The following is a 288,358-nucleotide window of genomic DNA, read 5'->3' as shown; positions in this document are numbered from 1 at the left end:
AGTCCCATTAGTTTATTTCTGCTGAATCAACCTGTTTGTCGAATCTGACAACAGCTGCTATAAACAGATGCAATAGTGAACGAAGAGAAGGTATGTGGTGAAAAAAGTTCCCACAGTGTAAAAGGCAACTGCCATTTCTATCTGGTGAAAGAAACAGTGGGTTACAAGATTACGACAGGAAGGAAATAGTCTCCAACTGGAGAAAGGTTCATATTTCTAATAGCTGAAAATGAGATTTTGTTTTCAATTGAAGTGAATGAGCTGATAAATTAGTGTTAGAGTTTCTGAGTGGTATTTCGCTGCTGTTTGAATTCAGATTCCATTGCTTTTGGCTCACTTTTAAGATGAAATGGACTTTATACCTAAAATGTTAAGCAGCTCAGCGAGATCCGAAATCTTAGGTTCTCTCTGCTCAGTGCAAGTTTGATATTACCATCAAAGGACTTGACACAAAATGTTAGTCCAGATTTTACACGGAAGGGTGGGGGCATTTTATAGCATTGGTCTTTTCCTCAGCCCTGATAATGAGAAGAAACTACCTCATAAAAGCTACCTGCAGGGCCACAGGGAGCTGTCAAAGCCTCTCTCTCTCTCTCTCTCTCTCTCTCTCATCCCAACTCTTCTGTTTCTGTGTGTATATAGGAGTATATGTCTATGTGCACTTTATGGTTATATATGTGTACATGTTGTTTTATCTATGCTTAGTTTGTAAAGGTGTATTGTGTTCAGAGCTCTCCTTTTCCCTTTGCTTCTCCTTTAGTGTACTCAGGTTTTGTTTTTCAGCTGCAAAAAGTGAATCCAATGACTATCAGCAACCCAACTCTTACTATTTGTTTTGTTTAAATGAAATGAGACACAATTAACCAGCAACTTTATATCTTATATAAATGCATATACCCACAATCCCTCACAAGCGCCTTTTAACTCTTTGAGTTGAAAGGGTTAAAGAGATCATTAGAATGTTTTAGAATATACAGTACATTGCTTAGAGTGTATAAGCATCTTAAAATGTTATCTATGACTCATCCACAACTATCAAGGTAAAAAATTGTAATAATATAACAGGAATAAAATCTCAATAGTGTAGAGAAAGATAGTCATCTTTAATCATCCTCAAACTGTTACATAAACACATCACCATTAAACATACTTTTTAGAAACACTTATTAATATTGCTCATTAGTATCCAAGTAACTGCACAAAGACAGTTAATCAACACCTAGTAATCATGGAAAAAATACATATAATTATCCAATAATATTAATAGATAAACATTAATTATCCACTCAATTCCGGTACATCAGCTCACAGATGCCTTGTGCTGTGGTAATCACCCTGGGATTGATGTGGGGAGACAACACTATCTACCCACCCGGAGGGAGCAGGGCCAATTGTGCTCCCTCTGAGTGCTGGAAGCTTGATGGCAAAGCTGCATGAGTGGGGGTTCGAACCTGCAACCTCCTGTTAATAGTGGCAGCGCTTCAGACCGCTGGACCACTTGGCGCCCCAAAAATCATTTCAAACTGGGCGGGTGTGATGCGGTCTCCTTTCATAGTGGATGAATCTGATTCCAGGTTATGTTAAGTTAGAGAGAGAGAGAGAGTGAGAGAGAGAGAGAGAGAGAGAGAGAGAGAGATCAGTCAGAAACTTCATTCCTTTGTGTCTTTGTTTTTACTATGGGTGAATGAGCTACTGAAGTCTGAGTTTCCTCTTCTGAAGTCTCCACTGCTCCACCAGCTGCTTGTGTTCAGTAAAACTGAGCCAGATCCTCTTTTGGAGGCTGCACATGTGACGTAAGCACGTAAAGATGACGTGGCCAGAAGAACTCCCGCAAAAAGTGACTTGACACCCAAGTTTTTAGAAAGAATATAGTAGGCTTAACAGGGATGGTCGTTCCAGCACACTGATACCATTAAACACAATATTTTGTCCCTTCTCCACTCAGAAATGCCTTTGATTTCAGATTAGAAACAAAATAATACACACTGCCACTTTAAGAAGGAAGTCATCCAAACTATGAAGAAAATCCTGGAATTATTTAGTAAACCAAAAAAACGTGTTAAACAAACCAGAATATGTTTAATATTTTCGAAAGATCACATCTTGGCTGGATTTTTTTCCTGGAATGGCTTTCAACTGTGCTAAACTTGTCAAGAGTTAAGACTTGAATTTCTTGCCTCTTAATTTGCTTGAGAGCATCAGTTGTAAAGTTGTGAAGAGGTAGAGCTGGTGGTATACAGTGAATAGCTCTATTTAAATAATGTTCTAATCCATATTATGACAAGAACTACTCAACTAAGTAATGAAAAAAGGAATGAAGGTCAGACAATCCGAATACTTTCAAAAACTGAAAATATCTTGATGGGCAGTCACAAAGATTATCAAAAATGTTATCATAAAACTGGCTCTCATCAGGAGTGCCCCAGGAAAGAAAGATCAAGAGGTACCTCTGTTGCACATTTGAATGTTACTGCACATGTGTGTGTTGAAACAGCAGGCAAATCAGAATCAGATTTCTTAAATCCGATCTGCTGAGATGGTTGCTGTGGTGTGGCCTTCATATGCAGAAGCAGGAGAGATGGAGGAGCTACATCTCGCCCTCTAAATAGTCGCCCTGTCAAGTCACGGGTTTAGAACTTCTAGTAAGAAGAAAACAAATTCAGCGCTGGAGGAGGCTGATAATACTGCAGTGTTCTGTGCTGTAGTCATGGCCAACAGCACAGTGCAGCGAGAGGTGCGGTGTCATCTGCAAAGTAGTGACTTAGTGGGAACATGTAGTCCTCCAGGCTTTTGACGATGATAGTTGACCTGCCAGTTTTAAAATACAGTGGGGAATGTTTGACAGACTCTGTCTAGGACCAAATCTGGCCTGTCAAGACACTCACTTAAGTAACAATATCTGTGCAAAAACAGGTTGCAGTTGCTCTCTGGTGGCTCGCCACTGGATCACGAGATCCAACGTTTTTGTGCGTCAGTTTGTAAAAGAGGAGAATATAAAATAACCTATGCTGTTTAGGAACTAGTTAAAGAACTAGCCAGCGAGCATAAGGTATGTTTTTCTGGATGAACTGCTTGTGTTTAGCTAGATTTCTTAGCAGGGACATTTGTACAAATCCAACTGTAATCGCATTTTAAACCACCTACAAATGTGCTTTGCATCCGATTAGCAGAAATTCAGCTCATGATTTCATGTGGATTCTGGCTATCCAGACTTTCCAAAATCAAACTCTGGATACAACCAAGATATTCATATTTGACCAAAAATCATATTTGGTTGGCAGTCTAAACATATTAAGATATATTAAGTTCAGTATATGTACTGTATACAGTTCTTTAAGGAAGAACCACACTGAAAAAAATGATTGCTTGAAAAAAGTTTCGCAACTTTCTGCATTTGCTTTTTTTAAGTAAATTTAATTTCAGATAAATTTAAGTAACTTCAACTCGGTTTCAAGACTTAAATGTTACATAGAGTAAATAAGTGAACTGAACTTCAGTCAGTCCTTTCTTTTAGTAACCTTTACTTAATTTCAGCATTAAATATTACCTTATTACAATGACCTAATTTATACAATATAACTCAAATAATTTATGATGCATAATATATTTCAATTCCTGAAATGTTTATATTTTTAGTTAAAACACACACATTACACTGTCTTAACACATGGATGGCATGTAACACATTCTTTTTAGCGAGTCTGTTTACAAAATAAATCTTTGAGATTATGTAAATATTTTAATGGGTGTTTTAACTAAAAATATTTAAATTTCAGGAATAATTATATATGATGCATCATAAATGATTTGAGTAATATAAATTGTGTAATTGTAATTAGGTAATATTGTATGCAGAAATTAAGTAAAGTTTACTAAAAGAAAGGATTGATTCAGCAAAAGTAAATTAAGTAAAGTTTACAAAAAAAGGATTGACTGAAGTTCAGTTCACTTATTTACTCTATGTAAAATTTAAGTCTTAATACCGAGTTGAAGTTACTTAAATATATCTGAAATTAAATTTACTTAAAAAATAGCAAATGCAGAAAGTTGCGAAACTTTTTTTAAGGAAATTTTACTCATCATTTTTTAGTGCATATTCAGCAGATTGTTCTTCTTGGAGAAGAACCCTGTAACTATACAAATTAGATTCAAATTCAAATTCAAATTTCTGTTGTCTTTACTAAAGAACCTTAAAGAACCCTCAGAGTTCAGTAGTTTAGTTAATATCATCCATCCATCCATCCATCCATTTTCTTATCTGCTTCACCCTGGTCTCCGGGGTCACAGTCGGTCCGGAACCTACCCAGAATTATTGAGCGCAGGGCAGAAATGCCCCCTGGACAGGGCGGCAGTCCATCACAGTTTTAGTCAATATAAGCTTGCTAGTGCAGAACACGTTCTGAGATGTAACAGGACTGTGGACTTAGAAAATATTTTGCTGTAGACTGTGGGTCGGCTTTCCTGTGGTCAGCATGTGAAGCCGAGCCCCCCGCTGGTGCTGTGAGTGATGGAAGTAAGAGAGAGGCTGGGGTGGAGGTGAGTGCAAAGGTTGTTCTTTACAGAGTTAAACTGAAAAATAAGGGAATAATATAATAATAATAATAATAATAATAGATGATTTTTGGCATATTTGGATTGAGTGGAGATTGATTATTGATAGTCTGGACAGCCAGAAACCACATGAAACCTATCTGACATGCAATTACGACCAGATATGTTCAGATACGTCTCTGTCTGGCAATTTAAACCAAAAAAGAGCACTAAAAGTTACTTACTGAGGTCGACCTCATTACCACAGCAAGCCATGTAGATACATTTGTGATATACAGACACATATATCCGATCTAAAAAGCTACACACAATGGACAGTGTGGACAGTCATTTGATTTGATTTCATTTGAGAAACAAATCCAATTTGCCTGAAGTCTAAACACAGCCAAAGGGGCTTCAATGACTTTGGAATCTGAAATTTGATTCTTCTCCTAACATGTACTTATGGTAAAGCTTCACAAAAAAAAAATGTACAAAATGAACAGATTGGTTAACTAAGGAACTGAACTGAACTGTGTATTATTTTAAGGGTAGAAATGTAACCATTTATTCAGTGGTCAGTGTGGACAGTCATTTCATTTGATCTGAATTGAGATACAAATCTAATTTGCCTGCAGTCTAAACACAGCCAAATGGGCTTCAATGACTTTGGAATTTGAAATTTGATGCTTCTCCCAAAATATACGTTGGTAAATGGTACAGCTCCACATAAATTACATGTATGAAATGAACCGATAGATTACTTAGGGAAGTGGACTGTGCATTATTTTTAAGGGTTGAAATTTAACTTAACCTATTTCTGTAACAATGTCAAAAACAATGTAAAAAATCAAAGATAGAAAATACTCAACTCATGCCATACAGTACAATCCAGTAAAGGCTTAATATATGTGTTTATAGTTACATAATTAAGGCTAAACATATATATATGACTTCTCTTAGTCTTATTAGCCTTATTATTAGCCTTGTTTTATTCTTTACAAGCTCGGTATGTTACACCTGCAGCTATTCATTGCAAAATTTGAAGATTTATGTGTCCCAAAATCTGTTTTTGAATAAACAGAGTGGAAAGCAGCCCTGGTTTCTGACTGGTTCAATGGCCAAACAGTGATCGCTACACCAATTCGAATGGAATTATGCATTTTTGCTGAAAAAATCTGCCCAATTTGCATTGGATAAGAAATTTTGGCCTTAATGAGTGAGATGGCAGTGGTTCATTGATTTAGGCATTGCCAGCACCCTCAAAAAATGACTTGCTATACTAAAGTATTGTGCCTCTAAAAAGTCCTTTGGCATGACCTCCGGATTTGAGGGCTGTACATTATTTAACACCTGAAGTTTGAGACAGACTTAAACAACCCAGGGTTTGCCAAAGACTTGAACAATCTGTGCCATGTATCAGGAAACTAAGCACCCCTTCAAGAATCAACTTAACTTAAATATGTACTCGACAGATAGATAGATTTATTTAATCACGTGTGATTAATATACCCTGAGGGTATTTTATGGCTTTTTTACAGAAGGTAACTGGCCATCTTTGGGACACAAATCACACCATTTATGAAAATGATGGACTTGTTGTAATCAGAAGAGACTAAAATCACTGAACAAATGTTAATAATACTTCTACTTCCAGGTAAAACTAATCATGCCCAATTAAGACTTTAGCCTTTCTCTCTCTAAGGAGCCAATTGGGTTCTCCCCATTTAGTCCCTCTTCCTCTCAAAGCTTGACCACTCCAATGTTCTCCTGGCCTATCTTCCTCTCTAATGCCATCAGGCCCTCGCTGCTAATGAACCAGCCTCTCTTTAGCTGATGGCAGTGGCCAAAAATAATCCACACCAAGAGCCTTTGACGCTTTGAGTATGGCTCCACATGACTCGCTATCCTTCAAGACTTATGAAATACTAACATCTAGGCTTTTCCCTGTCTTGGCACCCAGCTACTAAAATCAACTTCCCCTGGGTCTCCAAACAGCCGAGTTGCTCGCTGTCTTTAAACATTGAATGAAGGCCCATCTGTTTCAAGGACACTTGAATTGTGCACTTATTGAAGGCCTATGATCGCACAAAATGTTACTTACTTTGGTTTCTTTGACATTGAGACAGAGTTTAGTTTTTTTATGCATCTTCTGTATCCATGGTATCCATACTGACTTTTCAAAATGTTCGAAAGTGTGTGAGTTTGGAAGTATTTTTGGACTCAGGCACACTGGCTATGGCTATTTTCAGAGTGTACCAAGCACATTTGTATAAATGCCAAATGTCTCGTAACTGCCACACAAAACTTTAAATCTCTATTTTTGCCAAGTTAACAAAGTATGAATCAGGCAGTTAAACAGAGCATTGTGCTAAAATGTCATGATAAAAAAGAGTACAAGAAATATTTTTTAGGGATTTTGGAGGTTTTGAAGACAGGTAGGTACCAAAGTACCAACTGCATAACAAGGACTATGCATTATGCCTCTTATACTAGACTGCACTGACTATGATGGAACACCATTGAAAATCCTTTAATCCTATAATATTCTACTGTAAAGTACACCGTAAACCCATACGTTGTTTAACTCAAATGATTTAAGTCGGTTTTCGTAAATTTGGATATTTCTAAACAATACTCGACTATTTTAAGTTAGTCGAAAATTTGTGGGAACATACACATTTAAACAGAGATGTTTGAGTTGAACCAACTGAGTTTAGTCTGTTGCCATTAACAGCTTATTTTTCATTGGTTTCTGTCACAATCTATTCGCATACTGGGTGTGTCCAACACTCACCATCAGTGTGTAGTGATTCCTCCTGGGCTACTTTAGATGTAGGCTCCCCTTTAGTTGTAATAACTTGATGTTTTAATTTATGCTAACTTAATTCATTCGGTATTACTTAAAAATTTGAGCAAACTAGCTGCCTTAAAAAAGTTAGGTAAACTCAACTTATCCAGCCTTACATTATAACAAAAATAAAAAAGTTAAATCAACTTTCCCTTTAGTTGTAATAACTTGATGTTTTAATTTATGCTAACTCAAGTTTTCATTCCCCATTACTTAAAAAAATGTGAGCAAACCAGCTGCCTTAAAAAAGTTAGGTAAACTCAACTTATCCGGTCTTACAGTATAACATAAATAAAAAAAAGTTAAATCAACTTTCCCCTTAGTTGTAATAACTTGATGTTTTAAGTTATGCTAACTTAAGTTTTCATTACCCATTAATTAACTTTTTTAAGGCAACCGGTTTCCTCAAATGTTTTAAGTAAATTCAACTTATCCGGGCTTACAGTGTATATGCCTATTCTAGGTCTAGTAAATTGGTGAACATTGTTAGAATAGAATCTCCTAATTTATAAAAATATCATGTTGCTCATCATATTTGTGCATTTCCTCATTTTACGTGACAGAATTTGCCACTATAATAAAACTGAATGAGCTTGCAATACCACACATGCAGTCTGATTTGACCTGAGACTGTGTGAATGTTAGCGGTACCATTTTAAAATAAGACTACCTTTATAAAGGGTTTATAAATGGTTTACAATTAGTTTATTAATGGTTACTAATTAGGTTGTAAATGCCTTAAAATCATTAATAATCAGTTATAACACATACATAGAAAGGGCAACAATCACCTGTTGTTTGTCAAATAGTGAACCCACAGCCATCTATACTGTTGCCCTTTGTATGTGTTATAACTGATTATTAATAATTTTAAGGCATTTACAACCTAATTAGTAACCATTAATAAACTAATTGTAAACCATTTCTAAACTCCGTATAAAGGTAGTCTTATTTTAAACTGGTACCATGTTAGCTTGAGGCCATCATTTTGACACCAGGTTTATTTTTTCCCACTTTTCCATAAAAAGCCACACCAGGAACTGGTGGTATATTTACAACAGGCACTGTATTCATATTTTAGTCTCATTAATGGCTACATGCAGTTTTAAGCTGGGGAGGTTTTTTTTAGCGTTGGAGAATGGATGAGCAGATCAGGAGAGTTATCCTTTTGTCAGAGATGAATTCGGCTCCTGCCCCAGTTTCTTTCCACGGGCCCTGAATTGCCTGCAATTCCCTCAGCAGTAGCACATCCAGACTGGCCTCAGCTCCTCTGAAATGGGCCAAGCCAGGGAAAGAGCACATGAGAGACATGAGACGTGTAGCTACCAGTACCAATGGGCTTAGAAAGAGAGAGAGGGAGGGAAAAAACAGAGAGAGAGTGAGAGAAACCCATAGAGCGAGAGAGTCAGGGGGAAAGAGAGAGAACATGGAAAGAATGGTATAGAGAAACAGAGAAAGGATGAGGAAAAAAGAGAGAGCGAACATAAGCTTGCCAGAGGTTTTACACTCTTTTTAAAATTCATAGTCTAGGAATATAGAGATATAGAGAGACATATAGAGAGATATAGAGCTGACCAAGGCATTCTCCTTGTGTCTTCAAGGCAAGCTCCTGAAATTGTGGCAGTATGTGGATGAGCAATGTCCTGTTGAACTGTCCTGTTGCACCGGGTGTTCATTCAGAAAAGGTAGGGTCACTAGTTTCAGGATCTCATTAACGGTTAATGCTGGGTTGTCAGAATCCCTGTAATGAGGAACAACATGTAATCTGGAATTTTAAAAGTTGAACCCTAGGAACTCTAGGCATGTGATGCGTCACAACAAAACATTCATCTTGTGATCTCAGTTATTCTTTCCATTGTTCCAATAATTCACAATAAGTTGATGAATAGAAATTCTTCCAAATGACTTGGAATTACATACAGTCACATGCAAGAAAAAGTATGTGAACCCTTTGAGATTACTTGGATTTCTGCATAAAAATAGTCATTAAATGTGTTCTGATCTTCATCTAAGTCACAACCAGAGACTGTAAAAAAAGATGGACGCTGTGTCGCCGTTCCCATTCATTCAATGAAAATGAAGCCAAAATCTTCCGCCATGTTGGCGATCCTGAAACCCAAGTCTGCGCAGTAGAGACCAGAGGAGGGAGAAAGACTGTGGAGAGCAGCCTACTCATTTAAATAACCCCGCCCCTGAGGGCTGCCTCGCGGTCACAGGCTGCAGAGCGGGGCAGGATACCTCAACCAAACGTATCCTGTAGTTGCAGTTGAGACCTAAACAACAGTCGGGAGGATTTTTGGATCATTCCTCTTCACAAAACTGCTTCAGTTCTGCAATATTCTTGGGATATCTGGTGTGCATCGCTCTCTTGAGGTAATGATGCCACAGCATCTCAATTGGGTTGAGGTCAGGACTCTCCAGAAGGTGTATTTTCTTCTGTTGAAGCCATTCTGTTGTTGATTTACTTCTATGTTTTTGTTCGCTGTCCTGTTGCATCATCCATCCTCTGTTGAGCTTCAGTTGGCAGATAGATGGTCTTATGTTTTCCTGCAAACTTGGGAACATATATTTCCCTTGATGACAGCTATCCTTCCAGGCTCTGTGGCAGCAAAGCAGCCCCAAACCATGATGCCCCCTCCACCATGTTTCACAGTTGGGATGCGCTTTTGATACCTTTTTTCTCCTCACATAGCGTTGTGTGTTCCTTCCAAACAACTCATTTTTGGTTTCGTCTGTCCACAGTATATTTAGCCAGTAGTGCTGTGGAACATCCATGTGCTCTTTTGCAAACTTCGAACGTGCAGCAATTATTATTTTTTTGGATCACAGTGGCTTCCTCCATGGTGTCCTCCTATGAACTACATCCTTGTTTACTGTTTTCCTTATTGTGGATTTGTCACCAAAAAATTTAGTTTTCTGTAAGTCTTTAGCTGACAATCTAGGATTCATGTTATTTTTCTTTTTCTGCAAAGTTTCTTCATATAATGTGAAAAGAGAAATAGAGAAAGAATAAGAAAAAAAGGGGAAACTGAAGCTTGCCAGAGGTTTTCACTCTTTTAATTTCTCACACGTCTGAGTCTATTAAAGCGAGAGGAATATATATGGAGAAAGAGAGGGAGAGAGAAAAAGAAAGACAGAGAGAGAGCAAGAGAGAGAGAGAGAATATAGTTACCCATAAAAAAAGCAATGGAATGTGGAGCGTGACAGAGAGATGAAGCAATGGCGGTGGACGTTGTGGTTTTGGAAGGGCAGGAAGTGGGGAAAGGTTAGTGAAAACAAGGTAAGGGGAGGAAATACGCACACACACATACACACACACACTCTGACACACAGAGAAAAGTGCTGATCCACACTGGGAAGGAACAGAGGGCACATCGATTGGGCACAGTGAGCCACAAATGAGAAGTCCATGGGGGCGAGTTCTTCCTGAGCTCTGAGAAGAGCCGGGGAAAGAAGCAGCACTGGAGGTCACTGAAGGTTCAGAGTCAGCGAGGCACAGCACGACTGCCACCATACAGCCTATCACGAACCAGCGGGCTTTACCGGCAGAGGTCAATAGAACAAGGGTCAGTTTGTACGAGGTTACTGGGTCACTCTGCGACTGGGAAGATGTTCCAAGTCCGAGTCCAGAGAACATCAGGTGATTAATATGAGGAGAAAATAACCTCACTTGTACAAGATTTAGTAGAAGTATCTTTATTCTAGCAGAATTGATCATCTTTTCTTGGGATGGGTAGATGGTGCTCTACTCTCTCATCAATCCCATTGTAAATTTGAGCAGCACAGGCCTCTTTTAGGTGATGTATTGAAGCTGGGAATCCGGTGCTTTCCTCCAATCTTGTTGGCTACCAAGGAATGCTTAATTAGTGGTAGTTTGAAAAGAGAAGGTTACTGACTTCACTGACGTCCTAATCGTCCTAGTGTCAGGAGCATTGTAAGTGATAGGGGTCAGTGGATGGGTTAATTGGTTTGGCAAAAAATTGAGGTAAAAAGGGAAGTTTTGCACTTTAAGGTGTAAGGTTACCAGGAGCAATAAATAATATGTATAAATAGAGATTCCTAATGGTGTCCTACGATAATCTGTCCCATGAAACTTGATTATTCTTGCCGTTCCTTTCAGATTTTGTGGTAGGGGTGGAGTGTTGACAGTGACGTATATTTTCAGCATATGTATTTTCTTTATATTCTCTTTTATTTCTCTTTATTCTCTTTCACTAATGCATGTACTGTAGACTCCGCCTATGACTGTCTATGGCTATGTATGGCTATGTAGGTTTAAGTGTTTCCAGATGTGTACCACAGACCTATAAAAGGGAGAGAGAAGAGGAACATCTGATCGGGCAACATCTCTCTCCAAGGCTGGCCTAGGAAGCCTTGTAGATGGTGTCTTAGTCTTTGTAATAAATAATTGTATTACACTTAAGGCAATGTCTGCGGTGTCTTCTTCCTCATCTTCAAGCATCTTCACAGCAAAGAGACAGCGGTAAACGACAATAGCTCGTCAAATAGCATCCCACATAATTTCAGTGATACAGTTCTGTGTGATCTGTGTCTTCAAGGCAAGCTCCTGAAATGACGGTAGTATGTGGATGAGCATTGTCCTGCGGTTGCAGGAAGTACGATGCATGAAAACAAATCGTTCATCTTGACAGTGACTACAGTGCGTGTATGGATGGATTTTCGCAGCACACCATCGTGTTGTGTTGCATATATATATATATATATATGTATTACACATGCATTACATACTACTCTCACTGCTCTCATGTGTAGCTCAATAAATATCCACCATATCGGCCTATTTTTTATTGTATTTTGTTTCAAGTAAACTTTATCTTTCCTATGAATAGCATCTTTTTGGGTGCAAATATTATTTTGATGATGAGTGTACTTAATATATATTGTGTCAAAATCTGACGAGTTTTTTTCCACAGTATCCAAACCAATTCCAAATTAGAATGTTTTGTCTACCTTTGGACTTTGTATTTTCCAGTTTTGTACACAGGGCCACTGCCATAATCAAAGGGAACCCTGACTGTTAAGACTTGAATGTCCAAGAATAGGAAAACATTCATCTTGTAGGCAGCAGTTGAGGTAGGCGAGTATATGAGGTACACCAGTATAAAGACTCCTCTTCAGTGCTCATTCATGCGCACTGACTGAACAGGCTGTACCTTTAAGTCACAGTTTACCAACCTTACCAACATCACACTTTAAAACCCTAAAATAAAATTTACACTTCATTACCAATTCTCATTACCGCCACAGTATCTTGTCACTCTCAGCTAGAGAATCCTATAAAATAGGACAGTCTTCAGTGACCTAACGGCTGAATCCTCTCTCCGCTGCATCATTGGCTTTAAGAGACACGACTGTGATGTAAAAACCACCTGGAAATGTTTTGTTTCATATAAAAATAGACAACATGACAAACTGGCAGAATCTCTTTACTAGGTCACCATTGTTGCATTGTGATGGCATATGGGTGCTCTGATTTTTTTTCTTGGTAATGTAACACTTTAGCTGAAGCTGGAAGGACTGATTGAATCAAACATTAAGTGAGGTGATATCTAAGTGAGCTCTTTTTTGCTCACTTAATGTGCTAGAAACTGTGTCCAATTCATACAGCATGGATGCCATAAGACCTCTGAATGTGTTTGGAGGTATCTGGCACTAATACCTTTGAGGCGGGGCCTCCATGACATTGCACCAATGATCCTTTGGTGTCCATGACCTTGGTCACAAACTGGTTCACCAATTGTCCTTCCTCTGACCACTTTTGTTAGAAACTCACCACTTCATACCATTAACACCCCAGAACATTGTCTTGGAGATGTTCTGACCTTGTCTTCTAGTCATAATAGTTTGGTTCTTGTCAGATTCACTCAGATCCCAATTGCCATACATATTTCCTGTTTAAACACATCTCACCTCCAATAGTTGATTGTTCACTTGCTGTCATATATATACACACATGTTAATCTGTTCCAGGCGCAGCCAATCAGCATGTGATGTGGTGGTTTTGCCACCTTCCTGTTTCTTTTGTTTTTGGCTTTAAAAAAAGTGTCAAGTTCACCATCTGGGATATTGCTGTAATCTTTTTGCTATCTGTAAATATACTGTTCACATATATTTGTATGCTGTGGCTAACACTTAGTAAGGGGTTTGACACCATTTGTGTTCAATCTCTTTTTCTCCTTGTTATCATTAATAAAGGACTCACACAACATTTACTCCTGTTTTTCACTTTGGTTTTCAGGAATGTAAGATAGACTAGATCTCTTGCTCTATCTAATCTGATGTGTTTGTTATGTTGGCCTTTGTGTTGGGCTCTTTTGTCTCTTTGTTACAGCTGGACTGTAGACCCAACAGTTGCCATTGTAGCAAGAAAAAATCAATGTTCTGTTTTTTAGGAAGAAACTTTTTTTTTTTAGTTTTCATGAAGATTGTTATATTCACCAGTATTTTATTATTTGGGATTTGTTCCATTGACTAGAATAATTGGATCCATCATCATAAGAGCGTAGCCATGAACAGTTCACTAGATCAATCACTTGCGCTTATGCCAAAACAATGGTGATTGGCTGAGTTAATAGCAGAGATAGAACAAACCAGGAACCACAATGACTCTTAGTCTGTCTATCTACAGTTTAGGCCCTTAAATATTTGGACAGTGACACAGTCTTTATGGTTTGAGCTCTTCGTGCAACCACATTGGATTTAAAATTAAACAAAAGAGATACAATTGAAGAAGTGTTTAGCAATTGCATTAATGAATGCATGAATATTCATGACACGCAAATGCACAAACCTTCCACAGCTCTGCATTGGGTGGTCGCTAGCCAAGGTGGGTGTGGGCATGAATCCTAATGTACGGATTGACATCAGTGCGGGGGCTTTTCCTGATTTACTTGTTTTTCTCTCTATTTTTAAGAACGGAGTCACCTATTGTATTGCAAAACCTTTAAAGATAAGCTTTTCTAAATGTTTTTTTAATGTTGGCTGTAGAGTTCTTGGGAGGAAAAATAGCACTTTCCTTAGAACTGTGTACATGTCTGAATTAAGAAAAATTGAGTTTTTTTTTTTTTTTGAGAAATCTCACCTGCCTTTTTGAGAAATCTTGTTTTCATCTTGCTCTTTCTCCATTATTTTCTAGCAGACTGATCTCATGCAGTTTATCTGAGTTATGTCCATTGAGGTGATCTCATTAATCCTTCTTTCTATATCTCTCTCTCTCCCCTGAGCCCTGAGCCCACCGTCATGTCCCTGATCTCACACCTCACCTGGCCACCCGCCCCCCCCACCAGTCTCTATTAGGATCCATTCAGCCTTCAGCTCCAACACTTGGCCCTACAGATAAAGAGCAGCGTCAGATTCCCACCCGCTTTTCATTACACCATTTACTGCCCGTGCCCCTGGAGAGCAGGGAGGGGTTTTTTTTCTCATTACCCCCCACCTCTGGTCCATTCCATACAAACACAGCAGCAGCAGCGGCGGCGGGCCTAATCTGGGCTCAGATATGTTAATCCACCGCCGCTCCTTCCGGATGGAAGCCCACCGAAATGCAGAGAAGGGAGAGAAGTCATTAACTGGGCCCTGAGGGGGTAGAGACAGGTGGGCTGGGGGGAGGCGGGAGGTTTTGGGGAGGCGACTGTGATATGTATGGGATGAAGCTTGGCTCTCCTGCCTTCATCTCCCTGCTTGCATTGTCTGCTCTTGTCTTCCATCTCCTTGGAGGCTGGTGGTCCCACAGCAGGACTGGAAGGAGAGCTGTCAGGAGACGGTGGATGGGTGTGTATGCATGTAGGTGGGAGGAAGACAGGGTAAGGTGGGGTGGGGTGGGCTGGGGTGCTTGAGCCGTGGATAGAGTAAGTTAGAATGGTCATGGTGCATGCTGATTGGATTTGATTGGATTCTGTTCACTTGTCACAATGTGTCAATCACCTAAAGAAGTCACTGAAGTGTGTGGCATCTGCACTTAGAATCTTATTAGTATCTTATTTTGATGTACAAGTGTAAGTTACAATGCTTACATGCTGCCCCCCCTGAAATCTAAGAATAGAATTTAACTGTCAGTACAGTAGTTTTTTTTTAACTGTGTGATTTTTTTTTTTTTTTTTTTGAGGTTTTATGTTGTTTTGTTGAAGGTGGATGAGAGTCACCCAAGTGACACTATACAGAACTGTCCTGAACACACATAGATACATGTGTTTGGTACATGAAACTGACCTACAGTACTATAAACCGTAAACTGTTGGGCTTCATTTCAAAAGATAAAACATATGTAGCAGTTTGAGCCTAAATGCTGTTTAAACAGTGACAGCATGGCCAGCTAAAGCTGTTCAAGCTAAACAAAGCAGGTTGACTAGCTTAGGGTATGTGTTTATTTGAGTTGTGACAAGTATCCCCAAATTTGTCAACCAACAGTATAGAGCATGGACAAAATCACATGCATCATATCCTATGATGTCAAGAGCTGGTTAAACTGCTGTAGTAGCTTACCAGTGTGGTGTTTCTTTGTTTTTTTTTTTTGTTTGTTTTTTTGCCTGAATGAGAAGCTTTTCAAACACCTTGACCATCAAAGACCAGTCAAGGCTGGCAAAAGCTGTTGTTCAGCTTGCTTTTTCAGCAGGAAGGTAAGCAAAGTATAGACAGATCCCAAAATCTGCATATAATACTCTATATAATAAATCTGGAGATGGAGATTAATGGAGATGGACAGCTTAGAACCTTTAGAAGAACAAGAACAGGACATGGTACCTGCAGTAAGTTTGCATTATTATAACAAAGTAAACTGTACTAAGAGCTTGAAAAGTTACAAAAGTTCCATCTTTTTGGAAATTACAATGGCAAACATGTCAGTGTGACATCAGATGAAGTAATGTCCTTAAATAAGTTTTAACTTTTTTGAAAATCCTGGAGTTGGGTTAGGCATGAGTGTATTTTTTGTGTTATGTGTAAAACAATTAGGAAAATACATTATATTTGTTTAAGTGTTGAAAATGCATTTATACTCTTCTTAATAAACAAATCAGTGCCTTAAGTGCTTGCAAAAGAGGTGAGTCTTCAGCATTCACAGTTTACACAATAATATTGGTAGGTAACTAAGGTGACTGTGAATGTTGAGGTTACAATTGATATGTAATTAAAGAGTAGTATGCTAGATAGTGTATAGCTCTGGAAAATAAATAAGAAACCACTTGAAAATGATCCACAAGCTATCCACAAGCAGTGTATAAGAGTGGTGGAGGAGAACATGCTAAAATGCATGAAAACTGTGATTAAAAAGCAGGGTAATATACAAAATATTGATTACTCTGAAAGCTTTATGAATATGAACTTGTTTTCTTTGCATTATTTAAGGTCTGAAAGCTCTCAGCTTTTTTGATGTTTTAGCCATTTCTCATGTTCTATATATATTACAATATTTTTATTTGAAATTTGGTAGAATGTTGTCCATTGTTTATAGAATAAAATAACAATGTTTATTTTACTCAATTATAACTGATTCAGAAACTGAAGTGGTCTCTTAATTTTTTTTCAGAGCTGTGTATTGTATTTCGAGGCATTTTACTAAATAAATTAATCAGACATGGTCCTCCTTATGCTTTTTGCTTTTTGCAATTAATGTGTGTGTATCTGTGTATCTGTGTGTGATTGTGTGTCGATGCTGAGATACGTATCATTTACTGTATTGGCAACTCAGACAGCGAGTAAAGAAGCTCTGTCGGAAGGCGCAGTGTGGGGACCGCACGTCTGCAGCAGCCATCAGGACGTTATTGAGCAGCCTTGTAGGAGGCTTGTTATTGTTCCATGTTAGCACAGTTTCCAAACACGTTCCGCCGGCACTGCGGTGTACTATAGATGAGGTGAATGTGTGAATGCTCACACCGCTGCTGGTTTTTGTTTATGAGATCACTTCCTCTCAACGTGTTTCTACAAGCAAACACCAAAGCTGGCAGCCGCGAGGATGGCACTTGTTGCGGAATATAGATTTACTGCACAACAGGAGTGCAAAAAACGAGGGGAAAAGCGTGAACGCAAGAGAGAGAAGAAAGAGAGGAGCAGGAGAAACTGAGGAGGATGGTGAGAAATACGGCAGCTGCCGAAGAGACTTTACAAATAAAAGCAACTCCCGAACTCATGTTACTCATTAAAAACCAATCCTCTGTTTTATTGCATCAATATAACCTACTCATTTGTCACAGGCCATAATCAGTGCGTTATACACAGCCTAATGGAGAGGCACTGTGCTCTTATGCCGTGAATTCATCTTTGTGTGTGTGTGAGTTTTGTGTGTGTGTGCGTGTGTCCAGGGTTGTTTCCAACCAGACATTTGGAGACATATGCAAGCCTGTGCTGTATGTTTGGTATGTGTAGGAGTGAAGATGGAGGGCGCATGTTTATGTGTGTGTATGAATTATAGATTTGCTTGTTTATGGCTGTTTCTTGACCTTGTTGAGGTTCAGGTGAGTGATTCTGCAAGTGCTGGATTCTGTTCCAGCCCACTAGACTGAACAGAAGAAACAGCACGTCTGTCTTTAATGATGCTTTAAAGTGACATACTGTGAGCTGCTGAAATCTACTAAAGCATGTCCAGAATTCAGGCTTCAGAGCTGCTGCTGCTGCTGCTACTGTTTTTATGTATCTATGCCACGTAATTTTGTCAGTTTTTTGTAGATAGATAGCTGCCAGAGTGGGGCATAATCTAAAACACTGTAAAATGTAACATGCATATTTTTAATGTAGGAAATCAGGTTTAGTTAGAATGAGCTTGTGAAGCTTACTTTACTTATTTACTGCAGTTTTTAACCTGAAGACCTTGTTTTTCTCTCCATTAAAAAGAATTAATGTCAGCCACAGAATTCACGCCTTCATTAGTTTAATCACCGTCTTGGTCAGTGTAATACTGTAACACCATTTTGAAGCATATACCCTATATAATAGTGACAGCTAGCAAGGCTAACCCACAGACTATCCACACAGGGGGCGTAGTTTTAACACAGTGCTACAACAAGTGCACCAGTACACCAGTGATGTTTTATAAACTAAGAGACAGAATCAGAACAATTCTAGGTGTCACCAGTCACAATGATTGCCACTGCGCTGTCCACTGTGGGTGGTAATACCTTTTTGGATGTATTTCTGGTACACATGGGACACTGTAAACAGAAAAAAGTTAATGGCTTGCACAACGTCAGAAATGAAATTTCGTTTACGTTATTAGTTAAACACTAATAATTCATGTGAGTTTGTCATGAGCATGCTGGCCAGTCTTTAGCCTCACTCACAAGATAACACCTCACAAGTACAAGAGTGTGTGTTCCCAAGCTAAATTTGGGAACCTTAAATTTAACCATAAATTTAGTGGGTTTTTTTTTTTCATTCAGTGTCATTTTCATTCATGTAGATTAATATTAATCATCCAAACTATGAAGATATATTTTTTTTAGATTTTTCATAGTAGCACCTCTTGCTTATAGATGGCAGCTTTACACATCTTGGCATTTTTCTTTCAGCTTTATGAGGTCACTTGAAATGGCTTTCAGTTAACAGCTGTGCTGAACTCGTCAAGAGTTCATTACTTCAACTTCTTGCCTCTTAATGTGTTTAAAAGCATCAGTTGAAAGGTGTGAAGAGGTAGAGTTGGTATACAGTGAATAGTCCTATTTGAGTAATATTCTAATTATCTAATTAATAATTGTGAAGAAATTGAGGTCAGTCAGCATGAAAACTTTTAAGATCTTTGAAAGGATCCTAAAATGCAGTGGCAAAGACTTGCTCTCATCAGGACCACCCCAGGAAAGGAAGACCAAGAGTTACCTCTGTTGCACAGGATAAGTTAATCAGAGTTATCAGCCTCAGAAATCCCAAGTTAACAGCACCCCAGATAAGAGCCACTTTAATGTTTCACTGAGTATTTTGGTTTGTTTAACACTTTTAAGTTAGTATATGATTCATTGTGTGTTCCTTAATAGTCTGGATGACTTCAGTATTCATTTACAATGTAGGAAAAACAACGTTAAATGAGAAGGTGTGTCCAAACTTTGCAGTTTTAATTGGGAAATTGTGCATCAATTTACTACAGTTTACTGATTGTTACAACAAGCCTTATACAGTACATCTTATGCAGTTAATCCCTATAAGGTGAGTTGCTTATAAGGTGTTTGTACTCATTTTACTATATTTTTTTAAAGCTGGGATCAGTAGTTTTTTTCTTCAAATAAGTACTTTTTTGAAATGGCTTATTATTATTTCTCAAATATTTGAATTGATTTGAAGTTATTTAACAAAAATGTAAATGTATTATCTCCATGCAGTGCCAGAAACTCTTTTTATTAGAAAGTCTTTTAATTGATTTCTTAACAGCTCTGCATGGTTCGAGTAAAGTGTGTGATGATCCAGTTTGCGTAATGCTAATGGGCTTTCGTTAGCTTTGAGCTTTCGTTACTTATTAGCTGCATTAGCCTCGTAGCCTCAGTGCAAAACTAGGGAAGCAAACTTTGGACACTTAATATGTGTGTTGGCTGATTGAGTAGAATTGGGGTGAGAGTTAAATGAGATTTCTTTGCTTATCGACTGCTTTGATAAATACATTGCGAGTGTTCAGAGCTGCCTTATCTACAGAGATTCTGATCTGTGTGTGTGTGTGTGTGTGTGTGTGTGTGTGTGTGAGAGCGAGCGATCAGGAAGGGCCGGAGGAAAGAAGCATACGGGCAGCGTGTGGAGGGAATAGATGAACTATCTCTCGGGGAAAGGCAGAGTGAAAAAGATGGAGGGAGGATGTGTTAAAACAGGGGCAGGGGACAGGAGTGACAGAGAAAGAGTGGGTTTTGCTGGGGAGGTCTAAAGGGGGAAAAATGAGGATGAAACTGTTGGATGTTAGCGTAGCTACAGAGCAGATGGATGGACTCTTTAGAAAGAGTGAGAAAGTGGGGAACAGAGAGAAAAAGAGAGAGAAAGAGAGAGAGAGGGAGCAGTGTGTCCTCTACTCATCCAGCCCTGCGGCACCCGGTCATCTCAGAGACAGCCCACTGAATTACCCACAACCCTCGCTTGCTCCTCTGAGTGCCTGGACAAGGGTAGGGAACAGGAGAAGTTAATGAGGGGAAGAGAGAGAGCAGGTCCTCAGGGGGCCCCTGAGGGGTCCGGCCTGCCAGACTCGGGGAGCTTGTCCGATCTGATTGGGTAATTAGTACCCTGGACTTGGCCTACAGCCTGTGAATTGATTGATTGCATGGTGGGTGAAATGTATCTTTGCCATCTCCCCGGGCACCTGCCTGGTCACCTGAGACCTCAAGGGAGCGAGCATACACACCCTTACACACACACACACACTCATACACATACACACACACACACCCTCACACGTACATACACTTACACTCAGTCCGCCTTTTAGTCCATCACAATAATGTTGCGACACCACTGAGCATATTTTTCTTTTTAGCATTTACATACTCAAAGGGCCCATAATTAATTCCTCCAGTACTGAAATGAAATAATTCTAATCCGTGGATAATTGTTAATTACATCCCAATAGCTGGTGGTACATTACTCACATCCAGCAGAGAGAGACCAGTGCGAGAGAAAGGTCACCACTTTGCTAAATTTAGGTCACCGTTTATTTCACAGATTAATGCTATTTGCTTTGGCCATAAGGGGGAAGCATTTAAGGTGTTTTCACTTATTTACTCATACATTTATCAGTGAGATTAACATGCTAAAGCACACAGCAGTGAAGGGAATATGTAGGAACTGCAGGTCAACGACTGCTTTATTTTTTTAATATATGCAACTCATTATACTGTAGTTATTAAACAGTTATGGCATGTTATACAGTTATTATACAGTAGGACTGTCACAATTTTTTGCAAACGACATGTTGTCCCAGAAATTATTGTGATAAACAATATTGTTGGCATTTTAAAACTATTAAATGGCACTAATATAATGATAACATAATATAATAATAAAGGAATTACACCCTTTTAAAGGCATGAAACATTTTACATTCCAGCACCGGTCTGTCCCAGCTGGCCCTCGTTGGACTGGAATAAAGAACCTTACTGAGGCAACACAAACCTAAGAGACACTAAAGTTAAGCGACTAGAGCCACACTGGGGCGTTACCATGTTTCTTTAAGTTTGTTTTGGGTGTTGATGGAGGGCATTTTACCTAATTAAGGTAGGTTTTGAGTTAAACACTCACTCACCCAGCACAGGAAGCTGCAGAGCATCAAGTGCAAACCACAACAAGGCTGAGAAACAGCTTCATTCCAGAAGCTGTAAGACTCTTAAACTTCACCTAGCCAATACACAATAAAAATTTACATAAAATTACACTTTAAGGACAATTACATATTTAAAACAACACTGTCACTTTACTCGCACTGAGACACTTTATTATGTTACTGCTCTTCATTCACACTTATCCATCTTGCTATAGCAAATTTGCACTCTGGACTTTCCTACTCCCCTTCATATTTTGTGTAGTTATCCTGATACATATTTTCTTCTATTTTATTTTATTCTTTTTTATCTTTATATTTATCTTATTTTAACAATTGCTCTTTTGGGTGTAACTGGACTGTCAGAATACAATTTCAATCAACCTCATGTACCACATGTGTCACGGTGGCCAAACACAAGACAGACAAGTGCCGATACCAAACACATACATGTATTCAATGGGGGATCAAGCAAAGTGGTAGTCAAAAGCTTACAAAATAACAAAGGGCTAGGCAAAAGAGTATTCAAGAAGCAAAAAGGGTTGGAAAAGAAACAGTCAAAACACTAAGGAAACGCGTGGTAGAAGAGCTACAAAAATAGATTCAATCCCGGGCAATGAGTGAGGGAACACAGGGGCTATGTATACTAATAAGTCCAGGTGAGAGCAATCTCAGAAGCACGGTGAGCCGGAACGCCAATGCGTCACGTGATCCATCATATCTTTCTTGGGAGAACTAGAGTCCGTGGCAAACAGTCAGAAAGACAGTGACAGTACTGATAAACATGTGATGCGAATGACAATTAAGTCTCCTTGAAACCATAAATTCAACATGTTTTTATTTTCTGACAAAGGTGATTACAATGTATAACATACTACAGCATTGCTATCGGGTGTAGTGCACATATAAAGCTTATACCTAACAACATACAGTATATCGTACAACATACAAAAAGGCATGTAAACAGCTCACTTGCTACATTTTTGTATATTTTAGTTACTACCTTAGGTTCACACTTAAGGTTAATTTTTGTTTTCTTTGAGATTTTTCTAATTTTCAAATAAAAAAACACCTTGTTGAAGAGAATGATCAGACTGGCTGGAGCTGACAGAAAGGCTACAGTAACAGAAAGGCTTCAGTATCTGAGCTGTATCTCAGAATCCACAACCTCCTACAACCTTGAGGCGAACGAGATCCATCTACAACAGACTAACAACAGAGCTCTGTGTTAGTAAAGGTATTTATGTCTGCAGTTTCCTGAAGTACTGATGTCACGTTGTCATTATGTGTTAAGTCAGGGAGCACCTTGGCGAAGGTGTGCGGTTCTGTGTGAAGAAAAAAAAAGGCCGCCTTGCACAGCTGGCGGGCTGTGTGGAACTGTGATCCTCTAACAACGTTATGCACATCAATTTACGTGATTGTTACGCTGTTCTTGTTATTATTATTCTCTAACTAAGCCAAAAAGCACACAAAAGTATTTTGTTCAGAATGACTGAGCTGTAAAAGAGCTGTTGGGGGTTTTCAGAGTTGTTTTTTTCTGTCTGATAATGCAGTGTGTTTTGTACATTTGGTAGCTGTGTTTTTATTGTATTGTTGACTAGCAGTGCAGGATGTGTTTTTTTTTCCCAGCAGTTTTTCCAATTGACTGCAGAGCCAGTGTTTACGGTTCACTTCTTTGGCTTGAGCAGAAGTATAAAGAAGGCTGCTTAGCAGGCTGTTCCCAACAGTTTAGCGCAGCGACATCAATAGACTAAACGTTTCAATTATCTGACAATAATCACCTTGTGTACATCTGCTGAACAAGAATGTTTTCATCAAATTCAGCTTAAGCTCCGGGTTTAGGATAAGCGCCGAATTTTGTGCGACAGAAAGCGATGTGTGCCACGAGAAAGCGGGATGCCTTACAAAAGGAAAATGCATTCCTGTGCGACTGAGACCTTTAAAGAAACCCAGCCGTCTGCTCATATCAATCAGGCCTAATCCATCTTCAGGGAAAACATTACAAACACACCGCCGCCCTGCTGCTCCTGGGAATGTGGCTGAAACAGCACAGAGGCGAAACGTCTCCCTGCCTGTGTCCTTCGGACAGCCCCAGCTGAGAACTTCATTGGATAGGCCAGATTATTATGGAGAAGAGAGGGAAGGGAAAACGCCGGCAGAAACGGGGAGGATTTAGTTCCATGGTAACTCTCGTCTTGGGTACAACAAGACCCGCCGCTCTGCCAAGTAAAAAAAAGCTCTTTTCATCAACGTGCCAGGGACCCCCACCACAGGACACACCCATCCTGCGGGTCCCACGCTGGGATGGCGGGGGGATTACAGGCCGTTCGCTCTCAGAGGAGCCGCAGGTTGGCAGGATATTAATTAAGTAATTATCACGCCGTGAGGCGAAGCTATGAAATATGTATGAGGCCTGATTGGGACGTTTGTGATTGTGTAATCTAATTTCAGCCATGCGCTCGCCTCCCCCAGAGCCAGGTGTCTAATGTCCAAAGACAGGACGCACACACGCATGCACACACACACACAATTCTGCATTGTAGTCGTGTGTTTCTCACTATCCCTCGCCAGATGCTAATTCACTTAAACACCCTAAACGTAATCAGGACCAAATAAATATCCATACTGACACACTCATTAATTTAAAGAGATCTCCCATGTAAATGACTGCTACTATTATTAAATAGGGGGAAACTTCACTTTACTATGAGTAGGCAGTGGTGGAGGGTAATTTATCATTAGGGTAATTAAAAGGAAAGAGGTTAATCAGTGTGGATTACTCTTCATGCAGAAAAAAAAGACCAAACTTTGGATTAGCACACCCCCCCCCCCCCCCCCCCTTTTAAACAATCCGCCAGATTACATCTTTTGTATGAGATTACAGTAATCCTGGAACCTGGAACAATTAGCACTATTGATCAGTTTACAACGTTTTCATTTAGTTTAACACAGTGTGACACTGAGCTGTTCTTGTTCTTTCCACGTCCTCATGAGCAGTCAGGAATGCTGAGATGTATTTTTCATTATCTGTGGTTAACATAGTATAAATAGATTATTGGACTATATTAATTTAGACTGTAATGAACCAATAGAAATGCTTCTAATGATTGAAGTAAAACCTAAAATGAATTTTACATAAGTACTGTCATATTAAAACATTCCAGATTTTACTCAAAGTCATTAGGAGCATTTCTATTGGTCTATTTATTGTCCAGTTTTTGACACATTGTAAAGAACTGCTAGATTTAAATTATGCCAAAAACTAAAAAGACTCAACAAAAAAAAAAAATCAATAATATTTTTGTCGACAAATAAAGTCAAAATCATTTTTTTTCACAATCATATCAAGGTCCTGACAGTCCTTACACTATAACAACCTGAGACACTTTATTGCTTGGCTCCATTTTATATCTTTGGTTGTGTTCACATTACCAGACTGAAGTGACTCAAATGCATTTTTTGCTGTAATGTGACACAGATCAGATTTTTCAGGGATAGAAAAGTCAAATTACTAATTTTTAGTTCTAAGTTCTTGATTTAGTATATACCCGATTTGTAGCATTTAAAATGAATGTGAACAGCCAGATAGGATTTCATACATATTTTTGCATTAATGAATGTGCTTAGGGATGGGGGTCATAAGCCACCACCAGTGCTGTGCCAAATTCTGACTCCCTGCCAGAATCCAGTGTCCTTTTTCATGCATGCCTGTCACGCATGTCATGCAGCAGTATGGGCCCAAGAGATTACGCTGCCACTTCCTTACGCTGCCACTTGTTTATGTTTATAAATAACTATCCATGCATTCATCCATCTGCCCACCAAAATACACTTGCTCCTTACACTTTTAAACGGGAAAATAAAGACATTTGTACACAAATGTATTTTGATTATTATGGTTTGCATGTGAACGCAGCCTTGGTGCCAGATACCATATGTAATCTTTAGAGCTCTTTTAGAGTCCACGGGCCCTATTTTAGCAATCTATAGGCGAGCCCTCAAACCGCACATCACGCAGCTTGATTTAGTGACTGACGTGTGAGTGAGTCTTTGGTTTCATGGTTTTTAAACTTCAACTTGGTTTTAAGACTTAAATTTTACATAGAGTAAATAAGTGAACTGAACTTCAGTCAATCCTTTCTTTTAGTAAACTTTACTTCATTTATTTTTGCTGAATCAATCCTTTCTTCTAGTAAACGTTACTTATTTTTTGCAGTATACTAGAAGTATACTAGAAGGGTGCTACAGGGAGAAGTTGTAACACTCATTAAAGCATTATAATTTTACTGTAAGCATATTTAAAAAATGGGTTACATACATGAAGTAGTATGTTTAAATGTAACTTTTGTACTATTTTAATGCAATTAAACTTTTGTACTATTTTTATACAATTAAAATACAATAAGTACAAAAAAAATGTTGTTCAAACGTAGCACTCTTTAAATATACTGATTAATAATGTGGCTACAAATACACCAGTGTTGTGCCAGTTCACAGCTTTTCTGAACTAGTTCAGGTTCAGTTCATACATGCTCAAAGTGAACAGTTCACGTCCAAAGTTCACAATTTTAATTCTGAACTAGTTCAAAGTTCAGTTCATTTTACTTTTTTCGTGAGATATTCAAATAAATACTTTTTTTCACACTACAAGCTAGAAATCACTATTCGTTCTTTCTACCTGCTCATTGTAGACATTTGCTCATGACTCTGCAATTGTGGGTTTCTTACCAGGTGATGGAAATGTTCATAAGGAGAATCTGTGTCTGTCTCCGTGCATCACTTCCACGTTTTTTTTTTTAATTGCAGTGCTTTCTCTCACTGCCGTCATTGGTCTCTTTCTCTCTCTCTGTATCTCTCTCTCTGTATCTCTCTCTGTATCTCTCTCTCTCTATATCTCTGTATCTCTCTCTCTGTATCTCTCTCTCTGTATCTCTCTCTCTCTGTATCTCTCTCTCTGTATCTCTCTCTCTCTATATCTCTGTATCTCTCTCTCTGTATCTCTCTCTCTGTATCTCTCTCTCTCTCTGTATCTCTCTCTCTCTCTGTATCTCTCTCTCTCTCTCTGTATCTCTCTCTGTGTATCTCTCTCTCTGTATCTCTCTCTCTCTATATCTCTAGGGGGCGCAGGTGCAAGGCATGAAAATATACTGTTCTCAGGTTGTAAGATAGCAATAAGCATCTCGACGCATCTTGCACAGGCTGTAAAATAGGGCCCCATGTCTTGGTGGGTCAGAACTGTACAACAGCATAATGTTTTGGCTCATTAGTTCAGACCTACATCTATTTAAAGGTTGAAGGTGTTAATTAGTATTTAAAGTAATTAACTAGTTTTAAAGGACTGTTGTCATTTAAGCTATTATTGAGTTTGCATTGCGCATTGCACGTTTTACTCTTTGCCCGGTTTCAGATTGCATTGATTGTACTGATTAACTAAACACGTCTTGACAGGAAAGGAAACAATTATCATTATCTCTACAGCTATTTGCCAGGGATTTTTGATTAACAGCCCTCTTCTGCCAAAGTGGTTACAGTAAAACTGCATATGTAACACTATACACAGTCATATCCCGAGTGGACCCGAGCACGGCAAGAAAACAAGCAAGCTAATCGAACGCATCTCTGTAAGGCATTACCCTGCAGATAAGAATAACTGGGTTGTTTAAGGTATTGTCTGCTGGCTGCAGGCTGTGTAGTCCCTGCCTCTTTTTCTTCTTGTCTCTTCTATTGTTTTGTTCTCAGACTTCACAGACATATTGATGAAGTGAGGCCTGTGCGGGGGAACGCTCTATTCAGACTCAGCTCCACATACAGTACTTCCAGCTGAATTCACAAACTCAGTACAGAACGAGAAGAAGCCGCTGTAAGAAAGACTGCAGGATATATGCACATCTACACATACACAACTCAAACTCCAAAAAAGTTGGGACTAGGCCTGTCACGATATGTTTTTTTTGTAGACGATATATTGTCCCATAAATTATTGCGATACACAATATTTTTGTAATTTTAAGACTATTAAATGCCACTGCAATAATGAAAAGAGAATAGCAATAAAAACAATTAGACCCTTTTTAAAGGCAACTAAATTTGGATTAATCATTTATTACATCAGTTACCCTCACTTTATGCATATCAATTGGTGTTCATTGTCTATTGTGTTCAATTGCACTACGTCCATTCTCCATTACATACACACTAAAGACTGTACTTTTATACTTTACATTTTATTTTATTGTATTTTTATATGTATTGTTATATTTTATCCTTTTGTAACTTTGTGTACTATACATACCTGCTGCTGGATGTCTATAAAGAATCTATCTATCTATCTATCTATCTATCTATCTATCTATCTATCTATCTATCTATCTATCTATCTATCTATCTATCTATCTATCTATCTATCTATCATTTAAATTAGTTTGAGAATTATATACTTATTTTTTCACTTTAATTTTACAGTTATTGAAGGATGACTGGATAAACTACTGTTCTCTGTTATACATGTGAACAAACATACAAATAAACACAATAGACGATATCACGACCATCAAAAATTATCATGGTCATGTTCAATTATTGCACGATAAATTAATATTGCAATTATCGTGACAGGTCTAGTTGGGACACTGTGTAAAAGAAAAGCACCACATATGATTTAAACAGGTGCAAATAAACATAAATACAGTAAAAAAGTAACAAGAATTTTTCATTTTTAGGTAAGCAGCTCCTATCCTGAGCCAAGCTGTAGAACAAACTTTAGTTCCACATTAATCCTGGATGCACTCAGCCAGCATGTGCATGTGATAACTGTACTTTTGGCGATATGATAAAAAAAATATTTCAATAATACACTATTGCAACAACAACAAAAAAAAAATACTATTGCAAAAAAGTAAATGATCCAGAATGTCATGATACTATAATAATGCACACAAAATATCTCCATATATCCAGGATTAAAGTTAAATGATATTGGACAGATATAATCTGTCTCTAGTAGATACAGTATGTAATGGGAAATGAGAACAATGTGTACCTGATGAGTACCCTGATGAGGTAATTAGGGGTGGGTGACATGGCACAATATTTCAGGGTATAATATCTTCAAAAATGTTGGCGATATTTTGCGTATGATGCGATTTGGCACACCCCTATTCACAGATAGTGATTTTTGGAAGTGTCCATGCAGAGTCCATAAAGTGATTTCCAGTACAGAGTCATGCATGTGTTTAATGCAGTACCACCTGAGGGTCTGAAGATCACCAGCATCCTTATGATTCATTGACTGTCGGTCTCATCTCCCATACACACAGGGATTTATCCAGGTTCTCTGAATCGTTTGATTGATGTTATTATGGACTGTAGATGGTGGGATGTCCACAAAGTCTTCACAATGTTTTGTTGAGGAAGATTTCTCTAAAACTGTTCTGTTTTGCTATATCACATGCTTTTGTTTTTGATGATGAGGATGTGTTTTTGAGATGAGATGAAGCTCTAAATGAGTTGAAATGAAAAAAATGTCTCGTTTTTAAGAACTGATGTGTGTTCTGTTCGTTTTGTTGTGATTTGCAAATCATTATATTATATTTTTTATTAACTTTTTTTTTTACACTTTACATTGCATCCTAATATTTTAAGATGGTGAAAAGGTAAGATTTCATGTAATTTTAGGACAAGTTCTTGTAATATGACTTATTACTCTGTTTTATAAGAAGTGTATGACACTTTAAGAATTAAAATATAAAAAAAAAAATAAAAGATTTTATATAATTATAGGACAAGTTCTTGTAAAATGACTAATTATTCCATTTTATAAGAAGTGTATGATACTTTTTAAGAATTAAAATATGTTAAAGAGGAAAGATTTCATATAATTATAGTACAAGTTCTTGTAAAATGACTAATTATTTTGTTTTATAAGAAGTGTATGATACTTTTTAAGAATTAAAATATGTTAAAAGGAAAAGAGTTCATGTAATTATAGGACACGTTCTTGTAAAATTACTAATTATTCAGTTTAATAAGAAGTGTATGACACTTTTCTAAGAATTAAAATATGTTAAAAAATAAAAGATTTTATATAATTATAGGACACGTTCTTGTAAAATGACTAATTATTCCATTTTATAAGAAGTGTATGATACTTTTTAAGAATTAAAATATGTTAAAGAGGAAAGATTTCATATAATTATAGTACAAGTTCTTGTAAAATGACTAATTATTTCGTTTTATAAGGAGTATATGATACATTTTAAGAATTAAAATCCATTAAAAGGGAAAGATTTCATGTAATTACAGGACAAGTTCTTGTAAAATGACAATAATAGTTGTTAATCATAGTAAATATAGTAAATATAGTTTTTGTTTTATGTCTGTTTAGTTTATATCTGTTTTAAATGTGACAGTATTTTTCTGTTTTTTTACATGCGCCCCCCTGCTTTTTTTTTACACTTTTTTTTTTAACAGTGCACACACACACAGACACACACACAAACAAACAATTACACCTACACATGGACATCCATCAACTGTAGACAAAACACACTGAGGAAGCTAGCTAGCCTCAGAATGCACACTGTGCCTTGATTCGCTGTTGATCACCTGGGGGCTCATTGATCCAGGTGTTCTTTCTTGCTTTCTTTCTTTCTTTAAATCCTTTCATTTTTCTTCCTTCACTCCTCACATATTGATTTGGAACATCTGTGGACTGGGCGTGCTGTATGATGCTGAATGGATTGCATGGCAGCGGAATGCTGAGCTCCGTGGCCGGTCATTTGTGTCCGAAACATTTGTCTTGTCTGGTTCTGTTCTTGCACAGCCGGCCTTACAATCTGATTCCGATGCTTCGCTTGGCTAGCAGTTTGTCTTTGTCTCTCTCTCTCTCTCTCTCTCTTCCCTCTTTCTCTCTCTCTCTCTCAGTATTTTCTCTCTTTCTCTATCCTCAGCTGTGTGTATGTATATGTGTGTGTTTGTTTGTATTTGTAAGACTTTCTGTCTTTCTGTTTATCTCTCTCTCCATCTGTCTCAGCAGTTGTTTTTTCTGTCTAGCCGCAGTAGACAGTCGCGTGAAGCAAAAAAAAGCTGTAAATTATATGGGACATAGGGTAATTCATTCTCAGCAGGAAAGTAAAACAAGCGTTCACTGTGCGTCGAGTGTTTTACAGTATTTAAGTGGCTGTGGCACACTTTGCTTTGTCTTTTTTTTTTGTATGTATTTATTTATATATATATATTTTTTTTTTGAGGAGGCAAAAAAAAGCTTATGCTGTGTGATGTCAGTGTTATGGAGCATATCCTCATCTTAAAGAGGTCCCCCGTGCACACACTCTGCCTGGAAGAGGGGAGTTGAAACAGAGACATGAGAGAGGGGGAGAGAATAAAGAGGCATGTTGCTCCTCTCCTGAGGGTGTGCAGGCAGCCCTCCTCTCCTGCAGTGTTGGGTTTGAAGGGAGCTCTTTGTCTTCCCGGCTCCCTGAGCTTAGGCTTCCTGTAAGGAGTGCGCTGGAGCTATCTGACGGATGTGCCGAGTTCGCTTGTTACATTACAGCAGGTTCTTTACAGCTGAGCACAGGCTTTCTAGGAATGTAGAAAAGAAAACATAGAAGTACAATTTCCAACAAATATTAACTGCTCTTAAAATAGTAGGACTAAAATTAAAATTAGTTATTTAAATTAATGCAGTAGAAGAATATTTAGTTTAGTGTATCATTTTTTTTAAATTACCTTTCTATAGAGTTAAAAGACACAGTGCTTTGAGTTTATAATAGCCATATGTCTATTAGGCCCCTTTTTCCTTTTTCTCAGAATTAAAAAAATATATATTATTTTCATTTTAAGACCATTGATCATTTTATGTCACTGATATAACGATAGCATGATAATGCAATTACACCACTGATCAACTTTTGATAACTACAAAAGTATTGGAACAGTTAAGCCAATGCCATTCTATCTGCTACAGACCGAAAACATTTGGGTTTGTCATTAAAAGTTAAATATATGACACAACGGATCAACAGTTCAACTTTTTTTTTCCAGGAATTTACATCTGGATCTGATACACAGTTTAGAAGATGGCAAAAGTACTGGAACACATGAATGTCAGATATATTTTGTTGCCAGGTTTGTCCCAAAAGACTGATAATTCAGGTTTTGTATGTGCAGACTGTGCATTTACAGTTGGAGGAGTAACCAGCTTTAAAACCAGAGTGCTGTCTATGGGTAAAAAACAAACAAGCAATTGTGAAGCTGAAAAAAGATGGAAGATCAATCAGAGCTATTGCACAAAGCCAGTAAAACCATTTGGAATGTCCCAAAGAAGAAAGTCATCACTGGTGTACTAAGTACCAGATGTTGAACAGGTAGACCTTGGAAAACCACAGCAGTTGATGACAGAAACTATATAAATGATGTGAAGAAAGACCCTATAACAACTTTTAGTGACATCAGGAACAACTTCTAGATGGCAGGAGTAAAGGTTTGACAACCTACTGTTCACAGAAGACTTTATACACAAAGTGCAGAGGCTTCACCAGAAGATGAAACCTATGGACTGATTATTGACTAATAAGACAAAAATTAACCTTCACTAATGTGACAGAAAGACTAAAGTTTGGAGGAAAGTATCTGCTTATGATCTCAAACATACCAGAGGTAACGTCATGGCTTAAACTTGTATGGTTTCCCCTGGGATGACAGGCTCATTAATCTTCATTGATGGAAAATAAACTCAGAAGTCTACAGAAACATTTTGTCTGTGAATTTAAAGAAATATCAAACAAAACTGATTGGGAGATCTTTCATCATGCAGCTAGATAAGGACCCTAACCCCACTGGCTGGAAAAGCATTACAGAAGAAGAATGCAGAAGTTTAGTCATATTCATGGGTTACAAACTTCATGCAGTTTTCAAAAGCCAAGGATTTGCAACTAAATATTAATTTAAAATGTATCTGTCGCAATACTTTTGTTCACAAGACAAATGGCTGGGTTCAGACAGAAGGTGATGCTTTCTGAACTGTGTATCAGATCCTGATGTAAATTCCTGGAAATAAAAGCTGAAATGTGGATCTTTTGTCTGATATTCCTATTTTATATGTCTAATTTAAATATTTTCAGACTACAGCAGAAATAAACAAATTAATTTCACTGTTCCAATACTTATGGAGGGGACTGTATATATATATATATTGTGTGGGAGGTTTCATGGCTAAATTGGATCAGCCTGGCGGCCAATCTTCATTAATTGCACATTTCACCAGTAAGAGCAGAGTGTGAAGGTTCAGTTAGCAGGGTAAGAGCACAGTTTTGTTCAAAATATTGCAATGAACACAACGTTATTGGTGACATATCAGTGTTCAAAAGAGGACAAATTGTTGGTGCACATCTTGCTGGTGCATCTGTGACCAAGACAGCAAGTCTTTGTGATGTATCAAGAGCCACGGTATCCAGGGTAATGTCAGCATACCACCAAGAAGGACAAACCACATCCAACAGGATTAACTGTGGATGCAAGAGGAAGCTGTCTGAAAGGGATGTTCGGGTGCTAACCCGCATTGTATCCAAAAAACATACAACCACGGCTGTCCAAATCACGACAGAATTCAATGTGCACCTCAACTCTCCTGTTTCCACCAGAACTGTCCGTTGCCACAATAAATTATTGTGGTCTAAAACCAGGTGTTTCAGTTTCATTGTCCAACCCCTGTATGTTCTACAGCTTAAGGTTTGAGCGTTTGAGTCATTTGCCAGGTAGGGTAACATAAAATGAAATGGTACATGAAAGATAGATAATAAACGTCATATTTTATGCCACAGCACCTTTTTCAAAATAAAGAGGATCCTAGCACACTGCCTGAACTGATGAACTCAGCTAAACTTCAACTGAATTTTAAATGCTGCTGGATCACAATGATGACAGTTTCACAGCCAGCGTTACAGTGAATGCCTGTGGATTATTCATTAGCCCTAATCTCCAGGCTAGGTTGTAGGATCTTATTCATAATAAACAGTTGCAGACAATTATTAAAGATCTCAGATCATAAATGCTAAGAACGTCAACATTTAGTAAGTTTCTGGAACTATCAGCAATCAAACTCGGTAGCAGCAGCCCTGAGCAGAGCTGAGCTCATGAAGATGAAATTGCTTTATATAACAAACTCTAATACCCAGTCAATTCAGAAAATTATGACCACATCCTTGTTTCTACTAGGGCTGCAACTAATGACTATTTTAGTAGTCAGCTAACCTGCCGATTATTTGTTCGATTAATCACGATTATTTTTTGTTATGCAGTGACAGTGTGTGTTGGGCTATGTTGTTTGAGTGGATCAGGCACAGTCGTGCTGCTGGAGCTTTTAAACACTGCTGAGAGTCTACATTCACTGTCCACTCTTTTAGACTCCTACATAGTTGGTCCCCCTTCTAGATGATAAATAGGGTGAGAGACAGAAGCTTAGACTGCAAAAAAATCCATTGGTGTAAACTAGACAAAATATATGTAAATTGAGACATATATGCTTATATACCTGACATGGGCTAGAGGTGTAAAAAGCCCTGCAGTACTGTGTTCTCTGGAATGATGGTGCTCCATCCCTACTTTGGGAAATAAGTTGGGGATGAGGTGTGGAATAAGGTGGGGGTGAGTTGGAAAATAAATTGGGGATGAGGTGGGGAATAAGGTGGGGGTGAGTTGGGGAATAAATTGGGGATGAGGTGGGGAATATGATGGGGGTGAGTTGGGAAATAAATTGGGGATGAGGTGGGGAATAAGGTGGGGGTGAGTTGGGGAATAAATTGGGGATAAGGTGGGTGAGTTGGGAAATAAATTGGGGACGAGGTGGGGAATAAGGTGGGGGTGAGTTGGGGAATAAATTGGGGATAAGGTGGGGAATAAGATGGGGGTGAGTTGGGGAATAAATTGGGGATAAGGTGTGGAATAAGGTGGGAGTGAGTTGGGAAATAAATTGGGGATGAGGTTTGGAATAAGGTGGGGGTGAGTTGGGGAATAAATTGGGGATGAGGTGGGGAATAAGGTGGGGGTGAGTTGGGAAATAAATTGGGGATGAGGTGGGGAATAAGGTGGGGGTGAGTTGGGGAATAAATTGGGGATGAGGTGGGGAATAAGGTGGAGGTGAGTTGGGGAATAAATTGGGGATGAGGTGGGGAATAAGGTGGGGGTGAGTTGGGGAATAAATTGGGGATGAGGTGGGGAATAAGGTGGGGTGAGTTGGGGAATAAATTGGTTATGAGGCGGGGAATAAGGTGGGGGTGAGTTGGGGAATAAATTGGGGATGAGGTGGGGAATAAGGTGGGGGTGAGTTGGGGAATAAATTGGGGATGAGGTGGGGAATAAGGTGGGGGTGAGTTGGGGAATAAATTGGGGATGAGGTGGGGAATAAGGTGGGGGTGAGGTGGGGAATAAGGTGGGGGTGAATTGGGGAATAAATTGGGGATGAGGTGGGGAATAAGGTGGAGGTGAGTTGGGGAATAAATTGGGGATGAGGTGGGGAATAAGGTGGGGGTGAGTTGGGGAATAAATTGGGGATGAGGTGGGGAATAAGGTGGGGTGAGTTGGGGAATAAATTGGTTATGAGGCGGGGAATAAGGTGGGGGTGAGTTGGGGAATAAATTGGGGATGAGGTGGGGAATAAGGTGGGGGTGAGTTGGGGAATAAATTGGGGATGAGGTGGGGAATAAGGTGGGGGTGAGTTGGGGAATAAATTGGGGATGAGGTGGGGAATAAGGTGGGGGTGAGGTGGGGAATAAGGTGGGGGTGAATTGGGGAATAAATTGGGGATAAGGTGGGGTGAGTTGGGGAATAAATTGGGGATAAGGTGGGGGTGAGTTGGGGAAAAAATTGGGGATGAGGTGGGGAATAAAGTGGGGTGGTGATCATCCATCATCCTGACCTTAGTGAGGTTCCTGTCACTGAATGCAATAAAATCCTTACAACAATATTCTAATATCTAGTAGAAAGCCTTCCATGGAGAGTAGAGACAGTCTAGAGTAGATATAGTATATGCTTACCATATTTTTCACACTATAATTATTAAATATAATTATAAGAAACTTCTGGCTTTACTGCTCCTTAAAACCTGACTGGTAAAATACATACAAAAGGAGCACCAGATGATAAGGTGCACGGACAAAAAAGAGTAAAAAAAAAAAAAACTCTTACACTTCCAATGCGTAGTAGCACTAAAATTCTTATCAGAAAAAAAGATTTATTGCCTTAAAATAAGTCATTTTACTTGCCATGATTGATGCTACACAGTTTGTGTTGGTCGTCCTATATTCCTTTATCAGTGGTCACAGAGCAGTGTTGGCTGGATATTTTTGATTGGTGGACTATTCTCAGACCATCAGTGACCCTAAGGTGTTTAAAAACTCCACCAGCACTGCTGTGTTTGATCCACTTAAAAATTGTTGAGAAAAACCCTCCATCCAAAAAATACCTTCTCTATAGTGGTCCTGTGAGGTCCTACCCATTGAAAAACTGAGTGAAAGGAGGATGATAAAAGTATGCAGAGAAGCAGAATGACTAAAGTCTGTAATTAAATAACTATAAAGTGCTCCTAAAAGGACAGTAGAGCTGAAAAAATGGATAGTAAGTGCAGAAACAAGGAGGTGATTATAATATAGTTACTTGAGTGTGTGTGTGTGAGTGTGTGTGTATATGGAACAGCAGCAAAACATGGCACATACCATCATCCATCTTTACAAAGCTCTCGGAATTGGTCCACTGGGTTACTGCAGGCTGATGTAGTAATCAGGGCACATTCAGCACCTATACTAGTCTAGGGAAACATTGTGCTGAAGCGCTTTTATATAAGCATGTGTTACATGCAGTGTAAGCAGTGGGCCAGTATTAGAGCTCCATGCGCTACGACACTACTGGGCATAAGCGTGGTTGTGTGTGTGTGTGTGTGTGTGTGTGTGAGAGTTATATATAGGTTAGCGTGTGTGTGCTCACACTGTGGAGTGAGGATGGCTGGAATCAGGTGTCTCTCTGGGTTTAAATTAGCATCTTTTCTGTGCTTGTGTCTTTAGGCTCCGAGATGTGTGTCCTTTCCTCTCTCCTCACCAAGAAAAGCCTCATCACCGCAGGCTAAGCTCACTCTATCACCCTATCTCTCTCTCTGTCTCTCTCTCTCTCTGTCTTACATCCTCTCTCACCCATTCCCTTACTCATTCGCTCACTCACTCATTCACTCTCACACACTCACTCACTCATTCCCTTACTCACTCACTCACTCACGCATTCCCTTACTCAATTATTCACTCTATCATTTACTTGTGTATTCTCTCACTCAGTCATTCTCTCACGCACTCAATTATTCACTGTCATTTACTTGCTCATTCCCACACTCACTCATTCCGCTACTCACTCACTGAAATACTCACTCCCTCACGAATCCCCTTACTCACTCACTTACTGAATCACTCATTCATTCACTCACTCTCTTACTCACTCCCTTTCTCACTTGTTCATATACTCACTCAGTCATTCACTCACTCATTCTCTTACTCCCTTACTTGTTCATATAATCAATCACTCATTCACTCACTCACTTACTCATTCACTCACTGCCTTACTCACTCACTCCCTTACTCAATCACTCATTCGTTCACTCACTCACTTATTCACTCACTCCCTTACTCACTAATCCACTTCCTCACACACTCCCTTAATCACTCACTTACTCAATCACTCATTCATTCACTCACTCTCTTACCAACCCATTCCCTTACTCACTCATTCACTCACTTATTCCCTTACTAACTCACTCATTCCCTTACTCACTCATTCATATACTCACTCACTCATTCCCTTACTCACTCATTCATATACTCACTCACTCCCTTACTCACTCATTCACTCCCTCACGCACTCCCTTAATTACTCACTCACTCACTCTCTCACACATTCCCTTACTTACTCACTAATTCTCTTACTCACTCATTCACTTACCAACTCACTCCCTTCTTCCCTCTCTCACTCCCTCACTCACACTCTCAGTCTCTTATGTTGATCATGTTCAGCATCATGTTCAGATCCTGTTTTATGGGACTAATGCCATTTCAAACACGCGTTGGAGTTGAGAAGTATATCTTCTTTGTCATCTCCTCCTGCATTACTAGAGGGAGGAAATGTCAGTGTAGATGTTGGGAAGAACTTGTGAAAGTGAAGAGATGCGGGAAAACACTGAACACACTATCTAAGGCTTTCTCGTCTGCGTGTCTCTTTTTTGGCTGTCATTGGTGGCACTTTTTCTAACTTTGTGTTCGTGGCTGAAGGTAGGAAGCTGCTGTTGTGTAGGAAATAAGAGCTTTATTGCCAAATCAAAATAAATCTGACATCCTATCATAACATTGAGATCCTATCATAACATTGAGTTTTCTTCTTTGGCTTGGACCACCAAAAGGAATTCAGAATTGGATGTTAGATGAATTGGCAGTGTTCCAGTTAAACATTCCATTATTTGTACACTATTTCCAAAAATTACTATAAAGCAGCTTTCACACCTGAGCTATATATATATAGCAGGATATACTTGTACTTTAATACGCTTGCTTTCAGAAGAAACAATGAAGAAGCAGGTGTGTAAATACTTTTGTCCATATGGTGTATAAAACAGTGATGCAGCTTGCATTTCCAGCTGCACGAATGGATGTAAATGTGTATGTGTGTGTGTGTGTGTGTGAACTGTGCCAATAAACACAGCTGTATTTCTTTGGTCTGTGATTTCTCTCTGGATCTCCTCCGTTCACTAGCAGACCACACAATTAAAACAAATGCAGCGAAAAACTGACATCATAAACGTGTGGAGCTCCTCCTCCAGTGGAAATCACAAGTGGTCAGTGGAGATGTGATCAGAATGTCAGGTGTAAACAGTTATGTGTCTTGGCCTTCCCTTGTTATTTAATCACCCAAGACACTTGTTAATACCACAGTGTGAACAGCTTCCTCCACCCTCTCCTCCTCAGTTTACAATAAATTCCCAGGCTGCTTTCTTGCTGCTAGTCCACCCCTGTGTACATTAGATGTGCAAACATTGTCAAGGCAACTAATCAATAACAAGATTTATTGCATTATCTAAAATGTTGACAAGATGCTGCAGCTCTAAATGCCACATATCACAAATATTACATTTTCTATTAATAAATGGTGTTGGAAGTTTATTAACATGAAGAAGGTGAGTGTAACAAGCCTAATAATTAATATTCACATATTTAAACAGTTTAAATCTGTTATTATTCCAATTAAAGAACATTACTCTGTCTGTGTGTTTGTTAAAAGCTCAGTTAGTCTGATATTAATATATGCATTAATATTAACTTGCATTCACACTTTACATTTCATTTTTAGGCCTGCTTTTTGAGTCGCAAACTGTTTTTGCTAATGAGCCAATGAGAGCACAAAGCATGGGTTAAGGAGAAAGCCAAGGGTTATAAATGACAGTCATTTTCTATTTTATCTGGTTAAACTGTAAATGGGAGATCTCATAATGCCTGTAAAGCAGGGTGTCTATTCACAGATAAGTCCCACCCTCCCACAAAAATAGCTTGCCGGTTATACATTGAGTGGAAAAGAGTCAATGATATTATGATGCTACTAGAAAAAGCTAAAGTTCTTATAGGTAAGTGTGGTAATTTGGCAGCCATCTTTGCAGTTATTTCCAGTAATACAAGAACAGGCTCTGATCTGTTGGGGAGGGACCAAAATACTTCAAATTAAAGGTCAAATAAATAACATTTTAAATTACTGACAAAATCTAACAAATACCTTATAAACACTCTGTATCTGTTGGAAAAAAATGTCATAAAAAATGTGCATTGTGAAAACTAGAAGCTGCAATCTCTGAGAATAGGGGAATATGGAGAGACCCAAATTCTCAAAATGTGATTTTTTAAAACTTGTTCTGGTTACTGCGATTGCACAGATCTCCACATTGGCACAGTGGGGGCAGTGGTGGGGGCACAGTTCCCTTCTAGTTCCATAATAATGTCAACCCTCCTCCACACATAGCATAACCTGCAAACTTTTGACTTGTTTTTTTTTTTCTTTTAAAGGTATGATTTTATCTGCAAAGAGATTTCAGACAGTCCACTCAGATTTCAAACAGTGACTGGGCTTCCTCAATAATTACTTTTCTGGTAAAAGTCCTCTCTATGTGGAGATCGGTGAAAACGCAGTAGTCAAAGCATAACATGTTTTTTTATTTTTTTATTTTATAAACAATTGTCTTGTGTGACTGCAAATGACTTTCCAATTACGCTTCAAACATGGCCAGGGAAGGAACAGTGACTTTCCTATAAGGAATTTGATACTGACCCAGTTTAAGCACTGATTACAACAAATTACAAACTATTCCAGTGAAGAACTCTGCTGTGTAATGATATGATTGTTGTTATATGCGCATGGTATGATCACATTATATTTAGCTCTGTGAAAGAGCTGCTTTCATTAATACAACTCTGGAAAAAATAAGACACCAATTAAGGATGATGTTCTTTCTTGTTTTTCCAAAATTGAAATCCTCTGGAATTTAATCAAGAAGTTATCCAAAAGCAGTGTGTTTGACTGGTGGAGGAGAACATGCCAAGATCTATGAAAACTGTGATTAAAAAACAGGGTTATTATTCCACCAAATATTGATTTCTGAACTCTATTTGGAATTTGGAAGAAATGTTGTTCGTAGTTTATAGAATAAATCAACAATGTTAATTTTACTCAAACATATACCTATAAATATAAAAATCAGAGAAACTGATTTGGAAATTAATGTGGACTCCTATTTTTTTCCAGCAATGTAATATTTCTACATTGTGAGGACAGAGCAATTTTATCTAGAAACAATTATTGAACATAAAATTAGCATAATAAATTTGGTTAAAACATTAAGTCATTCCTTTACTTTCAGGTGTGATCTAAAGTTACAAATTATGGAAGTTTTCCACATATCCAGCGAAGCAGGAGCAATTATCAATGTTAAATTAAGGTTGTGTGCCCGGTGGCAAGGCAGTGAAGAAATCCACCTCCCCACCCCTCCTACCCTCCCTCTCACTTTTCTCAGCCCAAGGCAGTCTCCCACTTCTAGTGATGAGGTGAGAGTGGTGTGATGTAGAAGCCTGTACAGGCAAACAGAGCACACCCACAGCCAGACCTTTATAAAGGCCTCTAATAAGATGACCAACACACCAGGCCACTTCATAGCAGCCTGGAGAACAGGTCTGATATTATCACAGAGGTCGTCAGACTCATTATAACAGCACTGCGCTCCCAATGAAAGTTGTAGAACGCTGATGTGTGATATCCCAACACATTTATCAGAAATAATTTTAACACCTTCAGATGAATATAAAAGTTTTATACCACCTTGAAGTGATGATTTATCAAAAAGAAATCTGATTTAGTCAGTTTTACAGTTGCCAAAGGCATTTTAGGGCATTTGGGGGACCCAAGCCAAATGGACACCCCTTTATTAATGGATAACTCTGCTTCATGTTCGCTGATGTTTCATATTTTGCTGACTGCAGGAATCACAAACCTGGCTGCCTGGCTACTGTCAGCAATCAACAAGTGGGGGGATTCAAATAACAGTTGCACTGCATCGACTATCACACAATTTAAGGCATATTAGAGGCTAAAATTTGTTAAGATACTTGGCTAAGCAAACCATTGAAGTGGTGTTATTCATGTGGTGTTATAAAAATAACATTTTGCAAAGAGGAACATGCCTGAATCTTCACTCTTAATCTAAAATACTATAAATACAATCCCTACCTTACCTCCATGTTCATGATGGGTCTCTGCAATTATCCACCACCCTGTTTTCTCCCTTAACTTTGTCATCTCTCCTTTTTTACTCCATTCATCAGAGAGGGGACATAGCATTCTCCAAGTTGCCTTCCCTCTCTTCTGTCACAACTAGCGTAGCAATAGCACAATCACACACAATGTTTGTTTACTTCCTGTTAATAGTATGGCATTACTACCAGCAGTACCAACGTCAAGTGCAGAACTTGAGTTCGAATTAGCCAAATGAACACGCTTGCAGTGCAGTAATTAGATAGAGAGCCAGACAGACCTAATAATCTCCATTTTCCACTTTTTTTTCTTCCACAACCTTCTCTAAATGTTTTTCGTACTGCAAACAAACTGAACAAATCCATTTGATTTGGACCAAGGCTACCTCTCTTTTGTTCAGACCAGATTTTGGTCCTCTCGCAAGGTTTTGAGGATCAGAAGCGTGGTTTGGGCAAATTGTGTACTGTTGGGGTGTTTGATGCCTCAGAATGATTAAAGAATAGTTAAAAATGTCAGGTTAAAAAATTATTTAACAGATCATCTAGTGTGAGACAAACATATTGCATACCTGTCAAGTCTCCCGTTTTGGCCGGGAAACTACCGTATTTTACTCCTCTTTCCCGCCGTCCTCCCGTATTAGTATTTTCCCGTAAATTTCCCGTATTATACTAAATGAAAAAAAATATAGGCCACAGGCGACAATGCACTGTGTGTCTCTTAACCAATCGTGTTGCCGGTTCAAGGAGAAAGTCCCGCCTTTCAGGAGAAACAGCCAATCAGCTTGCTGGTTTTGCGGAGCGCAGTTTAGTGTGGGGGAAGCCCCGCCCCTCCCCTCGCTGTGAGTTCAGGCAGCTAGTCGGAGCAGCTGTCGTTAAAACTAATCTGGATATACGGAGATTTTTCTAAAAGAAAGGTAAATAACCATGTAAACTGTGATGAGATTGTTTCTGATAGCTGGTTAAAAAGACTCTTCTCTGAATCAAAACATAAATTAAACCCACTGTGTGTTTAATAAAATCCAGCTTGTGACTCAGTTAGCTTAACTTTTGAATTAGCTAGATAGATATTCAGGGTTTGAGAAAAATCTACATACATATAATGCCCTGCCCTGATGTGCCTGATCAGCCAAAACCTATAATTTCCAAACTCTATTAGTTCAGGGCTAGTTTTAGGGTTTGTTAGAATTTGTTTAAATCTCAAGTATTGTGGTGTAATGTATTATTTAGAAGGGGTAGAAGAGATGGTTGAGCTGGAGAGAGAGAGAAAATGTGAAGAGGGCTGAATTTAACTGAACTGATCAGGAGTGGACTGAACGATAGAAAGAAGTATTAATGAAAGATTATTAATTGTGTAGGCCCCTTAGGACTATTATTTACTTATGGAATATATCTGATCCATGTCCTTTTTGTAAATTTGTGCACCCTTCAATTTCAATTTTAAATCTATTAAATAAATAAAAAATAATATATATATATATATATATATATATATATATATATATATATATATATATATATATATATACATACATATTAATTTTTAGCCCTCGGTTGGGCTGTTGGGGCGGCGGAAAAAATCCCTTATTTTTAAGTCCAAAACTTGACAGGTATGATATTGATGCTTTCACACGTACACGTTCAGATTTGGTAAATAGCTAGATGTTACAATCCCTTGTGTTCGCAACATTTGCATTATGGCTACTTGGATTTACATTATTAGTAATGTACCTCAACATCACATGGTGTTTCTGCCATTTATCATAAGACACCCTCCGCTGGGGCAGGCCCACCACAGGTTGATCAATTCTGGGTGTGACTCAGGGTTTATCTACTCACCTTTGCAGCCAATGACTGGTCCTTGTCATTCTACTTCACCCACAGCCAGTAACTTGTCCTCTCCGCTATGTTGAGAAGCTCTTTACTTGCCTGTCTATGAAATTGTCCTCTAATTCCAATCTCCCTGAAAAACTTTGCCATTGTTCTGGCTAAAAATCCCCTGCACCCACTGGGCGCACCTTTACCTTCCATCCTAGTCTTGGTCCAATTAGTCTTGGTCCAATTCAAATTAATTCAGCTCATGTTCAGTAAGTTTGCAGTACAAAAAACAATTAGAGAAGGTTGTGGCAAATAAAGATTTAGAATTTTTTTAACAATGAGTCACTGAAGCACATAGAGATTTTTATATCTGTTGGGGTCTCTATCTAATTATTGCACTGCAAGCGCGTTCATTTGGTTTATTCGAAAAGTTCTCAAGTTCTGCACTTGACATTGGCACTGCTGGTAGTAATGCCATTCTATTTGCTGTCTTGAAGCAACACAATGATTGAAACTGCTTGTGATCATCCACTCATGTTGAAAACATAATTTGCCTTTGTATATCATTTAAAGCAGGTAAGTACTTTGAAGATGCTGCTGCCAGGGCTTTTTTTCCAAGTAGAACCTCGAGAGAATAGTTTGTCATACAGTGTCAAAGCCAAAGACTAAATAAGCAATACGCATTGAGACTGTTTAACAACTTGAGGCAGTGTGATGTTAAGTGTGTGAATATTTAGGTAAGCAGTTTGCACAATGTTAAATTAGTGGCTGTGAGCTTTCATATTACTATTATATTTTGGGGAAAGGAAAAAACAGCACACAGCATTGCTTTAAGTTGTCAGAGGGGTTTAGTGGCTCTTTTTTTTACTGAAATCTACCTTTCAATAATTCTACTCTGTTCTATCCCTTGCTGTTTGGTAGTGGTCCCAGCTCATCTCATTGCGATCTTGATGTCGAGCTGTGAGTCTGCAGGGGGCTCCCTGTCCTGCTGCAGCAGAAGCATAACGGCAGCTGGGGCTCCGGGCTGGCAACTGGAGCTCATAGCTGGCTGCTGGTGCTGCAGAGCTCATTGTCACTCCGTGGCGCCCTCCATCAAAGCCATGATTAATAGAATGGGCCTTTTCCTCCTTCTTGCCTGCAGCACTTTCTCACCTTCTCCATTTACTGCTCTCCACACACCACTCACTTTCTCACTGGAGCACATGAACCAACTCAAGCGTGTGCCACTAGCAGGCCATTGAGACACTGCAGCGTAATGTCTGTGCTCGTTAGAGATGAATTCATTTGCACCGTGCTCTGTGATTGACTTTATGAAAGTAAACTGTAAAAATAAATCATGAGTCAAACATATTGATATAAATTTACTGTGATATAGGGTTCAGTGTTCAGTATCAGGTTTTATATATGATTTGATATCCATATCATCCCAGGAGGAGAAAGTGTGTCATATCAGAAAGAATAGAATAATTTACATTAAAATCAGACACAAAAATTATTATGTAAAGGTGACAGTTGTTTTCATTTCGTTTTACACACCTTTTCTGCAGATACGAAGATAAAACTGTTGGGTGTGCATATGTTGTAACCCTGTCTTGGTCCCTCAATAAAGAAACTGCACCTCAGGGTTGGTTCTGAGCTTTCATTGGAGTCACTGGTTGTCTAAAATTTAACAGAAAACAGCAGCTTATCAGTATGCTTCTCCACTCTTAACAGCACGCCCTTTCAGTGTTAAAACCAGACTGATTTTACAATATAATTACAACATAGTTCATTACATTATAGACTCTATATTATAGACTTATAGTCTTTTCAGTATAAGACAGCAACACAGTAAAACAGTAACCTAACAAAATAGAAACAAAACAGTAAACTAACAAATAGAAACATATAAACAAGGTTTACAATAATTTAAAACGATAAACTAAATCAAGGAAATAAAATATTTGTACCTGGTTGAATAAAATTGGACAAAAAAAGCCTCCCCACTCTTAACAGCTATAAAACCCAAATAAATAAAATTAGCTTCTTACTAAAATTAGCTTCAACATTGACCGTACATAAAGAGCAGTGCTAGTTTAGTTTACTGCACCTAACCCTTGCAAAAAGGAAGTATACATAAGAGCATTAAAAGTATGTTCAAATTAGGTAAAGAATACTAAAAGTACATTTTCAATTTAATAAACTTTATGAAAATATACATTAAATATACTTTCTCTGTATTTCCTCAAAATATATTTTTAAGGAATATGCTATAAATAATACGCTGTGTTAATAGGAAAAATATACAGTGGCATTAAATACTGCTTTAAGTGCACTGTATTTTTTGTTCCAGGAGCATTAAGATGCATCAATACGCAAAGTAGTACATATACAAAATTTCAAGTATATTAAAAATTATGTTTAAAAACAAATAAATCTACTTACGTTTCCAGAAGTTACACGATAAAAGCACCCAAAAGCACAACCTAATGTTTTTATGTTGTATTTAAATATAGCTTAATTATAATTAAAATATACTGCTATAAGTTGTCATAAGTTGTTTCAAAATGGTACATTTAGTATGTATTTAATGTATATTAATTTTAATGTTATAGTTTTAATTTACTTTTTCCATGTTAAGTAAGTTATACTTGCACTTTTCTTTTACAAGAGAAAAGTTAATGCATTCAACCCACGTAGTAAACAATGCTAAATTAGCTAGCTGTAGCTAGAAGGCTAATACATTACAACCACATGGTCAACAGTGCTAAGTTAGTTAGTGGAAGCTAGAAGCTAAATGAAAGATTATTACTTAAAACTCAAAACACTCAAACAAAATGAACATAAATACTGAACCTACCGCTCTTCTCTCACATCAGTTTAAACAAAGGACAGTGGCTGATTAGCAGGTTACAGCATTAGCTTAATAACACATAGCACAGAGGAGAGTGGAGAGAAAGTTGAACATGAAATGAACAGCAGTGCTATTTTTTGACAATTTTTTTGACACATTGATCTCACTAAGATGTTACATGTATGTCCTGCTGTTTGATATAATATTTATATTATATCAGTAAAATATTCAGGTGTTAAGTTCAGTTAAGATCAGAACACCAGCATGCAGTTACCAGCTTTATATGGTACTGGGGTGGGTTATGAATGATGTTGAAAAATTGAAATATTTTCTGTTGTGATAAATATTGATATCTAATTATTGTCCAGTCCTAAATAGTAGTAAATAAAGTAGATTTCAGCTTTTAACATCCCCACTGAAAAGGTTCTAATTAGTTTACTATGGAGTTTTATTAACTTTCCATTTTAGTATACATATTGCTGCTGTCCAATAAAATACATGCATCTCCATTTTTGTTGATTTTAACAAAATACTTTTTAATTAATATGTCAAACAATAGGTTCTACTATTCTGGAGATGTTCTTTTTTTTTGGACAGTGACAATTTGTTGTTTAGTGTACTGCATGAAAACATTTACTCACAGTGTCCTGCTTTTGTGATGCTATGAAAGCCATTACAATATTACTCCTTCTAAGCCCACAGTCATTTAAATCCATTTACACGTAAGGGATGTTTCAGCCTGCTTTCTAAATGAGGCATGATACAGGGCAGCCAGTTAGAACAGAGGTGATTTGCATACATCAGTCTTAGGCTAGGTTCACATTACAAACCTCATTAATCAATAGTGATTTTTTTGCTTAGATCACATTTGGTGGTTCACATTTATAAATGCAAGTGATCTGTATCTGTCTATAATGTGAACAAATCTGTCCCTGAAACGACACACAGTCACACATTAATATGTTTATGCATGTAGCCTCTACAGAGACGCTAGAAATGAGGAGGAGGATGACTGGTAGTATTTCTCTTCAACAAAAAGAGCAAATTAGCTTGTTTGATCCACTGCAACCAGAGTTGCAACCAGAGTTGCCAAACCATTTCATTAGATTTGATCAATTATTTAAAAAAGGACTTTAGAAATAGTATTTTGATCTCTTTCTATTCACAGAGATTGGACTGGTCTTGTGAGACTGCCTGTGCACTTTGTTGTAAAGATGGCCGCTGAGTAAACAGACTTTCCTGTAAGGACTTTGGGCTGCATCACCAACAGCATTAAGCAAATGCATACAGACAAAATGCACATATATCAAATACTGTATGTATACAGGTACATAAAAAAAATAGAATATCATTGAAAAGTTGAATATATTTGAATATATTGAATATATTTCTGTATTTCAGATCAAAGATGAATTATTTCTATTAACTATCTAGGTGTTTATTTCTATTATTATTGATGATGATGGCTTACAGCCAATAAAAAAACCCCCAAAAAGTCAGTATCTCAGAAAATTGGAAAATTATATAAGACCAATTGGCATTTTTTGCAGTGTGCCTAGTCCTGCTGGAAAATGAAATCTGCATCTCCATAAAAGTTGTCAGCAGAGGGAAGCATGAAGATGTAAGATTTTGTGGGAAAACACTGCACTGACTTTAGGCTCGATAAAACACAGTGGATCAACACCAGCAGATGACCTGTCTCCCCAAACCATCACTGACCATCAGTAAATTTTACATTTCATTTAGAAATCAAGGGACCAGAGTGAAGAGACACACCGTTCAAGCTGCTTGAGGTCTAGTGCGAAGTTTCGACTCACCATTGATGGTTTGGAGAAGCATGTCTGGTGGTGTTGATCCACTGTGTTAAATCAAGTCCAACGTCAGTGCAGTGTTTTCCCGGACAATCTTACAGCCCCTTATGCTATCCTCTACTGACAACCTTTTTGGAGATGTGGATTTCATTTTCCAGCAGAAAAGTACCAATTGGTCTTATATTATATTCTAATTTTCTGAGATTCTGACTCACTTAAATAGATCACTCTGTGAGTAATACATCTATATAATATATTAGTTTTACATTTCGAACTGAATTACTGAAACAAACTAACTATTCAAAGATATTCAATTTTGTTTGAGATGCACATGTATGATCTAGTGTTGGTGTGTGGTTAGCCATTGAGCATGTGTGTGGTAGTTGCTTTGATGTGACAGGAAAGGCTTCAGGTACATGGTTGAAAGAAATCCAAACAGAATAGTGTTTTAACAATACCCTCACTTAGAGAAAACACCTGACAAATCACTGGGACACAACTACAGCAACAATATACTCATTCCTGAGGCAGGATCTAGTCTCTCTCTCCCCTCAGACTATGTAGTGGATCAGCTACTGCCTGCAGTTTCCTTCTAAAATTATATTTAACAGTGCTGCATAGACACTAACTTACAGAGAGAAACCGGTAAAACTTCACAAATCATACATAATTGACAACTGCTAAGCTGGTGATCCAGGGTAACAAGAGTCATGAACCCAAATGTATTTGCTGAGTGAGAGCAGAATTAATTGATTCAAATTTTAATGAATAGTAATTGCGGGATTTAGGTCACATGGAATGACTGTTGTATAAATGGATAGAAATGTGTTGCATAGTTAAATACAAGTACAAGCCATGCCACATTTCATTTTTGTTCTATAAAAGCTGTGAGAGTTTGTGACAATGCTTCAAGGATTTTGATATGCTGTATAAAAGTACTGTCAAAGGCATCTTACCAGTGTGAGTTACTTTCCATTTTCCAGGATTTTTTGTCAGGGCTGCATAGGCAGTAATGTAGAGAGAAAACAACTATACCTGATGAAACTGTCAATAAACTTGTAAGGGATTTACTGTAAAAAAAAAAAAAAAAAACTTTAAATCGTTCTGTAAACTTTTTAAGTCAGTTGAGAAATACTGAATTGCACCATAAACTATGGCAAATTAATTTACTCAACTGACATTATTGCATTTAGACTATATGCTGGCTGGAGTAGATGGAGTCCAGCTGGTTATGTTTCCATTACTGCAAGCTTATATGGCAACAATACAACATATATGTAGTAGTTATACATTCTTAGTTGCTAACTTAAATTAACAAAAAATATAGTGTTGTGCTCATTATGTAAGTTTGATTTATGTAAAATGTGATTGACACAAAATTGTTTGAGCTGATCTTAAAGGGTAGTCAACATAACTTACAAAACACATTTCATAAAACCTAAATGAGGCTGTCTTACACCACAATGCGATTTTTTAAGATGGTGAGACTTAATTTTTAAGTATATAAAAGAAGACAAATTTGCTGAAGATTTCTAGTTTTTTCAAAACTCAAAAATCTATTGCAGTAAGTCGCCTTGAAATTTTGAGTTCTCAACAGCTAGTGGATAAACTCCATGGGCACACACACAAATGTTGATCAATTACTTGTGTACATAAACCATATTTTTCAATAGTAGGTAGAGTGGCCCACAACCAATTTTTACCCCAGATCTGAGGTTTTTACACACTGTTCCTTTTGTAGTGTGACCTTTAGCTGACATTCACCTGAGAAATTCATGCTCCTAAACTTATGCTCAAATTAGCACACTTTTCTAAGCCATTTATTTGTGGTTTGTGTTCTTTGAATTTAGTTTCTAACCCATTTTCTGTTCACACTTCAGCACCATCCTCCTCTGGCTGCATTCAGACTTTTCTTCAAACGGAGTAGTTGTGCTTTGTGCCTTTCTAATTTAGCTTAAACTGAGTATGCATGCAGTCTATTACCTCAACATCCAGTCAATGAAAAGCTTCCTCACTTTCACATGAACTCCAGTCTGGCTGTTCAGAGGTTGAATAGCCAAGAATCAGATTAAGACTCAAATTTGATAAATTAGTTTCATTTATGGTAAAAGGATGGATTCAGACCACTTTTACTTGTTGCGTAAACAGAGCAACTTCCCATGAGCTGCACAGAAGTTTAGGTTTTTGCTCATTTCCTGTAAATTAAGTCATGAAAAGAGGATAGTAAAAATGTACTTTTACAGTTTCTAATAAATCGTTCCTTTATATTATTTAGGAGACAGTACTTTGCACTTTTACTAAGTATGGAGCATGACTGTCATGCATTAGTGATTTTTTTGCATTTTGGTTAAATGGGTTTGAACACACAACTCACTCAATACTTTGACTTAAGTAATACATAAAAATGACCACTTTCATTTCTACTTCAGAATTATTTTGAAGCAACAGCACTTTTGAGTTCTGTTTTTGGCTACTCTACATACCCCTGGTCATGATTAACACCTTAAATGGACATTTGCTTTAGAGAAGCATCCCATTAAATGTTTTTTTGGATATATGCCTAATGATCCTGGGGGTTTTGTTTCATGCATCAGCAATAACCAACTATACCACCTGTTATGCATTAAGATGCTTGCAAGTTATTGCTAATGTAGAAGGCTGGAAGCAATCACTGCCTTTACCTTCAATTTCACACCAAACAAACCATTATTACAGGACAGACAGGAGCTTTCAAACATGTTTATTCAACAATCAGAAAAAAGAACAGAAGTGTCATGAACAGTTTTGTTTGTTAGGAAATATCTTAAGCATTAGTAGCAAATGTCCAATTTAAGATTCAAAACCAGAAAGTAAAGTAGGAAGACGATCCCTACACCATGGTCAACAGCGACTTCCAGGGAAGGGCATCTAGAGGAAAGAAAAGGAGAGGGGAGGTCATTGAGTACAGTCATTTGTACTCAAATAATTACATAATTAATCCATAAACCATAAATTAATTTTAAACTGACTAGAAGACTAGAACTGACTAGAACATTTCAGTATCACTCCAACAAAATTAAAACTACTTTACTTTAACACAAACCACATGGCTTAAAACAGTATTTTGTATAAAGCAGTATTTTGACTCATTTTAAACAATGGAAATATTTCTACACTGAAAAGTCACATACAAAAATAGTTATACAACAAAATGTAAACCTTCCCTTCAAACCAGTAAGCTAACCTTCATATTAAACACATGAAATTACTTTAACGCCTGACCTTTAAGGCCTCTTGGAAATTGATTGAGAAATGAACTGAAACTGAAAAATTAAGGCCTTAAACTTAAAGAACTTTTACTAAAATTAGCAACACAGTAAAGAAAGAGGCTAAATTAACCTAAAACTAAACCAAAAAAATAAGACAAAAACAGCAGTTAATAGTAGAGAACTATGTCCAGACAAACATTAAACAGAGTCCTACAGCTCAGAGCCAAAAAAACAAAAACACAAAATTCAGACAATTTAGGAGCTCAACTAGAAAAATGGAAGTTTAAACCAAAAAGCCAGTTACCTTCTGATATAACAGCTAAAAACATGAAGTAAAAACGATCCAGTTGATTAGCAGCTCTGCAAAACCATAAACTACAGAAGCAATTCCACCAGCATTAGCTTCAAACAAACCAACAGCAGCCATGCCTGTCCTGCCCTTTTAAAGACAATGTGAGAGTTGTTAGTAGGTCATGAGCCAATAGGAACATGGATGGAACCATTTCACTAATTGGCAGATGCAGAGGGGGAGAAAAACAGCTCAATACCGGACCAGACTAACCAGTAGGCAAAGAGGGGGCACAATAAAAGCCCTCTCCATCACACTAACAGGGTATATCATTTATAATATCTAATGTTAATTTAGATTTGATTTATGATATTATTGTTTTTCCTTAGAACACAAGGCCACGGTGTGCCATTTCCTCCTAATGTCTGTAATAATAGGGACTCTCATAACTACATTTGGTGAATGGAGCTGAGAGGCAGAGGAGAGGTGAGAGGAGTGTACAGGGAGAAGGTTTAAATGAAACAGTGAAACATGAGTTGTTGTTAGCAGTGTTCAGTGAAACAAGATATGCTACATCAACTTTGAATTGAAATGCCAGTAGGTAATGAAGTCAGCGTAAAATATTAAGCTAGAGAACCTCTAAGGTGAGTAAATGACATTTCAGATCTAAAAGGCATGTAAATGTTGTTTAAGTACATTTACCTTCTATTCCATCTCTAGCAGTGAAAGCGATGAGTCTGTGGGGCTCTCAGGTGGCACAACTGTCTAAGTGTTGCTGTTGTTGTGGGGAGATATCTATCTATCTATCTATCTATCTATCTATCTATCTATCTATCTATCTATCTATCTATCTATCTATATATCTATCTATCTATCTATCTATCTAAAAGGCATATAAATGTTGTTTAAGTGCATTTACCTTGTGGGGCTCTCAGGTGGCACAACTGTCTAAGCGTTGCTATTGTTGTCGGGAGATATTGCTTAAAGATCATGCCATTTTAAAACATGTGGGCAGTGGCAGTTACAGTGCTTTCAAGAAACATATTCATTTTTATACATAAGGGTAGTATAAATGAGCCTTTATCCAGAGTTGGACAATTAATAATGACCTAATTGGGCATAATACTGAAAAAAATGACAAAAAAAATCAATGTTTTGGGAGATAAAATTGAAAATATGTATCAGAATCAATCTAAATTAATCTAAATGCTTGTAAATATGGGGCATGAAGCAGTAACATCTAAATGGATCTGGATCTACAGGAAAAGGTATGTAAATGTTGTTTAAGTACATTTACCTTTTATCACATCTCTAGCAGTGAAAGCGGCGAATCCGTGGGGCTCCCAGGTGGCACAACTGTCTAAGTGTTGCCATTGTTGTCGGGAGATATTGCTTAAAGACCATGCCAATGTAAAACATGTCGGGAGTGACAGTTATAGTGCTGTAAAGGGAAATATTCATTAATATACATAAGGGGAGAACAAATGAGCCTTTAGCCAAAGTTGGACGATTAAAAATGGCCAAATTGGGAATAAAAATTGGGAAAAATAAAATAAAATAAAAAAAATCAATGTATTTGGAACTAAAATAAAAAATACACTGTATCAGTATTGTCCAAATGTCTTGTAAATATGGCTCTTGGAGCAGTAATATTGGAACAAAATATTAATATTCTATAATCATTGTTTCCCATAGATTATAGACTATCCTAAAGTCAGGAACACATTTGATTTTTTTATAATAATAATAATAATAATAATAATAATAATAATACCTGGTAAACCTTTCCTTCCAGTGCTTTTACTATAGAGAATTTATGCCGACGAAACACAAAATGCATCATGATTTCATCACCAGTTTTGGATCTCTCTGCCAATAAAATTAAACATACCATACAATCTTTTCTGCTCTCTCTCACTCACCCTCCATGCTCTTTTCTTCCTTCAATGAAATTAAAAGTACTACACCATATTCCCATCTCTTTCTCTCTCTCTCTCTCTCTCTCTCTCTCTCTCTCTTCCTTCCTCAATGAAATTAAGATTGCTACATGCTCTTTCCATTTGGCTTTCTCCTTCACCCTAGATTCCCCCCTCTCTTACCCCACTTCCTTTCTGCTGTTTTTGTTTCCTTCTCCCAGCGTGTCGTGCTCCCTTCCTCCAAATTGAATTACGTCCAATCCCTTTATCTCTCTTTCTCTTTCTCTTTCCTCCTCCCTCTCTTTCCCTCGCTCCTGTCTCAGGAGCTCCTGCTAAATGATGCATGGCCAAGGCTCGGACGCTGAGCGATCATTAGAGAGGTGGTCCAGGTGAGCCGGTGTGAGGGATGATGGAGAGAGGGAGGGATGGAGGGAATAAGGGAGAACGGTGAAAGGCACGTTTCTTCCCTGAGGCGTTTCCCTGCTTCGTCACCGAACGAGGGGTTGTTTGTGTAAAACGGTGGCTGGTGGCATTCTTTCAGTCCATGGTCATTAATTTCAAAACAAACACACACACAAAACTTGTATTCTCATATGGAAATGTTTTGTTATTCGGCGTTTAAAAAAAATCCTTTATGTGGTTAAAATGCAGTGAAAGAATGAAACAAAGCAGAGCTCCCAAGTGGCTCTACAGTCTAAGCGTTGGCTTTTATTGTGAATTTAACTCCCTGTGATAATTGTCTCATGCAAATGTTGACAAATCTGATCTTTGAGTGAGCTAACACATCTACCATTGTATCAAGCCCAGTTATGAAATGTCCCTGTGAGAATTGGTGTGGTGCAGTGGATAGCCCTACTTCATCCCAGTGAGTTACCTTATCATGCTGGAGACTGGGGTTTAATTCCTGGTCTGGAATTGGCAAACTAGCATCTCGCATCTCGCTACTATGCTGCACTACACCAATAAGAGTCCTTGGGCATGACTCTTAACACTACATTGGTCCACCTCTGCAATAGGAATATTGTTGTAAGCCACTTTAGATAAGAGCATCAGCTGAATGCTATAAATGTACATCTAACTAGCGAAGATAAGACACAGCATCATATTTCGACATTAAATTATATAGGAAGATGCTAAACTGCTAAAGGTTCTGTTTCTCAACCTTACTGGAGATAATTGTTAATGTGGTGCATATACCAAAGAATTTATGCTGACCATTTTTTTTAATCACCAGTTTTGAGTGCATACGTCCCACCATTCAACCCTGTGTTCACTCTGATTCAGTTTTTCTCTTATTTAATTGAATTTCAGCTGGAGATAAACATTTTAAACGTGATGACGTGAAACCTCTGTTAGTGAGTTTGGGTGAATAATTGGTGTACATTAAGGATTATATTTTCTGTAGGAACTCATGACAAGATCAGAATGTATCATCAGATATTAAGGAAACATGCTGAGATAAAGCACTTGCAGCTCTTGTCAGCGAAGCTTCAGTTAGCAATTTTTTATTTGTGCTGTGCAGTACGTTACGAAAATCTGTGTGAGGGTTGTGGCCTCCGAAACTTCCCATTGACGTCACGCCAGTCCCATTTCCACAATCAGGGTTGCCAGGTATAGACAACAATGCGCAAACAGTGTGTTGCAACCAAGGAAATGGGCGAGCTGGCTATTTTTTGCTGAACAGGTAATCACTGCGCTTCAGTAAGCTTGCCTAACCACAGCTAGAGAATTTACCACCACTAGAGAAGAGACGGGTGGTTACTAGAGACAGTGATAGTTGTCATAGATGGAAAGGATGCTGGAAATACAAGATCTAAGGCAAAGACGTAAAAATATAGCACATAGAACAACGGATACTTAGGGGAAACTAGGAACACCATGGATAACAAGAGTGCAGAACTACTAACACTGACACAGAGGTGAGAACACTGAATACTTAGGCGAGTCTAAGGTAAGACAAGGAAGAAGACCAGACTCAAACTAAACAGGGTCTTTTCATGGTGAGGAAAAGAAAAATAGACTAGAAAAAGCTAGAAAGAGCTAAACAAAGCACAGAAAGGACTAATACAGGAGGAAAACAAGAGCAAGAGACAGCTATAGTATGACAACTGTTACATCGTATGAAATGGGCATATTTATTTTTGTATGTAAAGGGAATATAAATGAGCCATTATCTCAACTAAGAGGACTATTCAGTACTATCTTTCTAAAAGCATCCTCCTCACTGACAGCATTTTGTGACAGTGAAGGACTGGCTGGTGAATTGGCATGCATAAAATCAATGCTCTTTATCAATCCAAATTTTGCAGAGACCTCAGAGAAATCAGCCTCTGACCTCTTCCAATTTTTTTTTGAAGTGTACCTTTCTATTGAAAGTTTTCTATTGAGGTCCGACCGAAATGACTGCAGCGAAATGCTGCTGCTGTGCTACATTGAACTCAGCCTTGACCAAAATTATTATGATTATTAGTATTTTTTTTCTCTTTTTTTGCTTTTATTCAAAAGTAAAAGCTGCAAGCTCTCTGACTCTCACATTCTTTCCTGTCCTTTCTTTTTCGGCCTCTCTCTCCCTCTCTCTCTCTTTTCCCCCTTATAGTCAACACCTGCTGGTTAGTGGATCTTTTTAGAATCGACCAGAAAAAAAGAAAGGAAGAAAAATAAAAGTGAGATTTGGTGCAGTTGCTATGGTTGCTTTTTTTTGCACCGTGGGCATCATGGCTGCTCCCGTCCAATTTAGCAGCAAGCTCTCGCCTGTTAGTTCGCCTGGCACAACTGCGTTATTGAATTTGTCGTCTGAGTGGAACTTCTGTGCTAAAACGCAGTGAAACACTCAGAAGTGCAGAAAACGAGGGCGTATCCGGCCAGCGTCTCTCTATCAATGACGTGAACATAATTTACTATAAGGCTGCACTAGATTGCTGATATCAGAGCGTTGTTGACATTTGAACTTTGAGTCTCCACAGTGAGCATTCCCAAAGGCCCTTGTGCAGGCAGATGCTGTGTTTAATTAGTGTTCTCACAGTTCTCATCACTGCGACACACCCACACACACATACACACACACACACACACACACACACACACACACACCGCTCAAATTTATTCTTAATTTGGAGAAATCAACTGACTTCTCCCTAGTGGGACTCGCTTACCCTGTTCATTCTCTGCGCATTATGCACAAGCCGAATCAATGAACACGGAGAAGGAGAGGAAAATAGAGGAGACACAGAGGCATTATGCAATAACGTTGGCTCAGCGGGTGGGGAAAGGAAGAAAAAAAAAACACACAGACACACACACCCACCCTTTCTCAGAGTGAAGTATAGGCCTCCACTAACCCTAAATCAGCATATGTCACATCCAGTGCTCATGCATTCTGCCAGCGACTGTACGAGGGGATCAATCTCATGCTATATTCTCACTTATCCGCGAGGCACGCCGAGACGTTTTCTTTCATGTTCCCGAAAATTAAATGCAATTTTATCAATTGCCGAGATCAGTCATCAAGGCACAGCCACGTTCCGCCATTCAGACGAGCAAAAAAAAAAATACTCTTTCCAAGAAACTATTCTGCTTACACACGCTTACACATCCCCGAGGTAATCGCTTATCTGCCCAAAAACCTTTTCTCAGGTTTTTAGCTCCACAGCAATATCTCCTTTTCTTAACAGCATTGCATACAAATGCAGTGGAGAGCCTTCATCTCCACAGGCTGTTGAATCTCCTCACATCTCTCTCTCTCTCTCTCTCTCACTGCTGAGGTATTTACCCAGGTGACTGTTAGATGGGAGGGCTGTAGTACACAGATCTGGGCTTGCTTTTATGTGCCCTAAATGCCAGCGTGCGTAAGCATCAATCAGAGTCCCGGCCATCGCAGCCTGCGCTGACTCACTGCTAAGCCATTGCAGCGAGACATTTACTTTAGAACTCTATTTAAGCTGCATCCTGCCCACACACACATACAAAAAAATTTATACTATAATTTGGGTAGTAAACCTGCAGTTTATGTGCAATATTGTAGGGTTGCGAAGCAGAGGGATACGCTTCAAGGGCACCGCTGTTCATTTCTGACATCATTGTATTGTAATAAATACATATTTACAGGATATTTACCATATGGATATATATTCTGCTACTATTGAGCTTTCCTAGACAGAGATTAAGCCCAGTCTAGGACGACACAGTCTACTGAATGGACGTTTCCAATTGAAAAGAAAATATATATTCTATGACTAGATGTCCCTATGTCTAAAGCTACTTTGACCTCCTTAGACCCAAACTCTTGCATTTGTGAAAGTGCTTCAAGGGCATTTTTTTCTCTTTCAACTTTTTACATGATGTAGTTTCTGAGAAAAATGATGTCCACATATGAGGACTGTAGTTTTATATTGCGATAGAACACAATGAAGTTGCAATCAAGTTAGTTATGATGTGCAAAACATTTATTTTGCCTGAAAGCAAAACAAAAGGAAACAACAATTGTGCCCCTTTGAGCAATACGGGTTCAACACGAAGGCATAACAAAATAAAAAAAAATAAACATACTATTTTTACTGTTTATTTAAATTTCTGAACAAAGTCGAATCCGAAACATGCAAAATTCTGCTGCTGCCACTAGGTGACATTATAATGGCCTCATATGAGGACACCAGGCCCTTGTAGAGCAACATTTTGGGTTGTGGTCTAGACAACCTAAAATGTGACGTCCATGCATGTGGACGCCAGGTCCTAGGAGGTTAAGCTGCTCCCATTGCTGCTGGCACAGATGTGCAAATTCTCTCTCTCTCACACACACACACACACACACACACACATACATACACACACAGCTTGTGTAGTCTCTGTAGAGATGTGTTCCCAATAGGATATGACATTCTGGGGCAGATAACCATGACCCTATTTGCACCTGAATCTGCCAAATGCATTACAGACATTAGAGACAGTTACTCCAACAAAAGCAAGATAAACTAAAGTATTTTTAGTACACTTTATAGATTATAGAGATTATAGAGCAAACAATGAATGAGAGCATGTGTCCCAATCCGTTTGTCCATATAGTATGTGTTGAATTATAGAATAATGTATTATGTATATACTCAAGTACTTTTTTTTAAAGGGTTTATTTAAATATGTTCATACATGGACATCAAAGTTATTACAAAATATTTCATTTCTGCATTGCCAATAAAACAAGTGTTGGAGTCAACAGGCCCCAATGCCTATGTCACTCCTTAACCCGTTTCTGTCTTGTGTGTTTTGCTCCCTTGTTTGTAACCCCGCCCCCTTGATTCCTTCCCCAGGTGTTCCTCACCCTTGTCGTGTATATACGCCCCTTTGTTTAAGTGTTCCTGGTTTAGTCTTTTGTGTGCAATGTTTGCTGTGTGTGTGTATGCCTCATATTTCTTGTCAGCTGCTTGTTTACATGTCATGTTCCTAGAATTAGATCCTAGAATTTATCTAGTTTTTCTGTTCCTTGTTTTCTTATTTTTTTTAAATCTTTTTTTAGTTCTGTTCTTTTAGTTATTGAGTTAATCCTAGTCTTGTTTATTTCTGTTTTGTGCTATCCCTACCTGTGTTTTCTTTCTGTTTTGCTTTTTTTTATCTAGTTTGTTTATTAAAGCTATATCTGCATTTATGTCCATCTGCCTCAGTCTGTGACAAACAGGAGCATTTGTGTTTGTGCACACAACAGGGGAAAGGGACGGCTACGTGTTGAAATACCTGTACTTCCAAGGAGAGATGGCTAAGATACAGCCAAAAAAAAGGGTGCACAGAAAGTTCTTAGATTAGATAAGGTTTAGGACCTGTCAGCACTGGTGAGGCTTTTGGGTAGTTGAGAGACATCTAAACATTGAAAGGGATGAGATTCAGTTGGTAACTGATTATTTTAGTTTTGCAATTGTTGACAATTGTCAATCACAAATAGTTGGCCATTGTAGGATAAGATTGTTGAGTCAACCTGTGGCCAGCAGATGCTTTGGAATCTGCCATACCTCTGGATAGCGTTGGAGGGAGTGTGTATTTAACCCTTGTGTGGTGTTCATATTTTTGTTACTCGTTTACTTTGTTACTTGTATTTAATTCAGCAAAATTAAGCAATTTTACATTAAAATGCTTTACACATGCTTGCTTCACCTAAATTGCAAGCAATATAAGCAGCTTTCATGGTTAATATTTGCCCTTTACCTTTCTTATGTTACATTTCTTTCAAAAAGTGCTACTCTTTTTTTATTAGTTTTTTTAATAAAAAGTAAAAGAAAATTAATTAAACTCAAGATATGAGTAGAAAATTTGTTTAGTTTCAAATTTACAAATGAAGCAATGTTTATTAGCCCTTGGCCAAACATACTGTATGTAATATAAATGTGTGTGTGTGTGTGGGGGGGGGTGTATACAGTGTATGTTTATCGAAAATGTGTTTTGATATATGTTTTTCACAAAAAATTAGCCAATGCCAATGAGTTTGAGTTAGAATTTTTTTTTTTTTTTGTATAATTGGTGAAAAATGAAAACGGGTCCCACAGACCCGAACACCACACAAGGGTTAATTTGCTGTAGAGTTTAATTATTAACATTTATTCTTTACAATCATATAGATCAACTTTAAAGGAGAACGCTGGTGTAAAATTGCCTTTTTTTACATTATAGGCATTAATAACTGCACAAGAAGCTTATTAAAACCCCCTTTTTACATCCCATAACACTAGCTTCAGCTCCATGCACCGCCATCTGATAATGACATATATACATAGACTCAGCACAGCGTAGCATCCGGCACCAGGAGGTAGGCTATGTGGAATCTATGTATGTCTATGTATGTTTATGTTTCATTTCAGTTATTAATGCCTTGTTTTAAGTGTCAGGGCTTTGAGCCTGGATAACGGTGGAAAAAGCGATGTATCTGGGCGAATTATTCCCCTCTGTCACCTAGTTTGAAGGGTGTTTGGACAAACTGTTGAAATTTCTTGATCTCGGAACGCTATCTGAAAAAGGAGGTGTGCTATTCTTCAAAGGTAAGTACTTTTTATCATGATTTACTACAGCAAAAGTCCATTTTACACTGGAGTTGTCCTTTAATACTCTTCATTTTAAGAACAATTTAAAAGGGGCCAATAATAGTCCAATGCTAACTTTGCCATACCAATTAGAATGCCATAATAACCTTTACATCATGAAAATTGGCTGTTTTGGGTGTGTTGAAGAAAACTTCTTAAATCACCCGTGCAAGACTTTAGAGCTGGTTGGAGATTTTTGGCAGTCCTCCACCGTCACTCAGTCAGCCTGCTAGCTTTAGGCTAGCTCTTACATTTCAGTGTGTGGATGATGGGCGAGTTCAAAAGAGCACGAGGACAGAAAATTCTCATTTTCTCCTATTGTTATGTCACCTTTAATTTCATTAGCTCTTCTCGTGCTCGCCCCGGGAGAGTTGAGTTTCTGGGGCAATAATCAGAGTAATAGTCCTGCCCGTGCAATCTGCTAAAAGCCCCACAGCCCACAAGCCCAGGTGTACCTGGGGATTAGAGCAAGGCAGGACAAGAGAACACAGCATGGAGGCTTACACAGCTTCACAAGCACATACATGTACAAACATACAGTATCACACACCTACATGCTGAGGTGGTAATTAGGAAGCACTTTCACAAAAAAAAAAATCATGCAATGTTTAATAATGGAAAAATTGTGTGAAACCAAAGCACATGTGCACTGGTGCAATATCAGCTGCCTGTCAGTTTCTTCTCTTCTTATCTGCTGGTTTATTTCAAGAACAATATAGCTTTTTGTTAACATAAAACAGCTTTTTTTGCTAATTATTAATTTATTATTATTTGCAAAGCTCCACATTATGTTCATAAAAACATTATGATCAACAAAGTGTTTCCATTGGTATAATTCCGGACTTACCATTATTTGTTTATTTATATTTTTACTTGGATGATGAGGATCGCTGATCTAGACTACCTATAGAGAGTCATGGATGGGAAATTCACCATTTTTAGAATAGGAGTTATCATAAAGTCTTTTAAAAGATTTATATAAGTTTCACACTATTTTAAGTAAACTATGGCTGTGACCAAAATGGCTCCCTTTTTACATTGTACAGCACTATTGACCACGTCAGTCATTTTCTGTCTGTTCTGTGTCTAAATCATAAAGTGGAATTGGAATGTGGTTTTGAGGGTACTATAAACTCCAACAATGCTTTGTGATTCATAGTACATTTTGTAGTATACCATATGAGCTGAATGTGGCCCAATATGCATTGCAAGTCTTGCTACTAAGGAACCGACAGCGAAACAAATAGAGCTGATGAGGAGCCACTAGATTTTTAATGCTATATATTAGGGCAGCACGATTTTGGAAAAAATTTACTTTGTTCTTTTTTTAACAATATATATTGCAATATTAAGCAATGCAGGGAAAAACTGCAAAACACAGTAATCAGCCCTTTAATCAGGCATTTAAATAGCATTTTAAAAGGTAAATAAAAGCATTTTTCTGGCATTAAAAGCGTGATTTCAGCTGTAACTGTAAATATATACCCCTCTCTTCGCGCTCCCCCACCCCCCTCATGCTTCTCAGGCAGCAGCAGCCTGTCATTTACACAGACACAGAGACGACACTGTGTACCTACTTCTTTTGTCAAGAATCAAAACACTGCAACATGACTTGTTTGATTTAATTGCCCTAAGTGACATTGCACGTCCTGTGGTGTGACTATTGGGCATGCGCACATCACGGTAGCGATGCTTAAATCATATATATCATGCAGACCTACTATATATCGACGTTCAGGTAAAACATGTTTCAAATGCACCAAAATGCAAATAAAACCACCAAAATAAAAACAGCCAATGTTCAGTCTATCAACAATAGATATACACAATTTATTCCAACATGACCTTAAAAAAAACTATTGATATCTTAATTATGTACAGATCAGTAGTTGCAACCAATTTAGTATATATCCTCCCGATCTGGCAACACTGCCAACCACTGGACAGGGTTAAATCTACATATATCCTCATGTAGTTCATTAATGTGAGGATTATGTCTAAACTATGTAGCGTAATGGTCAAAAATTACACCATGGACAGCTCTTTTACCACCACTTATTAAACTACATTGTCTCTCCCTGTATAGCACAATACTAATGAGAGAGTAGGAATCCATTTCAGTCACTGCAAGCAAACATTTGCTATATTACATTATTTCTAACTACCAAAGAAAACATGTTTATTTGTATTAAAATCTTTATATAACCAGCTGCCTAAAATTTAAATAGGTGGCAAATTTATTGTTGCAATCAAATTTATTAACCCCCTTATTGCAAATTAGGTTCATAATTAAAATTTACTGTTATAAAATTTGCTATAATCAAACTTCCTTCCATTTGCAATAAAACAATTAAACAAGAAAAAATAAAATATTAGTTCCTCTAAATTCAACACAAAATTCTACACTTAATTACTACTAAAGACTCAAAATGGTTCAACCCCTTCATGATAAGCATCTTTAGTATTTAATAGAGCGCCCTTTTGCTGTTATGACCTGCTGTCAGTGTGATGCATAGTCAGACACCAGCTTCTGGCAGCATTACTGAGGAATCAGCTCATTCCTTGTGAGCAATGGCCTCCAGTTCACTAATAGTGTTGGGTTTGTGTTCTGCAGCCACCTTCCTCAGATCCCACCAAAGAGTTTTTACAAGGTTGAAGTCAGATGACTGTGATGACTCCAGAATCTTCCAGGACTTCTTCTGAAGGAATTCTTTTATAAGTCTTAGTGGACTTTGAGGTTTGTTTGAAATCACTGTCCTGACTTCCAATGATCGTGTTTTATCTCAAGCTCACCTGATGCAACTGATGGCAGGTTCACACTACATGAACCCTTCACACTGCGTAACTTATTGTCTACTAATCGCAAGTCTTCTAATCATTGTGGTTTGTATACATTATGACTGATCCAAGACTCAGGGTTAAAAATAACTTTTTATAGGAGGAATCCGCAAAGAATGGTCTGTTGAATTTAAGATAGGTCTGTTGATGTCTTAAACCTACACCTTTGCCTTTTTCCTTACAGGTCCAGATATTAAACCTGCTAAATATTTTTGGGGGGCTTGAAAGGAATCAGGGATCACTTGGCGAGCTCTCTTATTCCATCTTCCAGCAGTTCAAACACAGAGACCGAGCCAGGACTGGGTGAACGCCTGAAGATTTGCCTCAGAACTGAAGCTTTTTATCAGCAATTTCCAAACACAGTCAGCAACTAGAAAATCGGGGCCAAAATGTTGTAGTGTGAACCTGGTATAATGAAGCCCTTGATGAGTTATATCTGGTATGCTTGAGAAAACACCTGATTTGAATATATGCATGCTCTTATGGTGCATAGTATTCAGGGGTTGCATTTTGTATTGAATGTGAAGGAATCACTTGTCATCCAATTTGGACGGCCAGTTACTCAATTCCCATTCTTATGATTTCCGGTATTACTAGCAATGCATAGCTCCAGTAGCTGATGGCAAGCTACATGAACAGGATTCAAACTGGCGATCATAGTGGCAGCATCTTAGCCTACTGGACCCCTCAGAGCCCATCAACCAGACACCCCTCAATTCCATCAACCCACCCCTCACAGAAATCTGGCCAATTGTGCTCTCTCAGACTCTGGCTGCTGATGGCAAGCAATGCATTGTTTTGTTTGATTGGTTTATTGCAAACAGCTGAAAGTTTTGCTAACAAACCTACTTTGCTAATAAACCATGGAGGTTGAATTATTTTGAATGGAGTAAATATAACCCCACATGACCCCATTTTTCCTTTTCTTATACTGCTATTGAAAATTTGATACTGATCCAAGATCTCACGCTCAAAGTACTCAAACACTCTACTACCACACAAGCTGGCGACAAAAATCAAAGTGTGACTGCAGTATATCTATCATGATTATATCAGTCATTCATTTTTTACTTCAATATCCTGTCTAGCCAATATCAGCCTGATATTGATCTCCATGAATACTGAGATAGCATCTCTAATAACCTTCCATTACACAAAGAGAATAGGTGGAAATAGGTGAGCAAATAAAAACGTGGCATAAAATCACAACAGCAGAACATAGTAGACGGACGTGTTTATGTACCTACTGAACACAGGATGTGCTTGGATTAGAGACGGTGCTTGTACTACTGTATGATCAGTTTAACAGTAACAAAACTCCTCCACCTTTTTATATGTCTCTGGGAGGTAGACTATAATCAGCTGAACTGCATGGGGTGATTAGAGATTGCACATATACTGTACTCACTTATTGAAATCTATTAAATTCCTTCCTCTCTGGCCCAGCAGCAGTAATTAGCGTGCGGTTTGGGTCAATTCAATAATTCCTGAAAATAATATTCAATTATAGTTTCCACTGCGTTCAGAGGACAGAGGCTATTTTTTAGAATGTACCGCCTCCATTTTACAGGAAGACTTAACTTTATCTGTTTCCAAACTTCGCCATCCAAAGCAAACTTAATTACATCACATTTAGCTTATTCTTATGGCAGGTATGTAATTATGTCTCTACAATTAGCTTTGTTTTGCCTTACAAAAACATATGAGTCTCTGCAGTTCTACTATTACGACTCCGGAAGCAAATTTAGTTAGTTGAATTATTTAATGTTTGAACAAAATATTTGTAGGCGAAACAAGTACACGTATATGTTCGTGAAAGTCGTATAGAAACAATTTCATGTATTAGAGTCTTTGGCGTAGGCCCGTCATCGGCCCAGGGCTTGATACATCTGGGCTCTGCAGATCCTGTCGTACACTGAAGACAGGGCGGAGCCAACCCCCGGGCAACCAAACGGGACCAACCTGGAGGCGGCGGGGAGGGAGGAGGGGAAGAGCGACCAACAGCGTCTGAAATGCAGCAAGGTACTGAATGAGTGATCGTTATTTAAAGCAGAAGAGAAAATCTGATTGGATAGGTAATTAGGTGACGTAGCATTGGAGTCTATAGTAGAACTTACGCTGCGCTTTCATTTCTACTATTACGACTCCGGAAGCAAATTTAGTTAGTTGAATTATTTAATGTTTGAACAAAATATTTGTAGGCGAAACAAGTACACGTATATGTTCGTGAAAGTCGTATAGAAACAATTTCATGTATTAGAGTCTTTGGCGTAGGCCCGTCATCGGCCCAGGGCTTGATACATCTGGGCTCTGCAGATCCTGTCGTACACTGAAGACAGGGCGGAGCCAACCCCAAAAGTATAAATTATAAATATACCCACCGCAGATCTTTACCTGGTTTCTACTTCCTGTAATAGAAAAAATGTTTAATTAATAATAGCATAATACAATGTTACGATTTTATGTTGCACCGAGATTGTGGACAGTGGTGTGTTTTATTTATACCATGAATATCCCCATGCATGAGTGAGTTTATTTATCATTTAACTTGTGAATTGCGTAATGTGAGCACATGCTGGATGCATCTAAATGTGGGTGTTCTGTGCAATAACAAGCAGAGTTAACGTGGGTGTTGTGCCCAGTGATGCGCTTGATCGCGCCAACTTTCCATGCTGTTAGTATGGGCCGATGCCCTCGTTCATACATGCGCTTGCTGCGAGCCTTGAGCGGGGAGCGCCCCCGAAGCGCAAGGGCGCGAGCCCTCTTCCATACTCTAGATACTAGCTCGAGCGGGGTGTTATAAGATAAATACAGAAATAGTAGAAGGAAAACATTATACAATAGGGCCTAAAGGAGGTCAGAGGGAAACAACGGGATAGAGGAGCGAAGGAGGAGAGAAGGAAAATGAGGTTAGAAAGAAAGAGAAGAGGTTATGCGAGGGGTGCGCCCTCGAGCAGTCGAGCCACGGGCTCTACATTCATACACTTGGGCGTCGAGCCCGAAAAGCATGCATTGCTGTTAGTGAGGGCCAAGGGCCAAAACATGCATCTAGGTTGGGCGTTGAGCCCTCATGCGCGGGGACCGCCCCCAAAGCATGCGTTGCTGTTAGTAACGGGCTGCGCGCCCTGTAAAACGCTGAGCGCGGGGTTCGACCCCTGAAAAAACATGCTGTTAGTAACATGCAATAATCCTCATGTCATGTCGTCTGGGCTGTGAGCCCAAGATAAAGAGGAGATTGTCTCCTGGCATGTGTTGATGTAAATGACCACGGGCCATAATGCATTAAGCTATAGGTATAGACATGTGATAATCAGCAGTGTTGGGAGAGCATCACAGATCGTTTTAATACTGGTTAATACTGTTAGTGAAGCTTTGAAACAAAAGCAAATGTTGATGTATAATAGATCATTTAAATCGCCGGATTGATGCACAAATTAACATACTCTAAAGTACGTAGTACTTCCACCGCCTCCAGTGTTTGCTTATAAATAATACTTACTTAGACAGTGTTGAATGAGCTTGCTGAGCGTTCAGCAGTAGGTCCAGTTCTGGTCTAAGTGTGTGACAGGTGTGCTGAAATTACCCGTCTTCTTCAAGTAGCAAATGGTGACGTCAGCTTCGCTGAGGATGTGGCTGCGTCGTTCCTAAAGAGAGCGACCAGCGTAGCAGGATGGAGATGGTCAGCGTTTCCTATAATTGACATTTGACAGGTGAAATCTGACCACTGTTTCGCCATAGGGTAGCTATTAGGTGAAACCAAACAGAGGCGCATAAAGTTTAGAAGAGCGTGAAAGCAGATAGCTGCCCCAGAAATGTAAAGACAGAAATCGGAGTGCACTTTTAGTATTTTAATTGTAAAACAGGGCCCTGTTATCTGCAACAGAATGTTTCGCGCAAACAGAAATGAAGGAAGGAGTAGAGCTTAAATCAGACAGCGTGAGGCATTGAACTGATCAAATAAATATTGTCGGCGCGCGCTCGTGAAATGCCTGTGCGCTTAAATCCATAAAAGCTGCCGTATGCAGTGGAAACATAGGGAGAATATATAAGACTTGTAAATTAGATTTATTTCTGTAAATGGCAAGCTATATTAAATTGAGGAAGAGGATTTTTGCAATGCCTTTGAGGAGTAAGCATATAGCTGGATTAGAAAACGAACTCGGATAATCTGACTATTACGACGTTCCTTATTAATTGGCATCAATAATTTTGTAGAGAGAAAGTTTGTTACCAATTATGAAATTAATTTATAATTACTGAGTCCCAGGTAATTAAATTGAGCAATGACATAATCGGAGTGCAGAAAGAACAACTTAAATGAGGATCGTGATCACAGCTTCGCGGTCACAACGTATTTTATTAATAATTTCAGAGAAAATAAAAAGTAATGAAACGCACGCGATCACCACCGATCATTTCGTACAGAACTGAGAGGCAGATCCAGGGGCGAGGGTCAAAATTAATAGCCAACAGTCGGCAAACTATCGCCCTTGGAAATAAATACCCAAAACCGACAAACAGAGCGGCGCTCGCACCGAGCGCAGCCGAAGAAACGGCGCCGAGGAGAACAATGAGAAATACCGGACCACAACCAAGAAAGCGAGACTAGAAAAGCCACGAACGACACAGCAAACAGAGAACACACGAAAAGCACCCAAGCGAAATCGCGAACCCAGAGACAGATAAAGATACAGATACATAGATATGAAATAGCCCTAAGGAAATGTAGACATCCAGCAGCAACAGCACGATTCATAAGAAATAAAGAACAGTAAGAATAAAGAAACACACTATATACGGATCAAAACACAGAAGAACAGAAAAGATAAGAAGATTAAATAGAAAAGAAAAGGTAAGAAGAAGATAAGCCGGGAAGCAGGTCAGCAGCAAACAGTTTTAAAACGCAGAGGAAGACATATTCCTTTAAACTAAGCTTTAACAACTAATCCATTTTACAGGTACAATAATTCGTAAGAGTATCAGCAGTACCATTATTATTATTATCATTATGTATGGTTTATATAAATAAATATACCAATAAATAATATACTACAGTTGGACAATTCATTGTACATCAGTTCGTATTCTAGCATTATGTCTAATTAGTACCAGCACCACTAGCATTATGAACCATTACATATTTATTTTTCGTGCTTATTCCATGTACAGCACACGATGAGCTGCATTGAAACGTATGAAGGTGCTACAAAATAAAGAGTAACATCGGCATCATTATTATCAATATCACTATTATTAGTACTAATATTACTACCAATACCACTATTAGTACTATCAATATTATTACCATTATGAATACCGTAAACTAGGCAGAGCAGTAGATGTTGCCAACTGCCATCAATAAGTTACGGAGCAAGTGCAAGGAGCAATGACATGGAACGCAAGAGACTGAAAGCACTGAGAAACACAAACATGCACATGATACAAAATATGACGAAGAAGCGAATACGTGAAAACCCAATCATGAGTAACTGCACGTGACAGTAAGGGAGGCGAGGTCGGGGAAGAGACGACGGAAGAAGGAAGCAGTGAGCGGTAGAATGTTAGAATGTAGTCAAAAGTCCGGAAAATCAACAGAACAGCGAACAGAAGACAGAACAGAAAAAAAGAAAAAGAAAAGAGGTAGAAGAGCGGCCAGCCATAAGGTCAAAAGGCCGCGAAGAGGACCATCCACGCGCCGGGGGCAAACGGGCTTCGGAAGGAAGGCAAAAGAAGAACCTTACCTTGTAGGATGACAGCACGCAAGCGCGGGGAAAACCATAGCAGCATCAGCAGAAACAAACGGCCTACCAAAAGCCGGGCCAGGCACGGCAGTAGCTAAACAGGAGGAGGAAGAGGCCAAGCAGCAGAGGACCCAGGCAGAAACACACGCGGCAGCGCAGCAGCAGATCCAGCAGAAGCGCCAGGTAGGGCAGCGCAGCAGCAGCAGCAGAGCTGGCAGAAGCGCCAGGTAGGGCAGTAGCAGCAGCAGCAGCAGATCCAGCAGAAGCGCCAGGTAGGGCAGTAGCAGCAGCAGCAGCAGCAGATCCGGCAGAAGCTCCAGGTAGGGCAGTAGCAGCAGCAGCAGCAGATCCAGCAGAAGCGCCAGGTAGGGCAGTAGCAGCAGCAGCAGCAGATCCAGCAGAAGCTCCAGGTAGGGCAGTAGCAGCAGCAGCAGCAGCAGATCCGATAGAAGCGCACCAGCAGCGCAGTAGCAGCAGCAGCAGATCCGACAGAAGCGCACCAGCAGCGCAGTAGCGGCGAACGAACCAGGAGCGCGCTAGGCAGCACAGCAACATTAGAAGATCCAGGCAGGAGCGCGCCAGTCAGCTCAGCAAAAGTCAAAGATCCAGGGAGAGCGCGCCAGAGGAGAAAGATACGGGCAGGTCCGCGCCAGCCGCAGCAGCAGCAGAGGCCAGGGGAGGCGGAGCGAAGGCAGAGGGGCCGGGTGAACCGGTGCTCAGTTACAACTTGCCACCCTATCGAACCGCGCTATTCTAGTACGCAAATAAAGTAAAAACGCTAGAAAAAGCCCCATATTCAAACATGCTTCAGCAGGAATACAAGAAAGCCGAAACAAAATATCGGAGGACAGTTAAGAGTAAGGAGGGGAGACCACAACTTAACAGAAAACCACGAAATAAGAAAACAAACAAAGGCCCCGCGCATGGGCACTGGCGTCGAGAAGCACATCACGACGGGTTGCACAATACGACAGAACACTGCGTTACAGGGAGAGGCAACCCGGAAGCAGATCCACAGCGCTCTTCGACAGCGACCAAACCAGAGTCCGAACTCCACGCCGAGACAGCGACCGCCTGAAGGACCGGGACAGCCGGGGCTTATCTCCGACAGTGGGCTGGGGCGGCGGCGGGACAGAGCAGGAGGGGGTAGAGTAGCGGGCCGCCAGCCAACGGCGCGGCGCGTGGCAAGCAGATTGCGTCTTCCGTGCACAGCCGACCGGACGTGGGGAGCAGCAGCCGTCAGTAGGAGCGGGAGGCGTCCGACGACAAAGCGGCCAGCAGTAGGAGGTTAGCAACAGGAGGCCAACACGAGCTCGTTGGAGTTTTATTTATTGAAATATCTTCTCAGGGCAGCATGTCATACGATTGGCTCTGGGAGACAGCCAATCGAAACACTGGGGGGCGTGGCTATCAGTAATTTGTAATTTGCGCCAAACGGCAATCCCTACGGAGCAACGAGGCGGAGAGGACCACGAGAGTTAAATAGAGTAAGGGAGAATCCTTGAAATAAAGAGGTAAGTGCAGGCGTAATAGCAATTTGACATGTTTTACTTTTGGGTATTTTAAACAAGAGAAAGCATAGCAGTTGAGAAGTTATTTCATTGAGCTAGCTAGCACGGTTGATAGCTGACTGTCTGCTTAACTTTACCTTGAAATTAACCACAACCTGCTAACATGCTAATCTAACTTGCCTTCTAATAGTAAGAGACTAGAAGCAAATGCCTGAAACGCTGGTTTCTGAGCCTCAGCTCTTAAAACACCTGCATTTTAACTACTGGGCTAGCTAGCTAGCGTTAGCTTGCACAATTTAATCCATATCCTTTTAACAGTTTGCCCTTTTCTGTAGCTTACAGCTCCTAAAGCAGCTTGTGGTGGTTTTGTTTATATTCTGTTCTTAGAGCAGCTTACAGCACAGCTCCTCTACATTCTGCTCCTAAAGCAGCTTGTGGTGGTTATATTTATATTCTGTTCTTAGAGCAGCTTACAGCACGGCTCCTCTACATTATGCTCCTAAAGCAGCTTGTGGTGGTTTTGTTTATATTCTGTTCTTAGAGCAGCTTACAGTACAGCTCCTCTACATTCTGCTCCTAAAGCAGCTTGTGGTGGTTTTGTTTATATTCTGTTCTTAGAGCAGCTTACAGTACAGCTCCTCTACATTCTGCTCCTAAAGCAGCTTGTGGTGGTTTTGTTTATATTCTTTTCTTAGAGCAGCTTACAGTACAGCTCCTCTATATTCTGCTTCTAAAGCAGCTTGTGGTGGTTATATTTATATTCTGTTCTTAGAGCAGCTTACAGTACAGCTCCTCTATATTCTGCTTCTAAAGCAGCTTGTGGTGGTTATATTTATATTCTGTTCTTAGAGCAGCTTACAGTACAGCTCCTCTACATTCTGCTCCTAAAGCAGCTTGTGGTGGTTATGTTTATATTCTGTTCTTAGAGCAGCTTACAGAACAGCTCCTCTACATTCTGCTCCTAAAGCACCTTGTGGTAGTTATATTTATATTCTGTTCTTAGAGCAGCTTACAGTACAGCTCCTCTACATTCTGCTCCTAAAGCAGCTTGTGGTGGTTATGTTTATATTCTGTTCTTAGAGCAGCTTACAGTACAGCTCCTCTATATTCTGCTCCTAAAGCAGCTTGTGGTGGTTTTGTTTATATTCTGTTCTTAGAGCAGCTTACAGCACAGCTCCTCTACATTCTGCTCCTAAAGCAGCTTGTGGTGGTTATATTTATATTCTGTTCTTAGAGCAGCTTACAGCACGGCTCCTCTACATTATGCTCCTAAAGCAGCTTGTGGTGGTTTTGTTTATATTCTGTTCTTAGAGCAGCTTACAGTACAGCTCCTCTATATTCTGCTCCTAAAGCAGCTTGTGGTGGTTTTGTTTATATTCTGTTCTTAGAGCAGCTTACAGCACAGCTCCTCTACATTCTGCTCCTAAAGCAGCTTGTGGTGGTTATGTTTATATTCTGTTCTTAGAGCAGCTTACAGAACAGCTCCTCTACATTCTGCTCCTAAAGCACCTTGTGGTAGTTATATTTATATTCTGTTCTTAGAGCAGCTTACAGTACAGCTCCTCTACATTATGCTCCTAAAGCAGCTTGTGGTGGTTTTGTTTATATTCTGTTCTTAGAGCAGCTTACAGTACAGCTCCTCTATATTCTGCTCCTAAAGCAGCTTGTGGTGGTTTTGTTTATATTCTGTTCTTAGAGCAGCTTACAGCACAGCTCCTCTACATTCTGCTCCTAAAGCAGCTTGTGGTGGTTATATTTATATTCTGTTCTTAGAGCAGCTTACAGCACGGCTCCTCTACATTATGCTCCTAAAGCAGCTTGTGGTGGTTTTGTTTATATTCTGTTCTTAGAGCAGCTTACAGTACAGCTCCTCTATATTCTGCTCCTAAAGCAGCTTGTGGTGGTTTTGTTTATATTCTGTTCTTAGAGCAGCTTACAGCACAGCTCCTCTACATTCTGCTCCTAAAGCAGCTTGTGGTGGTTTTGTTTATATTCTGTTCTTAGAGCAGCTTACAGTACAGCTCCTCTACATTCTGCTCCTAAAGCAGCTTGTGGTGGTTTTGTTTATATTCTTTTCTTAGAGCAGCTTACAGTACAGCTCCTCTATATTCTGCTTCTAAAGCAGCTTGTGGTGGTTATATTTATATTCTGTTCTTAGAGCAGCTTACAGTACAGCTCCTCTACATTCTGCTCCTAAAGCAGCTTGTGGTGGTTTTGTTTATATTCTGTTCTTAGAGCAGCTTACAGCACAGCTCCTCTACATTCTGCTCCTAAAGCAGCTTGTGGTGGTTTTGTTTATATTCTGTTCTTAGAGCAGCTTACAGTACAGCTCCTCTACATTCTGCTTCTAAAGCAGCTTGTGGTGGTTTTGTTTATATTCTGTTCTTAGAGCAGTTTACAGTGCAGCTCCTCTACATTCTGCTCCTAAAGCAGCTTGTGGTGGTTATGTTTATATTCTGTTCTTAGAGCAGCTTACAGAACAGCTCCTCTACATTATACTCCTAAATATTCTATAAGCAGTTTTTTATTAATTACATCCCTTTCCTATGTTTAGATTATTCTAATGTGTATGTAGTAGACATGACAAACGTTTGATTTTTCCTGCACAATCATAATATTCATTGTTTTGTATATCAGTTTCTTTACTCTACCGTTTTCTTTCATTCTGTATGTTTTATTATGTTTAAATACAATAAAATCTAAATTTAGTTCATTTAAAATGTTATTATGGCAAGTTATTAATATCTCTAATTGTGTTTCTTGTAGACAATGCAGAAGGTGTGGCTTGAAGGAATAGCAAAAAATCTGAGGAAACCCAAAGATTCTAAAGTAAATACAGAAGTCCAACTTATTAATGGAAATGAGAAGGAATTTATGGACTCCTACATCACCAAGATCCAAGAGGAAAGGAATTATTTTTTCCAAGCACCTAAGTCCACCAGCAAAGACTATTATTTTTATGCCTGTGAAAGATCAAATAAGGCAAAAGGACAAAGCAAAGGGGAGTCCAGTAAAACAAGAGCCAATTCCTGCCAGGCTTATGTTTCTTTTAAAATGGTCAGGGAGGCTGGATACAAAGCTGTAATAATTCGACACATGTTGGAACATACAGGACACAATGTATCCAATCCTGAAGAGCTAACGAAGAACCCAGTTGATCCTGAATTATTAGGATTTGTGGAGATGTGGCTTAACCAAGGACTGTCAGTATCCCAAGTTGTGTTAAAAAGTTGTAATTGGGCACAAAGTCATGGGCACACAGATAAGCACAACAGAAGATACTATCTCACCCCTAATGATGTTAGATTAGTAAAGCGAAGTTTGCAATCCATCATTTTACCTGATATTGATGATTCTGTGAGTGTTGACAAGTTGATCAGCACTGACCTGAAGGAAAACATTTGTTTTTATCAACCAATCACAAAAGATCAACCTTTGATCATAGTAGTTCAAACACCAGCACAGAAGGCTCTTTTGCAAGAAAATCCCAATCCCATGATTTTCATGGATGCGTCCTACAAAGGTTTAACCTCATATGGTTATGCCTTTTATGCCCTTTTATTAGTGAATCAAACAGGAAGAGGAGTTCCTTTTGCCTACTTTATTGTAAGCCATGAATCATCTGAAACACTGACTGTTTGCTTGAAGAGCCTATCCTCGTGCAATCCAGGCTTTTACCCAAGGTGAGTGCCTGCCCACCCACCTGTCTCCACCCACCCACCTGTCTCCACCCACCCACCCACCTGTCTCCACCCACCCACCCACCTGTCTCCACCCACCCACCCACCTGTCTCCACCCACCCACCTGTCTCCACCCACCCACCTGTCTCCACCCACCCACCTGTCTCCAGTCACCTGTCTCCAGTCACCTGTCTGTCCATTCACATGTATCCACTAGTCATGTTCTCTCAAAAAAAATCAAAATGTTCAATGTCCCCATAACCTGTCACCCAGCCACCTGACCTGACAATTATAATTGCACCCATAACACTGTACCCACATACATATTTCTATTTGCATATGTATGTTCTGTGTGTGTGTGTGTGTGTGTGTGTGTGTGTTCTGTAGGTCAGTAATGATAGATCGTGACTTAAAAGAACTTGGTGCCATACGACAGACCTTCCCAAAGACCAAAGTTCTCTTATGCTGGTTTCATGTTTTGCAGGTGTGTATTACACTTCCATAACACAGAATATTCAGTGTAATAATATAATATGTGAACATGTTATCTGAGAAAATAGGAATGAAAAAAATATTTATCTGAACAGTAATGGTTTATTTGCTCTGAAAAACTGTTAAACACTATTTTAACATTAAGTAGAAAAACACTACTTTATTTTTTAGTTTTTAACAATTTCGAAATATCTCCTGGAGGAATTGCATTATTTGTGTAGGTAGTATTCAGTTAGTTAGTTAGTATAAATACATTTTTATATATTTCCCTATATAAAATGTAATTATAGAACAAGCTGTATAATAATATCAATCAGCTTTGGAAATAATTTTGCCTGTTCTCAATTTTACCTGATGCACTACTTGCCTCCCTTAATTTTGTTCAGAATGGTTTACAGAAGGGGTGTCAAACTCAAATACACAGTGGGACAAAATTTAAAACTTGGACAAAGTTGCGGGCCGACATTGATAGTTATGATAAAAAATCTTCCACTAGATATAACAATTAACCTTTTTATATGGTCATGAACAATTTTTGCTCAAACATAAACGGAACAAGCAAAGCTTAATATTATATAATATATAACGTAACCCTTGTGTTGTTCCTATTTTTGTGTTCAGCCAGTGTTCAGGTTCTCAGGTTTTCAAATCAACACAATCAGTTATATGTTAAAATATTAAACAAATGTTTACTTCTTCCCAATTACAATAACTATCTTTTTTTTTCTTTTGATAAAAAAATTAAACGGGTCCCACAGACCCTAAAACAAGGGTTAATATTGAATACATGCAAAATTGAATTTTAAACGCCAAAAAAAACAGCAGAGCATTCTGGGATTTGTAGTTATCATACTGCACTCCGGTTGCAAGGTATCTGCCCCAGAGCATTGCAGTTATATTAGTGATACATGCGCTGTATAATACCAGTGGACCAGTTCTATGAGTCATGCGGTATTGTCTCACTGGCCAAATATGTTTACACTATGGGCCAAATTTGGTCCGCGGGCCAGAATTTGACACCTATGGTCTACAGAAATATAAAATGTACTTTTCAGCTGCATTTTCTTATATTTGTCCAACAATTTACCCTCTACATATAACAGTGTATTTAAGGCTTGGGAATATGGGAAAAAATCATATCACAATATTTTTTTTATATCAGTCAATATCAATATATATCACGATATAATCAAACCATTATTTCTGTTACATCTAAAGGTTACTTTGTACTACTCATTGATAAGTGAAGATATTGAGATGTGGGAGTTTGTTGCCTCACACAGGGTGCGCAATTATTCATGTCAAATGTCTGTGATTCATTCATCTGCAGTAACCAAAACATTAGCATGTGGATTAAACCACTGCTCCCTCTGCACTCTGTGCTGTGTGCTTGAAACAATATTTGATGAAACAATATTTGCATTTTATATCAGCATTATAATGACCAAAACTGTCACGCTTATCATATTATAGTGATATTGTTTAAATGTGTTGAAAAATAAAATGCATAAATAATAAATACTAATACACAAACCAAAACTTGTTTCACCAACTTTTACATTGACACAAATAGAATTGACTGACATAATAATAATAATAATGACTGTTGTTATTTATATTATCATTATTATTCATTTCAATATTTAGTGACTTTGACAGAAACACTCTCATAGTTTAATCACAAAAGCTGATTGCTAAAAGCTGCACTGCCTTTACTCGTGCAAGGACCCGTCCCAAATCACACAAGCTTCCCTCTATTATTTTGCAATAAATATTGTTATCTTTTTATCGCCCAGCACTAAGTGTATTTGTATTGTATGTTCAAGGCTGTACATCGCTGGCTGGTGAAAAAAGATGGAGGAAACCTATCACCTGCCCAAAGAAACACCGTTATACATGCCATGATGACAATGAAAGCCTGCATGACGGTACTAAAGGAGGGATTTCTGTGACATCTTGCAACTGAATGTTATTATTCTTGTTTCACTTTGTCAAAGGAAAAATATATATTTCTATATGTTACGTTGTTTGCAAGATAAATTGAAAAAGATAATCGTCTGCTTGTGACACATTTCAGGAAGAAGATTTTGAAAGTGTGTCTGCTTCAAAGTGTAGAGACCTTGAGGCCCAGTTTGGTAGCAGCCGGGTAACCCATTACCTCAGGGACCAATGGTTTCCTTTCGCCGCACTCTGGGCAAACTTTGGACGATTGTTTCAGCACAACAGCAGTGACACCAACAACAAAGCAGAGAGGTACTGGCATAGAGTAATCATACAGGTAGTTCCTGCAATCAGTTATTAAGGAATTATGTAAATAAAGCAAACTTGTATGTTTCCACAGATTAATCTTAGCAACTGTAAAATGGCATAATGTATTTCATTTAAAATTATGATGTTAAATGCAAAGAATTTTGCATCACTATTATTACTTAACAGCAACCTGCATTACTCTGTGCCTAATCCACAGCTATTCTGACATCACTCCTTTGTTTCTAAATCCACAGCTATAATGACCATCATTCTTGTTTCTAATCCACAGCTGTTCTGACCATCACCCCTGTTTCTAATCCACAGCTATTCTAAGAATCACTCCTGTTTCTAATCCACAGCTATACTGACCATTGCTCCATGTTTCTAATCCACATCTGTTCTGACCATTACTCCTGTTTCTAATCCACATCTGTACTGACCATCACTCCTGTTTTTAATCCACATCTGTACTGAACATCACTCCTCTGTTTTTAATCCACAGCTATTCTGACCACCACTCCTGTTTCTAATCCACATCTGTACTGAACATCACTCCTCTGTTTTTAATCCACAGCTATTCTGACCACCACTCCTGTTTCTAATCCACATCTGTACTGAACATCACTCCTCTGTTTTTAATCCACAGCTATTCTGACCACCACTCCTGTTTCTAATCCACATCTGTACTGACCATCACTCCTGTTTCTAATCCACATCTGTACTGACCATCACTCCTGTTTTTAATCCACATCTGTACTGACCATCACTCCTCTGTTTTTAATCCACAGTTGCAATCCTGTTCCTAATCCCAAAAACACTAATACCACAGTAACAGGAACAACCACCTTTGCAACCACCTAGCAAGAAGCTTCAGGTGTGAAATTATTCTGCTGTGTTATTCAGGATTTTACTACAGGTGCATGTATGTTTCTTCCCCTTTTCAGATTCTTCTTCACTATAAAATACCAGTTTTTGCGAGGTCAAGCAAACAAACGAGTTGACCAGCTTCTTCAATTGCTTTGTGGAGATGTCCAAAAATATTACAAGTAAGTTCATTAGGTCTTGGCTTTCATCAATTAGCTATTATGTTAGTTGCATGGGGAAACTTGAATAAATAAGACTGTTTCTCTATTGTTTAAAAAAATATATAAATAAATAGGAAAGTGGTCAGATTCAATTAGGGTTTTTGGTTTATTTGTTATTCATTGGTGGTTGTTATTATACAATGTATTGCTTTCTTCTAGTTATTTGGATGACCTCATACATGCTGGACGACTTAACACTTCTTCATCATCATCATCATCATCATCATCTACTTCTGTACCTACTACAAGTATGCTGGGGGATGGTCTGCATGAAAAAATTCACATAGGTGAAGATGGGAGATGTTCACTGCCAGAAGATTTCATGTCAACAGTGTCAGACCCTCGTATAATTACAGTTGATTTAGTCTGGATGCTCTGTGACTGCAAAACCTATGACAGAGGCAATCTGTGCAAGCACACCATGATGGCCAAAACTGAGGCACAAAGAAGAGGCATAAACATACAAGTTTTACGCAATAGAGTGGCAAAACAATATTTTGACAATGATCAGTTCTACATAGATGGAGACTGTCTTTCAGTATACCATCATGATGGCAATGCCACATTTGTCTTTAGAGGTGAATCTGCTTTTTGCACTTGTACTGCCAACAGTTACCAAGAAAAATGTGTGTGCCTACATCTTGCGGATATCCTTGAAATTAACATGACCTCTTCTTGCATGGCCATGACTGAAAGTGAGATTGCCCATCAGCTGTGTCCTAAACCAAAGCCTACAGTGCAGACCATGCTGTCAGACTTGCTTGAATGGAGTCACTCACCAAACTACAAGTACAGCAGAGAACTGCACAATACAATCCAGAAAGCACACAAAATGGCATTTGCAAACTTTGGAATAGTTTCTAAGAAACGCAAAATCTCTGCCCTGCATGCATATCGGCAACGTATTGAGAAGGCCAAACGTGAAGCTAGAGAGACTTTTAAACCTGTAAGGTCACACAGGTTACGTGTGCGGAACATAAAGAAGAAAAGTGTGTCAAGAGAGGGAATTGTGTAACTGTTGGTCACATTTCTTTTCTCCTTTTCTCAGTGAACACTTTAAAAATATGGTGGATATACCCTAATGGTAATTTATCAGCTCCAATGAACATGTAGGACCACTTTGTTACAGCAAATTACATTTGCTGTCATCCATCAGTCACAGCAGTTACCTAGTTCTTCAATACTAAGTATCCCCATGTAGCAGGTATTATTTGTGTTGTTTTTCATTCTCAGCATTGCAGTGACACTTATGTGTTGCTGGTGTGGGTAGATCAGACACAGCTGTGCTGTGCTTTTTTTTTTTTTTACCTCTTGTGACACTTTGGACTGGTCCACCAACCAAAACTTTTTAGCCAACTGGAAAGCACTGATGAAGGACTATAACAAAAATGGCAGCAATAATTGAGCCATCATCTCTGACTTTACAACTAGTTAGGTCAAGGTAACTCAACAGAATGGACAGTGTTTAAAAACTCCACCAAGTGTATATTTGGATGTTGATTCTTGATATGGATGTTATAAATGTAAATAAATTGTTGATTACTTTGTTTTTTAAGCTTTGTTTTAATTTGTTTAAAAAGTCCTAAAAGGAATGACAAACTTTATCTGCCTTAAATCACATCTAACTAATGAAGTATTCAATTAAATTCAACTTCATCATTATACCAATCAGGTTGTATGACGCCACAGTTGAAATATTTTCAAATGCAGTGATAGAAATATAAACAAACAACAAAGGAAAGAAACAAGATATTCAAGAGTATTTATAATTTTAAATTTTACAGCATTAAGCAGCTGTTCTTATTTAGAGCAACTTATACAAAAATGCTTAGTGTTCTGTCACTAGCACAAATGAATGTCAAGTACAAATAGGCCATAAACTCCAGTTGAGATACTGCCAGAGCAAATGATAAAAAAAATTATAAAAGAAAAACCTAGAAAGATAAAAACAGAATTACATGACAAGTGCAATGCCAATGAAAATCTAGCAAGTACTGAGACCTAGAAAGGAACTGGACAAAACCTGATTTGTGGTACTCCCCCTAGCTAATTAAAAGAAGTGAACTGAACAGAAACCAGCAGCTACACTGGCCTACTACAGATAAATTTGCATCCAGAACGTTTGTACTACAAACGTTTGTATTACAACCCACTGGGCATAAAAGCTATCCAATCACAGAATTGACTCTTCAGTTTGCTAAGCAAGAACTGCCAGATAACACAAACTTTTTTTTTTTTTTTTTTAAACAATGTGCAATTTGAACAATGTGCATATGTACAAAAAAAAACAACTAAGCTGATCAGCAGCTGTTCATCTCTTCTAGAGCAGTCATTTTTGCAGTTAGGCACTGTTTTATCAAACTGAACACCACATGGCTGACACTGGGCCCAAGCGTGTGTGTGACCTTGTTATAGGTCTCAAAGTGTTCATTAAGGACTTTCTCCACTTCCTGTAGTTCAGCACTGCAAACATACAAAAATAAGTCATCATTTGCATAGTGTGAAACATGTAATCAAAAGAAATTCAATTCACACTGTTTTCTGCCTGTATATATAAATGCAGTGGTACTTTTTGCCGCATGTGTGTGTAACGTAGGGAAGACAAAGGAAACTAGAAGTATAAGAAATTTACCTCAATTCTTCAACTTTTACAATAGCAGATGGTATGTTTTTGTTGCCCTCAGCCAGTCTTTTCCCAATGCTTTCAAAGGGGATGTGCTTTGTGAGCTGTCCAAGGTCCTCTGCCAGACTTTTGCACTCATCTGTGATGTACAAGAAAAAATACAAACTAACTGTCTATCCATTCACTGAAACACTAAATATATTACTTCAACCTTACGTGAAGAATGAACTATGTACTCAGAACAGAAACACGTTTTTTACAACCTCAGAAAGTACTGCCTAAGCCTAAATGTTACCTTCCACCAGCCGGGAGCACATAGTAGTGTTTGCTGCATATTTAGAAGGTTGCACTCCTGCCTGTCTCAACTGCCCTTCTAACTCCTTTTTCTTATGTTTTGCCTTCCTCAAGTATGTGACCATGAGGTTGGCAGAGTAGTTTTCTGGGGCTGAGCATCTCCTCTGTAGCTCTGCAACTGTTACAAAGTGCCTGTACAATAAAATCAGTACAATCATCCCAAAATTATCTGAGTTGCGGAATGTGGTACCAAGTTTTAAGACACTTTTTTTGTCTGCATTTCCTGTATGATGATTATCCGGAAAATGTATCTGTTCCATAAACAAATTTATCTTTATTACTCATGCAACAAGTTGATGAATAAGCACTCTGTATGTACCTTTTAACTTTCTTGGAGCTTGCAACTTTGAGAAGGCTCTCTACATAGAACCCATCTGCAATGTCAGTAAATGTACACATTCAAACAGAGTAGGATGGCAAAGTACAATGAGTTATTACAATTTAACCTGACCTGTGCAAATACCACAAAAACAACAGATGTAAAAAGTCATGTGTAAATGTATAATGTCCATGAATTATAAGCAGTTTACACAGACACTGCATCTTTATTTTGTATTATTACTTTTTATAAATACCTTTTCTCTCCTCCTCATGTGGCTCCTCCTCATGTGGCTCCTCCTCATGTGGCTCCTCCTCATGTGGCTCCTCCTCATGTGGCTCCTCCTCATGTGGCTCCTCCTCATGTGGCTCCTCCTCATGTGGCTCCTCCTCATGTGGCTCCTCAGTTTCACAGCTGACTGTATAGAACAAACAGACATGTAAAATGGTGAGATTGACAGTTGTTTTGGCAAACCTTCCAAAAATGCAAACCTATACAAACCAATAAAGACTGAAGTCCTAGGAAGTGTAGCACCACAGCCTGTGTAAAACAAAAGCTTGGTCATTAAATGGTGCATAATGTATGAGCTGATACTGACCCATGTCACAGACCCTGAGGGTGATCTGGTCTTCATCCACACCTTTTTGAAGACAGGGAAAAAAATAATTACAAACATTTAAGTTAATATTGTATAGTAAAGCATGCCTATAAATACTCATAGGCTCCTTAAAATGCATTGATTTGTCTCTCTTTTCCTAATTTAAACATCCAGTGAGCTTACACGAATACCCACTCTTCTGACTGGTCTCACAGACATCAGTGTTCACCTGCTCAGTGCTGCTACAGCCAGCTGAAAATATCCAAAGAATTTATCCTTTGAGAGAAGAAGCCACAACAAAGCAGGTAGAGGAGGGTACCAAATGAATAGGAACGCTTAAAAATCCCTAATTAAAAAAGCTGCACATACCTGCACAGATGACACACTGGCCTTTTGCTTTGAGGCACTTGCCATGAAAATACCCACTGCAGGCACTGCATTTAACCTTGTACATAAGAGAGAAGAGACATCAATGAAAATAAAAAAAATAAAATTAAATGAGTAATATTTATCTGACAAAAATTAAATATGGACATTAACAAATAATTAATAGATTCTAAAATGTTGTTGTACCCCATCTTTAGGCAGGAATCTTTCACCACAACTGCAATAATTTCTTTTGTGATCTAAGGAATGCATACAAACTGAGTAAATCAATTATCTTATTAGTCATGTGAAATTAGCTGAAATTATGAGTACAGATGTTAAATAAATGAAATCTCAAAAATTAGCCTTTACCTAGTCCTGCCCACAGCTCAGAAGCCAGGTCTTTACGTTTGTTTAGTATACAGATGTTGGGAAACTCCTTACCATCAAGAACACATTCTGCAAACTAAAACCCAAAAATATCATTGCTTTAAGTTCAAAGGTTCTCAAACTTAAAACACATAAGTGTGCCACATTAATTTACCATTATGGTGAAAACTCCACATGACACGGAATCCAGCTGTGTTGAATGTGGTAAGGTTTTGACTGTCCATGGACCAAGAATATCTCTCCTCTTTGCAAACAGTCTATTAAAAGACAAAAACAGAATATAAAATGTCACAGTGAAAGTGAAATCATATGCAATATGAAAGACAGGAAATATTAATGAAAGATTTTGCCTACTCCCAGGTGTCTCTGATGGTTTCACATTTCTCCTTTGACTCTCCAAAGGAATTACAATACACAATCTCTTTACTTTCCAAGTTGCAATGCTAAAACAAAGACAAATATAGAGCAAGTCACAATTCTAGAGATTTCAATTAGCATCAAATATTCAAAAGTTATATATAAAATATTATATAGATAATGAGTAAGAACTGAACCGATTAATAGGGTAATCTAAATTTAAAAAGATGTACTTAAACTGCTTGATCCATCTGTTCCTTGCTTCAAACCTTCACAATCATTGTGACACCACAATTACCTCAAATACTCAACCTAACTGCAAGCAAACACTTAAATAATGATTTGCAAAACCGATTTACTTACAACAAAGGTCCAGTGATCTCCCTCTAGGTAAGGACCCATAACTCTTTTGTAGTTTTGTAGTTTGTCAGTCTTGAAAGCAAAATAATATTGGAAAGGATTGTGTCTTAACACACACACGCACATATATATATATATATATAAAACGTCAGGTTTTAAGAATGTTAATTATACCTTCATGAAGTATGTACTCCTTGCCCTTTTGCACCCATCAAGGATCTTTGACATGCTATGGGTCGTTATGGCAAGAAGATCCAAATCACCCTATGAATGTTGCAGAGGCCATTTTTTCTTAATATTCAAGAATGTTAAGTAAAAAAATAACACTGCAAAATATGAAATAGCACATTACCTTGCTCTTAATGTGGAAAAGGGCATCCATGATCTAAAAGCAAATTGTTGTTTATTCAACAGTTTTGACAAATAAGACATCAGTGCACAGAAGTCAGTATACACAAATATCAGAGGAATTCACACATTGGAAACAAAGAAAGTAGGGGTAATAATAGTAATATGCAGTACAGGCCAAAAGTTTGGACACACCTTCTCATTCAATGCGTTCTTTATTTTTATGACTATTTACATTGTAGATTCTCACTGAAGGCATCAAAACTATGAATGAACACATGTGGAGTTTTATGTACTTAACAAAAAATTACTTGGCCTCCACAGTCACCGGACCTGAACCCAATCCAGATGGTTTGGGGTGAGCTGGAGCAAAGGGGCAAAAGGGGCAAAGGGGCAACAAAGGCAAAGGGGCAACAAGTGCTAAACACCTCTGGGAACTCCTTCCTTCAAGACTCTTGGAAAACCATTTCAGAATGCCAAGAGTGTACAAAGCAGTAATCAGAGCAAAGGGTGGCTATTTAGAAGAAATTAAAATATAAAACATGTTTTCAGTTATTTCACCTTTTTTGTGAAGTACAAAACTCCACGTTCATTCAATTCCATGTTCATTCACAGTTTTGATGCGTTCAGTAAGAATCTACAATGTAAATAGTCATGAAAATAAAGAAAACAGTGGTGCATTTGTGCTCCAACTTGTCCTGAAAGATGTTTTATTAAAGGGAATACGAAAGGTTGGTGATAGATGGACAGAGTGAAATGAAAAGTAGAAAATCATGTGGAGAATTTATCTATTTGTCTTTTACAATAAATTTTACAGCAAGATTGTGGATCATTTTTGCGTCACCAAGTAAAACCAATACACTTCAACTACATTAAAACATTTAACTCTAACAGCACTAAAATTAAGACGCAAATTTATTTTTGCATTACCAGATATGTGATGATGGCAGAAAAAAAATAGCACATTTTATTCAAACATGCTCTAAGAAATACATCATTAAAATTAAAAGCCAGACATTACATTGTGGTACAGAAAATAAAGAATAAAAATATTGCAATATACAAATGCAATTGTAATGGCAAAGAATTTATGAGTGGCTCCCTGTGCAAAGGTCCAATGTTGGTGTGTTTCAGGCTATACATACCTCATCTGAAATTCTGTTTGGGCCATACAATGACCGAAAGCTGTCTACAGTTAGTGGGAACAGCCCCACATGTCCCAAAAGAATATGGCCAGGGACGTCATCCTTCTTCATTAGTTTCTCAAGGTCTGTATAAATGAAAAAAACAAATTAATATATTATATAATTTTAAATTCTAAACAGAATTCAAATTGATACTCACAAATCATCAATGTGTATCCAGTATTAAGACATACCTACCGTACATTACAGGAAGTAGGACAATATTCCTGTGGGAATTTAAAACAGAACTCTTAGAGAGAATTCAATGAAAATTCAACATAAGTGTTGCAAACTGTAAAAAGGAGGCATAAAGTGAATGTTAAGCTAAATGTTTTAAAATTAGTTACAAAAAACTTGCAAACTGTAAGGTGCTCTAAGAACAGAATATAAACATAACCACCACAAGCTGCTTTAGGAGCAGAATGTAGAGGAGCTGTACTGTAAGTTGCACTAAGAAAAGAATATAAATATAACCACCACAAGCTGCTTTAGGAGCAGAATGTAGAGGAGCTGTACTGTAAGCTGCTCTAAGAAAAGAATATAAACATAACCACCACAAGCTGCTTTAGGAGCAGAATATAGAGGAGCTGTACTGTAAGTTGCACTAAGAAAAGAATATAAATATAACCACCACAAGCTGCTTTAGGAGCAGAATGTAGAGGAGCTGTACTGTAAGCTGCTCTAAGAAAAGAATATAAACATAACCACCACAAGCTGCTTTAGGAGCAGAATATAGAGGAGCTGTACTGTAAGCTGCTCTAAGAACAGAATATAAATATAACCACCACAAGCTGCTTTAGGAGCAGAATATAGAGGAGCTGTACTGTAAGCTGCTCTAAGAACAGAATATAAATATAACCACCACAAGCTGCTTTAGGAGCAGAATGTAGAGGAGCTGTACTGTAAGCTGCTCTAAGAACAGAATATAAACAAAACCACCACAAGCTGCTTTAGAAGCAGAATATAGAGGAGCTGTACTGTAAGTTGCACTAAGAAAAGAATATAAATATAACCACCACAAGCTGCTTTAGGAGCAGAATGTAGAGGAGCTGTACTGTAAGCTGCTCTAAGAAAAGAATATAAACATAACCACCACAAGCTGCTTTAGGAGCAGAATATAGAGGAGCTGTACTGTAAGCTGCTCTAAGAACAGAATATAAATATAACCACCACAAGCTGCTTTAGGAGCAGAATATAGAGGAGCTGTACTGTAAGCTGCTCTAAGAACAGAATATAAACAAAACCACCAAAAGCTGCTTTAGAAGCAGAATATAGAGGAGCTGTACTGTAAGCTGCTCTAAGAACAGAATATAAATATAACCACCACAAGCTGCTTTAGGAGCAGAATGTAGAGGAGCTGTGCTGTAAGCTGCTCTAAGAAAAGAATATAAACATAACCACCACAAGCTGCTTTAGGAGCAGAATATAGAGGAGCTGTACTGTAAGCTGCTCTAAGAACAGAATATAAATATAACCACCACAAGCTGCTTTAGGAGCAGAATATAGAGGAGCTGTACTGTAAGCTGCTCTAAGAACAGAATATAAATATAACCACCACAAGCTGCTTTAGGAGCAGAATGTAGAGGAGCTGTACTGTAAGCTGCTCTAAGAAAAGAATATAAACATAACCACCACAAGCTGCTTTAGGAGCAGAATATAGAGGAGCTGTACTGTAAGCTGCTCTAAGAACAGAATATAAATATAACCACCACAAGCTGCTTTAGGAGCAGAATATAGAGGAGCTGTACTGTAAGCTGCTCTAAGAACAGAATATAAATATAACCACCACAAGCTGCTTTAGGAGCAGAATATAGAGGAGCTGTACTGTAAGCTGCTCTAAGAACAGAATATAAATATAACCACCACAAGCTGCTTTAGGAGCAGAATGTAGAGGAGCTGTACTGTAAGCTGCTCTAAGAAAAGAATATAAACATAACCACCACAAGCTGCTTTAGGAGCAGAATATAGAGGAGCTGTACTGTAAGCTGCTCTAAGAACAGAATATAAATATAACCACCACAAGCTGCTTTAGGAGCAGAATGTAGAGGAGCTGTACTGTAAGCTGCTCTAAGAACAGAATATAAACAAAACCACCACAAGCTGCTTTAGAAGCAGAATATAGAGGAGCTGTACTGTAAGTTGCACTAAGAAAAGAATATAAATATAACCACCACAAGCTGCTTTAGGAGCAGAATGTAGAGGAGCTGTACTGTAAGCTGCTCTAAGAAAAGAATATAAACATAACCACCACAAGCTGCTTTAGGAGCAGAATATAGAGGAGCTGTACTGTAAGCTGCTCTAAGAACAGAATATAAATATAACCACCACAAGCTGCTTTAGGAGCAGAATATAGAGGAGCTGTACTGTAAGCTGCTCTAAGAACAGAATATAAACAAAACCACCAAAAGCTGCTTTAGAAGCAGAATATAGAGGAGCTGTACTGTAAGCTGCTCTAAGAACAGAATATAAATATAACCACCACAAGCTGCTTTAGGAGCAGAATATAGAGGAGCTGTACTGTAAGCTGCTCTAAGAACAGAATATAAACAAAACCACCAAAAGCTGCTTTAGAAGCAGAATATAGAGGAGCTGTACTGTAAGCTGCTCTAAGAACAGAATATAAATATAACCACCACAAGCTGCTTTAGGAGCAGAATGTAGAGGAGCTGTACTGTAAGCTGCTCTAAGAACAGAATATAAACAAAACCACCAAAAGCTGCTTTAGAAGCAGAATATAGAGGAGCTGTACTGTAAGCTGCTCTAAGAACAGAATATAAATATAACCACCACAAGCTGCTTTAGGAGCAGAATATAGAGGAGCTGTACTGTAAGCTGCTCTAAGAACAGAATATAAACAAAACCACCAAAAGCTGCTTTAGAAGCAGAATATAGAGGAGCTGTACTGTAAGCTGCTCTAAGAACAGAATATAAATATAACCACCACAAGCTGCTTTAGGAGCAGAATGTAGAGGAGCTGTACTGTAAGCTGCTCTAAGAACAGAATATAAACAAAACCACCAAAAGCTGCTTTAGAAGCAGAATATAGAGGAGCTGTACTGTAAGCTGCTCTAAGAACAGAATATAAATATAACCACCACAAGCTGCTTTAGGAGCAGAATGTAGAGGAGCTGTGCTGTAAGCTGCTCTAAGAAAAGAATATAAACATAACCACCACAAGCTGCTTTAGGAGCAGAATATAGAGGAGCTGTACTGTAAGATGCTCTAAGAACAGAATATAAACAAAACCACCAAAAGCTGCTTTAGAAGCAGAATATAGAGGAGCTGTACTGTAAGCTGCTCTAAGAACAGAATATAAATATAACCACCACAAGCTGCTTTAGGAGCAGAATGTAGAGGAGCTGTACTGTAAGCTGCTCTAAGAACAGAATATAAACAAAACCACCAAAAGCTGCTTTAGAAGCAGAATATAGAGGAGCTGTACTGTAAGCTGCTCTAAGAACAGAATATAAATATAACCACCACAAGCTGCTTTAGGAGCAGAATGTAGAGGAGCTGTGCTGTAAGCTGCTCTAAGAAAAGAATATAAACATAACCACCACAAGCTGCTTTAGGAGCAGAATATAGAGGAGCTGTACTGTAAGCTGCTCTAAGAACAGAATATAAATATAACCACCACAAGCTGCTTTAGGAGCAGAATATAGAGGAGCTGTACTGTAAGCTGCTCTAAGAACAGAATATAAATATAACCACCACAAGCTGCTTTAGGAGCAGAATGTAGAGGAGCTGTACTGTAAGCTGCTCTAAGAAAAGAATATAAACATAACCACCACAAGCTGCTTTAGGAGCTGTAAGCTACAGAAAAGGGCAAACTGTTAAAAGGATATGGATTAAATTGTGCAAGCTAACGCTAGCTAGCTAGCCCAGTAGTTAAAATGCAGGTGTTTTAAGAGCTGAGGCTCAGAAACCAGCGTTTCAGGCATTTGCTTCTAGTCTCTTACTATTAGAAGGCAAGTTAGATTAGCATGTTAGCAGGTTGTGGTTAATTTCAAGGTAAAGTTAAGCAGACAGTCAGCTATCAACCGTGCTAGCTAGCTCAATGAAATAACTTCTCAACTGCTATGCTTTCTCTTGTTTAAAATACCCAAAAGTAAAACATGTCAAATTGCTATTACGCCTGCACTTACCTCTTTATTTCAAGGATTCTCCCTTACTCTATTTAACTCTCGTGGTCCTCTCCGCCTCGTTGCTCCGTAGGGATTGCCGTTTGGCGCAAATTACAAATTACTGATAGCCACGCCCCCCAGTGTTCCGATTGGCTGTCTCCCAGAGCCAATCGTATGACATGCTGCCCTGAGAAGATATTTCAATAAATAAAACTCCAATGAGCCCAACACGAGACGCCGGTCGGACACACTAGAAGCGAGAACGGGACATAAGCGAGAGAACTGCGGACAACGTCAGGAAGAGCGACCAACAGCGTCTGAAATGCAGCAAGGTACTGAATGAGTGATCGTTATTTAAAGCAGAAGAGAAAATCTGATTGGATAGGTAATTAGGTGACGTAGCATTGGAGTCTATAGTAGAACTTACGCTGCGCTTTCATTTCTACTTGCCTCCTGTATGTTGTGTGTATTGATTGATGGCTGGTCGGGGGACCTTTGGCAAGTAATAATTCCACTGTTTCTATTCTTGCACTGGTTGCATATGGCAAATAAACCTTAAATCCTGAAGCCTGACATCTCGTTCTCATTATTTTCAAATATTAACCTACGTTACCATAGCGCACAATCTCTCTCTCACATGCCCCGACTCTGTCTTATGCTCTTGAGGTACATTTCCAATTATTCCCAACATGATTCAGTGTAACATTGCATTTGTCTTGTGCAAATGTTCGAAATTAGATTAAGCGCGCAATATGAGGGTGAAGTGTGACCACAAGTAATGTGTGTTATACTGTGAGCGTTATAAGCGGATGATGTAAGTTGCTGATAATGATAAGCCAGAGGCAGAAACAAGTAAGTGTGAAAAAAGGCATTTTCTGTAATTATATTCATAATTTAATTCATTATAAAAGGAGAAGGAGAAGAAAACTTCTTTTTGTGGTTTCAGTCAAAATCAATGTAAAAAAAAACATTATTGCAAGTTGTTTGGAAGCATTTATTTTGGTCCATATATTGGGTGTGTTAGAATTACAGTAATTTTATTTTAAATGATATATGATCATATCATATTCAAAGTGAAAGCAGTCTGAAATAGCTACACTGGGCTGCCTGTACAAACATACTGTTCCAACAGGCTATTTAACACTATTTAGAGCTAACTAGCTTTCAAACACATTAAAAAAAGATTAAAACAAAGCAAGAGTGTTGTGCTGCCTTCCAAAGACACGGACCTGCATCTGTGGTTCAAGACATTATATTTAAAACACTCACCCAAACATTCATATGTCTGCCCCCTTTTTGACCATTTTGTGGAGGGGGAACTCTGGTGAAGCAGACACATCAGGTGCTTTGTGATTCTGTCAAATAAGACATTAGCCTATACCTAACATAAGAGCCTCACATGCACCTAAAGCATTCGCTTCAAGAGAACTGATCCATTTAGTTGTGGTAGATGAAGTTAAATGGTTCCCCACAACATTCTTTTCACAACTTTTAAGTGCTGGCTACTTTCTTTAAAGTTCTCATTCCATCATTTTTTTCATTCATTTTAAAATGTCTAGTTGTGGACTCTAGTATCAATGAATGCCGTGTAAGCCGTTTTTTGTGAAAAAAAAAAGTGCTCCAGTGCTTCTGTATAATCCTGGTTTAGTTCACTGAATTAGCGCAAGATGAGCAGGCCCATGGCCGAAAGAAATGTTATCAATGCCGCAGGGAGTTTGGCGTAGCTTTCCCGTGGGGCACCGCTCTTCCCGTGGGCAAAATAAATTTTATCAATGCCATGAGGAGAGCAGCGTAGCTCGGCCGTGGCTGAGTGGCTAACCCAACCACCCCCTCCCCCCACATCACCCCCTTCACATTTATGAATAGAAATGCCACTCGATTTTGTTTATTTTATAAACAAAATAATCAGAACATGTACAAATAAGGCACATTTTTCACAAACTATAGTGTATTATTTATTTGAATTTTATTAGAAATGTAGCCTATTCAGGTCAGTTTACACATACAAAAAAAATGAGCCAAGGCTAATGAATCTTAGTTTAAAAAATAAATATTTGTATCATTTTTATTAAGATAAAAAGTTGTCCAGCATACCCGAAGAATTACTAGGATATTAATAATTAATAATTAAGGAATTTTAATCCTTGTAAGGATTAAAAGATCCCATAGTTTCTGTGTATTGTCACACGTTTACGAATTTCTAAAGCATGAAAAATGTATTCATCTGAAAATACCCAACTACTGTGAGTAACATGCCTCAGGCTTGATTAGGTAATGTGCAAAGCTTAGGTTGTCCAAACCACATTGATGATCCCTATTTTTGACAGAGTATTTAAATTTCATAATGTGTGTGTTTGTGTGTATGTGTGTCTGTGTCTTGTCAAAGTCATCTATATTTAGTAAGATAAACATATGGCGTTTTTTGCCGGATTTCTGAGTAGGCCAAAGGAATTGGACATATTGTACAATTCAGTATTAGATAAGTTGTTCTCTCTCCAACATCTTGAAAAGCTGCATAACTTGCATAACTGGCCTGGTGACTAACCAAATATACACATTCAGAAATCCACCCATGCTCTGAGAAAATGGGAGCTTGCACACTTGTCTGGTTGTTATACTGAAAAGGATGGTAGGAGGGGGAAGTCGTGACTGTTGCCTGGGGATTAGGCCTATGGGCTTTTGAAGTTGGCTTTGAGCTACTAAATGTTAAAGATTATGTTAGATACAGTAACATAAGCCTAGATGGTTGCTGCTGGTTCTCCGCCTTCCCTTTTTTTTCAGCTATTTCTTAAAGAGGAGGCTTTTGGAGGATGTTTGGGTGTAGCAGGTGCATGACGAAGAGAGTTACGGCATGTGTCCACAGCATGATAGAATTTGACCATGTCAAAGTCATTAGAGCTAAAGCACAGTCTGTTCAGTTTTCTGTGAAGAAACCCAGTTAAGCACTGCTGCTGTAGTGATAAACAGCAGGTTTTAATTAGAGAACATTTTGTTCAAATGAAATATTATATCTGGCTCAGCTGAACGTGCCTTTCAACCTCTGCAATATCTACAGATTACTAATGACCACCTACACTGGCCACCTGGCTGCCTGTGCTGCTCACATCACATATAGGAGTGTTTCTCACTGTGTGACAGCAGATGTCAGTAGCAGGAGGGGAAAAAACACGTTTTTAACTTCTCATGGGTTCACAGTATGGCTGAGTGTTGGGTTGTCTTGCAGGGTGTTCGGATGTCTTTAATGAAGTGGTTAAAAATAATCTCTAAAGTACATGCTTTTATTTACACACTACCCATCCTATGACAACAGCAGATATAGGAAAGGGCACCCTCAAGTGGTTGACTTTATAACCGTGCCATGGCATCCCACTACATCCTATTAAAACCTGAAAAAAAGAAATGGATTTTCATGGTTCATATAAAGTAATATAAAAAGTCTCAGAGTAAGAGGGCTGATATATGGTCAGTTAATGCCACATAGGCTAACACTCAGGGCCCATATAAAGATGTAAAGCTAATTATAAGACCAGGGGGCTGATCAGGATAGGAAGGTCACAGTACCAGTAAATAAATATCTAGGAGAATAATCTGACTCAGGATCAGAACTCCCACTCTCAGAAGCTGTACAAAGTGTTCAGACACTGGGAAAAAATGAGTCTCAGGCTGTGTGTAAAAAGCAGATATGCTGACTTGACGCCTTCCTTGCTGCCCACACTGTCTCACCTAGAAGGTAGTATTGTTATGAAGTTGCCAAGACATGGACAGCTCACTACTAGCTAGCAAAGTAAAAATGATTATATGTTTATCTGCTTATTTTATCGTTTTTTAGCAGTTTCACCATATAAAGTAGAATACTTGGTTGCTAAACTTTATTTTATCAGGATTAACTAGTATGTAGTACACCTACATATATGCAGAGGTGTATAAAAAGTACTAGAGAGCCAGATTTGAGTAAAAGAAAAAAGTAAAAGTGCTCTAGACTTTAGACGTTGACGCATTCTTTAAGCATCACACCTAAGTGGAGGTAATAAAGTTTTTGTATTTATTCTAAAATGTACTATTCAAGCACTGATAATAATAACACAGTAATAGCACAGTATTGTGTTATGTAGTTGTTACACAATAGCAGGACAGGAGCAGCAAGGAAAGTCACTTCTTATAAGTGAAGGAAAAAAATAGGAGAAAAAAAACACACACTCAAGTAGATACAGGTAGAGCATTGACTGATAGTCCACCTCTTTTCACCCCGCAATGGTAGCAAAAGGAGCACAGTGTTGCCCATGCAAACAAATCGCTTTTTTTTTACACCATTAACAAGCTCAAAGTAACTACATACTTCATTGGTAAAACTCAAAAAATGAGAACCTTGACATTTAAGATGAGGCACAAAGAGCATTGAAATTGCACAGGTAGTTTATTAAAAAAAAAAAGATTGTTTATACACACAATAACTTGAGGTAGTTGATCTTGCAATGAAGTAAGTTAATTGACAAGCACGAATGAATAGATAGGAGAGGGGAACATGCTGCAAAATTAGTGGAAATGCAAATTTTATGAACATTAAAAATGTATTTTCAGAAACAACTTAAATTCAAGCATTTCCACAGAATTTATCTTGCAATCAGTTCCCCTATCTGTCTTATTCGATCGTGCTTGTCAGACAACTTATCTCGATTTTATTTCAAGATGGTGGCGCCCGGAGAACTACCTCAAGGTCAATTATGTGTATAAACATTGTTTTTTTTATGAACTATCTGTGTACTTTCAAAGTTTTAGTGTCTTGTTTTAAGTGTTAAGGCACTCAGAATTCTACCAATGAAGTGTGAAGCTTCGTTGAGCTTGTTAATGGTGTAAAAATAGTGAATTCTTTGCATAAACAAAGAATGCTATGCTCCTATTACTAGCATTGTAAGCCTGTTGGGAGCATTGGCTAAAAGCAATGTATTTCAGAATGCTATGGACAAACGTAATGTTTCAGCACAGCCCAAATCCATTTTACACTGGATTTCCCCTTTTAACAGAACCTACTCTGTTTCCTAAATAACTAACCAAACACACCTCTAACCTGTTGTTCGATTAAATTATTGATTGAGTAATTCCTGTAGCTATTTTCAGTCATACAGTTAAAACACTCCATTCCGTGAATCCACTGAATCCACATCCGGGCTTTGGGTGGAGCCTCCGCATCCCTATCTCTCCCCCTTTGCTAGACTTCTGGCGCTCACTTCTCCAGCCTTCTCGCGGAGGGAGGTGCTCTGTGATTGGCTGAGCGGGCAATGGGAGTCCAGAAGCTGGCATTTCAACTGTGTGTTCAAAGCCGCCGTGGTGCTGCTGTTTACAGCCTGACTTTCCGCGGTCCGCAGAAGACAGGACGCGCTCAGAGGAGGATGGCGAGGCGCAGATAACAGACAGACAGAGACTGACACAGCTGAGGAGGCTTATATACTGCTGCGAGCGCGAGTTTTTAGTTTTCTTGTTTCTTCTGCTGCGGACTCTGCTTGGATACCGTAACTAGGTTAACTAACTAGCTGAATATGTTTAACCTGAGCTACGCTTTGTGTTTGTGTTTATTAAGACTGTGAAGAAGTTTTGAAGGTGTTGAACTTCTTGTTCTCCTGTGTGTATGAGCGTGTGTGTGTGTATTTTATATGTGAGGAGCTGTCAAGTTCCTACTACAACCTTCTCACTGACTGATCTCTGATAGACAGACAGATAGATTAGCTGACTGGCACAGTTTCTCTCCGCGGGACTTCTGCTCGCTAACTCGGGTGTTTCTGCTGGCTCTGCTCGCTGGTGAAAAGTTGGATGAGACTGGCTGGGTTCAGAGCGGCAGAACTCTGCTCTGTTTGCCCGTTTTCTGAGGAGAATATCACGGCTTCAGCAGCAAAGGGTCTGGAAGGGCGATTTCTGACTTCAGCGGCGACTTCGTCGGTCGAGAGCTCCAGGGGCGTTTTGGCAGCAGCGTGACCGAGAAAGATGCTCTCTGTGCGGATACGCCGCGAACAGCCTCCCGCTCCTCTGCTCGCTCTGGTGCTCGTGTGTGGGAGCTTCGTGTACGGCGCAGGTAGGCTTGCGAGTTTACTCTGGATGTACTCTACATACAGTCACACTCACTTCATTACAAGAATTGAAGTCTATTGAAGTCTGTTTTCTAACATTTGATTTATTTACTCCACGAGTAATAATGTGAGTTAAAGGGAAAGCGATGCACCCTCACTTCATCTACATGCTAATTTACCATGTAACTTAATGTTACCTTCACACTAAAAATTAACAGATGTACGATAGAAGTACTTTCTTGTACTCAAAGTTACATTTTTCATAATTGTGCCATTAAAGGTATAATATTACCCTCTGAAGTACAAAGTCTTTCCCAAGAACAGAAAGTACATATTTGTACAATGTAAGCATCCAAAAAAACATTCAGTGTTACATTCTATAACACTGTGCCAATAAACAATAACTATATATTTTAATTATACATTTTTCATTTGTAAGCCAGACAATTTTTTATCAGTTCTTGATGATAATGATTATAATCTATTTATAATCTTTATATTCTTTACTGGTACAAAAAAACATGGTACTGCAACAACTTTCACTGAAAGGTACTCTACAGCCCCAGGTGACAATCTAATTATTTAATCCACAAGTAAAGAAGTGATTTAAATGGAAAGTGATACACCCTCACTTTACTCAAACGTTACCATGTAACATAATGTTACTTAGGGTTAAATAATTTACACACCCAGACAACAACACATTATAGCTAGTTAACTAACTAGTTAACGTTAAGTGATAAGGGACTGCTAAGGCAAGATTTATGCCCGATGCAACGTGTAGATTAGATGAGGATGGCCTGCTTGCTGTCTTCTTGGCCGTGGACCGATCTTGATAGTGAGGCGCAGCTATGCAGTGGATGATAAGTCACTGATAAGAGTTTGAATGGGCTCCTTATAGATGTTTTATTATGCTGGTTGGACATCCTGATCATCATCATCACATAGGCCCATTTGTTCTGTGTTCTGTAGCATTTTCCGTTCTGTCTGAAGATGCTGCTCTTCTTTCAGAGGGAAGATTTAAGTGCAGATTAGTCTGGATTCTTTGGTGAGATTCATGTGGTGACTTTGGCTTTGGGCTTTTGTTTGTCAAACCTTATTACAGTAGTGCAGCATGCAGTAGGTTATAGTAAGTTCAGAGTGTTTGACTTTCCTGCACATTAGTACTGCTACCAACTACCCACTAGCTCCAGCTAATCGGTTGAGCTGAAGGAGACTTTAACTTTTTAACTGTGTTAAAAAATACTATACTATAAAAATACTATTCAAGTATGCAGGACAGGGAGGGTCATCCAGGACCTGGGTTGGGAAGCATTGCCATAAACCAGGACTGGTGAAGTGAGGGCTCAAAACAGTCTAGAATATGGCTGAGCGACATGGATAAAAAAAAAACATCTAATATTTTTTGCTGAATTGCAGTATAAAAAATATATATTCATATTTTTTAGCTGGTCTTGAGCTGGATTGTTGGATTTTATGTGTTTTTCTCCTCCTAAGGTAATCTAAAAACAAGAGGCACAAAGTTTGTTGACAGGCAGATGTTAGTACCTGCAAAGGCATTTCTGATTGAGCACCTCATATTCTGCACAGATCTAATTGGAAATTAGCATATTCTATATAGATATAAACGATATTGTCTCGTCTCTTTGCGTCATATATTTTATTAAATATATCGATAATTCTTTAAAACTCGATATATATCGGCTAGCCCTAGTTTAGAGCATTGTTTTACTATTTTACCAGCGCACGAGATGTTTGTGATTAAACATGTGTTTTCAGTTGAACTCCTGTTGTAGCTTGTTTGGGATGAAACCCTGAAGTCACCTTTCTGCTGATAAGATTGGATTCTCTTCCCACGCACACTTTAAGCCAAAAAAACATGATTTGGGGGATTTCAATTCATGGTATTGTGCTTGCGTGCGTGCGCGTGTCTCTGGCCGGTGCGCGCTACTGTGTGAAAGTCCGCGTGTCCTGTGCTTGTGCGCGCTTTTACGCAGCGCTGCTCGCTCGGGGCAGTGAAGCTCGCTGCCTCAGTGCAGCCAGACGAGCAGGAAAGTCATGCATTATGAAAAAGAAACACACCGAGAAGCTCTCCCGTGACAGAGCAGAGGGCTGCTTTGCGATTGAGTCTATATATATATATATATATATATATATATATATATATATATATATATATATATATATATATATATATTTCTGTATTGAGCTCTGTGGGGATATTCAGTCAGTTATTTACCTGCTCTGTTCAGATATGAGTGATTGACAGATATAAAAACATTCTCCTTAAGTTGCCTGAAGTTTGCAACACTTTATACCAGTGGTTCTGAAACCTTCTACAGCATGTACCACCCATAATGCACAAAAAAAACTCAAGAATCACCTACAGTTCATTTCACAGGAAGAGTTATACTTTAGCGCATTTATACAAAGTAAGCTATGTATAGCTTCCACACATCATGCATGACTCTTTACATCTCTACAGCCTGTGGTTCTTCACCTCATCTGTGGAGCTTTTTTAAAGTAGAATAGCAAGATGTTTGATTATTGTTTTTGGTAAATGCAGTACACCAGGAATGCAGTGTTGTGAACTACAGTGTCTTCTACATGGCATCTCCTTAAACCTCAGGTTAATAAATTACCTGTTAATATTATTAACCATTTAGTTAAGCATATCTTGTGAAGGGCCTTTGAAACTGAGACTGTTAGTAATGATAGTACAGTAGGTATGAGAGTGAACTGAAGTGTGGGCGCACACACAGACTACAATGTTAGGCAGTAAACACAAATCAATTAAATCTTAATAGATTTTAGTCTTCAATATTTTAATACATTCAGCTATTTTTATGAAGTTATCTGCCTCAAATCACCTTGGGATGCTTTTCATCCAGTCTGTGACATGAATGCGACAAGCATCCGTTTTCCTTCGTTTGTTAAAAAAAACAAAAAACATTAAGTGTATTTCATGGAACAATGTTTAGTCATTGAGGATATTTTAGGTTGAATCACCCAGCACTAATTATAAGGAGTAAAATGAAAAATGTCAGTGATTATTTTTTGAACTGAGGTGTACTAAATCCAGTCAACCAGAATTAATTATGCTCTCTTTGTCTTAAAACTTCTAGTCTATTGCAGAAATACTGAGCACCATACTCTTAAAAAATGCTAAATATCACATTGCCCTTGCCTGATACACACTAATTCTACCTGGATGTTTTAACACGGTCTAACAGGAAAGTATAGATTTTTCCAGCCTGATCTTTTTTTTCTCTCTAAAACTTTCTTACTTTCTGCCTAACCTTAAAAGTACGAAAAATCAATGAAGCAGCAAAGAGAGCTCCATCACTTCTCATAATCAGATTGGAACAGAACAGAGCATTCCAGGGGTTTAGTGGATTGTTTTTTTTTCTCTGAAAGGAAAGAAATTAAAAAGGGGACAAAGACAAAACAGAACATCTGGGATGAGCAGAGTCATGCATCTATAATTGGTGTCCTAAGACCTCCTTTGACCACACTGAACTTGCTTTTAGTTGTTATAGGCCTATGTCATCTTTTTTTTTACCGTGTCCTTTCTTGTCTCATTTACTCATGACATGATGTTTAACTGGAGCAATCTTGCACCTCCCTGTCCCTGTCTGTTGTCCCAGGACAGGCAACCCAGAAAAGCTGCTTATGTTTAATAAAAGAAGCACCGTATTGAATTGAAATTCTCTGAACTGCAGTGTATGAACGTTAATGGTTGGTGATGGGTTGTCGGGGCGAGGCTGGGTCAGGGCCCTGCTGATAGCTCCTCAGACACGAGACAGAGAGTTTTTTTAACGAGACAGAGACGGCGACACATACTTCAGCCAGTCTATAAAACATGGTAGTCCAGACAAATAACATTCATCTTCTCCTGTCCATTCCTTTCTTCTTCTTCTTCTCTGTTCTCGTGTGTGTGTGTTTGTGTGTGTGTGTGTGTGTGTGTGTGTGTGTGTGTGTGTGTGTGTGTGTGTGTGTGTGTGTGTGTGTGTGTTTGTTTGTCTGTGGATGTGCTGAGCTCAGATTTCCTCTATGAGGCTACTCTCTCTGTGTTGACATACACATTAATTACCCAGACTGCCAGGAACCCACGTCTGGCTCCTGTGCCCCATCAGCTTCCTCACTCATAGATCTTCGCGAATGTGTGTGTGTGTGTGTGTGTGTATGTCTATGATAGTTTTTGTACATTATCCTGATAGGCATGTCTTCACTTATTTAATAATAAAGAAAGAGAAAATATTGCTGTCAGTGATTTCCAGGGTCCAAGCACATATTTGCCCAATGTGGGCCCATTTTTGTGAATGCTTTAAAACTTACTGGTCCTGGTATTCTTAATCAGTTATTGTGGTGATAGAGGGAGTGGCTGATTTTTAAGGGGCAGTCTGTTCAAACATGACTAAACTACTAAAGTCAATTTCAACAAAATGAACCTTAATTTTGTGTGGGGGGGGGGGGGGGGGTTGCAAAAGCTAGTCCTTAATAGGTTAAATAAGGCTACAAACTTGAAAATGAGGCTAGAAAAATGAGAATCTACTCACATCTCGGACAATATTAGAAACAAATAGCAGGTAGCGATGCAAGTGCAGTGGCGAGGGCATCAGAAGAACTTGAGCTCATTGGTTAAAACCAGCCCACTGTGGATACTTTCACACAGTGCAGATCGGACAAGAATAAACATTGATTTACACATTCCCTGTGATGATCAGTTCAGACAATTCTACACTCTAAATTCAAGCTATTGGAAGGTGTAGCCACTTCCAGAGTCTGCAAAGGTTCACAATCTCACACTCTGCAGAGAAGAAGTTGGTTTGGTTGATCAGAAACAGCTCAGGAACCAGCAAGACACAAGTCTGCCATAACCTAGAAGCTGTTGTAACACTGGTTAGTGTCAATCCAGTTTTACATACAGTAGCTACAAGGATTTTAAAACATTATTTATCCTGCTTTTGTTTGAATAAATGTGTCTACTGTCCAGGGAAGGCATTCTTCTTTAGATATCCGATTGCTGTTGCTGTGATCGTTGTATTTTATTACATTCAGTGACATTCATTGGATGGAGCACCATCATTCCAAAGAACACAGATTCACTGCTCTACAGCTGATACCTGTGCTAATATATTGACAATACTTTTCTGCAGGAACTAAACAAGGTGTGTGTGTGTGTGTGTGCATTTGCACATTTGCATCAGCAATAGATGCTTCATAAAGTGTTAATTAAGATCCTGTATGTATAGTTTTGACCTTGATATTGATTTCATTAGGAGACATCAGGAGATTCACCTAATTATGTGAGCACCAATCATCAGCTCACCCCAGCATCTTCATATGTCATAGTGTGTAGATGTGCTAGAATTTAATAAACACGTCGAATTTGATATATTTGATGTATTTGATTAAGAAATGGGTACCATTTAGGTGAAGGTCAGTGACTTGGGCGTTGTTGACTGTGGTTGGAGCTGAGAGGGAGGAGGGTGTGTTCAGGACCAGCCGCTAGTGCTAAAGGTCAGGACATATGAAAGGGGGTGGAGTGTACTGTTGTGTCCCCCTCCCTATCATCTATACAAAAGGGACCATGTCCGACCCTCCCTAGGGCCGTGTCACTTCTCTTGCAGTGTTTCAGGTCATGGAGGAGCATCTGGTTAACTCTGGGAAAAGACTGACTTTATCTTCTCACAGAACTAAACAAAGTGCTGAAATTTGCCCAGCACTTGTGCTCTGTGCATGTGGCCTGAATGGAAGGAGAAGGGTTCATTATGAAGTGTGGTACAGTCTGTAGACATGGAGATGGGTGGCCTCTGAGAGACAGGCCTTTGGAAGAAAGAAAATGAGGGCTTACAAAATAAATAGAACTGGTCAAATAAAATATCTGAGACAAGAGAAGCTGGGAAGAGCTGGAGAAGAAAAATCTTTCACAGATAGAGTAAAAAAAAAGAGTGAGAGGGAGATTGAGAGAGAATGCGAGAATGCATGCATATGTTGGTGAGCGGACTGTTAGAGAGAGCGACCTGCAGCGCTGGTCCGTGCATTAGTTTAATGGTCGCTTTGGGAGCGAGAAATGGAGGGGGGGTATTGTAGATCACTGGTGTTCCACTCACTCCCCAATGCTGTATTATTCATCACTGCAAAGTGGCCCTTGTTAATATTTTAAACCTGTTTATGATTCCGCTGTACCTTTACATGGGTGTGTGTGTGCGCGTGTGTGTGTAGGAAATCTGTAGTACAGGCTGCCTTTTGATTAGTCTGTGTGCATAACCAAGGCATTTTAAAAGAAGTCTGAATTTATACTTACTTACTTGCTTGTTCTAGATAGATAGATAGATAGATAGATAGATAGATAGATAGATAGATAGATAGATAGATAGATAGATAGATAGATACTTTATTGATCCCGAAGGAAATTTAGCAAGATGCCACGGTTCCAGCAGTCAATAAGATAAGAACATGTAAATTGTGGAGACGAACCAACATAGATTTTTCTTTTTGGTCGATAAAAATAACCAATTATTAAAGTCTTGTTGTGGCCAATACCAATAACCGGTCATTTTCTACTGCATTTTAAAACACCTTCATGCTGTAATCTGTAATGAAGTTGAGCGAGGATATAAGCTCATGGTTTGAACTCTTAAATTGATTTTACATAACAATAACTGTGATGTAGCAAAATCAAACAAGATAATCATTGGAAATATTTATATTATTTTAATTATTTACCAGGAAAACAGGGGTCATAATAGTGCAGCAGGTAATGAAGCTTCTTGAGGTCGCATTTAAGGAGTATTATGAGATGTTGATGTATAAGTAGTAAGTATATGGTTGGTGTGAAAATGCAGCTTAACAAAAACACTTTTCCTAAGTATTGCTGGTCTTTGGTCTGTGTTTTCTTAGCACACTAAATGATTGTAGTCCGGTTAGCTTTTAGCTTAGTACTCGCTATCTTCCACAGGTATACCATTGGTTTATATTTGGTTTAGCTGGACAGATTTATATTTGATTGTGTGGAACATGGATCACTGTTTGCTTTCCTTTCATTCACTGCAAAGTGCAATAACTGCAAAGTGGCCCTTGTTAATATTTTAAACCTGTTTATGATTCCGCTGTACCTTTACATGGGTGTGTGTGTGCGCGTGTGTGTGTAGGAAATCTGTAGTACAGGCTGCCTTTTGATTAGTCTGTGTGCATAACCAAGGCATTTTAAAAGAAGTCTGAATTTATACTTACTTACTTGCTTGTTCTAGATGCCACGGTTCCAGCAGTCAATAAGATAAGAACATGTAAATTGTGGAGACGAACCAACATAGATTTTTCTTTTTGGTCGATAAAAATAACCAATTATTAAAGTCTTGTTGTGGCCAATACCAATAACCGGTCATTTTCTACTGCATTTTAAAACACCTTCATGCTGTAATCTGTAATGAAGTTGAGCGAGGATAAAAGCTCATGGTTTGAACTCTTAAATTGATTTTACATAACAATAACCGTGATGTAGCAAAATCAGACAAGATAATCATTGGAAATATTTATATTATTTTAATTATTTACCAGGAAAACAGGGGTCATAATAGTGCAGCAGGTAGTATGTGTGTTGCACAGTTCCTTGGCTCTGGGGTTATGGGTTCAATTCCTGCTCTGGTACTGTCTATAAATAGTAAATATATAAATAAGAAAGCTGCACTGTTTCTCAATACCTGTATTAAACAATAATGCGCAGATTAATACCTATTAATTTTATACTACAACAACTGTATGCTCCCAATGATTTCTGCACTGCAGCATTAGGGCCAATGATTCCAGCTAGGCTCAGAACTCACTGGAAGAAGACGATAAGATAAAGGATGAGTGGATGGATGAGTTGCAGGTACTTCTGGTCAAGAACCCTTATTAATGTAATAAGTAATGTAAAGTCCTTCCTAGTTTTCCCGCACAGGACTTAAAGGAATCAAAGCTCTCTCTTTCTTGGTCTGTGCTGTTATCCACTATGCTGTCCATTATAGTAAGCTGAAAAGAACTAGTGTTTTTAAAAGCCAGAAATACAGCAGTGTTTTTATTGATTACAGTAATTAGCAACTGTAATTACAATATCAGTCTGGTAATAATAATTAAATTGGTCTCATTTAGTGGCAAATGCTTCACACTTACATTATTGGTTACGAGTTCAACAAATAATGGAAACATTTAGATTTTCCAATCAAATAATTTCATTTTTACCTTCAAGAGCGTGGAAAAAAGATCAGCAGATATTGGAGGGATTAATCTTGGACAGATGTTGCGAAAGATAGAGCTGAGGCATTGATTTTAGATATCCTTTATTAAAAAAAGTGAGAGAGAGAGGAACAAGGAGAGGAAAGTCAAGAGCAGTGGCATTCAAGCATCATTAAGTCCCTGGCATAGTCTGAGAAAAGGAGACAAGGGGAAAAAGAGCGCAAGGGAGAGAACAAGACAGAAAAAGATTAAGGGACGGCAATGGAGAGGCCAGCCTGATGAGCAGATCGTTGGGAGGAGATGTTTTTATTAAGGCTCTTATCGATGCCTAGTGCTCTGCGTATTAATGGTGGACATGTTTAATGCTTTGCCAATACTGCACATGTTGTGCACTACCATAAATCTGCAGCAAACAGCAGAGAGGAAGTTGGTGGGGTGAGGGTTGGGGGGTTGTTAAAGAGAAGGAGACAGATAGGCAGAAAGAGGGGAGGAGGAGGAGGGGGGGTATGAAAAGCAGTTATGGAAAGCAGTTATGGAAAACAGCTTAGGAAAGTGAAGCTAAATAAACAAAAAAGCAATAATCGGTATCATAATCAAAATGATAATAAAATCTCTTTAAGCTGATGTTAAGGGTGGAGGCTGTTGGGTTTGATTTGTTATACTTTATTTATGCATGCTTTTATGAATAGTTAAAGTATGTTTGAACAACTGAAATATTCAAAGCATTCACAAAAGAAACATATCTGTTTCTATTGACAGGGATAAAGTGTCTTAGCAGTATACTAAAATAAATGTATTGCCTATTGTTTTTTTTGGTGATAATGAAGCTTCTTGAGGACGCATTTACTGAGTATTATGAGATGTTGATGTATAAGTAGTAAGTATATGGTTGGTGTGAAAATGCAGCTTAACAAAAACACTTTTCCTAAGTATTGCTGGTCTTTGGTCTGTGTTTTCTTAGCACACTAAATGATTGTAGTCCGGTTAGCTTTTAGCTTAGTACTCGCTATCTTCTACAGCTATACCATTGGTTTATATTTGGTTTAGCTGGACAGATTTATATTTGATTGTGTGGAACATGGATCACTGTTTGCTTTCCTTTCATTCACTTTATTGTGTTTGAGCCCCATTGCTGTGGAGACTGGGACAGAAAAAGTCATGATCCTGAAGCTTAGTGCATGTTGTGTACAGCTATTAGCTTGGGGCTGGGTGTAAACATTACATCACACAGTCTTTGGGTTATGATATTGGCCCAATTTTGGTTATACCGAACTTTTGTTCACAGTATGTCACTCTCATGTACTGAAATTCCATTACTCAACTATGCCAAGGTAAATACATTTTGACATTCTAGCACATGTTTAATCAAATTAGTACCGTATCCATTAAATATAAGCTGTGTCATATTTGTAGGAATATTCCTTTAGAATAGAGTGCCAGTAATCAGGAAGAATGAGCTCCCTCACATTATTAATGCATAAACAAATATCATTAATATACAGCTCTAGAAAAAATAAGAGAAAACTTAAAAAAGTATGAGTTTCTTTGATTTTACCAAATTGGAAACCTCTGGAATATAATCGAGAGGAAGATGGATGATCACAAACCATCAAACCCAACTGAACTGCTTGAATTTGTGCACCAGGAGTGACATAAAGTTATCAAAAGCAGTGTGTAAGACTGGTGGAGGAGAACATGCCAAGGTGCGAGAAAACTGTTATTTAAAACCAGGGTTATTCCAAATATTGATTTCCGAACTTTTAAACCTTTATAAATGTGAACTTGTTTTCTTTGCATTATTTGAGGTCTGAAAGCTCAGCATTTTTCTTTTTGTTATTTCAGCCATTTCTCACTTTCTGCAAATAAATGCTCTAAAGGACAATATTTTTATTTGGTATTTGGGAGAAATGCTTCCGTAGTTTATGAAATAAAGCAACAATGTTAATTAATTCCTATTTTTTTTTCAGAGCTGTATATTGTGATAAGTTGAGTTAATAATAGAAAATATGCTGAAATGTATCAGTTTTGCTTGCATTATTACTCAAGAGAGTAAAATGTGGGAACATTCCTTTAGATTAGAGTGCCAGCGCTCAGGAAGCATGAGCTCCCTGACATTATTAATGCAAACTCAAATGTCATTAATATATATATATATATATTGTGATGAATTGAGTTAAGAATAGAAAGTATGCTGGAATGTATCAGTATTGCTCACACTATTACTCAAGAGGGTAAAATGTCGTAAAGTATGCCAAAAGCTTCTGAGTGGGATGAGAATGATCTCCTGGAAGAGCTAAGGATCAGAAGAGTGATGAGGACGGAGGGAGTTGAAGGGGTGGGTGGAGGGACGGCTTGATGGGGAAAGAAAAGAAGGAGATTTTAATGAAGTCAGGGCGAGTCAGCGGAGGGATGAATGAGAAAAGAAGAGAGGGAGACTCTTCACCCCGGCTGGGTTTACGGCAGATGGAGGGTGGGCCAGGGGGTGGGGGGTTGGATGGGAGGAGAGTGACAGTGTCCGCGGAAGAATGACTCGGCGGGGTGGCTTTGTGTCCGGCCTGAATGGAGGACTGAAAGAGGGCTCTTTTCTGCCACTGTGTGTTTGTGTGTGTGTATGTGCATGTGGGGTGTATGGGGTGAGGGGCAGGCCAGTCTGCCTCTATCTCTGTCTCTCTCTCCCTCTTTCTCTCTCTCTTTCTCTTCTCTCTCAACTTCTGAGAACAAGTGTGTATGTGTGTGTTTATTCTGCTCTCTGTTCTTTTTTCTTTTCATGGTCACACTTCTCACGCAGTCGTCCACAAACAATGGTGCCCGGAGCTGATGTGAAAGTTGGTATTCTCGTATCAGACACCACAGTTATGACTGAGACAACGCTTTCGAGCTTCTGCTCAATGCATTTGCATTGCATTTCTGCGTCTGTCTGCCATCCACAGCCATCTTAATAACTTCCCACACACAGCTCAGCAGCCTGACGGCATGCTGTAGAAAACTCGAGTGAAGTTCGAACTCAGTGATTCACGCCAGCTCGGAAATGTCTTTGGCTGGGCACTTTTCCACTTGTCTTTAGTACCTCGGTTGGGGGAATTTAGTGAAAGTGTCGCGCACCTGTCAACACACGCAGATCACTGCGTGTCCTAATTACAGTCATCTTGAACTCATTAACTCATGAGGATGAGCATGTTCTCCCCTCATTCTGTTGAGCCATGTGTCTGCAGCTTTTAATTGTTCTGATATGGTTGATGGGCTGATTTTGATTGAGAGGTGGGCCCAAACTGCTCGGTTGTACAATTGATACAGGCGTGCAGGAGTAATAACTGTCTGGAGTGGCTTTGTTCATTATACACTGATCTAATGAGTTTTTTTGGTGAGTGTTTTGTATTCCCCCATCACTGCTGTCATGTCTTTTTTTTTCATTTTTTGTTTCATTACACCGTTTGTAAATACCAGCTGTCCTTTACATTGTGGGAACATTTCGTGAACAATAGGCTAAAGAAGTAATGCAGACTTACTAAAAATAAAATCTTGGTTTATTAATCTACATTAAAGTTAAATTGAAGGTTTTTCTTGTAATAGTGTGAGGACCCTTTACACAAAGCAATGCATTACACTTTTAAAATATTCTTTACATACTCTTTTACACATTTCTATTACTAACATGGTTCTTTATAAAATCAAAACTGGTTCTTCTTCTGCATCACTCACATACACCCTTGATGAACTTGAAGAACTAAAAGAACTAGGAGTGTTATAACAGTATATTTATTAGTATGCTGCACAGTGCAACTCTTGTTATTTATTTATTTATTTTTTTTTATGAAATATTTTTATAAAAACCTGTTTGAGTCACTACCTCTTCTACATTTTTCAAGATATCAATGGCTTGTACACAACCCTTTGGATTAGTGCAATGGTATTTATACCGTAAGCTTATGAAAACACATATTGTGGACAAAATATTTCAAATTTTCACCATCTCTGTAGGTCACAACAAATCTTTCCTTTGAAAAACACTTATCTCCGTTTTTGTCGATTTTTAGTTTACTACATAATTTGAACAGACAAATGGTCTCTTACACTGTGCCAAAATTTCTTGATGAACAGACCAATAGAAACTCTTTAAAATGACCTGAAATAAACTCTTTTTTACATTGACTTCCATTGAAAGTTTACAAGGTTTTTTTTCTCTCTCCTGTAAAGTTGCTGTTTTGGAGATTGAAGATTGTACAGCGACGACAACCATTAGCTTTTCCGTCATGTTTTTTCTACCTTACTGTCTGACTGACAGTGTTCATAAAATGTAAAAGTTCTTGAAGTCAAATTGACTATACTACCTGAAATACTGTACAAATAACACTTTGAGCTTCCTCCTTATGCACAGCTATAAACAGCTATACGCATTTGTTTGTTGACAGGCTGACATGTACAGAACTGCCATGTTAAATAAAGAAAGAACAAGTTTTTTAAACCATTATGGCTCAAATATGGTTATGCAGTTTTCTGGACAGCTCTTGTACACGCTTCACCAGAGTACCATAGTGCAGTAGTAGTGTTGTGCTCTTGGGGTGGCAATGACAAAGGCACCATTCTCCCTTTTACAGATCCACAGTGCTCCATCAAAATCATCCTGAAGGTGTTATTTTAAGGCACAATTGCCACATAATGTTGCTTTAAAGGGGATATAAAGCTACTCTTTGCAGCCTCTCATCTCTTCGGGGGGTATGGGAGTCTAGGAGGTGTTTCTGTAACTTATAACAGTGTGATCCGTGCCCCCTCCCGTGCTTTCAGAGTGGGTTCGACCTCTTCTCGTCAGGGGTCCACGAGAGCTGGTGCCAGGGCCACGTGAACACCTCTCCTGCCTGCCGGCCGTCTGCCTTGGTGCGGCCCGCGTTGAAAGAGAGACTTTTTGAGGCCATGCAGATTCGCCTCATCTTCTTAGCCAGGCTTTTTCCTCTTCAAAGGGAAGTTCAGGCCGGTCCATTGGTGGAGATTAGGCTCCAGCCAATCTGGGCGTTGCGTTGTTTATGCTTGTGAGCCTGTGTGTGTATGTGTGTTGGTCTGAAACACAGATGCTGGCTGAAGTATGCGTGTGAGAAATAGCAGTTTAAGTCTTTATTTTTGTGTCAGAGGGTAGTCTTTAAGAGGATATAAGTGAACGCTTCGCTCTGGCTTCATCTTTTGCCTTAATTTGGTGCTGTTTTTGTCGTGTTTCTGTTTTTAGGCCCTTTGAGAAAATCTCAAATACCAATCCCTCTCTCTCCCTCTCTCTCTCTTTTTTTTTCTTTCCTTCATCCGTCCAATCTGTCTTTCATTCCGGCTTGCCTTATATGCAATCATCCCCTCTCTGTCTCTGTCCTTTTTTGCCCCAGCAGTGTGGCAGAAGGGGGGGTTTGGGGAATTGCTCTTTAGAAGGCAGCGTGGAGAATCCTATCTCTGTGAGTTTAACGCCTATTGCGGCTCCCTTCTGCCCCTGGAGGGTCCACATTGTCGGAGGGCGTCTTTGGGGGATGTGAGAGGGAGGAGCAGGGATTTATTAGGGTTCTGTGCAGGGGTATCTCTGCCACTGTGGGGAGGAACGGGGGACTTCTTAACACCCCAGAGGAAACAGAAACACACACACACACTCATGCAAACACACATGCGTGCTCACACACAGAGCAGCTGGTTGGTCATTGTTGTGGCGTAAGTAAAGAGACCTCCGCTGAGATTTGTGTGTGTTGCTGCTCACTGAAGCGTGATGGTGTGTGATGAAGTACTGTTACAAAGAAATGTGCAGAAGACCTCACGCAGTGCTCCCCTGTTAAAAAGCCATTCTCTCCCTGCTCCCGGCAACACCAGATTCCTTAACGTACTGTAGTTGATTGCCAAAATGACAGCATACGAATATGATATCAGGCATGAGTGTCCCATTAATGAGCTTTTAGTGGGGGTGTTAAAACAGATATTCGTCATCAGGGCTAAATACATTTACATAAAGCACACATTTGCTAATATTCTCATTAGATTTTGTGATATTTAGCTCACAATGAGCTCATAAAAGTCTTCTTTTGGAGTAAATAGAAGGTTTGAGGAGGAGTATTTGTGTAAATACTTTTTTTATACCAAACACTAGATTTGTCACAATGACACGTTATCCATGTATTGTATAAATTGCATGCATTCACAGCCATCTTTGCATCACATCCTTGTGTTAAAATGATGTACGACAATCCTCATATCTAAAATACTGTAAACTAGGTCAGATTACTTTTTTTAAAATATATATTTTAAGATTTTAGCAACTGAAAACTGTACAAAATGCTGACCTTCCATTTTCAGCATAACCAGCAAGCTGATTTTGTTGAAGGGTGGGATTTTAGCCTTAAATAAACGACATGATTAGCGTTTCTAAAAACCCCATTCGTACTGCAGTTAGTTACTGGTCAGTGGACATCTCTGATTCATGTTTGATTAAATATGAATTAAGTTCACCAATATTTTAACCTATCACACAATAACCAATGACTAATAGCAACTCCATGCAGTGGGTGAAGGAAAACAGTACAGTCTTAGTAATTATTATACTAAAATAATAATTTATTATTATTAATTTTAAGTTTATTGTACTTTAAAAGGGTATAACTAGATTATTACAAGACATTACCAGACAATATAGTCCAATAAAAAAGCAGTTATCACAACAGGTCTGCTGAATATACTGAATATTTTTATGAAAAAGACACTTTAAACACTGTAAGGATTTCAGTGCTGGTGAGTGCTGATATCACAACAAGAATAAAAAAAGTGAGTTATGGTGTTATTCTTATGGGAGAACTTGTGTAGTTCAAGGTAGTACACTTTTTTTTGTGTGATGCCATAAATGAAGCTTTGTTGGTTCCATAAAGATTCTTTTTTGTCAAAGAGATCTAAACTATATGGAAAAAAATATTAGGCCATCTGTTTAACCATTGTTTTTTTCTATATCAGAAGCATTAAAAAGGAGTTAATCTTGAAAATAGAAATGCCTGTTGTTAATATGATAAGAAAATTACATGTTTATCACATAACAATAAAATATCAATATATTTTCAAGCTCTAATCTGAACCTCTGGACTTCCACTTTATCCTAAACCTTACAAAGAGCACACCAGGGCAGCCTTAGCTAAGTCCCGGCCCTACACACACCTGGCCCTTCAGAGTGTGTAAGCTCAGGAGGATGGATCTGACTTAGCCCCCTATTGCAGTCTGACCGCTGGGTTGGTTGCAGAGCAGCGCCATGTAATCCTTGGCGGATAATACACCCTGCGGTGTACAGAATCCTCCTTCCTCCTGCGTCTTGATTCCGGATTTTACTTTTCCAGCTTTGCCTTCGCAACTTGCAGGAGCATTAAGTCTCTACCCACCCTTAATCTGAAACTGACAGCCTCCTGCCTGCCTTGTGATAGAGCGAACGAGCAAGCGAGTCTGTGAGTGAGTGAGTGAGTGAGTTAGTGAGTGCAAAGAAAAAAAAAGTGGAGTTGAAGGAGAGGAGAACAAGAGGGTGGGGTGGGAAGGAGGTGCTGACAACTGGTAGGAATCTCATGGTGAGCTCACACTCAACATCTGTCAGATTTTCAGTCAGTTTGCGTTTTACACACCTTCCCTGCTCCAGTAACACTCTCACGCTTCTGGACTGATGAGCGGAATGAGAAGCAGCGAGTCTGGGTTTGCGGAATTACTATATTCCTGCATGACAGAAACATCCAGTTAGCGTCCCTAATGGAAACACATGTTTAATTACATAGTGAGTAGGGCTGCGTGATTTAAATTATTTTTAATGATATGTCGTAATGTTTGTGGATACACCCTCTAATGAAAGCATTCAGCTCCTTTAATTGGTGTCCATTACTGACACACATGCATAATTTGTAAAGTCCCTGTAGAAGTATTGCCTCTAGGAGGGGGTCGGCAATAGGTGGCCCTCGGGCCAGATGTGGCCTGAAAGAGTGAAACATCTGGCCCATGAGGTTGTTTAAACTATAATGAGCGATAATGAAAAAAAAAAACAATTAATAAAATACTTCTCTGTCAAGCTTTTGTTTATATTCCTACCCTGTTTCTCTGTCGTTCTCAGCGTGGCTTTAGTTTCTGCCCTTTTCTTTTTTCTGCCTGTTTTTGGGCTCCTTATCTCCTCATAATCATCTCCTCATAATCATCTCCTCCTGGCCGTGTCCCATTTCACTAGTGTATTGGACTGCAGCCCTCACAACACGGGTTCTATCTCACGTGTGTGGAGCGGTGTGTTTACTAATTTATTTTTTAATTTACCTGCTTTGAATTTATCTGTTCTGCAATTGGGTTCAACAACTCTCTGGGCTGGAGAGCTTATAGTCTATAGCACTTCATCCCATTACACTTTTCCAAAACATGTGATCACTTGGAAAATATCTGGCCCGCAGCCAAACTTAATTGCCAACCCCTGGTCTATAGAATAGGAATCTCTACAGCAGATAAATATGTATGAGCCACTATGGCTTTGGCTCCATGCCTAATGCTAGGGAAAAACTGAGCTGAGGATCAGTGAAACTGTGTTCTTTGGAATGATGGTGCTATGTCCAATATCTCACTAACACTCTTGTTGTTACATGCAATCAAATCCTCACAGCAGTGCCCCAACATTTCTTCCAAGAAAAAAAATCAAAATTTATTTGCAGAAAATGAGAAATGGCTGAAATAACAAAAAGATGCAGAGCTTTTAGACCTCAAATAATGCTAAGAAAACAAGTTCATATTCATAAAGTTTTAAGAGTTCAAAAAACAATATTTGGTGGAATAATCCTGGTTTTTAATTACAGTTTTCATGCATCTTGGCATATTTTCCTCCACCAGTCTTACACATTGCTTTTGGATAAATCTTTTTTTTGTGCTACTCCTGGTGCAAAAATTCAAGAAGTTCAGCTTGGTTTGTGATCATCCATCTTCCTCTTGATTATATTCCAGAGGTTACAATTTGGTTACAATTTTAAGTGGTCTCTTATATTTTTTCTCCAGAGCTGTAGATGCTTGTGAGTGTGTATGCTCATGCATTAGGGCCAGGCATAAGTCCGTCTAGTTTTTTTCACCTGAAGGTTCTTACCTGCTGATGGACAGATGGGCGGCATGGCCGACCTCACGCTCACCTCTCCGCTCACTCCGCTTGAGCTCGTCCGCTCTGCTGTGATTAGCGGGTGTGCAGAGCTTTTAGCTGCAAGCCCAGCCAGGAGCCCAGTGCCACACTTAGCCCTGTCTAAAAGCAATCCGCACATTTGGCTGTAGCCGGCACCTGCACTCTCTTTCATCTGTAGTGAGCCATTCAGGGCCTTAGCGTGTGTATATTGCATCAGCGAGTCGGGTTCAGCTAGCATGGCATGCTTGGCGCCCTCGCGCAGCATGGTCAATGGTTATGGGGATTAAGGAAACAGATGGACGGCCATACTGACTGGTGCAGGTTCATTAACTCTCTGTGCATTTTCACTGAGCTGCTCCACCCTGTCCCGTCCTATCCCGTCTCGTCTCTTAGTACCCTGTCCTGTCTCGTCCTGTACTGTCTCGCTTCGCCTTGCTCCACATTGAGTTCTGAGGCAGTGCGGCTCAGTGCAGGCCTGAAGGAAAGAAGCTGGAAGAACGGCAGCAGCAGTGAAAGCCTTGAAGATGTCTATTGATCCGATGGCCGAGACGTGGGTCGGATGCTTCTACTTGATTGATTGATCTTGAAGTGAGGCGGTGGGACTTTTTACTTCAGCAGAGAGAGAAAAAAAGCCTCTTGATGTGATGCTGTCAGAGTGCATCTCCCCTCAGGGTTTTTTGTGGCTATAGGTTCACGTGTTGTGCGACCATGTAAGAGAACGCTGAGGTCGAACTATGTAGAGAGAGATGGCCTGACAGCAGAGTGGACTCGTTTATAAAGTGATCTGTCAAAAGACTAGAGGCGCTCTCAGTGAGCTGAGCCTGTTAGGTTTGATCCACTACGGAGTGCAAGGATAGGTCAGACAGCAGCATCTAACAGAGCTTCAGGAACACGACCCAGTCATTCTCCTTCATTCACACACACACACACACCTTCTCTCTGTATTCAGACATTCAGTCAGTGCCTCATTTACACTGACAGATGTGCCAGTTGTACATTTTTTCTCTTAGTCCTGGTTCTGACATTCTGACAATCCTTGTCCTCGTGTATCTGGATATGTTTTAAATGTAGCTTTTTCTCAGAAATTGGGCCTCCCTTGCAGATAAACACTGTATTTTAATTAATTAAATGCAGTCCAGTATGGAAAAAAAAACAAGCTCACCTTTTTATTGTATTTAGGTCTATTTTGCCTGTTAAGCTTTAATGTTTGCCATCTCTGTTTTAGGATACTATGAATAGTCATGAAGTTTTCAGAGGACTTTCATATTGAAACAAGGGATACAAGAAGTATAAGTATAAGAGTGAGTGAGAAATATGGAAGACTGGGAAAGGAGATCAAATAGAAAGTTTGATCAAACTAGCATCTGGCATTAAACTAGATTAGGTTCAGTATAACTGAAAATTTAGAGGCAAACCTATAACACCATTTACATTTGTTCCCTTCATGTGTCTGGTATATGAATGCATTGAATATATTTTGATATTATTTTAGCCACGTTCATTTACTCTAGGTGGTTAAATGCATCTTTGTTTAGTCAGGCTAGAATCTGATAGTTTTTTTTAAATGGAAAATAGACATAAAGATTTGAAGGGGTTTAAGCATTCAGATTTTTATGTGATTTTATGTGGCCTAATCTAGATATAATTCTAATATTCAACACACATAGTCACAAGTCTCCATGTGTAAGAAGTAGTTTGCTGTGTACAATGGCTTTAAAATCCTTCTTCTGTATGTATGAAGGTAACATTATAAAGACCTTGACTGTCATGAAACAGTATTGATTATGAATGGTGAATGTCTGTCTGATACGTGATATCTATAATAAGGTAAATGTTGGTGCCATTACCAATCATTACATTTCTATGCAAGAAAGACGCCTGTCTTTGCTGAATGTTCTGAATGTGTACAATGCTACAATTTAGTGCCCCTCCTGTCTCTCCTCTGTAATAAGCATCACTCTGTGCCTCAACATGTCTAGCTCTGCCATTGTTGCTTCATATTTTTTTACATGGCTGGTTTTCTCGGTTTTATTGTAGCAAAACGTATACGGGCCATTCCACCGAATGGGTGCCATTTCTGTCCCCAGGAAATTACATGTATAATGTGCACACAAAATAACTTTAAAATACATTTTATTATTAAGCATAGTGTCTTGTACAGTGACCTTATTGCAAAAGTAAGATATATAATTAAAAACACATAAAACTACTTAGAACACTAAAAAATTGCATTTGTTACCTGTCCCCACTCTCTAACTATAAACTTTACCATGAAATATAATTAGTAAAATCCTTCAGAGATGTAATTCTTTTGCATTGTTGTGTGACTCCAAATCCCATCTATACTTAAAAAAAATCCATAATATTTAAGTTAAAATACACATTTTAGTTGTGTCCCTGGGTTTCACTCAGTCCTGTCACCGAAAACATTATCCCATCTGAAACATCTGGAACATTCTACAAGTCACATCTACAACAGGAAGTTACATCAGTTGGTTCTTCTGAAAATCATGGGAAGACCAAAATTAAGTTCCCTCATTTGTTTTTCTCTATATTTAATCTTATTGTAACTATAACTATAAAGGTCAATCTCAACACTCAGTCCTGCTACTAAAATGAATTCTTACATGTTATTTGTTTATTTTTATAAATACAATTTTTAGGAAAAACCCTAGAATATGCTCCTCATGCTATTAGCATAGCTGCCATTTAGCTAGTTTTCATGTTTTTGCTAATTCTGTGCTAAAAACTAATTCCTATCATTTTAATTACTGTTACACAAAACATAAAAAGTAAAAGGAATGAGTGTCAGTAACAGGAGTATTGTTTTGTTAAAAATATAAATTATTTGAACATGCAGTTCAATCATTTCTTTAAAATAAAGACTTTCTTAAGAGAGAATCAAATGAATTAGTCAAATTGCTTTTAAACATGCTTTTTAAATGTCACATGAATTTTGTAACCATCATCATCTTAGAAACCTTGTAAAAATTAAGTAAAGCTACCTGAGATTTACTGGTACATGTTTTGAATAGTTAAATATATGTTATTAGATTCAGAGTTGAAAAAAATATATATGTTTAATTTCATACATAAAAAGTAATACAAAAATGTCTTTAATGCAGATTTAAAATAAACTGCTTGCAAAGAAAGAACACAATATATTTTTTTACTGTTTAAAAAGATTACAGTATTATTGTACGATATGATAAAGCACATCCCTACTCTGAACTGTTCAAACAAAATCTCCTTCACTTCCACAGCAGTAACTGCTCATAATGCTTTTTAATACAGTGCTGCATAATGGGACGGCATTTGAGGCCGCTTTGATTGATTCTGGCCACGAGAGCAAGCTTTAAAAGGACATGCAGACACACAGACACGGACTGGCAGCCAGTAGATGTTTTAACAGATTGTGCCAATGGCCTGTGTGAGCCCGCTCTCCTCTGCCAATGGCGTTGTCTCTCTAACCAGGTGGAGGAACAGCCACAAACACATGGAGGATGCTGGGGTTAGTGCTGGAGTCAGTAAACCTTTCATATTCAAAGGCAAGCAAATAAAAGTAATGAACCTATTAATAAAAATAGGTGTGAGTAATGGTGGGCAATATAAAATGTTATTGTTGTGATAAATATTGCCTTGATGCATTTTTATGTCTGTATTATAGTATCAGTATGGCATGTAGAACATTGAACAACTGAATATACACAAATATACAGCTCTGGAAAAAAATAAGAGATAAGTTCATATTTTAAGAGTTCAGAAATCAATATTTGGTGGAAAAACAGTTTTCATTCATCTTGGCATGTTCTCCTCCACTAGTCTTACACACTGCTTTTGGATAACTTGCAACTGCCACTCCTGCTGCAAAAACAGAGCTGTATATGTCCAAATGTTATGTTACTATTTTCTATATTGAATGCATCCAGCTAGTTTGAGTTGCACTCATTGTTGACACACTTGTGTACCATAAATGTACACACACAGCTTGCCAAGTCCCTGCAGAGTGTTGGCAAAGAATAGGACTCTCTGGAGCAGATAAACATGCACCTATTGAAGCCGTGCTTATTGCCAGGTGTGGGCTACAGGGGTTGAAATCCCCCCAGCATTAAGCTGTGGAGCAGTAGATGATAGTGTCCAGTTCTCCTGTATTTTGGGAAGAGTTTGGAAATTGGGAAAAGTAGTGGGGTGGTACTCATTCCCCATTCTTACCATACTAATGCTTTTGTTGTCGAACCTACCGTAGTTTCACGCTATAAGGTGCACTTAAAATCCTTTAATTTTCCCCAAAATCATCAGTGTGCCTTATAATCCGAAGCAGTTTATGTATTAATTTTACCAGTCAGATTTGTAAGGAACAGTAAAGCAACTCCGCTGAAGTACAGAGTTATACAGGAGTTTCAGTGAAGTTTCTTCAGCACTGAGGCTGCAGCAGTATTAGCATTAGCCGCTAACCACAGTGCTAGCTCTTTCGCCTTTCAGAGGTGAGTATATTGGACTGTAGTCTGTGTGTTTACCGTGTTAAAACAAGCTATGTGGAACAAACCACTAGCTGATAGCACCCTTGGTTATCAGAACACTCAGGGTTCCTCAGTATAGCGCTGTCAGGCGACATTTACTAGCGTTAAGTGCTGCTAACTCCGCTAAAATCTGCAATGTTAAAATCTGAGCTTTCTGTAAGTAATCAGAAGCACTTCACTCACCCAAATAAACAGTTTTAAGGAGTAAATATATATGCACGCTCATTAGAAAAGGGTTTTTCAAAGACAGTACATCCACATTACAATATAAATCCACTTGTTTCAATACGTTTGTCCATATTGTCCATACAGCACATATTTATAGTAACTGCATTAACTGCATGTCTGCCCATTATGCCATTATCATATTTAATAAATTTACTTACAATAACATTTTTTTCCCTTGAGTTCTTATAAAATGTGACTCTATTGCATTGTTTTGTGTACAAAGCTCTAAAAATGAAAGTAAATATTGTGATTTCTTTTGTACCTTGTGTGAATGAAAATGTTCAACAGCATGTGAGGATATAACAGCGCATGCTAACACTGTCATTATGCAATGCAAATAGGTGACACTGTGAATTGTGCGGATGTGACGGTGCATCACGAACAACAGGCTTTGTGTTCATTTTGAACTCTAATTCGGTTGCATTATTTTAACACAAGTTCGCAAAAACAACCAGCTCCAATCAACACCCCACTCCCGCACGTTCACGTCACACACCGCACTCCCTCCCTTCCTCTCAGCATGAGTCTTATTAGCAGATTATGTAACAGCATGGATACAGTCATGTCTCTTTTTTATGGTGTTAGAAGTATTGCGTGAACATTGAATATTGAGAGGATTTCAGTAATTAATGAAATGAAACCTGAATGAAAATGAATTTTCCTTTTACTGTTGCAGTCATTCAAAAAACTCTTTTAGTCCCTTTTTGACATACAGTCCTTACATGAAATAACAAAAAGTCATGAGATAGCAATATTTACACAGATCATGAAGTGTTACCTCAGGGGATGGCTTGGGAATGTCCACAGCTTGTATGGCGTGACTGAGGTTAAACGCTGGTATCAGAGTTTGAACGAGACATGATAGTGGAAGACAGATGAGTAAGACATTCTATTTCTGAAGTTGTTTGGATAATTTAACATTCCTCAATCCACAGCATCACATGTTTACTGGGAATATATCATAAAAGGCATTACCACCCAGAGTGAGCAGTGCAGTGGGTAGTAATGATGGTGACTGGCGGCATCTGGCTAGAAATGTCCATATGAACAGACAAACGACTCTCTGGTAGAAATCAAATCAATATTCAATGCAGGAAGTCCACATGCATGCCATGCAGGTCAGTGCAATGTTTTTTCAGCTCCTATGGCCCATGCCAAAAGTCATGGGACATGTGTTTACTGGGATTACATGATAGAGAGCATTATCGCCCAGAGTGAGCAGTGCAGTGGGTGGTAATGATGGTGACAGGCGGCATCTGGCTAGAAATGTCCATATGAACCGACAAACGACTCTCTGGTAGAAATCACATCAATATTCAATGTAGAAGGTCTATATGGGATAACATGATAAAGAGCATTATCGCCCAGAGTGGACAGTGCAGTGGGTGGTAATGATGGTGACTGGCGGCATCTGGCTAGAACTGTCCATATGAACCAACAAACGACTCTGGTAGAAATCAAATCAATATTTAATGCAGGAAGTCCACATGCATGCCATGCAGGCCAGTGCAATGTTTTTCAGCTCCTATGGCCCATGCCAAATGTCATGGGACATGATATGACACTGTTTGAGAATTTCATGCTGATTAGATTATTAAAAATGCTTATAAGTGACTAGGAAAAAAAATATATATTAAAAAGTCAATGTAAAATCGCCATATTGATGACAATAACGATCAAAAACAATTCTCAGAATTCCACAGTTAATATGAGGGTTAAAATGCACAGAGCGAAGTGTGTGAATCATGGTGACGTCTAGTTCCCAGTCATTTACAGCTGGGGCGTGAGCGTCTCAGGCTGTGAGAGGCAGCTCATGATTGTGCTGGGGTGTAGAGGCTCCGGTGATTTAAGTGCCGGCCACTTTTGTTGTTGATTTAGGCCACTGAGTGTGAGTGACAGGAGTGTTTGGATGTCATTATCCGTGTATGTGACAGTGTCCACCCACACTCTGTTTTAAGTGTTTGTGTGTGCGGAGATAAGTGGCGATGTGTGACTGACAGTTCTACACTGATGCGGAGTGTGTAAATCCGGGGCCCGTAAAGCACGGCAGCTGCACGGCGCAACAATTTACACATCTGTCCTGGAGACACGGGCACTGGGGGAATTAATGAAGCCCCAGTTGACTTGGAGACACTGTGCCTGCCACAGAGGACAGAGACAGTGGGAGGGGAGGGACGGAGAGAAAAATGGTGGTTTGAGACGCACAGTAAACAATATATACAGGAGTACTGAGCCTCACCCCTCCCTATTTCTCTCCCTCTCTCATTCATTCTTTCCTCCTCCTTCAACAGGAGGGGGCAATTACATGGTTGTGTCTTGCCTGTCTTTCATCTGGCGTGGGGAGCAGCGCTGAAATGAAGGTCCTCTCGCGTATAATTACGCCGAGACATCCTGGATGAGGGCGTCTGTCGCAGCGCACAACAGAAAACAGCCCTAAATACCTTTGATATACGAAGAGATAAAAAGACCAGTCTGACTCGTTTGATCCACCTGGAAACTGGTGTCTTCTGTCTCTGAGCTTGGGAAGAGTTACTGAGCATGATCTCATACTTACTTCACCCACGCTGATGGGACAGTAATTGGAGCGGTCACATCAAACCCTCACCGAGCGTTCCTCTTGTTCTGCTCTCTTACAGATCTTACTCAGCTCAGCGAAATGTTCGGAAATATTTTACTCAATTCTAATTGTGCAGAGTATTGTTTAGTTTCATGTTGATCCAGTGAAGGCAGTGTGGTGACACTAGAAGGAGGTGATTCTAAGGCAAGTTGAACTTTGCCACGTGGTCATTGAGGTGGTTGTGTGTGGGGGCGGGGCTCCAAATTACGAGGGAGGAGGGGATGGACACAAGAGAGGTCAAAAAGATCATTTTGGTCAGTAGCAAATCAGGAGCTCACTCAGGACTGTGTAAACTGATCTGGTGTCTGTAGGCCTGTGTTGTTAACTGTGTTATTTTGGACAATGTGTTGTGCCACAAACAATAAACTATAAATAATTTATTTTAAAAAGATAAATGGAATTATTTTAATTGTATGACCATTTTGATTATAAAATAATAGCTCTAGGAATGTACCTAAATAAATAAAACTGAAAACAAACTATATAATTTCCTTATTTTGCAATTTTTTTGAGTGGCTTTTTAAAGAAAAAGTACAGTTCAAAACTAATAATTGAACATTGACCATTTAAACGTTCCAGAGACATACCAACACAATATGACTTAAAATAAAGTAGGCATTGCTCAGTAGCAAATATTAGACAGCTCTGGAAAAAAATGAGAACACTTTAAAATGATGATGTTTCTTTGATTTTACCAAATTGAAAACCTCTGGAATATAATCAAAAGGAAGATGGATGATCACAAACCATCAAACCAAACTGAACTGGTTGAATTTTTGCAGCAAGAGTGGCGTTATCCAAAAGCAGTGTGTAAGACTGGTGGAGGAGAACATGCCAAGATGCATGAAAAGTGTGATTAAAAACCAGTGTTTTTCCACCAAATATTGATTTCTGAACTCTTGAAACTTTATAAATATGAACTTGTTTTCTTTTTGTTATTTCAGCATTTCTCATGCAAATAAATGCTCTAAACAACAATATTTTTATTTGGAATTTGGAAGAAATATTTTTCGTAGTTTATAGAATAAAACAACAATGTTCATTTTACTCAAACATAAACCTATAAATAGCAAAATCAGAGAAACTGATTCAGAAACTGAAGTGGCCTCTAAAATGTTTCCAGAGCTTTATATCTGTATTTTCATTTATTCAGACAGAATAAATAATATCGGTTGCATCCATCCAACAGTACAGTAAATGATGTATTTAAAGAGCAATACACTTTATGTATTTGTTTGTGTGTTTGGCCATTCATACTGCCTGTCAGATGCTTGCAGCATATTTTGAATGCTGGTTGTTTGGTGGGTTTACTTGTTATTGATTTTATTTTTTGAGCCTTTTTCCAGTGTCTGCCAAATTATATCGGTTGCCAAATATTCAGTGAATCTCTGAGTAGAATAATAATGCAATTACAATCTTTTAAAGAGCATTTTTTTATTATTATTATTTTTGTGTATATATAGACTATAACTAAGTAATTTCATACTACCTGTCAAAAGCATATTTATATATGAATGCTGTTTAGTGTTATTTCTGTCCACTCTTTTTTCCTCACAACCTCAAGCCCTGCCTCCTCTCTCCAAGCAGAGAAATTATCAGTGTTGTTCATTTTTATATAAACAAACAATTAATGACAATAGGCATCATCGAGGTTACCAAACATTATTGCAGATTTCCATATAGTGTCCAATAAGTCAATAACGTAATTATTGTGACACATCTAGATGCCTGTATCTGTCCCTGTTCATAATCATTTCTATTAGTTACCTTCTCTCATGGGGTATCTCTCAAATACCAAGCATGGTCTGCTCTCTAATCAGCATGAAAAGAATCCAGGCAGTAGATAGAGCTGCAGTGGTGAACCCCACCAGGGGTGCTGGAGAAGCTGTGTGTGTGTGTTATCACCCACCACCACAGATCTTCTCTCCACTCCCCTGCCCTCTCTCCTCTCCAGGCATAGCTCTCCTCTTTCTACCTCTAACCTCCCTAAAGAAACATTAAAGATAAAGGAGAGGAGCTGGAGTTGTAGAGTGGTAGGAGAATAAGAATAAAGCTAGAGACAAGAGAGGGAGAGTGATTCACTTGTGTTTATTACTTTTTATGGGGGACTGGAAAAAGAGCAGATCAAGTGTCTTTTTCTCCCTGTTCAGAACATGATTTGCTCACTCTTTTACCCTCAGAGCTGCATTATAGGTGCTGGACACAATTGCAGTGGATCACAGTAGTTAAGTGTGAGTTAAAAAAAAAAGTCAAAAAGGGTAAAATTTTGATTCCCATAATGTTGAAGAAAGAACTTAAATGTGCTGTATACGTTTTCAGTTTCTTTTGTGATATAGTTAGTGAAAATTGCTCTCCATTGTGTTTGCATGCTGGAAAAAAATATATATAGGAAAAAAAGTATTGCAATTCACACAAAAAACACAAAACTAATCCTAGTCAATCAGCAACAGGGAGGAGCAATGGGTAAGACATTGTTCACCAATGTCTTACCCATTGCTCCTCCCTGTTTCTGACGGTGGAGAAATGTTGAACTACCAAAGAAATTATGAGGATCTTGGTCTATTCTTGTTTAATAGGTTGATACATTTACTTTTTTAGCTGCTTTACAGAAAAAAGTCAGCATTGTTTGTTTTGTTTGCAAATATTACTAATCACAATTGGTTGGCTTAGCAGCAGTAATTGTGAAAGTAGTTTGCTAACCAACATAGGGCATGAATTTGTCAGATCTTTAGAGTTTGGATATCATGCTCAATGTTTAACATGGAAACATTTATTTATCGTGGCATAGTTGGCTTGAATAGTGTTGCGAAAAATTGATAGCAAAAATGTGAGGGAGTCTTGCAAAGCAAAATCGATGTAATCAAAAGTGAGCTATAAAATGGTCTAGTTCCAAAACCTCAAAACCTTTAAGTCAACAAGTCTTGAATTATCTAATTATTTTATACACACCTTAAAAAATTACATGAATCCTATTTCATTAACAAAGGATTTTAAGGCTAAAAGCAATGGCATTTATGTGACTGTAGAAGAGTAAAAGTATGGAAGATGGTAGAAGGATCAAAAAGGCTAAAAACTAATGCTAGCCATACTGGTTTACCAAAGGCAGTGCAGTAAACTAGCCAATAAAAGCAGAGCTTTTTTCTCAGTGTGCTTCATTCTGCGGCAAATATAACAGGGTTGTAAATAGACTCGTAAAAAATACATCTGAGCATTGTTCACACTTACCGGTCGACGGCTATTTACACATTTAGGAACAAAAGTAATCAATGAAAGACATTGCTAAAACTCCATGATGTCCTCAGAACTGTACTTTATAATGGTGCCATATTGCCCATCCGTTAGGACAGCGTGTACCAGCGTAACGATATAGTACTTTAAAAAAAAAGTCCCTTCATAAAACAATGGCGTACACTGTACACTGCCCCCATAGTAGGCCAAACCAGCCAAATCTTTAAACAGCTAATGCACTTGGCACCCTGTTCTAAAAGCTCTTTTTAGTGCCATATGCAGCTGTTCAATGTTCTGTAAGTACTGCATCACTGTCGTGCTGTCTTTTATTGTAACAGAGATACAGTATCATATCGTCCAATCAGCCGCCCGCACTGCTGTGTATCTGCTGGCTGCAGGAAAACAGAGCTGGAGGCCTTTAGGGCTGCTGGCTTTATTCCATGTCAGGCTGGGTGAGAGTGGGGTTAGCCTGCTGGACTCATCCCCCGCCACTGGAGGATTTTCAGCCCTGGATTTCAGATTAGCTTTAGGCCCGGATGGAGGGGTGGATGGTCAGAGGGGACAGAGGGAGAACTAGAAAAGACTCAGGGGCGAAGGACAGAGCTGGGGGAAGGGGCGACTCACGGATTAGAGTGTTTTTGATGAAGTGCTGCCCACCTTAAAACCCCTCACCTCACATACACGTGCACGCTCACAGGACTACAGCTCACCCCACCACGCCAGTTGGCCCCCTCCCATCCTTTTATTTCTGTTTATTCACAGGATTATCGTACCCTAATCTCTTTTAACCATAATTCAGATTAGATTTTGTATTATTTTATTGCTGGGTCTGGACCCAGCTCCCAGCTCTTCCTGAGGGATTGCCTGCCTGACTGACTGACTGACGGACAGACTGGGCGGTCCAGCAAATTGATTAAAACTCTTGACCGCTGTTTTGGCTTCCAAGGACGCAGTCAGCGAAAAGATAATTAAACACAATATGATGTTAATGAGAAAAAAAGCCTGACATCCACTCTCAAACAGGTTATTTTCTGTGCAGTACTACACTTTTATGATTACTTACTCTGACAGGCCAAAAGTTACTGGGTGTGTGTTCCAAGTGCTTACTAAGAAATAAAACAAAACTAATACTAAGCAGTTTCTGCGTAAGTTAGTAAGTGTCAAGGTATACTCAAATATCTGCAGTATACAGCTTTGAAAAAAAAAGTTTTTGAATCAGTTTCTCTGATTGCTATTTATAGGTATTTGTTTGAGTAAAATGAATAATGTTGTTTTCTTTTATAAACTACAGACAACTTTTCTCCCAAATTCCAAATAAAAATATTGTCATTTAGAGCATGTATTTGCAGAAATTAAAAATGGCTGAAATAACAGAACAGATGCAGAGATTTCAGACCTCAAATAATGCAAAGAAAACAAGTTCATATTCATAAAGTTTTAAGAGTTCCGAAATCAATATTTGCATTATGGCATGTTCTCCTCCACCAGTCTTTCCCACTGCTTTTGGATAACTTTTGAATAATATATTCCTCTTTTTTATATTCCAGAGGTTTTCAATTTGGTCAAATCACGGAAAACCTTCATCTTTAAGTGGTCTCTTATTTTTTTTTTCAGAGCTGTATACTTAGAACCAGTTGTTTTTTGAGTGTGGAAACAATGGAAACTATTATTGCACAATGCATTGTGAAATGAAAAGGGAAGAGCTACTTATGTCTGAAACAATATTAGAAACTAGAAAAGTGCATTTCCTGCATGGTTGCACAGTTGAATGGGTGGAATGAGAGAATGAACATGAAATTTAAACATTTTTAGGTTAAGGAACTCTAGGACATTGCCACAGATAAAAATGAATGTCAGTGCTTGGGATCTATGAGGAATTAAAAAATTCCAAATAGATAAGTGCGCACCAGCTTGACCTGCCTTGAGGTACTGTAGTACATAAAGCTTAGTGGCTGTTGGGACACAGAATCTCTATGACTTGGGCGTATGTGGAAATGAATGGTAGGAAAGAGTGATAAAAATAAGAAGACACATTAATGAGTGCAAGTCAAGACGACAGTATGCTTTTTTCCCCAGGGGCCTACCTTTAGGTTATATTCAAAATGGTAAAAATCCCTCAAGCTGAAGAACAGTAGATAGGCATGTACTTTTTTGCCTCCATTCATTCTTAACGGAAAAAAAAATAGATTAGTGAAGTTTATTTGGAAACTGTGTGTCTTATCAAGAAGCTTCATACAAGCACATGCCACACAGTTATTCTGAACAATTTGCAGTTATAACAATAATAAAAAGGATAGGGAAAAAGAATATTAATCAAATAACAATATAATGCTTTTTTGCAATGTGCAACCAAGATTAGTATATAAGGTGTACCTTATAGAACTACTGTAGTTTGTTGTATGCAATTGGAACACATCCATTGCTTTTGTGTCCCTGCAATCTTGGGGAATCAAAAGAGAGAGTTAGAGAAAGAGAGAGAGAGTAAATGAGGGCGTAGGGCAGGAGATGAGGTCTCCTGGAGACAGATAGGACATATAGGGACGACTCTTGAATAGATTAGTGAGAGATGATGAGGTCATTTGTCGTACATATTTCTCCGTTCCCAAGTGACGGATGTCTGTGCTGTGCTGATGTGTCTGATCTGTTCGAAGCTGCTGTTTGTGCTTATGTGTGAGCGTGCTGATATTGCGTGTGGGTGTGTACTTATGTTCTAATATTAAGTTGCGTATTTGAATTTATTACATATGCACTGTATTCTTGGGATTCCGTGAAGTGTGTTTGTCTGTTAGTGTGGAATTGCACTTGGCTTAGAAGCTTATGTAACTCACTAGGCTCCTGTTGTGTCCTGTGAAATGAAGTGAGCTGTGTTTATCTTGCCCTGTGCACTGTTGCGTTTTACAATATGCAAAAATGCCCCTTTTACTCCCCTCCTGCTCTCTCTTTCTCTCTACCTCTCTCTGTCTCTCTCTCTCTCTCTCTCTCTCTCTCTCTCTCTCTCTCTCTTTCGTTCATAAACACTTTCCCCAGAAAGCTGGGCTTTGCACTTAGCATCCTCTGGATGTGCCGCCGCTGCTGCTGCTTGTTTGTTTTTCCCTCATTTGAGATGAATTATGAAGGGCGAGGATCGAGCGCAGAGCCAGAGTGAGGGAGCGCGGAGGTGCTCAGCCCCGGGCACAGAAGCGCACGGCCCAATCGGGAGAAAGAGGGAGTATTTTTGTCTTCTCTCCCTCTCCCTCGCTTTCTCCTTAATAATACATCTATTCTCCCTGGACTACATTGTACACACTGAAGCTAAACAAATGAAAGCAGGGGCCTAACTGGATATTAGAGGCGCTTTATTTGCTCATATGAAGAGGATCCAGGGGCCTGGTGTGTGTTTGCACTGGTTGCTCCTGCGCCGGGCCCGCGCAGTGGCTGGGGTGTACATTTCATTAGTCTTCCCTCCTCCAGGGAGCGCTTGAGAGGAAGTGGAAGGCCCCTGCTGAAGAGAGCAGTATTAGATTATGAGGTGAGAGATTTGAGAGCACTAGCAGGTAATTGGTCACCACTCCATTTAATATCGGCACCTCCGACACGTGACCTGGGGGAGACAGCAGCCCACGCGTTATCTAATTCACCTGCTCATCTGCTCCTCCCAGACCTCCCTCATCCCCTCTCACTCTCTCACTCTCTCTCTTTCTCTCCCTCTTTCTCCTGCACTCTTTCTCTCTTAATGCTATCCTCCTTAGTTCTGCTGCTGTCTGCGGTTCAGCCAGCCACAAGCAGCGAGGAAGAGGGATAGATATGGAGAGGAGAGAGAGAGAGAGCGAGCGAAAGGGAAGGAGAGAGAGAGAGAGAGAGAGCTGTGCTTTGACTTATTTGGGTAAAGCAGAGAAAGAAAGAGAGAGAGACTTTATCTCTCCAGACATCTCTTACTGTTTTACTCTTCTCTGTCTCACTCTTTCTTTAATGTGCTCTCTCTCTCTTAGCCTTGCTCATACATATTAGCACACACATGAATACTTCTGTCTCTAAGAAAATACTCTCAATTCACTACCTTATCTCTCTTCTCTCTTGTGTTACACAGTAGGTGCGGGTTTATTATTGACTAATCAATGTGAAAAAATGTAGAAATTAAGATTACAATGTAATGTGGCAATAAGTATTCTATAGAATAGAAAACTGATTTCCAGCACAGACACTGAAATGCCACTTAATAGGGTTGCACCAAAATAGGGTTTCTGGTCTGATGCTAAAATCCAGTGTTTCTCACATATTTCTAAAGATTAGATTAGACACAGCAGTGCTGCTGGAGTTTTTAAACACTGTGTTCACTCACTGTTCACTCTAATTGGTAGGGGTGTGCAAGATGAAAACATGACAATATTTCCCATCAAGCTTGAACCTGTAGCATGGGAATAGGGGTGGGAGATATGGCTCTAAAATAATATCACAATATTTCAGGTTATTTTTGCGATAACGATATACTTGGCGATATAGGAAAATTAAAATAATTCATTCATTTCAGGAATATAGTATAATAGTATGACAGAATAATCATAATGTGGCAAAATAAATAATATAGCATAAAATAATATAATGCAGCAAATAATATTGCAGAATATTTAGTGCATGCATATAAACTGCAAACTAAAACAATTATACAATAAATACACTTAAAACTTCACAGTAAATAATATACTACTTTTAAGACAGAACAGCTCTATTATTACAATATGTTTTTTAATATCATGATATTTCTGTGTCACAATATATTGTATACGATATAATATTGCCCACCCCTAGATGGGAATAACAAAAAAAATTTGTATGGACTTTTTAAGAGGGATCTGGCAACAAGTTTAAGTCATAAGTCTGTAGTTTGGCTTCTCAGTGGAAACAATGTGTCTCTTTTTAACTGCAGTAGACTTAGTTAGAGCCCAGATGTCTCAACTGCTTCTACAAAATGTAGACTTGCAGATATTCTTGAAAAAGAACATGACTGTATCATAGGCAGTTATACTAATCTGTTGGCACTCTACTGTATTTAAAAAAATATATATTCAAGCATAGTCTTAATATGACTGGTTATAGTAATACATAGCATTAAGTTACAAGAGACTCGAGAGAAGACCTAGAAAAGTTTAATAAGAATTTTTTATTCATATTGTTTAATTTTTTTTATTAAACTTAATTTGTGAGAGAAAGCAGTCTGTAGAGTTTGCATTATATGATTTTGTCAAACAAAACTCAATTTTTTAAGTAGTTTTCTTTAAAATATTTAAAAATCTTGTCTCGCCTCATTCTCGTGAACCCAGTATTGTGCCTCGTCACCCGTGATGGGAATAACGGTGTTGAAATAAACGGCGTTACTAACGCCATTCCTTTTTTTTAGTTACAGGGGCGAGTAACACAAAAGTAACGCAATAGTTACTTTTACGGGTAACTAGTTACTTTTATAGTGGAGTTATAGTTACTCAGTTTGTAACTCAGTTACTGTTTTGGAGAAGTAACTAGTGAATATAACTAATTACTTTTTCAAAGTAACGTGCCCAACACTGCTCGTCACACCCTTACTAATTAGATGCTCCTGTCTAGCTGCTCCACCATGTAGATTTAATGTCAACGACTGAAACTCGTCTGTTGCTGCACACTTTTATTTGTGTTAGTCGTCCTCTAGTCCTTCACCAGTGGTCACAGGATACACTGCCCACAGGACAGTCATTCCTTGTAGGTGTAATGGACCTCATATATGTGAAATTTTCTCACAGACCTTGAGAATTTTCTCATAGGTGATACTTTCCGTATCAGTACAGCATGAGTCACCGCATGTAAAAAAAAAATCCAGCTAAGCAGACATGGCATATTTCACTCTGAGAAAGTCAGCTGAGGGCAGCGTTAGACGTAGGAGTTATATCTGAATGTGCTTGTGCGGTGCAGTAACTCAGCATGCAGTTATGTCTCCGGAAGATAGATAAATGATTACAGGTGTGCTCTGATTAGACACTGGGTCTTGCTATGAGGGCGTAGAAGTGGTTGTTTCAACAAATTGCGCACCATCTAGCCTGTCAGCCAGCCAGCCAGCCAGCCGCTATTGACTTTGTTTGCAGTGGTGTCGTGAATGAGAAACCGGGACTGGTATGGTCTGAGACTGTATTTTATTTAGTGATGATAGTGAGCATGCAGGCTTTGTGGTGAACACTCCAATTCTGCCTTTGCTGTGGAGAGAAACACTGTAAAGATATAAGAGGACCATTCACGTATGAAAGTCAGTCGGTCACCCCTAGTGGTGATAGGAGGGGCACTAACAGCTCATTGATTTTTAATTGGTTTGGCCACTGTTGTCGCCTTTTATTGCTGGATTTCCAGCTGGCATTGTTCAGCAAGTTAATGCTCACCCAAACACAGCAAAGGTTTCCCAGGTATATCTCCACTAGATTTTATATAAATATAAAAAATAAGAGACTTAAAAATGATGTGTTTCTTTAAAATTTGCCAAATTAAAAACCTCTGGAATATAACCAAGAGAAAGCTGGATGATCACAAGCCATCAAACCAAACTGAACTGCTTGTATTTTTGCACCAGGTGGCATAAAGTTATCCAAAAGCAGTGAGTAAGACTGGTGGAGGAAAACATGCCAAGATGCATGATAACTGCGTTTGAAACCAGGGTTATTCCACCAAATATTGATTTCTTAACTCTTAAAACTTTATGAATACGAACTTTTTTTTTTTTTGCATTATTTGAGGTCTGAAAGCTCTGCATCTTTTTTTGTTATTTCAGCCATTTCTCATTTTCTGCAAATAAATGCTCTAAACATGTCATAAAAAGTCACAAAAGGGTTTTTGATCGATGGCAACCTTATGCTTGTGACTATAACAGTGCTCAATAACAGGTTTATATTGTAATGTCATTGCGTTGACTGCAATAAATTGTTAGAACTGATACTTTTACCCTCTTTCTAAGATGTTTGCCATATTGGCATGTTGAATTTCTCTATTATTTAAATAGAATAGAACATCATAGGTCACCTCTCCCTCCCAACAAAATTAATTTCCTCCAGATTTAAAGGTGAAGACCCTGGTCCTCACATTATCCCATATTAGAGTTGGCTTTTGCCTTTGTGCTCCATAAATGATCCAATTGACTGCAGCCGTTAGAGGGTCCAGCATTGCTGAATGAAATGGCCTTCAGCCATTCAGCTGCTGGGCTATGATTACTCTGCTCTGATGGCCTCTATATGCCCCGCTCACCTTTGGAGAACCCCCGCATGTTCTGTGTCTGAGGACCGAGTCGTGGCTCGTGCCACTGGTTGAACTGATCCGCTGCTGGTGCTTCTAGAGACTTGAGTGAGTGGAAAGGGTTGATTATAGCACCCCTGAGATTTGTCACAGCCACATGACAAGCTTTTCTACTTAGAACTGACAGGCACTCCACAAAGACCCCTGACCCACTGAAGAGACAGTGTGTTCAGCGGTCCTAAAAGACCAGAGAGACTCTCAGAGGGGGTGCACAGAATCAACGCATGTTTTTGGCATGTGTATTGTATGTGTTTGTGTGTGTGTGTGTGCACTATTGGAAGCATCTTTCTAATTTAAGGGAGGAATCTTGGTTGATTTGTGTCTATGTGTGTGTGTCTGCGTGTGCGCATGTGTGTGTGGGTGGGTGGAAGCCATTATTGGACATGTTGTAGGCTGTTTTAACCCATTTAACTCCAAGGAACTGTGGGCAGATCCATTTAGAGATTTTGCAATAAATATTTGAGAAAAAAAAAAAACCTCCGTAATGATACATGTCTAGATCATTTAGAGGGAAAGCTAACAGCGCTACGCAAGCAGCGATCACAGCGCAGTAAAAAAAAATGATAAGTGTTGAGAGTGAAAGTGGTGGGTGCGTAGGACGATGCATTTGTAAATGACTCAATATTCAGCTGTCTAGCAGCATTGCATGAGCTTGCGTCATGAATATGTTTGCTGGCTTCTCTTTTAGCTATACACTCTTTATACTTCTTTTAGCATCTATAAATGAGAAGATGAGGAGAAGATTGTAATGTATCTTTTTTATGTCTTTCTCACTTTAGAGGGCTGTGGAATTGATGAAATTTGGGGGGGGAATGCTCATTTGAATGTGGAATATGTTAGTTATGTAGTGCTACTTTTCCAGCTGCTTCAGCATTTTTTTAAGCCAGTTAGTAAAACATAGCTGTTGTCAAACATACAAAAGAGCATGCTTTTTCTGAAGAAAATAAAATAATTTTTACTTTAAATATTTATTCATTCATATTTCAAGGAAAAGTTTACCAAGGCAGATGTGTTTTTTCTCTCTAAATGCAACAAACAAGATTTATTAAAATTTTTAAAGTTTGTATATTTTCAGTTTTCTTTTTAAATTGCAATTTAAATTGTAATCAGCTGGATTTGACCCCTTTATAAGCACCTCTTGATCATTGAATTTAGGAGTTTCATTCAGTCACATTGACACAGGTGAAACAAGATCAATCATCTAGCCACACAGTCTGTCTTTACGCACATTAGTGAAAGAATGGGTGACACTAAAGAGCTCACTGAATTCAAACATTTTTCTGCTATAGATAGAGCTAGATAGAGATGAATTATTATGTGTTTTTCTGATGGATATTGATTGCTGATCATCTTTTATTATGATTTGTTGATTGCTTATACCGATCTAGGGTGGGCTTGGATACCACATTAACCTTTCCGAGCAAAACTGGTGCTGCATCATCGTACAGGGCCTTTTTAATGTTCTGTTTTGCTCCCAGAATTGAATTTTAACTTTACTTGAAATGTACTACATTTAAATGCTGTCTGATACTCACTGTATGAGTATCTCACTGTAGATCTCAGTTTTGATCTAGTTAGTGGTGTTAAAAGTCGTTATATTGTGAGCTAGGGTGAAAAAAGCCAGGCTGACGAAGCAGAGTCACAAAGTACAACACTGGCTTTAATAAGCATCTGTGGCTGAGCACAAGAAAAAGACTGCTGTAAAATTGATCTCGCCAGAACGATCTGATTATCTATCAGGATTGGCTAATTAGAGAAACATTAGCTATTGCTGATCACATATTTTGGCTGAAAATGGACTGATTTTATTTATAATAGTACCTTTGCAACAATTACAAGAACAGCTTTGTGAATTTTCTACCCTCCTGCATATTCTACAATCAATTTTGAGTGGTATTATTGAAAAGTGGAAGCATTTAGGAACCACAACAACTCAGTCATGAAGTGTTAGACTACGTAAAGTTACAGAGTTGGGTCGCTAAGGAACGCTAAGGACCAGTGCATGAAAATCACTAATGCTCTGCTGACTCAATAACTGCAGTTTAGTTTAGAACTAGGCCTGTCACAATAATTGCATTATCGACTTATCGTTCAATAAATGCACACGACCTTGGTCATTTTAATAATTGTGATATCGTCCATTGTGTTTGCAATTACATTTATTGTGACTATTGTGACGCAGTAGTGCAGAAGCACAGAGAAACAGAGACACAGTGAGTAAATGAACTCAAAACGTACCTTTATTAGGACGAATGGAAAAATCAACACCCAAAACAAACGTAAAGAAACATAGTAATGAGCCAGGTTCGGCTCTAGTCGCTTAACTTTAGTGTCTCTTAGGTTCGTGTTGCCTCAGCCTTCCTCTCACCATCAGCGTATCTCTCGAGTGAAGGCTGAGGCAAAGTCTTTATACTGGTCCAATGCGGCCCAGCTGGGACAGATCGGGGCAGCAAAGGGGGTCCAATTCCATGTTACTTCTTATAGAATGAGAATGAGACGTTATAAAAGCTCATGTAAGTGTGATGTGTAGGCATCAAATAATTTTGTCCATTTAGTGTATGAGATAAAGGGCTAATTTTCTTTGTGAAGGTGTACATGTACATTCAGTTCATTGTTCTCTGTCTGGTTTATTGCTTTGTGCTACTGTTTGTGGGACAAAGCATTTCTGTTTTTGAAGAGAGGAAATTGCATCCACATAGCTTATTACCATTTCACTGGGTATACACCTTTTGTAAGCACAAATCCCCCAACATCAGCTTGAGCTTTTGAGGTTTGATGTTTGTGAATGGCAACTTAAGGATTTAGGTCATGTTATGTTGTCATAGAATAATTTTTTTAATTTAATATAAAAAAATGTTTGACAAACAAGTAAGTATAATAAAGAACATTTCTGAGCTGAGTTAAAAATCTACCACTTTAAAGGGATGAAACAACAAAAGATACCCTTTTGTTGATCTACATCATTGGCTTCAAAACCAAAGTGGCTGCAAATTGTGAGCAATCTATGATTCCATTCTCTTCACAATTTCTTTTTGATGGACTTACATTCTCATTCTTATCCAATTTGCCCAAATCTGTCCAACTCAAACAGTCTGCGTATTGATTTGCAGCAACTGATGTCAGACTATATAGTGAAATAGGTCTGCTCAGATTAGCTAGGAAAAAGGCATGCAGCGATATTGAATTTTAAAAACACCATCAGTATTATAATTGTAATTGTATAGATTCCTCACTCTCTAAATAACTTTCAGATTAGTTTCCTAGAGATTTCAGAGGAGCCAGTAAATCATTTATAGTAATTACTCAATAATAAGCTTTAAATCATGTGCCTGGAAGAGTAAAGGGTTAAGGATTTTTACTGGAAGACCTGCAAAACATGTTATTTTTGCTACATGTGATTTCGATGATTTCACAAAGCGATTATGGTTGCTCATGGAAACATAATCTATTATGACTGACTGCAATAATCTGGACTACCCAGGGGGTTGTTGCTATGAACAGGATGGGGGCTTTGGTTGAGCCCTCCCCCCAACTGCTACCACAGACCACCCAGCTTATGATATTTAGCAGAGAATCCCCATATGGTGCAGTTACTCATGTTAATAACTTGTGTAAGTCCACTGACCCACTCTCTCAAAATTCCAGCTTTGATGTTAGTTAATTTAGAAGATATTTGATTGATGTCCTGTGCGCTTTTCAATAACGCTCGTTCATTGTCTGAAGCTTGAAATCAGGTAGTGTAGAGTCCCGTGTGGGCGGTAAAAACGCAAATATCAGTGAGAACGAACAACACTTCATTCTCTGCTCAGTATGTCTTAACATCACTTTTTCTCTTTGCACACAATCTATGTACTGTGCACCTTAAAATCTCTCTGTTTGATTTCTTTTTCTTTTTTTAAGCTGGTTTTCTTTGATTGACAGTCATAACAAGATAATCAATACAGTGCTTCTGAATCCAGGGCAAACTACACTTTCATTATTTTTCTCTATTATGTTCTCCTTATTTACTTTATGCCTTCACTTCATATTTCTCTTTCTTGTCTTTCTCACTCTGTATTGATTGGCCTGTTTGCCTTGTTTCTATTGTTCTGTTAAACTCTGTAAACTCTTTCAAAACTTAGCCCATCAAAAATAACCTCCCTGCCTTTTACGTCACCCTTCCTCCTTGGAAAGTTCTCCTTCGTTGCCCATTCCTGGTTGGGCTTGCAGGATGTGCTCTTGAAGGTAAATCTTCTGTCAGCTCTTGGCCAGAGGGAGTGGTTGATGAGAGTCCTCTTTATCATATTAATGGGAGCCGCAGAGCACGGAGCTAGCCTCCTCACACCGGGGGACTGCAGCCAGCTCTTGATAGCCCCCACTGCTCTGGGGACAGCAACTGCATCAAGCTGAGGTACCTTAGAGAACACTGCTGTGCGCAAACAACTGACCGAGAAACAGCCGGGGTGCTGCAGAGCATGTGGAAATTGCGAGCGCCGATTAATTGGGAACACAGTATGTCGAGATTATACCCATGGAGGAACAAGTTACCCAAGGACAAAATGAAAACACATCCACTTATATTTTAGCAGAACTCGAGAGCCTACAAAACGAAGACTTCTACAAACAATGCAAACTTGCAACAGATTGCTACGACAGAATTTGGACGGAGGACAGAAGATAGCAGAGATAGCAGCTGCCATGCTGTCTGTATCACCGAGCAACGTGGTATCAGTGTTAAAGGGGCTCCGGCCCCTGCCGAGTGTTTTGGCTGGAGGGGGTGTGAGGTGGGGGGTTAGAGGAGAGCAGGAGGAGGTGGTGGTGGTGGTGAGGAGCTGGAGGAGAAGAGCTGGAGATAGAGGAGGGGGATTAGAGAGTGATAGAAAGAGGCTGATAGGTTGCCTCTGCTTAGTGTCAGGGTTGTCAGGAAGTTTTTTGCGCTGGTCACTCTCTGTCAGCGGGAGAGAGGTGCTCTGAACATGTGGCAGAGACCAGTGCCGTGACCATAGCTCCCAGTAAAACACTGTCAGCTGGAGCTCCGAAAAGCAAGGAAAATTGTTTTGTCTGTAAACTGTCGTTCATTGCTTTTCAAAAAGAAACATGTATGGCAAATGTACCTTTGCAATAAAAAAGCTCTTTTAATCTCCAGGTGATTTATGATTATGAGTTATAGACACTGGGGACATTTTTAAAAGCAACTGTTAATATTTTTTAAAAAGTGAAACGTAACACAGCTCTTCTCTCAGTGTTTCTACATTACAACACAATCTAGAAACATGACATGGTAAAAAAAAAAAAAATGAGGTATTTGTAATGTTATTTCTGCAACATTGCATTGACCAGCAAGAGGATTCTAGGTTCATATGAGCTAAGATAGAAAAGAAGGTAGCTACGTAGCTACCCTGCTAACAGTACACTGGCTGTTAGCCTTGTCCAACATCACTAATTCGTTGTTAGCCCACTAGCTAGTAGTATTTTTTGTTTAGCATCGCACCAGCTAGCAGCCTCATCTTACATAGATGCATTGGTGTTGTACACTGGCTAGCCGCCTCTGTTTAGATCTTTGTGGCCATAAAACTCTTAACAAATGTTGTACGATCATATACCATGATGTAAATGTAAAAAAAAAAGGCTATGTTCTGGCAAGTAATTAGCTTTGACTTGGTTAGCATTAGCACTCTTACTAAATTGCTGCTTTTGGATTGATTTTACAGACTATATGGCGCACCATATTATAAGACACACTATGAATGGACGTCTATTTTCTGGTCTATTTTTATACAGATTTCTCTCCTGAAAACTTATTTTGGCTAGTCAAGCATTTATTTACAGTTAAGCATTTATTTACAGCAAGCTTAGCTTTCTAATATTTAACAGCACGGTTAGCAGCAGCACTAGCCACAGTTAGTAGCAGTGCTTAGCAGCGCTTAGCATTATTAAATGCTGCCCAACAGTGCTACAGTGAGGAACCCTGAGTGTTTCAGTAATTCAAGGATTCGTTCAGCTAGCGGTTCGTCGCACATAGCTTGTTTTAACACATTAAACACAGACTACAGTCTGATATACTCACCACTGAAGGGTGAAAGAGCTAGCGCTGCAGTTAGCGGCTAATGCTAATACCGATTAAGCCTCAGTACTAAAGAAACATCACTGAAACTCCTGTATAACACTGTTCTCCAGTCAAATGGCTTTACGGCTGCTTACAACCTGACTGGTAGAATTCATACATAAGGCTTACCAGATTATTTGTCGCACTGTCGATTTTAGGTGTGCCTTATAGTACGACAAATACAGTATTATTGCCTTTCCTCTGTAACACAAATGAACAATGACATTCACATAGTATATGACTTTTGTTACATATTGTACATATTCTGTTGTCCACCAGCTCAGTGACTACTCATTAGAATGTTTGAATACTGTCATCACTTTTTTTCTTCCTTCCCACTTTGTCCAAATATAACCTGAACTTTGAAATGACTACAACAAGTTACTGTAGTTCAGATTCTACAGCTGAACTCCTGCATTTGTTCATTTTTCTCAGTCTATATTTGGTCAGAAATCTCACTGCTGTCAGCTTTCTCCACACAATGGAGGACGAATGGATGCGGCAACTGTCAACTGTTTTCAGAGGAAGAAGGCCTGCAGGTTTTTATGTGTATGTGTGTAGAATATAGTTGAAGTGGTGAAGGGAAAGGAGGGCGCTTTCAACAAAAGTGATGATGCAGTGCTGCCAAAGCAGTTAGTCATGGGCTTTAACGCTGTCAGAGTGCCTTATATTACTGACAATCTGTGACCTAACACCTCGTCTCGTTTTTTAGATGTACGTATGTATTTTAGTTTGTATGCTGTGTTTCTATACCTGTCAAAATAAATCAATTAATTATATATTTTCCCAGGAATAGGATAAATTAAAATATTTTCATTTTCAGACTATTTTATGCCTCTGATATAATTATAACGTAATTGCATAATAATGCATTTACACATTTCTTTTTAGAAGCAATTAACATTTTATTATCAATTTCATTCATTTATTATTCATTTTATTATTAAGTTCAGACACTGGAATGGAATATAAACATGTTTAAATATATTAAATGAACAAATTAAGCAAATTAAATAAAAAACGTATTTTTTAAACAGTTGACATAAGGCTCATCTATTAATGATGTTAGCAATGGTTAGGCTGCATTGAATATTTAGCAGCAAAACAAAATGCCAAATGAAACACTTTTTACCCTCAGTTTACCAAAACATTTAAGCTGATTTGATTGGTTTCAGTTTTACCTAAAATAAATCATTTTAGGTGTCACACTACAAAATGTGCAATACAGTGGGCATTAAGGACATAAGCAAAAGGAATAGAGGTTATATCAATATATTTTGAAATAAGTTGGTGCTAAAATTGGGTGACTGGCTTATAACTTTAACAACAGATCTGAGAAAAATGAAGAGACTGATTTCTCTGATTTTGCTATTTATAGGTATATGTTTGAGTAAAATGAACATTGCTGTTTTATTTTATAAACTACGCACAACATTTCTCTCAAATGAGAAATGACTGAAATAACAAAAAAGATGCAGAGCTCTCAGACCTCAAATAATGCAAAGAAAACAAGTTCATAAAGTTTTAAGAGTTCAGAAATCAATATTTGGTGGAATAACCCTGGTTTTTAATCACAGTTTTCATGCATCTTGGCATGTTCTCCTCCACCAGTCTTACACATTGCTTTTGGATAACCTTATGCCACTCCTGGTGCAAAAATTAAAGCAGTTCAGATTGGTTTGATGGCTTGTGATCATCCATCTCCTTTTATTCCAGAGGTTTTCAATTTGGTAAAATCAAAGAAACTCATCATTTTTAAGGGGTCTCTTATTTTTTTTCAGAGCTGTGTATCTTAGAACTTTTTCATAGTTTATTTAGTTTCACATTCTGAAATGAATGTCCGACCTGTCAGAAATCATAACATTATAACAAGGCCCTTAAGCACCTTTATCTCCATTACGTAAATACAAAACTACTCTCCCCTCAGACCCAGACACACACACACACACACACTGCACTGTGAAGACAGCTGTTCATAAGAGGAGAAGATGCATCAGCACCTCACTGACTGTTAGTGAATAATTTAAATGGGAGTGCTGAGTCACACAAGTGGGAAACGGGCAATAATGTGAGCAAACAGCATTTAGCCATTAAGAGCTGCTCCTTTTCTCTTTTGTTTTTTCTATTTTTACAGCCGCTCAATGGAGGTGTGTGTGTGGGGGCGGGGCTTCTGCATGCTGAGGTGAGAAAATGCGAGCTTAGGCGCATGTCAAAGGTCATAGTTTAAGACAGAGGTTAAAAGGAGGTTGTAGCGTGGCTGCAAGGTGCTAGTAGGGAAAGATGGAGCTGAGAGAGAGGAGAGGGGAGTGGAGGGAGGAAGAGAGAGAGAGAAAGAGACTGAGGGAGAGAGAGAGAGAGTGGAAGGCAAAGATAAAGGATGAGGACAGCATTAACCTTAATTAAGCTGAGCAAAGGACTCGTTCACTTAGCCCAGAGCCAATGTAGGGTCAGAAGATCGATCTAACACTCCATTTTTGCTCGCTCACTCTCACTCTATCAACTGTATCTTTCCGTACAGAGCTTTTTTTCACCTCGCACGACTTTTGTTTAACCTCTAGTCAGAATAGTTTCACTTCTGTGGCTCTGTCTTTCCACCCTCTGCTTCTGTTTGTGTTTGTGTGTGTATAAGTGTGTGTCTGTTGCTGTTGGTGCTGTTGGTGCTTTCTGTACCTCCAGCAGACACTAGGGGATCTCTCTGATGCAAGGGGACGCAATGGCAGAGGAGAGTGACGCCAATCCCTCCGTTTATGTGGGCGCTAAGTGAGTGTTTACAGAAGTACTGTATCTCTGCCTAGGCCTGCAGACCATGATCACAATATTGCCTTATTGTACAATTTATGTAAATTGTCCAATTTTTGAGATCATTTTTGCTGACCTGGTGTTTTCTTGCATGTTTGTATACATAAGAATGTACATCACCATTATTGTCGGCAATTGATCAGCAACCATTGCACCAATAACTGCGCCTTTGTGGATACAGACAATTTTTTTTAGATTTAGCTATTTATAGGTATATGTTTGAGTAAAATGCACATTGTTGTTTTATATACAAAAAATGCAGTTTTAAGAGTTCAGAAATCAATATTTGTTGGATTAACCCTGGCTTTTAATCACAGTTTTCATGCATCTTGGCATGTTCTCCTCCACCAGTCTTACACATTGCTTTTGGATAAATGTATGCTACTCCTGGTGTAAAAATCAAGCAGTTCAGCTTGGTTTGATGGCTGTGATCATCCATCCTTCTCTTCAATTTATTCCAGAGGTTTTCATTTTGGTAAAAGCAAAGAAAGAAACTCATAATTTTTAAATGGTCTCTTATTTATTTTCCAGAGCTGTTTTTTATTTTTGTAATTGAAACATAAACTATTATACTCTATATACTCTATATAAGTTAGTTATATATTAGTTATATATTACAATTCAACATAGGAACATATCATATTATATTGATATACTGGAAATGATACTGTTTTAATATATAAATCAAATTTGAGCTGCCATAGTATTAAAAACATACTATCATATTATTTAATACCAATTTTAACATATAAAAAATTTTCTTAATAAATTTGACAGTGTTTTTGAAAATCAGTAGACAGTTGTAAAACTAATTATTTTGACACTTCTATATATAGAATGTTTTACACCCCTAATATTTAAAACTATACTTAGTAAAACAGTTCTAAAGATGTATGATATAGACAAAAATGCAAAATATAATAATGCTGTTGGATATACCGATTTTGATGTGAAAATGTGGGCTCCCGCTTTGTTTATTGTAAAAACTTATATTCCGATAATCACCCTCAATATAGTGACATACTACATGTAATTATTTCTGGGACAAAATATTGTCCAAACTAAAATAGTAATTGTGACAGGCCTCTATCTCTATCTCTGTCTATGTACACAAATTAGTGGCTGACCATCCCTGTCACTCAGCATCATCTGTGTCTTTTACAGTAGCTTAAAACTAGCTTTCATAGGCAACGTCAAGATGTTTCCATGCTTATTATTGTGCACCTGTGCTTGTCTCTAGTATGAGTAGGAGTGTGTGACAGTGTGAGTGTGTGTGTGCGTGCACACTTGCGTGGAGGGGCTATAACGTGTTGATAGGCTGTCAATGGGGCTTCTCTCCACATCTCTTCATTAGCATGACAGAGGAACACTGCTGCCAAAGCAGTTAGTCACAAGAATCAGTGCTGTCACAACACATTACATGAGTACAGCTTTCTAATAGAAGCAGCACTAAAGACAAAAACAGCCCAAGATCAGAGCACTCCGGGAATAGACCAGGAGACAGACTCTCTCTCTCTCTCTCTCTCTCTCTCTCTTTCTCTCTCGGTCTCTCTCTCTGTCTTTCTCTTTCTCCTTCTCTGAATGTCTTTCTATCTCCATTATCTTGTTAACTTTCACTCTCTCTCTCTATCAAATTAAATCACATTTATTTGTATAGAGCTTTTTACTAATGGTGTCACAATGTAATAAGACAAACGATCAACAACACATACTCAGGCCAGGACCCATTCTCCTCTAGTCCAAATTGCTTATAAATTATGTATAAAAGTCATCATACAATTAAATAAGGGTTTTGTTATGTTTAGGGGCACTGATATAGTCAGTAGTTTGTATTATTGATGGTCAGAATAATGGGAGTAATGATAGTGATAATACAGCAAATAGTTAAAGTTCCTTTAAACTTCAGCATTCAGCAGTCTGAAGAGTGGCTGAATTAAGTAGCGGAAGAGCCTGATGGTCCGATTTCCAGTAATTATCCTGGAAAACAGTAAAATTTGGATTTATGGAGTACAGAGGAAATTTTATACAGAATAACAGGGTGTGGCTGTCAGCTGCAGTAGATCTGAATTCACCAGCATAACTAAAAAAAGAGGCCCAGAAGGTAACATAGACATGAGTGCACCCTTAAAAAACTGATATCCATCCACTTCAACTGTCCCAAACCGAAATAATTGGATGCAAGTGGGATGACGATACCAGTATCTTAAATACTACATCTAAATATTTTATTTAAAATGAAACATTCATTACCAAAAGCTGAAATAAGTCTGTTTTTTTAGCCTAGAATTAAAGACTGTCATTTTCCCGTTTTCACTCATTTGATTCTCTATCTCTTCATTTTATTCTCTATTTGATTATTGATCTCTCTCTCTCATATCTCTCATCTAGCACGGTCACATCAGGCAGCTTATTCCTCTTTTTTTCTCCTCCAGTCTTATGCCTCCCTGTCTCTCAAAGTGCAACTGCAATGTGTGTTCACGACGCATCTGAAATCTGAAGCCCTGAAAAAATAGCTTTGTTGTATACAGATCTGGAAAAAAATGAGAGACCACTTAAAAATGACGACTTTCTTTGATTTTACCAAATTAAAAACCTCTACAATATAATCAAGAGGAAGATGGATGACCACAAGCCATCAAACCAAGCTGAACTGCTGGAATTTTTGCACCAGGAGGGGCATAAAGTTATCCCAAAGCAGTGTGTAAGACTTGTGGAGGAGAACATTCCACCAAATATTTATTTCTGAACTTATTATTTGCATTATTTTGAAGTCTGAAAGCTCTGCATCTTTTTTGTTATTTCAGCCATTCCTTATTTTGTGCAAATAAATGCTCTAAATGGCAATATTTGTATTTGGAATTTGGGAGAAATGCTGTCCGTAGTTTATAGAATAAAACAACAATGTTCATTTTACTCAAATATATACCTTTAAATAGCAAAATCAGAGAAACTGATTCAGAAACTGAAGTGATCTATTTTTTTCAGAGCTGTATATATACTTGTTCCAGAGCTGTATATATATATATATATATATATATATATATATATATATATATATATATATATATATATATATATATATATATATATGTATGATTTTTGAGAATTTGTTCTGCAAATTTATAATTCTACTTTAGTAAAAAAAAAAAAAAAGCAAAATTATGCTAAACAATAACATGGGGTGTGAAGCACATTCTACATTGTATCATCTCATACACCAGACAGATCTGGAAGAGCAGTTCAGAGAGTCAATTTCAGAGCAGCTTAGAGTTCAGCATTTCAGAATGTCTAAAGCAATGTTTGAAAAGCTGTGTCATAATCAGAACATCCATAAGACCCGCCAATCACCTGCCACCTGTACCAACCGATCAAAGTTTTATACTTGACACATCTGAAGAGTCTTTAGTTTGCGTAAGTGTAACCACAGTTCTCCACAGGGGGGTTACAGCTTTTTCCATTCAGTATCTCATACCTGTCAAGTCTCCCGTTTTAGCCGGGAAACTACCGTATTTTACTCCTCTATCCCGCCGTCCTCCCGTATTAGTATTTTCCCGTAAATTTCCCGTATTATACTAAGTAAAAAAATATATAGGCCACAGGCGACAATGCACTGTGTGTCTCTTAACCAATCGTGTTGCCGGTTCAAGGAGAAAGTCCCGCCTTTCAGGAGAAACAGCCAATCAGCTTGCTGGTTTTGCGGAGCGCAGTTTAGTGTGGGGGAAGCCCCGCCCCTCCCCTCGCTGTGAGTTCAGGCAGCTAGTCGGAGCAGCTGTCGTTAAAACTAATCTGGATATACGGAGATTTTTCTAAAAGAAAGGTAACTAACCATGTAAACTGTGATGAGATTGTTTCTGATAGCTGGTTAAAAAGACTCTTCTCTGAATCAAAACATAAATTAAACCCATTGTGTGTTTAATAAAATCCAGCTTGTGACTCAGTTAGCTTAACTTTAGAATTAGCTAGATAGATATTCAGGGTTTGAGAAAAATCTACATACATATAATGCCCTGCCCTGATGTGCCTGATCAGCCAAAACCTATAATTTCCAAACTCTATTAGTTCAGGGCTAGTTTTAGGGTTTGTTAGAATTTGTTTAAATCTCAAGTATTGTGGTGTAATGTATTATTTAGAAGGGGTAGAAGAGATGGTTGAGCTGGAGAGAGAGAAAATGTGGAGAGGGCTGAAATGAACGGAACTGATCAGGAGTGGACTGAACGATAGAAAGAAGTATTAATGAAAGATTATTAATTGTGTAGGCCCCTTAGGACTATTATTTACTTATGGAATATATCTGATCCATGTCCTTTTTGTAAATTTGTGCACCCTTCAATTTCAATTTTAAATCTATTAAATAATATATATATATATATATATATATATATATATATATATACATATTAATTTTTAGCCCTCGGTTGGGCTGTTGGGGCGGCGGAAAAAATCCCTTATTTTTAAGTCCAAAACTTGACAGGTATGCAGTATCTCTACATTGGTTAAGGACGTGTCTTTACAGCATGCCTTTAAGACTTAACTGCCGGGTTCTAACAAGCAAAACCGGACACAATTAGTCGCTCACACCTTGTGTGTAATCTGCCACACCTTCAATATCTATAATCATTTTCTGTTTGATCTTTACTGCTTATTTGATTCTGCCTCAAATATGCATGAGAAAGAAGCTGATATGTGTTTGTACATTACATTACATTACATTACATTTGGCAGACGCTTTTGTCCAAATAGTGAAGTACAAAAGTAATAGAAGTTAAAGGTAAAAACATCTGTAGATAGGGCCTAAAGGAGGTCAAAGGGAAATAATTTAGTACTTTATAAAAGCTAAATAACACATGGGCAGAATGCAAGAATGCATTAATGCATTAGAGTTCCCCTGAAACTGCTGCAAAGATTACATAGGTAAGAATATGTAAAGCCATCTGTCTCTCACTCTTTTCCTGTCTCTCTCTCTCTTTGTTTTTCTCTCTTTCTCACTTGATCTATTTCTGTTTCTTCAGTTCAGTTTGTGGTAGCATTAATAGCAAAACCCTATCAAAGGTGCAAAAGTGTTAAAACATAAAAACAAACATTTAAAATCATAGTAGCAAGTCTCTCACTATTATTATTTTGATTTTTTTGCTGTTACTCTCCATGTGCCTTTTTCTTTCTTTCTTTCTTTCTTTCTTTCTTTCTTTCTTTCTTTCTTTCTTTCTTTCTTTCTTTCCATCCTTTCATTCTGTCTTTCATCATTCCAGCTATGTGATTGGTCAGTGACCACACACTGAGAGTACAGTAGAGCAGTAATATTTATAATCTTGGTATGTGCACCCTAGTATTCTCTGGAACTGGTCTCTATTTATCTTAAATGAGATTACATCAGGAGCTGCAATACGGCACGGCTAGGTTCCGGGCGAATACGTTTAGCGCAGCTTCTCTTGCTCTCCCAGCAGCCCACACACATTCTAGCCCACCTGATGTTGTCCCATTCCTTCCAACGGCCAATTAATCCTTACCATCCTTTTCTCCTCACTTACACACACTTAGTTACCTGATCCTCCTCATCTTCAGCTCCCACCTTCATTTATCTTACTTTCTTTTTTTGAATTTTCACAATTCCATTTTTTTTGTTTATGAGATATGAAAAGTCTAGCTCTAACACTTTATCCTACACTATGTTTTCTTTTTTTTACTGCTGATGCTCATCCTTTCTTTATCATTCTCTTCTTATCTCTAATCTCTTGTCCTCCTTTACTCTTTACCATGACTCACTTCTCCTTCAATCGCTCTTGTGTTCATTATCACCTGTGAGAGTGAGAGCCTGATGTAATTTTTGCAGGAAGTTTGATTCATTCGATATCTGTTTTCTCTGGAGAGGCCAGTCACACGCTCTTATTGTAAACAGTCATCGACAGCTCACTTGCACACCCCCCCCTCCTCTGTTTCTCTGGAATATTTCTAATTTCTCATCCAGCACGGCCGCATCAGGCAGCTTATTCCTCTGTTTTCTCCCGCAGTCTTTTGTTCCTGACCTTGCTACACTATAAGCACAAACACGCTCATACAAACACTCTAGGGTGTTTCCATCTGAAAACCCCTGTGCACACTTTTGGTGTTGTGATGATGCAGCAGTTCACACACACACACATGCACACGCACACAGATACGATTGTGCAAACACATGCATACAGCTGGCGCGCCATATTTCAGCTCTGCTACAGCAGAACGATTTAGAAGAAGAGAAGCGCGTAGCTTGGAGATTTGGAGTTTGGAGATGATTATTAACCTGTCTTTGTTTTTATCCTGATTAACGCCTTCTGTTTCCTCACAGCACGTCAGTGGCAAGTCAGCGTTTATTCACTGGAACAGCAGCATGTGCTGTATTGTTTGGCTTTAATCTGATTATGGTCATTTACCACTACTGAGGGCTGTTACTGTGGCCACTGGCCAGTAATGTGTTTATGGATATTATAATTATAATTTAATTGTTTGCTTTAACATAGTAGTATCTATACATCTGGTCACTTTTTGTACCGGTATCTCGAGTATCAGGATTATATATCTGAATAATGCAAGTGTAAGTGTCTTTTAAGTATATCTTAGTTTTAAAGAACTCAGTATCTCATTATGTTAACCATGTACAGCTCTGGAAAAAAGAACAGTCCACTTAAAAATGAAGAGTTTCTTTGATTTCACCAAAGTGAAAACGTCTGGAATATAATCAAGAGGAAGATGGATGATCACAAGCCATCAAACCAAGCTGAACTGCTCGAATTTTTGCACCAGTAGTGGCATAAAGTTATCCAAAAGCAGCGTGTAAGACTGGTGGAGGGGAACATGCCATGATGCATGAAAACAGGTGATTAAAAAACAGGATTATTATTCCACCAAATATTGATTTCTGAACTCTTAAAACTTTATGAATATGAACTTGTTTTCTTTGCATTATTTGATGTCTGAAAGCTCCTTGTCTTTTTTTTTATTTCAGGCATTTCTCATTTTCTACAAATAAATGCTCTAAATGACAATATTTTTATTTGGAATTTGGGAGAAATGTTGTTCGTAGTTTATAGAATAAAACAACAAAGTTCATTTTACTCAAACATATACCTATAAATAGCACAATCAGAGAAACAGAGCTGTATATCACAGTTTCACAGAATCAGATTATATTTAATTTTGTGGTAATAAAAATAAAGCAGCGTTATGGAGAATTGGTATCATAGTCAGGAAGTCAGAGGGTGGAGTTTAGCAGAATCGCTGTTTCTAATCCCTTACATCACACACCACCACCCTGTCAGTGTCAGTTCAGTGCGAAAAATGACCCACGACCAAATAATAGCTGCTCAATGGTGGTCCTGTGGGGTCTATTGAAGAACAGGGTGAAAGGAGGATAATAAAGTATACAGAGAAACAGAAGAGCAACAATCTGTTACTCTGCAACTGTAGGACTACAAAGTGCTCCTGTGTGGTCAGTGCAGCTGAAAAATGGATAATAAGTATAGATTTAAGAAGATGGTATTAATGTTATTACTAATCGGTGGATAAGAAAGAATAAAAAAGGTTTGGATTACAGTTTGATTTACAAAGCTACAGGTTACAGCAGTGTGTTAGATGAAACATATGTACTGTGTGTTTTGCACTTAGTGAAGCTGGAACTTCCAGCTGGGTGTAAATATATTTAAAGAGAATGCACAATAATTGGTGTGTGTGTGTTTAAAGTGTGTCTGTGTCCTTTTTGATTAGCTGTTCAGTGTGGATGGGTTTAAAGCAGTTGAAGAGTAGGATAAAGATGAATGCCTGGGCTATATATTGAATCTGCCCCAGAGGCAGGCAGGCAGGGAGTATCAGCCATGTTGAGAAATAACCCAGGGACAATGGTTAGAGTGATGGAGTCTTTATGGTTGACCTTAACCAAATGTAGATGATACTATAGATCATTGTGTCTCAACCTGTGGGCTGCATGGGCCATGAAGCACCCTCTAGTGGTCTGGAGTCCTGTCCTGGGAAAAACAGTACAGGTAGTTCAGAGAAGGGGTGTGCCAAAGATGCAGAGCTTTCAGACCTCAATTAATGCAAAGAAAACAAGTTAAAGTTTTAAGAGTTTAGAAATCAATATTTGGTGGAATAACCCTGGTTTTTAACCGCAGTTTTCATGCATCTTAGCATGTTCTCCTCCACCAGTCTTACACACTGCTTTTGGATAACTTTATGCCACTCCTGATGCAACATTCAAGCAGTTCAGCTTGGTTTGATGGCTTGTGATCATCCATCTTCCTCTTGATTATATTCCAAAGGTTTTTAATTTGGTAAAATAAAAAAAAATCCTAGATATATTGAGATATATGAAGTGCATTATTAGTATTATAACATTCTGGATCATTGATTTCTGTTTTAAATCTGAAACAAAAAAAAAATATATATTGTTTTAATATTTCAATTAGGGGAGTGCCATATCATATTGTGTGCAATAATAAAATTTCATTTTCATTTTGTTGCAGTAGTGTACTTTTAAATATTTTTTTATTCAGTGTTTTGTCATATCGCCAAGAGTGTCGTTATAGTGAAAATACTATGTAATATCATAATATTATTTTTGGTCATTGAGACCAACAGGCCAGAAATAGCAAAAAAATAAAAGTGCATTTCCAGTATAAAATATAAAATGAACACAATAGGCATTATTATTATTATTATTATTATTATTATTTTCAGAATAAATCATCTAAGCCAGAAAGCTTTAGGGACCTTTATTGTTAAAGTGTTTATTGGCTGGGAGATGCAGATCTTACTGCTTGAGACTGTAGAGTGTAAATAAGAAGAATCTGAAAACGAGAAACTTCTCCCGTTCCATTTTTTTTTTCAGTCTCACTGCATAAATCAGGTTTCAGAAAGCTTCCAAAAAATTCTCACCTCTAATCCCACTAAAGCAGCCCCCTGGACTGCCACTGAGAGCACATCAGAAACGCTTGAGAGACAGTGTTCAGAGGAGGCATGCAGCCTGCAGCCCAGCGTCTGAGACATCAAGGATTAGGCCAGAGTCAGGGGTCAGCCAGGGTGGGTCAGATCCTTGCATTAGGGATTCTCACTGAAGGTAGTGTGTCTTAACCTATGAGGGTGCATATAGAAAGCTTTATTTTTTGTGTGTGTGTGACAGTGTGTGTCAGTTTGTGCCTGTGTGTATAAGTGTGTGTGTGTGAGCCTTGAGGACTGACTTTGTGCATGGAGGGGGGTTTGTCCTCTGCATGTCCTGTTGAGTAGGGTTGGGTAATCAGCTGGAGTGGCATGTAGAGGGAGAGAGCATAGCCCTTTTTTGCCCTGATGAGAGGTGTGTGTGTGTGTGTGTGTGTGTTGTTTGTGTGGACAGGAGTGGGTAATTGTAGGGAGTCTAGAGAGAGGGGCCTGTAATCACTCTGCCCTTAGGAAGGAATGCTGCTCATCTTCTCATGTAATTACACCCATTTAAAAGAGCCTGGCTCCAGGGTGGGTGGATGTGGGGGTGTGCGTGTTGTTAAGGTCTGGGTGTGTGAGGGGGGATGGAGTGTTTAAAGGGAGAGGCTAAGGACATTCATAAAGTTTAGCTTTGTCATATGTAGGCCTGTAAGGATAACTAGTTTTATTCAGAAGATATATTGTCCCAGAAATAATCGTAATAAACAATATTATACATACATATCACTTTAAGACCATACTGTGCCACTGATATAATAAAAGTACAATAGTTTAATAATGTTATGACACATTTTAAAGAGCAAGGAACTTTTTTATTAAGAATATACAGACATTGGGAATTAAATACATTAATGTACTGAATAAGTGAAGTGAAGTGAAAACATGGAATATTTTATACTGATGAGTAATGGCTAGTTTATTTTAGGTCATATGGTAGCATGTAGTCCAGTGGTAGCACTTATAAAACAGAGCAATAAAAGAATCATAGTTAGCTTAATGTTATATAGATATAGGGGCTTCCTGTCATCAACACAGCAAGTAATCCAGCTCAGAAAAACTGTTAGCATTGTGCTCCAGCCTGGCCAAAAACTCCAGCACTGTATATACTTTATTATCCCGGCTGAACAGAGATTTGAGGCTGTTTCTGCATGACTTATTTCAAATTAAAAGCCCTCTGCAGGGTTTTGTAATTGTGTGGGCCACCACACCAAAATATATTTAGTAGAAACTATGCATGAACTTTTTTGGTTCATTTCTTCTGTTATGTTAAAAATGTTCAGTGTTCGAGAATTATTTTAAAATTGTAGTTTTGTAATGGCTTTTACTTTGAAAATCAAGACAAAAATGTAATATGTAAAGACTATATTTTTATTAAAGGGAAAAAACAACATGTTTGGTAGATTGTTGGGACAAGCATTTTATTTTGTTTGTTTTTTATTTTGGCCCAAAAAGTTTGTGTTGCTTCCTTAAAATGTGTAGTTATATATATATATATATAAATGTCCTACATCTAATATTTTTAAAATAAAATAAAAATATTGAATTATTCATGTGAATGGGTGCTCATATATAGTTGGCAATATTGAGGTCAGCAAATCATTATTGCGGTCATTGACATACATTACATGATATGCAGTGAAATCTGTAATGTAATCGGTAATCACGGCAGGCCTAGTAATATACTAATTTAAAGGAAAAATAAATGTACTTTGTTTTCTATTGATTGTAGATTGTAGTCTTATATGATGTTATATGTTTAAAACCTTCATTAATTTAATATATTTCCTGGTAAAAGCTCTGTTTGTGAGGTGTAAGGTAGGGTTGTGGTAGAGAGAAGGAGAATGAGAGAGATGATGTGCTCCATGGTGATCTCTGTGCAGCTCAAAGACCTCCAGGGAGATCAAGTCCATGTGACGCGCCTGAGCATCATGGCAACCATCTACACTCGCGCGTGCGCACACACACACACACACACACATGGAACGACTCTACGGCTCTATCATCACAGCTGTGCAGAACTGCACACAAACACACAGGATCTGAGAGCTGCCTCCTGACTGTGTGTCCTCTGTGATCTCGGCGGTGGATTTTCTGATTCTGTCGAAGCTCTGAAATTGTTTTTCTAGAAAAGTTTGCAGGTTCTTTTCTGATCTTTTCAAGGTCTCCATCCCAGCATGTTGTTTGAGATCATTTTCTGCTTCTAATACTGTTTTAAAGTTTCTGATAGTGTTACATGCATTCTATTCATTATATTCATACTCTCTCTTTCTCACTCGCTCTGCTGGCTCTAAATGTGTGTGTGTTTGTGTGTGTGTGTGTGTGTGTGTGTGTGTGTGTGTGTGTGAGTGATTGATGGTGCTATGCCCTGCTCTCTCTGTTCCCAAGCCGTAGGTGGTGTAAGGGGGGTAGAGTGTAGTCTGGAGACAGTGGAGGGAGGAGGGTGGGGCAGGATGATGCTATGGCATGGGGTAGTTATTGATGGAAGTTGATAAATGAGCTCAGTGGGGGGTGGCGCCCTCTAGCTGTGCCCCAGCACATAGTCAGCAACATGAGGTTAGGAGTAGCGATGGTACCATCATTCTTCTACACTTTGCATGCTTAAGTCTTCACACTATTACCTCATAAACATATAGAGTAATCTTAGACTGTCCTTTTATGGCATTGTTGACACTGTATGATGCATTGTTGTTTGTAAAAATGAACAAAAAGTGCAGACAAGAGTCAGATTTCCTGATTTCCTTGTGTGCTGTGTCAGTTTTTAGAGACTATTATAGACCTGCATGTGATACAGAGTCAGTAAACAAGTCTTGTTAGCTGGTGTATATTTTAGCTACAGTACAAAAGGCTGGAGCAGTATTAGCATTAGCCGCTAAGCGTGCTAAGTTCTAGCTCTTTCTCTTTTTTTTTCCTCTTTCGGCATTCAAAGGTGAGTATTATCGGACTGTAGCCTGCACGATTACCAAGTTAAAACAAGCTAAGTGGGACGAACCGCTAGCTAATATCGCCCTGGCTTACCTAAACAAACTGTGTTGTTCAGTGTAGTGCTGTTGGGCGGCATTTATTGTTAGCCACTAAAGCTAATGCTACTGCACCCAGCCTTAGTGGAAATTTGACAATCTAAGCTTAATGTAAATAAATGGAAACTTTACTTTACTCACCCAAACAAACAGTTTTCAGGAGAGAAATCTCTGTTGATAACATTCAGCTCTCGTTTGACTTTAAAATAAATCGTTTTTTTTAAGAATTACAGTTTCGTTTACTTAGCTTAGCTTAGATTAAGTAACCCACCACCACATCTAAGCGGCGAGACCTGGTGAATTAGAAGGAGAACATCACAACACCCCTGTTCCTTACTAGTTTTGCATAATGTGCCTTATAATCCGGTGTGCCTTATGAACAGAAAAAAAACCCAGATAATAGATGTTCATTGAAAGTGCACTTTATAATCCGGTGCGCCTTATAGTGCAAAAAATATGGTTAGTGCTAAAATGTTTTGAATGGTTTACAGTATTTCTGCTTTATTTATTTTTTTTCTCTCACGCAGTATCGTTTGTTACAAAGTTACGAGCTAATGGTTATACCCTGATTTTTGCCATGTCCCAAAGGTGCTAATGAACTAAAGCACTGACCTGAGTGATATTTGTGTTGGTGGGGCCTCCTGCATTGAAGATGTAATTGAATTAATCATTTGTCTGTACACGTGAACAATTTTAGCCAAATTCTGTCTACCATTTTTACTCATTGATTTATTCCCAATTTACACGCGACACAGTGGATTGGGGAATGTTAACTGCACACACAACTTTAGAAATGGAATGCCTAATCCCTCTGGCTTCTACTATCAGACCTCACTCAAATTCTGATAATTCACTTTGGCTTGCCATGAGCACATTGGATAGTGTTCAACCTAACTTACAAGATTACACCTCACAATTATACAGGTGTGGGTGTCCCCAAGCCGTCCTTAAGCTGTCCCCTGAGGTAACACTTAATGATTTATATTTATATTTATATACTGCTATCCCATGAGTTTTGGAATTTCAGTATAGTCCACAGAATTGCAGGTTCAATACTCAGGTCTCGTAATGCCTGGTACATACCACAGAATTTTTAAATCCTAACTAATGTTAAAAACATAACCTCACACATAAAGACATTTTCCACAGAATTTGTCTGTCCTTGAATATTGTTAGTCATCAAAGGCCCCACACTACACTATCTGCCCTGAATAAACCCCACACACAGGTTCAGATTCAGATTATGCACGCAAACAAGAAAACTGGCCAACGGCTCTGAACCTCAAACCTTCACCAGAGTTTCTTACAAGCTGCTACATCGCAAAGAAAAAAAACAGATGAAAAAAATGTAGACTCTATTTGAAAGTTGTTTATTTACTAAAAATAAAGGGTAAAAATAAAGTACTTTTACTTGAGTACCTTAAATTGTTAACTACTTCCTTACTTCTCCTCAGTGAAGCACAGTATTATTTATAGTGTATCCTCCTATCTTTTTCTTTTTGTTAAAATGGATAAAATAAGGTGTTCTGGTGTTGGGTTTGAAGAAGTGCTGTGGCTGGAAGCACTAAGGAGAAATATTAGAAATCATGTATCCATCCTTAATACTTCTAGCTTGAAAGGCATCAAATATTAATCTCAAAATAAGATATTCTGGTTTTATTTCAGTGCACCAATGCTTGCTTGTATTTGTTCACTTTGTGTGTTTGTGTATTTGTATGTATGCGTGTATTCACCTCAGGCTTGTGTTGCAGTATGCATGAGCACCGCTGACTGTATCTGAAAGGTTCCCTACAGCTTGGTTCTCATTGGCTGACGGCCTTTCAGGCATGATATCAACATCGAGTTTCACACCAGAGAATCGGCATTCACTCCACACTACAGAATACTTAGCTGTACATATTGAACATGTTTCATATTTGTGATTCACGGTCTGGGTGGCCGGGTGCTCTGTCTGGGAGAAGATCAATGGACTAAAGATTAGGTTATAGACAACACACACTACAGGATCATCTAGGGAGATTATCGTTAAAGGTCACCCTGAAATCGGGAGACTTTTTACAATTGTTATTGGTCAAAATCAACAATTTACCCTATCTGATCTAGGGAGACCATAGCATGGTTGACCTTGTGCCTTGACAGGTGAATAAAAGGGGTATACACTATTGACAAAACTGTGATGTGCAATAACAATGCTGAATATCCTGATAACTATAACGTGAAACAGATAGAGGTTTTTCAACACTTGGCAACGCTTGGCTACACTAATTATACCCAGGCTAAGTAGTAGACCTGTTCTTTTACCTCACTCTGCCTCCAGCCACATTAAGTCACATGATCACAGTCTGTAGTGTGGAAAGCTCCCTCTGTTGCTGCACGTGGGTAATGCACTTCAGTTCGCTGTTAATCACAATGTCATTACAGTTCTTACTTCTTTATTCTGATTTATTTTACAGCCCTAGCGTATAGGTATAATTACAGTCTCTCAGAAGGCTACTTTGGCTTTAACTTCTAAACGTTTATCCAGAATTTGAAGTAACAATATTCATAAATATTGTAGGGACTTAACAGTATATGGTACAGTCATGGTTTGATTTTATGGTTTGTAATGAATTTATCCAAAAGCAGTGTGTACGACTGGTGGAGAAGAACATGCCAAGATGAAAACTGTGAAAACTGTGATTAAAAACCAGGGTCACCAAATATGGTGGAATAAAATTCTGAACTCTTAAAACTTTATAATTATGAACTTGTTTGCTTTGCATTATTTAAGGTCTGAAAGCTCTGCATCTTTTTTGTTGATCTAAATGACTATTTATAGATATATAGATACATACATCTCATAATTTATAGCAGGTATGAATCCCAAAACACTCACATCCTGGAACAATTTAGCTATTTTTTACATTTTTGTTATGTGAACGTCTCTAGTGTGTTATGTGATTATCTCTAGTGCCCCCCTCCACACACACACACACACACACACACACACACACACACCCTACAACATCAGTCACTGGAGTGTGTGGAGAGCTGTCTGGTCAGATAAGTGCAGAGTATGTTGTCAGGTTTCAGGGTGTAACTGCAGCCCCCCGGGTGCAATTTACACACACATTCACACTCTATATCTCTCTTCTTCACTCACACACAAACAAAATGTTATTTGTGCAGTCAGCAATGATTACAGAGCTGTGGACGTGAGTGTGTATGTGCGTGTGAGGGTATATAGGAGGGGCAGCTCATGACATGTTAAATCATGTGCTTTGACTGAGACAATGACAAAGGACAAAGGTTGTGTGTGTGTATTTGTGTGGTCTTGTATTCCTGTGTTTATATTTACACTTTAACATCTGTGTCCCCAGTGACTGGTGCGTTTGTGAGTGCTGTGGACGTGTGTGTGTGTGTGTGTGTGTGTGTGTGTGTGTGTGTACTGTGTGTGTTGTGTCACCCGAGGCATTCTTGCCAGTAAAACATGCTGAAAGGGCCACAGAAGCATTTCTGTCACTTCACATCCTTGTCCTTCCCGAATCTGCCACCCACCAACTCTAAAAACCACCATCCCTGGATACACACACTCTCTATTTCACGCACACACACACACACACACACACACACACACACACTCAGATACACAGGGGAAAGAAATAGCTTGTTAACATTGAGTTTCAATTAGAGGCGTGACATTTCGCACACTTTTGTGGGTGGGTGGGTTCTTGGGTGTGTTGTGTGCGTTTCATGGGTGTGTTTATATATGTGTGTGTGTGTGTGTGTGTGAGGAGCAGAGAGAAATTTAAAGTGATAATAAGGTTTATCATTAAGATAGTCAGTCCTGTAAGCTTCACTGTCAGGGAGAAGCAGGGAAGAAGTGACAGTGACTCATACGTAGAGAAAGAGAGAGGGAGAAAGGGAGTGATTGACAAATATATACTATACACTCAATATATGCTATATTTATAGCATGTATAATATGAATATCATGGGGTTGTCAGTGTAGCACTAAAAATGGTAACATACAAGCAATTTTGGGGGATGTGATGCCAATTAATGTCATTGCAAGTCCTCGTGATGCCATCATGTGCATTGTTATCTGTCATTTTCTGCTTTTTTCAGCAGTGAGTTGCTTCTCACTTTTTATTTCGCATTGCATTGTGGGTTAGACTCCATCAACACCACAGTCTAAAACTAACCTGCATTGTGAGTATTTGAGACTTTTTAAGTGGGATTTTTTCAGCTTTCACACCCTACTTGTTTGGTAGGTTTCAGATTTTTGGGCACAACCAAATTAGCAGGTATAAGGAGAGCCGGGAACCACAGTCCAACATTTGGTCCTAACAAAAGTTGTGGTCTCGGTCCAGATCAACTAAACCTAAAGTTGCAGCTATCATCACCCGTTAAACAATAGAAGATGAAAAAGAACAGATGCTGTGCTGAAATCCTACTGGGTACTGTACGGGTACAGCTGATAACACTTGAGGCTTATGTATCCAATGTAAATCTCTCCTATGTAGATGAACCATTTTTTATCAAAGAAATAGAAGGAATTTCACCCTCAGTAGAATGAAGGTAATCTGTTTCCCTCATTTTACTGTGTGACAACTGTGACCTAAAGGGAGTCGGATTCCAGCAGGGGGAAGAATTTGGCACACCACCTGGAAAGTCATCTTGCCAAGTTGATAACATTACACGAAACAATCAATGTAAAGTAAAAGGAGATACAGTCAATAAAATAAAATAAAACATAGCAAAGTTCTTCAAGCCGCTTAACAAACTGCGATGTCCAAAACCAACTGGACCAAATATATCAAATGATCATTTTATATATCATATATCAAATTGAATCTTGGTTCAGAATTTAGTCTGAAATCTCAGTTTTTACATACAGCCTGCTTTCTGGATCGTATCCAGCATGGCAGAACTTTTTTATTGGCCCCCAATCCGGATCTGGATCTAGCCCATTTTCAGAATGAATGCCTGTTTTATTATCTGGTCATGTTAGGCTGCCCAGATCCCAGCCTGCACTTACCCAGCTGCTAGCCAGAATGATCATTATAGCTAGTGAAAACCTGACCTGGCTGAGACCACCTCCTCTCAATGTTCTTGGTGTAGTTGTTTTGGTCTGCATTCAAGTGCATCCAATTACAATATTTACAACAGCCCAAATGAATTGCATCAAGGGTAAATAAAAAATGAACCAGAATCTGATGTGAAAACACCCCAGGAGATCAGAGCTGCCGCTTTCTTTACTTGCTATCTGCAAAAATGCTGAAGAGAAGTGTTACTTACACAGTATATTCTCACACACACACACTGCTGGGTTCCACACTTCTGTTCACACTGCCTTCTGTGCTACCATTGTCACTGTCTGTATATATTTATCTGTTTTTACATCTACAGGTTGCTCCTCTGGCTGATCTCTCTCTCTCACTCTCTCTCTCTCTCTCTCTCTATCTCTGTCTGTGTGTGTGTGTGCATGTGACTGAATAGATACTCTTAGTATCCATCACTGGTAATTGTCTTTTTAAGAAGCACTTGGGGATATTCTGTTATCCATCTATCATCGTCTCTCATTAGGTCATACTGTGTCTCTTTCGGCTCCTGTTGAGATGCTGATGATAAAGATTAGAACACACACACACACACTTTTTGATTGTATCTTTTTTTGCCTTTTGAAAAAATAACAAAATTAGCTGTGACTGCTGACTGTGTATGCGGTTGTTGTTTTTCTGTTGTTGTTTGTTTAGAAACATAAAGACTTAATATTAGATATTTATGGGCATGTAAAAGAGTGAGCAGGGCACGCAATCAAAATGACATTACTCTAAACACAGTGTTGAAGTTGAATTGATCTACAGAGAAATAAATGATATTGTTTTTCCAAAAACTGACAGTGCGCCTTATAATCCGGTGCGCCTTTGTATACATTTTAACAGTCAGGTTGTAGGGAGCAGTAAGGAAGTTACATTAGAAAAAGGAAGTTTTAGTGAAGTTTCTCCAGGATGGAGCAGTATTAGCATTAGCCACTTACCGCAGCGCTAGCTCTTTCGCTGTTCAGAGGCGAATATATCGGACTGTAGCCTGTGTTTTTACCATGTTAAAACATGCTAAGTGGGACGAACCGCTAGCTAATAGCGCAGGTGTACTGGCGTACTGGAACACTCAGGGTTCCTTAGTGTTGTGCTGTCAAGCGGCATTTACTAGCGCTATGCGCTGCTAACCATGCTGTTGAAAATATTGGAAATCTAAGCTTACACAGGAAATTTGACAGTGTTAAATCAACACTGTTAGTGTTAAATTAACACTGAGAGTGTAAAGTTTAACACTAATAAGTGTTAATTTAACGCTAACAGTGTTAATTTAACACTAACAGTGTTGATTTAACACTAACAGTGTTGATTTAACACTGCCAAATTTCCTGTGTACTGTAAGTAAACAGACATGATTTACTCACCCAAATTAAGAGTTGCAGGAGAGATATCTGTGTAGATTAACAACATGGTGACACCCTTGTTCCTTACTATTGTCACTTAAAACGCGCCTTATATTCTGGTGTGCCTTATAGTCCGTAAAATACGGTAAGATAATTAGTGTATTAGTGTACTGTTTTGTTAAATTTTAGAATGAAAAGAAGAAAGGAGCAGCATGCAAATGTTATTTTTTTTAAGTCTTAGACTTTTATTAGCTTGTTAGAGCTATGGCTTCTTATACTCTTTATCAATCAGCAGCTGTGTGCTCCTCTAAGCAGCTGCCTAGCACTCTGAAAAGTAAGATGCCCAAAAAGCAGGAGAAGGATAACATTAAAAAGCATTATATTATAGAACAGGATAATAGCAGGATAAATTATGTTCAAGTTAAGCTCAGAAAGACCAAGAAAACGCTCTGACAGAACTATTTTACTATTCTCTACAGCAAGACTTTCACAAATAAAATCTATATTGCAAGATCATCAGAAGAAGCCCCTTAATACAAAACTCACTAACCTACACAATTTTTAAATATATATGATGCTTCTTGAAGTTTAAGTTTATGCATGTTGGATTTGAATCCTTGTTTCCCTTAACCATTCACAGCTACAAACACTTTCCAGAGGTGCCCAAACTTTTGAGTGCCAATTGCCACTGTATGTGATTGTCTTTATCTCCTGATAATTCCAAAGATCATACGTTACATGAGTTACCTATATAGTTTGTGTGTGTGTGTGTGTGTGAGTGAGTGTGTGTGTGTTGTTCCTAGGCTGTAGGAGCAGGGAGGGGTGTGCGCTGACTATGTGCTAGCTGTCATTACAGTAATAAAAGACTTGCAGTGGGGCCTCTTAAGAGCTCCTCTCTTTCTCAGAGAGCCGCTGCCATTCCAGCCAAATTGTGGGCTGCAGAGGGCCTGTGATGGATATTTGTGGCTGCTCTCCAAACCACGTGTGTCCTCCTTCTGCTTAAGGCCAGGTTATCAGCCAGCCGGGAGGGCCTGGACCGTCTCGGCTTCTGTCTTCCAGCCGCATGTTAATTAAACCGGCCCGCTCATGTCCACAACAAAACACACAATCATCAGCACCCTTCACTCCGCTCATGCTGCCACAGCCATGCTTACAAACACACAAACCTCAGAAGAAATTAAAAATGCACTGACAGACACAGCGGTGCAATGTAATTATTTTTTTGTTGATTCAGATTAGGGTTTTTTTATATTAGTGTAAAAATCGTGACTGATACCAGTTTTACAACTTGTTTACGATTCGTTTCTCCGGGGGTCCTGGGGTATTTTTCTCTTTTATGGGGGGGTCCTCTGTCATTTTATTCCCGTCTGGAACGAACATGTATGTGTTTTTCTCAGACGTCCTCTAAGGAAATTACAGGCTGAATTACCTACTGTTTTTCTCCTCCGGTAATTTTAGTCCTGTACAGACGCACATCTCTGAGTTTCGTCACCTCACGTTTAATAAAACAGCTATTTGTCCACTGCCACACACCGTAATTACACTTTGGGTGCACGTTTCCACGGAGATCCACATAAACACAACATCGAGTGGAAATGGAGGAGCTACTGAACTCAATGTCATGTGACCAAGAAAGCCAAAAAACTCACTGGACCTCCTGTTTTTTCAATTGCAGTCCGGATGCAAGAGATTTATCACTGAGTAGTAGTGTGAAAAAAATTTCACAGTAACAAAAAACTGTAGTTTTGCTGTTTGTTTTTTGCTGTGGATCTGATGGAGTGATCAATTGGAGTGGGGAAGGTCAAATTGAGGTCTCGTACACCAACCAAAAAAAAGAAGACAAGTATAACAAATCTATAATTTACAGGAGAAAGTAAAAAAAAAAATCTTTACAGTGGATTTTTAAAAAACTTAAGAAATATATATGTATGCAAATATGTATGTAAGCAAATACCAAGAATTATGTATTTATTGATCTCAGGTTTACCCTATTCATGTGATTAGCGCTACCACATGGAGTAATGAAGCAGTAACTTTAGTGAGTCAAATTGGGGGCGGATCTTAAGTTTAAGAGTTTTATGCTATGTTTCAATAACAAACATAATGCATCCATATAATGTAAAAATAATATGATATAATATTGCAATATTGAGTTATTGATCTGATCCTAGTGGAGATACAAGGTTTGTGCATGACAGCGACGATACACATAAATACAAAGAAATACAGAGTATACACTTTCACAAGTAACCTGCCTGGTTGACAACAGGAAACATAATACTTATTATCATAACTGAAGGAATTTACAACATAATACTGTTTTTACAGTATTTAAAGTATCTTACTCTGTTACAGAAATCAATTTAAACCTTATATTAGTCTGTTTTAATACTGAAAGGACCCGCTTTCAAACAAAATCTATCTGACTTTTAAAATCCAAGTGGCTTTTGAAAAAAAAATATTCTAGGTTGCACACTTGGGTGGAAACGGAAGTGTAATCACTATAGCTTTTGTGTGGACAAAGAGACACCTGGACATGCAGACATGAGCTGGATGATGGGAAAAGGCCCCACTCGGATGCACACATGAGGATCCTGCCAAAGCCTGTATTTGTGTAGGTTTTCAACCAGACCTTTATTTTCTGAGCTCTTGCCATTTGAGAAATGGATCTTAATCATTCACTTCCATTCACAGCTTCCATTCTGTTTATCTGAAGACTTTATACGGCAAAATATGAGTGTGATGTGTGCTGATGATTGTTATTATCGATTATAACTAGTTCCAGAATTAGTGCAGCTGAATCGTCACCTTAAAAATCAATGCATCATCATCGTCATCTTCATCGCCATCGTCTAGAGTGCATCAGCGCATTTTTACATCAAGTGTGTGAACAATGTTTATTTGCACCAATTCTCACTGTCTGCACTCTTCACTCCATTCACACTCTCTCTCTCTTTCTCAATCTGTCAGTCCTTGTGTGTGCACACACACGTGTGTGAGTGTATGTGACAGGCTGTGTTTTGGGCACATGTTTTGAGCGCCGCGATCAATGCCGCGTGGAGGGAGCGAGGAAAAAGAGAAACACAATTACTTATTGACAGAGAAGTCAAAGTCTGAAAGACATGGGATGGCAGCTGATGGAGGAGGATAAAGGAAGAGAGGGAGAGCGAGAGGGAGGGTGGGAGCGAGCGGAGAGGCTGAGTCAGTCACTGGCACAATGCGTATTTGTGATGTGGAGAGAGGGACGTTGTTTCAGAGTGATTTCAATTGACTCGCTGTTTTTGTGAATTCCACTTTGTGTAGACTATTGTACTTTGTGATAGGTAAGCGCGAGAGCGTGGATAGGGGGGTGTTCTGCATCTGACCAGAGAATGCTGTGGAAGAGGAGTTAATGTAGTCTTTCTGTGTGGAGCTACAGTTCAGTTTAACATATGTGTGTGTGTGTGTGTTGTATGCGTGGGTCTCCTTGGCTAGTCTCTCTGTGGGCTAGGTAAAAGGACGGTGCTGTCACATATGGACACATATTGAAAATGACAGTCCCAGCCAGGACCTTATAGTGGCCTTCCAGCCACTGTTGTCTCTGCAGAATACACAATGCGGCGTGTGTGTGTGTGTGTGTGTGTGTGTGTGTGTGTGTGTGTGTGTGTGTGTGTGTGTGTGTGTGTGTGTGTGCAGTGTTTACACTTGTCTGTCCTGGTAGCTGCTGTTTTACTTGTTCACATGCTTTCTCTATAAAATAGCTACAGTATATACAGTTTATACACTACATATCCAAATATTTGTGGACACCACTTCTAATGAATGCATTGAGCTACAATACTTTTAAGTCGCATCCATGTCTATTGCCTGTAGAGAAGTTCAGCCAATAGAACACAGCTCTCTACAACAGATAAACATAAAACTGTATTCGTAAAGGTTTAAGAGTTCAGAAATCAATATTTAGTAAAATATCCTTGGTTTTAAGTCACAGTTTTCATGCACCTTGGCATTTTTTCCTCCACCAGTCTTACACACTGCTTTTGGATAACTTTAAGCCATTCCTGGTGCAAAAATTCAAGCAGTTCAAGCTTTGTTTGATGGCTGTGATCATCCATCTTCCTCTTGATTATGTTCCAGAGGTTTCCAATTTGATAAAATCAAAGAAACCCATCATTTTTAAGTGGTCTCTATTTTTTCCCCAGAGCTGCATATAGAAGAACAAATGTCACCAGTTTCATTGGTTTTTCAATTTAAGAAAATACAGAAAAAAAGTCCTCTCTGCTCACTTCTGAGATGTTTTTAATCTCGTCCTCTTTTGCTGATTTAATATCCGAATTCTTGCTTCTGACTTTGCTCGACTGTGTCTGTACATGTGACCAGCAACTCAATTGCATTCCTTCTGTCCCCACACAAGCAAAGTTAATCCATTTGAAAGCTTTAACTCTATCATAATAGCTAATGGTATTCTCCAGCGCTCGTTTTGTTTTGGTCTGGGTTTTGGTCTTGCTACAGTCAGTATTAGAGCAATTTAAAAAGGATTTGTCACATTGATGTCATTGTGGGATCTTAGATTGTTGCTTTCATTATTTTCCTTTCATTATATTTGTTGTTTTCAGAGACGAATGGAAATGAAAGCAGTAGCCTTGAAGGATGGTTTGTGTTATAGAAGACACTTCTGCTAATACTTTCTGTAATTCATTTCACTTTCTGCGGTCCGTTGTGAGTGGTGAATAGGCCTGTCATGATTATCAAATATTTTTAATAATCAATAATTTTTAAATTATTGATTTTAGGTCACTGATATAGTAATAAAATAGTAGCATTATGGGTATGTCAAGTTGTATCATACACAAAAAAGTGTAGTCTATTTTAAATTCATAAGAAAAAAATACATATTGTGGTAATAGCTGCATTCAAAAAATAACAATTTATTTGCATGTACAACATTTTTTGCACTTTAATATTGTGGTATATTCTTTTCATATGTTTTTTGAGTCTTGGTTAGTTTTTACCCTAATAGGAAGTAGTTTACATATTGTCTGGTTCTATTTAAAACTTGAAACTGTTATATTATTAAAAAAATAATAATAATAATAAATAATAAGTTAATAAAAGTTTTTGCATTTATTTTCTCTATCTTCGCTTCACATTGATAGAAACAGCTGAACTCAGGATTTAAATGCCCTTCAAAAGTCCAGAACATTGCCCTTTAAATGTGGAAAGTGCTGATATTTAGTGAGGAAATGTGTAATCTGTTGTGTTTGACCACTTTTGGAGACTTTTTGGAGGCCAAGTTGGACAAATTTGTATAATCAACTTTGTTGATTATATCGACAAATCATTGCTGCCCTAAAAAATATCTTAAAATATTGTGATATTATTTTAGGGCCATCACCCTCCCCAAATTAGCAATTAGCAATAATGCATTAACACATTACTTTTAGGAAGCAATACACTTTTAATTATTATAAAAATATTCAAACACTGGAAAGTATAGAATATAAGTTAGAATATAAATTAGTTTAAATGTAATTAATAGGAATAAAATAAAACACAAGCTCACACAAGCTGTGTTTATAGTAATGGTACCGTAAAAACACAAAAATATTGTTGGACATTGTTAGGGTTGGCGAAAATCATTGCAGTTATGTCGACATATTGTACAGTAAGACTGATAATGTGAGAATTTTGACGAACGTAATTGTAATTTCTGAGAATTGTCAGCTCTAAAGGGAGTTCACAGTAGCTACATTAGCTGTACTGTAAATTACAGAAACTGCGTGCCGATGCCCCTCCCCCTGCTCTGCCCCCCTGACGTTTGAGTTGGATGGTCAGTAGCGTGTGTAGCTGTTGGCTATTAAAGCGAAAAGGTTAAGAGCACAGTGGTGATGGAGGTGACAGAGCTGCCAGACACGGACCCCTGGATGAGCTGCACTGCTGTGAGGGATGTGTCACGGGGGAAATGTCAGGGGATAATGTGTGATCACTGGGCCTTTCAGTGGAAGGTCAGCCTGTCCCCCTCCTCTCCTCGCTCGGCATCTCTTTACGCTCTCCAGGGACGGTGGGCTGGGCATGAGCCGAGCTGCAGAGGACTGGGGCTCTGACGCCAGCGTACATTTCAAATATCAAAGACTGTAAAAACGTGCTGTCTCTCCATACACACGCATACTCACACACAGTGAAATGCAGATTTGGCTGCATATTTGTACACAAAATTCAAAAAAAAGGAAATGTGAGTGCTAGTCTACATGTGGACAAAGAGACACTTTTTGTGTAATTAATAATGTAAATTGGGAAGAAAATTGGGAAAAAATAGATATAAAATTATAACGAAAACAGCTAATAGCATAATAAGTCCTATTTAAATGAATGTACTGAAGCAAATTTCAGCTGTTTTTGCTGTGTGTGGTGGAATAGAAAGTGATAAGGTCATCAAACTCATCAAATACAATACTAAATAGAACAATCATCTGTCTATATATTTGTATCTTTTGAAATGTGTAAATCTAAGACTTTACAGATTAAAAATTCAAGATCAATAACCAGATACCCCTCTCAAGGGTTCATAAGTCAGCCAAGTTATAAATGAGCGTCAAAGCACAGCTAACCCAGCATTGTCTTATTTTTGGTTTTACCCTCAAAATCACTGAAAACTTATTTTAAACTGAAATGAACTTGACATGTCCACATTTTTTTTGTTTGCTATTAATAAAATGGTAAATATTACTTTTTTTAAAATAGCAGCATACCCACCACAACATTATAAATATCTATATTTGCACTTCTAACCACCCTCTTTTTTGTCTGTTTGTAGATGGCAGTGACTACAGCGAGGTTCTACCCGACTCCTTCCCTTCCGCGCCGGCCGAGCCTCTGCCGGAGTTCCAGAGTGAGCCAGAGGACGCCTTCATTGTAAAAAACAGACCAGTGAAACTCTCCTGCAAGGCAGCTCCTGCCACCCAGATTTACTTCAAATGCAACGGCGAGTGGGTCAACCAGAACGACCACGTCACCAGGGAGAGCCTGGACCAGATCACAGGTCTCTAACATGCTTACTCTCTTGTTTGCTTAACACACACTTAATTACCACTCTAAACATGTGTCTCTTTACCTCTGTTCTGTTTTTGTGGTGAACTTTCTTTAGTAGTCTGTAAATTACTGTCAGTTTGTTATACATTCAAACTTGTGGGCAAGCAGTATGTAAATAGATCATGAAGTGTTACCTAAGGGAATGGTTTGGGAAAGCCCATATTTACAGTTTTGGAAAAAAATAAGAGACCACTTAAAAATGATGAGTTTCTTTGATTTTACCAAATTGAAAACCTCTGGAATATAATCAAGGGGAAACTAGATGATCACAAGACATCAATGTTAAGCTGCTTGAAATTTTGTACCGGAAGGGGCATAAACTTATCCAAAATCAGTGTGTAAGACTGGTGGAGGAGAACATGCCAAGATACATGAAAACTGTGATTAAAAAACAGGGTTATTCTATCAAATATTGATTTCTGAACTCTTTAAACTTAATGAATATAAAATTATTTTCTTTTCATTAATTGAGGTCTGAAAGCTCTGCATCTTTTCATAATTGCTCTAAATTACAATATTTTTAATTTTGAATTTGGGAGAAATGTTGTTTGTAGTTTATAGAATAAAACAACAATGTTCTTTTTACTCAAACATATACATATAAATAGCAAAATCTGAGAAACCGATTCAGAAACTGAAGTGGTCTCTTAGTTTTTTTTTCCAGAGTTGTATATGTTGTATATGTATAAGTTGTGAGGTGTTATCTTGTACTTGTAAGTAAAGTTGAAAACTGGCCAGCATGCTCATAGCAGGATGGCGTGAATTAGTGATAGTAGGTGCCAGATGGATGGGACATTCCATTTCTGATAGATATAACACTCCTCAATCCAAGTGTGTAGTCACAAATGCATTATAGAGGGCATTACCACCCATAGTGGACAGCACAGTGGACGGTTATAGTTATGACCGGTGGTGTTTGGCTGGAATTGTCTGTGCAAACAAATTACTCTGGGAAAAATCACATCCACATGTAAAAGAGAAGGTCCCACAGGCATATTCCACAGGTTACTGCAGTGTTCTTTAGCTTTAGAATGATGCCGAATTCCTGTCTCATTGATTTGCTATGTCAGCGTCCATAAAACAACAGTGTATGTACAAAACATCAAATCATCAATTCAAATAGAAATAAAACAGACTTCTTATTATTTTCTTTATTTTCCCAGTTGAGGATAAAGTTTATAACATTGTAACATTGCGTATGACTGTTTCAGGTCTGGTGGTGCGCGAGGTGGACATCTCCGTGTCCAGGACTCAGGTCGAGGAGCTCTTTGGCCTGGAGGATTATTGGTGCCAGTGCGTGGCCTGGAGCTCCGCGGGCACCACCAAGAGCCGGCGTGCTTATGTCCGCATCGCATGTAAGTGCATGAGAACAAGCCTTAGCTCTAAGTGATGCCATCTTTTTCCAGGCCTGTAATATTTAGTGTCTACTTATGAAAAATTGAGCGCTGTTCCGAGACGTTTTGCTTGTTTGTTGCCGTGCATTGTTGATAAAAGCGCCTCTCGCCATCTGCCGTGCTCTTCAGACCTGCGGAAGAACTTTGAGCAGGAGCCGCTCGGCAGGGAGGTGCGTCTGGAACAGGAAGTCCTGCTGCAGTGCCGCCCACCAGAGGGCATCCCACCTGCCGAGGTACATTACCTTCATCTTCCCTTCTCCTCCTCCTGCTCCTGCTTCTCCTGCTCCTGAATCTCTTTCACCTCTTCTTCTCATTTAGATTCTTTCAGAGTTTTCTGCTGCAACTTCTCTGCTGTTATCTTTGCTGTAGTTGTATTTTTTTGCTCTTTTTATTCTGAAGTAATATCGGTATTTTCTTCTAGTATGTTTGAAAACCTGAAGCTTGATGTTACATTAATGTAGCCTTAAATTGAGCTGAATAAAATTCAATTAAACCTTCAGCGCTTTCACCAAGTGCCTTTGACAGCCACTGTTCCACGTAATTCATTAAATGTTGACTTAAGGTGTACCCGCCGACCTCTCTGCGTTTCACCATTTTCTGCCTCATAAACGCCGCTGACTTCTATTTCTCATTACACCACAGGTGGAATGGCTGAAGAATGAGGATCTCATTGATCCTACGCAGGACTCCAACTTCCTCATGACGGTCGACCATGACCTCATCATCAAGCAGGCTCGCCTCTCTGACACGGCTAACTATACCTGCGTGGCCCGAAACGTGGTTGCCAAGCGACGCAGCAGCACTGCCACACTCATTGTCTACGGTAACCTGCCAACTCTGCTTAATCCTAAACTTATGTGAATTATGACAAAGGTCCCAAAAATATTTGAGGTATTTGTTGCTTAAATAATACATTTGGAAAATATTTATTAATTTCTGTGTTTTTTTAAGGCCGCTGTGGTCATTTCAAAGCTTTAGACTGCCTGGCTGATTCATCCATTTTCATGTTTATACTTTATTTTTTCTTTTATGCTTCATCTGTTTTTTTATTTGGTTTCTGTAAGAGACGTCAGCTGAAAACATTCGCTGTTCATGTCTGTAATGCCACTCCTGCCAGACCTTTCAGGTGTTTAAACCACTTATAAAGATTAAATCTTGTCTTCATACCCAAGCAGATACTTTGATTTATACCAAACAAAAATCAACAGTAATACTGACTCCCACCACAATATATTGTGGAAATGGGCTAATTTTCAGCTTGTTATACAAGTGTGGGTGACACTGTGTGGAAGAGTTAGTCAAATGAGATCCAGATTTATGTTGTATCTAGTGTGACATAAGCAAACAAATTAGTGTTTCCAAAAATTCCATTCCAAAAATACTACAAAACAGTGTTTTTTGAAATACAATGGATTATGAACAATAATAAGGAAAATAAATCAAATACACCCAAAACAGTGAGGCTTCAGAATTCTGACAAAAAATAAGCAGACTGTATTTCTTTAGTCTCAGCGAGCATATCTCAGCCTCTTCCAGTCTAAAATCCCATTCGTTTTGACCAAGTCTATATGCCCTAACTAAACAAGCCTCATCACCCGCCGCTCCACCAGTCGTGCCGACCTAAGATGATGACTGGTCACAGCTTGTTCGATTCGATTAGACTGCTGTAAAATCTTAAAGCAGGCTCCATAAGCTTCTGACTAGTGTTAAAATGCATATATAATGCTTGTATAGCTCCCACATATCTCAGATAGTCCACAAAATACTAAATAACTGGACAGTTAACTCAGAAAAGAGGCCTTAAGCCAAAGTAAAACACAGCACATATGAAGTTTTACCCATGATTACATATAAATCACTCAAAAGAATTAACCAGAGATCATAAAGTAAAGCTGGATAACATATTGCTTGTGATAAATATTGATTAAGATAAAAATCTATTTATTTATTTCATTGAAATTAACTCAATCTAGTATAGGATAAAAATCCTCAGTTTTCTTTCACTGGGACATAGTCGTTTGGGATTTAGGGCCCTCTCTGGTGAGCATGGGTAATTGCACCGAGTGACACAAGCAGTGTGAATATTTTACTACAAACTCCATTGCTAATTATTCTAACAATTGTTTGTGCAATGGTGTTCCGTACCTGTAACAGGTTATGGTTCAGTTAGGATAATTCACAATTTTTTTATAAAAAAATCTTCAAACTTTTTTTTTGTTTCACTACTTTATTACTTTTGAAACACCCACATATAAAACATAAACGTTTTACATAACATTGAAACATAACATTGAATCATTTAATATTATATTTTGATTACATAAATTAAGGCAAAAAAAAAGATCCAAGATTCCTAGATCTTCTAACTTTAAAACGGGTCAAATTGACCTGTAACATAACAGGAGGGTTAAACTGGGCGGGTGTGATGTTATGTTATGTTCAGTCAGAGAGAGAGAGAGAGAGAGAGAGGAGCACACTCAGTCAGAGACTTCTCTTCAACTACACACTTTGGTTTTACTATAAGAGAATGAGCCACTGAGCTCTACTGAGTTTGCCCTTCGGAAGTCTCCATTGCTCCACCAGTCGCTCGTGTTCAGTAAACTGAGCCGGATCCTCTTTTAGGGGGTTTACATGTACATAAACACGCGTGACGTGGCCAGAAGTGACACGACACTCTAGCTTTTAGAATGATGAATGTATTAGGCTTAGCAGGGTTTATCGTTCGAGCACACTGGTACCATTAAACGCAATATTTTGTCCCTTCCCCATTTAGAAATGCTTCTGCTTTCAGTTTAGAAACAAAATAATACGGACTGCCACTTTCTTTGGCAAATCTTTGGCATTTCGAAAGAATTAGGAAGCAGTTCTTTATGTTAACGTATTGTTGTTTATATGTAAATGAACTTAATATTTTTTAATTAAATTAAATAACTTAGTTTCATCATTTATTCATTACATTAATTGCATTCAAACGTTAAAACTTCACTTAGCGAGTGAAATCATCTTAAATCTAGTTTAAAAGTCTTATATAAGCTGTTTGCATCATTTTCTGGACAAGTTGTTAAGGTTACTCCAGCTAATGTGGCTCATTCCCCTCAAAGCAAGCTTGTCTGGGTGTGTGAGTGAATCCAGGACCTTGTTCCGGCAGTGCATTCCTCATCTGCATGTGTGTTTCTGTGTGTTTCTCCTCAGTGAGTGGTGGCTGGTCATCCTGGACAGAGTGGTCAGAGTGCAATGCTCGTTGTGGCCGTGGCTGGCAGCGCCGGACGCGTAGCTGCACCAATCCTGCACCGCTTAACGGAGGCGCTTTTTGCGAGGGTCCGCCCTTTCAAAGAGTCACCTGTACCACCCTCTGTCCAGGTGAAACAGACTGGCACTCATCAATCACTCACTCAAATAAACATGCATTAATCACTGAACACAGACACTGTGAGAGCCCTCTGCCTCCCGCGAGGTGTTCACTCCATCGTCAGTAGCTGCCATTGACAGGACAGCAGTTATTTGTATTGGCCCATATTTTGTTATATCTAGAGAAATGCTGTTGGGTGTGATGTTCCTCGTCTAATATATACTCTGTCCTGTGCTGTGTGTTGATTACCAGTGGACGGAGGCTGGACAGAGTGGGCCAAGTGGTCCGCATGTGGCACCGAGTGCACACACTGGAGAAGCCGTGAGTGCCAGGCCCCCCCACCACGTAACGGAGGACGCCACTGTATCGGCAGCATAATGGAGAGCAAGAACTGCACAGAGGGACTGTGTGCCCGCAGTGAGTCACATGGTCTATCACAACCTCACACTGGAACACACAGAGCTAGAACTTAGATAGAATCAAGGTTCATTTTAAGGTTTTATTATAACAGACTTACAGTACATGTGCCTATATACGTATATTGCATTGGGAATTTAAACTGGTGTTGCTGGTGAACGGCTGAAACAGAAGTATGTGAATGCTGTGTTGTTGCTGTCATAAAGAAACTTACTATATCCATTCTTAGAATATTGTCAGACAGAATTAGGCAGATGTTTGTTATATATGTTAAAATAAAAGAATGAGCGCTGGGTGATATGGTAAAAATATTGTATTACAACAGAGCTGAACAATATTGAAAATCTTTTTTTTTTTTGCAAAATATTTTGTGATATAAAAAATGTGATTTTCAGAAGTCAGCGATACAACATAATAACATTAATAATTCCCTCTATCTTTAGAAGATTGGGGTAAAATAACTATAGACGGATAAACAGTTATAATATGCCTCTAGGAGATAAGCTACTGAGAATGAGAACAGCGCAAATTTTGCTTTTCTATCAAACAACAACAAAGCAAGATTTGTTTATTTAATTATATTTAATTATATATTATATTATATATTATAATTATATTTAATATTTTATATATGTTAAAATGTTAATATTTTTATATATTTTTATATGAATTATGTTTATTATATTTAATATGATTTGTGTGACACATTGCACATATTGTGTTGTAACTACTGCATGTGCACACATTGTGAGGATGATGCTGAAATAATATTATACCATAGGCATCCCTAATATCAAAACACTTAAAAAATAATCTTATGGTGTACAGTAGGACTGCTCGATATTGGAAAAATTTGACATTGCAATGTTTTTTTTTTTTTTTTTGACAATATATATTGCCAGATTAAACACTGCCGGACCCGTGACATCACCAGCCCCACACTCACATTCACACTGTCTCGTTTTTTTAGAGATCCGGACCGACCAAGAGCTGAATTAGCCAAGCACTCAAAATCCAAGGAAAACAGCAATAAAACAATAATAATCAGCTCTTATTCAAGCCTTTAAATGGCCTTTTACAAGATAAATAAGCATTTTTCTGTGATTCCGCTCCCGCTTCCCCTCCTGCTTCTCAGGCAGCAGCAGCCTGTCACTCACACAGAGACAGAGACAGCACTGTTCACTCAGAAAAAATATAACATTGTGTATCTACTTCTTGTGTCAAAAATGAAAACATTGCAACATGATTTGATGTTTGATTTAAGTGCCTTAAGTGACATGGCATGTCCTGCAATGTGCACATTCTATGACAATGCATTAAAAAATATTGTGCAGCCTTAGTACACATTCTTAAAAAAGTATTCTTAAAAATTGCTGCTCAAATATTCACCCATACTTACTACTATTATACTACTACTATTATACTACTTACTTACTATATTAGCCCAAATACAGTATGCTGCACTTCATTTGATTAATCAGGTCAAATGTTACCACAGTGCAATGCACTGACAGTATCCACAATATGATTAATAAATACTGTATAATTTGTATCATAAATTGTCATATACTGTCTTACCTCTAATCGAAATGCTACTAAATTATATGAAATTAATTTTTATATCTGAACTGCTGATTTGGAGATGCAAAGGTTTGATCTCACAGCATCTGCAACAATGTATCTGTTGCAAGCTGTATTGGGTTGGTTTATATGCAGTTTCTGTATTCCTGAATGTAATATAAAAGGCCATGTCCTGTAGCTCACACTGAGACAGAGTTAGAGCACAGATGGTGAAGGAGGTAAACAGTGGAGTGTGTGGAGCCAGGCAGCCGTGTGCCGAACACAAGACAATGGAGAAATCAGCCGCATTAGACATGTGGGAATGAAGTAGATTTATTCTGACACTCAGTGGTTATCCTAGGGCTGAATTGGGATGAGCCAAGCTGACGACAGAGAATCACCTCACTGCACATACAATCCTAAAATCCCGAACCCCAGATACGGATACGGTGGACTGCTGAGTGTGAGCACGAGAGAGTGTGTGAGAAGTGTGTGTGAGGAGTGTGTTAGTTTGCTTTGACTCTGAACCTAGTTTCCACACACATTGACTCTCTCATATTTGTTCACCCACTGTAGCAGGATTATTATTATTATTATTATTATTATTATTATTATTATTATTATTATTATTATTATTATTTAAAAATCTTACTTCAGTTTACCAGATGCAATGTTGATTTATATAGAAAATTATATATACAATTTATATTCATTTCATTTCAGTTGTTTCACTTAGTTTCTGAATGGATGAAGTTCATGCATTTTTATGTTCATCCTTTCTTTTTCATTTTTTCTTTATCTTGGTTTTGTTTTTTCTTTTTTTCTAACAGATAAAAAGATTTCTATTGAACATACGACTCATCGTAAGTTCATTTTGTTCATGGCCTTCTTTTCTTGCACAAAATGTGTGTCCATTCCTCACCCTTTTTGCGTGTACACTGTGGTTGTGGTTTTGTATTTGTGTGTGTGTGAGACATATGCTTCACTGTTTGGGACTGTGAAAGTGTATCCATGGAATACTACCCACTGACGTGCATTTGTGTGTGTGTGTGTGTGTGTGTGTGTGTGTGTGTGTGTGTGTGTGTGTGTGTGTGTGTGTGTGTGTGTGTGTGTGTGTGCATCAGTGCATTCATGTCGTGTCTAATCTAGCTCACTACTGGATTCACAGCACACTGCCCTGTTCTACCTTGTTCTGTGTGTAATCATATAATGGTTCCCGTGTTGCAAAGTTTTTCCTGGGAGGGAGTGAATTCAGATCCTGATTTTAACTCTTTAAGCTTTAGAATAGAATAAAAATATCGATAGCAGCAGGAAAATGCATTCATAATTGCATTGACAAAAAATTACACTCACTAAGCAGGAGTTATTGGGTACAAATTAAACTTATTGTAGGTGATTGCAATATTCGAGAAAAAGGATATCTGGCAAAGACATGCCTTAGAAACCCTTGCTGTGTGTGGGCAAGCATTATCTTGCTTAAAAAAAAACAAACGGGAAACCCTGTCATAAGAGGCACCACACATGGCCAAAGGATGTCCTCCACATACACCTCTGGAAAAAATAGTAGACCATTTAATGTTTTTTTGATTAAACCAAATTAAAAACCTCTGGAATATAATCATAAGGAAAACGGAGGATCACAAGCCATCAAACAAAGCTGAACTGCTTGAATTTTTGCACCAGGAGTGCAGGCATAAATTTATCCAAAAGCAATGTGTAAGACTGGTGGAGAAGAACATGCCAAGATGCATAAAAACTGTGATTAAAAAACAGGGTATTTTTATTATAATCTACTATTTTTAATAGAAGCATCACTACTCTTATTTTAGAAATAAAATTATGTCCTATGACTTTTGACTTTGCTGTGTCACTTCACAGCAAAGACAGGATTTATATGTTCACGGTGAGGTTTTCATACTTATAACTGATTGCCTAATTTGTCGAAATGCTCTTGATATGCTTCTCTCGGTCTAATAAGGCATCCCCCTGCTCTAAATGTCTTTGAGTGCTTCACAAAGCCGTGTCTAGAAGTCAAACGATCCACCAGTTTCTCACCGTGAGGTACACTACCCAAAGGTAGCCTCAGAGAGCCTTTTAATATGGGAGCTGGAGAAGTATATAGTCAGAGACTTAAAAAAACTCTGTGTTATCCTTTTTTATTTTTATTTTTTCAATAAGTGTATTTAAGATCCTCTAGGCTTCGGAATATCATACAAAAATAAAATATGTCATTTTTCAAACCCAAGAGCAGGAATATTTACATCTATCCACAATAGTATAGTAGGAATCACCATAGCCCCCACTACATGTCCATTCTCACCCACTAAGCATCTTTAGTGACCAAGGAAGATTTAATGATAAAATAAACATGAACTAATTATTCATTAATCATTTTATGAATAGATTCCTTGGGCAACTGAACATTCAAGAAGAACATTTAAGCGACAGAGAAAGATGAATTTGCAACATAAATACTAACTAATTCATTAAGCATGTTTAGATAGGATAGATTTCTTGGATAATGAACAGCAGAAGAGTGATGGCAGGAATAGACTTTTTCCTCCCACTGGAGAGCGTTCAAGTAATCTTCAAAACATTTGACCAGATTTGAATGGCTTTGTAAAATCAGCACATTTCAGGAGGCAGAATTACACTTGGATGCAGATTGATCCATTAAAAATAAATATGTACATACCGGGAGGGTAATATATAATGCATTATGCCAGCGTGCTTCAGAAATCGAGCAGAGCTTTGAGACATGCGGTAGCTAATGAGTACGCACTTCTCTGGCCCTGTGCATTCAGCAGTGTAGCTTACAGCTGCAGTGATGCTAATATTCCCAGATCAATGTGACACTGGGAACTGGCAGGGCTGAAAAGTAATGTACCTAATTCACTGCTCTTCTGTTCGGAATAATAAGTTATGACGGCTGTCGGATTTGCTTCCGTCCTGCCACGTGAGCCCTTTTGCCCCGCGCTGCCATCTTCTCTCCTTTTCCTCCTGGATTTTACTTTTTATCTCCTCTGACCATCTTCTGTCTAACCCAGCAACTTTAGACTGTCTGCCGTCTTCATTTTTGCAGAATTTTAACACCTTTATCTAGTTTTTCGTACTTTCAGACTTGCTACTCTGGCTACTTGTTTTTCTTCCTACATAAAAAATAAAAGGTGCTTTAGATGGATCTTTGAGGGATGCCATAGAAGGACATCTTTTGCTTTCACAAAGTAGCATAGTTATAATTTAGATAGAGATTGTTCACTCACAGATCTCTATATTATGTATATGGATGTTTTTGGAATCAAAAGTGTTTTTTAATGGCATCCCTGCATATAAGTATATTTTTTTTCCCTTCCAATCTTGTACTTTAATTCTCAATTTATCCTTTTTCCTTTCTCCTTGGGGCGGTTTCTTGTGGGAGTGGGGGTGTTGGTTTAAGAACAGACCATGTGACTTTATTATAGGCGGCTTATGGACTCTCCCCTGCTGGTTGGGAATTAGGAATGCAGGCTTTGGCTGTATCAACAAATTATGGCATCAGCTCATTTGCTCATATCTCAAAATGTTAATATATCTTTCTGGGACATCAAACACTGGTGATACATCAAGCCAGTACAGAGCTACCCATACTGTTTTCCCCACTTTAATAATCTCCTATAATCTGTTTACATATTTATTATATATATATTAACACATTTTACACCAGTCCATATTTCTGGTACATATAGATTATAGATGGTCTAATTATAAATATTAATATGTAAAGAAATCAGTGAGAGTGCCCTGGTCAAAAGCATTAGATTGCTTTGGTTGCCTAATTGGCTAGCCATTGTAAAATAAATTAAAAACACTTATGATGTTTTAGAAGAGTTTGATATTCAGGAGTTTTCTTCTGAACATAATTATTTAAAAAGATTTTTTTTTTTAAAGATGATACTGATCGTTTAATCTTATTGGTTTTAACTTTACATACATACACCAACCCTTAGCCAACTAAAGAATTCAAGTAAAACATGTAATTCATCTTAAAAGCAGCATTGCCAATAGAACATCATCATGCTCCAAGATAACCAGCATCGGCTATAGGGCTATAAAGCCACCAACCATTGGGCTGTTGCACTGTAAAGCATTGGAACTTTGATCTCTGGAGTGATGTAGCTCCTTCTACTACCTTGTTTAGGATGCCATTTTCTGATCCAGACCTACTCATTCAGCATTGATCCCTTACCTCAGTAGTATTCAGTAGTAGTGACTAATTATGATCAGATCCTCTAAGCCAGGGGCGTCAAACCTGTCCACAGAGGGCCGCTGTAGCTGCAGGCTTTCATTCCAACCAAGCAGAAGCACATCATCAGTTGTTTAAAGGACTGACTGAATGAATAAACGAGTGAAGTCAGGTGTGCTCCTGGTTGTTAAAATGAAAGCCTACAGGCACACCAGCAGAATGCAGACAGGTCTGACCACCCTGCTGTGAGCAATGTTCCGAAATCTTGTGTCCAATCTTCCCGGAAGATTAGATGCTGCTATTGCTGCTAAAATAGTACAAATTGCCAATTATTACTATTAAATAATATACTGACAAATGTTTGATTTGAAATTCCCAGTGTGTTTGAATAGGTAGTATATGGATCCACAGATGTTTCAAGTGTATAAAGTACATCTAAATGATATGCATGCTGTTTTTATGTTATATCCATGTATGCTAATAAATGATTTGTGTTTTTACCCCAGCGCTGGACTCCGGTGCAGGAGTGGCGGTGTACGCAGGCCTAGTGGGGGCCCTGTTGCTGTGTGTGATCCTCGTGCTGTGTGTGGGTATCCTGGCCTACCGCCGCAGCTGCAGCCATCTTCACGGTGACATCACCGACTCCTCATCCGCCCTAACCGCAGCCTTCCACCCCGGCAACTACAAACCCCCAAGACAGGGTGAGCTCCATCTGTCCTTCTGTTTCTCTCCCTCTCTCCTCTCTCTCCTCTCTATAGCGCATTACCTCTTCTTCTCACTTCGTCAGACCCCCCTATAAACTGCTTTTTTCCCTTTCAGCTGTATCTTAGCTTTTTAATCCTCTTCAGCTGCTCACTCACATTCCCCCCGCTGTCTCCGGCTCTTTCTCTCCCTTCAACTGCATTTAATCTCCCTGAACTCCTCTATATGAGCGCACTTTCAAATCCTTTCCTCTCTTTAATACTTTCATTCCTTAGGCAGCTCTTGCCATAACTTTTTTTTTTTTTTTTTAAACGCGCTAAAACTCCCTCTTCTTTTCCAACCCTATCTTCTGAGAAACACTCTTTTCTGTTTTTTTCTCTTTTCTGCTTTTCTCCTTCATTAGATAACCCTCATCTGCTGCATCCCTCAGCTCCCCCCGACCTGACGGCCAGCGCCGGGACCTTCCGCGGGCCGCTTTTCTCCTCTCTGCAGCAGAGCACCTTGGACTCCCACCACAAAATCCCCATGACCAACTCTCCCCTGCTGGACCCTCTGCCTGGCTTGAAGATAAAGGTGTACGACTCCTCCACCATGTCCTCCGTGGAGCTGCCCGCTGGCCCGGGCTCCAGCGATGGAGAAATCATGAGCTTAAAAACAGTGGGCAGCGGGACCCGAGATCACTACGGACACACTCTCCCCGGAGAGCCGGGACACAGTGCCAGCGCCACACTGGGCTGCCTGGGAGGACGCCTTGCAATCCCAAACACAGGCAATTACCTCTCAGTCTTATATACTTATATACTTATATACTGAGCTATTAGAGGTTCTGCTAAAGATAGTGTGGTTTGTTCTAAAATATCACTATTAAAGCCTTAACCAAAGTTTTTAAGAACATTTTCCCTTTTTGATCACTTTTATGTTTGCTATTGAAGCTTATAAAAAGGGACCATCAAATCATAGACTCTTCAATTCAGAGCTTTTGTTAATTGCCTTCTTTAATAATTGTATAAGGTTGCATTTATACTTGCCAGCTTAGGATTGATTCAAACGAAACCTGTTGCAATTGCTCTGTTAGTATGTTTAATTAATGTTAATGAACAACAAGTGTAAACACACCCTTAAGGCAAAAAAAGCTCAATACTGGCTCTCCATGAACAGAATTAACTATAAACAAAGAACCTTAGTCGTAGTGAAAGTGGAAAAGTGGAAAAATCATTTTTTCTCTCCAAATGAAAATGCTAAAATCTTTCTGTTTGCACCTCTCTCAGGTGTGAGCTTATTGGTTCCTCCAGGAACCATTCCTCAGGGGAAGTTCTACGAGATGTATCTCATCATCAACAAATGGGAGAAGACGACGTAAGTCAGCAGCATCCTAATGTTTTCCTAGCCTTCATACTGTGGCAGATGGGTCTTTCACTGTCTTCCCTCTCTCCATATTGTCACAGCCTGAGCTTTCATTTGGCTGTCATTTACAGCTTCACTTGTTGCCGTCGCAGACAGCCTAATTCAGTAAATCTCACCAGCTCTGCTAGAGCTGTTTTTAACTGCATAAACATTGTGGCCTAAGTGACAGCCCTTCAAAACCTGGGGAGGAGAAAAAGAGATAAATATGGAATGAAAGCCGTTAAACTGATGTATTTGTGCAGACTTTTCTGCTGAAGCCCACTTTTTTTGTTTCGGAATATCTCATCAAGGTCTTTTGTCAAAATTACCATTAGCTGGAGCAGGATCACTTTCTGTCTGCGCTCTCAGTACTGTGTAGAGTTAGTGTCTCTCTGTGCCCTGCTTACCATATTGATAGTGTTTTCTGCTGTTGTCCTGGATTCCCTCTTTTGGAGAGAACTTAGTTTACTATATTAGTGATTCTCTCTACTCAAAAATAAATCACAGAGATGCTACACAGTATAAAACAAATCTAGGCCATGTAGATGTATATGCAATTAGTCGTAATGTATCTGTACTACTGTAAAAATGCTCTTAAACGCACATTGTGTAAATAAATTGAGTATTGCACAAAGGGTGGGCTCATAACTTGTGTGCTGTCTGTGTCAGATTGCCGTCTGAGGGCGGTCAGACAGTGCTGAGTCCAGTGGTGAGCTGTGGGCCTTCAGGAATGCTGCTGAGCCGCCCAGTCATCCTCACCCTGCCCCACTGCGCCCAGCTGGAGCCCCCCGACTGGAGCCTTACCCTGAAGACGCAGACTAACCAAGCCTGGGAGGTCAGTGAGAAATCGCAAAGGGTATTAAAGATACAGAATATCACAGTATAAATATTCAGTTCAAGTTATGCATCGGAACAATGTGTTTGCATAGCTCTGACCAATTGGATCAAAAAGCAGTATTAGTGCTGGTGATCATTTGATGTTTATTTGTTATATTTTTATCTTTGATATTTTACAAGGGCCATAATTTATCTTGTGTTTTATTTATAACCCTGAGGGTCCACTTACAAGTGTGTCCCAAACTCCATATCGTCGCTGTCCTATGAAAAACACTTATCTCCATTTTTGTCGATTTTTAATTTACTACATAATTTGAACAGACACACTGTCCCTTACACTTTGCCAAAATTTCTAGATGAACGGACCAATAGAAACTCTTCAAAATGACCTGAAATAAACTCTATCTACATTGACTTCCATTAAAAGTCCTCTCCTGCAAAGTTGCTGTTTTGGAGATAAGTGTTTTTCATTGGACGGCGACAATATAATATCTAAATAGGCAGAGTAAAAGCTCTGTTGGCTTAATTTATAAATAAATTATTCCTGTCACCTGAGAACCTTATATTTGTGCATTTACCATATTTTTTGCACTATACAGTGCACTTATGTATGAATTTTACCAGTCAGGTTGTAAAGAGAAAGTAAAGCCACTCTGCTGAAGTGCAGCGTTATGCAGGAGTTAAAATGTTTTCGTTTAGTTCTCCAGCACAGAGACTGGAGCACTATTATCATTGGCTGCTAACTGCTCTAAGTGCTAGCTCTTTTGCCGCTCAGAGGTGAGAATATCGGTCTGTAGCCTGCTCGTTTACCACGTTAAAACAAGCAGCGTCGGACGAACTACTGGGTAATATCGCCCCGGGTTACCAGAGCACAAAAGATTCCTTAGTGTAGTGCTGTCAGGCGGCATTTACTATCGCTAACCGCTAATGTTGCTGCACCCAGCCTTAGTGGAAATCAGCAAATCTAAGCTTACTTTAAATAAACGGAAGCGCTTTTCTCACCCAAATAAACAGTTTTCAGGAGAGAAATCTGTGTAGATTAACATCCAGTGCTCTTTTGAGAAAGAAAATGTTTTTTTTTTTGTTTTGTTTTTTTAAGAATTGCAGTTTTGTTTACTTAGCTTAGCTTTACTAAACTTAGTTACCCCTAAAATGATTTTGGCATGTTTTTGTTGGTTCGTTCGTCATAAATTTAAGGTAAAAAAATATTTTTTTGAGAGTTTTTTTGAGTAACAGCGATTTTAATTATGCAAACAGTAACAGTAGCAGTTGGTGCAGGTGATTTTTGCAGCTTTTCATATAGACTGACGGATGTTCTAGATGTATTACAATGTGACACAATTGAAGGATTCGAGACTTAAAATTGTGAACAAGAAGATAAGAAAGAGAAGATGAACAGATAAGAGATTACTTGTGAGTTATTTGTATAATAATTTATTCCATAGTAATTCCATAATTTAGAATGCATGCAACAGTAAAGCACTCGCTGCCCATGAAAGCTAATTTATATCATAGAAGAAAAGATCAAGCAGATATGAAACACCAAATTCTACGATATGATTGGATATTTTCACATCAGTCTGACAACCTTTTAGTCTTTCAATACTGACCCAATATCAGCAGAGATCTAAATTGTTTCCTGTTGTTTCTCCCTGTCACTAGGAGGTATTGACGGTGGGGGAGGAGAGTCTGTCATCGCCGTGTTACCTGCAGGTGGAAGAGCAGAACTGCCACGTACTGATGGAGCAGTTAGGCACCTATGGGCTGGTGGGTCAGTCAGTTCCACCTCAGCCTGCCTGTAAGAGGCTGCAGCTGGCTCTGTTTGCCCCTCGAGCCCCCTGCCTCTCTCTGGACTACAGTCTGAGAGTCTACTGTATACATGACACTCCTCATGCACTAAAGGTTCGCCTGCTAGTGTTACTGTTTTATTTTATTTACTTTGAAATATACATACAAGTTAAGTTAAAGATTTGCATATGTCATTGTCTTTCATTTCTTGTTTCAAGCTTCTTTTAATCACTGAGCTTTCTTCTCATTATTTTATCATTTAGGAAGTGTTAGAGTTGGAGCGGAGTCTTGGTGGGGTGTTGCTGGAGGACCCTAAGCCCCTCCTCTTTAAAGACAGTTACCACAACTTACGGCTGTCAATCCATGACATCCCACACTCGCACTGGAGGAGCAAACTTCTTGCCAAGTATCAGGTAGTTTCTGTTGCAAATATTCTCTGTCATATAAAAACAAGTTATTGTTCGTCATCTGATCTGTAAATGTATAATCTTTGTTTTATTAGCCTTTCCTTAATTGTGTGTATTTCTCAAGGATAATACACTCTAATCAACATTAATTATTCTGATATGAATGTAGCAGATGGCTAATTGTATTCTGCTGTCTCTGGGCAACTCATTTCCGTAATGAAAGTATTTAACAAAATAAATTTGTAAGAAAGAAAATCATAATAATCATGAAACACAATAAAATACCAATCCAATAGAAATGCAACATAATAGAAAAACAAACAGGTCCAAGCCATACTTATTAGTTGCTTGACAGTGATCTAATAACACTTACATAATGTATAATGTGATATTTCTATGTAATTTAATTTGTGTGTTGTAGGAAATTCCATTCTACCATATCTGGAGTGGAAGCCAGCGGCCCCTGCACTGCACCTTCAGCCTGGAGAGAGGCAGCCTGGCAGTGTCCCAGCTCAGCTGCAAAATCTGTGTCAGACAGGTGGAGGGAGAGGGTCAGATATTCCAGCTGCACACTGACATTCAGGAGGTATGGAGATTAAGGAAAGAGTTTTTCTGGAAAGCACAATTGGTGCTGAATTTAATTGACCTGTTTTATTTTCACATTGTTAGTTCATCCTCATTTTAAACATAAATCTTCTGATTTGATTTGAGGTATTTTATTACATTTTCCCATTATAATTACTTATTACTTAGGCATGCTTGTAAAATGTAAGTGTTACAAAAGCCTTATATAAGCATACATGCTATACAGCTCTGGAAAATAATAAGAGACCACTTAAAAATTGGGAGTTTTTTTATTTTACCAAATTAAAAAGCTCTGGAATACAATCAAGAGGAAGATGGGTAAACACAAGCTGAACTGCTTGAATTTTTGCACCAATAGTGGAATAAAGTTCTTCAAAAGCAGTGTGTAAGACTGGTGGAGGAGAACATGGCAAGATGCATGAAAACTGTAAATGAAAACCAGGGTTATTCCACCAAATATTTATTTCTGAGATCTTTAAACTGTATGAGCATGAACTTGTTTTCTTTGCATTATTTGCATCTTTTTTGTTATTTCAGCCATTTCTCATTTTCTGAACAATAATGTTCATTTTATACCTATAAATAGCTAAATCTGAGAAACTGGAGTGGTCTCTTAAATTTTTCCAGATGTGTAAATGCTATGTTTACACTATATATGCTACATGTTGTGTTTAGGTACATCTTACTCAGTCGCCTCATATGAACCTGCTTTTTTAAAAGTTTTGTCTCCAACACAAACCAAAAACACCTTATTCAGCTAATCAAGCGCTTCTAAAAAAATTAGATAAACCACTTTACAACTATTTAGTGTAGTGTTCGACAGGTTCCCTATACAGTCAACAATTTTATTCTATCACAGCTCCACTTAAATACACCTAAAATCAGATAATCAGTTTGGTGTACTTCTTCCTAACATGCTGGTGCTCATGGCCTGGACAAGCAACCTCTGATGTATAAAAGTGAAAAAGGAAAATTAGAAATGTAAAGTTTAGAATAGGGACAAAAATGTACCATTCATTTTAACCATTAATTCATGATACTGGAATTTCACTTTTATATGTTTGCTCTATTTACGCAAATATTTTTTTGTCCACTGTTTAATATTTCAATCAACATGAAGAAAATAAAATATAATTGTACTTTAATAAATACATTTAAAAATATTTATAAATATAAAAAAAATACAGTGAAATGTCCAATAAAGTGTATGCTACTTTACATGCTTTAGGGTTAACCGTAATATAATTCATATTTTCATCTCTCACTGAGTGAAAAATGTCTCAGCTAAGGCCGACCCTATATTTTCACTATGAAATATATCATAGTAGAAAAGGAAAATGCTCCATAATTCATTGTAACTTTAAACAATTTTTTGCAAGTAACTGACAGTCTGGTCTGGATTTGTGTGTTCATCTCCACAGACATTACCCCCCCATTCGCCGCTGCCTGCAGGAGGAACGTGTCTGCCCTCCTCTCAGGTGGGCCCTTATGCCTTCCGCCTGCCAGCCTCCATCCGCCAAAAGATATGTGCCAGCCTGGATGCCCCCAGTGCCCGCGGCTGTGACTGGAGACTGCTTGCACACAGCTTGGGCTTTGACAGGTGTGAGCATTAGCATGAGAATGTGTATATGTGTGTATGTGTGTATGTGTGCGCGTTTGAGTATGTGTGTGTGTGCATGCGTGTGAAGGTGAACGAACGTGTGCTGTGTGCCTGTACAACACGTGATGAAAACAATGGAAAAACAACAAAAAAAAAGGACATCAGTGATGATTAATTGTAATATTAACAGCAGTGTTCTTATAATAAGCAATATTATACAGATATTTCTGAAATTGCAAGAATATTCTAAACGAATAAAGTCTACAACAGTGACAGCAGATGAATAATTGGATGCTGAAGATACAGGTGTGCCTGTTTCTAAAAAGGAAGAGGTTTTGAATGGGCTGGAATTTTAATGCATCTGGAGACGGTGTCTAAAAGTATTACTGCATTTCAAAGAAGCGAAAGTTCTCTTAGGAACGAGGCTAAACGACTGAAAGTCGACGCGCAGAGCTTTAGAGCTGCAGAAGACAGTAATGTAGTTTGATAAGTTGTCTATTATTCTTGCTTTACTGTGGGAGAAGTTTTTTTTTTCTTTTCTTTTTTTTTGAGAAGCCAAAGGAAACTTTAAATTCTCACTGCTTGTTCCCAGCTGTTCAGTATAAATGTGGGTATATTTTGTACAGACGTGCATTACAGCAATCTAAGAAAGATTTATGCCGACAAACAAACTGTTTAGCTGACGAAAAAAACAAACACCAGATTTAACTTTAGTTTTATGCAAAAAGAGCTTTAGTGTCACTTATTATTTGTATTATACTCTTTACTACCTCTTCACAAACTTGCTGTTTAGCCAGCTAAAAGGTATGAGAAGTACAGGGCTATTATATCAACATTAGCTAGCTAAGTTAGCCTTAGCATCTGTTTGTTTACCAAAAGACTGGCTGCCTCACATACAGTTCACTCACATGTGTCTTGAGTAGCACTGCTGAGGTCAATGTTTTGTATATTGTGCTTTGTTAGTTTTTTTTGCTGGGATATTAAAAATGCTAAGTTTACATAAAAAATTTGTTGTAGTTTTGTAATCGCTTTCTCTCTAGAAAGAAACACGTTTAAAGAAATACATTTAAACTATTTAATTTATAAAGTAATAGGCCTGTCAGGTTTCTGTCTTTGTTTGGGTGATATACAGCTCTGGAAAAAAGTAGACCACTTCAGTTACTGAATCATTTGAACACTTGTTTTATTCTATAAACTACAGACAACATTTCTCATTTAGAGTCATTTAGAGCATTTATTTGCAGATAATGAAAAATGGCTGAAATAACAAAAAAAGTTGCAGAGCTTTCAGACCTCAAATAATGCAAAGAAAACAAATTTATATTCATAAAGTTTTAAGAGTTCAGAAATCAATATTTAATTACAGCTTTCATGCATCTTGGCGTGTTCTCCTCCGCCAGTCTTACACACTGCCTTTGGATAACTTTATGCCACTCGTGGTGCAAAGATTAAAGCAGTTCAGTTTGGTTTGATGGCTTGTGATCATTCATCTTCCTCTTGATTATATTCCAGAGGCTTTCAATTTAGTAAAATCAAAGAAACTCATCATTCATCATCACTTATCAAGTGGTCTCTTATTTTTTCAGAGCTGTATTATCACAGAAATAACTACAAAAAAAAATAGTATTGTATTTTTTCAATAGTATTTAATTGCTATTGATAATGCAATTAATTAACAGATAACTTGTCCTTATTAAGAACATTCAGAGACTAGAACTAAACCAGTAAACTGTTTTAACAGTTTTTAAACAAAGTTGTGATACAGTCTTATTCATGTTCTCAATACATAATAGACAATACTGAGGTCAGCAAAAAATGTTTGAGGGCATAACATATATTGTATTAAAGGCGTAGTTGGCATGTAATTAGTAACGTATTTAGCATGACAGTGGCCTATTCAGTGGTATAAACATGCAAAATGACCTTAAAAATATGCAAAGAACTTGTTTGGTATATTTCCTTCGGATAAATGTTTCCTTTCGTTCTATTTCGCCCCAAATATTTCATTTTACTCTAATTTTTCCGTATAATATATTTAATTTAAAGTTATTTTTAGTTTCCCCTAACGTTGCTGTGCTCTGTTGTGCTCTGTTTCTTGCTCAGGTACCTGAACTACTTTGCGACGAAACCCAGCCCCACAGGTGTGCTGCTGGACCTGTGGGAAGCCTGTCACCAGGGTGACGCAGACCTGGTCTCCCTGGCGACCGCTCTTGAAGAGATGGGCAAGAGTGAGGTCTTAGTTGTCATGACGACAGATGGGGATTGCTGATTGGGTAATCAGAAAGCATGAGAAGGAGAGAAATTCGTCAGCGTGAAGAAAAGCAAGCATTAATGCCATGCCAGTGGATGGATGGGCAGGAGGAGCCTACAAGAATCCAGTGCACAACCACTGTTCCCCCAACCACTACAACACTACACACTACAATGACTTGCCTATATTACCTCAACCCCAGTGTGTGTGTGTGTGTGTGTGTGTGTGTGTGTGTGTGTGTGTGTGTGTGTGTGTGTGTGTGGACAGAACCCCAGTGGATACCGACGACACCGTGCCAGAGCACATGAGGCTGGCTGCCACTGGCTGAATGATTCCCCAGTCACTCCTAATCTCTCCCAGTCTAACTTACACACTCTGCTGTGCTCAGCTGTAGCAAATGGAGTCACTCCATTGGCCACCAGTGGTAAACCAGTGGTGGAATCTGTGGTGTTATTGGGAGATGATTGAGAAGATTTTTTTTGTTCCTTCATTTCTTTCATTCATTCAATTCTGATGCCTGCAGAAAGCATAGATATGAGCGTACATATGATCATCACAAGGAAGCTCTCCCATCCACCCACTCCTAATTTTCCAGGAATAATATTTTTTCTTAAGACCCCACCCCCCCATTTTCACACTCACTCAATCCCTTACTCCCTCCCTCACTCACTCAATCACTCACTCCCTTACTCTCAGATAGATGTAGGTACTGGAAATGCAGTGTGAAAGTGCATGATTAAATATCACCCAAGCTTTGTTTGCTATCTAGTGGATATCACTGGATGCTTAAAAACCCTTTTCGAATGGGATTAATTTTACATAGGGAAGTGGGGTAAAGTTCTTAAACTACAGTACCTTACTACAGAAATTGTACAAATTATTCACACATGACAAGAATTCTCACTTTTGTTGACCGAGGTGGGAGTAGCTACTCGATTTATGCACTGCCATTACCTTTAAAACAATGTCATGATATGCAATCATGCAACTATTACTTATTATAATAATTTTATTTGAAAATTAGCAGCAATTAGCATGTTTATAACACATACAGCAAGTAGGTTATAAGCTACTCTACACAATAATTTGCACAATAAAGTTTTCAGAAGCTTCACGCTTGAGATTTATACGTCTGGAATGGCCCGAGGTATCCACGCCAATTTACTACGATACCAAATACCCTCAAGCTCCTCTTAAAAAGCTGTAAAAAATCCTTTTCCACAGTATTTGATGGAAAATTTACTCACACATTTTAATTCACACTGGAATAATATAACCTGAGGTTATTTAAATGGATCTTATTATAGAAGATAAACGGCGCAGGAATTTTTACTGGCGTGGGAGTGCACAATACGAGAAAAAATACAGATATAGTGTATTTGCACAGAGCTTAAATTATTGATGATGTCCAGTAATAATTACTTTACCCCACCTCTCCAGGTAAAACTAATTCTAGCAAGCCTCACATGCAAAGAATATGTCCTTACAGTTACAGTTGCCAGTACACAGAATACTATGTTAAACTAAGCCAAACTACTCATCCAGCAATACAAAAACCGAGGCCTGCAACAGATCCTGTCTGGGTTTTTCCGTCACTTTCCTTTACAGCCTCCTGAGCACCGCCAGCAGTGAACCTGACAGTACCCTCTGTACGTCTGTTTGCTATAATCCTTGGCATGTTTGCAGAATCCTTGGATTAGCGTCTGACAGAAGCGTCTCTGCGAGCGGACCACATTGTATTTACTGGATTTCTCATTTCCTCCTTCGACCTTCTTCTTCTATGAACCATAGTATCTTGGTTGCTCTTAATTACATCTTCTCTTCAGTCCATCTTATATAATGCAGAAGAGCTTTCCCACAAAAAGTTTCCTATAGGGAACGCACTTTTTTAAGTTATTGTCCATATTAGTGGATCGCTGTTTCTTTTACTCTCTCCTCGTCTGTCTCTGTTACCTGCTGTTATGTTCATGACTGTTCATAAAAATAGACTCTCTGTTTTTTTATCTGTGTTCTGCTGCTCTGCTGTCATGTTAAGTTTCTATTGGCAGGCAGATCTGATTAGCAGGGCGTGGCTTTAATGTGCTTGAAGAATTTCTATGGAGCTTAAAAAAAAACAAAAGCATTACATTTACATGGTGTTTCATATATTCATATATATTGTTTCTGTATATTTCACCCAGTTTTTTTCTTTTGGATGGGTAATTAACCAATTCCTGTTTACTAGCAATGCTCCCAACACTGGGAGCCTGAGTCTGCTGAACCATTCAGAGCACAGTGTTTAATACATTTTAAAAACTTAAATTCTACGTTTTTTTTGTTTAAAATTTTGCTGTCGGAATAAACAGTTTGCAGTAATTTATCATTTTGGATTAATAAAAATAAATTATATACATAAATGTAAATCTAAATCGTAATGAAAAAGAGATGTTACCCTCGCATTCACCTTTTTCACTTTATAGACCAGAATTGTTGTTTCAGACTCCAGTGGTCTAAAGCGCTGCCACTATGATCGGGAGATCGCTGGATCGAATCCCGGTCATGTTGCTTGCCATCAGCTGCTGGACCCCCGAGAGAACACCATTGGCCTTTCCCTCTCTGGGTGTGTAGATGGCGCTCTCTCCCCACATCACTCCAAAGGGTGATGTTGATCAGTATGAGGCGTCTGTGAGCTGTTGTATTGAAACTGAGTCGCTGCACTTTCCTCCAAGCGCGCTGTGATGCTACTCGGGTTGTGTTGGGAAATTGGTGTGTAAATTGTGGCGAAATGAATTACACAATTAAATATTTCAAATGTATTAAAAGCCACGTGAGAATTACTATACAAAATTTTGATTCAAAACCGTGAGTCACCTTTTAAGCTCCATAGAGTTCATCATTGGTTGTTGTTAATTATTTTTGAAATGCTGTAGAATACTTCATGAGAGAAATAGTCCTTTTCAGCCATTCAAGCAGATGTGAACAGGTGAACGAATGCAGCTGCTTTCTTTCGATCCTCTGAAGGAAGCTACCCACTGGAACTATTGTAACTCAGCCGGTGGCATTAATCACTGTTCAGATTCTGACGTTGGTCAGATGCGGGTCTTCTGTACGGTCGTTAAATGTAGCCTTCTGAAACTGGCATGACTGCTCATTTGAGTGCAGTTTGTCGCATTCATTGCCTGCTCTGACTGTGGGTTAGTAATGTTACTATGGTGTGAAATAACAGCCATGGCTGGCATGGGCATTTTATCATCACTTGTTGTCCATGCTGTCCTTTTTTTGGAGCAGATTTCCTTTCATTTTTTTGTTTTTATAACCCTTTCTCTGTAAAAGTGTTCAGATATCCAGAAGAAAAATACAAGCAGTATCCATCCATCTCTCTTTCTCTTTCTGAAAGAGAGATTCTGGCTGTGTGTGTCTGTGTGTGTGTGTGTGTATACGGTGTGTGTGCTATTGAGTGTGTGCTGGCTCAAAGGGCCTCATCATTTTGTAGCTATTTCTTTTTTATGTCTTTGTAAGTTCTATGCAAGTACAAAACGCAAGTGAATTTGCAGACCTCTGTAAGTTTTCTCTTTGATGTGTGAGTGTGAGGCTGGGAATTATGTTCTTGTTGTACTACTGGCATATGCTGTAGCAGGGCTTAGGGGCTAAAAGGTTCTCAGAGGCCCCTCGGCAGCAACAAACAATCCAAAATGACTCCTGGGAGAGGGCTTATACGACGGGGTTCCGCGTGCACTCTGCCTCGCCTGAGCTATGTGGAGGCATGTCATCATCAATAAGAGAAGGCCACATAAACATACTTTATGAGGAGGGTTAAATTAGCCATTCCACATAAGACCAATGGCTGGCAATCGAGATGATGAAGACTGTAACGGAAGCTCAAGAGCACACGCGGCCTTTCGGCTCTGGCTGCACCGCTGAGCTCCAGCCGTTCCCACAAACACCTGCTGGTGGTCATTCAGGTATGAGACATCAGCATCAGCTGGATTCTCTTCAGGGGTCTTCAGACTGGGATCTGCTTCGTTCTGGATGTTGCTTGCTATTTACTGGAGAACTCGAGGACGAAATGAACCCTGTTTTGTTCAAATTGTAATTCTTTAAGAGGGTAAACCAGAACTCTTTTTAAAGCTCTATTGTACATAAATGTTTAGCCTTCTTACTGTAACTAAATATAATTTTTATGCAATAAATTATATTTCCTAGTTTAACAAAATATTTGTGTTTGTGTCTTTGTGTTCTATGCAATTATTTTATGGCTTAAAATTGGCAAGAACTTGATGATTTAGTACATTTTGCAATACAAGGATTATGATATCTATCATAGTTTGAAAAACACACTTTAAAAACATACTATTTTACTTTTAAAATCTAAGTAAAAGAAAGGTTTAGTTTTAATGTACCATAGTTTAAAAACAGTGGTCTCTAACGAAAGAGTACAACACTGATATCTAGTAGTCTCAGTGTAAATACTAGACAAAATGAAACACTGTCTCGTTCCATAAAAAAAACTAAACTTATAATTAAAAATCAGTTCTGTGTATAGTCTGTGATATAAGCCTATATCAATATTTTCTTACATTTTGTTTGTTTAGCAAGTTTAAATGATGAATTGTGATTCTACAAAGGAAGATTTTTTATTTGATTGAACTTAAAAAATACTCAGATATCAGGAGATTGCCAGTTCAAATCCTCCGAGCGTGCTGTTATGCTACTCGGCAATGCTGCATCAGCATCATCACCCTCCTGGTTTTTGATGTTGTCTTTGTGCCACATATTCCCATGGCATGAAAAAACATATCAACATATACATATATAATGAGATGCTTTATTGTACCGTAGGTATTTATGTTGGAACTTCATTCAACTAAACATCCACAGAGTCTACCGGTAATTTGTAGCATCTGCGAAACAGTAAAGCATGTGATAATTTAATTTAACATATCATAACCTTATGCAATACAGCTCTGGAAATAAAATAAGAGACCACTTAAGTTTCTAAATCAGTTTCTCTGATTTTGTTATTTATAGGTATATATTTGAGTAAAATGAACATAAAAATATTGTCATTTAGAGCATTTAATTGCAGAAAATGAGAAATGGATAATATAAAAAAAGCAGAGAACTGCAAAGAAAACAAATTCATATTCATAAAGTTTTAAGAGTTCAGAAATCAATATTTGGTGGAATATCCCTGTTTTTTAATCACAGTGCATCTTTGCATGTTCTCCTCCACCAGTCTTACACACTGCTTTTGGATAACTTTATGCCACTCCTGGTGCAAAAATTCAAGAAGTTCAGCTTGCTTTGATGGCTTGTGATCACCCATCTTCCTCTTGATTATATTCCAGAGGTTTTCAATTTGGTAAAATTAAAGAAACTCATCATTTTTAAGTGGTCTCTTATTTTCCAGAGCTGTATGTGTGTTGCAAGGCCAATATTATAATAGTGATTCACAAACAATATATTGTTTAAATCAGGTTAAAAAAATTGGATCTTCTTTTAAATCCAATATCGATGTATATAAACCTGAGATCTTTCTTTAACATTTTGGTTTTAAACTAAACTTTAATTAAATGTTTCATGTATACATCAATATTTTAAATAATGGTAGGATTTAAGGTTCTTTGTACAAATACAACAACTGATTCTCTAAAACTGATTCTAAATCAATACCGATGTTGTAATTGAAATATCCCTAAATTATCAATATCAAATCAAATTGTGAATCGACCTTATGAATTAAAATCTAATCAATATGGGAAATCAGTGATGAGACCCAGCCATAATAGTACAGCTGGTACAGGAATAAATAAAAAAAGTAAATTCTACTTCAACAAATCCATTTTACACTCTTTAAAGTATATCGGAACGCTTCAGGCCTGAACCTCCATGTAGATAAAGTGCCCACAGGGATTTGTAACATTTGCTACTGACAACTATTTGTCTCGCCCTCAAACTAACAAGGTTTTTTAAAAAGGCACTAGGAGCTTTCAGGCAGATTAAACGGGCTGTGAGGTGAGCAACCTTCTTCTTTTCTCCTCGTAGCCTCGTTACACAGAAGTGGAGAACAAGCTCTCCTCGATTTATCTCCGCGATAAAAGACTTCACATTGCCCGGGAGAGAAGCTGAAAGAGAGAGAGAATGGGAGAGAGACTGAGAGATGGAGAAGAAGGGGAAATTGTTTCTGAGTCTGGATCTTCTGGGTATGTCAGGGGCCACAATGGATGTTTCGATTAAGAGAACAAAAAAAAGCTGTTTGATCTGATAAAATGGCCTTTAAGCAAAATTGCCCTTTTTTGAATTAGAAGCCTCTAATCTCTCATGCTGTACATTATTATTTTTATGTACTGCAATTAACAGTTATATACTTTTATACTGTTTTATCAAATTTGTAAGAAAAGATCAAATTATTCTTTCTCTTCTGAATGTCTAAGTTCTTGTATCTCTCCCATTGAGCTGTAGCCCATACTAACAGATGCTAGCCTTCCCATCTGACTATATGATCATCATGTATATCTAAAAAGTCCTTGTTCTCAAAGTAGAACCTTTTCTTTTCTAGACCAGAGCATTGTAGACCACAGTTAATTCATCTCAGCCATTTGTCAAGTCTGTCCTGAGGGCCTCCAGCCAGTCTTTATCTTTGTTCTACTCCAGCTCCCAGCACACCAGAGCCCAGATAATCAAGGCCTGTAGAAACACTGCTCACCTGGCTTAGGGTGTGTTGGGAGGTAAATGAGAACAAAATGGACTGTCTGTAGGGGTTTTAGGAGCAGAAGGAAAAACCTGTTCTAACCTACTTCACTGACACAAAATCATCAACACTGCTGGGTCCTCTGATGCAAATAAGAGGCTATCTTTTAGTGCCATCTACTGGATGATGACTGTCTCTACAAAAGTAATACCTTTTACTAAATTGACTGATATACTTAAAGATGATGTCCGTAAGTTTTGGGATTTGGGGGATTGATAGCTCTCTCTGGTGAAAATAGGTAATTGCACCGAACATGCGGAAGAATAATTTTAAACGGCGGGTGTGATGCGGTCTTTTTTAGAGCGGATGAATCCGATTCTAGGATATGTTCAGCCAGAGAGAGAGAGAGAGAGAGAGAGAGAGAGAGAGAGAGAGAGAGAGAGAGAGAGAGAGAGAGAGAGAGAGAGAGTTGTAACTGAAATATCCCTAAATGGATCAATATCGAATCGAATCGAGAGTTGTTATATACGGTTGTCAGTTTTGTAAGTCCTGTATATTAGTTTTAAATATTTTTAATTCAGATACATATTGTGATTTGTAGTTTAGGGTAGAAGCGTTTGTAATGCAGGAAAATTCATGAATTATCATGAATTAACAATAATTAATCATTAATCATCTTCAGTAAATTAATTACAAAGTCTCCCTGCAAAATCATCCAGAATAAACATACCCTATGCTGGTTGGTCTGTGTTTTCTCTGGATGATCATCTGTTGAGCTAGATTTTTTATAGCAGGGCTAGTAATGTTTTATCATGTGTTTGAGTTGGTTCTACTTATATAGCTCTGGAAAAAAATAAGAGACCACTTAAAATGATGAGTTTCTTTGATTTTAGATAATCAAGCTGAACTGCTTGAATTTTTGCACCAGGAGTGGCATAAAATGATCCAAAAGCAGTGTGTAAGACTGGTGGAGGAGACCATGCCAGGATGTGATTAAAACTGTGATTAAAAACCAGGGTTATTGTATCAAATATTGATTTCTGAACTCTTAAAAATGTATGAATATGAACTTGTTTTCTTTGTATTATTTTAAGATCTGGAAGCTCTGCATCTTTGTTTGTTATTTCAGCATTTTTTCATTTTCTGTAAATAAATGCTCTAAATGACAATATTTTTATTTGGGAGAAATGCTGTCTGTAGTTTATATAATAAAACAACAATGTTTATTTTACTCAAACACATATATATATAAAGAGCAAAATCAGATAAACTGATTCAGAAACTGAAATGGTCTCTTATTTTTTTCCAGATATGTATAGTTTTAGATTTTTTTTGTGAACATATGATGAGTTTTTGAAGTTTGTGAATGTATAAAAATCATAAGGTTTATATAAACTTTTAAGCACCACCAATTATTTGTATGTACCCTCACTTAACGTGCATCTTTTGCAGTCGTCCACAAGGTGGCGGTGGAACAGCGCAAGGATTTCGGCGTTAGTTTTATTGTATTCGTGACTGAGTTATTTCAAGTTGCTGAAAAGACTGTTTTCACACAGAAACCCAGTTTTAATATCATATTATCTATTTATTATTAGTCACAATAACTGTGTAGCAGAACTAACTTCACCTATAGCCTGTACTGTAATGTTTATAAAACTTAATAAACTATACCTAAACTGACTCACTTACTACTGACTAACCCCTCACTCAAACCTATAGAGACACACGAAACTGTATCGAGTTGACGAGTCAGGAGTGCTTTGGTTGAGAGGGTGGATACTAGCTTTATCCTTCTCTCATTTATTCTGCACTTCCCCACCACTTCACCACACCTCTCCTCCTCATCTTCCACCACCAGCCTCCTGTAGGCTGGTCCTACTGCAGCCCATGAAGAGGAACTTAACTTACATATTTTTCTGAGAATTCACTCTCAACTTCTCTCCCAACATGCTGAAGGTGGTCGTTGAGAGTGCTAAAGGGATTCCTAAAAAGACCCTCGGTAATCCTGACCCAATAGCAGGAGTCGTTTTCAGAGGTGAGTTTTGTTTTTGCTTATCATTTTAATCTCTATCCTTTCGTCTCAGCTGTAAATGGTTAAATGAAGAGAAAACATCAGTTTAGGCTACTTTAGTTATTTAGTAAGTAAACGTTACAGTATAGCTGCTGCTGCTGCAGGATTAGCGAGGAAACTAATGATGGTGATGCCCACAATAAAACAGAACACACCGGTCATTTATCGGCTTTTCTCAGCCTCTAAACTCAACCAGGGGATCAAATATAACTGTGCTTATAGATAATCCTCTATTTACCGACTTTCTCATACTTTTGGCTACTTTCGTACATTCATTATTTCTGTATGAAGCTCAGAAACTGTGAGGAAAACGTTCACTTCCTTATAAGGAAAGGAATGGGAAAAATACTCCACACGTTTAAACACAGCGAATGAATCACCACCGTGTTTCTAGCTCATATAAAAATATATGCTTTTAATTCTCATATACTCTCCACAATATATGTTTAATTAGACCCAATAGACCCAAATATTAAGTAGCCTTAACTGAGTACACAGTAAAATATATCCACAGTGTTAAAATCACAGTGTAAACATGTTTTAATTCTCTGGGAGTAACTACTTCTGATTCTGCTTAGCATGCTCTGCAGTCACCCTTATTCTTTCTTTGCGGTTATTATGTGTGTGTGTGTGTGTGTGTGTGTGTGTGTGTGTGTGTGTGTGTGTGTGTGTGTGTGTGTGTGTGTGTGTGTGTGTCTTATATGTGTTTGTAGGTAAATGTGGGTTTTTGGGAGTTGTGGTGGTTTTCCTGATGTAGCGTTTTTCATCCTCTTGGTGTTGGGTTGGATGGTGGATAAGGGTCTCCACCCAAGAGTTATTGCGTTATGGGAGAACCACTGCTTTATTGGTCTCTCTTGTTCTAAATAAAGCTTATATAAAACAATAAAAAGTAATTTATTCTGTATTGTGGTATAGCTTATATTTTATAATATAAGCTATACCACAATATAGAATATATAAGTAGGAGGAGGACTGGCAGTGTTTGTGAATGATAGATGGTGTAATCCTGGGCACATCACTATTAAAGAGCAAATCTGCTACAAGGACATTGAACTGTTAGCCGTTAGCATGAGACCGTACTATCTCCCACGGGAATTCACGCACGCTATTGCGATAACTGCGTACGTGCCGCCGTCTGCTAACGCTGATACTGCCTGTGACGTCCTGCACTCAGCTGTGAGCAGGATTCAGACCCAACACCCACAGGCCCTCCTTGTGATCTCAGGAGACTTTAACCACTGCACTCCATCCTCAACCCTGTCTACCTTCACCCAGTACGTTACCTGCCACACCAGAGACAATAAAACACTGGACCTGTTCTATGCCAATACAGAGGGGGCATATGACTCATCACCCCTCCCCCCTCTAGGAAGATCAGACCACAACCTGGTTCATCTCCTGCCTGTGTACAAACCTCTCGTACACAGAGAACCAGCTGTCACCCACACTGTGAAGAAATGGACTGCAGAGACTGAAGAGGCTCTGAAGGAACACTCTATTGAGGGCCTTACACACTGCATAACGGACTATGTCAACTTTTGTGTGGAGAACACTGTACCCACCAAAACTGTGCGGTGTTTCTCCAACAACAAACCATGGATCAACCCTGATATTAAAGCTCTCCTGAAGGAGAAAAAGAGGGCTTTTAAATCAGGTGACAAGGACAGAATGAAATCTGCACAGAGCGAGTTAAGACGAAAGATCCGGGATGGTAAAGCCAGTTACAGGAGGAAGATGGAGGACCAACTGCAGCACAATAATGTCAGCAGAGTCTGGAATAGCCTCAAAACTATTTCAGGCCACAGGAAACCTGACTCTCAGGCAGTGGGGGATCAAAAATGGGTAAACGAACTCAATCTGTTTTTCAACAGGTTTGATCACGCACCTACTCTCCCCACTGCACAAACATCACTGCAGAAATCTCCCCATCTGGCACTACCAGCATGCTGCCCTACACCCACCCCTCCCTCTCTCAACCCAAAGTCACCACCAGACGGATCCTCTGCTGACACAAGCTCCAGCACTCAGCCCCCACAATCCAGCCTCACACTCACAACATCCCAGGTGAGATGTGCACTCAAGAAGATCAAGGTCAGAAAGGCTGCGGGTCCAGATGGCATCAGCTCAAGAGTTCTGAAGACCTGTGCCAACGAGTTGTGCACTGTGACCCAGTACATTTTTAACCTGAGCTTGAGGCTAGGGAGGGTTCCACAGCTGTGGAAAACATCCTGTGTGGTACCAATTCCAAAGACCCCGCATCAAAAAGACCTCAACAGCTACAGGCCAGAGGCACTTACATCTCACCTGATGAAGACCCTGGAGAGACTGCTCCTCATCCACCTTCGCCCACTGGTGAATTCATCAATGGACACACTTCAGTTTGCCTATCAACCTGGCATTGGAGTGGAAGATGCCATCATCCACCTGCTACACAGATCTCTGTCCCACCTGGAGAATGCTGGGAGTACTGTGAGAATCATGTTCTTTGATTTCTCCAGTGCTTTCAATACCATCCAACCCATGCTCCTGAAGGACAAGCTGGAGGTCACAGGATTGGACCATCACCTCACCACCTGGATTCTGGACTATCTTACTAACAGACCGCAGTATGTGAGGACGCAGGGCTGTCAGTCTGACATGGTCATCTGCAGCACGGGGGCTCCACAGGGAACAGTTCTTGCTCCTTTCTTGTTCACCCTCTACACTGCAGACTTCAAGTACAGCTCTGCCAGCTGCCACCTGCAAAAGTTCTCAGACGACTCTGCTATCGTCGGACTCATCAGTGATGGAGATGACAAGGAGTACAGAGAACTGACGCAGGACTTTGTGAAATGGTGCCAGAGGAACTGCCTGCAGATCAACGCAGGAAAAAACAAAGAGCTGGTGGTGGACTTCCGCAGGACCAAACACTCTCCTCCGGTGCCTGCATCCAGGGCTCGGATATTGAGATAGTGAGGTCCTACAAGTACCTAGGTGTCCACCTTAACAACAAGCTGGACTGGACTGACAACACGGCTGCTCTCTACAGGAAAGGTCAGAGCAGACTGCATCTCCTGAGGAGACTCCGGTCCTTTGGCGTGCGGGGGACACTACTGAGGACCTTCTTTGATGCTGTGGTGGCATCAGCCATCTTTTATGGAGTGGTCTGCTGGGGCAGCAGCATCTCCACCGCTGACAGGAAGAGACTGGACAGAATCATCAGGAAGTCCAGCTCTGTCCTGGGGTGTCCTCTGGACCCAGTGGAGGTGGTGGGAAACAGGAGGATGAGGACTAAGCTTAACAACATGCTGAAGAACCTGTCCCATCCCATGCATCACTCTCTGACAGCACTGAGCAGCTCCTTCAGTACCCGGCTGCTGCACCCACGCGATGTGAAGGAGAGATACCGCAGGTCCTTCGTTCCACACGCCATCAGACTTTACAACACACCGCGCTCCCAGTAAACACTAGTTTACTATCTCAGGACTTCATACAAACCTACATACTACTCAGTGTAGCTGTAATGCTTACCGTGTGCAATATCCATCTCACTACGAGTACTGTGATCATCATTTGTGCAATTTATTTAATGTGCAATATTTTTTTTCTCACTTTTGTTTTTATCTATTATTTATTTGATATTTATTCACTGTTACTCTTGTGCAATAATACTGGTCCACCCTACCATAATCATATCTCTATGCACTAGATGTATATATATTTTTTTCTTTTACTATATATAATTTTTTTAACTCTTTATATATTTTCCTACAATAGGTTTTCTATATATATAGATTTATCATTGTGGGATTAATAAAGGATTATCTTATCTTATCTTATTTTATCTTATATTTTATAGGTACTGTGGAATATAGTTTAGAGTGAGAGTTGTTTACCCTGTGGGGTAAAATGTGTTAACACTGATGAGAGTTACATAGAGTTAATGTATGTATGTTGTTGAATTAACTCTAAAATGTTAACTCTATAGCGAGTGGGAACATATGTTATCTAGGACAGTGTTAAATTCAACTTTTAAAGGGTTAATTTAACACTGTCAATTTTGCTGTGCATATAAGAGCCTTCTAGGTTGCAAACAATCAATAAAAATAAAATGCAATGATTGCTGCTAAAGAGGGTTAAACAGATTATACAATTTATGCTTTCATTACTTTTTCTAGCCTTTACCCTGGATGTTTATTCAGTATGCTCAACAAATCACACCAAGAGCGCAGCTGTATGATTATGTTGATATCCACATATCCGTGTATGAATCCAAATCATACAAAGGGAATACATACATTTTCTTGTAACTTATAGATTCTACAGCACTGCAGGCTAATATATCACAGTTCTTTATTTGCACTAATTTATTTTTCACTGTTTCAGGTGAAAAAAAGAAAACAAAGGCCATTTCCAATGAGTTGAATCCAGTATGGAATGAGGTCAGTATAATATGATAATGCTTTGCAATATAGTACTACAGATACATTATAGATAAAAAGACACAAACCTCTCTGTTTTTCCTGTTTTAGGTTTTGGAGTTTGATTTGAAGGGTTCTGCTTTGGACTCGTCTTCATTTGTGGAAGTGGTTGTTAAGGATTATGAGACCATCGGCAAGGACAAGTATGTACATCGCATTTAGCACTTTCCTACAGACTTGTCTAAAATGTTATTAAGCATGTAAGGTCATAAACGGGCTAAAACACCGATTATTTTCACACATTTTTCACATGTTTTAAGAGGAATATTGCCCTCATTTCACTCTGTTAAGAGTGAAAGTTTGGCATTTTGAACCCTGAAGCAGTTTCGTTTCTTTATTGCTTTTTTTTTTTTTTTTTAATAATTTGGTAAGTGGGAAGTGTAAGTGAACACACATAACTATTAGCAATGAGAGAAAAACACCTACACAAGGTAACTAACATCAGTGAGCCTGGGCAATCATCACCCACTGCCACACCCTTCTACCATGTCTGTACTTGTCATGCTGTGTAATAGGAGAGGTTGTATCCACCCTTAAGGCATAATAGAACAGGCATAGACCTGGGTTCTGAACTACTGCTTCGCTTGAGATAAAAGGCCTAACGTCTTAGTCTCAGGTGCTGAGATAAGACTCACTTTGAGTTAAAATGCTATTTCTGTGGTGAAGTTGGTGTGAAGGCTTTCTTCTTAAAGTTAAGAAGTGTGGAGGATATAGCTGCCCCGTGTAATTTGCAGTCCGGATTGGAGAGGACAGGCTTTTCCTTGTGCTGGGATTTCTTGCTCAAAAAGTCTGCTCCTGTAATGAGCTTTCCACATTGAGTCATTCCTAAGATCTGTCTTCTGGAGGGATTGTCAGACGACGCACACTCACACACACACACACACACACACACACACACACACACACACACACACACACACACACACTCAGACTTTTTCCATTGTCTGGAGGGGGGGTTTGGGGGGGGGTGCAGTGACTAGCCTTAGCCAAGCTCATGGCAAGAAATGTTGAAGTATGTGTGGAGACTTGTTTCCAGTGTATGTTTGGTTAATTTTTTTAGTACTTGCCATTAGAACCTACTATCTGAAATGGACTCATTTTGGTACACTGTGCCTCTGTTTACCCTTGTAGCTTTATCAAAGCCTTTAGTATGCAGTGGTCCTTGGGGAGATGTTTGAGAAGAGACTCATATTTTGTAAGCTAAGAGGACTTGGGATTGAACTGGGATTTTTCTTTTTTAAACCATCTAAAAATATCTCCCTTAAGGAATTTGTCACTAGTATGAAGTGTGTGGAATCCTTGCTGATTTACTGTTGAAAGCAACACTGCCAAAGTGTACATAAGCAAAGATTTTTCTCTCTTCCCCTCTGTTCTGGAGTTCCAATTTGCTGAATTCCACAGTGGTCAAGTTTAAATCACCCCTGCTTTGTACTAAAAAGGAGGTTTTGTCATGTTTTTAAAAAGACTACCACCACAAATAAGGATTCTCTCCCAGATGTTTCAGAGTTTAACAGAATCCCAGACAGTCAGGATGCAGGCAGAGATGGAGGGAGAGCTCAATCTGGAGTCTCTCAGTTAAGCCTGTTATTTATATCTGTTTTAACTCCAGAATGTGGAATGTGGATGTTCAACAGATACCGTTATAAGAAGAGCAGGTTGCCCGCATGATTTCACCATTCTGTTTACTGAAATGTAACACGGATTGTCATAGAGTTAGTGTATTAAGATAACTGAAGTTATGTGTAATCTAATAATCATTCAGTAAATACTACTCAAGTAGTGAAGCATGAGTACTAGGCCTTTAGGTCAGTCAGACCTTACATTTCGAAACCTGGTCTGAACAAGAAGAAAGAAAAAAACATCTGGACAAATCACATTATAATACAGTACTGTCATATTGCCCATATCTACCTGTGTGATAATGATAATTTCTGAATCATTTTTTTAAATGTCTGTAATATGTTAGGGCTAAGCCTGTGGCAATAATCTGAAAGCATTTTAGGGTTCTAGTTTAAACAAGGACATTTAAAGCTAAGTAGACATTGTCTTATGTTGTACTTTGTATGTTGCAGTTTAACCCTTAAAGTCCCATCAGGTCATCAGTGACCTCACTCATTGCACAGGTTTTATTTAAATGGCAACCAAAGGTAATTTGTCCAAAAGAGATTTGGAAGTTAATTTGACCCCTGAGACTGTCTGGATGATTTCCCTAAAACAAATGGTTAGCCTGTTGGGTTTCTGTAGACCACACAATCTGAAAAACACTGGCTTGTCTTTCACTTTATCAGTGGTATTGCTTTGGATACAGTTGCTAAAGGGAAGCATGCTGTAGTATTTCCTCATTTTCTAACTGTGTAATCCTGGTCATTTTTTATTTTTTTTATCCATATAAGTCATTATAAACATCAGTTAATACTGTTCTAATACTTTCACAGTGTTACCTGGGAAAATGTGTGTAGGCTGCAGTTTTTTTTCTTGTTGACCTTAAAATTCTCTTCTTCCTCGCAATTAGGATTATGATTTGATGGCATGCAGCATTGATGATGTGAGGTACTGATAACGGGTGACTAGTTATGGATCATTAAACAAACATTTAAAACTATCCCAGTGGTATTGGCTGGAGCTCCAGCACTCTACTCTAAAGCCCAGTGCTGCAGAGCTTTACAGCCCTGTCTTCCTGATGGAATTGGGTATGGTGACTTTAGACTGTTATAATGGCAATGGTTTTCTATGGCTATTAGACAATCTGCTGCATAGGCAGAACTTAATGTATGTCTGTATCAGTAATGGGTGCACTAGAAAGTAGCTGAAATTACTCATTAAATGCATTAAATGTCTGGATTCCATTTTATTATTTTTTTTATTTTATACTTTTTCACTATTATTAAAAGTATCCTATTTTTCATTGTATCCAAGAAACGTTCAGATCTGTAGCCATGCCATACATACATTATATTGCCAGAAGTCTTTGCTTGTCTGCCTTCACTCACACATTGAATGACATCACATTTTTAATGTGATATCAGCCCAACCTTTGCAGCTATAACAGCTTCAAATCTTCGGGAAAGGCTTTCCACTAAGTTTAAGGGTGTGTTTATGGGAATTTTTCATCATTCCTCTAGAAGGTCAGACATTGCACTAATTCATCCCAAAGGTGTTCTGTCGAGTTGAGTTCAGGACTCTGTGTAGGCCAGTCAAGTTCTTGCACACCAAACTCACTCATCCATGTGTTTATGGACCTTGTTTTGTGGACTTGTGTGCATTCATCTGACAGTGTGCAATTTGATTGCAACTCAGCCATGGAAACCCATTCCTCTAAGCCTTACATACTGTTTTTGAGCTGATTTGAAGGCCACATGAAGTTTAGAGGTCTGTTGTGATTGGCTTCCTCTGACCACGTTCTGTCATTTTTAATGGATGAGTTGCTGTCGTTCCTAGTTGCCTCTGCTTTGCTATAACACCACTGACAGTTCACTCCCTCATTTTCCTTTTCCAGCTACTGCCTAAAAGCTGCTTTGACATTTTGGCCCATGAAACTAAACCCGCTCATTGGAAATCAAAACTGATTGGTCGTCACCACATTATTAATTAATGCAAGTGCCTTACGATGTTTCCTTCAGTATAATGTTGCAACTTGTGCACATGAACCTCCATGGCCCGCATGGACTCAACAGGTTTTACACCCTCTTCCTCTATAATAAAACTGAGCATGTTTCCTCAACTGTCTTCCATTCTTTTCTAAACTTGTGCTCATGTTTGTTTTGTTGTGCTACCAGTATCAACCAAAGCAGGATTTCTCACTGCCACTATTGCAGTTGGTTTTGCCCAACAGAGCTTCAAGCTCATTTTGCTGCTAAGCTGCTTTGTGACAACACCCATTGTGAAAAGCGCAATGCAAATAAATGTATTATTATTTTTTTGAATAATTAGGTTGTGGTTCTTTAGACACATGAGACCTCTGAAAGCCTGACCTGGCTTTACTGTATCTACCTAGATACCATAGAAATAACAAAGATTGTCCACAAATATAGCATTTTTATTTCACACCATAAGAGAACAAGGATTCTGTTTTTTTCTCTTTTAGCTTGCCAGCTTTCTTCCATTTTATTTCAGCATTTTTTAATTTATTTATGCATGCTGAGTTTGCTGTTCTGATATGTTCATGTTTGCCGTAGTACGCTGGGTTATGATGTTCAGATTTTAACAATAGTTCTAAGGTCTGAAGAAACTTATGTGAGATCATACAGGAGAGACGTTGTTGGGTTTGTGGTAAAACCAGCTACAGTACTTGAATACTTTTCTGTATTTTACTGCATGTATTTTATGTTAAATCAAACATAATTCATAATCAGAGTAAAAATTCATTGACATTATTACAGGAAGATTAATTAATACATTGTTTCATCAAACCTATATCTGTCAGTCTTTCTCATATGTTTACACAAGTACATTACAATGAAAGAGTACCTAAAGACAGCACCTCTGCAATACAGGCTGTGCTTGGATAGAAGCTTTTGAGAATTTTCCCACTGTTTAATTCTGTCCCACAGTTTACTGGAAAAGAGCCACTGACCTTTTTAGCTCAACATTACTATGGCTTGTGCAAAAAGTGTCTTGGTTTCCCAAGTGTTTCCAACAGAATTTCACAGGCAAACCTGGACAAACCTGAATGAATTTCTGTCTAGAGTACTAGATTAATTATCTGGCACTTCACTATTGTACTGTTTTTCTCATATGTTTACACAAGCACATTGACGTTGTTGCGATGGCATAGTGTACAATATATTGACAACTTCCCTCTAAAACAGTCCTGTGGTCAGAAAGAGTGATTAGAAACAGAGCAAACTTCTATTACGTTTACTATGGAATCAATGCATAAAAAAAAAATGTGTTGTGAACGTAACTGTTTACATACTTGCCTATATGCTACGTATGTTTCTGGGGGCTTTCATTAGAGTGCAGCTCAGGGGTCTCATGACTGCTGAACAAAACACATTACATTACATTACATTATGTTACATTACATTACATTTGGCAGACGCTTTTGTCCAAAGTGACTTACAATAGTGAAGTACATAAAAAAAATAGAGGGTAAAACACATTTTTATATAGGGCCTAAAGGAGTTCAAAGGGAAATATTGGGATAGAGGAGTGAAGGAGGGGAAGAAGGACATGAGGTTAGAAGTAGTTAGTGTGTTAGTGGTGTTAGGAGAGTAAGTGCTCTTTAAAGAGCTCTGTCTTCAGGAGTTTCTTGAAGATAGCGAGAGATTCTCCTGATCTGGTAGTGGAAGGTAGTTTGTTCCACCATTGGGGAACTCTGTATGAGAACAGTCTGGATTGCTTTGTGTGAATGTTTGATAAAGCGAGGCAACGTTCATTGGAGGAGTGCAGCGGCCGGGAGGTAGTGTAAGCCTTCAGGAGTGATCAGTGCAGGTAGGAAGGAGCTGTTCTGTCATCACCTTGTAGGCGATTGTAAGAGCTTTGAATTTGATACGAGCATCAACTGGTAGCCAGTGGAGCTCAATGAGCAGTGGGGTGATGTGTGCCCGTTTTGGCTGGTTGAAGACCAGATCATCTGGAGTGGTTTTACTACACATTATACAGTTGGTAGGGCATTGCAGTAGTCGAGGAGTGAGATGACCACTGCTTGTGCCAGGAGTTGGGTGGCCTGTTGCATCAGAAACGGTCGAATTTCTCATATTTCTCTAGCATTTTATGTCGTGTGTGAACGTAGCGGTCTCAGATTTGTTTCCAAATTTCCAGATTTGTTTTAATTTATACATTTCCACATTCATTTTCTAAACAATGCTGATCTCTCTCCAGCTGTTCTGACAAGCATATTTGTCACTGTGCAGCAGTCACACAGCTGCTCCTTATAACATTTTCGCCATTTAGGTGCTGCTGACTCTGACTGCAGTGCTGAGTGTTTTTTTTGTATGTACTGTTCCTTGCGTATGCATCACATTAATTTATGAAGATGCGGAAAGTCGCAATGCTCCAAACAGATGAAGATTGTGCAGGGCATCTGTATGTTAATGTGTAATTAACACTTATAAATTTGCCTACACTTTTATGCTCATGATGTAAATGCTTGAATATGTAAACACATTACCAAACATCATTTGTATAGCTAACATCAAATGCTGACACTCTGTCTCAAGAATTGCAAGTTGGAATCCTGGATCATGCAGCTTTGGCATCAGCAGACGGAGTATGAGAGACAACAATTGGCCTTGTGATCTCTGGGTGTGTAGATGGTGCTATATTCCCACTTCACTCCCATTGTGAAAATGACCGGCACAGGCTTCTGTTGGCTGTGGATGTGTCTGGGTTTCTGGTGCTTTCCTTCAGTTGTGTTGGGTGCCTGCTTGGGATTGGTGGTAGTTTAAAAAAAAGTCGGTGGCAGATTTCACATGTATCAGAGGTGGCATGTGCTTATCTTCACCCTCCTATTGGAAAAACATATATAAAAACAATTTTGCTTATACAATAAAAAGAAACTTATTTATTTTCACAGATTGTAGTCTTTCCTTTTTGACCATATATTTTGTTGTCCTCAAATCTATATTGATTAAGTAGCAAGTTGTCCCTGTTACACAACTGTAAACAAAAATTATAGCCAACAAAATAGTTTTGGTAATGACACTTAAGTCCATTCAGCACTGATTGATTGCAAGAAAAAAGTCTTGTAGCTATAAAGCTTACTGCAGAGCGGCCTGGAGCTGAGGGCTCCACCCTCTCAGGCTGTAGCTTGTACTTTTTCTGTGGCTGGCGCTCATGCCTGTGGCTCAGGCTAATTACTCCCAGGCTTTACCCTTGCGCCCCCTCTGAGCAGCTCCATTTTGTATGAAACTTTCTGCACTAGAAGTTTCTACACTGAAAGTTTCCTCACTAAATGACGTAGCGTGAGCCTTTATTTTTGTGTTTCTTTCTGAAAGCCTTTTGAAAATGATATAGTTCTTTGTAAGATGTTTATCTTTACATGAAAAAGAAAAGTATTACTCATTGTACTTTTTGTCCAAGCATATCTTAATGGCTCAATTCATGCTGATGTTGAAATTTTAAAGCCATCTGTTAAGCCAGGCCTGGACTTATCTGCCAGGGCTGTTCAGGGCTGTTTCACTCTGACTCAACATTGCATTAGAGGGGCCAGTGACTTTCAGAGTTTCCCATTAGTGAGCATAGAGGAAGGGAGGGAGAAGTGAAACTAAATATTGCCAGTTTGAAGGGAATAGGTCAACCTTCTCAACATGTAGAAGATTTTTTACAGAGCTTCTGTTGTTGAAATTGATTGTGTTTATGTAATATTTGGTTTAGGTAGAAATAAAATAAAATAAATGTAGTACATATTTTTTTTTTCCAGAACCTGCTATTTTAGCAGTGGTGGTTTATGACTAGTAGACCTTAGTTCAGGCCTCATTATGCCTTTTTATCTCAATGGCTTTATGAGTAGTGGAAGACATTGTGATTGAATCGCTTTAAAAAATCCTGATAAATTCCCATTTAGCCTTTTAAACTGTAAAACCAAGCAAAACAGAAACATTATTTATAAACTATACCTTAACTCTAGAACATTAACGTTAAAATTAGTAACACCAATTATCATACACTGTACCATTGACCATTCCTTAATTTTCCAACACACAACATCATATAAAATAAAAAAGGTACCATGAATGACCCAATAAAAAGCAGAACAATTTTCGGAAAATCAGGTAATCCTTAACAGGTAATGTCCTAACAAAAAGAGTAATGCTGCTGGGAACCTGGTCTTTGGTCCACCCATTCCTGGGACATGTAAGCGCCTGATTTAAACACACAAACAAAACTAACATCAGGTAAATTACACACATAAAATATGTTACTCTCCATCACTAACGAATGCTTCTTGAAAAAAACATAGATGGGAGGAGGGAATCAACCATAACATTAATGACATCAATGAGCTGCCTGAAGCTCCCCAAAGTTCAGTGCAACTCAGACAGCAGCAACACAAAGAAAATCACATGAAAATCACCCAATGTTAGAATTCTAGGGTTAAAATAACCTTCAAAACTGTTCCCCACTTAGGAGACTGTCTGAAATGTTGTAAATATTTCATTGTAAAAGCAATTTATTACTTTGTGCACATCATTCACATCATACATGTATTGAATGTATGATTTAGGTTGCCTCATATTTTGATATCCCTTGTGTTTTACAGACCTATTGGCTCTGTGAAAGTCTTTCTCCGGGAGCTGGCCAGCGGTCAGACCAGGTCCTTGCCTTCAAGGAATATTCCACTCATCAATGAGAAGAAGCAAGATATAGGGGTAAATCAGCTTACAACTTGATAGAATCAAAATTTTGGATTTAGATTAGAGCAGAAATTGTGCATAACAACATCAATGGCCATATACTGATATGCCATATATTTCTGTTTTTTTTTTTCTATTTAAGGCAACAATCAATTTAGTAATTGGATATGAACCTCCTGCCAGTGCCCTTCCTAACCCGAATGTACAAGTTGATGCTGAAGTTGCTACTGGAGAATCAGGTCAGTCATGTGTTTTTGTTTTTTATCCCTTTTCCTACTGTCTAGGTGTTTTAGTATTGTGTTTTACCCCAGATGGCAAAATTTACACTGGCTATTTTTGGACTGAATATAACAGGCAGAGCCTGAATTGCATTGGCCCGACACACTAATTCCAACACCATGGTTGCTGAGATAAATATGGGAATTGTCCCAAGGTGCTTGTGCCAATTTCCTGGTTGCCGAGTATAATATGGGAAAAATCAACCATAAAATCTAACCGTACACCTAACCCTAACCTTAACCCTTAATCAACCATACAATCGAACCCTACACCTAACCCTTACCCTAACCTTAACCTAATCTTAAAATCTAACCCTACACCTAACCCTAACCTTAACCATTAATCAACCATAAAATCTAACCCTAACCTTAACCCTTAATCAACTCTAAAATCTAACCCTACACCTAACCCTAACCTTAACCCTTAATCAACTCTAAAATCATAACCCCACACCTAACCATAACCTTAACCCTTAATCAACCCTAAAATCATAACCCCACACCTAACCATAACCTTAACCCTTAATCAACTCTAAAATCATAACCCCACACCTAACCATAACCTTAACCCTTAATCAACCATAAAATCAAACCCTACACCTAACCCTTACCTTAACCCTTAACCTAATCTTAAAATCTAACCCTAAACCCAATCCTAAAATATTAAGTTAAGTGTTTGGATTAGAGTTAAATCTAGGGTTATGTTCAATAGAGAATCATTTACTTTCACCTTTAAGTTAATTTGCATTTAATAGACATGTAGTTGAATGTTTGTTGAATGTCAGTTGAGCATCAAAAAGGCCATCAAACAGACCATCCAAGTAAAGTGTTACCGTGACAACACCCCGGTTGCAGTGTATAATATGGGAACGGGCCTGAGTTGCATGTTCCAACACCTTGGTTGCTAAGTGTAACATGAGCATTGGCCCTATAGACACTTTTGCTAACTCTCTGGTTGCTAAGTATAAACCACATTCAGCCCAGTCTCAGTCAGTGCTGCTGTACACCAGCAGAGCTTGTACAGATTCTTTATTCTATCAAGGACTTGCTATATTTGGTCAGGACATGATTTTGTTTTTCTAATTACTGAAAAGAATTTCCCTTGTGCTAGATCATATCTACACTGCACTGCAGGCAGCAAGAGCTAAAAGCTGCTTGCTTTACACTGTGCCAGTGTGCTTTCACACAGTATGGAAATGACTGATGCAAATCAGTGACAGAACACACATGCGGAAAAACATTAAGGAACAACAGACACTGTGACATAGTATACACACTGGCAACCATGAACAAAAATTACTCTGAGAGAGAAGGGCGTAACCTAACACTTTTTTATATTATATAACATATATTAGATTTTATATCACCCCATAACACAAAGCAATGGTTGTTTATATTACACTCTTTGAAATAAAGGTGCCATTAGGGGCACTTGGAGCAGTGCTATAGGAAAAACATTTTTGGTTCCATAAAGAACCATTTTAGTAAAAGACTCATATGTGTGAAGAGCTTTTTATAGGCATAAGGGAGTATATGCAAATTGTTTCTACCAATTTAAAGGTTATTTACAGATCCTTTACAAAAATGCCTATATGTGTTACATAACTGTTTTTATATGGAATTGCATAAAGGCACCTAGGTCTGTCACAATAACCATTTTACACAATATATTGTCCAAGTATTTGTTGCACTAAATAATATTGTTGCAGTTTTAACACAAAGTTATGCCATAATAATAATAAAATAGTAAGATAATGCATTTACACTGATTGTAATGATGGTAGTAAATAGAACATAAACAATAAAAAAGTGGACATTTGGATTGACATAATGTCAATAAAAGCTCTCCTTGCTCAAAAAAACATGAAATATCAGCGTCAACAATAGTTAAGAGATCATTCCTATAAATTGCATGGTAAGTCATTATTGTGATAGGCCTGTAGCATATTGTTTTCATTTTTGGTAAATGTTACCTTTGCAAGAGGTAACAGAGAAGTAAAGCTTTTGGTTTTACTTCTGTTTTGTATTTATTTATGCAATTATTTAGTTGTTAACCCTGATTACAAAATGTGACATTAAAAAGAAAGCATGTTTAAATAAATAAAAACATTTTTTATTACATTATTTGTTGACCAACAAACTGAACAAATCTTTGTGGAAGTAAAACCACAAAATAAATGTATTTATGAAAGAGAAATCCAACGGAATGTTCAGTGCAGGACATTAGAATTGAAAACAGGAGAAAAATCAAATATCAAAAAACAAAAACAGTTTGGAACACAGAGCCTGGAACACAGTTTTTATGCTCCCCTGCAGGTGTGTCCTCTGCTGGAAAGGATGGAACTGATGCTGATGAAGACACTGGAGACTGGGGAGATCAAAGAGCTCCTGGAGAGCCTGCCACACCCGGACAGCCTGGAAAACCTCCCCAAAAGATGATCCGCACAGGTCGAAAGAGGCAGAAAGCTCTTGCTAACAAACCCCAAGATTTCCAGGTTTGGCTTTTCCTAAAGTTCCTCTAACTTCCTCAAGAGTCTCTAACTTAACTGAAATGTAAAAAATCTAAATTGTATGATTGTTAGATTCGCATACGAATCATCGAGGGTCGGCAGTTGGCCGGCAATAACATTAAACCGGTCGTCAAAGTGAATGTGTGTGGACAGACACACAGGACAAGGATAAGAAGAGGCAACAACCCATTCTTCGATGAGGTATGATGGATATTTATATTTATATATTTATAGACATAGACGACCTGCTTAACCTCAAACCAGAGTCTAGTTTCATTTGGCCTTAAATGTATATTTGTCTTTCCTGGAGTGGAAAATCATAACTGCATACTTTGCTCTCAACTTACTTTGTTAAACAACTTACAACCTTTCAGACTGATGAATTCTTTACATTTAACCCTAACTGGCTTTCTGTGCACTGTTCTCCAGCTCTGCTCTGGCCTGTCCTGCTCTTGTCATTTCATAAAGCTGCTGGTTCTTTGCTTTCCTCTGCTTCTGGCACCTCTGAACTCCTGCAGTGAGTTTCTCGGATCTTCTTTAGTGAGTCATGTTGTGACAGGGGCATTTTTTGGTGTGAACTTTGTGCACTTTGCCACTATTACTGTCTTATTCTCTAGAAATAGGACATGAATGTGGTGTACTACCCCAGATAGCTAGATAACCACCTTTAACCACTAGTTCCCCACTATACAAGCAATAGTGCAACAACCGGGTCATTTCTGGGTCATTAGGGGAACATATGGCCCAGATGTAAATTTAATTGGCTCTAATGGTTAACCAGTTGTTGAATGGTGGGTTAATTGTTGTATTTTCGTGGCTGTAAACAACTTGGTTCCCAGCACTTCTGTGAAGTCTGCGGACCGCATGTAAAAACCAGATCTGGTCCAGACTGGGGTCATATTAAATGTGCTAACTGGAAGAAACAGGTATTTATACATTCATAACGTGCCTATGAACATCTATATCTATAATGGGCATTAATATCTCCACAGATTTTCTTCTACAATGTAAACATGCTGCCCTCTGAACTTTTTGATGAGAACATCTACATCCAGGTAAGATTACCTTTCTTAATGTCTCATTAAAGAGAAAGCTGTGCCTGTCACGATAATTACATTAGCAACATATCTTTCAATATATAGACAATAAGCAATTGTTCTTGCTCACCTCAATAAAATGTATTTGAATGCAGGGATTTTATGTGATTTTATTTTATGTTGTATTTATTTAGGATATTTAAACATTTGATATATTCCAGTTACAATGTTTCAACATTTTTTTATAATTAAATATTTCTTGTTTTTTAAAAGATGTAATTGCATTATTATTAACACCCACAGTGGACAGTGCAGTGGATGGTAATAATTGTGACCGGTGGCTTCTGGCTAGAATTATCCATGTGAACATTCATATTCAATATAGAAGGCCACACATAAATATCTTCCAAGTTATTTCAATGTTTTTTAACATGGCAAAAATCATGGGACGTGATGCTACTTCCTGTTTCATGACGTTTGACTTTTAAGATGACCTTCCATGATGTCTTCTTTTTAAAAAATGTCAGGCCTGTTGCAATAATTACATTAGCGACTATCAGACATTGCATTATTATTTTAATCTATGAGGGCGAGTCCATCAAAAAGAATGAGCTAAATTTTGGTTTTATTTTTTATGTTATTTTTGTTGTTGTTGCATTTATTTATTTATAATATTTAAACATGTTATATATTTCTAAGTTTTAAAATGTGTTATATTATAGCAAAGATACAGAATCTTCTTTATGCCATTAATCATCATCCATAAGTACTGCTTCACATTTTTTATACCTGTTGTGTATATTTTTTGTTTTGTTACTTTTTGAAGGTTAAAATGTGTTGTGAATTGCGATGTTGTGCTATTATATTATAATTTTACCAGTGGTACAATGAATAGTCAAATAAATCTCCCAGAACATGTAATTAACAAGTAATAACCAATGTATAATTATTATTATTTTTTTTTTTTATCTAGGTTTTTAACTCATTCTCCTTGAGGTCAGACAGTCTTTTGGGGGAGTTTAAGGTAATGACCCAGCTTTACATTTCTGTATATTTGTATGCAAAAAAAAAAAAAAAATCATAATAATTAAATAATTCAAAATAATTTATAATATCATGCTTAATGTTAATGCTATTTGTTAAGTATTGATTTCACTATATGATAAGTTTCACAGAAATTATTTTTTCATCTCAACAGCTTGATGTGGGTTACGTCTATGATGAGCCTGGTATGTGAAGATCATTCAGTTCTGCTCTGCTTTACATTATTCTTTGAAAGTGTGTTATTTTATAGCAAAGATACAAATACCTATATTTTATACCAGTTGTGTATGTTTTTTTTGTTTTGTTTTGTTCTATCTGAAGCTCATAGCATTATGAGGAGATGGCTACTGCTGAGTGACACAGACGACTCTAGCTCTGGAGCACGAGGTTACCTGAAAGCCAGCATGATCATTTTGGGAACTGGAGATGACCCACCGGTATGTCTAAATATATTTACCTGTACAGTTATTATTTTTATTGACTGTAGGAAAACAAAAAAATAAGTGCATTTATTAAGGAGGATTAGATTGAGTATTGTTGCTGACATGCAGACATCTCTAAAAATTGCAACTTTATAACAAAATGAAAAAAAAAAACAATGTTATTAAAAAAAAAAAGTTTTATTTAAAGTACTTTTGGAGTCGTGGGATAGCTGTAATTAAAATAATCATGAACTGTTCTCTCAGGGGATGGCTTGAGAATGCCCACAACTGTGTATGTTATGAGGTATTATCTTGTGTGAGGTTAAACACTAGCGAGCATTTATATGGCGAAGCTGTGTTTATGATCATCATTGACTTGTCTGTGTCCATATTAAATGCAGGAGGCCCCACATGGGAATCAATATTAGTTCCTGTCCCGTGACTTTTGGCATGTTAGTGAATTAGCCTTTTTATATATCAATGTATTTGTACTGTTGGTCTACTTTGGTCCCCACTTGTTCAAACACATTTGCATCCTAGGTCACTATCTCAGCACATCACTTTAGTTGATCACTTGTTTGATGTGTCTGTGTATTGATTTGTGTTGTGCTTTGCAGGTGGAAAAGAGGGAAGAGAGTGAAGAACAGGATGACATTGAGAGCAACCTTCTGCTACCCGCTGGGGTCACCCTGCGATCAGCCACACTCGCTCTCAAAGTGTACCGAGCAGAGGACATGCCGCAGAGTGAGCCTTCCAATATACAGTGAGCAAATAGCAGCTTTATTACAGCACTGTGTGCAGAGGATCTGACACCGCTGGTGTTCGTGTGTTTTCTCTTATTGTCTAGTGGATGATGCCTTCGCCCAGTCAGTCAAGAACATGTTTGGAGGAGAGGGTGACAAGAAAAACCTTGTGGACCCTTTTTTGGAAGTTGGCTTTGCTGGCAAAAAGGTAAAAATAGGAATGAGCTGTTTTTATTTTTATTTATTCTTTTAATCCCCATAGATTAACAATTCATGGAGAATACTTAACTTCTCAGATCTCAAAACACAGTTGCCTTATTCATACCAGCAACCTGTTCAAGGCAAGGCAAGGCTAGGCATGTTTGTATTTAGAGGCAATTAGAGGAAAGTTATAAGAAATTCTAAATTAAAGGGAAAAAACTTTAAAACCGAATTAAAATGAATAAAATTGGAATATAATAAATAAAGACATAATATAGAACAATGTTAAAAGACAAGCAATAACGTACCAACAATGTGAAAAGTAGGGCAAGTTACACAGTGTGGAAAGCACAGGTAAACAGATATGTTTTCAGCTTTTTCTTAATAGAGCTTACAGTTCAGTTCCCACAGATTCTGGAAGTTTGTTCCAACTGACTGCAGCATAATGTTTAAAAGCTGCCTCAGATATAGAGATATACTGGCTGTTTGTTCATGTGTTCAGGTAGACAGCCTCCTGCATCTTCCATATGCCTATACCTATGTGCTATATGTGTTCCTGGAGGCTTTTACAAGAGCAGTGGTTCTCATATATTTAAGACCAGGCACACTGCCTATGATTAAACCAAAGCTTACAAATACCACCCTGCAGATTATCTTACAGAAATGCCTTCTATATATACAGCCATACACAAAAGGCCAGACAAGGCCTCCACACATAGAACCTTTCATATCTTTTACCAATGATTCTTGAGTAGTTATGTGTGTTTACTTGATCGTAAACACTGAACTAAAATATTTTTGGCTAAAACCGAACAAACTAAAATATTTGGCCGAATGCCAAATACAGAATCTGAAACAAAAACAACAGAACAACTATTGTTTTAAGCCGATTTTAATAAATTTGCGCCATTGATTAACTTAAAGGAGAACTTCGGTGTAAAATGGACCTTTTGGAAAAAACGATTTATCGTAGCAATTTATACCCCGTGTCACCCAGTCTGAAGGGTGTTTGGACAAACTGTTAAAATTTGTGGATCTCAGAACACTGTGGGGGAACAGAGGTGTGCTATTCATCGAAGGTAAATCCTTTTTATCATGTTTTACTACACCAAAAATCCATTTTACACCAGAGTTCTCCTTTAATGGAAAGGGGTGGGACTGCCACTTCCACTTTCCACGTGACTAATTGTAAATAAGCCAGTCATTGTTCCCTATACATTTATTTATTTTTTTTAACGTTTTTTTTTACTTATTCCTCTGAAAACCGAAAGTGCTTTTTTGTTGCCACATATTATTTACTGTGTTGTTTGATTTTTTTACACAGACAAAAAAATTCTGAATATTTAGTGCATACATATAAACTGTAAACATAAACAATTACACAACAAATCACTTAAAGCTTCACACTAAATAATAGACAGCTTTCAAGACAGAATACTGCTTTTTAATCACAATATGGATTTTTTCCAGATATTTACTGTCACGATATATATTTGTTTATGATATGATATGGCACACCTTCAACACTTACTGAGTCTTTATATAGTCTTTGTTGCATTTTTATAATGCACAAAATAAAAAAATAAAAAAAAATATTCTGTATAAAATAAAGAAGGCTGTAAAGAGAGCTTACACCATTAAATGATAATTTCATACCAAGAACAAAAAGCATTGTTGCATTATTCTGATTTATTTCTTATTTGTTTGTGTGTTTTTTTTTTAAAGCTATGCACAAAGATCATTGAGAAGAATGCAAACCCAGAGTGGAACCAGTTGGTAAACGTGCAGGTCAAGGTAAGAAGCATCTAAATATGATACACATTAATAAGTTGATGCTCTTATTGGAACACATTGCAAGTCATTGTCAACATTATGTTTCTTTGTTTTAGTTTCCATCAATGTGTGAGCGCATCAAACTTACTATGATTGACTGGTAAGCTCCTCATTTCTCAATTCATATAAATATGTGACCTGTGGGAAGAGTTGCCTTCCTCTTTCTTACGACATATTTAATCTTACTTCATCACGTTACTTCCCTTTTATTAGGGATCGCTTCTCAAGCAATGACGCTATTGGAACCACCTATTTAAATCTGACCAAAATAGCATCCTCGGGTGGAGAGGTTGAAGGTAGTGTTCCCCATTTCTGCTTTACAGCTGATAAAACAAGTCAAACCTTGTTAAACGCAACTACAAGTTATTGATTAAGAGCTCAAATGCTTTTATATTGTCTGTGGAGATCATGTGTTGTTAAAATCCTGTCTTAATGTCCATTCTTTCTTTAGCAGAGTCACTTACTGAAAATGTAATGGTCCCAGCTGATGATGGTATTTATATATATATATTTTTTTTTTTCCTCTCCAAATGTGTATTAACCTTTTACTGTCCTCACAAAAAAGTAATGGAATCAAGTATAATTTAAAAAATATTAGTTTGTTTTCTGCATTTTTTAAACATACATACATTTGAGATATTTGTAGTAAAATTTGAACACAAACTGTGAATAAAAAATAAGTATTAATAAATAAGTGCAACAACATGCTAATTTGTAAGGAGGGTTGGATAGGTGAATATTGTGTGAAATGCATTAATTTAATATGCTAAAATCATCAGGCAACCATGATAATGAAATAATGTGGCAGCTTTTAGAAAGTCTATAAAATATTATTTGCCCAAAAGTTGTACAGAAAGTTAAAGGGTTAAAAAGTGGGACACAAGACACTACAGTGCTACATTAGATTAACAGTGTTTATGTGGTGTTTTAGGCCTGGGGTGAGGCAGAGAAATATTATTTCAGTATATAGCTGCTATTTTTGGGATTTAATGAGTGTGTTGAACTGAGCAAAATATTGTTTAAATATACTACAGTATATTTTATAAGCAATGTGATTTGTTATTTAAACTATACAGTTCTTCTGCCAACAATGAAGAGTGTTAACCAAAGGCTGTGGTTGCCAAGAAACATAACAGTAAAAAGAACTTATGCAACAGTGGAAAGCCTTTAATGACTTAATGTCTCTAAGTCACTTATCTTCTTCTTTCTTTCAGTAGACAGTGTTGGGAATGAGGTTGGCTTTCTCCCAGCTTTTGGCCCTTGTTATCTGAACCTGTATGGAAGTCTGAGGGAGTTCTCTGATCTTCCTGATCCGTATGAAGAGCTTAATTTTGGAAAGGTAAGTGCCTTAAACATCGAAATTACTACAATGTTTAAAGCACAGCATATATATTTTTGAGCACCTTCAGCCCATTCTACACCTATGACCAAGGGCAGTCTTTGTCATTGCTTTACACAAATCATTTTTTGCAGTGTTTTATGGGTAGGCGTTTATCAAAATCAACATTGTGGCTGTTGTCAAGGTGGTGTAACAGCGTGCATGTGTGTCACAGGGTGAGGGGGTGGCCTACAGAGGGAGGGTTCTCATTGAACTTTCCACACGGCTGGATGACAAAGTAGACAAGAAAGTGGATGACATCTCCAATGACGACATCTTGGTAGCACAGGTAATGGCATGTAGTACAGACATGTCAGTACTACAAATAAGATTTGGTTCTATAATATTGTTTATAGTTCATTCATTTTCTTTTTTACTGTTTATTTTTGAGATACAAAATAATGAGATACAAATAAGTACAAATAATAGAACTGTGCTGCCTTTTTCTGCGTTAAGGCATTTTCTGGTTCTGATGAGGCATACAGCATCTAAAATTGAATAAATAAAGATATATATTTCATATATTCACATGTACACCAATCAGGCATAACGAATATGCCATCCTCCATCTTTCTGCATCCTTTATTAATGATACATACTCTATTATGGTCTTTTTACCACAGAGCAGGTATCTTAGGTGGTAGGTCATTCTTCTATGAGTGAATCAGACACAGCAAATTTAAAACAATATGTCAACACACTAAAGCTCATCTGTTGCTTTATAGTTTGTATTGGCCATCCTCTAGTCCTTCATCAGTATTCACAGGATGCTGTTCACAGGACATTGCCCACAGGAAGCGGTTGGTGGACTATTTTCAGTCCAGTGCTGAGAATGACCCACCACCCAGATATTACCAAATAATGGTCCTATGGGGTTCTGACCATTGAAGAACAATGTTAAATAATGTTATGCTTGATCTGTGTATATCCACATTTGCAGACATGCAGTAAACATACACCTATATTATGTATATGAAAATTTTGTTCAATATGTTTGTTCTAATGGTATTAGCAATTTTCAGAACATTTCAGTTCGGCTAAATACAGCTCTGAAAAAAAAATAGAGACCAATTCAGTTCCTAAATCATTTTGTCTGATTTTGCTGTTTATAGGCATATGATTGAATAAAATAAACATTATTGTTTTATTCTATAAACTACGGACAACGTTTCTCCCAAATTCTAAATAAAAATATTGTAATTAAGAGCATTTATTTGCAAAAAAAAAAAAACGAGAAATGGCTGAAATAACAAAAAAGATGCAGAGCTTTCAGACCTCAAGTAATGAAAAGAAAACAAGTTCATATTCATAAAGTTTTAATTGTTCAGAAATCAGTATTTGGTGGAATAACCCTGTTTTTTAATAATGGTTTTCATGCATCTTGGCATGTTCTCCTCCACCAGTCTTACACACTGCTTTTGGATAAATTTACGTCACTCCTGGTGCAAAAATTCAAGCAGTTCAGTTTGGTTTGATGGCTTGTAATCATCAATGTTCCTCTTGATTATATTCCAGATGTTTTCAATTTGGTAAAATCAAAAAAACCCATCATTTTTAAGTGGTCTCTTATTTTTTTCCAGAGCTGTATATAAATATATATTAGAGAAATATATTTCACCAACACAACCAAAAGTAGAGAAATATAACCCAATGTTGAACATGACACATTTAGATCAATAGGAAATATGTGTGTACAAAAATGTTCAGAGAGGAAATGAGAGCTATTTCAGTAAATTGAGTGTTATCAAATGTAAAATAAAGTGGAATGTCCCTCTGTGAGCAGAAATACCAGCGGAAGAGGAAGTACTCGCTGTGTGCCGTGTTCCACAGTGCCTGCATGCTTCAGGAGCCTGGAGAACCAATCCAGTTTGAGGTCAGCATTGGCAACTATGGCAACAAGATGGATTCGACATGCAAACCGCTGGCCTCCACCACTCAGTACAGCTGTGCTGTGTTTGATGGTAAGAGGCTTGTTATGGCTACAGGATAACTGTGGCATGTATTTAGGGACACTGGGGCATGTTTAAAAGCCTATTGTCTGTGTTTTGTCACAGGAAATCACTACTATTACTTGCCCTGGGCTGACACGAAGCCAGTGGTTATCCTCACTTCCTTCTGGGAAGACATAAGTCATCGTTTAGATTCAGTCAACATTATTCTTTTCATTGCTGACAGGCTGGTAAGTTACAGAAACTCTGTTCTGTACAGTCTACTATATCTCATGTAGAGCACAATATTTATTACACTGTATAAAATTCCCATATTTCCATATTGCTGTTTAGTGATATTGGCATTCTAATGCATTCATTGCAGAATGCTGCAATATGCAAATGACCTCTGAAACCAACTATTAAATGTTTGATGCGCTGCAAGCGTCCTAATCATCCTCAGACCCTCCAGATCAATTTCTGTGAGTGTTTGGATTAATTAAGGCAGGGGTGCATGGCAAACATACGACCCGCAGGCCAGAACCAGCCTGATGAAGGTTCTGATTCCTTATGTCAAATAAATTAAAAATCCATGTTCTCAATAACAGCTGTTTAATTGAGTTCAGACACTTATTAACAGAAATTCCCATGGACCTATAGGCATCAACACTGTCTAACTCCACAGTACAATCAGTTAGAATATCTGTCTCAGCTGGGGGCTGGACAGTTGAGAGTTAAAATCAGAGACAGGAACCAATAGGAATCTCTCTCTCTCTTAGTCTGTCTGTCTACAGAAAATCAAGAACCATCCAGAACAATCTCAGCAATTTCAGCTTGGGAACTGATAAATAGAGAGTCAAACCTAAAGGACCAATCAGAATCTCTATTTAAGCTTGTGGACAGAACAATAGAGAGTTAAAATCAGAAGCAGGAACTAAGAGAAATCTCTCTCTTTTTGTCTATCTGTCTATTGAGAATCAAACTCATAGGCAAAACTATCCAGAACAATCTATATTTCAGCTTGAGAACAGGACAATAGAGAGTCAAACCTAAAGGACCAATCAGAATATCTATTTAATTTTGTGGACAGAACAATAGAGAGTTAAAATCAAGAGACAGGAACCAAAAGGAATCTCTCTCTATCTCTCTTTCTAAGTCTGTTTGTCTGCAGAGAATCAAACTCATAGGCAAAACCATCCAGAATAATCTCTATTTCAGCTTGAGAACAGAACAATAGAGGGTCAAACCTAAAGGACCAATCAGAATCTCTATTACAGCTGGAGATCAGATTCTGATGCTGTTAATGAATAGGTTTATTGGGACATGTTATATAGCAAAGTTTAAGTGCAAAGCTGTCAGTCACCTGGGTTCCACTTCTGCACTAATTCAACATCATCAAACTTAAAAGTTCAGGTAGGAAGTTGAACACAATCATGTGTGAGCTTTATTGTAAATAATTTAGCTTGGTTTGATGGCTTGTGATCATTCACCTTCCTCTTGACTATATTCCAGAGGTTTTTAATTTTGTAAAACCAAAGAAACTCATCATTTTAAGTGTTCTCTTTTTTTTTTTTCTAGAGCTGTATTTATATAAAAAAATATTTACTCACTTGTTTGTGAGGGAAAAAAAATTATGTGAACATGGTCAAATTTAGTGTCAGTGATTTACAAATATTTACCTATTTAGCTTACCTCAGTTTAGCCCCGCCCATTTCCACTCAAGTTATGTACAGTGTTACAGCATGGAACATCTTTTTGAATGAGGCAAAATACAGAGCACACCACTGTAAAAGAGCTTGTGTACATATATCAGCTTTAAGGCACAATATCATAAACAGTGACAGGATAGTAAAAAAAAATAAATATTATTAAAGATTCAGTAAAGTGTTTGAATTTATTATTAAATTTGTAACAGGAATTGTGTCCATATTGTGCAGCCTTTAAAAAAGTTAGTTTTGCAGTTATGTATAACAGTTATGTTAGAAAGTTCTGTTTATCTTCACTAGCAATCCAGCTTGACCTCACTGAAGACGGCCATGCTGGCAAAAGTTCCTGAAACACGTTTAGCTGAAATCTGGCTAAAACTCATCAACCAGCTCATTGAAGATCTCACTAAGTAAGCACAAACACCAACAGCATTAAGGACATGCTTGGAACATGCTTGGATACCATAATATTACGCTTATAGCATTGTGTGTGATATAGTAATCATATCATTTAAAGTATCTTCCACTAGCCCTGTTTAAAAGTGAACTCTTGGACTGTGTGTGTTTAGTTTCCCATTACCAGAACTGGACACCAAGGCGAACTTGACAGCTTTGGATATTCAGCTCAAGAAGTTACGAGACAGTGCCATCGCTGGGATCCGGGAAGCAGCTCGCCGCATGAGAGAAGAGGCCACTGATGTTAAAGCCACGCTGCCTGACATTGAGGAGTGGCTAGAGCGCCTACAGCAGATCGCAGATGAGGTTAGTGCCTTATTATTTTATTTGTATCCGATTTATATTCTTCTAATTGATAATATTATTTTCCTGCTATATTTTTTGCCGCATATCTCCCACGGTCGATTTCCTGATTGTTTGGTGTAATTGTGTGTAATTGATTAGCCACAGAGTTTTATTTAAAATGTCACAATTATACAAATACATTAGAAACACCCAATTTCCTTACTAAAAGTCAAACTACAGATGAAAATGAAATGGTTGAAAACAAGATTTACCTTTATTTTGGTTTTACTTAAAGTTCTCCTTTGTGGTGAACTTCAAGTAAGTGCAACCAGAAAACAAGCTTGTAGATGCAAAGGATACTATTGTAAATAGTGAGAACACAACGTAACTTTTAGAAAGATTTCTCCAACATAGCGTAGTTTTAAGCTTGCACTGACATAAAAAAATAAATATATAGTAAATGAGTCACAGAACTTCACTTACTGTGAAAGAAAATTTGAAGGAGCACTTATTAATGAGTGTTTTTTCACAACCGGAGAATGATGACGCTGCAGGTTTTGTTTTTTTGTTGGATTTCTGTCTAGTCAAATTTATGGTTTTTGCTGATGTGTTGAGGCATTCTTCAGTTATTGAGCTGTGAAAACGACAAAGTGTGATTTTAGTGTCAGACTCCTCCAGCTCTGTCGTGATTCTTTGGTGTGTGTTATACAGTTGTGGTTAAGGCAACTTCCTTTAGAAGCACCAGTTTTCAAACACATCTTAAAGCGTGGACTTGTTTAGTCTGAATAAACTAGCCTTCACTTAATAACACCAAAGCACCCAGCTAGCAATGTAGTGGAAACCACATAAAATGCTATAGCAACTAATTAGCGTTAATGTAGCAACTGAACATTCACTTTGGCTACACATTCATTATATTTAGACTATAGCATTTTTTATTTTGTGTGTCATGCTTTATATGACCAAACACGAGAAATAATACATTTTTACAAGACTTATTTTGATTTTAGAAGCTTTGAGTGCCATTAAGTTCTGAAACTCTCTAATCCTTAAAAAATGTTGTATTAAGAACATTACCAACAGAGCTGTAAATGTGAATTTATAATAAGTTTTTCTTTCTTCTGATGCAGCCTCAGAACAGCATGCCTGACATCATCATTTGGATGCTGAGAGGAGAGAAACGCATGGCCTACGCCCGCATTCCAGCCAATCAGGTGCTCTTCTCCACCCTCAGTGAGCAGGCTACTGGAAAGTACTGTGGCAAGAAACAGACCATCTTTATGCAGGTAAATCACATGGCCAGGCTTAAAATAAATATTTTCTTCTGTTTTATATCTGCCATGAATTTCTACGGAGATTGCAGTTGTTTGAATTTGCAAGCCTGCACCCGCATCAGTGATTACCACACAGTTTTCTGACATGTTGTTTCCAGTACCCGATGGATAAAAACAAAGGGGTGAAGATTCCTGTGCAGCTGCGTTTGAATGTTTGGCTGGGCCTGTCAGCTCACGAGAAGAAGTTCAACAGCTTTGCAGAGGGAATGTTCAGTGTCTTCGCTGAAATGGTAAAACCTCAATGAGGGTTTCTTATTAATGTTATGAAATTAAGTTAATTAATGTATTATTAACACGAACTTGTTCACTAACTGACATGTTTGCCTTGGTTAAATGTTAGTTAACCCTAACCCTAGATATTTTGGGTATTTTTCCCAGACAGGGATTCAGCCTAGTCTTAAACTGCCCAGCATTCTGAATACAAACATAAAGTATATGTGATTGTTTCCATATACATTTAGTTTACATTTAAAAATTAAGTATTTATATTTTATATGTATAAATATTTAAGCAAACAAACTGTAAAAAGGTAACCTGTCCCATCTGCGGGACGGGACTCGCGGGACCCTTCAGAATATGTTGAGGCGAGGGACAGAACTGAATTGTTATTGGCTGGAGTGGGAGTTTAATCAAACCAGGCGAAATTGATAAATAGTTAAGAAAATTGTAATAATCACGCTATGATTCCCATGCAAGCAACAAAAAACCCTCAAGAAAAATCTCAAAGCGGAGGATGGACCGACATACACATACACACGGGGAGATTTTCAGCATCTCCAAATTTACCTGACTGCATGTGTTTGGACTGTGGTAAGAAACGTGACAGTACTATTCAGCACTGAATTGCTGTTTTAATAAATACAAAGTAAATTTGAAGCACTAAATATAATTAATTCAATTGAATTAGGACCATGGGGTGGGAGCGGCAGAAATGTGTATGTGGCGGGTGGGCGTGGGACTAAAACACGCGGTAACGGGACAAAAACACGAGCAAGCGGGCAAGAGTGGGTTTAAAAGAAACAGTCCCGCGCAGACCTCTAACCTGTATATGACACAGGGGGAGCTGGGAGGATTAAAGTAAATGTGAACATCTACATTTAAACATAAAGTTGTTTTAAATGTTTCTTTGAGCAATGCCATTCAGGGTTTTTCAATTTTGGTCCTGGAGGCCCACTGGCCTGTGCATTTTTGGGCTTTTCCAGTTTAACAACACATATTTTAATTCAATAATGGGTTGTTAATGAGCTGATTGGTTGAATCAGATGTGTTGGAAGCAGGAAAAACTCTAAAAGCTGCAGGGCAGGAACAAGGTTGAAGAATGCACCCATAGAACAATCACTTTTGTTTCCGAAAATTAATTAAATTGGTAAAGAATCTTTGTATCATGGTTCTGTGGCATGTTCCTGAGGGAACAGTCTCTCTCTTGTGCCCCTCTCTAGTGCTCTCATGATAATTTCCAGGTGGCAATTGTTACATATGGCTCAGTGTCACAGATGTGGGATTGGAACCCAGTTCCCTTCTCTCCACTCCCATACTTCTTTAAATCTTTAAAACCATCTTTACAGTGTTTTTTCTATTGCTTTGTTGAACCTTTAACAAAACCCTTTAAAAAATGGGAATAATTTTCATTCTCTGTGCTCCCTTTCTTACAGTATGAAAACCAGGCTCAGGTTTTTGGGAAGTGGGGCACCACAGGTCTGGTGGGCCGCCACAAGTTCTCCGATGTGACTGGGAAGATAAAGCTGAAGCAGGAGTGCTTTCTGCCCCCGCGTGGATGGGAGTGGGAGGGTGAATGGTTCATCGACCCCGAGCGCTGGTGAGCCGTGCTAGCTGTGCGAGAGTGTATTATTCATGTCTTCAGGAATTTATTGTGTTTGGTCTTTTTAAATAATGACTCAGCAGCTAGAAACATCCTGTAAATGAGAATGTGTGGGTTCCGCTCATATCTCAGACCTCCGTGAGGCGTTGTTCATGCTTTTTAGCTTACAATCAGAGGAAATGGAGCCCATTGGCTTAAATCTGTAGTTGGCCTCAGGTTTATACACATTCACATCAGTCAGCCTCTCTCTGGCTCTGTGTTTATACAGTCTAGTCAGCTCAGATTATAAACACCCCGTGAGTGCTCTGCGTTGACCCCAGACTGCCTCTCACTCTCTCAGCTAGCTCAGTCAGTTTCACTTTGAAAATGAATGTTTGTGTTAGAGATGCTTCATACCGTGCTGTGTTTATAGTTTGCATTTTTTGAGCTGTAAATTTTGTTCACTTTGTATTCCTTGTTCCTGAGCTAATTTGCACATGCATTTCTGGACAAACTGAGAGATAAAGAACCGTTACTAAAGGTGAAGAATGTTGGAAGAGTAATACTACATAAATTCTATTCTCCTTATTACAAGTTAGTGGCCCATCACAGTAAATGTAAAGCTGTTATTGTATGGTACAGAGTTATTTTCTTAAAATATTTAGTATCTATACAGATAGCTTAGTCACACATTACAAATGTTACCCTTTTTTTCATTTTTACAGTGTTTAAAAATATTTTGTGATATTTTAAGAAAAATTGTAAATATTTTTTTATTAGCAATTAAAATCTCTTTAGGTTTATACGTCTTACAGTCAAGATTTTTTCATGTCTCATTTTCAGAGCATCTTATAAAGTGAGTAGTAGATATAACATAGCTTTTTAAATGACATAGAACCACCAGTGGTTCCTGGCATTTTGTCCTCACTGGTACAACTAGGAACAACTTGACCAGTTTGCGTTGCTTTGCATGTACATAGTTCCTGAATAGTAATCCTTAGGGTGTAATAAACAGCACAGAACATATGGATATAAGATATCGTTAGACCTAGGAGTCTTTGTTTTAATACAAAAATGCTGAATATCTCTGTATACACACCCTATGAATGATCCCATATCCTGACATACTATAAAAACAACTGTGTGTGTGTGTGTGTGTGTGTGTGTGTGTTTGCTATTAAATTAGTCTGCTGACAGAGGCCGATGCAGGGCACACAGAGTTTACAGATGAAGTTTACGAGAACCAGAGCCGTTTCCCTGGTGGAGAGTGGAAGCCAGCAGCCGAGCCCTACACTGATGTGGTGAGGAAGAGAGGGCTGTCAGCACCACACAGGAAAAGACCTCTGATAGGCTTTCACTGTTTCCTTACTGTTATTATAGTTCAAAGCACAAAAAACTGTTAAAACATGTTATTTTTTTGTGTTTAAGTGCTTAGTCATCTTGCTCTTATCTCTATAATAGCAGCCCAAAGCTGTCCACCAGAAATCTCCAGTCCAAACACACCACATTTTTTTAACATTTCCCCCTCATGTTTCTTATCAGTGGCAATTTGGCATGGGCAGGTGCTGTAATTTGAGCTGTAATTTGAGTTTTCTGAACAATGGCTGAAGCGGTTAGGCAGAATGCTGCTGTTTGTTCAGTGTGGTGAAAGGCTGTGTGTTCTGCTGTGTAGAAATAGTGTAGAGTGACGGTGTTTGTGCTGTGTAGAATGGAGAGAAGGCCCAGAGTCCAAATGAGGTTGAGTGTCCTCCAGGATGGAAGTGGGAAGACGAATGGAGCTTCGACAGCAACAGAGCTGTGGATGAAAAAGGTGAGAGAATGTGGAAGTTGGACAAAATCATCACATCACTTTTATCATTTAATATTTAAATGAATTTGTTTTTTGTTGGTGAGGTACTTTCATTTAAATGATTAAGGCGTATTTCGCTGAATGGGTGCCATTTCTGTCCCCAGGAAATTACATGTATAAATGTGCACACAAAATAATTTTCAATTACGTTTGATTAATAAGTACAATGACCTAATTGCAAAACTAAGATATGTAATTAAAAACTTTAATAAAAACTAATCAGAACACTTAAAAGCATTTGTTCCCCATTCTCTAACTATTTTAACTTTTACCATAAAATATAATTATTAAAATCCTTCAAGATGTAATGTTTTTGCATTGTTGTGTGACTCCAATGCTTTAAAAATATTTATTTAATAATAAATCCATAATATTTAAGCTAAAATACACATTTTAGTTGTATCCCTGGGTTTTTACTCATTCCTGTTACTGTAAAACATTACCCCATTTAAAACAGATGGAACATTCTACAAAAGAACGTGACATCAGTTGGTTCTTCTGAAGACAGTGGGAAGACCAAAATTAGGTTCCCTCCTTTGTTTTTTTGTATATTGTACCTATGACTGAGGAGGTTATTCTCAACACTCTGTCCTGTTACCTAAATTAATTCTTATGTTTGTTTTTTTTTGTTTGTTTTTTACAATTTTTGGGACAATCACTACAATGTGCTCAGTGTCCTCATGCTATTAGCATAGCTGCCATTTAGCTATTTTTTATGTTTTTGCTTAATTTTTTACTAATTCCTGTTGCTTGCATTCGTGTTACTCAAAACATAAAAAGTAACAGGACTAAGTGCCAGTAACAGGAATGAGTGTCATTAAAAGGAGTGATTTTTTTTGTCGGTCAACTATTTCTTTAAAATTAAGACTTTCTTTGAGAGAAAATCAAATTAATTGGTGAACTTGCTTTTAAAAACGTGTGTTAAATGTCACATGAGTTTTGTAAGTATCGTAGTAAGTATTGTAAGTATTTGGCTTAGAAACCTTTTAAAAAATTAAGTAAAGCTGTCTGAGTTTGACTGAGTTTGAGTTTGACTGTTTTGAATGGTTAAATACATGTGTTATTAGATTCAGAGTTAAAAAAATATATATAAAAAATATATATAAGTTTAATTTGGAAGAGTTACAACATGCAAATGGCACCCATTCAGTGGAATGGCCCTTAAAGAAGAAAGACACTCATGAGACATGGAAAAGAAGTGTGCTGTGTCCCATGACTTTTAGTATGCCCTATGGAAGCTAGCAGCATATGTGCATTACACATGGGTGTAATTTTGCCAGAGCCAGAGTGGGCCAATGTAGTGTTAGGAGTCTTTCCCAAGAACTTTAATTGGTGTAGCACAGCATCGTTACCCAGACCTCACTGGCAGGCGGTGGTGTTATCCACTGCATCACACCACTTTTTCTATTTTATATATCATGGAACAACTTTGAACAGCACTAAAAATACAGCGCATATTAACAGGCAGGTGTAATATGTGTTACAAAGATGAGGTGTGTAATGTGTTTTTTTTTTTTTTTTTTTGCACTGCAGGTTGGGAGTATGGCATCACCGTTCCTCCAAGTGATAAGCCCAGCTCCTGGGTAGCAGCAGAAAAGATGTATCACATCCATCGCAGAAAGAGAATGGTGCGGCCACGCAAGAAGATAGCAAACGCCCCCACCATAGAGGTGAGGACCTACAATTAAGCCATTGTTCAGCACCGATGATCTAATGTGCCCAGTGATGCATCACCATGATGTCAGACTACCCCTGCTTTGTCTGTGGTTCATTTGACGTTTATGTGTGGTTTGAATCCTGGAAACAGAGGTGACTTAAATCACCAGTAATGTCAAGGTAAGTATTATAACTGCAAGTAGTTATGGAATAATGGAGGATAAGAGCAGCACTACATAACAGGCCACACCTTATAATCAGAACAGAATAGTAATGGAGGGTGGCTGGGCACCTGTGACTACAGGGTTACACACTAAATCAATAACACTTACTTGCAGATGGTATGCAAAAACTCTGGTACCACTTTAAAATAAGACTACCTTTATAAAGGGCTTATAAATAGTTTACAATTAGTTTATTAATGATTACTAATTAGGTTGTAAATGCCTTAAAAATCATGAATAATCAGTTATAACACATACGTAAAAAGGGCAACAATATAGAAGGCTGTGGGTTCACTATGTGGCAAACCAAAGGTCATTGTTGCCCTTTTTACCTATGTGTTATAACTGATTATTAATGATTTTTAAGGCATGTTAGTAACCATTAATAAACCTATTGTAAACCATTTATAAAGCCTTTATAAAGGTAGTCTTATTTTAAAGTGGAACCAAAACTCTTTTTAATAATTGTATTATTATTGGTATATATACAGTTTATATTATACAGTTATAATTATATTTTTATCCAATTTCTATATTTTGTTTTCTTTTTGTCCTTATTTTTCTACTGGATATTTGCTACATAACATATACCATATTTTTTTGGGATATTAGCAGTGTTCTAAATACAAATATTTTGTTGTAATTGTGTTATTCAAGCCTGTAAACAGCTTTCTGAATGGGCTCACTACTTTCATGCATCAACAACAGTTGTTTTTCCCACATAAATCAATAGAATTAAAAAGTTTTGCTCCCATTAATATATTTAAATACACTATAAACACCTAACCATTCACCACTTGGAAATACATCAATCACGTAGCAACACCATAGCAACCACCTAGCAACATATAGCAACACCATAGCAACCACCTAGTAACATATAGCAACGCCATAGTAACGACTTGGGACACCATAGCAACCACCTAGCAACCTATAGCAACACCCTTGTGACCACCTGAGACAGCAACCCCCAAGCAATCATTTAGCAACATCATAAAAGCCAACAAGCAACGCCATTGCAACCACATGAAATACTATAGCAACCACCTAATAACAGCCAGCCTAGCCCAGCAAATTCCTAGAAAATGCACTCTTGCAAATATTATTATTATTTATTTCTCAACAGAAGAAAGAATCAGGTGATGGCTGGGAATATTCCTCTCTGATTGGCTGGAAGTTTCACAGGAAGGAACGTTCCTCAGATACATTCCGGCGCAGACGCTGGAGAAGGAAGATGGCGCCGGCTGACAGTGTGGGCGCTTCAGCCATCTTTAAATTGGAGGGTGCCCTGGTAAGAAAGAATACTGTCAAAATAAATGTGTTGCTTTTATAATTCTTGGTTAGAATATATGTGTAATGGGGCTTGTTCTGTCAACATGGTTTCATTAGTAAGCCCAAAATGTACATTAATGGCATTTGGTGAAGCTCCTATCAGGAGAAACTTGAATATTTGAGTTATGTTACACAGGCAGCCAAATGTAGCGTTAAGAGTTTCACCCAAGGGTGGTGTCTTTGCCCAGGCTGCAAATTGAACCCTATTCTTCCACAGTGGGTGTGGTGTTATTACACACTACACTACATCAATCAATTACTGGATCTTACTCAATATGAATGACCTCAGTGAAGCCACCTGGATTAGAGATTTTGGTATTTTGGAAGTTGAACCACACAATTGCTTATCAGAGTCTTTCACATAGTGACTCACTCTCTAACTCATGTAGTTATATTTCACCTAGTGACTCTCTCTGTATCTATCTAATTTCTCTCTTTGTCTCTGTCTCCCTCTCTCTCTCTTAGACCGTTTTTCACCCAGTAAGTCTTTGTGTTTGCTTTACAGGGGGTAGACATTGATGAGAAAACCAGCAAGAAAGATGCAGCCAAGCTTTTTGGTGCCAACACGCCCACTGTTTCCTGCATTTTCGACAGTGAGTACTGTTTGTGCCATTTAATTAAAGCCCTGTGCAGCCTAACTCTGCTGCTGATATGCCCATGCTCCCACACACCACTCCCTTTCCTCTGAGGAAGTCTGGGCCTTTAGAGAAAAATGTACACTACACAACACTCAGAGCTGCCAGTGTAATCTTTAATCAGTCTTTGAATAGCACTGATTAAATAATGAAATAATTTCAAATCCTTATAGCAAAGTAGTGCAGCCCATAAGCATTAACAGCAGCAAATTTGCTTCTCTTAAGATCTAAAAAAGCTCTTTCAAGCACTAACATTAAGTTCTGGGGTAGAAGGACGAATGAGTTACTTTTCAGAATTTCTGAAAAAAAAAAAACATGAATTTTACTAATCACTTAAATGTGATTTAAAATGTCCAGCTTCAAAACACTGGAGAGAGTTGTTCCCACCCCCTTCTCCCCAGACACAAAGGTTACATAAGTTGTTTAGTTGAGAACACTAAAACTACACAGACTAGTGCAGAACTGATTCTTCAACTTGTGCAGTGGCAAATCATCAGTTTCTGATTAAGTTTCTCTGATTTTGCTCTTTATAGGTAAATGTTTGAGTAAAATGAACATTGTTGTTTTATTCTATAAACTATGGATAACATTTCTTTCAAATTCCAAATAAAAATATTGTCATTTAGAGCATTTATTTGCAGAAAATGAGAAATGGTTGAAATCACAGTTTCCAATTTTGCCATGTTCTCCTCCACCAGTCTTACACACTGCTTTTGGATAGGTTTATGGCACTCCTGCTGCAAAAAATCAAGCAGTTCAGTTTGGTTTGATGGATTGTGATCATCCATCTTCCTCTTGATTATATTACAAAGGTTTTCAGGTTTTCAGGTTTTTTCAGAGCTGTAGAGTCAAACTCAATTGATATTAAAATTACTTAAATTGTATATTTAAATTATCACAGCTAGAGTTTGTGATCAGTTACTTAACTATTTTAGGTTATCTAACCTTAAAAAACTCAGTACCTTACTAAAAAAAATCCATATATCAAAAAATATTTTTTTTTTCATTTTTGGTCATCAAGTTTTTGTATCAGGATGCAGAAGCTGCAGCACACTGTATTTGCTTGCTATCGCGTTCCATACTTGACAACCCAGGGTGTAAAAAAATAAGACTGGGGATCAGGCAGTGGGCAGGATCAGAGGCTAAAACACAAATTGATTTTCACTCCATAACTAAAAAAAAAAAAAAACATGTTCTGAAAGGCACAGAGCTGTCAAGAGATAGCAGTGCTTAAACTTACCTTGTTTCTTAATATCTGATGAGACATCTTGATTATTTTATCACTATTGTTAGAACTGAAAATGTAATATATTTTGGTCCTTTTACATTATGCAAATTGTGTAGTAAAAATGCGTTTTGATATACTTTCAGGGTCATACTTGTACCATCTCAGAGTCTATGTCTACCAAGCTAGGAACCTTCTTCCCATGGACAAAGACAGCTTTTCAGGTGAGAAACGTACCACCACAAGGATGAATTGTAACCCTTTACCACTGCTTTTCATGCTATGGTAATGTGTATGCTTAACACTGTTGTTGTTTGATCATTTGTGTTTGGTTTTCCTACAGATCCCTACTGCCATGTGTCTTTCCTCCACGTGAGCAAGACCACAGAGATCATTAAAGCCAACCTCAACCCCACATGGGACCAGACACTCATCTTTAACAACATTGAAATCTATGGAGACCCACAGACCATCGCTCTTAATCCACCCAGTGTTGTCATGGAGATTTTCGACAGTGACCAAGTGGTATGAATCCACCTAACCTGGGGATTCATTATAATACTACTAACTTTTATCTGCCACTGACTGGACTAAATGTGCTAAAAGAGTGTTTCTATAAGTTTATACATTTTTAAAGAGGAGGAAATCTGTTTTGCAGGGGAAGGATGAGGCCATGGGCAGGTGTGTCTGTCCCCCAGTGGTCAAGCTGAACCCAAGCTCACCGGTGTCCCCAAAGCTGCTCTGGTTTCCTGTGTTAATGAAAGGCAGAAGCGGTGGAGAAATGCTGGTGGCAGCTGAGCTCATTCTGAAAGATAAAGTATGTTAATATTATTGGATTATTGCTCTTCATCTACAGGGACTCTGCTTCCTCTGAATTGTGCACTTAATGAAAAACAAATCCTTCCTGGTTTGCTGCGGCATGCAGTTACCCCATTTTTGCAATATAAGGCGCACCGGATTATAAGGTGCACTATCAATGAATGTTGAGCGAGTGTTCCAGTAAGCCAGGGGAATATTAGCTAGCCATTCATTCCACGTAGCTTGCTTTAACATGGAAAATACTACAGGCTACAGTCTGTTATACTCGCCTCTGAATGGCTAAAGAGCTAGTGCTTAGTTCGGTTAGTGGCTAATGCAGCTCCAGCAGTGCTAGCCGGAGTTAGCAGCAGAGTACAGTCTGATGTACTCGCCTCTGAATGGCTAAAGAGATAGCACTTAGCGCTGTTATTAAAAAATGCTTTGGTGAATTCCAATTGGCATTTTTCAGCAGGATAATGCTCACCCAAACAAAGCAAATGATTTCCTCAAAATGTTTTTGCCAGGACCTAGTCACCATTTATCACCAATCAAGAATTTTTGAGGCCATCTGGAACACCAGCAATCTACCAATGTGCAAGATTTATAGCCCCTGCTGCAACATCTGTGGGCCACATGAATCCATTTAGATCCTGCCTGCCTCCATGCTCAACCATATCTCATCTTGTTTCACGGCAAGAGGTGGCATATGATTATTATTATATAAAGATTCTTTCAATCCCAACAATGTCAATAATAATGGTGCACCTATACAAAATATGGGGAGAACAGTCACATAGAAGGTAAAGGGGGGATGGGACATAATATTTAGAGGGCCTACTGGGATTGTAAATACCTTAACTGGTCCAGACCAGTAAAGAGAAATGTGTCTGAGAGAGAGCAGATGAATGGAAACAGTGCTTCTGTAGTAGAGGGAGTGAAGCCAATTGTATAGTTTCTGTAGTAAGTATAGTTGTTCTGTGCTGTTTTCTCTTCCGTGTGAGAAACTCATGTAAGGAACGCACATTTTATAACAGTGCTGTCGTCCTGTTAGTGGTGTACTTCTGATGTTGTTATCCTCAAATAAACTGCTATGTCTCTTTTCTCTGTGTCCAGACAAATGAGTCTGAGATGCCCCTTGTTCCACCCAGACGAGGTGAGAAGCTGTACATGGTGCCTCAGGGGATCCGGCCTGTGGTGCAGCTTACTGCCATTGAGGTAACACAGTCAAGCACATCATCATCCACATCATCCCTTCAGTGTTAGACAAACACAGCAGGACAGAGAGAGGCAATTACCTATACCAAACATTTTCACAAGTTTGTAATTCTGTGTATTTATGTGTATGTGTGTGTGTGGGTGAACGTTATAGATCCTGGCTTGGGGTTTGAGGAACATGAAGACGTACCAGATGGCTGCTATATCCTCCCCCAGTCTGGTTGTGGAATGTGGAGGACAAACTGTTCAGACAGGTGTCATCAAAAACATCAAGAAAAACCCAAACTTTCCAGGATCAGTTCTCTTCCTCAAAGTGGTAAAGTCTGCAAAACTTATAAAGCCTTAATGTAAGAGTTCCCAAAAGAATAAGAAACATGAACCTATTGGCAAAATGCCTAATGATGGTGAGGGTGCACCATCCTGTACTTAGGATATGAGTTGAGTTGGGATATGTATTGTATATATACAGCTCTGGAAAAAAAATAAGAGAAACCTCCAGTTTCCCTGATTTTACTATTTATATGTATATGTTTGAGTAAAATGAACATTGTTTTTTTATTCTATAAACTACGGACAACTTTTCTCCCAAATTCTAAATAAAAATAGTGTCATTTAGAGCATTTCTTTGCAGAAAATGAGGAAAGCAGAGCTTTCAGAACTCAAATAATTCAAAGAAAACAAATTCATATTCATAAAGTTTTAAGAGTTCAGAAATCAATATTTGGTGGAATATCTGTTGTTTAATCACAGTTTTTGTGCATCTTGGCATGTTCTCCGCCACCAGTCTTACACACTGCTTTTGGATAACTTTATGCCACTCCTGGTGCACAAATTCACACACTTCAGCTTGATTTGATGGCTTGTGATTATCCATCTTCCCCTTGATTATATCCCAGAGGTTTTCAATTTGGTAAAATAAAAAAAAAAATCATCATTTTTAAGTGGTCTCTTATTTTTTTCCCAGAGCTTTAAATATACATACATACAATACCAATCAAAAGTTTGGACACACCTCTTCTTAATCAGTGTGTTTCTGACTTTTTATGATTTTGTACTCTGTAAATTTGATATTAAAGAAATTAAAGCCATACAGGAACACATGTAGAATTATACTGTAACAAAAAGTGTTAAACATGACATAGAGTCACCTAGAATAGTTTTATCAGCATCTTGAAGGAGTTCCTGGAGGTGATGAATAATCGTTTCTGATTTTCCTTCCCTGTGTGCTCCATCTCAGTTGGGTTTAGGTCAGGGGATAGGGGAGTTTTTTTGTTTACTACATAATTCCATATGTGTCCCTTAATTGTTTTGATGTCTTTGAAAATTATTTTGAAAATCAAATAAAGAAATAATGAAAAACATAAAAAACAAAAAATAGGTCCAAACTTTTGAATGGTACTTTATAATAGTTTATGTATAAACCGCATGTTTATGTTTATATATGTTTTTGTTTCTCTCTCTAGCTTCTCCCTAAAGAAGAGATGTACACTCCACCTATTGTTCTGAAAGTAATAGACCACAGGCCGTTTGGTCGGAAACCCATTGTTGGCCAATGCACTATAGAATCTCTGGAGGAGTTCAGGTGTGATCCCTACACAGACACTGCTGAAGTGTCCAGGACTGCCAGAGGTAAAAGATCCATCGCAGTTATTTAAAGAGGTTCTTATTGTCAGTTGCAATATTTTTATTCCCTGTTTGTTTCATGCTTCAGTGGCCATGATGGCAGCAGCCCCTGGAGATGTAATTATTGACATGGAAGACAGAAGACAAATTCTAGATGGCCAGGTACTTCAATAAAACAGTATCTCCACTCCAGACACTGTTACATCATGTTGAAAAAGATCTGTTTTTATGCCCTGTATTGTTTTAAAAAATAAACTGAGAAAATTTAACTTAATTTATTTATGTTTCCCCAATTGTTTTACAGAATTCGGAAAAGGTATGTTTAAAATCACTTTACACTTTATATCTAAAGTAATCTGCTGTAGGTTTACAGGATTATTTTAATTAAACTCTGGCTTTTGTGAACTATTTTGTAGATGGAGGAGGCTGTGGACTGGTGGAGTAAACTCTTTGCATCTATTGGAGAGAATGAGAAATGTGGCCCGTATCTCCAGAAGGGATATTCCACTTTAACAGTAAGTTTAAGTATAAAACGTCTCACTATAGTCAGATCAGTGGTTTTCATGCTGTAGCTCATAGCAGTATGTGGCCATGTGGGTCATGATAAATCTATATCAGTAGATCATATTTGTTCTTTTGATGATCTTCCATGAGGGCAGAGGTCAACAAATCATGTTTTAGACCAAATGAAGGAATCATTCCACATGCTGATGTTTATAATTCCAAATCTGTGTAGTGTTCGCAATGTGTCCTTTTACAAAGAGATACATGCAATGTGCAAGATGTGCACACAGTATTGCATTAATTTTTGTAGTATTAAAATCGTCGTCACTGGTAAAGAGAGGGGTGGTTCATGTGATGCTGCCTTTGCCAGGTAACCCAACCCTAACCGAAAACACAGATAAATTTTTTTTAAATAAAACAGGTTTATATGATATGAAAGTATGTTAATGTTAGGTCTAAAATATAATTTAATTGCATTTTGTACATTTTATTTTCTATCCCATATTTATTTATTCATATATTTATCTATCTCACCCATATAAAATGAAAATGTCAGTAAACTCATTTTTTTAATGTATGTTTAGCCTTGTTCTTTAAAAGCTTTTTTTACAGCTCTGAGACCACTTAAAAATTAAAAGTTTCTTTGATTTTACCAAATTGAAAACCTCTGGAATATAATCAAGAGGAAGCTGGATGATCACAAGCCATCAAACCAAGCTGAACGGCTTGAATGTTTGCACCAGGAGATAAATAAAGTTATCCAAAAGCAGTGTGTAAGACTGGTGAAGGGGAACATACCAAGATGCATGAAAACTGTGATTAAAAACCAGGGTTATTCCACCAAATATAAAATCTTAAAACTTTATGAATATGAACTTGTTTTCTTTGCATTATTTGAAGTCAGAAAGCTCTGCATCTTTTTTTTGTTATTTCAGCCATTTCTCATTTTCTGTAAATAAATGCTCTAAATGACAATATTTTTAGTTTATAGAATAAAAACAATGTTTATGTTACTTAAACATATACCTATAAATAGCAGAAACGGAAGTGGTCTCTTAATTTTTTCCAGAGCTGTATGCTTAACTTTATCAGTTCTAAATTTGTGTTTAGTAGGAAAAAAAAAATAGTCTTATTACAAATATGTACATTTTACATTTACATTTTATTTGCATAGTAATGTATACATTTACCAGTGAGATCATTTAAAACATTTACCAGTGAGATCATTTAAAACACACTGCATCTGTGTTCCAGGTCTACCAGCAGGAGCTTGAGGCAGTGACAGGTTTCCATGGGCTCACAGACTTCTGTAACACATTTAAACTGCACAGAGGAAAGACTGATGATGACGAAGAGGACCCCTCTGTAGTGGGAGAGTTTAAGGCAAGTGTATTTCAGTGACTGCAGTCAGTATTTATAAATGAGCTGCTATTCAGAAAGCCCTCTTTGCTCTATTCACTTTGAGTGTGATATTCTCAGATTTCTCAGTGAAACCTGAACGGCTGTAATTAAGGTACTGGTGCTGCAAATGGCATGTAATGATAACTGGTGCTAGCCCGCCATCTAGTGGTGACTGTTATAAGGGTTAGCTTTGACATAAAGCTCTGAATTTGTGTACAGGGATCATTCAGAATTTACCCCTTGTCGGATGACCCAGAAATCCTCCCCCCTCCACGGCAGTTCCGGGAGCTACCTGAGAGTGGACCTCAGGAATGCCTGGTTAGAATCTATGTGGTGCGCTGCATTGATCTACAGCCCAAAGACAGCAATGGAATGGTGAGAATTCAGAAACCACACCTATGAGAAACTGTATATTAATGTTGTGTAATGTATGATACACTAATATTGTATTGTGTGCTTAATGGTTTTCTGTGTTTATGTTTATATTCTTGGTCTATTTTTTTTAGTGTGATCCCTACATCAAGATTAGTCTGGGGAAGAAAGTCATTGATGACAGGGATAACTATAAACCCAACACACTAAACCCAGAGTTTGGAAGGTCAGAAATTGTTGTATGCTATTTGTATTATTACTGTTTTATTTACTGGACACTTTTTTATTTTTAATATTTCAGAAGACAAACCAACAAACCAGTCTCCTAACGTTTGATGAAACACTTCAATATGACTTAAAATAAAATAGCCATTGTTATTTTTTTACTGTATCTTTTTACTTACTTGATTCTGATAATTTTTGGCTAAAATAAATGTGGTTGCCAAATATTCTGTGCATCCTTAATTTGTACTTAATTCAAGTATTATTTTAATTAAATGCATTATACAAAAATAAATTAACAGAAATTGCTTTACCAGGTCATTATCTGGACAGTTTCTAGTGTTTTATTTAGTATGACCCCTTAGTCATTACAGTCCACACATAGTATGCTTAAAAGTATTTGTATCAGACACATTTGCTGGTCTGTTTAAGACAGGGCATTATCTTACACAAATTAAACTTAATTTTGCTTGCATTTGATTTAATGTGTTAATATTTACTTTTAGAATAATAGTGTAAGTTTAAATATTCTGTCATAACATTTCCGTTTACTTCTACTTTTAAAAAAAGTTATCTTTATTAATCCAGTTATTGTCCTTCTCCACCCTTTCTCACATGCATACATTCTAATGAATCACACTTGTGTTTTGCAGAACGTTCGAAATGTCCTGCTTTCTGCCACAAGACAAAGATCTGAAAATCAGTGTCTATGATTTTGACTTGTTAAGCCGTGATGACAAGGTTGGAGACACAGTCATTGACCTTGAGAATCGCCTCCTCTCTCGATTTGGCTCGCACTGTGGCCTTTCACAGACATACTGTGTGTAAGTGTTACTCACTCACTGCTATCCACGTTGAATTTATGTAGAGGAAATATTTATATAACCTTATATAGCCTCCCATTTATACACAGAAGTATAGTATGCAGTCTGAATAATGTACAATACACTTTATTCTATAATATACAGTTCAGGAGTGAACCAGTGGAGAGACCAGCTGAAGCCGTCTCAGATACTTCAGAACCTCGCCAGACTGAGAGGAGTCCCTCCTCCACAGATTGCAGATGATGGCAGTTGGCTTTCCTTTGCTGGACGGGAATATAATCTGCAGGATTTGGGTAAAACTCAGCTTGTGTTGTTCTTGGAAAAATTAGATCACCAGTTAGATTCCTCGGGTCATGCTGCTTGCCATCAGAAGTTGAAGTCCGAGAGAGCATAATTGACCATGCTCTCTCTGGGTGCGTGGGTGGTGCATTCTACTTTTAGTGTGAAGCTGGTCAGCATTTATCAGAGCTGGTGTGCTGCTCTGTTCCAAGCAGACTGGTCACCTAGTAACACTGCTACAGTGGCAGTTCAAAATTAGGGGGGTAATCAGCCATGTTTTTGTGTAAGACATGTTTTGTGCACCTTTCCTAAATTTTGATGTGCAGCACTACATGCAAATAGCTTTTAGCTCACTCAGTCACTGACTCGGACATTCAAGGCCCTATCTTACACCCTACACAAGGAGAGTCGTGATGCTCATTCCTACCTTAAACCCCGTCAACGGTCTATTTTTACACCTTGCACCGTGCCACTAAAATATCTGTATATATATATATATATATATATATATATGTCTATGTTGATGTGTGTGGTGGTCTGGAAAAGAGGTGTGTTTAGGTAAATTTTGCAGTGGAAAACACAAGTGCACCACTGACTAAAATTAACCTAAACAACAGTCAATCGTCAGAGTTCGTTTGTCCCTGCACGTACACCCCCCTCTCTTAAAAAACACACACGAACGCACAAAAAATTGTAATTACATTGCTGTTCCCTTAAATGGGCTGCTGTTAAGATATTAAGCACGCCAAAGTCAAAGTGCACCTCGCTCTTAAAGAGAATGGCAAGTGAGACACATGAAAGTTTACACCCAAAACACACTCATGATTAATTAACAGAATTACTTAATGTCATTTGTGTGTTTCGAGCTGTGCAAGGCATATTTTTGGCATTTTCATGATACCAAAGACACACGACATGCCCTAAATCAAGCTATTGCCCCTATAGAGCACTCTTACTTGGCAGGCTAAATATTTTTCACAAGGTTGTGATATTACGCCTAAATTAAATGTTGGTGTTTCACATTAGTGATATGAAAGTATGTCCTGGATATTTTGACATTTGCCACACTAGTTATGTGTCTTATTAAGTTAATAATAATAATGCTTCTGTGTGACTTTGCATTTCTAGAGGCCGGCAAAGTACTGCACCAGCACCTGGGTCCAGCTAAGGAACGTATCTGCCTGCATGTTCTGCGGAAGCAGGGCCTGGTGCCTGAGCATGTGGAAACCAGAACCCTGCACAGCTCCTACCAGCCCACACTATCTCAGGTGACTCCTGTCTAACTGCTCCTGCCTGGGCATGTTCAGAAAGCACAGAGTGGTTTTGTCAGATGTCACAACATTTTCCCTTGTCTCTTGTTTGATTCCATCTCACGTCCATTTGGCCTGTCTCTTTTAAGGGAAGAATTCAAATGTGGGTGGACGTGTTCCCTAAAAGTCTTGGCATGCCCGGACCTCCAGTGGACATCACTCCTCGTAAAGCCAAAAAGTAAGAGCCAAGCCAGTGGGTCCTTATCTCAACCTGTTCTCTTATCTCTTATTTAGCTTAATCATGATTCTCTTATGTCATTACTTATGCTCCTCCTTATGTTACAGGTTTTTCCTGAGGGTAGTCATTTGGAACACCACTGATGTCATCCTGGATGAAACCAGCATTACTGGTGAACGCATGAGTGATATCTATGTGAAGGGGTAAATATACACGATTCACTTTGCCATTTTTACTCTATATATTGCTGTACAGTCCACAACTCACACAATATCAGTATGCAAATTGATTTAATCATGAATTGATACCTCAGAAGATGGCTTTTTGGCCATTTTTTGGACATAATAGAAGGTCCTACCACCCACAGAAGGCAGTCCAGTGGATGATAAGGATTGTGACTGGTGGGACTCCTAGTGGTCCAGCGGACTACAGTGCTGCCACAATAATCAGGAGGTCACCGGTTCGAATCCTGTTCATGTAGCTTGCCATCGGCCATTGGCTACTCAGCAATGCTGCATCAGCAGCAGTTTGAAAAGAGGCGGTGGATGACTTCACATGTTTTGAAGGAGGCATGTGCTAGTCTTCACCCTCCTGGTGTTGGGGCATCACTATTGATAGGGGAAGTCCTAATGAGTGGGTTGGGTAATTGGCTGTGTAAATTGGGGAGGAATGGGATAAAAAATTATTTAAACAATTATATATATATAAAAAAAATGATTGTGGCTGGCGGCACCTGACTAGTATAGGTGTAGGTTTTCTGTGTTGACCTTTTCAGGATTTTAACTTTAATGAACATTTACATTTCCAAATTATAGTGTTATGTAAACAGTATTATCTGAATTTTGCGTAATTTCAGCGTTTACATAAAAAGTATTAAATCAGAACAAAATGTATTTTCCAGGTGGATGCCAGGTATGGAGGAGGACAAGCAAAAAACAGATGTCCACTACAGGTCCCTCGACGGAGATGGAAACTTCAACTGGAGATACGTCTTTGGATTTGACTACCTGCCTGCAGAGCAGCTGTGCCTTGTGTCAAGAAAGGTGTGTATACGTTTATAAGATATGCTGTGAAATGAGTAAATGCTGTCTGCTGAGTGTTGGAAAGTAACTAAATATGAATAGTAATTTTGCAGATAAGGTTATATCACATTGCTTTAAAATAGAATCGGATTGCAGGAGCCAAATGGTTGCTGTTCCTATCTATTTTCCAGCACCAGTGTTATGTGCGCTGAACTGTGCTTTACTTTTTCTTCACTGTGAAATTTCCCCATATGTTTTTTACTTATTGTTTACATTAGATGTGTTAATTGGAGTTGAAATCTTTTATTCTGTTTTTCCCCAGGAGCACTTTTGGAGTCTTGACAAAACTGAGTTCAGGATTCCTCCCAAACTCATCATACAGATTTGGGACAATGACAAATTCTCATTGGATGACTATTTAGGTAAACATGTATTACTATGCCATACAACCAGTTTCTATTAATGTCTTAATACATTGCTGCTGTCCAATGAAAAACATGTATTTCCATCAAACATATGTACACCCCATGCTTAAGTTCACTGTAAGGTGTTCTCATTTGTGTTGCCAGGTATTTAGACATTATTAGCTAAGTGTTAAATGTTTTTGGGTGTACAGTAAATCTATATTACTTTACAAGCTGTACACTGACTATTCTAAGTTTTATTCAAGTTTCATTTCTATAGTGCTGGTCCATGGAATTATATAATAACACAATATCATAAAAAAAAAAAATATCCTATGTTTACTATTTTGATGGATGTTAATATTAAACAACTGCTATATTTACCAGTATATTGCTGCACTCTCTTCTGTTTCAGTCCCCTCAGGAAAAGCTTAATTGAGAGATTTAAGTAATTAAAGGTGTTTGATTTACATTGGCATTAAATACCTGTGGTTCAATAATGAATTCTTTCTAAATATTATTGGAAAAGATCTTAGAGGCTTCATTAAAGATCTGAGATGTGCTGGCAAAGAATAATACATTAGTTTTGCCTTGTTTATCTTTCTCATACAGGCACAGTAGAGCTGGATTTGATTCACCTCCTCCCTCCATCCAAAACCCCTGAAAAGTGCAGCCTTAACATGCTAACACAAGGACCAAGCAAGAACCTGCCCTTCAAATCACTCTTCGCTCAGAAGTCTGTGAGAGGCTGGTGGCCCTGTGCCATGGAAGAGGACGGAAAAAAAGTTCTGACTGTGAGTGAAGAGTCCTGCATATGCTAATATATAGTACAGATTTGTAAATATAAAATTATGAAAAAAGTTAGTTACTACTCTGTTTCAAAACCATATGTTTTGCCTAAGAAATGTTTGTCCTGTGTTTTCTCTCTGACTAACTCTTGGGTGTGGTCACCACACTTTGTTTTTTACTGTGAGGTAGTAGTAATTTAAGCTACCTATTACTAACCACCACCAACAACTGAACATTCTAAGGAATTCTGCAGATCATTACAAGAATACAACAGTAATGATAAAGTGACTCACTTAAAGGTCAGGATAAAGAATTGAAAAGTTATTTCCTCTATTAATTATAAATTAGTCTTACTGTATTTTTTTAGACTATAAAGTGCACCTAAAATCCTTTAAATTTTTCCAAAAATCATCAGTGCGCCTTATAATCCAGTGCTGCTTATGTATGAATTCTACCAGTCAGGTTGTAAGGAGCATGTATAAATAAAGCTACTCCGATGAATTACAGAGTATAAGAAAGTTAGCGCTGCTAACCACACCTGGGTAGCACTGCTAACCGGTGCTGGGAATCGCTGTTAACCAATGCTGGCTAGCACAGCTATAAGGGACTGGCTAGCGCAGCAAACAGAGACTGGCTAGCACTGCTAACCGCAGCTGGCTATGCTGCTAACCGGGGCTGGGTAGCACTGCTAACCATGACTATCGTTTACCCTTGGACAAAGTACTGGAGTTCTAAGCGTATTGAAAATAAACAGAAGCGCTTTACTTGCCCAAATAACCAATTTTCAGGAGCGAAATCTGTGTAGATTTACATCCAGTGCTCGTTTGACTTTAAAATATATATATATATATATATTAATTACAGTTTTGTTTACTTAGGCGCATTCCCTAGCTTTCCTATTAGAAGGAAAACATGGTGACACCCTTGCTCACTTAGATGTAGGCATCCTTATTAATATCGCTTAATGCACCTTATAATCTGATGTGCCTTATGTATGAAAATAGACCAGAAAATAGACGTTCATTGATGGTGCACCTTATAATCCATGCGCCTTACAGTGCGAAAAAATATGGTAAATGGAATAATGGTCAGTATTATTTGGCTTTTTAACAAAAACAAAAAAATCCATCATATCCATTACAACTGCACACTCTAAGTTGAAGACAATGAATTATTTTCTGTACTGATGTTATTAACCTGGAACTGTTAACCACTCACATTCATGGACTAAGAAAATATATAATTGGCTTGGGATTTGCTGAGATGTATTCAGTAAGCATTTGCATAAATATTAACCCCCAGGGATCAGACATGAACAGCTCTTTTCATGTCTAGCCACAGAATATTTATTGGACTGAAATTGGGTCATTGTCTTGCTGGAAAATATATCTTCTCCCAGTTTGTAGTTTTCAGATTCAATGACATTGTGCTCCAAGATTTCCTTATATTTACAAATTATATCGACTATGCTTCCATTTATAAAAGCAGTAAAATTTCAACACATTCAAGAGGGTAAAAACATTTTATAGGCACTGATTATCAGAATCAGATTGGGATTTGCCAAATGTCATGAAACACACCAGGAACTTGATCACTACGTATACCTTACTTCATATCTACAAATTGGTAGTTTTACAGTATTGTATTGATAACTGCTCTGTACACTCTGTCTGATATTTCTTTGGTATGTCAGGGTAAAGTCGAGATGACTTTGGAGATTGTGGAAGAGAAGGAGGTGGAAGAAAGGCCAGCTGGGAAAGGAAGAGACGAGCCCAACATGAACCCCAGACTGGAGCATCCAAAGTGAGAGATGATTACCTTCAGATAATTGACCTGTATATATGAATGCGTAATGTGACAGCAATCTGACATTGTTAACTGATTTCTTTCAACAGCCGCCCGGATACATCATTCCTGTGGTTCACAAATCCATGCAAAACTATGAAATTCATTGTGTGGCGCCGATTTAAATGGGTCTTCATTGGAGGCATCATTCTCATTCTAGTGCTCCTGTTCATAGGAATCCTGCTGTACTCTTTACCTGTAAGATATTTAGCTATGTTGGTAAGAATATTTCACACTATGCTGCCAGTACCTGAAAGATTTATGAGTAATATCATTGATTTTCCTTTTTTTCCAGAACTACATTTCAATGAAAATTGTGAAGCCATTCTAAAAGGAGATCAAAGGGCTGTCACTGGAGTACATTGACAAAGAATGATGGGATTACCAAAATGTATCATCATTTTTATACATTGTTCTATATTAAAATTATTTTTACAATGTTCACAAATGCAGTTCAATGACCGCAGGTTTGCACTTTCTCTCGAATTTCATACAGTATAATTGACAGCATACAGAGCATAGCAAGATATTTATCACAACAGAACTTTTTGATTCAGTGTTGTAATCAAGTCAATTTATCAGATCCACTCACTCTCCTACAATAGTAATTTACAGGAGAACATTCAGATTCAACATATTGTACTGTATATATGATCATTTTCCACTGTATTGTGTAGACATACCTGCCTAAGCCTTGTCAAAGGAAATAAATGTTGAAATAACAACACAAATACAAAGAAATATATGTTTTTATTATTTGTTATTATCTCAAAAACAAATCACAAATGTTAGTTTTCTGCTGATGTTACTTGCACAGGACATTTATGTGCTGTATATTTATTTAAGAAAAAGAGCCCTGTAGATTTACTGTTGTGTGACATTATCATTACAAACACTGACTTAGCAAGTATGCTAACAGAGGCTGTCCAGTATTAACTTTGTATTGGAGGACTCATGTGTTTGTCACAGCCCAGGTCCTACTCTCATTCGCCTCTATGTATACTCAGGACATATCTTGAAACATTTACCTCAGAAATTGCATATAACTTAATGCAAGAAACTGCCACCTTGGGTTTAAATATGGTCTTTATTTTGTTGTTTTTTAACCTTGGTAATGCAGAAGGCCACTGCTAAATAGTGTAAAAAGGGACTTTTACGAATAACCTTTCGCATTTCTAAAAGCATTGTGAATGTAAAAGATCAAAGGCCCTTCAAAGCCTATAAATGTACATTGATTTAATGTTAGATTTTTAATAGGAATGCACCAATAGGCTGATGCCAATATTGGATATTACGTATGTATATATCTGCTGATGCTGATGCGGATATACACATTTATACTTTGCAGAGAGACTACACATCATGGTATAACTTTAGAAATAAATGTAACATTTATTTGCCTTTCATTTTGCCTTCAAACATCTGTATGCAAACAATAAAATGTTTAAAATAAAAATAATTTAAACATTAGTTTAAATCAATACATTTTAAAGTACCACAGCACAGCGTTGCTTGGTCCTCTTCCAGAATGCAATAAAAATGTCAGCAAATATTGGTTTGAAATATCAGCCGAATATGCTGATGCTGATGATTCTAAAAAAAGCTACTATTTTCTGATACAGATATAATTCAGATATAATCGCACATCTCTGTTTTGATGCCTATAAAAACAGAAATAATGAGTGTGTATATAGAGCCATTATTTTGAGATAGTATCTCAAAATAATGACTTAGTATCTCAAAATATTGAAAGCATCTCTAAATAATGACAGTATCTCAAAATATTGAGAGTATCTCAAAATAATGAGATAGTATCTCGAAATAATGACTTACTATCTCAAAATGATTACTTAGTGTGTCAAAATTGAGATAGCAGTTTACTTACAATAATAAAAGAGTGCAGGATTTTTTTTTTAGGTGGCTGGAATGGGCTTCAATAGAAATGCATATAAGGCAAATGTATAGCAGTGAAACTGATTCTTTGCTATACAAAGTTCTATTTAAAAATATCAAGAACTAGGTGCGGAAAAAAATAACTGTTGATGGGATAAATCACTGTATTAATATACACATTGTTTATAACTTAATATGTAATATGTATTCTATGTAAACCCCACCAGAAGCATGATGGGAAATAATCTCAGAAAGAATCTAGTTGCAGTCTTGCAATTAGTCATGCCCAGTCTTCGCAAAATCTTAGCCTTTGAGTTAAAAGTCTGTGACTTGTGTTTAGATGTGAGAGGGTGTCAGACCCCAGAGTTTGTCAAAAGTTTTTTCCGAGTCTTTTCAAGTCGTGTATTGTATATACAGCATTAGTTTTCCTTTAAAGCAGGAAAAACTAAAACAGCTCCAGGGCAAAACACCTTTTTAGTGCACTAAGTAGGGAGTGTAGAGGGGGTTGACATTGACCCATCGTCTCTGATAGGGTTGAGGAGTAGGTCCCGCCCACAAGGGTGGGAATCTCCGCGCTGATTGGTTTCTCTCCGCTGCCGGAAAACGAGAGTGTTGAGACTGAAAGTAAAACAATTGGACTCGAACTGGAGGAGCAGTGCAGACTTTTCTTTGTGGATTTTATTGCGAGACGACGAGAGAAAGGTGCCGAGAGGCGTTATTTACAGCGAGTAAAGCACCTGTTAATACATGTATGGTTTATTGCGACGGGTCTTTAGGTTTCTCTGCTTGTGTTGAGTTGAGTAGCGCGCTAGCTCAGTTCGCTAACCTGCCAGAACCGTCCATCACAAAAGCGCTCTGACTGGCCCAGTAACGGTCAAACACAGACTGCAGCTGGACGGAGTGCAGTTCACTAACAGCTCAGCGTTCCCTCAATACATACATTTACACGGTGCTGTTACTCTTAAGGCATAGCTACTATAGTTGTTAAGGGCAATGCTAGCTTAGCTAACTAACAAAGCTAGTTAGCTAGCTGGCTAACGCTGTGTAGACTTGTGGCTAGCTAGCTATCTAGCTTAGCTAGAATTGCAAGTAATTCAGAATAATTGTAGGTTTATAACTGTGGCTAGCTAATAGTTGTTCCTGATAAATTGGTATAGCTACTCAGAGATGGAGCGTAGCCACCTGGCCTGGAAAGAATGACCGCCTTGTCAGATAAAGCCACAGAAATCACTGAAAAGAGGCTGAAGTTGGAGAGTGACTGTCCCAGCTGTCTCCCGAAGCACTCTCAGAACTTCACTCCCAAAGGTGAGAAAGAAGTTCCTGGAACAGGATCACCAAAACATCAGCGTTACCGTCAAGGTTTGTAAAATCCTTATACTCACTATTGTTATTTATTAATTAACAAATTAAACGTGTATTTACTGCCACGCTACCATCAAATCCGTACAATGAAGTGGTGGACAAGGTAACTTACAGTAGCAGTCAAAGGTCTGGACACACCCCTTCTTATTTATTTATTCATTTTTAATCTTAGTATTTTGTTCATTGTACATTAACCTCCAATGGCATGGCAGGGAACAAAACAGTATTTTAGTAGAACACTCTCCCAATAAATTTCTTTAAAAAAAAAATAACATACACATAAAGGAAAAAAATAAGAGACCACTTCAGTTTCTGAATGAGTTCCTCTGATTTTTTATTTCGGTGTATGTTTGAGTAAAATTAACATAGATGTTTTATTCTGTAAACTGTGGACAATATTTCTCCCAAATTCCAAATAAAATGATTGTCATTTAGAGCATTTATTTACAAAAAAAATTAGAAAAAAAGGCTGAAATAACAAAAAAGCAGAGCTTTCAGACCTCAAATAATGCAAAGAAAACAAGTTGATATTCATAAGTTTTAAGAGTTCAGAAATCAGTATTTGGTGAAATAACCCTGGTTTTTAATCACAATCATGTCATGCATCTTGGCATGTTCTCCTTCACCAGTCTTACACACTGCTTTTGATTAACTTTGTATAGCTATAAATAACATTCTTTGAACAAGTAAAGTGTCAGTTTACAGTTCACAAATGGGGTTTTACTTTCATTTTCTTTGTATTTATGTAGTCTATATATTACATAATTTATTCAGGCATAGGCATTCACAAATTGCACACTGTTGCTCTGGTATTGAACTGTATGCTTGTACTGGGTAGCTGTGTCCCAAATTTGAAATATCCAAAATAGAAAAAAATGAAAAATACTGGAGTGGGGGAAAGATATACAAATAACCACTTTAGTACGGTAAGAAATCACATTAATTGCCTTACTCTTCACAACTGGTATTATGAAGTAGTTAAGTAAGTATCGTAAATCTACTTACATCTCATGTTTTACGATATTTATCTTACTTGGGCCTTTCTGCATATGTCTGACAGGTTCTACATAACATAGGTTCATATACATAACATAGGGCAGTGACTTGAAATAACCTTCTGTTGTGACAGGTACTTTGGACACCTATGTGTTAAAGTCAAAAATGGACCCGGATATGGACAAAACTGCCCAGGAAGTGAACAGGTAAACCTCTGACTTTACATTTTGTATTCATTATATTGTATACCTGCTGTAGATACATGAACTAAACCTTATAAGTTTTGCTTTTAGTCTCTTTGATAAAATTTTCTTTTTTTTTTCTCTCTCTACAGCAATGTCACTGGTGGTGTAAAAAACGATCTTCATAAACACGAGTGCAGTGAAAAAGACGATGGTCCGCTGACTGATGACAAGCTTTTTGAAGTTCAAAGAAAGTGTAAAGATGTAGAAGACCCCACATTGCACAGTATTCAAGAAAGTGTTTTATTGCCAAACTCTAATAAAGATGTAAAAGGAATGCTTGGACTAAGTCAGGAAGGTAAAACTGTCAGTGATAATGATATCATCCAGAAGAAGCCCACTAACGGAGAAAAATCTCTTGCCTCTAACTCACCCGACACAGACCTCAGCAAAGAAACCCCCATATCTACAGAGAAGACAATGACAAACCTCACCCTGCCTATGAACACTAGTTCTAATGCTGATGTGGAGATGCTGAGCCCGGAGAGTCCAACTAGCAAAACCTTCCAATTTAGCAACTCTGGTGAAAGTGCCCCTTCTCCCACAGTATCTCAGGCATCCTGTGTTCCATCCTGCACTCCTGTAGAGACCAGTTCCTCCATTAATACTGCAGTTGTAAACCCAGAGGGCGTCATTGAGAAACCTGAAGAAACGGCCATGGAAACTGGGGACTGTGAAATGCAGAATTCTAGTATCAGTTCTGTTTTGCCAAAAATGAAACCTAAGGAAGAACCTGCTGCCAGCCAATCAAAGCAAGCGCAGATTCGCAGGTACACATGCATAAATGTGCAAATGTATTGTTACACAAATCCATAGCTACAATCATAAATGTGTGATTGCATTTTATTTCTTTTCTTTCCCCCAGTGAGCCCATGCCAGCGCCTTTGCCATGCAGTGTTAAGAAGTGGTTGGGAACTCCTATAGAGGAGCTGAGGAGGATGCCACAGTGTGGTCAAACCCTACCGCACCTCAGGGCAGCAGAGAACCACAGAGTCCTAATAAGGGTAAGTTGTGCTCTGTGGAGAGAGATGCTGTGACGTTTCCAGCCAAAGCCCTGGGGCTCTCTGTCAGTTTGGGTCTCATCAGTCTCTAGACACTCTGTTAAGACCGCTGCTCTTCTCACACACCTCTCAATGCTTTAGTGTGTCATTTAGGGTTCAGGTTAAGGTGATGGAATTAACCTATTAATATTCATTTTGCCTGACTGTTATCAGTAATTATTACATCTGCAGTTTTCCCACTGGTCACTTTTTATGTGAACATTTTAGTGGACATAAGTGGACTATCCAGGGTAGTCTCTGCAACACCAAGTGACCCACTTAGAATGTGTTTTAACGAAACCAAAGAAAACTTAGCAATATGCAGTACTTTTTTGTTCATACCTTATGAACAGTTTGTTTGCTGGTTTGATAATGCAAACAGGCTAAATGTAACTAGGAAGTGCTATTTTTAGATGAGCTAACTGTAGTTATTGCTGTATGGTCTGGGAAATTAAAGTAAACACAGTTTATTAGCTACAGTTCTATATTTTTTATTAAACAAAGAAGCTTACAAAAGTGAGTTGAATTGAATGAAATTAATTTTTAGGGTGCTTTTACACCATCAAACATTTCTGTTTTGTCTGAGCTATAATAGCAGGTGTGAAAGGTGCCACAAACCTCCATGGGCCAAAATTTGGTTTGACCAAATAAGGTATCCTTAATCTGGATCAACTAAGCTGTTTGTTTGTAGCGTGAAAATACTTTTTTGTACAGTTCTGACTTTTAAACCTATTACAGGAAGTTGAGGCAGACTAATCAACTAATAAATAATAGAAGAAGAAAAAGAACAGGTGTTGTTCTAAAATCCAACTCCCCTTCTTATGCGCTCATGTCATGCATCAGAATGAGCAAAGATCTTAGATCTTAGTGTGCTCGCTAAATCTTCTGTTTAATATGTTACTGGGTTTTTGTTATTGCTGGCTAGTTCAGTTTTTTGACATTGATATGAGGCCGTAAAAGTGCAACTGCCTTTCAAGAAGTGTTGTAGGTGTTTCCAGTTATACAACTGCAAAGTGTATAAAAATCAACTGTAATTGCTTTACAGACAGACCTGCTCAAAGCTGGTGAGGTTCCTGTTCCATACCCCAGCAAATTCCGAGATGCCTGGGATGATATGAATGTGAAGATGCCTTGCTCAGAGAAGAACCTGTTTCCTGTGGAGAATGAGGTATCCTTCAGCAATTTAGACTAATCACTCTCTGTAACTTCACATTCTCTGTAATTGAGAATTGTGCTCTATATTGATAGCTGTATGAGATATTTAGGTTAAAAAAAAATAGTGATATCCAGACACACCCCTTCTTATTCAGTTTGAAGATATTAAAGCTACACAGGAGCACACATAGAATTATTCTGTGAGTAAAAAGTGTGTAACAAAACAGAATATGTTTTATGATTTAGATTCTTCTAATTAGCCACATTTATAGTTTGAGGACTGATCTGCACACTTTTGGTATTTTAATCTCAGTGTCTTCATGAGGGAGAGTCACCTGGAATAGTTTTCTCAGCGTCTTAAAGGAGTTCCTGGAGGTTCTGAACAATAGTTACTGTTTTTCCTTCACGCTGTAAAGCTCTAGCTCATCCCAAATCACCTAAAATCACCATCTCAGTTGGGTTTAGGTCAGGGTATTGATAAGGCCAAACTCTTTATTTGTTTACTTCATAATTCGATATGTGTCCTTTAATTGTTTCGATGCCTTTAATATTAATGAGAAGGTGTGTCCAAACCTATGACTGCTACTGTATGTGGTGAATTGTGTAGGATTAATAGTGGTGTTAAGTAGTTTCCACCTTGTTTCAGGATGGAAATGTAGTGCATAGTCGATGGGAGTTGATTCGCTCTGCGTTGGAAGGTGGATGCAAAAGTTCACTTGACATTAAGGTGAGTAGAATTGAATGTTTTACTAATATATAACCTGTTTACACTTCGTCACTTAGTTCAAGCATGAGTAGTATCAGGATTATACCTGAGGTGCTCAGAGACGCATTACAGCAGGGTTAACTGATTTAAATGTGAGAACCTAAGCTGAAATACCAATAACAATGAAGTAATTGTCAAATTTAAAAAACGACATGCCTTTAATATCAGTTTGCAATGTATTTCTGAATCTATTAGTGGCATTACAGTATTAAAATCAGCCACAATTCTTTTCTCTATCCATTAAACAAAAAAATCAGTTCAGTGTGCATTAAAATGATCCTTTAAGCTACATTATTAATATATGTAAAAGGGCTATAGTTACTTTCTCATATCCAGAGTTTTAGGGAGTAACTGATGTTGCTGTAACTGATGTTGACTACCAGTTGAAATCTTCTCAGGATACGATCCAGATACTAGTCACATCAGTGCTGGGCGGTATAGAAGAATTTAGAACCGTATACATTTTTCACGTACCGGCACACCGCTAGAGGCGCTGTGGAGTGTTATTGTAAAAGCACACAATGTAGAACAGCACCAAAGAAACACACTGCTTGCTAGATAACACTAGCCAGTTGACGTAACAAGCTAACGCACTGGAGTAACTGGAGTGAGAGGAATGGAATTGCGCAATCGATCCACAGCTCAGAGAAAAGTCCCTCTCGTCCCTCAGACGAGCCCAGAATCAGTCCTGAGTGTGGAGTCATTTATTCTGCACAAGAGATAAAACTCCCTAAAACTCTGGATACTAGGAAGAAACTAACTATAGCCCTTTTAAATGTATTAATACTGTATTTTGAAGGATAATATTAATGCACACTGAACTGAATTGATTTATTAACTGAAGAGAGAAACGAATTGTGGCTGATATTAATACTGTAATGTCTCTAATAAAAAAAAACATTATAAACTTTTCTGACTGGCTTTTGAAAATATCTCCTTTAAATACTTAAATATTTTGTATTTTTAAGGTCAATTTATAATGATTTTGGAACTATTTAAAATGGAAGCTGTGTTAAAGATGTTGGCATATCTTTTTCTAAGGCCTATTGTTAACATTTTTCAGCAGTTTTTTTTGCCAATAAAGTCTGATTCCTTAATATATTGTGTAATCTTCTGTGACAAAGTAATCCCAATAGTAATCAAAGCCTTCATTAAATCCTTAGTGTTTTATATTATATGTACTAACAGTACAGTCACAAACCTATATTAAAGCCCAGTCATGCAAAAAAAAAAAAAAAAAAGATAAAATAAAAACACTGTGATATAGATTTTTGGTCATACCGCCCAGCACTACATAAAGTGATTAGGTGTAAAAAGGGTCGAATTGAGCAAGTGCACACACAAATATACAAGTATAATAATTACAAACATCACCAGAAGATGGCAGCAGTGTTGCAATATGTCTGTCTCTCTAAACCGAAATGGGATCTAAAACCGATTTCTTACTGTTTGTTCTTTAGTCATGTAGTCAGGCCTGTTACAAGCTTCAAATATTAGCTGACAGTTAATTGCCATATAAGTAATTCTGATTCATCTTTAAATCAGCTTTTTTTGTTCATTGGAGGCAAGAAAACTCCATACATTGTGCTTTGAGAGGAAACAATATTACAAACTGCTGTCTGTGAACGCTTTATAACACCAGTCAGAAGGTTTTGTTGTTTTCAGACCCATGTGTCTAAAATAAAATTGCTTTCTGCTTTCATTAATTTGCAAGTAATTGCCTTTATCTAGCAGATGTAAGCGCACCCAAGTCACGTTCTCTACTTTGCAGCATATACATCTAAAAGTGAAGCCTAATAACTGTGTGTTATGATTGTAGTCAGCTGTCTTAAATTATATATTAAGTGAGTGTAATTGTTTCAGTAAATTAAATAACTATGTTCTTGGCTAAATCAACTTTAATCTTGCAGGATGCAATACTGAGTTACAACACTGCTCATGCAAAGAGATGGGACTTCACAGCTTTGAATTATCTCTGCACTGATGTAAGTATCAGCCTCCATTTTTTGGCAACTTGTCATTAAGCGTGTGGGTGTGGAAACTTTAAATGTACATTTCATCAGCCATACAATTTAAACCACGGTTTAAACCAAAGTTGGCAGTAAAGTAAATAGCCTGTTCTCAAAGCTGTGGTGTTGGAAGCAGTTAATATATAGCAAAGTAAGGAGTTAAGATCTGAGTGACCCAGGTGTCCATAGCTTGACTACTGAGTCAGAGCATCTTCTACAGGTAATTCTGACATTGATATGTTAATATCAGGCTTTGGTAAGTTGACAAAGCTGTACTGGGGGCCTGAAAATATTAGGTAGGTGGGTTTAATGTTAAGCTGATGTGTGTAGATAAGCTGTTAAATTGTGTTCTGTATGTAAGGCAAACCATGTCTAGTTTTTGTTCTATGGTACAGTAGAGTTCCCCATAGCACGAAGACCTGCCTAATGTTCTGGAGATGCTCTGACCCAGTCAGTCATTTAGGCATCACAAATTGGCTCTTGTCAGAGCAGATCAGTTCTCACACTTGCCCCTGTTTTATACACACCACCTACCTTGCTGCCTATCATACACTACTGGTTAAAAGTTTCAGAACACCTCTTTTTTTTGTTGTCCTGTGGCAGTGATGCATGGTCCAGACAAGCTGCTTTTTTATTTTATCATCTTAACAATGTCTTTATTACTGCACATCTCCTGTCAGACCTCCTTAAGTCTTCTCTTTACTGCTGAAACATAACATTCATCCTTAATGTTAAACTGGGCTAAAGGCATTGCCAAGTGGGTCAGCCAGATCTTTTTTGTACCAGTTTTATCCTGTTTCAAGAGTCTTTTGAATGAGTGTGAAACAGTACTTACTACTGTTTTGCTTTGTTTGTAATATTTTCTTGGAAAAGTGTTAATTTAAGTTCATTTGTTTTCCTTAGAGGCCCTGGTACTTTACTGCAAAATTTTGTACACTGAATTTTGTACCATTTCAGATTATTGACAGGTTCTGAACAGTTGGAATGGCTAAAACAAAGGCCAAAAAATGGGGTGTTCTAAAACTTTTGACCGGTAGTGTATGTCTGATAAATCCTCATGTTGCCACTGAGGATAATGATAATCAATGTTTTTAATTTCACCTCAGCAATGTTAGTCTTATTTATTAGTTTCTGATATTAAATGTCACCAATTTCATGAATTCTACCAGTTTTTTAGCTCAAAATTGTTTTTTTTTTTCATTATTATTGTGGGCAATAATGAAGATGTTATCTTATTCATTTGAAACTAGCATGAACTGATCAGCAGTTTGCAAAAATGTTTCAGATTTTTAGTTATTTATTTATATTTTTACTGTTATTGCAGAGAAGTAGTGCATGTATATTGATAAAGCAGGTGAAGGGTTATTGCTGTGTCACTGGATGACTAGATGATCTAGAGAGGTTTTGCCTAATGTGAGCCTAAAGACTGTAAATGATTTAGCGCCACAATAAGGACATAGCGTTGTTCAGTCATAGTGACGGAGCAGCTCACCTCCGAGTGGCTGCGTAGCCGGCAGCCTACGTCTGCCCCTTCTGGTGCCTGATCCCTAGGGCCTCCCTGGCATCCAGCGGCAGCCAATTAAGACAGGGGTGGGCATTCAGTGTGACGAGCAACAGCTGGCAAAGGGGAGGGGGTGGCTGTTTACCTGCTTACTGCCAGTAAACATGCTCAACAGATGGGCTTCACACTCTCACAAAGATCCTGGCCTGGGATCATCTTCACGGGGAGGTGAGTTAAGGAAAGGTTTAGTGCTGAAGATCTTTAATGAGGCTTCATGAAGTTAGAAGCAGTTTGAGCTGTCTTCGGTTTTAGAGAAACATTGTGGTCTAGTTTAGTCTTAATTTAATCTGTTTGGTCCTAAGCTGCATATATCGGGTGTTGTGAAGCATACTTACAGAAGAAAGACTTATTTTTGTTAGTTTGTCAGTATAGATAATGATATATGTTTTTGATTGATTGCAAATATTGTGAGCTTGGGTAATAATTAATTCACAGGACAGGTAGTATCACATGAGGTGCATTAAATCTAACGCATCATGCTGTGGCTTGCTTAATGTAATAGAGACATTTACACTGTTCCCATTTATTGAACAATATATATCGCATAACTGCAAAATATTGCAGTGTTATAAATTACTTTAATTGTAATACACTGCCTGGCCAAAAAAGGTCACCACCTGGATTTAACTAAGCAAATAGGTAAGAGCCTCCCATTGGATAATCACTGCATGGTTGATTGTCTTTCAGCTAGCAACAAGCTTTTTTTTAAACTGTTTAAACTGATGCAGTGAGTAGCTTCTCATTTGTTAATCAGCTATATGAAAAGACTTGTCCTGTGATCATGGAAAAGATGTTAATCTGTTTCAGAAGGGTCAAATTATTGGCATGGATGCAGCATAGAAAACATCTAAGGAGATTGCTTAAACTACTACAATCGCATTATTAGAAAGTATAAGGACAGTGGGGAAACATTATGTTCCAGGAATTAATGTTTAATAGTAAGAGTAAGAGCATTTCCACACACAATGTGAAAGGAACTCAAGGTATTGGGACCTAACAGCTGTGTAGCCTTAAGAAAACAGTCAGTGAAGCTAACCAGCAAAAAAAAGCATCAATTTGCTAGGGAACATAAAGACTGGTCTCTAAAACAATGGAAGAAAGTCATGTGGTCTGATGAGTCCAGATTTACCCTGTTCAAGAGTAATAGCCTAGAGCCCATCATACAAGCCTGTTGGAGCAGTGCTAGTCAGGTCTAGGTTCAGCAACAGCATGTGCTGAAAGAATGAGGTCAGCAGACTACCTGAATATACTGAATATAGACCAGGTTATTCCATAAATAGACTTTTTTCTTCTCTTTTGACACATGCGTATTCCAAAATGACAATGCCAGGATTCATGGGGCTCAGGCTTAAGTAAAGATGAGCAGAATCTTGTGGATTATTTTGATATTTGACTAATCTAGTGATTATTTTTCAGATTAGTCCACAATGAATTTGCCATGCCCTCCAACTCTGCTTGCTGTAGATATGACTCCTGTTTCCAGCTTTCTCTATTGCTTTGACACAATAGAAACTGCTGAATATGGGATTTTAATGCCCTTTAAATGTCAAGAACATACATTTAAATGTGCAAAGTACTGATGTTTCATGAGGAAATATGTTAACTGTTGTGTTTGGGCACGTTTGGAGACGCAGGCAGAGCTGAGTGTAAACTGTTTGTTCGCAGTATTTTGTGTAGTGCTACAAATTAACGACTAGTTGACAATGAACATTTTAAGTCAACAATTTTATATCGATTAATCGTTGCAGCCCTAGTAGAAACGATGCCATAATCACAGCTAAACACGGTCCAGCACAATATTACAGTGTGGGACCTTTTTGTGGCCTGGCAGTTTATATAACTCATCCCCTGATTTAGGATGCATATGTTCATTGAAAACTGATTAAACAGGGACTGGATCTGAGCACCAATTTATTCAATTTACTTACATTTATGCAATCACTAATTTTACCTTCTATATTTTTTTGTATTTAACTTTATTATTTTCACTATATATATTGATTTTTTCTTGTCAGAAAAGTCAAGATTTAGACCATTATGTGATTCATAAAATAAATAAACGGAGACCACTACAGAGAGTGAATCCCTTTTACAGCAACTGTGTGCATTAATATATGTGTATGTGAAGAGAATATGAATACACTGTAAATGGTAGTTGGTGAATTATGTTACATCATTCATGAATAGGCAAAAGCCATTTCTGTGCTTGCCAGTAAGTTTCATTAATCAAGTCCTGTGCCGATGCCAAGAGCTCGGCGTTCCTCCTTCCTGCTTAAAATAACTTTATTGGAAAACGTCAGCCTTCTGTAGATCAATAGCTAGCAGTGGTGTTTTATGGCTCAATCCACTTTAATTAAACTGAGCCATTAAATCTGTGAGGGGCCTAATCAAAGTCATTAGCAAAGTGCCGTTTGTTCTAATGAGGCGGACATTAATGGTACTGTATCTAAAATGACCTCTTAGTCAAGAGCAAGATTTTTTAAACATTTTTCCAATCAAGTGTGTACCCAGTGTGCACATATCCACAGATTTATTGGATCCGCAATCTGCACTCATGTCATTAGTCACTGTGAAACTAGATAAGACCTACTGTGTAGAATGTATCCAGACCATTTAGAGCCTTGCAAATGTCCTTTCTGTCACTGACTGCTGGGTCTTGTTTTATATCTTAGTGTGACGTAGAGAATCAGGGAGGGTTTCTGAGCTAGCTGAGTGTTTTATTTATTTATTTATTTATTTAGTTTGCTTAGTAAGTGATGTGACAGGGTGGTTATAGAGGGATGTGGGACATGGTGACAGTGGAATTAGACTGTGATGTAATATTACAGGAAACTTAAAATTTGGTCTTAACATAATAATAATGATAACTTTCTCATCTCATATAATTAAGCAAAGTGTTTACAATTGAGCAGAACATTTGCTCTTCTACACCTTTTTTATCTTTAAATATTCTTAACACAAGCAGCATCTCAAATTGTGCAGCATGGAAAGCATCAACAATCAGAAACTCTCAGTTCTCAGTCAAAACAACAGAGGGCACTGCTATCTCACTTGTGTTCTAACGTTTTTGTGAAAGAGGTGGCTGATATTTTTAGATAAATCATGCTGCTAACGTGGTTAATCTATTGAAGCACTATTCTTGTGTATTTATGTTTATATGGCAGCTTTCACAGCTCCTTTTTACACACTCTCTCAATCCCACAGTTCACATTCACACACACTCTCGCCTGCTCCCATATTGGCTGTCTTAAATTGTTATGCCATGCCTGTAGGGTTTGTGTAATGGTTTCTATTTAAAATGCCAAGCTCTGCTCCCTAATCTAAAGATTTGAGGACTTGATTAAATTTGGTATGGTTTCACAAGACTCGAATACAGTAACTGTCACAGAGCCATTTGATTGACAATGAGGTGCATTGGCTATGGAATGAAGCAAAAAATAAATAAATAAATAAATAAAAGATATTAGGCCCTGTCCTGTAAATTGTTGTGAAAGTGCTGCTAAAATGAAGGTGTCAGCACGGTGGTCTCTGATAAATGTCAGCGGTGCCTGCCCTGTGGAAAGCCCTCTGCTCTCGTAAAACATTTATATGAATACTTCACACACCCTTTCACAGCTCTGTGTGGTTAATCCCTGAAACTGGACTCTCAGTGTTCTGTGGAGAAAGGAGCTAACCATTAGCAAATAGTGGTTGTGCTCTGTACAGTATATCATTTTAGCATTGCTATTGCATTGTGCACATGAGCTATAGTCACATCGCAGGTTGTGCAATGTCAAGGGCAAATTCTATTCAAATTATACCAAATAATTCATGATGCAGCTTTTTTGCTGCTTGATACAAAATGAAAATCCAAAATGTTCCTGTCTAACAGACACAGGTTATATCTGCCCTGTATCATTTATTTCGCTCCAATCTTTACTCCAAGTATATTTGGAATGCCTTATTAATATCACAAGACATGTAGGGTCAGTGTAATATATACCAGTTAAATGTTTTATCAGTTGGAGTGTGAACACATTGGATGTAAAACCGTCCTTTTTTTATTTCTGCCTTTCGCAAACAAGATTTTATGGAAAATAAATGAAAAACAATAATACATTTTTTCTCGATTTTCAGATTTTTTGCAACAAAAATCTGATAGTATAATTCATGTTACTTTGTTAACAAGATATGAAACTCAAGAAAATATTAATTTATTTTATTATGAGGTGCAACAATGGAAAACTATAAAAAAAAAGGAAAAATGGATGAAAATCCATTTCTTCTTCACGATGCTAAATGTAAAAAATAATGAAATAATGAAATTTTACACCCAATTTTCTGTTGTCAAATAGAATATTCTCAAATGGTCAGAAAATGTAACTGATAAATGTTACACTGGCCATGTAGAATTATTTGACTGTTGTGACTTTTGTAAAAAAAAAAAAAAAAATAATAATAATAATAATAATAGTAATTTAATCATTTTTAATTTCGCAATATAAATCACAGAAAAAAACACACTACAATGTGAGTTTTTTCGGATATTGTGTAACCCTCATAGTAGAAACCTTTAATTGAGGTTTAGTTCTCCTGTTACAGTTTCTCTTACTCGCCGATTCCTTTGCCCATCAACCTGCTGATTCATTCAGAGAGAATGAAGGTGATTGAGCACGAGAGAAGTGTGTTAGTGTATTCAGTTCCCAGAGCTGCACAGGCAGGGTGTGGAGACGAGAACGCTTTGATTTAGAAAGCCCTAACTCATGCTACTTCAGCGCAGTCCCGCTCGCCCTGTCAGCCGGTTTAATTCATTATGCCCAGAGGAGCGCTTTATGATGTCAGCCGGGTCATTACTTATGACGGTGTTTAGTCAGGTCTTCTTTGCAGCCATATAAATGCTTCTTGGCAAAACTGTCATTCAGAGCTTCCTGTCCAGAAGTGCCCTGCACCGCCTTCAGCTCCTCGGCCATTTGCATCTGTTCCAGGAAGCCCATTTAATCAGCAGAGCATGCCCAGTAACCTTGATGAAATGAGACTGGTGACTGATCGCCAGCGCGATCGCAGCCAATATGTTTGAAAATAACTATGCTGTAAATCTCTGTGATGATAAAACAGCAGCATATTTGTTTTTGCAGAAATCGTGCTGGCTTGCTGAGCCAGCGACTGCGGCTCGAAATTCTTGAGCTGAGGCTGGTTATTGCTAAGCGATGCTATTTGTCTCGTCTGAGATGTACAGCGTGGGCGTTTGACCGTGTTTTAGCCGTGGCAAAAGTGAACTAAAAGCTAGCCTATGCCCCCTCTTCCTATTTCCACTCCAGTGATGTCATTCCCCACAGGGAGTTCCTTTGATATTGCACAATAATGTTTTTTGACCTCTGTACACTACATTCTGACTTGTATCGTTCTCTCTAGAAATGAAACTTTGATATTGTGTTTATTATTTTCTAAAAGGTAGACTGTTGTTTATTACATAGAGTGATGGAATCCAGTTTTAGGTGCCTTGGAAAATGGAGACGTGATGAAGTCAGGATGAGTGTCAGGATAGTGTTTTTGACAGGAGAATTTGAAGTACAGTATCATCTACATTACTTTGTTATATTTCATAATTTAATTTTGTACAAAGTCTTAGTGCTGTGATGTATTATTATTATACTTTACATTTGGTTTAGAACTAGATTTGTTTGTTTAGATTTTACCCACAAGCGCAGGTGACATGTATTACCCACTGCTATCCTGTCAAGGGTCTTAAAGTTTGGATGTCTGCCGATCCAGACATATTTTAATGAATGGAGATTCAGCTATTTTAATCTAGTTTAGAGTTTTGTTTTAACCACAGTGTTTAGCATTCCATCTAGTGACTCATTAGTCCCATTATCCAGTACTATATTTGCCCAGAGGTATGTGTGAGTGGTTTCTTTTAGTGACATAAGAACTGCATATTTTTTTTTATCATTTTTAAACCAGCACAAAAACAGAATCTGAAGCTGAATCTTCAGGTAGCTCAGTCAGAACGGATCATAAGATGTAAAAGACACTTTATGACAGAAGTAGTCCACTGTCTTTTTTTTTTAATTAAACCAAAATAAAGTGATATTACATAAGTATTTATTAGCAGCACATTTTATCTAAATTGTGTGGTGGTATTACTGTTATAAACAGAAAGTTCGGATCAGTATTAGTTGATACCCTGATCAGACGCTAATTTGAAAGATGCTTGTCATATTTGATACTAGAAAAAGTGAACCCAAAAAAGGATGTAGTGTTGTAAGCCTGGGCAGGTCTACATTTTGGTGTAATTATGTTTACTTTATTTACTTAAGGTGAAGTTGTTGTTTTTTAATGAAGCAGCTATTAGTATACAGCTCTGGAAAAAATTAAGAGACCACTTCAGTTTCTGAATCAGTTTCTCTGATTTTGCTATTTATAGGTATATAATTAAGTAAAATGAACATTGTTTTGTTTTTTTTTAACTACTGACAACATTTCTTCCACATTCCAAATAAAAATGTCTTTTATTGCAGAAAATGAGAAATGGTTGAAAAAACAAATAATGCAAAGAAAACAAGTTAATTTTCATAAAGTTGTAAGAGTTCAGAAGTCAATATTTATTGGAATAACCCAGTTTTTTTAATCACAGTTTCCATGCATCTTGGTATGTTCTCCTCCACCAGTTTTACACACTGCTTTTTTTTTTTTTTTTTTTGATAACTTCATGCCACTCCTGGTTCAAAAATTGATGGCTTGTGATCATCCATCTTTCTCTTGATTATATTCCAGAGGTTTTCAATTTGGTAAAATCAAAGAAAATCGTAATTTTTAAGTGGTCTCTTATTTTGAGCAGTGTGTTTTATACAATGCTACTTTCGATGGTATTTCTTTTGCATTCTTTCATTGCCACCACTCCCAAAAAGGCATCTGTGTGCACCCTGTCAGATTTTTACCACAATTTAACCCTCTCTTTCTCTCTCCACAGGGGTTGGAGCATTCTGAGGCGCAACATCTGTTTGATGTCATCCTGCCACAGATGATCACGTTAGCCCTGAGTGCCCCCAAGATTTGTACCCAGGTATGTCTCACAGCCGCATACACATATTAGTGGGTGGTCTGGAAAATGTCTGCCCAATATCTGCAGCATTTCTGCATATTTTCTTCCGCTTATTAAAAAGCACATGTTGGACGGGACAGATGTAGGCCTGGTTCGACAGAGGGAGAGTGATGAAAGTGGCTGGCAGGTGTTCTAGGTTAACAGGCTCTCAGGGCTGCTGGGTGAAGGAGTTGGCTTAGGAGAGGACACCACCACATCTGCAGCAGCAGCAGCCTCATTAGGAGCAGAGCTAATGGAGGCCAAAGGAAGCCATCCGGCAAGCATTTTACTGCTGTGTGCACTCATACGAGAGGCTTTTAAACTGCTTCCCAAGGATTATTTGCCAAACGCTTACAAATGCTGTATTTTTGGAGCTATAACTTCTTCCCCTTTTTAAATATTTTTAGAGCTCATTATACACTTTCTTATTTTACATTAATTTCTATAAAGAAGTCATGTTTGCTATGGAAGAATTACACTACAATATTGTGTACAGTCTCTCCCTCTATAGAGTATCTCGCCCACATATTGACTCTCTGTTATAACAGCAAGAGAAACCTTTTAGCTGCTGTTGTAAGTAAACTCAGAATTTACTCTCACAGGATGGGTCCGTTTTATCCCAAATGTTTTGGCTAACTCGCCCTAATGGGACTGAGAGCTGAGCTGAACTAAACCGCTTCCGACAGATCAATAGGAATCGTACCTCTTCTCGGCTTTGTCAGTGTTTTTCTTCACTCTAGAACCAGCACTAGTGTCTGAAACACTGTCTACTGTATATCAGTATATGAGAGAGTGATGAAATCCCATATTGGAACTGATGGATAGAAGAAAACCACACACTTCTATGAAGTCTGTTGGTGCCCACAGAATAAGAAAGCAATTTGAATTACATTTTTTATTTGAATTACCATTTGTCATATATTTACATCACATAGGAGGACTTTGTAGTTCTAAAATTAAAGTCTGTAGTCATTCTGTTTCATTGCATATTTTATTATCCTCCTTTCACACTTTTATTCAATGACCCCCTAGCATTTCTGTGTCTGATTTACAGCACTGTAGAACTACAAAGTGCTCCTCTAAGATCAGTGGAGCTGACAAATTGGATAAGAGGTGGTCATAATGTTATGCTTGATCAATGTATGACCAACATAAAAGCTTTAGAAAACTACGTAGAATGGCAGTAATGGATGTCTGTGTCTACTGTAAATTTACTGTTAACATTTTCTATCACAGTATACAGCTCTGGAAAAAATAAGAGGCCACTTTAGTTTCTGAATCAGTTTCTTAGATTTTGCTATTTATAGGTATATTTTTGTGAATATAGTAAAATGAACATTGCTGTTTTATTCTATAAACTGTGGATAACATTTCTCCCAAATTCCGAATAAAAATATTGTCATTTAGAGCATTTATTTGTAGAAAATGAGAAATGACTGAGATAACAAAAATATGCATTTCTTTTAGACCTCAGAAGTTCATTTAGAAGTTCATATTCAAAAAGTTATAAGAGTTTAGAAATCAATATTTGGTGGAATAACCCTGGTTTTAATCACAGTTTTCATGCATCTTGGCATGTTCTCCTCCACCAGTCTTACACACTGCTTTTAGATAATTTTATGCCACATTTTTGGCGCAAAAATTCAAGTAGTTCAGCCTGGTTTGATGGCTGTGATCATCCATCTTCCTCTTGATTATATTCCAGAGGTTTTAATTTTTTTGGTAAAATCTAAGAAACTCATAATTTATAAGTGTTCTTTTATTTTTTTTTTCCAGAGTTGTATATTGATATGTAATTATTGTCCAGAGAAGACCTTGTTTTCCATGAATTTATTAATAGAAAACACTTTAGAGAGAAGAACCCTCAATCTGATATTTACTGATTGAATAAGAATTCTAAGAAGTATTTCTGGTTTAGTGGCACTTCATATTTAGCTACTTGTAATCATTGCTAGTATTGATTATTCATCTGCATTGCCCCTAAGAGGGTCTTTAAGTCCAATCAGTGAAGATGGATGCTGCTGGGTGCACGCTAGTAGCTTGTGGTACGATCCGGGCAGAGCACTTTAATTACTCCTGGCCATTTGCTTAATGTAATTTTGCCTCTCTGTTTGGTCAGTTACTAAACTAATTATGTCTGCTCCCCCTCACTTTGTTGCAGCCAATCCCCCTGCTTAAGCAGAACATGAATCAGTCCCTGACCATGTCACAGGAACAGATTGCCTGCTTGCTGGCCAACGCCTTCTTCTGTACATTCCCCAGACGCAACTCGCGCAAGTCTGAGTACTCCAACTACCCCGAGATTAATTTCTACAGGTAACTTGCCTATTCTTAACGTTGATTAATGTACCTCTGCTTTTGAAGGGTGTTTTGCACTGGAAGATACAGGTATTGATCTTTTAAAGATATTTAGTTTGCTTCTAGATTACATAGCACCTCATCTCAGAGGCTTATAAAGAGAGGTAATAATTCTGTCCATCAGTATCATCAGTGTAAGTTTTATATAACATTTTATGGTGTAATAATCCAGTGCTTTGTCTAACACAGTGCATTATGAGTAAGTGAACCAAAACACTGAGCATAGATGAAGCATGTCTTAAATTAAATTACAGTCTTTTTCATATTTCTTACACATTTAAGAGGTTGAATGAAAAATAAATTCGTTTCTTTTTTCATTATTAAATTACTAGACTTTTTTAAAGATTTGTAATTAGTGCATGTATTAAAATATAAAATTAATGTCCATTAGGGGGCAGTCATGTTTAGGGAACCTCATTAGCCGCGAGTTCTGTGCTGCTTTACCCATTAATACAAATATTTTCTTCTCTCTCTCTCTCTTTCTCTTTCTCTGCCTCTCTCTTTCTCTCACTCTCTTCTTTCTTTCTTTCATTTTTAATAAATCTCATAGCCAAAAACTATAAAACAAAAAGTGTATGTCTTAATACCTGGTTTTGTAGGTTTCATAAAAACTGCACTATTATTTGTCCTTGGTTGACTTGCATTCTCCTGGTTTGTGTTGTTCACTTTGATGGATTTCCCTTTGGTGTTTTCTTGTGTGTAGGATCAAATGTGTAGGAGGGTACCTCCTCTCTACTGTCCAAAGTTGCTCATGTGGCACAACACTGATCTCGAGCCTTTAATGGTTACCATAATTAAAACAAACAGATGTGTTGCTAGGTTGACGTCATTGATACACAGTACAGAGCCATCCATCTATTATCTGTCTCTGCACCATCTCTCATTCTCTACTGAAGTTTTCCATTCATCTGCAACATTCAGTCTTAGCTGATGGACCTGAGCTTTTACAGAACCTAGAAGTTCAGTAATGCTACTTGAATTAAGTTATGCCAGGTGGTCCTGTCTGGGAAGTGATGTCTGTTGGGGCAACAGCATTGAGACTAATTAAATTCACTAAGGTGAAAATGTAGTTAGGGTAATAGTAGTACTAGATTAATAGTTCTAGATACTAGTGCTGCATGATATTGTACAAAAATACCTTGCAATACTCTTCCTTTTTGCAATATACAGCTCTGGGAAAAAAATAAGAGTTATTAAAATTATGAGTTTCTTTGATTTTACCAAATTAAAAACCTATGGAATATAATCAAGAGGAAGATGGATGATCACAAGCCATCAAACCAAATTGAACTGCTTGAATTTTTGCTCCAGAAGTGGCATAAACTTATCCAAAAGCAGTGTGTAAGACTGGTGGAGGAGAACATGGCAAGATGCCACTCTTATAACTTTATGAATATGAACTTATTTTTATTTATTTATTTATTTATTTATTTTGCATTTTATTCATCTATTTCTAATTTTCTGTAAATAAATGCTCTAAATAACAATATTTTTATTTGGAATGTCTGTAGTTTATAGAATGAAACAACAATGTTCATTTTACTCAAATAAATACCTATGAATAGCAAAATCAGAGAAACTGATAAAGAAACTAAAGTGTACTCTTAATTTTTTTTCCAGAGCTGTATATGCTGCAATGTACTGCAATATTGATTTTTGTTTACCACGTTTAACCAGAAGTATATGTATATTTTTTGCAGCATTTTTGCATCCATAATAATGGAAACATAACTTCAAGAGGCAGGGGCAGCACAATACATATGAGGAAGAGATTTAATGTGATGTTTTATGCCCTACTATGTTACTGTTGCGTATGCACATACTGTGGTGACGTGCCTATGCCGAAACAATATATTGTGCAATCCAATTAGATACCAGTAGTATCTGCATATGTCTTGGACATTACCCAGTTTTCCTGTTACTCTTATTATATGATGTATTTTTAATTCCTTGTAAAAATAAAATAAAAATAGGGGTAATGTGCATCCTCTGACCAAGTTGGAGTCTCTAGTCTCTGCATAAATAAAGCTCTTTATACAGTATACTTTGCAGTAAAATTGTGTTGCCTGACCCTTCACATCACCCATGATTCTTCAAGTAGTCTTGTTTTCCCACAAGGTTGAGCAGTACTACGATAGTCTCCACTCGCATTTCTAGCCAGTCCTTTCTTTTGGGCTTTATCTCCCCTTGCTAGAGATAGCTAAAGTGGTTTGAATTGTGATTGCCTGAGTGATTGCCGCATTAAGTCAGATGGCTTATTTAGATGAGCGCAGCAAAGGGACACAAGCTTCAGCCAGTGCATCAGCATCCCATTCTGCCCTGTGGCAGGAGCTAGCCAGCAGAAAACAAGTTTTTTTGGTAAGACAGCAGAGGATCCAGACATGCGGATCGTTATAGTTCAGCCCACTCTAATTGAGTGACTGTCCATCAGTTTACTTAGCTGCTCGTGCTCTGCCGCAATCGAGCACTGGGCAATTTAGAGATTGCTTGTTTGGCAGAGCTGTCAAGGTCTTCCTTCCGTGAAATGACAGATAGGCTGGCTCCTAAAGACATATTTATATTAATCTAAACATATGCATGTCAACACATGGAAATTAAGACATTTACTTAATGGTTTTTGAAACAGCATTATTGTCTCTTGTGAAAAAGTGTTCACAGTTTCTAAAAAAAAAAAAAAAAAAAAAAGCCTATTTAAGCAAGGTATTCATATTTCTGGTTGATGTTTTACTTGTTCCACCAAAATCCACAAAAACATGATTGGGTGTTTTGTTAACTATTATAATTGTAATTATGTTTATAGTTTTGGAATTTGATAAATACCAGCTTAAACACTTTTTATGCCAGATTTCTTTTCCATGAGGAGGAGAACTAATGCATTTTTTTCTACAGGACATCAGGGAAATATATGGCATATTTGTGGTGGATAATAAACCTCTGCATGAATAAATGGGATGGGAGTGGCTACTTGATTTGATTTATGCACCTTAACAAAGTGATAATAACCAGTCTTATAACCTGCTTATAGTGAAAATAAAATTAGATTTAGTTTGATTATGAGCACTTATATATTCATAACATGTATGTAGTATATAGGCTACACTATGAGGTAAAAAAGTAAAGAATAATGACTGACATGGCTTATTTGGATGATACTATACTATGTCCATTAATAATTACATTTCTCCACCTTCCCAGGTAAAATTAATCCTGCCTGAAAAGAGCTTTAGAGACTTAGAATTTGATTAATATGTAAAAAAAAAATAAAATAAAATAAAATCTAGATGTTTGCTTAAAACATGTTACATTTATTTCTACTAAAAGCCATCGATTTTTGTTTTCATACCAAAAGGCTCTCTTTCTCGTACCAGCAGCTATCATCTTACACCAAAGACAGATTGCCTTCTGAGCTGCTGTACTCAAAATTGGCTCCAATAGGGACAAAAAAAATGCCATGTAGGAATTGGCTTTAATAAACGAGCTCTCTCTTTCTCCCTGAAGGGCTTTTAGTGCTTTGGCTTTCCTTTTCTCATTTTATTTGCCCCCACTCCTCCTTTTTTTCCTTCCTCTTTCTCTGCCTCATAAGTTGAGTGGGAGGAACGATGAATGCAAGTGCATGATTAGCTTGAAGACTGTAGTGTCCTAAATAGAGAAAGCCATGTATGGAGCGGTGTGGCAGGGGTTGGGGTTGAGGGGGCATGTAGCTTTAACGTGAACACTGGCTATTTGGGAGCTTTAAAGGAGACCTGCAGCTCTCTAATGGTTCTTCAGGAAAGAGGACTCTACTCCTCTGGCTGTCGTCCTTTGTGCAGCGGTACACAAGCGTGCCACTGAGCCCTCGGGCCAGGAGCCCTGTCATTGTTGTCCCGACTGAGGGAAGCGCGCTCTGTGAGCAGGCAGGCAGGAGTGAGGGAAAGTGGCAGAGTTGGATTGGCCTTAAAGCTTCACTTAACTCACGTGTCTGCGGGGGCCAAGGCACTGTGTTCAAGTGAAGAAGTTTGTGTTTCCGTTTCTATGCTGGAAGAAGCTCTAAATTAGGATGGTCATCTGAACTGATCTTGTCTCGCTGCGCCATCAGGCAGACATTACCCTCTCACTGTCACATCTGTCACTGACTTGTTTTTCGAGTTTCTGAATGTCTCTTTTTGTGTGTCTCAATTACGTTTTAGATTGTTTGAGGGATCCTCACCTCGGAAGATTGAGAAACTCAAAACGCTCCTCTGCTATTTCAGAAGAATCACCACTTCAAGTAAGCCTGGCATTAACAAAACCTTTGTCCATGTATACTTATTAAAAATGCTGCAAAAATAGTTGCGTCCAGAAGGAAGGTGTCTGATTGCAATGCTATGTTACCAGAACAATAAATCTATCATAAAACTCTTGGTCATAATTAATGAGCCACACATACAGTAGTAGTGTGTAACTAAACATGCCAGATGTCTCGGCATAAAGTTGTGGAGGTTCCTAATGGTGTCCTGTGGTAAATTTGAGGGGTTAAAGTGTTGATGGTGCGTCCAATAGCATCCCACACATTATTTTTAATCTGGAAAAGGTCTGACGATCCAGCTAGCCATAGCATATTGTCTGTTTCCAATGCAAGCTCTTGAGATGACAGCACTACCATTTGTGGACGAGCGCTGTCTTGTTGTAATAGCGCACCAGAGTGTGCATTTAGAAGAAGTAGGTCCACTTGTTGCAGGACTTCATCTATGTAAAATACAGGCACCTTAGGCTGAAAGAGTGCCTGTAATAAAGACCAAATGTGATCTGTAATCTTACAGAAAGTTACAGTGCCTCCACACATAGATTTGGTCAGAAGATTTAGTGGTCATTACTAAGACAGTCTGGCATGAAGTTTCATTTCATCTATTTATTTATGTTGCTTTCTTCTAGGTGCATTTATTTTTTATGATGAATGTATACTATATACTGTTTCTTATGTGCACATTTCTAGAAATATTGTGGTAAATAAATAAATGTTTAAATTAACATGATGTGCTTTCCCTGTTTTTTGCTTTGCTTCACCCTAGAACCGACTGGCCTTGTGACATTTACGAGACAAAGTCTCAGCTGTCCTCCTAAATGGGAAAGGTATACTTACCATTGCTTTTTGAAAATTTGTTTTATTTTACTATGCTTTTTCAATGTAAGACATTTTTGAAATCCTGTGACATTTTGTTCACTTGGAGAGATCATTCCTTCAAACTGCTCTCCGCTTGATTAATGAAGCATGGCACTGTGTAGACACTCAGACCAATTGCTTCCATGAGCAGTGCAGCCTGGAAGCCGAGTGAAAGAGCAGGAAGTAAAATGTACTCTTAAGCCTTATGTCAGGTCCAACAGCCTGTCTTTTTAGCTTATTAGAAAACTCCCAGCTGAAATGATTTTTGCCTGGAACTGCTTAAAAACCTGGGCAGCAGGCCTGAGCTGCCGTTTAGATAATTGAATCTGATTTTATAATTTTTTATGTATCCATTTAATTTGTTTTTAAGTACTTCACCTTATCCAAAACCTTGATATTTAGCCCAGTTCCTTTACAAATTTGAAATAAATGTTTGTTGAATTAAAATTGTTTGATTTTCTATTAGTAGTTAACCATTTATTATCCTTTTTTTTTAGCTTGACTACCCAGCTCACACACCTTCATATCACTTGTGAGGGTACTATAGAAGATCAGGGTTATGGAATGCTTCAGGTAACAAGGATATACATTCAATATACAGCTCTGGGAAAAAAAATGAGATTACTTAAGTTTCTGAATCAGTTTCTCTGATTTTGCTATTTCTAGGTATATGTTAGAGTAAAATTAACATTATTTTATTTTATCAAATTCAAAATCCAAATTCCAAATAAAAAATATTGTCATTTAGAGAATTTATTTGCACAAAATGAGAAATGGCTAAAATAACAAAAAAGATGCAGAGCTTTCAGAGCTTTCAGACCTCAAATAATGCATAGAAAAAAAATTATATTCATAAAGTTTTATGAGTTCAGAAAATCATATTTGGTGAAATAACCCTGGTTATTAATTACAGTTTAATGCATCATGGCATGTTCTCCTCCACAAGTCTTACACACTGCTTTTAGATAACTTTATGCCACTCCTGGTGCAAAAATTCAAGCAGTTTAGCTTGGTTTGATGGCTTGTGATCATCCGTCTTCCTCTTGATTATATTCTAGAGGTTTTCAATTTGTTAAAATTAAAGAAAATCATAATTTTAAGTGGTCTCTTTTTTTTTTTCCCCAAAGCTGCTGTATATAATCATGCAGTCCTCTCTGAGTTTGTTTACCACAAATTGTTGCATGTTTGTGTATTAATTCATATTTATACATATTTATTTAGATTATAGACTGTATTTACTTTTGTAAATGTTGAAAACTCATGGCAGTAGATTTTTCTCACAATTTCCGTTTTTTTTTTGCTTTAAAAACGGATGTGTTGCATTTATTTGCAATGTAAATAACATGATCCAGCATCTGGACATCTATATGGTGTTTTGAACATCTATATTGTGTTTTGTTATAAACTACCTTTTAAAAGAATGAAAATTATATGTTTTATACTTCATTTACTTGTGCACCTGTGCAGGGCATCCAAAAAAGTAATGTACTTGGTACTTACCAGTTTGAATTCTGTTTTGAAAACAAATCAGTCTATATGTGAGCATCTTACACTGAGTATGAGCCGCTGCCTGGACTCTATGTGGAACTTTGCGTTTCTCAGGCAGCTGCAGTGGAGTGCGGCACTTACTGATGAAATACAGCATCAAATCAGCTGAAGTGTTTTCCTGGCTGATTGAAACTGGGTGGACCCCGTGGCTTGACCACAGCCCTCCTGGCACACCCTTAGCCCAATCAGCGAGTGTGTGTGCTTGGGCTAGTCCGCCTGAATCTCTCGCTCTCACCTCTCCTCTGTTTGGGCGCACGCTGACAGCTGATGCATACACACATGAGCAACCCTGGGAGGTCCCGCGGGTCTGAGGTCCCGCTGGCCGGATTGACGGATGTTTCCGGAAGGGTGGGGCGGGTTGACAGGCTGTCAGTGGCGCTGAGGAGAGGATTCACGGCCCGAGCCCAAGTTGAGTGACCTGATCAGCGAGAACAGCTGGCAGCCTGACATCCTCCCTCCTCCTCCTCTCACTGAGGAAGCTGTGGGCCATCGAGCCTGGCCTGACAATCTGCAAAACAGCTTCACACCCGCTCCTCTGCTTCTGTTTACTCTGATTACTCAGAGCTGGAGCAGGATGTGCATCACTATTGGTTAGAAGAACTTCCACTACTGTCATCTGGTGGCCACTGGGAATTAGAGCTTTAATCGGGCCTGAAATTCTGAACTTTACCACAGCCAATCAGAGACTAAATAGAATTAAACACCAAATTACCAGAGCAAACATGTTAAGAGGCTCAGCCACTTTCTTTACTAAATGGAATTATTTGTCAGCAAATTGTCAATTTGTCAATTAATGGCTTAAATATCGGGTGTATTCATTAATACATCCACTTAAAAAAAACATCCTCAATAATCCTCAAGCTAAATTAATAAACCAGTAATCAGACTGGACAATGAATAATATATTAAATGTAACTAATTAAATTTTGCGTAATTAAAATACCGGTAACCAGACGAAATTTTGCTCCTTTTTTAAATTAATTATTTGAATTGTTTGTAATTAACTACCTGTGCACTTTTTAAGTGCATCGTTTTTCAGAATTATACCAATGAAATGAACCTTTAATGAAGTGAACTGTTAATGGTGTAAAAATAGTGATTATTTTTGCATGGGTAATGCTATGCCCCTATTGCTAGCATTGTAAGCCTGTTGTGAGCACCAGCTGAAAGCGCTGTATTTCAGAATGCTGTGGGAAATTTTACACAGGATTTTTCTCTTAAGGACTAAATGGTCTGTACCTGTTCTTTTGAGAATTGAAATTTTACTGTATAAAAAGAGTGTGTTTGTGTGCTTGTGTGTGCTGCAGGTGGATTTTGCTAACAGGATGGTAGGAGGAGGAGTAACAGGGCTCGGACTGGTCCAGGAGGAGATCCGTTTCCTCATCAACCCAGAGCTTATTGTCTCACGCCTTTTTACTGAAGCTTTGGAACACAACGAGTGCCTTATCATCACAGGTCAGCTAACGTTCTTATTCTTAATTAATGCCCTTATCTTTGTTTTACATTTATGTTTTTATTTTTATATATATTTTTTGCAGTTTACATTTTTTTCTCATTTATTCTTACACTCACTCATTCTTACATTTATGGTCCTCCCCTCCTTCTGTCTCTTTCTTCCACCTGTCCATAAGTTTGCTTGATTTGACTTACCATTTACTTTATTAATAATTTCTCTAATTAAAAAAAAAGGCTTGGATTATTATCCAGATACTACTGTTCAGAGGTCAGTCTTTCCTCAAAGTGAAATAAAATTCCTGTTTAGTCTTTTTAGGATTTTTACCCATGATGCTCTTGTGGTAAATTAGTAGTTCCATTCAAGTTAGGTTTATTTCTGAAAGGATATCAAGAAAACCAAAAATATAGTTCAAAGTATTTATCCCTCACCACTATCTTACTGGCCTATCCAATACCTACTACCTTTTTTTACACTAATATCCTTCTGTATTGAGCTGGCCATCTGTCTTTTTTCCCTTTTCTTCCTCTTTGGAAGTTATTTGCCATTCCTTACTGAGGCCTGTGTATTCATTGGGCTCCATTCAATCCTCCTCCAACCCCCCTCCCCATCCAATTTGAACGTAAATCCATTACATTGATTCACTACAGCCTGCCCTGTTATTCCTCATTTCTCCTCAGCCGAATTGCCTTATTTTTCACCCTCCAACTCACTGTGTTGAGTCAACACACTAAAATCAGCCACCCTCCTCTATCGCTCCCTCATCCTCTGTCCCTGTAGAGATTGCTCGCTGGCTGAGCGGCAGCTCTGAGAAGCCCAGGCCGTGAGTTAGTGTCCTGCATCATTCTTAACCCAAACACATCAATCTCTCACCGTAGCTTCCGCGCCCCATCCAGGTGCCTGTAGGATCCTCCTCCTACTGCTGCTCACACAGAGCGAGAGTGTGTGTAAAAGAGAGAGTGAGTGAGTGACAAAACCAGACAATTATGTCCTGAACACGGTTGCTTCGTGTGACTGCTCAGATCCGAGTCTGGGCAATGCGTTGTACACGGGGACACTGGTAAAGTTACTATTTTGTCCCCAGTTGCTTCTACTTTTATATAATACCACTGATAGTAGTAAGGAAATTTCACAGCATCCTATCACAATACCAAGTTGTAATTTACTGAGTAAACACAAGATAACCGCATGGCCTCCACATGACTAGACACGTGCTTGTTAACACAGCTGCAGACAGCCTGTCGAAAGCTGTGCACCTCAGTCCGGCACGGTTTTGCACAGACGTTTCCAGTCACAGCCGAAATCACGCTTCTTATTCCAGAAAAAAACGCTCTTATTTAGCTTTTAAAAGGCCATTTAAATGCCCGAACAGTTAAACAAGGGTTTTTTTATAGCACAAAAATTTCAGTGTAAAGCCTAAATCTGTATAACAGATAAAAAGAATCTTTTGGATATATATGGTTATCTTCTAAAATGCAGCCAAAATATGCAGTCAGCGTTTGTATTGCGGTTTTGTGCAGGAATTAGTGAGCACTTACAGCTCTTGTTTGTAGTTTGACAGTGTTTTAAATGTGACTTATTCGTGTTTACCCAAGCCCTGCACTATGATGCATTATCAAGTTTGCCTTGAGAAGTTCATTTAGCATCCAGCCATTCTCTTGATCATTATCTGCCCCAAAACACTGATCGGTATATCTCCACTGAATATTACTACATTAGCATGTAAGCATGTTGGCTGCTTGCCAAGCTAGAAGCTAAATCATGTCTTTGGAGTATATGTTTTGGATCATTTGTGTACAGTGCTGATCTGTATTGCTTTTTCAGTCAAGCACTGGACCATTACTACAGTTATGCTCTAAAACTACAATGCAATATCTCATAAAAATGTAGTAGATCCTGTTATCTGGAAAAATGTATGTAATTGAAAAAATATATGCCCTTTTACAGACAGGCATGTTTGCATACATGTTCATTATTTGGGAACGTTGTTTCATATCAGTGTGCAAAACTAAGCTTTAAATGGAAAAAAAAAAAATCTTATTGTCAGCGTAACCAGTTTAGCTGTACAGAAATTGCTAATGAAATCAAAATTCTGATTAGCACATCCTTTCTCACAACTTATTCACATCAACAACCCTCTTTGTAGTGCTGGGCGACATGGGAAAAATCAAATATCACAATAACGATATATATCATGATATACCACATTTATATAAATAAATCGTAAATAAATTTACAAACACGAGGGTATGAGGGTATTCAATCTGTAATTTCAGTTCGTTTTAGTTTTTTTCTAATATTTTCCATTTTTATTAGTTTCATTTAAGGAGAACTTTCACTTTTAGTTTTTCATTAACAATAATACTTGGTTACTCAGCTATATGGTGATTATCATGCCAAAGCTTTGTATAAAATAAAAATAATATTAAAAAACAGATAACAACATCACAGACTAGATCCTGGAGGAAAGTGATGGGAAATCATAAAGTGAACACTCAAAGCAGTACCTTAAAGACAGAATAAAAAGCTTTACTAGCGCTATGAGACGCAACACCTATAGAATGAGGGAGCAGCGGCAGCGTGACGGTTCTAGTGAAATAATTAAAATGTAAAACTACACAACAGAGCGCCGTGTACCACATACATTTGGTCCAAGACCTCACCGAAAATAGCAAACCATGATAGAAACCCAATCCGAACACCAATACATTTTATCGTAGCCTACTTTATATATTTGCATGAATAATTGATTAAATTACTGTAGAAACGATAGGGACGATAGAACGTAAGTAGCACGATAGACACTGTTCTATCGCCCCCACAATATTTATCGTCATGTTTCGCCATCACTACTCTTTGAATGTGTCAAGTTGTCTCAAGCAGTTTTTTAAGCAGTATAAAACATGTGACATCGGTTTATTTAATTAGTCCATTCAGATGCCTGATAAATGTTCTATATTGTGCATGCCTCCTGCATTAGTCTTTATAATCCTCTCGAGATGCACTTAATCATTCGTCATGTAACACTAACACTAGCACTAAGACTGGTGATGGAGAGAAAACCTGAGATTCAGAGTTGTCCAGTTTATTAATCTTGTTACTTGGGCGAGCTTTGAAATCACGCCTAGGAGAGAAGATGAATGATATCTATGCTGGAGAATGAGAAGTGGGAGAAGTTGCATGGTCGGCTGCACCCGTTCGCCCATGTCCCAGTGCGTGCAGGCGTGTGAAGAGGCTGGGCTCTGGTATATATAAGGAGCTTTTGCCCATTCCTGCACCTGGAGAGCTAGCTATTCCTCATCCACCCATGCCCTCTCCCACTCACTAACCTTTAGCTGAATGAAGGGCTGGCTGTTTTTGCAGGTCATTTGATGGTGCTGTGCTATTTTCAAAATATTTTAAATCCTATAAAGATGGTTAAATATGTGACTTCTGTATTTGACATTGAAAGCTGAAGTTTTAATTGCGCATGAGCTCTCTCTCTTCCTTTCTCCCGCCCTCACTCTCTCTCTCTCTCTTTCTCTCTCACATTCTCTCTGATCTCACTTGCTCCATTACATCCTCCTTTGCTTTCCCTCCCCATCTTGATACTTATCTATATTACCAACCAGCATAAAGAATGATAGCTAGCCCTGCTCCACTAATGGACCCAGCCATTTCATCACAGCCATTAGAACAAACGAAATATTCATTGTGGTCTGCGTTTTTAGGCAGGTCACCGCTGACCCCGGAACGATTTTACAGCAAATCACATTCCACAAACGATGCGTCATGACACAGGGTCCTTAATGCACTCCTAGTGCGTCACTGGAGCTGGCAGGACAGCTTGAGCACTGGGAGCATGGCTGCATTTTAATCTTGAGATTGCTCTTTGTCTGGGTGCCACTCGGGTTGGTTATGACCGCAAATTGGATGAAGGTGAAGAACGCTGATTCTGCTGTAGTATCCAGAAGGTTGACATTGCTGTAGGGAATCGTGGCTTGAATAGCCACTCGCATCACTGTCTGGAGCAGTGCCAGTTTGGATCTTTCGTCTACCACGATTTTGTTCCTACAGATTTCAAAGCATGCAGCCAAAAAAGACCAAAATAGAACACTTGTGAGTTATCTCAAGAAGTTTTTTTTTTACTTTAGGATGAAGGTGAAAAGTCAGAATAACAATAAATCCAATTTTTTAAAAGGAGTATTGAACGCGCAATGACGCATCAAACATAAAGAGCCTCTGGCACGTATGGGATTATGGTATATTGCTTCATTATTTTTTTGTTTTGTTTGTTCCACCACCCTCACATATAACATATGAGATATACACAACAATTAAATGTAGTTAAGCTTATGCCAAGCAGTTCTCAATTACCATATACTATGCACAAGTGTCCAGATTGTTTGGTACTGGGATGGTACAGGTGGCCAGTGACTGGAAAAGCATCTCACAGAACTGTCTGGTGCATTTGTGCTCCCAAATATATATGTGGTGGATGTCATCAGGGTGGCTCAGATATCTCAGCTCACATTAGGTGGGCACTGCTTGTTCTATTCAGCGATAAAAAGACAGCGTCTTCATTTTCAGCCTGCAATCATAAAGCATTTCAGTAATTATTAGGAAACATTACTTATATCACTTTATTTCTGCTAAAATTTAATAATAGCACGTAACATGTGAATTTTTTGATGGGAACCAGGTTATAGTTGCAAAGTCCAACTGCAGTACCATTTTAATACAGCAATAATGCTTTAATTGATAATGCGCATAGATTAATCAACTGTACCTTATCCTTTTGAAGTTGGATCTTTACATCTTTTTTTTGTTAGAGATGGAAGGATCTAGATTTTTTTTTCTCCAGATGTCAGGGGCACATTGATTTAGTTGTCTGGTAAGTAGACTTTATTTGGGTTTTATAAGCAGCTGCAGACACTAATGAGTGGTAATGAAAGACATGCTCTTGTGCTGTCTAGCCTAGAGCTCCTTAGAGACCAGAGTATCCACAAAGCGGCTGACCTACCCGTACCAAAGAACATCTGCTCCTGTAGTACTACTCTGAAGATCTTCAGTGATGAAACAAAAGGGAATTTAAATCTACAGCATTCTCCTCTACAGTCTACAGTTTTCTAATGTTTGTCCCCTCTGTTGTTTCTTATCTGATGAGCAGTGACACTAAAGGTTCATCCTGTTGGTTTATACTGGCTCTAGAAAGTTGGGAAGGGAGTTGCGGCCTTGTCTGCCTGCTTGTATTCTCGAGTGCCCTACTTTGGTGGGCGAAGAGTTGGAGGTTTTTATTCGTGAACCATGCTGATAGCATTGTTTGATGTGAATGACCTGTATGTTAAAGTTCATCCACTCCATGCTGGTAGACTGAAACAGCACAGAAAAGCAATCTTCAGAATATGTTTTTCCCTTTATTTTCTCATTTTGCTTTTTATGTTTTATTTGCAGGCACGGAGCAGTACAGTAAATACTCTGGGTACGCGGAGAGCTACAAGTGGAAGGCCAACCACAAAGATGAGACGCCAAGGTAAACAAACAAAAAAAAAGCATTACCACATACACTTCTCATAATACTGGAATTTCTAACTACTAGAAATATTAACAATTTAAATAACTACTGTTTATACTAAATGCAAACTTAATTGAAATATAATTGTGTCAAGTTTACACTGATATGTTAAAAATCATAGGATGGAAATTGTTCACAAAGTGTATCCTCACCTGTAACCTGTATAAGTTGTGAGTTGTTATCTTGTGAAAGAGGTTAAGCACTGGTCAGCATGCTCATGGTAAATTGTCATGAATTATCAGAGTTTAATTAAGGCTCTGTATCGGTCGGTATTAGGACTTTCCATTTCCATTTCCAAAGTCAGACTTGAACTTAATAAAGTTCTATCCACAGTGTCACCTGTGTACCAGGAATAATGTTACAGGAGCATTACCACCCACAGTGCAGTGCAGTGGGTGGTATTGATCATGACCAGCAGCGTCTGGCTAAAATTGTCCATGCGAACAAACAAATGGCTGGTAAAAAAAAAAGGTTCTTTAGTTTTAATGGGACATGGCAGTAAAAGTCATTGGACATGGCATTCGTTACTGTCAAATGACCATGACATGTCACTGTAAAGTACAATTTAACATAGACTTTTTGTTTAGAAAAAAATATAGATAAAATGTTCATAATAATATTAATATTATATTAAGATTAATTATTATATTATTGTTTTTGGCATTTCTTTGTTGTGTTTAAAACACATTGTGGATTAGATTTTTACATTGCTGTACAAAGCATTATCACTGATAATGTGCTCGGATAGTGTGCGTAAAATGACAAGGATGATAAAAATATTTCAGTTGTCTATGGTCTATGGAAATGACACTAGCCTCTGTCATGCAAGGTTTTCAGACATTTGCCTGATGTCAAACCAAGTTAAATTAAAGATGAACTTCACTTGGACTTGTGGTGTTGGGAGTTCTACATTTTCAAGATCACAGAATTAGACAGAATTCATTTTTTCTCTAAATTTATTAGCATGACTTTTCTCAGCTTAGTCTCAACTTAGTTCTTGTACTGGAGTATTTCTACTCTGTTCACAGTTTCTCTGCTCTGACAACTCTGATTCAGCTCTGCTGATTGTTAAGACCTTCATGTGTAAAGCAGGGATTCATTAGTGCCTGTATGTAGTGCTCTGATCTACGGCAGTTTGTTACCCACTAAATTAAATCATACAACTCCTTTTACTGTCTCTCTCTCTCTCTCTCTCTCTCTCTCTCTCTCTCTCTCTCTCTCTCTCTCTCTCTCTCTCTCTCTCTCTCTCTTTTGCACAGGGATGGATGGAATAGGAGGTGTACAGAGATTGTGGCCCTGGATGCTTTGAAGTACAGGCACTTCATGGAGCAGTTCCAACCTGACAAAATCACTAGGGAACTGAACAAGGTTGGTGGAGTGCTCTTTTAAACACTGTTTATTTTCTTATTATTTCACACATAATCTTTTATTTTATTGTGCTAAATAAGAATGGGGCCATATAGCTAATGTTATTAAAACGATTTTTAACTTAAATCAAATTAGCATTACAATTAAAAAATACATAATCAGTTTCTCAGCTCAAACAAAGAAGTTATATAACCAAAAGAGTTTATAACCAATCAGTTTGCTGTCAAATCTGTGAGTGAAGGAGGGTGACTCTTGACTTGGTAATAATTTGTAATAGTGCATTATTCAACCAAAAACTGAAAACTTTTCATGAAATTTATTTGAAACAGTAATTTATCCTTTAGATTAAAGTATTTTGGTCTCTCCCCATTCATAGAGATCACCAACAGCACTGAACATACAGGCATAAGAAAATACAGGTGTAAGAAAATATCTATAGCAAATTAAATCACAGTACAATTGTGGTTCTTCATTTAATGTTATGTTGGCTATTGGTCAGGTTTAAGTGTAACAAAATATCAATATCTAATTAAATCACGGTACAAATGTGGTGCTTTATTTAGTGTTATGTTTGCTATTGGTCAGGTTTTAGTCTGTAATTATTTTCCACTGTTCTAATTGCATAAACAGTCATAATTTAATTAATCATTTTTGTCATTACATCAATATGATGGTGTTTTTATTATTGAAATAAAAGTTTAAGAATCACAATATATCTAACTTTATTATAATGTCAATCCTTCTCAGTCATATTTCATGTTTTTATGTATGTTTATCTTTCAGAGTTGCCTGTGTATCTCCTTAGTTATGTACCCATGGATACTCTCCCACTGGGAGCTGTCGCTAACACTCGCTCTGAATGAATGATTCTTTTTTCTTCCTCAGGCGTACTGTGGGTTTAGGCGGCCCAATGGTGACACCCAGAACCTTTCAGCAATTGCTACCGGAAACTGGGGATGTGGTGCATTTGGTGGAGACACACGGCTCAAAGGTAGAGCAGCTGATGAGCTCATACCGTGCTGGATAAATGAAAATGAAACATCTGCTGGTTTTAGGAAGTTCACCGGTTAATGAGGAATTCATAAATAAGCCCCACCTGTTGTGTTCTGTCAGATAATTTCATCAGTGAATAAGAAATGCAAGTGTGACTGAGAGCCCATTAACAGCACCTTTAGAGCTGCTTCTTTTAGCTGCTTAGCTCCTGATCAGCTCATAACGACTAAACGTTAAGTACTTATTAAGGTATTTTGATTACTATTGTCTTATCTCAGTATGTCTGAATATTTTCTTTAGCAAAAATTAAATGAAAGTATAAACAGATTAGAATTTGCCTTTCCGCACAGTACTTCTTTCATCAGGGCTAATGACTATATTATAGTTAACAACTGCATATTCAGAATTGTGCTGAGGATCTTCTATATAGATGGAGCCTGACCTGATTGCTCTATTTGTTGACATTCAGGTAAATGCACATGTTTGTGTATGTACACATGCAGTTTTTTTTTTTTTTTTTTTTTTTTTGTATGTGTTTCCTGTGACAGAAATTAAGATAAGGGTTTGCCTGTATGTGATTTCCATGCTAGCATCTATTTTAAACATATGTATATGTTGTGATACGCTTTTATTGATCACTTCATCATTCAGTTAGCAATGAAGGACCTGGGAATACACTATTTATGGATGATCAAGTTCTGTCACACCAAATTTGTCATTTTTGTTTACACCTAATTAGGGGTGTGCCATATCGTATCGTACACGATAATATCAGCAATTTTTTCCAATATCATGAACGATATTATACCCTAAAATATCGTGCCATATCACCCATCCCATTTCCCATTATATATCTACTAGAGACAGATGATATCTGTCCAGTATCATTTATTTTACTTTAATCCAGGATATATGGAGATGCATTTGGAGTGCATTATTATTATTAGTATCATGAAATTCTGGATCATTGACTTTTGTTACAAATCTGATCAAATTCTTGTATTTTTTAATGTCTCACTTAGGGGTGTGCAGTATTATATTGTATGTAACAATATCTATTTTTTCTTGCCGTGTATAATATATTTTTGGAATTGTTTTTTTTAAAGTGTTTTGTCATATCGCCAAGAGTATCGTTATCGCAAAAATACCATGAAATATTGTGATATTATTTTAGGGCCATTTCGCCCACCCCTACACCTGACATTAACATGCTCTTTTGTTCATGGATCATGTTTAAATTTCAGTTATCTGCATGAAAAGCCTTGTGTAAACCCCTTTAAGTGCATTGTGATCAGATTACGATCAGATTACACAAAGCACACACTACCAGAGAGTTGTGGATTGTCGTGCTGGGATTACACTACAAAATTTTGCCCCATGATTTAGCCTCTATTTTCTTTTTGCCTCTAGTGTGCAGATTTTTTGGCATTCAGAGTCGTTAGTTACAGTGAGAATCAAGTAATGTGATTTTTCTCTGACCTAACTGACAGTCAGAGTTGTTTTGATATGCGATTACAATTGGATTTGTACAGATGAGTCTATGCAAGGATACTCTGCCCCCTGAAATGAGATAAAGTGTTTTTTGCAGTACTAATGGCAAAATGACTGAATGCTGTGTTTCAAACACAAGAAATGCTGCCTACTTAGAGAGGGTTCTGAGACAGTCATGTCTGAAATTAAATAAAATAAAATAAAAATAATTTAGCCTTTTATTTTACTGGGTAAAAATGGTAACAGCTAATGACAACACAGTTAAAATGCTCACTACACTGCCTTATGAGACCGTATGGGCAGCAAGGCATCATGCCAGCTTGATCCAGTTTTAGGCACAGCCCATGTGAAATCCAGAGTGTAACTTTTACAAATGTAATAAAATGAATGCACTAATATTAGTTTGAAATATGGATCAAGTAAACATCTGTCCAGTACCATAATTGCCAATATCAGAGAGCATTCATAGTAATCTTAACACGTTTAACAATTTATGCTCAAGGCTTAATTTCTGTGTTGTGAGAGGTGAATTTACAGATTACACTCTGTAAGTAGCTGTTCTCATTAGATCATTATTCATTAATCAGTGAGCTGTATCCAAGCTCTTCAAATATTTAGACTCCTCAGACTGTTTGATGCTGTGTGACTTAGATTGAATCCCTTAATAAAGAATGTTAGCCATGGATTATTTACCTTTAAAAAATGGAGCTGTCAGTCATATTCGCTACAGCTAATAACCGAAGACAACAATAACAGCCAGTCTCATTATTTCTTAAGTAACGTATGTCTGCAAAAACGTGTTCGTGTGGATTATTTGTAAAGATGTGAAAATCCTACTAAATAAAACATTTATTAGTTTAAACAATTACCCCAGAAAGTTTACCTAGGGATATGATATATTAGTACTGCATAATTGTAAGTCTTTATTCAACCCAATTCTGTGTGGTTTTGAATTTACAGCTCTGTTGCAACTGATGGCAGCAGCAGAGGCAGGCAGAGATGTAGCCTACTTCACATTTGGAGACGCTGACCTCATGCGGGATGTTCATGATTTGCACACCTTCCTCACAGATAGACAAGTCACCGTGGGTAAGAACATTTTTCATCTTGAACCCACTGAAATTTAACCAGCATTCTTAATACAAGCCTTTAGTTTTTCTCTCTTTCAGGATGGCTTTAAAGACTAAATATCAGAATTCATATTATTTTACTATATAAATCATATTATATTACTATATAATTACATCACCCCCACCCCCCGAAAAAGTCTTGCTTTGTTACTTGTAGGCTCCTTTAATGCATATGTAGATCCAAAACAAAAAGCAAAAAAAAAAAAACAATATACAAAAGTTATAAAAATGAAATTAAGGCATTTAGTGAGGGGTTTTTTTTGTTGCGTTTTTTGACATATAAATAGCAAATATGTCATTGGTTTAGGTGGGGTGAAAAAGTCAAAGTGCTGTCTATTTACTAGAGAGATGGGGAATATGACAAAGTTTCATCATATTGTGATACATTTTGGAATACATAGGCATGTGGGAATTCTGGGTTGATGCTTATATTACACGTGTATGTATTTGTTGATGCCAATATACATTTTAACTTTTAACCAACTGTATGCAAACAATAAAATGAAATGTTTATCTTGAGAAATTTATTTTTAAAATAAAACTAATAAAAAATACTTTTAAAAAGGTTTATTCACTTAAATTTGAAAGTAATGAGACCAGTGTTGGCCCATTGTAGTAGTGTGGCCAGCATATTTTGGTCCTTTTCCACCAGCAATTATCGTTTTGAAATATATAGACATTGGCCTATGCTGACAATAAAGAAAAACAAAAAAAGAGCATTATTCATCGGCCAATGAATGCACGAAATCATTGTGCATTGTTACACGCTTACGTGTAGTACTCATTCTACTTTTCAGAGCATATATTTTTACTGTACATCTTGACACTGCTTAAAAACACATTGACTAACTTTTGATTAAAATTCCTGTACTTAGCTTGGGATAGTAATTAAATTTTAGTATCTTAAACATTGTTTTAAGCTACTCATCCCTTTTCTCTGCATGTGGAGAAAAAAAAATCAATATTGAGTATTTTGAAAATGTCTTTAAATCTAAAATATTTTTATATCACTCTATTATCCCTATTATCAAGCCTATTTGCAACCCTTTTATGCTAGTTTGAATTTTGAAAGATGACAGTATTTAAGGTTCATGCAATGTCACTTATGTCAGTATCATGTTCTGAAATCTCTTTATTTAACTAACAAAGATTAATATTTCAGGGCCTCCTTGAATATTTTCATTTTGAAAAATGTTTAATAAGGTAGATGACACTAATTCATAGTATTGTATAAGAAAGAATTGCTGCATAACTGTAATTTATTAATTTATACACACATTTAGATTTGATAACTATTCTGCCCAAATAACATTGTCAGTTTCTGCAGTTGCCTTATTTTTTTCTGAAGAAGTCCACAAGCACTTGCAAATTTGGTGATGCTGTTGTGCTCTGATTAGTCCAGATTCCAGATGTGGGTTCCAGATGTGGATGATACCACATTGGTTCCTTGTCACATTTCTCTGGTTAACTTTTTCCTTTTTTTTTTTTTTTTTTTAGGCACTTTGTATGGTCTTCTGAAGCAGTACTTCAACGTGGTGTGTAAGAGCAGTCACAGTCAGAGGCCTGATGTTAGTCTTTATGGCTTCATCTACGAGCGGATCTACGAGCGGATCAGCTCAGATCCTGAGCCAGAGCCCAGCTCTGGCCCCAGCAGCAGCAGCAGCAGCCATCTGTCCACTGCAGCCTCCTCTGGTCTCGCCGACAGCCATTAATGCTGGCCTGCCACAGAGTCGCATATCTTTAGAATTTAATTCCTCAGTGCTTTCTTCTTCTTTAGCGAGAAATCTTTTTAGGTAATTACTTGAGATGTGATTTAAATGGAAGTACTGTATGCCTTTTTTTCAGCTGGTGAGTATATGTCTCAAGTCACAGAACACTATATACAATATGTGGCCTGAGAATATAGCAATAGTAATCATGGTTGCTGGTTATTTGCATTTCCCGTTTTACTAGACAGACACATTTGTGACCATGGATTGAAATGCTTTAGTTTAAGGCTGACTGATTGACTGATCAGGGCACATTCACTAGCCTTGGTTGTTTGAGTGTCAGTGGTGCACTTATACAGACTCGGAACAGTATGTTGAACTTTGTAACACTGTATGCATGAGAACTTTAAATGGACATTGATTTTCCTCATTACTCTTGGTTTATGGAAGTGTATTGAACTACAATTTTGATGTGTTTTGCCATACAAAGATCAAAACAGTAGTACTGTAATTAAGTTTTCAAGTTTGTGAACTATCCAGATTAAATAATGAAATACAGTGAATATTCACCAGATGGTGTTCCTTTTGAGAGAAATTAAATCTTCATATAATTTAAAGGTACTGTTGCCATGCTGAGTTGTGGACAAATTTATCATCTAACCATGGATTTCTTTTTAGCAATTTGTTATGCCCGAGGTTTCTACGGTGTAATTTTTCTTTTTTGTTTAGTTGAAATCCTTTTTGAGGGTAGTAATTTTCTTCTGTTGTATGCTTTATTTTATTATTAATAATTAAATGGTTCATTATGAAACTTCCAACCAATGCAGGATCTTTTTTCACTAATTTTACAATTCAGGATGTGTGATTATCTGTGTGTTGTTTCTAGAGCTGCACCTAACATTTTTTTGTGTAGCGGAAATTCCAGTCAATTTATTATTTTTCTGATCATTCACTTAATCTCACTTAATCTAACAGCTAATAGCAGTTATAGCCACAGCTCATGCTCCGTAAACTCCATGCAACAACACTTACTTAATATTAAATTAATAAACCTGCTTCTAATGGTGGTGAGCTATTCTAACACACTATTTAGAGTGTTAGTGTGTGATTTGGGGCATAGCCTGTTCAGCCTGTGGACGTGGCCAATTTTACAGAACGTCGACGCACAATATGCAAATGCGGCCATTATAGGCTGAATTTGATGAAGCCCCCAATGTATTGCGCAGTGTTTGTGTTTATTTGTAGCATCAAGCGAGATTAACTGAGCCTGAAGATTTAGATAAACAGACCTGTGTATCATCCACATCTGATGTATGCTGCTGTGTCAAACAAGGCAGCACAGGCTTATTTACAGCACAGTCAGGTAATCAGTAAGGAGACTAATAGCATTTAGCTGGAACATTGTTTTCCCTTTATGGAATATTCCGTTAATTATTCATAGACAGTTATTACATATCAGTGTAATCACGGTGAAAAATCGTGCATGGCTTCTGTTTGTGATTGTAGGGTTTAACTGGTGTTGTTGAGATGGCAGGCGTTGCTTGTGTGTTTCATAAGGGAAGCACCAATGACTGTTTGACATGGCTCATTTATCACTGCTGAGAGTAGGTGGGTAAGCAGGAGCAGGATGCATTACCATGTGCTCTGCACATTACCAGTGAGTCAGACCCTCACATTATGACCTGTTAGTCATAGCTGCTGCTTTTTTGACCTCCTTAAGCAGATTAGTTATCTGCTCTCATCATCATGACCTCCACTTTGTGTCTAATTGGCCTTAATTAGAGGTGGACTCTTTAGTACCGGTATTTAGGCTCTCAGTCATACTACAAGCAGCAAGTTTGTTTGCACCTGCCCTTTCTTTTTCTTTTTTTTTTCTTTTTTTGCAAACGGTTCAAAATTGATGACATCATGATTCAGCATTGCTAAGATGAAAATGAGGTCAAACTGTAATTGGAATTTAAATGTCAGAGAAATACATTAAGCAAGTTGTACCTCTTCCACAACAACAAAAAAGCTGAGGGTACATAGAACAAGAACTTCACTGTTTGCGTTGCTGTTTTAAAGTGATTATGCCAAAAGGTAGTAATTTCACAAACGTGCATGTAAGGCAGTGCCAGCGGGGCATTTTAAAATGAATGCTTTTAATAAGATGCCAGAAATGGGAGGCTCCTAACTCCATCTTTGTCAAGTGCCGGAGTTGTAGCACCAAAATGGCATTTTCACTCATAATTGCCTGACCTCGCTTTCTATGCTTTTTTCACCCTCTTCAATTCTGGACATACTGAGAAATTGATTGAAAGCCCTGTGTGTGTGTGTGTGTGTGTGTGTGTGTGTGTGTGTGTGTGTGTTGGTTTTTTTTTTTTTTTTGAGCAGTATAAGGGCCACAAGGTCTATGTGTGGTCAGTGTTCATCTGTGCTAGTAGTATTGCATATTTTAGCTGTACTGCTCAACCCCACTAATATAAATGCAGCAAAGAGGGGTTGGTAATTAGCTTATTACTTGGGATAATACATGTTAGATGAGGGAGAACACCCAATTATAAAGTACTGAGCTGCTATAGGAAAAAAAAGCTTTCATTGTTGCCTCATTTAGTTTGTTAATAAACATTAATTCTTGCATTTTTGTAAAAACAACTAAATTATGTGATTTCAAATAGGTGATGTCAACAAGATATCGTAATCATTATTTGATGCATATAAGCAGTATCTGTCAAAGATGTATGGGGAACGAGGAGTTGCAGAGCATCTCCAGGTTTTATTTTAATGTACATCAAAGAAAGATGAAACATTAAAATTTGTGCAGCAAATTGTTGTTTTCTTCGCTGTTAAAAGATTCTTGGTGTACATGCATTCTGCTACTGATAAAGAACTGTTCAAAGAAAGCACTGAAAGCCCAAAGTTGCCAAGACATCATACATCCATAATGAGAAGAAACTTCTGACCTGTGTGTGTCTTTGTCTTTTTGGTGTAAAGAAACGTATTTTTGGTACCCACTGATAATGCATTATCACAAAATGTTTTAACTCTGCAATTGACATGAATACTCTCAACTTCCAACATCATCAAGGAGAGATGAAAACAGGAACCAAATGTTCGTGTGAAGAAGGCAATCCATCAATAACTGCTACTTAAAAAAAACAACAACAACATTCAATTAGCAAATAAGATTTCATGCCATAAAATAGCAAGTCTATTTTATTGACCTTTCAGAAAGATCATAAGTAATCGATTAGTAGTGTTTTCCATGCTGGAAAATCAAGCTCAAAACCAGCTTCTGCTGTTAGCTGGTTTTGGATGGTCAAAGCTGGACTTTAGAGGTCAAGGTGGTTGTCAACCAGCAGGGTCAGCTCATGTTTAGATTTTGGCCAGAATATGGTGTGTTTTTGATTGACTATTTTCATTTAGCTGGTCTACAAACATGATTAAACTAACCAAGCTAGATCAAAGTCGAATGCAACAAACACCAGATATCACGTTCACCCCACATTTCACAGGTTATTTTTTGGTCATTTTGGAGTAGGTTAAGACTCAACAATATTCGCACTGGCCATGCTGCTTATGCTGCAGGGTATGTTTAGATTTCTTGAATCAATGAAATGAGTATGACAGACTATAAATAGATCATAGATGAAGTAGAATAGCTGGGCTGAATTTCAGCAAGCTGAGAAATGGCAACGCTTGACCATGCTATTCTTCCAGCATGACAATCCGGGCTGACCAGCACGGCCAAGCATGATCAAAGTCAAATAAAACAAACTGTTTCTGCTGCTCCAGAGCTGGTTTAGCAGCATATGGTATGCTTTTGTCTGAATGACCAACTAGAAGTCAAGTTTAGACCATCCAAATCCATCTACTAGCACAACCTGTTCTTTTTAGCTGCATTTTCCAACAGGTATCACTTTTCTATGGAGCCACTTTTCTAAGGTGACAATGCATGGTCATGACTTATTGAGGCATGGAAACGAGATCCTAATATGTGGACATGACTTATTAAGATGTGGGATCAAGATCTTTAAGCCGTAGCCAGAGAATAATAAAGCTTGCTTTTCTGTAAATGAATGCCTGTGAAGAAGACTGAATATTACATCAAAGCTCCAATCCAAGGATAATCTTTTGTAAGAAAATGGAGAGTGAATTGGTTTCTTTTTCTTTTTAATTTGGAATGAATTATGCCAATATTTTGGAGTGTGTTGCAGTGAGACTTGGCGTAATTCTAATTATACCACAGTTAGATCCGACCCTGCAATGTGATTTTATGTGAAGTGTTTTATGAGTGTC

The 288,358-nt window shown here is 38.1% G+C and overlaps 5 protein-coding genes and 1 long non-coding RNA gene across 20 annotated transcripts; 4 read left to right on the top strand and 2 right to left on the bottom strand.

Annotated features, from left to right (window-relative positions):
* Window positions 1-50,608: 50,608 nt before the first annotated feature.
* On the bottom strand, window positions 50,609-51,558 carry LOC125802891 (uncharacterized). The gene is made up of 2 exons (XR_007439924.1): window positions 51,437-51,558; window positions 50,609-50,791 (listed from the first exon to the last, which is right to left on the bottom strand). It is a non-coding gene; the product is annotated as an uncharacterized LOC125802891 (long non-coding RNA).
* Window positions 51,559-70,294: 18,736 nt separating this feature from the next.
* Window positions 70,295-79,545, top strand: LOC111188867 (uncharacterized). 2 transcript variants are annotated; one of them, XM_049481529.1, is made up of 7 exons: window positions 70,295-70,485; window positions 73,249-74,165; window positions 74,551-74,647; window positions 76,482-76,583; window positions 76,733-76,933; window positions 77,850-77,951; window positions 78,150-79,545. In XM_049481529.1, exons 2-6 carry the CDS (start codon window positions 73,252-73,254, stop codon window positions 77,904-77,906), a joined length of 1,371 nt encoding a protein of 456 aa, XP_049337486.1. In that variant the 5' UTR covers window positions 70,295-70,485; window positions 73,249-73,251; the 3' UTR covers window positions 77,907-77,951; window positions 78,150-79,545. The 2 variants fall into 2 exon arrangements, with proteins under 2 accessions (XP_049337486.1, XP_049337485.1); XM_049481528.1 differs by having other exon boundaries at window positions 70,298-70,485; window positions 76,733-76,908.
* A 192-nt stretch (window positions 79,546-79,737) lies between these two features.
* LOC125802972 (uncharacterized) lies at window positions 79,738-89,239 on the bottom strand. Of its 8 annotated transcripts, none has more exons than XM_049481532.1 (18): window positions 89,035-89,239; window positions 85,084-85,116; window positions 84,851-84,975; window positions 83,710-83,742; window positions 83,532-83,621; window positions 83,361-83,429; window positions 82,995-83,083; window positions 82,795-82,897; window positions 82,623-82,716; window positions 82,458-82,510; window positions 82,254-82,329; window positions 82,068-82,136; window positions 81,885-81,926; window positions 81,543-81,704; window positions 81,287-81,341; window positions 80,909-81,099; window positions 80,623-80,752; window positions 79,738-80,453 (listed from the first exon to the last, which is right to left on the bottom strand). In XM_049481532.1, exons 3-18 carry the CDS (start codon window positions 84,959-84,961, stop codon window positions 80,291-80,293), a joined length of 1,530 nt encoding a protein of 509 aa, XP_049337489.1. In that variant the 5' UTR covers window positions 84,962-84,975; window positions 85,084-85,116; window positions 89,035-89,239; the 3' UTR covers window positions 79,738-80,290. The 8 variants fall into 8 exon arrangements, with proteins under 8 accessions (XP_049337489.1, XP_049337487.1, XP_049337488.1 ...); XM_049481530.1 differs by having other exon boundaries at window positions 85,088-85,116; XM_049481531.1 differs by having other exon boundaries at window positions 82,080-82,136; window positions 85,088-85,116.
* Window positions 89,240-94,242: 5,003 nt separating this feature from the next.
* Window positions 94,243-189,302, top strand: unc5b (unc-5 netrin receptor B). Of its 4 annotated transcripts, none has more exons than XM_007249478.4 (17): window positions 94,243-95,077; window positions 164,343-164,567; window positions 165,829-165,972; window positions 166,141-166,244; window positions 166,654-166,834; window positions 169,204-169,371; window positions 169,613-169,777; window positions 172,168-172,200; window positions 176,066-176,260; window positions 176,692-177,030; window positions 177,530-177,617; window positions 178,314-178,479; window positions 180,144-180,383; window positions 180,533-180,682; window positions 181,098-181,262; window positions 182,683-182,861; window positions 184,965-189,302. In XM_007249478.4, the coding sequence occupies exons 1-17, from the start codon at window positions 94,990-94,992 to the stop codon at window positions 185,128-185,130; spliced, it is 2,796 nt and encodes a 931-aa protein (XP_007249540.2). In that variant the 5' UTR covers window positions 94,243-94,989; the 3' UTR covers window positions 185,131-189,302. The 4 variants fall into 4 exon arrangements, with proteins under 4 accessions (XP_007249540.2, XP_007249539.2, XP_022540465.1 ...); XM_007249477.4 differs by having other exon boundaries at window positions 176,665-177,030; XM_022684744.2 differs by lacking the exon at window positions 169,204-169,371 and having other exon boundaries at window positions 176,665-177,030.
* Window positions 189,303-193,553: 4,251 nt separating this feature from the next.
* Window positions 193,554-244,011, top strand: myofl (myoferlin like). 4 transcript variants are annotated; one of them, XM_022684747.2, is made up of 54 exons: window positions 193,554-193,817; window positions 198,219-198,274; window positions 198,365-198,456; window positions 206,517-206,625; window positions 206,753-206,849; window positions 209,205-209,383; window positions 209,471-209,599; window positions 210,391-210,453; window positions 211,409-211,459; window positions 211,634-211,664; window positions 211,801-211,916; window positions 212,519-212,645; window positions 212,749-212,852; window positions 214,571-214,639; window positions 214,735-214,778; window positions 214,892-214,974; window positions 215,133-215,171; window positions 215,896-216,017; window positions 216,232-216,345; window positions 217,840-218,017; window positions 218,111-218,235; window positions 219,991-220,100; window positions 220,260-220,452; window positions 221,562-221,717; window positions 221,864-221,995; window positions 223,418-223,581; window positions 224,750-224,864; window positions 225,271-225,373; window positions 226,946-227,082; window positions 228,419-228,583; window positions 229,130-229,217; window positions 230,631-230,708; window positions 230,828-231,009; window positions 231,143-231,301; window positions 232,396-232,497; window positions 232,652-232,813; window positions 233,961-234,126; window positions 234,209-234,282; window positions 234,425-234,436; window positions 234,537-234,635; window positions 235,879-236,007; window positions 236,245-236,400; window positions 236,532-236,623; window positions 237,273-237,443; window positions 237,588-237,736; window positions 238,851-238,990; window positions 239,122-239,210; window positions 239,318-239,413; window positions 240,112-240,253; window positions 240,555-240,654; window positions 241,249-241,430; window positions 243,119-243,228; window positions 243,321-243,468; window positions 243,566-244,011. In XM_022684747.2, exons 1-54 carry the CDS (start codon window positions 193,730-193,732, stop codon window positions 243,599-243,601), a joined length of 6,153 nt encoding a protein of 2,050 aa, XP_022540468.2. In that variant the 5' UTR covers window positions 193,554-193,729; the 3' UTR covers window positions 243,602-244,011. The 4 variants fall into 4 exon arrangements, with proteins under 4 accessions (XP_022540468.2, XP_022540466.2, XP_022540467.2 ...); XM_022684745.2 differs by having other exon boundaries at window positions 215,893-216,017; XM_022684746.2 differs by having other exon boundaries at window positions 215,130-215,171.
* Window positions 244,012-245,737: 1,726 nt separating this feature from the next.
* On the top strand, window positions 245,738-284,902 carry parga (poly (ADP-ribose) glycohydrolase a). The gene is made up of 18 exons (XM_007249481.4): window positions 245,738-246,522; window positions 247,655-247,727; window positions 247,856-248,533; window positions 248,629-248,767; window positions 249,849-249,971; window positions 250,605-250,685; window positions 252,635-252,709; window positions 261,247-261,339; window positions 263,519-263,673; window positions 267,882-267,961; window positions 268,743-268,803; window positions 269,332-269,407; window positions 271,690-271,837; window positions 277,269-277,347; window positions 278,649-278,757; window positions 279,643-279,748; window positions 282,202-282,330; window positions 283,869-284,902. Exons 1-18 carry the CDS (start codon window positions 246,360-246,362, stop codon window positions 284,081-284,083), a joined length of 2,583 nt encoding a protein of 860 aa, XP_007249543.3. The 5' UTR covers window positions 245,738-246,359; the 3' UTR covers window positions 284,084-284,902.
* The last annotated feature ends 3,456 nt before the right edge of the window (window positions 284,903-288,358 follow it).

The sequence above is a fragment of the Astyanax mexicanus genome, chromosome 7, assembly GCF_023375975.1.
Source record: "Astyanax mexicanus isolate ESR-SI-001 chromosome 7, AstMex3_surface, whole genome shotgun sequence".
NCBI lineage: Eukaryota > Metazoa > Chordata > Actinopteri > Characiformes > Acestrorhamphidae > Astyanax > Astyanax mexicanus.
This window is presented reverse-complemented; position numbering and strand designations above follow the sequence as displayed.

Excerpts from the sequence above, each read along its gene's own strand:
- LOC111188867 (XM_049481528.1), top strand. The coding sequence starts at position 73,252 with ATGCAGAAGGTGTGGCTTGAAGGAATAGCAAAAAATCTGAGGAAACCC. Across the intron at positions 76,584-76,732 it reads CAATGAAAGCCTGCATGACG|GAAGAAGATTTTGAAAGTGT; the intron begins GTACTAAAGGAG and ends GACACATTTCAG. Across the intron at positions 76,909-77,849 it reads ACCAACAACAAAGCAGAGAG|ATTCTTCTTCACTATAAAAT; the intron begins GTACTGGCATAG and ends TCCCCTTTTCAG.
- LOC125802972 (XM_049481530.1), bottom strand. Across the intron at positions 83,084-83,360 it reads GAGATCACTGGACCTTTGTT|CATTGCAACTTGGAAAGTAA; the intron begins GTAAGTAAATCG and ends TCTTTGTTTTAG. Across the intron at positions 82,511-82,622 it reads TGAGCTGTGGGCAGGACTAG|ATCACAAAAGAAATTATTGC; the intron begins GTAAAGGCTAAT and ends TGCATTCCTTAG.
- unc5b (XM_007249477.4), top strand. The coding sequence starts at position 94,990 with ATGCTCTCTGTGCGGATACGCCGCGAACAGCCTCCCGCTCCTCTGCTC. Across the intron at positions 95,078-164,342 it reads GAGCTTCGTGTACGGCGCAG|ATGGCAGTGACTACAGCGAG; the intron begins GTAGGCTTGCGA and ends GTCTGTTTGTAG. Across the intron at positions 177,031-177,529 it reads CCTTGCAATCCCAAACACAG|GTGTGAGCTTATTGGTTCCT; the intron begins GCAATTACCTCT and ends CACCTCTCTCAG.
- myofl (XM_007249480.4), top strand. The coding sequence starts at position 193,730 with ATGCTGAAGGTGGTCGTTGAGAGTGCTAAAGGGATTCCTAAAAAGACC. Across the intron at positions 238,991-239,121 it reads ACCAGCCCACACTATCTCAG|GGAAGAATTCAAATGTGGGT; the intron begins GTGACTCCTGTC and ends GTCTCTTTTAAG. Across the intron at positions 240,655-241,248 it reads CTCATTGGATGACTATTTAG|GCACAGTAGAGCTGGATTTG; the intron begins GTAAACATGTAT and ends TTTCTCATACAG.
- parga (XM_007249481.4), top strand. The coding sequence starts at position 246,360 with ATGACCGCCTTGTCAGATAAAGCCACAGAAATCACTGAAAAGAGGCTG. Across the intron at positions 247,728-247,855 it reads ACTGCCCAGGAAGTGAACAG|CAATGTCACTGGTGGTGTAA; the intron begins GTAAACCTCTGA and ends CTCTCTCTACAG. Across the intron at positions 279,749-282,201 it reads TGGAGACACACGGCTCAAAG|CTCTGTTGCAACTGATGGCA; the intron begins GTAGAGCAGCTG and ends TTGAATTTACAG.